This window comes from Lytechinus variegatus, chromosome 17, assembly GCF_018143015.1.
Source record: "Lytechinus variegatus isolate NC3 chromosome 17, Lvar_3.0, whole genome shotgun sequence".
NCBI lineage: Eukaryota > Metazoa > Echinodermata > Echinoidea > Temnopleuroida > Toxopneustidae > Lytechinus > Lytechinus variegatus.
The window spans coordinates 27,361,171-27,595,935 of NC_054756.1; the positions used below are offsets into that span (position 1 = coordinate 27,361,171).

Here is a 234,765-nt window from a genome sequence, read left to right on the forward strand (position 1 = left end):
TGTGACTGTCTGTTGTATGACCGACATTATCATTGTTGAGTATAATTCACGAATGTTATTTTGTGTGATGTCAAAACGGGATTATGCAATAAACTTAATTACTGTAATGATTTTTTTTTTTACCGAGTTTGAATTATGCAGTGTACTGTTATGCGACTCAGCTTTTATGTTAAGAATTATGATTTCAGTCAATGGCGAATCCAGGTGTGGGCACATCGGGCCCATGCCCCCCCCCCCCCCCTCGCTGAGAGGTATACAAACATTTTTGGGGGAAATAATATGTAAATATGTTGTGATTACGCAAGTGAGGACCTTTTTTTAAATTTTATTTATTGTTTATTTTTGTATTTTTCCCCGGGACATACATCACCATTAATTGGAAGTGAAGACTTTTTTTTTTTTTGGGGGGGGCTTGTTAGTTTTTCTGTACACAAATGCTCCTCTTTTTAGTAAATCCTGGATCTGCCCCTGATTACAATATCTGCACTCTAAAAAATGGTTGATGTAAAAAAAAGGGAACATGCTTGGTTGGTTGGGTAAAAAGATGTTGCGTTGGAATAGCCCAACATTGGGTTAAAAAAATACCCAGCAAACATGCATATTCCCTTTCTACCCAATATTGGGTAAAATTTTACTGTTTTAGAGTGTAGAAAGGGTAACCAGGCCAGCAGAAAATAGCGAGAGAGTGGCTTAAACTGGGTAATGATCAAAGGCGATAGGGGAGATAGACTAGAGAGAGGCCATGGCAAAAACATTTTCATTGACTGGTTATTTTGATGTATGGGAGACGGTTATGCTGAATGGAAATGATTTTAGTCTTAAATAAAATACGAAAGTTACCTTCATTTAAAATGTAGATGACTTTCGTCAAAAAAAGAAAAAAAGACAAGCCCCCGTCCCCAAGGGGCATGGGCAGAAATCCCAAGACAGAGATGGAGAGAGATAGAAAGTTTTGAAAGTGAAGAGGGGGGGGGGGGGGCTGACCATGCATACAATCACAACCAGATGGTAATCATTGCGTTTTTGTACATGGTTTTGGCGAAAAAAAGTCAGTGTGTGTATGTGTGGGGGAGCCCACCCTGTCCCCCGGTTCCGGGGGCCCTGTACCCTCCCAGGCATAGGGGAAGGCGGGGTAAGTTGTGACAGTTTTTGTTTTTTGCATGTTAGAATTGATATGATTAATAATCTTGTCGAAATAAGTACCTTGCCTTGAAATTTAATTCTTCTGAAATATTTTCCACCTATAAATAACTTTCTATCCCCACACTGAAAGTCATCGTGACCTTTGAAAAAAACGATGTCAAATGGCTCAACTTGCCCCATATATGGGGTAAGTTTGAGCCACCTTCTGGGGTAAGTTGAGCCACAAAAACTATGTACAAAATGTATGAGGGGAGAACCAGCATGTCAATTTTTTGTTTAAAGTCTTTTCACTTGCTAATTCTCTATAAATACTAACATCCTTTAAAAGGAAAAGAGCAGTCATGTAAATTTGCTCCTTTCAGCCATAGCATTTCAATCGATTTTTATGGTTTGTTTGTTTTTTAAGATACATCACCATAGGAATTACCATGGCTCAACTTGCCCCATGCTGTTTGGCTCAACTTACCCCAGTCCGAACTTAGTGCGATAATTTTGTATCCACATATTTATTATGCATCCATCATATAAAGACTATGACAAGAATGAAGATCCATACCTGGACTAATAATGTTGTTATCATGTCTTTATTATATTTAAAGACGTGTGTGTTTATAAAGCACTTATCTATTTCACACTCTTTTTTTTTTTTGTTTCAAAGTTGAAAACAATGTGGTGGGGTTAGGGGTTATGCTATGGGTCATCAATACATGACACCACCACAATGTCTGACTCATTCATTATTGGCCTGGGGCTGGTGGCTCAACTTGCCCCTATGCTCAACTTACCCCGCCTTCCCCTACGTCTTGCTCGTTTTTTCTGCATGAACTCCCTCCGAATGTCTCATCTGCCGTTTTTCTAGCTACCTTTTCTCTGTTCATTCCACCCCCCCCCCCGCTGGACATTCCCATTCCATCTCTATCTCCCTTCCACCTTCTTTCTCTAAATCACGCTGTCATTTTCCGTCAGTGTCTTGGCAAAAAGTATCCCACCCCCTCTCTTTATTACCGCTTTTCTCATATTTTTTTTCTTCCTCCTCAACTTCCCCAAATTCCCTTTCTCTTTCGTCATTTCATCTTCTCACTCGACATCCTCCTCCCTTCACTTTGTCATTTTCACTATCGATATTTTGGCAAAGAGTATCCTCCCCCTATCTCTTACCCCCTTTTCTCACTTTCTGTAATTTATTCCTTCCAAACGCACTTCTTTCAATTTTCCCTTTTCTTCCTCCCCAACAAGTCAAACATTCCCATCCCTTCTCTCCCTCTCACACACACTATCATTTTTATCAATGACTGTCGTTGCTAAAAGTATCACATCCTCTCTTCCTTGGCCCTTTAACTTTTCTTTATTTCTTCCTTCCAAACTCCCCCTCTTTTGTTTTTTCTTCACCCTTTGCTTTTTTCATTTCATCCTCCTCTCTGCTAGACATTTTTACTCCCCTCCTTTAATCATCTTTCTCAATCACGTTGTCATTGTGATCAATGATTTGGCAGAGTGGTATTCCACCCCCTTCACTCTCTTACCCCCTTTCTAATTTTGCCTACATTTTCCCTCGATCCAAACGTCCCCCTAGTTCTTTTTTAAAATTCCGCCCTTTATTTTCTTCATTTCAACTTCCTCCCCGCTCAAGATTCCCATCCCTTACGTTCTCTCTCTAAATCACGCTGTCAGTTTGATCAATGTCTTGGCAAAAGGTTTCCCATCCTCTTTCTAATAATTATGCTTTTTCTGATCCCCCGTCCGATCGTCCCCTCTATAGTCTTTTTATTTCCATTTACATTTCACCCCCCCCCCCACTTGACATCTCCTTCCTCTCTCTCTCTCTAAATCACGCTGTCACTTTTTCATTTTTGTCTTGCCAAAAAGTATCCCACCTCTCTCTTTCTTTTCTCTTTTATAATTTTTCTTCTTTCTCCTCTTTCGTCCCCGGTCCTTCACTACTTCCATCATAATCACCCCCGCTAGACATTCCCTCGCTTCTCTCTCTCTCTCTAAATCACGCTGTCATTGTGATCAACGTCTTGGCAAAGTCAAGAGTAATACCTTCCACTCTCTCCTGTATTTTTCCCATCCAAAGACCTCTCTCGTTGGACCATGGCCCTGTGAAGCGGTGGAGCGGGGGGGGGGGGGGGGTGTGCTGCGTGTATATTTTCCATAGGCAGCACCCCCAAGTTTTTTTTCTAGGTGTGTAAAAAATGATCTCCTTTTTTGTTTGTGAAACCTATTTTTTGCTTTTCAAATATATCGGGAGTAATTTGACCTCCTTTTTGTAGAGAAAAACTTTTTTTTTCAAATTCACATCAGTGAAACAAATCGGTTCAAGGGCTCTGCATTGTCCTAGCTTTTTCTCCCCACTCAGCTCTTCACTAATTCTTTTTTTTCTTCTCTCTCTTTATCACACTTCTCTCTCTTGTAGGTGCTCTGATCCCTTCCGTCTCTCATAAGGCAGGTTTCTATAAAAAGTATCTTGCCATACTCATTAATTTGTTCTGAGCCAATCAGGTGCAAGAATTTCAGTAGCTTATAACATTCTACTACAATTCAGCCCCTCCAAGTGAAACTCCCCTCCTCGTGACCACACTATCATTTTCAGCTCTAGCTTGTGCTCTCCAACATTTCCCTCTGTTCTGAGCCAGTCAGAAGCAATTATATCAGTAGCTTATAACATCAGTCAGAGAAAATTTGTTTCATGAAACAATCCCCAGGGGCTGGTTTCATAAAACTTGTTATAATAACAAATTTGCAATAATGGTTTAAAGCAACTGAAATCCTACAATCTGATTGGTTGATAGTACATTTGTTAATATAACAAGTGTTTATGAAACAGTTTCTGATCACTAATCACACAACCATGAACAACCAAATAATATCAAGTACAGCATTTCCTTTGTTTCATTTGTTGTATAAGTGAACATAAATGATTTTCTTTTTATTCATCACCGTCGCTGGATCTTCCCAGTTTTTTTTTTTATTCATCAACGATCCAATTTTATGAATGTCCCATACAGATTTAAACACAAATTTCAAAAATCCTTTTTCTATTCTGTAAATTATTCTTGTTCTGCACCAAAGCCCGTCTTCTGAGCGACACCAATCAAGTATGGTATAAAGTAATAAATTCTGATTATTTTTTTTCCACGCGCGTACACCGGATCATACCATTCCCAGAACTCCACACAGTGAAAATTGGATAGATGATCGGTCTCAATGTCATAATCATTCACACATCCACGAATCGAAGGCTTCATTTTATGCCTCTCGCAATAACATTCTGCAAATTGCTCCACATTTCCAAGTACTCATAAACTTTTTATAAAGAAAACGCATTTCATCCCCCAGAAGACGTATCACTTGGTGCAGCCAGTACAAATATACATTTACATAGAATCCATGGAAAAGAAAAAAATTACAAATCATTCCTTTTTTTTCTCTCAATCATAACAGGTCAATCATACAAGTTAATTACACAATTTAATACAACTGAATCAAGAGTTTTTGAACCATTTCCAATCCTGTTGAGAGTAGAAATTCATAGACACACATCAAAGGTCTTGCAGAATTACATTTTTTTCGGTTGCATACTGATACACTATAGAATTTGTCTCGACAATTCTCAAAGTTTACATATCTCATTTTTCACTCACATACTATATGATATACAGCTCTCACTCATTTCATAATTCTCATAAAAAAATGTTAACCAAAATTCTGTTTTATAAGTACATTATAGAAGTAATTTTACCTTCAATAAAATTTGAAATGGCTCAAAGTAGGATGCAGAGTGCGCTATGTACAGGCGTGCCGATACATGGACACTAGATATATAAATCTATGTACAATTTTTTTTCTTCATTAATATGAATAATCAAACTGTTTTAGGCTTTTCCAAGCATTCATCTGACATTAAATACAAAAATAATTTAGCTGACTTGATTATTTTCCGAACTGCTTTTCTTTGAACTGTCGCAACTATTACGCCTAGCTATTTAATTTTTCATATCCAAAAAAGAACAAAAGATAGTGAACATAATTTTTTCATAAACAATAAAAAAAAATCTTTTTGGCATAATCTGCTCCCCAGACAAATCACGACCACAGTTGAACATTATTAGAACATAACCAATACATAAAATATAGAACAATATAGACATTTAGGGAAAAAGTCACTTTAACTGCATAACACTGAAACCGAAGAAAGATGAAAATAAAGTGAAAATTCAAATATATTAAACGTGTGACCTCTCCACACTTGAATGTCAAAGTTTAGGCCTGGTCTAAGCCAGTCTTTGCACACACTGGTAGTAGATTTAACGCTTTACTCTATGATCATCATATACGTGTTAACGCAACATAACACAACCTATAACATTACAGGGGGAACATTGCTACAGGCATGTTTCCACTTTCAGAGATTAACGTTTCTGTGTCACAGAAATACTTTACTAACTTCGTACACTAATTCTTGACATTTCCTTGAATAGTTTGTACAATACAAAAAGACACTCATGCTACCAAACCAATCCGAACCGGCCGATGGTATGTCATTAGAAATAACATAATAGCCTTGGCCGGTCTGGAGTCGGTTTCACTGTAGCATGAATATACATGTATGACAAATATATCCTAGACCTCTATGATTGATCCAAAACTTTGATAATCTAAACATAAAAAAGACTTGTGACCATATGGTATGGAAAATCATCAAGAAAATACATGTAGTGTATATATTGCATGAGCAATAAAAAAAATCTGCACCTTTGCTTGAAACATTTTAGAACAGAAAAACAAGACAGAAGCAAATTTACTTATAACCTAACCAGAGACCAAAATGTTGCTGGAAAGGGGAAGGGGTTGGGGAGAATCAAGTTGAATACATGGATGGGGAATCATACAGATCGTTAAGAACCTTGATGTTGCATAATTTGGGTTTTAAAACATACATGAAGTTAATAATTCAGGAAAGTTCACACAAACTTTAAAAATTGCAAAGCACAATCGGGGGAGCGGTACATTAACAATTGTTACCTCACAACTTTCTTTGATTTTGATTGGCCGAGAAGCACAGGTACCTGACTGTTACTATGGCAACTATCAGATAAAGCAGACCTCCTTGATCCAACATCTCCATTCACGAAAGAAATGCTCACCCGGTAATGCCATGTTTCCACAGGTTTGAAAATTGATATGAATTTCCTTTGAAGACGTATAGCACGCAAGGGCTGGCACTGATTTTTTAGGGTGCATCTGCCATGCAGAAATTTCTTCAGTTTGGAGTTAGGAACACATAGCCTTCAGGACAAAAGGCAATTAAAAAAAAATGTCTTAGAATCACGGTTGGGTATAGGGAAATGTCGAGAGCGCCAAGGCAATCGCCATCATCACCTTGGGCTAACACGACCCCTGGAACGTATCAATTGCTGTAATGCCCATGAAGAATAGGAAGAAAATAGCACTTGGGAAATCAGAATTTTTCAAAATAACTGAATTTGCGATGCCTTGTGATGACCGCCATCAAAAATATAAAGGTTATGGAATGATGACAACTTTTCAATATATTTGCGACTGAATACCGCTATGTACAAAATATTCGGTAAATATATATATGGCTCAATAGTCAGAATGAGGTCTCTGTGATTTGCAGATCTATCCTTACCAAGGTCATCAGAATCTTGCGCAGGTGAACACAATGACAATGTATGTACTCTAGATTTTTCAAACTTGTTTGCCAGGTATAACTACACCGACCTTAGCATCAGACCGGACACCAATATAACACCTGGGTGGAGAGTGGCAAAATATGGAATGATACCAAGCCAAAGAATGGCATCTTATGTATAGTGTACACATCCCGCTCCCTGGGGAGTATTTGAGCGAGTCACCCAACTCCAACTTGTGCATAATGCATGCAAATCTTTCGAAATTATCTTTGAAACCACTTCATGCCGTGGGATATGCCAAGTGTACATGTCCCGCACCCTGGGGAGTATTCGAGCTGGTAACCCAACTCCACCTTGAGCATAATGCAGGTAAATCTTTGAAACCACTTCATGCTGTGGGATAATAGGCCTAGTGTACACACCCCACTCCTTGGGGAGTATTCGCGCTAACTACCTAACACCACCTTGTACAGGTGCATGCAAATCTATTAAAATCATCTAGAACCCATTTCACGCTGCTAGATGGAGAAAAGCAATACAGCATGACATGGCTTGCCAGAGGGATCACACATATTCATGAAACCAAAATGATTACATATATGTCACAAGGTAAGAGAATATAGTGATCATGGATATGCGCCTAAAGCAGGAGTTTCAAAAAGGATTCCCGTTCTTTTTTCCCAGCGACACAACAGCAGCCTGCATAATGCAGAGTTGAGTCCCAAACAAGGTATTCAACCTCACCCCCTCCAGCAAATCTAAAATAAAATATAAAATCCGAATAATTCCAATAAAAATACTAATAAAATAATAATACTAATAAAAAATATCTCTACACAGTACTAACAAACATTCTGTACATCTATTTGGCAAATTCTCATTATACTAGTCATACCGAGTCCATCCGAGCGCTATCAAGAAATTTACATTCACGCCTTGAAATTACATAATATTTACAACTCGTTATTGGACATTCTTTGATTCTCGACCCACTCCTTTCTCACATTGCTTGAGGACATCTCCATGATTTTTTCGCATTTTTGCCTTCTTCTTTTGCTACTGTGAGCTGGTGTTTTAGCCCAAGTGCACGTTAATTTACTCGGATAAATTCGCAGATGAACTACTGATGCGAGACTCCATTTTGTGTATTACCTCGTGACAAGAGGCATAGGATTATTAAATATGATTGTAGAAAAATTATGATTTTGGCTTCGTTTTGCAAATCGGCAGAATAATCATGTGATCTTTTCTGGGCAGTCTATGACCAAATACATTTCAAATATCATTAAGTCATTGCTTTTATGACATTCCTCTATTAAAGGAAGCTGCGGGGTGTTTCATAAAGATGTTTGTAATTTGAGAGTGACTGTAAGAACAACTGGTGATCCTTCTATGCGATGAATAATTACCAATGAACATTAAAATGGTAAATATCATTTACCACAAGAAAGGATCACCAGTCATTCTTAAAGTCACTCTTAACTTGTGAACAGCTTTATGAAATGGCCCCCCTGGAGCAACTACATGTCAAAGAAATGCTAATAATTCTGAATATTTTTTTTCATTCTAATTGAATTACGAGCAAGCAGAATTTATCGATAAAAACCATAATTTCATGTTTCTTTGAATACAATTCTATTTGGTAAACTACAATCAGAAACCTGCCCATAACGGCCACTTTTCTTCTTTCAGTCCAGCGGTCCAATACATGTTGCACTCTGATCAGAACAAATTGTCCACCATTCAGTTTGATTAATTTGACACACCGTTTTTATCCAAATAACTCAAATATTGCAAATTCAGAGAGAACTACAAGACATATCTTCCGTCATACTTCCGACATGATGGATAACAACTTGAGAGGTATAAGGCCAAAAAATATTGTTAAAGCCGATGATGGTATTGATTTAATTTTAGTGTTGAGGAATCAACAATGGGATTGGGAAATACACATTCCCATGGCAGCTGAGTTTACACTGTGCAAACACAACATCCTACTTGAATGTTGATTTATTGACGCGATTGGTGAACAGTTTTATTAAAAAGGCAGCCTGGTTTACACTCTGGATACTAAAACCAGCACCAACACCTTCTTTGGGTTTTGAGTTTAACAATGTGCCTTGGTAAAACCTCACCCAATGGACAACCTGATGTATGCTCAGAACACCGACACCAGCACCCTACCGGAAATGACCTATTGAATAGAGTGAAAAGGATGTGCATTGAATACATGCTCTACATGAATGCAACCCAAACACCAGGAATGCAGCAACACAAACACCTCTGATACTGTCCTTTAAAGATTTCAAACAATTGCTTTGACGCGATGATACAGAGTGCGATGACCTTAAGCAGCAACATGATTAGTCAGACACGAGGGTAGAAAACAAACAAAGGGTCGGGAGGGAAAGGGGAGCGATTTAGCAAGTGTTTCTCATCTCTTGGCCGTCCGACGTACAGCCCTCTTGATCTTCCTGGTCGATGTAGAATTCCCTGGTGTTGCGGAAGCATTGAACGGGTTGTCGCTCGATCCAGTAGTTGCGCTGTCAAGAAAGGAAAAGAGAAAAGGACAAATTTAATTGAGTATGGTTGACTGGTCTTATCGACTAGGTTTATCAGAGGTAATGCGACTTTTGCTTCTGCGACAACTGCTCCACTAATTTCTCTCCCAAGATATAAGGCGACCGTGAGAGTGGTGATATGGATTTTGGTTCAGAATGTGAGGATTAAAATCAATAATAGCTAGATTTATTAAACGCTTTTTGCCCGAAGATACAAAGCGCTGCTATTATTACCCAGGCTATAGCTGTGCTGCCATATAGGTGCTGAAGCATTCAAGGAAATTTTTCCTTCCAGGCGGATGTTTCATAAAGCCGTTTTTATGTTACGAATGACTTTACGAACTGGTGATTGTTTCTAGGGCACTAAATCAATATCAATGATAATTTGGTGTACATAATTTTGATACCTCAAGAAAGAATCACAAGTTGCTTGTCACTAACGAACAGCTTTATGAAACACACATCGGGTACCCATTCACCTCACCTGGGTTGAGTGCAGCACAATGTGGGTAAAGTTCTTGCCGAAGGAAAACACGCCATGACTGGGAATCGAACCCACGTCCCTTAGATTGAAAGACGAGGGTCATAACCACTAGACGTGACGCCCCGATTAAGGTGAGAATTAAGGTTGGTAGGAGGCATGCTTCAGGAGCACATAACATGAAACCCTGCTGCCAAATGGTATATCTAATTCTCAGATCGTAAAACACCAACACGGCTAAATTCACTTCTACTACTATCAATCTCATCTAATTATCGTCTGGGCTAACAATGATTCCGTTTGAATGTCTTTCGGTCTAATACCTTGGTAGTCTAATTTCCACTAATTATTATTTTGCAAAATTTTGACAAATCAAAATTTGGTATATAACAGTTCATCGAATCATTTAGATCGAGTGGATATTAGCCAAAATAGGCATAGCCTAACTGGAGGTTGTCAAACGCAACTTGATTTTGTAGTTGCGCTAAAACGCATCTCCTTCCGCAACATCCCCAGGGGCCCGTTTCATAAAGCGGTTCGTAAGTTACAAATGACTGGTGATCATTTCTTTGGCTAAATGATATCCCTATGTAACTGATTTAGCGCCTAAGAACAGGTTCCAGTGTGGCGTAACTTTATGAACAGCTTTATGAAACACCACCCTTGAGTTGAAATGGAGCATTCCCTTAATTAAAACATGCTTGACAAGCAGCAATTACAACATGGCATAGGATTATGGGTATGAGGAAGGGTCAATACTCACTTGAACTGAAACGCAGTTGTACCAGGTTGTGGGGTGTTGCCACTGAAGTTGAAGGACGATTGCGGCCTTGCCCCGGCAAAGTTAAAGCCCCCTGCTGGCTGAGGGGTGGCTGCCGGGGCAACTTGCGGGGCCTGGTTGGACTGATTCCCGGTGAACTGGAAACCTCCGGCGGTCGGCCCTGACGGGGTAGCGTTGTTCGTGGCACCAAAATTGAAGGAGGGCGTCGTCGATTTGCCGAAAGAAAACCCACCTAGGCAAAATGCAAAAATAGTAGGTATTTGTAATATAATTACTTGATCATAGTTACAAATTCTATCAGCTGAAAGATGCTTTTCAACAAGGCCATAAACAATGCAAAAGAATACACAATGAATTTTAATTTAACATAATTTGGGAGGGAAGATAGATTGGTGAATGCTGCTATTCTGTCCAGATAAGTGTATTTTCAGTATTCCTTTAAAATGAGCAAGACACACAATATACCCTTGCTATTTCAGGGATGATTTCCATATTTATGTTTCACAGTAGCTATCATTCCTTTATTGTGAATGCTGCATTATACAGGGAATGGAATCCTTCTAGAAGCTTTAGTATATTCATTATTAAAAGGTAGCCACTTACAAATCTTAGATGAATATTCCCTTAGCAACAAAAACTGCACAAAAGCATTAAGATGTAGCAGCCCCCTACCTGATGTGGCATTTGCAGTCCCACTCCCAAATGCCGGTGCTGGCTTGGTGCCGAATGCTGGCGCTACATTGGTGGAGGCACCAAATGCCTGAGCGCCCGTAGCCGATGCCCCGAGTCCACTTCCGAAGGCATTGTTGCTGCTTGTTGCACTGGCACCGCTACCAAATATCGACCCCTGGGTGGGCGTGGCTCCGAACCCCTGCGATTGCGTGTTGGCGGATCCGAAGGTGGGGTTGGCAGCTTGACCACCGAAGGGCGTGGCATTGGCTGTGGCGCTGCTGCCACCGAAGGGGTTGCTGCTGGCGCTGGTGGCAGTGGAACCAAAGGTGAAGGTTGATGGGGGCTGGGAAGCAGTGGGCGGGGCACCAAATGCAGGAGACGGGTTGGTGCTACTCCTGTTGCTACCGAATCCACCAAATCCACTTGCTGATGATGTCCCTAAGACAGAGGAAGGTAAAAGGGCAAGGTCCATACGATTTAATCCAAGATATAGACAACTCCAACTCTCTATTTCTCTGCAAAAAAGGTCCCTCAAAATTTGAAGAATCTATTGTGCTAATCTTTCCCCGATTAGAAAGACACACTGGCTAAACTCTTACCACATTTAGAAGAAAAAGAAATAATTTCTGTAAAGGTCTGCACTATGTCAGGTTTTTTTAAGATCGTGGCCATATCCTTTATTATTGCTAGGTGCCAATTATTTGCAAGACCTTCAAGGAATAGCTGAAGAAGCCACATGAAAAGAAAACCAACATGACTCGTTACATACCTGTAGCAGTAGAATTCGAATTTGGGGCATTCCCGAAGCTGAAACCACCTGAAGGTGCTGCAGGAGCCTTGTTGCCTGAATAAAATGGAAAACCGAAAACACTTTGAAGATGATGGAAGCAAGTAATATTACCCAAACAATCTCTATTACCTCCCATACAGAAGCATGAATTTTATGTCAAAGTGATGACATTAGGGCTTATAAGTGTTTTTCAAAGGACCTCTATAACTTTTAAAGTATACCTACTTCTTGAAATAAATTTTGTAAAAGGTTTCCCTTAATTTGCTGAAAATTCACATCTTCACATTCAAGAAATGCCTACTTTTTGTCCATAATTAATATCCTTGAAAGTATTTCCATTCAGTTGGAAATTATGTATAGAAAATGAGGAATATTCCCCATTTCAAGAAATTTCAGTTCACATTAGGCTACTAACATCACTGTGTACATGTGGGACCAGTACGAGGCTGGATCATATCCTGGCAAAGCCAACTTAATTGATTCTCAGAGGCACAACAATAAATTTTACAGAGAATAAGTTTGTTTTTAACCCCCCCTCAACAATTTTCGCGATATATCTGCTGCGCGAAATTTTTTCACCTCGCAGCTCACTGACTTTTTACATTCAAGTCTCGCGCAAATTTTGAGACCAAAATTGTGACGCCCGGGTACGCGGTTACGACATTACGCAACATTATGCAAGTGCATGTCAGACCCAAAATTGCTCATAAACGTGATTTCATGTACAATTCCAATGCAAATTGTGTATTTAGCCAAAATTCATAAATGTATCATTATTTCTACTTTTACTGATAAAACTTTATTAATTTTGCCTTGTTTATGATCAGAATTATGTCTGGAACAATTTCAATTGAAATAACAATAAAAAACAAAAAGTAAAAAAACAAAGAAATACATAAGAAATTCATAAAACAATAAAATACATAAGAAATTTATTTCCAAACCAAAGTTTTTTTGAATTACGATTAAGAATGCTACAAAGAAAATTTTTACCAAAAATTAGCATTCTAGGAGCTTTATTTAGTGAATTAGAGCAAAAAGTATGATTTATGCATAAATTAGCATAATTAATTCATATAAAATAAAATCTCGTTATTTTGGAAAATTTTACCATACAGCCTTGTAGATTACATCGCACACTACCAGCGTGCAAATTTTTGCGTCGCTCGCGTGATCGGGGGCCATAATGCCCCCCCCACCCGGGAATGACAAGAATCAAAATACCCGGGAGATTTAGGGTTAAAATATTACTAATGTTTTGGGATACTTTTCTAGATTCAATAGAAAGACTATTGAATCGGACCCAAGACGATTTCTTAATGCAATGTGTGTACAGCAAGAGTTCACTGATTTTTCCCTATAACTTGCTCTCATATTGTAAGCAAAAGAAGGTGGACGTCACTAGCCGTCATTTGAAAAATGCATACAGTGTTTGCTTACCCGCTCCAAAATTAAAGGATGGTGTCGTCTGGGTTTGCGGAGCAGAGGGGGCAGCAGACGTTCCAAAGTTGAATCCAGATCCACCTGAACGGTCAATAAAGAAACATTACAAACGCTCAAATCTTTGGCTCCACAATTGTAAAGTGCCTCTTGGTCTAAGACCATATTGTCTACTTTCCATCAAAATATATCCATCTGGTCTCATCCTAGTTCATCAACTAACCTTCCGGTCTAATTGCTTTTTAGTCCATTTACCACTTTTCCTATTTCCATTTGGTCCATGTGATTAGATGGACTGCTCATAACCAAATTTTCATTTGACAAAGTCCAAAATAATAAGGAAACAAACTGGAAATCAGACAATACAGTTACTTTCTCTTCTTTACATCCGGGACCCATTTCACAGTTCAAAGATACAACAGTTGCAACTGTTGTAACTTTGCCATTATGGCAACTTCTATGGAAACCTTGATTTTGATTGGCTGCTGAGCCCTGTTGCCATAATGGCAAAGTTACAACAGTTGCAAGTCCTTTATGAAATGGGCACCAGGGGGCCGTTTCATAAAGCGTTACAACTGTTGTAATTTCGCTATTATGGCAACTACCATGGCAACTTTGATTTTGATTGGCTGCTGAGCCCTGTTTCCACGTTAGTTGCCATAATGGCAAAATTACAACTACAGTTGCAACTCTTTATGAAACAGGCTCCAGGTCTCATCCCACATGGGCCAATCCTAGTTCGTCTCCCAACCATTTGGTCTTACTGCCATTTAGCCATTTTACCACTTTGTCCTATTCAGTCTATAGGCTATACCTATATTGTCTAAATCCACCTGTTCTTTGTGATTTATGGACTGTTTATGAACAACATTTTAATTTGTCAAAGTACAAAATAATAAGATTATGTGGAAATTAGATATATAATTACAAATCAAGATATTTCTGCTTTAGAGTACCAGCCATCCTCCCCACCCAATATTCAACAAACTCCGCTTCTGCTCCGGGCCTTTCCAATCTAGATAGTTTTGTGAACAAACCTTGGTTATTGTTCTGGTTCTGACTTCCGAATGTAAATGCTGGTTTTGCTGGTTCCTCCTTGGCCTTTGCCACTGGAGCTCCAAAGTTGAAGGATGGCGCCGAAGCTGTTTTCTCTGGTGCTGCAGCAGAGGTTTGTCCGAAGGTGAAGGTACTAGCAGAAGTTGCGGCAGGCTCTTGGGTCTTGGCTCCAAACGCAAGACCAGCTGTTTGGGAAGGGGTGGCACTACCAAACATGAATGCTGATTTACTGTCCGTTTTCAATGCGTTAGAGGCATCCGGCTTGCTCGCACTGCTGCCACCAAAGTTGAAACTTGGTGTTGTGGAAGCGCTTGTTGGTGCCGAGGAACTTGCATCCGGAGCTGCAGTGCTGCCAAAGGTAAATGTGGGTTTACTCTCAGCTGGTTTATCAGAAGAGTCTGTTGGTTTGGCGCCACCGAAGGTCACTGAACCAGCACCAAATGCAGGGGCCTCAGGTTTCAAGGTTGTAAGTTTGGTTGAGGAACTGCTACCAAAGGTGAAAGCGGGTGCAACTGTGGACGCACCTTCTGTCTTTTTCTCAGTGGTTCCCGCACTGGTGGAGGTCGCAGCACCGAAACTAAATCCCTTCTGTGCCGTCGGGCCATCCACCTTTGTTTCGTTCGTTTGGAAAATGTTCACATTTGGGGGAGGGCCATCTTTTTCTAGTAGCGTCTGCCCCGCAGTGGCAGGGCTTTGTCCAAATTTGAATCCACCTCCTATACTACTCGAACTATCAGTGCTAGCATCGTTCTGTCCGAACTTGAACCCTCCTGTGGAGGCACCAGTAGTTAATTTTAACCCACTGCTCGCAGAGCTCGACTCCGATGAACTGGCTCCGAATTTCATCCCTGTGGGCACTTTAACTTCTAGTTTTTGCTCCGTTTTTGTTTGACTTAGCAATGACGATTCAACGCTTTTGACAGCCGACGGGGGCTTCGCGTCTGTTGCTGATGAGTTGCTAAGTGTTTTGGACAGAGAAAAGTTTGTTGGTAATTTAAAGCCACCCCCTGATGAGGAAGTGGTTACTGCGCTTAAGTCCGTGCTGGCAGCGGGCTTTATACTCTGCCCTAGGCTAAGACCAGCAGGGAGTTTGAAACCCCCGCTGCTGGCATTCGTGTTTGAGTTTAACAAGTCCGAGGTTGTGGAATTACCAAACTTAAAGGCACCAGTTGCGTCTCCATTGCTTAAAGGTGTACTACCAAACTTGAATGATGAAGCTGTAAATTGGTGGGAAAGAAAAAGTAAAATTTTGTGAAAACCTGGCATGATTTAATCTATTTTGGCCTCTATACCAACTTCAATACCTTCAAAAAGAACAAAGAACTTGCAATTAAATGTTTTTTTTTAAGTACCGGTGTGGTAACACCAGTACTTTGCAATCGCCATTATAAAAAAAAAACAATGCCATCATCCATATTATCATCATTACCATCCCATCATCACCACCACCACCACTATCATGATCATCAATATTACCAGCACACCACCAGCACCATTATAAATCGCTACCACTACATTTTCACCATCCCCATCACCATCACCACCATCGTCATCATCATCATCATCATCAGCAGCAGCATCATCATCATCATCATCATCATCATCATCATCATCATCATCATCACCACCATCATCATCATCATCATCATCATCATCATCATCATCATCATCATCATCATCATCACCACCACAACCACCATCACCGCCACCATCGTCATTGTCCTCTGAATTACCTGGGGGTGCACTCAAGGTCGGCTGACTCCCTGGCTTTGGAGTCTCACACGCCACACACTTGAGTATCGTTGCTTTATTCCTGATCATGCATGTATCACACTCCCATTCCCCTGGCTTTGCTTTGAACTTCTCAGCTATTGTATTATTCACTGCATGTTCCTTTGGTAGCGTCTTTGTGGCCTCCCCGCCTTTTGACTTGCCAGGCCTGGGAGTCGTACATGCCACACACGTACCAGCATTCTCTTTATTCCGGATCATGCACGTATCGCAGTCCCATTCATCTGCTTTCTTCTTGAATTTCTCGGCCAGGCTATTGACGACTGGAGGCTTGGAGTCCGATACTATTGAAGCTGCAGGTCTTGAGGTGTTTTGTCCCGGCTTCGTTGTCGTACCCCCCAAACTTCCACAAGCATCACCATCGTTTTGTATCGAGTACGTATCACATTCCACAGAGTTTGCAGGTGGCTTGAACTTGTTTATGATTGCATTGGGCTTCGCTCCGAAAGGGGTAGACAACGTTGATGATTTCGTCGCCTTCTGTCCAGGTTTTGGCGTCGCACACGCTACACACTGGCTCGCATCCTCCTTGTTTTGTATTAAACACGTATCACATTCCCATGAAGACGCAGGGGGCTTGAACTTGTTAATGATAGAAAGTGTCTTGTCATTCTGAATATTGCTTGCACCAGAGTTTTGACCGAGGATTCCCGTTACGGGACCATTGTCCATCTTTGTTTTGGATTCCTTGGCAGAACGTTCTTGCACCTGATACAGAGAGAAGACAGTAAATACCAGTTTCGCACGTTTTCTAAGTTGTTGCAGTGAATCGCATGTATTTTCAGTATAAAAAATAATTTAAAACTTATTAGTACCACCATAACCAGTCATTCAATGGATGTTGTTTTCATATGCAACAAAATATAACAGAGTCTGACTGACTACCATGCTTTCGACTTTTGGGCTGATCAAAATTCCCTGATTTTTCCCTCATTTGAAGCATTTTCCCCTGATTTAAAGGTATCTTTTTATCAAATTCCCTGATTTTTCCCCAATTGGAAAAAGTCAAATAATTTTCCCTGATTGGCTGGGAACCATGTCTGTACAGATTTCAATGAATTCAAAATAGACATTCTGCCACTTATAACATTTTCTCCAATGAAAAAATTAGGAAAATATTTCTTACTACAGGGGTAATAGTTGCTCTTGAATTTTTAAAAAGAATAGTTGACAATTTCCTCCAAGAGCTGTCACACTTCTTCCAAGAATATAACTAATAACTATCTATTTCTGCACATAAATTCAAACAAATTTAGAGGAATATTACCCTTTTTTAAGGAAAGACCGGCCCCAACAAAAAGTAATCTGTTTTGTGAAATAAGCAGTGTTAAATAACTTTATTTCATACGATTTTGATGAATTTTTTTCGTGTCAGGCTCATTGCATTTTTCGCTTTTCTTAATACAACTTATTTTAGAATATAATTCTATTCGCACAAAAACATGGTAGATTAATTGTAGATAACCATAGTAATCTTAACTGTGCGATGGTAACGGATGAAATACTCACTTTTGAACTTGATGATGGAATGGGACCATTCTGAGTGGGTTCTGCGATTGGATAAGAAAAACAGAGTCATATCAATACAAGGCCTCTATATTCACAATTAGAATGGCAGTCGTAAATATTTTTCGCTCCCCTCCACTTCAGCAAAACCATGCGATAAATACATCTTAATGACTGGAAGCTACTACCAGTAATAACATGAAATATTCACAGATGATTGTGTTATTGTTAATTACGAAGATAATTTTGATTGAAATTGTACACACGTTCACTAAACAAAAACAGTCATAGATCTGTAATTCATTACTATTTACACAACTCAATGAAGAAAAATAATCATAAATTAATAAGTTTTGGCGGAAAACACAAGTTGTATTTAAAAAAAATACTGAACACTATACTTACTAGCCTCCATACCATACCATTACAGGAAACATTGCAATATTGGACAATGTACGCCATACACAAACATACCTTATACACCAAAGTTCACACACACAATAAAACAAAGCCTAGCTTGCTTTCTACAAACATGAATGAGGCTGGGGAATCCCAACCTACTTTAATAGACTTACGGTACAGTTGTTTTTACCAATATTGAAATGCTATGCTGTGTATTCTTGCTGATATGGATATGATTAAGAAAAAAATATCAACAACCAAAACTTCCTTGGCTACTATATTGTGAGGTGTGATAGCCTTTAATAATAATAATACATAACATTTATAAGGTGCTTACTATTGGTGTTAAGCGCACTGTGTTATGTTTATCGTTGTACTTGGGATTAAATGAAAAGAAAAAAAAATGTGGCAAGGGAAAATGACACAGCTAATGCAACTATACTAATAATAAAAAATCAAAGTTCACACACACAATAAAACAAAGCCTAGCTTACTTTCTACAAACATGGATGAGGCTGGGGAATCCCAACCCACTTGAATAGACTTACGGTACAGTTGTTTTTACCAATACTGAAATGCTATGCTGTGTATTCATGTTACTATGGATGTAATTTAGGAGTACCAAGATAACAACCAAGGCAAGTCTAACTCCATTGGCTACTATTATTGTGTGGTGTGATAGTCTTTATTCAGTTGTTTAATACACTTTCAATCAAAAGAAATTAGAAATTTGAGGACAAAAATTATAATTCTGCCACCCAATAACTTTGATGAATGGCTTAAAATTAAATGGCTGTTGGAATTATTTCACAATGAAAATTACAGCTGGAAAGTATTTTTTAATTTTATTTTTGTTTTTATCAAACAAGCCCAGGACCCAGATGTGATTGAACTAAAGAGACAAGGGGAAGATTGGACAGTACAAAGACAGCGTAATGAAACGCTCGGGAAGAGCACCCACAGCGTTGAGTAAGTAACAACCTTTTTTTACCTTTGCGTATTGCGAGATGGTTGTGTATAAAACAGATGAGAGAAATGGTAGAGGGGTGAAGGAATCGATGATTTTTACATTTTGAAATTTTTTCTTCAATCTTTATCTATGAAATTAGAGATGAATATATTTTAGAGGTTCCTGGGTTATTAAAGGTGGTCCCATTCGCCACCCTTGAGCCCTCTTCAAAATCCCCTCTCTCATTTCTCCCATGTTTTAAACAGCTGCGTGCCGATGTGCGATGGTTTACTTACTCAACGCTGTTGGGTGCCCCACCCCATGAGCATTTATCAAGCTTTTCAAAAAATCGCCGAAGTGTCCAATCTTCCCCTTGTAGAATCTTTGATTGAACTTACTAATACCAAAGACTTCCAGACAGCTTCCCGTCTTGAGTTCCTTTGCCACCTTGATCCCACCCTGTTGCTCTTCCACCTCGTCGTCTTTGATCTCCACGACGTCATCGTCGTCTTCTCCTTTCCTCCTGGTCCTTTCGGGGGTTTCGAAACTTGGTTTCTTTCCGCCAACGGGGGCGCTGGTCGAGGGCCTGGATGTCGAGTAAGGGGTCTGACGGGGCATACTAAATTTGAAGGTGGTCTGCAGGATATAATGGTGGAGGATTTCAGAGTGAGTGGCATAACTAATGATTTGGACAGCAATACATGAAATGAATTGTCAGTGATTTGCTGTCTGAGGGAGCACCTTGACATTTGTTTCAGAGGGTCACAGGTTCAAATCCGACCAAGGCCCCTCTTTTTTTTTATTTACAGCACAAAAGGGAAGAGAACAATCGGGCATCTGTGGCCATGGGTTCTGTTGGCAATGCGATACACAAACTATCGCTTCAAACTTGAACTAAGTGTTAAAAAACATTGAAACATATCCCACTAATAGAATAATGGAATATCAAATTCAAAATAGACTAAGAAATATATTTCCATGATGTATAAATTGAGAGATTGTCATGAAATATCTAAGTGATTTGATAAGTTTGCACTTGCCCACATGAAAATCAAGCCAGCGGGACTATTCTAAATTTGAGAACTTACCGCGGTGGAAGAACTATTCGTTGAGGACGAAGTGGAACTGCTGCCGGTTTGCTTAATGATGGGAGATGCGAAGGTGAACTGGGGACCCTCCGAGATCGACGTCGCTGCCGATGTCGACGTTGGAGCAGCAAATTTGAACGATGGCACTGTTGATGATTGGGCGGGGGTTGTGGAAATGCTGCTTTTACTTGAAACATTTTTACTATTACTAACAAGATTACTGTCCTTTGTAGAGGCAGCAGAGATGGATGTAGATGACGTCGTCGAGGGTTTGGAGGTCGACGATGAGGTTGAGGAGTATAAGTTTGAACCAAAGCTGAATGATGGGAGTCCCTTGGTTAGGGGTAGTGGTATCGCGGGTAAATCTGGAATCTCACACTGAAAAATAAAATGTAGGATTATTGAATTTGTAATCGATTGCCAGAGAACGCTTCTTGAATTCTTTGGTAACTACTTCAGGAATAGCCTTTCAGTTCTTTCTAAGAGAGTCCTTATAATTCTTTTGGTAAGATTTCAAGATTTATTAAAAACATGTGATCGCAGCTTAAAAGCTGAATTGACAGATGTTTTACAATTTAAAAAAACAATAAAATTAACATATATGAAATATAACAAAACAATCAAGAAATTTACAGAAATTACAATATAACTTCTAAATATTACGGTATTCTCAGGTAAAAGTGGTAATGTAAGATATTTGAAAATCTATGAGAAGACGCATTTTACTAAAGATTTGACAGACCATCTGAGAAGGTTGAGCAGAACTTCAGTAAGAAATTATGATATGCCATATGTATACAAAAAAAAATGAATAAACAAAACATTGTTTGAACCTGTCTACTAGACCATTAGACCATAACAAGTAAATTCATTTCTTTTGCAAGACGCAGCACAGCAATCAACTTTCAATTCAGTCGAATGAAAGACATGTGAAATCGAAACAATATGCGAGTATTTGCTTACCACTTCTTGCTCAGCTTTCTGTGCTGAATAATGCCCTGCACCCCTGCTCTTCGATTTCATTTTGCCCCCAGACTTCTCCCTGGCTGAAGGGAGTTCAGCTGGAGTTGAAGAAGTGATGGGTGCTCCAAATCTACAAACACAAGAAGAAAAATTGCCAGTGATATGGGTTTGCATCATCAATATCCTTAAAGGGGAATGAAACCTTTGGAACAAGTAGGCTTGTGTCGAAACAGAAAAATCAAAGAATAAGAACAAAGAAAGTTTGAGAAAAATCGGACAAATAATGAGAAAGTTATGAGCATTTGAATATTGCAATCTCTAATGCTAGGGAGATCCTCCCATTGGCAACGCGACAAGGATGTGTGATGTCACACATGAACAACTTTCCCTTTGATGGACTATGAAATACCCTGAAAATGTGTCTTTTTGCTTTTTCGTATGGTGATACAAACTCTTTATCCATGATGTATTCTTTAAAAATCTGTATTACATACCCTCCTATAGAAAGAATACATGTTCTACTGATAGATGTAATAAAAGAGGCAATTTAAGTGAAATATATACTAAAGTAATGGGGAGAGTTGTTCAAGAGTGACATCACACATCTTTGTCGCATTGCCAATGTGAGGATCTCCATAGCATTAGTGATTGCAATATTCAAAAGCTCATAACTTTCTCATTGTCCGATTTTTCTCAAACTTTCGTTGATCTGTTTCTTTGATTTTTTTTTCTGTTTTCACACAAGCTATCTTGGTCCAAAGATTTCATTCTCCTTTAATGCCTCATTCATACTGTTGTGTGATCCGCTGCGAATGCAAAGATTGACCTTTCCCAACTGATCGCGAAAAATTTGAGACCATTCAAAATTTTTATACGATCAGTACGACTGCCACGACTGATCTGATGTGACCTGATACGATCACTACGATTATGCCACGATTAAGAGCACAGTTGCAATTGTGGTGCGAATCGTGAAAGTGGGAACTAACAATAAGCTGGAAGGAGCTCGCTGTGCCCTGGGCAAAGGAAAAGCACTCCAAGTACTTAATTGACAGTAAATGGAGCCTTATCAATTCATAAAGTACTCCATGCACGATGCATTAGAAAACAGTGGTAGATTGTGCGTGCTTGATCTTTTGGAGTCCTTTTCTTTTCGACCCAAAGCAGCATGTTGAAGCTCTGGTGACACAACTTTTGCTCCGGCGACAATTGCTTTAGTCTAAGATATAGGGACAGGGTTGCAATAGGGTTTAACCCTAAATAGACTGGGCTATTTCGACGCCTATAAAGACTGGGGGGGGGGGGGCTGAATGAGCCCCCCCAGTCTTTTTAGGGTTAACCCTAAATAGACTGGGCTATTTCGACGCCTATAAAGACTGGGGGGGGGGGGCTGATTCAGCCCCCCCTTATGATCTCGGCCGTCGATCGCGCGATCGCGACGAAAATTGGCACACGCGTTACCCATGGCATTATCTACAAAACTATAACATCAAATTCTGCAAAAAATCTCATGTCTCATTAATTATGCTAATTTATGCGTAAAATCATAAGTTTGCTCTAATTAATAAAATAATGCCCCTGAAATGCTAATTTTTGTTTCACATACTCTAGATAGGCATCTGATCAAATTGATTTAAAAAAAAATCAAAATCACATTTATTTTCTTATGTATTCTATTGTTTTCTAAATTTCTTATGTATTTCTTTGTTTTTCGACTTTTTGTTTTTTATTGTTTTTTCAATGGAAATTGTCGGGGACTTTATTTTGACCATAAACAAGATAAAATTAATTGATTTTAAGCAGTAAAAGGAAAAATAATGATACATTTATGAATTTTGGCTAAGAACACTATTTGCATTGGATTTGTACACAAATTCACGGTTTTTAGTAATTTTGGGTCTGCATGCACTTACGAAATGTTGCGTAATTTTGGAACCGCGTACCCAGGGGTCACAATTTTGGTCTCAAAAGTTGCGCGAGACTTGAAAGTAAAAAGTCAGCGAGCGACGCGGTCAAAAAATTTCGCGCAGCGGATTTATCACGAAAAATGTCAAGGGGGGGGCTGAATCAGCCCCCCCCCAGTCTTTTTAGGGTTAAGGTTAGGTTTAGGATGGGAATATTGTCAAATCCAATGTCTACAGTTGGTCATTCCATTTGTCGCCGGAGCAAATGCCACAGAACCGTAGCTCTATCCGCCTATTGAATGGTTTGTCTACTAAAGCTATTAAAAAAGAAACAAAAAAAACTCACAAATAAAGCTAAAAGAGTTGGTTTTACAAGTTCCCAATCACATAATCTGCATTTTATAATTGCAAGATATGGACGTGTGATGTGGATCCATTTTATTTGACAAACCAGCCTCATCTCAAAGATCATGTCCCATCATGATTACCTTCATCATGTCAATTTGCCTTTGACTACTTGAAAATCTAGGTGCTTGGTCAAATAAATGACCCGTCTTGTGTGTACAGACGCAACCGATCATCATTAGGATCTATCTACTTTGTCACCTTATATACTGTAATAACATCGAACTAAACCAATCCAACATACCGGAATGATGGCGCTGTGCTTATCGTTGGAGCACCTGTACTCAATGGTAGGACCTAATAAGAGAGAAAACAGAAGAAAACTGTGAATTCATGACTTATACAGTACCATGATTTACAACATTATCATACTTCATGTTATATGTTATATCTGTTTTGGTGATATTCTTAGGGCTCACCTACTTCAGCTTCAATTTCATGATTTCATGTTTGTGTAACCGAACCAGGGGCCCGTTGCATAAAAGTTATTACAGTAACATTGTAATCTAAATCCATGGAATCCTTGATTTTGATTGGCTGTTAAGCAGAGTAACCATGGTTGTTACCATTGCATGGCAAAGTTACCACAATAGTAACTTTTATGGTATGGGGGCCCAGATCTAGATTGGTTTATTTTCATTTGGTCCAATGCAAATTCGTCTACTATCATTTGGTGTTAACAGAGATGCCAACTTTTGGAAATCAGAATTAGGGAGGATTTTCAACCGACGCAGAGCGCTCGACCCTTATGGCCGGGGTTTCTAGATGCTCTCTGGTGCAATCTGACCCTTATTTTGGAGCATTTCACGTTTTTAAAAAAACATTGTTCCCACTTTTTAACATAAAAATATCGAATATGCATTTTTACATGTTAAAAAAATGAGGGGACAATAGAAGAAAAGTACCTGTTCAACAATAATAATACATGCTAAAGTTAGCAGACGATACATGTACTTCCAATCCAATTTGATCAATGCAAAAAAAAAAATTGTAATTTCGGGAGGATAAGGATGGTAATCGTAAGGGCGGGAGTTGGGATGAATTTTCGGGAGCCTCCCGATAAAATCGGGAGGGTTGGCATCTCTGGGTGTACCATCAGTTCGTGCAATATCCACATGGTCTAATTGCCATTTCCTCCTCTCACCATTTCGTCTAATAACCAGTTGGTCCAAAGGCCATTTAGTCCATGTACCATTTGGTCTAATTAGACGAGGTGTTAATTGGGAAAAATGAATGAGAATAAAACCAGTATTAGACCAACTAGTGATCAGACAAAGCGATGATCGGACCAAATGGTTGTTAGATGAAATGTTGATGGACGGAATGGCATTAGACTAAATGAATGTAGGCCACGTGGTGAGTGGACGAGTTGGCAGTGGACGAATTGGCAATTTACAATTTAGATCTGCCTTATGGTGATGATTGCCCTTGACTTCGTCAAAAGACCATCGTTTGCTTTAATGCCATTTTCTTTCATTACAATGTGGTGTAAATACAAGGCAATTAAGAGTAACATCAAGGCATCTATAAATCGAAGCAGTGTAGAAAATAATTGCTATTGTTTACGGGAATTTCTTTCCCTTCAAATTTGCCTATTACTAAATTGGGGGGGGGGGGGGGGGGAGAGGACTAATGCTTTTTGCAGTGTGCAATTAGCAGTAATGCAGTAAATGCAAATAATATTATACCCTATGCAGAATATTGACTTTCTCTTGAATACTGTTGTTTGTGGCAGATATTGGGGAATTTGGGGGCCATTTTGGCTGTCATGATGGCGAAATCGACACCACCCTCACGTAGTGCCTTCACTGCATGGAAGGTAGTTCCGAGTTCTTTACCTCATCACTTGATGGAGCCGATACCCTTTCCTCTTTCTCGAGATCAATCACCGTGGTAGCCATGGAAACGGGAGGTTGCCTGTTGGCTTTGATGCTTGCCTGATGAGCAACACGAAGACCGGCTGTGGGTGGGGTGTTCACCCGCGAGGTTCCGGGCCGACCGGAGAGTCGGCTTGATGGCTGCAAAGACACACGACATCCATAATTCAAATTTGATGCTGGGGTGTCTCATTGTAACACTTGATGTGATACATGGAATTAAATTGGGGTGCTATTTCTTGGTCAATGTATACATATCACATTTTGAAAAACTAACGATTTACATGTCCAATTTCATTTTCGGTACTTCAATCTTATAATTTACCGCATACACAGGCAACAAAAAGGATATTAGTGTCCAGATGAATCATTGTTTAACCCTAATTCTCCGGGGGGGGGGGGGGGAGGGGGCATAATGGCCCCCCCTCAACAATTTTCGCGATATATCTGCTGCGCGAAATTTTTTCAACTCGCAGCTCACTACTTTTTACATTCAAGTCTTTTGAGATTTTGAGACCAAAGTTGTGACGCCCGGGTACGCGGTTACGACATTACGCAACACTATGCAAGTGCATGTCAGACCCAAAATTGCTCATAAACGTGATTTCATGTACAAATCCAATGCAAATTGCGTATTTAGCCAAAATTCATAAATGTATCATTATTTCTACTTTTACTGATTAAACTTAATTAATTTTGCCTTGTTTATGATCAGAATTATGTCTGGAACAATTTCCATTGAAAAAACAATAAAAAAAAGTAAAAAAACAAAGAAATACATAAGAAATTCATAAAACAATAAAATACATAAGAAATTTATTTCCAAACCAAAGTTTTTTTGAATTACGATTGTTAAGAATGCTACAAAGAAAATTTTTTTACCAAAAATTAGCATTCTAGGAGCTTTATTTAGTGAATTAGAGCAAAAAGTATGATTTATGCATAAATTAGCATAATTAATTCATATAACATAAAATCTCATTTTTTGGGAAAATTTTACCATACAGCCTTGTAGATTACATCGCACACTACCAGCGTGCAAATTTTTGCGTCGCTCGCGCGATCGGCGGCCGAAATCTTAAGGGGGGCCATAATGGCCCCCCCCCCCCGGGAATGACAAGAATCAAAATACCCCGGGAGATTTAGGGTTAACCCTTGCCTCAGTTTCAATGTCACAATATTTTCATATCATGCAGCTACAAGCTAATTTCAATATCTGGTGGAGAAATTTTATTTCAATTTGAAAATGGTGAAAGCAATCCTGAACCATTTATTATATGCCAAAATGATTATTTATAACAAGAATTTGTATTAAAACAATTTACTTGTATTGATATTAATTTCATTACCACATGCTTTTCCTTGTTCGTGTTTACCTAACACATGAAACAACATGTGGGACCACACTATAAATCGATGGTCATTTTTCAGTGATTTTTCTCATCTTCATTTCCTCATTATTCTGTAAGTTTCACACTTGAAAAATCTTTGGGCAATTTTCATTTATTTATATTTTTTTTATCATTTTGTGTAAGTTTTGTTCAATTCTGTGAATATTTGATTTTCTGTTCTCAGCAATACTACGAGTCATCTTTTATCAAGAAAAAAAAATGTGCATATACTAACCCTAAAGGAGTAAGGTGAAGCGGTTGGAGAGAGAGGGATCTTCTTGGCATCCAGGAGCGGTGTGGACATCCTTTCTAAGGTATCCAGGATCTTCTTAGCTGTTGAGCTGGTCGCTCCCAAGCCATCCTGCAGGCTCGACTGGGCTGGCTTGGGCCGGATATTCCTCTTGACTGGCAAGTGCACCTAATAATAAAATTTGACATTCAGAGTAGCATTTCACTAATATCAGGGGTGTGAGAGGTCACAAACAAAAAGATCTGAAAAAAGCTGAAGAGTGTTGAAAAAGTCTGAAATAGAAAGAGCTCCCATACTTTTTTGTACAGAGGAAAGCCAAAAATAGGCTGAAATTAAGCTGAAAATCCAAACAAAAAAAATCTGAACTCCCATACCCCTGTAATATCCAGGACTTGTAGACATGTTCCCAGTTTGCAGTTATTCATAAGACAGATAAAAAAAAAAAGGTTCTGGAAGAACATGGAATTCCCAGACTTTACCTGAAAAATGCCATTTTTTCTGACGGATATATTTGATCAATAAAAAATACAGTGAAAACCGTGAAAACCCAAGCAATATCCCACAGAAAAAAAATTATGCACCAGTGAAAAAATCTGCTGATCAAACCTATAGCAAGGTTTCAAATTAGACGGAGTAACAGCAAATAAAATCTCTTTGAACAAGGTTAAAAGCCGCCAGCAGAAAGTATGTCAGGCATGCACTTTGCTCAACATCTCTTGCAATTGTGTAGAAAAATGATTCCCGCATGACTCCGCAGCTATAAGTTATACATAAAGGGAAATATGCTTTTGTGATAATTACTTTTTCGCCGCATCTTGGTCTGGTTATATGTGTAGTATATAATTTGGAGGCATGCGAAATTAAACTATGAAAGATGTCCTGAAATATGACTCAAATTTGCTCGTCTGGGCATGCGCAGGCACTCATCTGGCATATACAGTAATGAACAACAATATTCCACCGACCACATTTGAAATTTTCATTCGAACAATCGGAAAAGTGTAAAATCTAGTTTCAGTAAAGGTCAAAGTCTTTTTTTCACCAAGTAAAGGTTGATTGATATAATCTAGGCAAATATCTCGTCGTAATAGCGCTTGGCTATTGATGTTTTGTCATGCATTCAAATTTCAGTTTGTTATTAATATGAAAGATGGAAAATTGATACAAATAGATATTCGTAAAATTTCACCCCTCGGATTTCTTCACTGAAACTGGCGGCTTTGAAGGCGGACATCAAAAGGTCCTTATTGCCATTCTTTCTTTTGTGCTTCTTTAGAAATGAACAGCTGCTTGAATTCATTTGTTGCTTGTTGGAACTCCAGTCATAGAATCTTCCTGCCTATAGCAATTATCCCTAATCAGAACATCAATACACTCTCTTTGAAGCTTGGATACACTGAAAGTTTTTTTTTTTTTGGGGGGGGGGGGCTTGCATAGTTGTAGCAAAATCGATATTCAACAGATGCTCATTTCCAATTTCTTGGCTTATGTTTTTATTGCATGTTTCCAGCAGTGCAATTATGAATATGATTATGAACAGACTACTGCAACCACACAGCTCTCTACTATTTCTAGTTTCACAAGAATGCATTAAAGACTTTGGTTACCCTGGGAATTGTACACAACTGGGTGTGGCATGACTAACGTTAGTGTAACAAATTCTTTTTCATTCATTCTATTAATTTCAATGCAAAGTGGCCGGGTATAGGCTTATGATCGATCAAAGACCAGATGAATACACAAATACGAAAAATTTGTCCCAGGTGGGTGTTTCACAAAGCTGTTTGTAAATTACAACCGACTTTGAGGAACAACTAAAGATCCTTTGCAGCAAATGACATATAGACTGAATTTCATGGATGTTGATTTAGTGATTAAGGAAGGATCACCAGTCGTTCGTAAAGTTGCTCGTAACTTGCAAACAGCTTTATGAAACACCTATCTGGACTGGATTCGGTGTAAAGAGGACTGAAATGTGACCAAATTCTTACCTCATATGGAGAATCTCGGTGCCTCTTGAGGGCAGTACGCTGCGCCGAAGATCCTCCAAACTGTGTCCTCCCTGGATAGAACGGAGAGGCGTGCTTCGGCCTGGGTTCCCCAAGCTGAAGTTAAAGACAAAAACACCAGTTGTGGTAACAATCTCAAAACAGAATCCAATCAAATGACCACCCAAGTATCCATTTGAGGTGGGATCAAGAGGCTACATTACCCCGGATAACACAAAACGACTTAAAATGCTTTTAAATGAATTTGGCAAACCAACCCCTGACAAAATTTTCAGAGACAACCTTTCTAAATTGGCAGTGACATCATCCTTTGTAATATACTACTAAAAAAATAATGTCCAATGGGAAAATCAGATTCGCAGAGTATATAGTGTAAAGTTGTACACTCTAAATTGCATGAATTTTTGCTGGATCTATCCTGCAATCTGGGGGGGACAGCAGTTTGTCTTTGCTGTTGTGCTGGGCGTGGTCCGATGTGACAAGATTGCGAAGCTATTCGTGGTCTCGCTGTGTCAGGCGTGTTGCTTGCGTCTGGCATTGCAGAGGGACAGTAGCTGCGGCCTCTGCCTAGATAATATGCCCTGGCGAGTCCGGATCGGCTGTGGTCGTATTCGGGCCCGGCAGATTCTCGGTATGACTTGGGTCCTGGCGACTTTTTCCGTCATCTGAGACGAAGGATTGCAATCTGTCGCTAGGATTCGAGTTGGTTCGGGAATTCGGCAGGCCCCGGTATGGCTGCACCCGGTCTGGATTAATTTGAGGTCCATTCAATTTAAAGTGTACATTCATGCTAATATGGCTCCACTCACTTCATGGTCTTAATTTTTTCGATGTTTGGTTTTTATCTTAAAGATTTTTATCTATTGGCCTATAATTACTTTAATTACAAATTAACTTGATGATTAACAGTTTATGTCATTCTTACACTGTTCCTTTATTGCTTTTTGCACAATAAAGTGATGCAAAACAACATTGTGCAAGTATGAATTAAGATATTAGTCTGAAAAGTGCAATAGCTTATCCCTGTTAGTCATGAAAGCTTGATCTGTAAACCACTTCAAATCTAAACTTTGCAAATCACAATAACAAGAACAGGAGTTTTATAAAGCCCAGTAGAAATCCTTTTGACATATTTATGGAAGTCTCTAGTTTTATTATCACTATTGTTATTTTTTAAAAACTATTACTTACCAGTTTGGGAGAGCCGAAGTATGAGCTATTGAAGGACGGTCTCTTGGCACTGCCTATGGATGGCTGAGGCCTCGACGATGACAGGCCGGCAGCACCAGCAGAAGAGGGGCCGGCACTGGACAGATCCGTCCAAAGACTGCTTTTGGCAAGAGAGTTGGAATGCCCCATTTCTGCAAGATTGGTGGGAGGGGAAAATTAAAGTCAGCAAAAACAAAAACAACAAAAATAGCATATTTTTGTTGAGCATCCGTCTCACAACCGGGAGGTCGGGGGTTCAAACCCCGGCCGCGTCAGACCAAAAGACGTAAAAAGAGGGAGTTGCTGCTACCCTGTTTGGCGTTCAACGACTAAAGGGATAGAGCCTCGTCGATCTGGCGCTGCACAGTGGCCGCCAGGCCCACGATCAATTGGGCAAAGCAAATTTTCAGAGTATTTCATTTCATGTCTATTTCGAACAATAAATTATGGATTTATCATTTATCATATTGAAGCTACCATAATCATAGCTCTGTAAAAGTATAGGTATCAAATATAGCTTGTATCAAATGTAATACTCGGCTTTTAGAAGTCCACAGAGGAAAGACATATGGATCAAGAATGTACAGTATGTCTAAGACTAAGAAAATTGGTCAGCAACCTAGCCAAAATTAATTAAATTAATTAACAATACACTACAAAATAAATTGACAAATTGATATCAACAATTGATATAAATCAAACACAAAGCAATTTTGCTAGGAATATTTCCATGCCTGCACAAATCCAATAATTGATGTGTTTGAGTCCTGTTATAATCTCTATGGCCATCACATATTTCACGCCTCACTTCAAATATTTACAAATTTTGGAATACATTATAATGAGAAAATATTACCATCTATTATCTTCTATATATGTCTCCATAAATAAATATCCCTTGATTTTTTTTTGGTCCCGATATTGACCCTGTAACTTTCAGCAATGGGGGGTGTTTCACAATTTGGTTATTTTGCCAGTGACTTCCAGTGATGGATGTGGAAATGCTTGCATCTGATTGGCCATGAGCTAACTAGGTAGTGAAAATCACTGACAAAACTCTTCATGCAAAGCCCCCCCCTCCCATCATTGGAACCTTGACGAAAAAATCCCTTTTGCATTTGCAGCTCATACTGGAAGCTAAACTGGGATGGGTTCAGCAGACCTTCATTTTTGAGGAGCGCGATCGCGCCGGCGCTCCTACCGCGCTCCTTAAAAAAATAAGGAGAGCAAAAAATCGCGCTCCTCAAAAAAAAAAAAATAGTTTTCAACTAAATCAAAGTAATTTTTTTTAGCAGGAGCGCGTACGACATCTTGTAAATGCGATCCAGGCCTAGTTTCACCACAGATTAATTAATAGCTAACACAGCTATTGCATATATACATGTACAATGTTAAGAAAAATCAACAATTTATCAGACATGTATTGTAATGAATTGATTTGAGCTCCTCACAGAGAGTGATTCTGAGGAGCTCAATTGAGCTCCTCAAAAAAATAAGGAGAACAATTTATTGAGCTCCACGAAATTATAAACGTGAAGGACTGGTGCAGGTGCAACTCAAGCTGAATGTGAAAGTGAGACAGAGGATACGGCTCCCCACCTGATAACCTATCCAGGTTCTTCTTGGATAACTTCTCCTTATGATCGACCCTGTCTACGTGGGGTACCAGGGAAGAGCAGCCACTCGTTGACACTGACGTATCAGAAGCATCGTCTGGACGACGGATCGAGGAAGAGAATGAGGGACAAGAAAGGAAAAGATAGGGAAATGAGAGAGAATGGCAGGGGGATGGAAGAACAGAGAGACACAGATAGAATGACAAAAAGAGAGAGAAAAAAGATTTTGAGACAGGTTAAAAAAATTAAAGGGATGGTCCAGGCTGGAGATATTTCTATCTCAAATCGAGTAAAATTCACATAACAAAATGCTGAAAATTTGATCAAAATCAGATAAAAAATAACAAAGTTATTGAATTTAAAGCTAAGCAATATTTGTGAAAAGAGTCGTCGTGAATATTCACCTATGACAGCCCATGTAGGTGGGCTGTCACATCCCCACTTAATCTTTTGTATTTCATTATATGAAATTAGGTTTATTCAATTTCTTTTCCTCCCAGAACAAGAAAAATTGGATTGACAACTGATTTAGTGCATTAGATATTTACTGCTGCAACTCATTTCATTAAAGTGAGACATATTATTCAGACAAGTATGAAATAATGAAAAATTCATGATTTTATGTAATAGCATAAGAAAACGGAAAGAAAGGATGTGACATCATTAGCCCACCTAATGAATATTCATGACGACTGTTTTCACAAATATTGCCAAACTTTAAACTTTAATAACTTTATTATTATATTTGTTATCTGATTTTGATGAAATTTTCGGCATTTTGCTAAGTGAATTCTACTCTATGTACATGTATTAAAGGGATCGTTTAACATTGTGAGCTGCTGATTTAAAAAATTCTCAAACTGAGAGGAAACATGTGTATGAGTGCCTGTATTTGTCCTCAAAAACCCTGAAACAGACCACAATATAGGATGAAAAACTCTAATTTAGGTACAAGTAGCAATTTCTATTGCTGATGTGGTTTACGGTACACCATGTGGAGTGTTATAGAAACAGTGGATAGAAGAGAAGAAGTGGATAGGCGAGAAAGTGGAGATTTGAGGTTGACTGTCCGTCTTCAGGAGTGTCTCCTGAAGACGGACAGTCAACCTGTCCGAAACGTCGAGTCTCTCTACTACTCATCATTTCTACTCGCCGACTCAAGCCAGCATCTCATCAGCTCTACTACTCAAGCTGTTCTCACTCAACATTCCTTCTGGTTTACAGTCCTTTTCAGGACTATTTTCAAGAAAGAATACTCTAATCTCAAATCCCCACTTTCTCACCTATCCACTTCTTCTCTTCTTCTATCCACTGTTTCTATAACACTCCACATGGTGTACCGTAAACCACATCAGCAATTGTACATGCCACCATGCAAACCTTCAAACAACATCTGAAGTAGCAATTTATTAGCTTGATTTTGAGAACCGTAGATGGGTTCCACCTTATAACCAGTTTTCTCCAATTCAGAAAGTCCATTGGCTATGTTGATTGCCTTCTGCTGTGTGTATCTCCTATACACACGCTATTATTAGCTGCACTGTACATTCAGTGTATACCTCGTACACACTGTATGTAGGTCATGCTGTGTTCATCTAGAGTTGTGTTGCACAGATTAGCTCTATACACATGGTCATTGAAACCAACTCCCAATTATTTTAAAACTTTGGTTTACATCTCCAAGGTTTTAAAATTGATCCTGTGTAATACATTGAAACTTTTGGGATGGTATTTTTACACTATAAGCCTAATGTTTAGCCCATTTTCAAGAACCAAAATGAGATTTTTTTTAAAAATCAGACCAAAGTGAAATGATCACTTTAAGACATAAATATTTTCAGCCTGGACCAACCCTTTACAATGTAGGTGTTAGAATGCTTAAACTAAAATGAGGGAACACAAATCAATCATATACCAGAAATTTGAAAGTTTCACTTGCTCCTGTACTGTCTCAAGTGCTCGCAACAAAGCCATGGGCAGGAAATGGGGATTAGTGCCTAAGTTAGAACTCCCAAGGACTTCGCTAATCCCCTTGGATTCAAGTGATCTTTGACTTCTACATATATGTGGCAGAAATCATTTGTTTGCTAATAAAATAATTGGCTTTCAAATATTGTTAGATATCGTTCTCCTGTACGGTTGAAAATCCCCACTTCAAAACTACCAAACTTCATTCAATGGGGGGAGCGAACTGACAAACACTTTGTGTGATCTCTCGTTGACTGTGTATTATAATTATTGCTAGTCTTAACATAGACCTTTAGAGATTTTTTAGTATAACAGAGTATAAATAAGGCTACGATTTTTATTTGTTTAGAGAAACTGAAATGCTTTTGAGAGCAAAAGTAATTGTTTTTGGTACCATACACTGTATACATTTCAATATGAATGTACTGAATGGTGAATCAGTGCGTTATCATCGAAGTGGGCCTATTAAAGGGGAATCCAACCCAAATAAAAACTTGTTTTTATAAGAAAAAGAAAAATCAGACAAGTTGATAGGTGAAGGTTTGAACAATATTGGACAAACAACAAGAAAGTTATGAATTTTTAAAAGTTGTAAATATTGGTGATCACTTTACCCATGGAGACTTCAAATTGGCCGCATATGTGATGTCATAGTGATGTAAGGCAAGGACTACTCTTCCAGGGACTCCAATACATATTATGGCTAAAATGTCATTTTTCCCAGAAGTTTTATTTCAAATTATATTTTTCTTTCATGAGGACATAAAACAATATACTACCTGGGTTATATTTAGATTACTGCCCCGGGGAATGGGTACTTAGGAGAAAACCACAAATCCCTGATAATAAAGTACATGGCCTATGGGAAAGTTGTCCTTGCCCCTTGTCATAATTTAATTACCCAGTTGCCAATTTGGAATCTACATATTATTAGTGATTTTAATTTTAAAGTAGCTATAACTTTCTTACTTCTTGGCCGATTTCTTTCAAACTTTCACCATTCTGTTTAATTTATTTTTCTCCTTCCCAACACAAATGTTTAAGGCCAAGGCTGGATTCCCCTTTAAGATGGAACATCAGTGAGGTTTGATACTGGACCCTGGTAAACAGCATCTCGCATGGAATGCATGCACTAGCCCAAAAGACATTGCAAATTTTATCCTGTCTGCAGCAACCAATAGGTGGTGCGTGTTCTGAATCCACCAAATTCTGGGGGAATATTCAAGTTATATAAAGGATGTTCAGTTTTGTCTGAGTAGCAGATGAAGTGTGCGACTCAAAAGAGTGTGAACACTGCTGCATGATGCCTGTGCCTTACCTACTCCCTGGGATGAGAAAGTTCCCACGAGATGCTTTTACAATGCCAAGACAGTGTATGCTCTGATGAGTGATAACAGGCCTTGATGCTCTTCTTCTCATTGGTCTAGACTTCTTATGCGCTGATTTGATGTACTTTTTTAAAACCAAATAGAAAATTCTTGTGCGTATCGCGTACCCTTAGTAATTCTCATTGCCATGTCAATCACGTTTCACACAATTTCAATTTCTGTGTACTAGGTACAAATAGTAAAAATGTTTGGAAAGTAGGAAATTATTACCCTGTTTGTGCAAGTGTACAAGAAGTATAAGAAAGGGATTTCAATGTTCCTGAGGTTTACCTTTGTCAACGGCTTGCTTCCTTCCGCCCAACAACTGCATGTCGTCGTTTGGTGTTGACGTACTTATAGGATTCGCATAGTTCCTGAACGGCAGGGGAGTATGTCTGATTCCCGTGCTGGTACTGGGTTGCTCCTCGTCAATAATAACCACATCATCGTCCTCATTCCTGACAGTTCTACCGCCATCCTTTACAACATCCTCTTCAAATTGCACTATGGGTGTGGTCTCCATGCTAGGTGGCCCGGGTTCGCTTAGAGCCTCTTTACCAGTTCGAAGGTTGAGATTGATGTCTGGGGTGCTTGTTGCCACCGCAGAAGGCATGAAGTTCGGGGTGCCCGATGCTGGTCCGTCTGGCTGGGCGGGCAGCTCTGGGGTTGAGGAACGCGAGCTGCCTTCCCCATCATCGTCATTGGGATTGTTCCAGAGATTATTCAGCCAGGATGGTGTGATGAAGTCCTTGACTGAATCCGAGACGCGAGCTAAAAGAGACTGCAGAGATGCGGGGTGGGAGAGAAAAAAAACCACTTGTATTTAAAACTGAAGATGTCATTAAAGGGATGGTCCAGGCTGTAAGTATTTATAGCTTAATAAATAGAGTAGAATTCACTGAGCAAAATGCTGAAAATTTCATCAAAATTGGAAAACCCATAACAAAGTTATTGAATTTTAAATTTAGCAGTATTTTGTGAAAACAGTCGTCATGAATATTCACTAGGTGGGCTGATGTCACATCTCCACTTGTTCTTTTGAATTTTATTATATGAAATTAGGTTTATTCAAATTTTCTCTCCAAGAACTAGAAAAATCGGCTTGAAAACTGATTTAGTGCATTATATATTTATCGCTGCAACTTATTTCATTATAAGGGAGCCATATTCAGTCCTTCACGTTTATAATTTCGTGGAGCTCAATAAATCGCTCTCCTTATTTTTTTGAGGAGCTCAATTGAGTTCCTCAGAATCGCTCTCCGTGAGGAGCTCAAATCAATTCATTACAATACATGTATGATAAATTGTAGATTTTTCTTAACATTGTATATATGCAATAGCTGTGTTAGTTATTAATTAATCTGTGGTGAAACTAGGCCTGGGTCACGTCAATACGTTTACAAGATGTCGTACGCGCTCCTGCTAAAAAAAAAAAAAAACCTAAAATTTCACATTTTACATCTTTAAATCCATGAAATGGCCTTCTTTTTTCCATAATTCCTTGAAATTACTTTGATTTAGTTGAAAACTATCAGAAAAATGAAGAATATTCACCACTTTCCCGACTCTGATTTGAACTTACCTCGGTAAATATTGTAGTCCCACATATAAACTTCCATGGTGTTGCCATGAAAATCTACATACATACATGGGACTACATGGGATTGCAATATTAACCGAGATTAAATTAAAATCAGAGTCAAGAAAGAGATGAATATTCTTCATTTTTCTGATAGATTTCAACTAAATCAAAGGAATTATGGAAAAAAGAAGGCTATTTCATGGATTTCAAGTAGGCCCGTTTTGAAAGTCCATTTTTGATGCACGTGTACACGGCGTGTTTTTCGGTCGTGTACACGTTGTAAACACTGTGAGAGCGAGTTCTGTTTTCATGTCGACACGGACCCGCATCAACATGTCATAAAAAAGGGGTCTATATAGCCTAAGTCACGGTTTTAAAGCTTACCTGATAAGTTTGAAGTTACAATCCACAAAAAATTGGTGCAAATTAAAAGTTTACTCGGCTTAGCAGCGCATTAAATTAATAAAGAATGCAAAAGAAAATCAGTGCAGGGCCCTAGCTAGCGCCGACGCTCGTTGGATGCGCATTTTGTATACTGTACCGTACATGCATGCACAGATCGCTGCAGAATAAGTGTAACTGAAGTTATCGATTGATTTTCATTATTATGTTGCCAATTTGAAGAGCGTTTGTTTGTAGGCTTGTAGCACATGTGTGCGAGCGTATAACACGTAAGTTGAAGCGATGATCGCTATCGCGATTGGTGATTCTCAAATTGACTCTGAGTGTGATTGAGCAACGCTTTTGAGCTTTCGAGACCGGAGCAGACCCATTTCGTGGTACAAAAACGTGGGTCTCCAGAAAGAATGTATATTAAATTGGCGATTTTGGAAGTGAACTCACTCTGGATTAATTGAAATATATTGACATATTAGTATTTAAAACATGTGCAGTGTCTGAGAACTAAGATTTAATGTGAGGCTGTGAGCTTGTTCACTGACTTTGTAGCCCCATGCAAGCTTTATGCAGACGCTACCGTGTACACGGTGATGGAATTTAGTACACGTGCACTGACTTGACCGTGTGTGTACACGTGTACCCGAAACGGGCCTAATTTCAAGATATGAAATGTGAAATTTTAGCAAATTTTTTTCATTTATTTTTTTGAGGAGCACGATTTTTTGCTCTCCTTATTCTTTTTTAAGGAGCGCGGTAGGAGCGCCGGCGCGATCGCGCTCCTCAAAAATGAAGGTCTGCATATTATTCACAGAAGTATAAAAAATATGAATAAGCTTAATTTCATATAATAAACTACAAAAGAACAAGTGGAGATGTGACATCATCAGCCCACCTAATGAACATTCAAAACGACTCTTTTCACAAAATATTGCTAAACTTTAAAGTTCAATAACTTTATTATTTGTTATCTGATTTTGATGAAATTTTCGGCATTTTGCTCAGTAATTCTACTCCATGTATTAGGATATAAAAATTTTCAGCCCGGACCATCCCTTTAATTTGATGTGTGGAACCATGGACCTATTAGAGATGGACATTCAACATTATTGTTTCTTTGATCGAACGAGATCCGCCGCCTAGCAATCGTGCATATCTGCATAATGAGAACATACAGGCGTTTGGACAATAGCGACTACCAAGGCGTATCTGATTTGGAAAGGCACAGCTTTCCTGGGGCCGATTGCACGAAAGGGTCTTTCCAAGGACCGTCTTTCGTGTCGCCCATCTTTTATGATACGCTATAAGCGGGTGTGTTTCTGAAATTTATGATAAAGAATAAGATTCGTTAGCTTGCTTTTTAATCAAATTTTATACAATTTCATGATATATCACATCATTTTATAAACAAATATTTCGTTTATTTTAACGGACGAATGAAATATGTTTGCAGATGATTTATTTAAAATGCGTTTCACATGGCGCATCGTAAAAGATGGGCGACACGAAAGACGGTCCTTGCAAAGACCCTTTCGTGCAATCGGCCCCTGGTTACAGTTTTGTTGGATGATGCCCTGTGTTAGAAAATGCTTTTCAACCAACATGCCATACATGTAGATTTGAAGCAGCAATAAGACAATTTTGTGACATAAAATATGTTATCATTTGATCTGCACACTTCCGAATGCACATAATGACCTCAATAATATTAAGAGTTAAACACTCTCTCAGGGCTCGAATTAAGAATTCAAAGGGGCAAGGCCATTTTTTGAAAGGGCACGTAAGGGAAAGGGCAGGCAGTTTTCACTTTATGGGACATCCAAGGCCACCAAAAAAAGGGCATCAATAATAAATGCACTTTTCAATGGGGCACATGGATTACCGCAGGGCACCAAGGCCACAGCAAAAAAGGGCAGTTATTTTGGCGTCAAGTCTACAAATATTTGAAAGGGCATCAAGGCCATTTCTGAGGGCATCTAAGGCCATGGCCTTGGATAGAGGCCTTGGATTAATTCGAGCCCTGCTCTCTACAGGATATGAGCCATGTATCTCTGGAATATTAAGAGGAAAATTTGAAAAATGGGATTATGAATACATAATAGGCAATCAATCACAATATTACCTCCATCTTAAAATATACATGTATTTTCCCTCATAAAACACATGGATCTACTGTAAGATTGCCAAAGGTAAACCAGAACTTGATTTTCCAGGATTGAGGCGATTTATCAACTTCTGTGCATACAGTTTGTGCATTATCAATGTCTAATCACAAACTGCTTTCACCTCATGGCTTAATTGACGGCGGAACACCAGAAAAATATGAAGAAAATGTTTTTCAGAGCACAATTATGGTCACATATTAGTGAATTCATGAAGTATTCAACAAGTTTCCATCTCTAATAGGTCCATGGCGGACCCAAGTACGAAAAATTAAGCATGATCATAGACCTTTATATACTCAGTCACTGCAGGCAATCAGCAAAGATGAACAGTGAAAAATTTCAAGATGTTGCTTGATCGCATGCTGAATGAACATGTGCTATCAATATCAAGGTCATATCATTACATTCAAGAATTTTAATACCCACACTTGTCTGAAGGTTGTAACAATTTGTGATAAGAAAAATTCAAATTTTCTGTATTTTATCCATATTTTCTTTATTAAAGATAGCTGGGGCATTAGATGACAAACCCCTTAATTTCATTTGAGTTTACGGTGAGAATTCAAAGGATTTTGGGTTATTTTGCTTAATCCACAATAGGGCCCATGACAAGGCTTGAAAGAGATGATGGCCCGGTTGCACAGGGCCATGAGAAATATACCTGAGGCGACCACTATTGAAAAATTCAAACTATTGGTGTGACAATCCAGGCAACCAAAGACCTTTGATTTCCCATTATTGCAGTTGTACCAACTTACCTTGACTCAAATTGCACCCCTATTTGTTTTTCCTGTATTTTACTTTGATAGCACATACAAATTCAGCAAAAGTCTACAATAATTCTGGCCACCACTATGACATCGAGAAGCTGTGAGCTTTGCTATCACTCTGCAGCAGAACCTCTTCTTGAGTTGCAACTTCTCAGCTCTCTGACATTATAACAAGCACTGTCCTAATTTTGGCATGAAATCTTGATTTTGAAAAAGATTTTATAAATTCTCTGTCTTCTTCGAGCAATAGGACTATGATAACCAAAGCTTTTCAAAAAATTTATTCATTCATAAATAAGTGTTTGGTACCGCAAAATCGTAAAAAAGCCTTAAAAGCAGACATACTCAGGCCTCCCAACAGAGAAAATCAAAAAAAGATTGCACCTGTACGAGGGAGCATAGCATCTGAGAGGGGGAGGGTGTCCCCCTCCCATGGTAGGGACTCTTCAATTTTAAGTGGTTCAATCTGGTGCATACCCTTGCAAATATACAAGACCTTTGACCTCATCATCCTCATCAACACAAATGTAGTATTACCCAAGGATCATTTGTACCAAGTGTGAACATAATTTTAGAAATAAAGAAATGGGAGCAAGTTGACCTTTTGACCCCTAGATGACCTCTGACTCTGTTGTCATCATGGACACACATGAGGTATTAGCCAAGAATCATATGTACCAAGTATTGACATCATTGATGCAAAAATAAAGAAATGAGAGCAAGTTGAATAAAAACTTAGGCTTTCTTAACAGACTAAAAGACTATAAAAATAGACCAACAGGAAAAGTGGTTTAGTTGTTCTCTAATGAACCATATTCAGGCAAGACAAAAATTGGCTGTTCAGAGTTTGTAACGTTTAGATTTGGCCAATATCTTCTTCAAGTATTTCACTGAATTATCATCGAAAGATCAGAAGGTACATATGTATATTACTAATTTTTGTATTTTGAAAAATGGTTACTTCATTCTTCAACTTTATCTCAAAGAACATAAATTATTCCTTTGAAGAATAAAGACCATGAAATGGCAGTATGGCAGATGGTGATATTTTTGACGCGAGATATGGTGATTTAGGTAAGAAAATTTCACTTTTTATTTACATGTAAGATTTTGCCCATATGATGATGTAGCAGGATGATTTTGTGGTGTAGGAGTAAGTGAATGTGTAGTGTACATGTCTCTAGAGTGTGTTCGTGATTTCAGTGGAATATTGCCGAGTCTGCTTGAACGGCCGCACACCAACCCCTGGCCGCGCACAGACGCAGTTACAAATTGTCATTTTTAGAGCACTGAAAGAAAGCCTTAAAGGTGTCTTGGCAAAAGGACACACTGCACTGCCATAGGCCTAACGTAACTTGGCTGTTGAATCTCGGCAAACGTCAACATCAAAATTCAAATGCATAACAGTACACAAATTAGACCAAAAGCTTCGGTCTCTGTTACGTTGGTTGTTCAGCTGAACTCCGTTGGCTTCACTCACCAAATACAGAGACCGAAGTGCTAGCGCGATCTGTAAAGGGGACTCAATGGCCATATGTTTATGTACTTAACTTAAGATCGGATAAAACGGGGAAGTGAATTTGCGCGACAGCCAAGGTAAGTCACTGTTTTTGTTCCTTTTAACTTGATTTTTCTCTGTTTTTTGGCACTTAATGCCAAGAGGGAATATTAATTTGCATTTTGGTCCCTTTAGTTTAATTTTCAAAATTTGTATTCATTTAAGACAAAAATTGAAGAGCCACGACGGGGGATTTTGCATTGCAAGTCCCCTAATGGTGGCTGCACGATAGCGAGCCGTCTGTGTACGAGGAGAAATTTAAAAAAAAAATGTTAAAAAACTCCTCGAAACAGACGGCTGCCAGCTGTCTAAACTTTTTTTTAGTTTTGTTTTTGACAATTTGAAAAAAATTCTCAATCATTCTCTCTCAGCATGCTCAGACAGATTCACCTTCATGACCTTAAGGCTTAGATCAAATAAAAACAGGACCAAACTAAGCTTATTTATCAACACCCCTCATTTTCTTAAACTTAAATTGAAAATCAACCTGTCCATCCATTCACATACACACACGCAGCGGCACACATCGCATGGGACACATTGCATTGGTTTCTACGTCATGCACGTCGGATCGACATGTATTTTCAATACAGGCAGGCAATGGCACGACTGCGCGTGTGTGATCATTCATACTCACCTTCGGTTTTGGACGTTCGTACGGTTTACGCGAGTAATGAGATCGTTTCGGGCGAAATTTACCACCAGACGGGGTTGCCATGGCTAGTTGAATATGAACTGACCGCCACAGCAACCTTCACAAGGGTTAGAATAAGTTGATAATCTTTGAAATTAAGAAATAGCCCGTAGTGTTTCCATTGAATTTCACAGTAGATGAGTCAAGATGGCGGCCTTTTTCAAAGAAGTTGATTGGTCAAATGTCACGTGATATTCTGCACTTTTCCCCTTTTATATTACATGTCTTTTGTCACTCGGTAAACGTCGATTTTTAGGAGTCAAATCTAATCAAAATTAATCTAAATGCATTGAAAGACTAGAAATTATTATTTAATTACTTTTTAATGAATTCTAATTTTTCGAAAATTTAATTTAAAACTCATTTATAAACAAATTATTTTAGAGGGTACTTTTTTATTTCGCCATTTTGAAATGTTAGCGCGCGCGCGTGCAGTGCAAGCAGTGCTCATACATGTTACGTAGGCGAGACGTTGGTGATCGTGAATGAATGAACGTATCGGATCTGCACGATCTGCAAACGGTACATTTACCGTACCGGAGCTCGGAGAGAGACCCCAGCGCAGCCCGTATACTGCTGCCGATAGCGCTGCAGAAGCTGACCGACCTCCTGGCCTAGTGCTGTAGCTGCCGCTGCAAGACAGATTAACGTCCGAGCTCTTGTTGAATCTAGATTAGGTCTTCCTCTTCCTGACGAGAGATCCAGTCTTGAGTGAGTTGGACTGAGGAGTCTCTAGACTAGAAGTACAGTAGGCATGGTCAGTAGAGGCGCACGGCCAATATGGGAGACTCTCTCCAATAGGGGAGACAATCTCCCACATTGGAGACTTGCTTTGCAAAAGGACAAAAGAAACAACACCAACAAAAGCATGATTTTTTCCACCCAAAATTTTGTCTCACTGAGGTCAGAAGCCCATTTGTTCTGTGTGTGATTGACAACAAAAATCCTTATCATAACAAAAGTAGACGGTGAATTTATAAAGTAGACGGTGAAAAGGGGTAATTTTTCATGAGGAATCTGCTTATCACATTTTTATTTGCCGCCAAGGTAATCCTTTTGCCGCAAATTCAAACAAAGGAAATTGGTCTCCAAAACTGGAGACTGTCTCTGAAATTGGATACCCAAATTCTTCACAAGTCTCTGAAAGTCTGATATAGGAGATAATCTCCCACATTGGAGACAGTCTCCAATATTATTATTGGCCGCGCGCCTCTACTGATGGTCAGGATGGTAGGGCGGCAGTCGGACTCGGAGTGTTTTTTTGTGAGTGACTTGAGTGTGAGACAGTGAGTGAGTGACTGAATTCTGTCTGAATCATTCAATCTGACTTAGGCTGAGTAGTGAATGAGCATTTGCTGAGTCAGTGACTAGTATAGTGAGTGTGACTGTGAGTCTCTGCTGCTATCTCTGGCTCTGTACGTATGGTAGGGGATCCTAAAGCTGCGCGGGTCCTAAAGCTACACACCACTCATCGCGCATGCAGTTTTCAATGGCAAATGCGCACTCTGGTGTGGAACTGACTGCAGAGTGATGAACAATTCCTATTTTTTTCTACAGAGGCTGCAGCTAAAAAATCTCCAAAATGCAGAGAACACCAACAACTGTTAGGAAGTTTGGAGTTATATTCGCTTTAATTTTATTTTATCCTATAATAATTTGAATATATTTTAGAAATTGAGGCACAGGAAATACTATTTTTTTACATGATAAATCGAGTGCGTAGCTTTAGGACCCCTTCTACATCGGGCGGCGAAATCAAGAGGTGTTCGAAAAACACGACGGGATTTTCGTATTAGTGAGTTTTGTGATATTTTCTACTTGGCTAATGATCTTTAGAATGTTTGCCACAAATTAGTGAAATATAATTTGTTGAAATATTAAAATTGGGACAGTTTTTATTGTTTGAAAACAAAGTGCGTAGCTTTAGGTCCCCCCATCATACTGTGCTAACAAAGTGCGTAGCTTTAGGTCCCCCCATCATACTGTGCTAACAAAGTGCGTAGCTTTAGGTCCCCCCATCATACTGTGCTAACCCACTCATTCTAAAGAACAAGGTTATGATAAAACCTTGTTCTCTGTTAGTACTACTCCCTGTGTGGTGAAATAAGGTTGGCAATGTTTGGCTTATTATTTTCTCTTTTTCTTTGGGACAAATGCCTGATTTTTTGACACTGTCACTCAGGTATTCAGGGGCCCGTTTCTCAACACATGGACAATCGACAAGTTACCGTGCGTAGGCGTAGTCATATCTTTATTTAGACCTATCACAGAGTTAGTTCCAATCTTACTAAACCTGTTTCTCGAAAGGCTTCCTAACTAGAATACCTTGATATCGATACCGTAAGGGCACAGTTGTAATAGTATTCAACCCGTTTGGAGAGTTTCCTCAAATATATATTGCATATAGATATAGAATTTACCTGAGTTTCAGACACGTGTTATTTCCAATTGAGCAAATGCTGATTATTCTTTTTCAGTTATTTTTTTCTTCAACCAGTTGACTGTGTGCACGGGGATCGAATAATATGGCGATGGTTTTTGGCACTAGCAGTAGAGGCGCACAGCCAATATGGGAGACTCTCCAATAAGGGAGACAATCTCCCATATTAGAGACTTGCTTTGCAAAAGAACAAAAGAAACAACACCAACAAAAGCATGATTTTTTCCACCCAAACTTTTGTCCCACTGAGGTCAGAAGCCCATTTGTTTTGTGTGTGGATGACAACAAAAATCCTTATAAAAACAAAAGTAGACGGTGAATTTTTAAAGTAGACGGTGAAAAGGGGTAATATTTCATGAGGAATCTGCTTATCACATTTTTATCTGCCGCCAACGTACAATAATCCTTTTAAAGCAAATGTAAACAAAGAAAATTGGTCTCCCAAACTGGAGTGGAGACTGTCTCTGAAATTGGATACCCAAATTCTTTATAAAAGTCTCTGATATTTGAGATAATCTCTCTCATGGGAGACAGTCTCCAATATTGGCCGTGCGCCTCTACTGACTAGTATTCAATCCATTGGCAATAGTATTCAACCTAGCGATGAAAGATAGCCTAGGGACAGTGATTTTCCGTTTCAAAAAATGGCCTTTTCCGTTTCAGAAAATCTCAAATTCCGTTTCAGCACGTCAGAAAACGGAAATTCCGTTTCCCCATAGACGTTGTACACACGGAAAAGTGACAATTCCGTTTACACATTGAATAGCAAAATCAAAGCGCATACACTCGCACTGGCCAAAATTTGTATCTGCTACTGTACCAACAACACAATAGAATCCGTTCTAATCGGATCTATGCTGGTGTATTTAATGATTTTTCAAACTGATTTAGCATGCATACATCCTCACCTTTCACATTATTAGCCTTATTTTACGGTGAAATTAAATTTCATCGATAATTTTGGGGTTTTTTGGACATCGTTATCATCAGTCAACGACTTTCGCCAATCCGCCATCTTGGATTTTAAGACCACGATATCGTGCTGTTACATCTTCAAACGTAGAGGGCAGCAACACACGACCGTGCAGTTGAGCGATCTGAAGCGATGTGAAGCTCAACCCGGCCGGCCGGGTACGATCGCGGGGTATTATCGAGTGTGCTGATGTCGAGTGAATTCACGATGTGTGAATTGTCATGATTGTAGCGAAGTGAGATCGTGTTTTCTGGGGTTTTGTGGCCATTTAATATTCTCATTTTGTTGTTATTTTGGAGTAATTTCTGTTGCTATTCTGTGTATTTTGAGGGAAAATACGTTTTCCGTGATTTTCCGTTTGAAATGCCACTTTCCGTTTCAAAAGGCCTTTTCCGTGAATTCCGTCCGTTTTCCGCGATCGCGGAAAATCACTGTCCCTAATAGCCCTGTCTCTCAATCTGCCCTTGTCCCATCCGATTATGGACTAGACCATTTGAGATGAGACCAAAGGGGGAATTAAAGCCAGAGACTTCTTCTGGAAACAGTACAGTCCACTGTCTGGTGTATTGTCGTACTTAGTAACTTACATAGATCTAGATCTGATTTAGCAATCTAGGCCTAAACCCTTTTGAGATTTGCTATCTACCCTCACTAGGTTGAATACTATTATTAGTGCCATTCACTGCCAAAGGCCATCTCCGCATAATTCGATCCCTTGCCTTTGCGCATACAGTCGACAGATTGATAAAGAAAATACCGACAACAAATTACCCTGGAAATAGCAAAGGTATGAAATTAAGATAAATTCCCTATTTCTAAATATTTATGGGAAATTGGGAATATGTCAAAATCTTTGAATTATGCTGGGTTGAATACTAGTGCCCATACAGTACTATTGGTAAAAAAGAGCAGACGAGACGTAGCCTTACTTTAATAGTCACAAAATAGCATAATTTTCAAAAAGAAAAATTATGACAAAATTGCACATTTTGTGATAAATTGGGAAATAAATCTTTTCAAAATAATAGCACAGGAGAATTATGCATCATACATGCTTAGACCATGAAGACTGGAGCATTCAATTGCAGAGAAAATTAAATTATGAATAAATCATTTCATGACTAAAAAATCACTTGTGGACGTTGAGATGGGTACCCCCGGGATATCCAATTTTAATAGTTTACGAAAGTAAACCATAACGGTTTTCTTTGTAAAATGATGATAATTATATGGTCTTTTACGATCCCAAACGTCATCAAAATATAGTTTAACGAAACATTTTTAATCATTGATACCGAAACATACGATATTTGACAAATTATATGCATAAATTAGAGATCTATAGAATTTATCCAACTGTTAATACGTAATAGGGATCTGAAATCAACAAATACGAGTTCAGTTTTGGTTGCCTGACGTGGTAGAATCTTTTTCGATTAAATTATTTTACTATTTCAAAATGAATGGTTTTGTGGCGTATTACCAACAGTTTTTATAGTTTCTTTGTATTACAATTATCATTGAATGCATTAACCCACTTGTTTTGTGATTTAATTTCAACCTCTATGATTCATTACGTAAGATTATAATTAAAAAATTTCTAGGCACTTTTGCATGTCATAGTCTACCCACGTGATGCCACTACGTCATTAAGAAAGAAGTTATGACAGGCTCGGAGGTGTCATAAATATTTAGTGAGGTTGTTGTACCCGGTCTTGGTAAAGAGGGCTTCGTGAAACGGTTAGCGGACAAGTAGCTCACTATCTCCGATTTAGTCAAGAAGTTAAACTTATGACGGTGTTGAGAAACGGGCCCCTGGTTCCATTACAGCTATTCATCATATTTGGCTCTTGAAAGTAAATTTGATTCTTTAAATTATTTTTTCTTAATTAAAAATAGAGATTGAAAAACTACAATTGTTGTGCCATATTTACCTTCCACCAATAAAGGGCGTACACAAAAATATGCCCTAAATTCAAGTTTTCGAGCGCTCTGGTGAATACAAAAATTACCCCCAAGTTACTAATGAAAAATAAATGAAAACTGTATGGAAATTAGTATTTTTGGTCACAAAAGTGATATTTTAATGATTTTTAAAATTGTGAGCTGTGTACAGCATTGGCATACCATACTAGTCCTACCTGTAGATTCCCCTCAGCCAGGATGATAATGAACCCTTGGGTGTGCTAACCCAGCCCCAGGGAGTTCAATTGCAAGAGAATGACAGAAGATATCTTGCTAAAACTCTTGGTATTGAAAACTCAAAGTAGAACCCCCCCAATGATTGACCTATTTTTATCTTTTGATTGTATCGATTGTTTCTTGTTTATTACTTAATCAAACATTCATCTATTGTATCATTCATATTCATCTTGTACTTTTTTAAAAATATATTTTATTGATTTTCAAAGGTTTACAATCACCGAAACAATATACATGTAACAAAAGCACAAATAAGCAGCAAAAATAAAGATAACAATAATGATAAGAATGATAATTTCATCTTGTAACGGTACTTTGCAAGTGTTACACTGTACAGTAGACTCTGGACTGTGCAGAATTAATTAATCCTCTTGATTGGTCGGTCAAATCAAGCAGCATTTGGATGAATATAATTTTAGGTAACTTGGTCTGGGTCAACAAGTTCAAGACAACATGGTTCAGTTCAAATTGAATTAATTGGTAAAGTTAACATTTCATTAAATAATTAAAGTTATTGGATTATTTGTCTGCATTGCATGTGATGATATTCAGAAGAATGGAATCAGTTTCATTTTGGTGCTTTCTTTTTCAAAGCAAACACTGGTTAAAGTCTTTCAAAATCATGTTGTTTAAATACATATAAATATTTTCTTCTAAAATTGACAAATCCCAGCCATGGTGTAATTTCATTCAGCAAGAAATTTATATTGTGCTGCACTCGACCAATGTGAAGTAAATGGGTACCTGGCAGGAATTTATTCCTTGAAATGCCACCTCGCTGTAAAAGGCTGCGGGGGTAAAGCCAGGGTAATAATATACAATTAATGCACATTTCTGAGTGTGTTATGACGATGCAGCACACTCGAGGGTATTTACAATTATGCGAAAGCAAGAGGCGCTTGCGCCGAGTGCTTTTGCATGAAATTGTGAATGCCCGAGAGTTGCTCGCATCGTCACTAACATCACGAATCTTAAAATGTGCATTAATTGTTTTATAAAACGGGTCGGCAAAATGAATTTTTCATGGAAATCTTGTCCAAATCCCTCCAACTTGTGTACGATCGCACAAAGAGATCACAAGACTGTCAATTATGACATCACAGGCGTATCTACTATGCGCGCCTAAGTAAGCGCATCAAAATCCTTGCCAGTCTTACTGAACGCGTATCAGTTTTTACGTGCTATTGGAACTAATGCTGCACAAAATATGCACAGTGCTGCACAAAAAATCCACAGTGCTGCACGAAAAATGCACGACTGGAAGGTTGCACACAATTAAAGCATGAGCACGTGACTTGAATACGCACTCACCATTGGCTACATCCTTGAACCCGTTTTATAATATCAAATTAAGTGCATAGGGACGCATTTGGCAGTGATATGCGCTATATATAAGCATGTTTGTATTATTATTACTATTAATTTTTGTTTCTTCTATCAACAGTTTCATCTAGTAGTCTTTCCTTCAGTCCAAGATGGCATCTGGTGAAGAGGCTCTGAAGAACTTAGCCAGCTGTCTCCAACAGACACTGTCTACAAACATCAAGGAGAGAAAAGAAGGTACAATGCACCCCCCACCAAAAATAACAAAAGATTGTTGAGACTTTCGGTTCGTTCACTTCAGATTTTTTTTTTTTTTTTACTGTTGCTTACCTTAGTTTGGACTCGAACTCACCTCGTTTTATCTGCAGTCAAGACCTCTTCCCGCTATGCTAGCAAGAAGCGCTGATACCGGAAGGGGTATTTTTATCAGCGGATAGTTTGACTAGTCTTGACTCACAGACCCTTAACTGACTAAATACTGCTCGAAATTTGACGGAATAAAGCCATATTTTGGTATGTATTTCCACTCCCCCATCATATATGTTCTATATTAGGGCCAGGTATATTATTCTGAACCTTCTACATGTTTTTATTTTCATTTTTTTTTTTTTGGGGGGGGTGCATATGGAACTCTTGCTAAATTTGCATTCTAGTCTGCTTGCACAGACCCTGATTAAAACTTTTGATCAACAAATGGGTCTCCACACAAGACTAGTAATATATGAAACTTGCTGTTTCAATGTTTAGGAGTGCCTTCAATACGCAAGTATTTGCAAGGTTCTTAGCCCATCGGAAAATTATTTAACTTTATTTTCAGTCGGGGGAAAATCAGGGAATTTGATGAATGATACATCAAATCAGGAAAAAATGTCTGAAATGAGAGAAAATCAGGGAATTTGATCAGCAAAAAGTCGAATGCACTGTAGTCAGTCAGACTCTGTTGTATGTGGAGCGTTGTGGCCCAGTGGATTAGTCTTCGGACTTTGAAACAGAGGGTCGTGGGTTCGAATCCCAGCCATGGCGTAATTTCCTTCAGCAAGAAACTGATCCACGATGTGCTGCACTCGACCCAGGTGAGGTAAATGGGTACCGGTAGGAAGTAATTCCTTAAGAAGCTGTGTGCGCTATGAATGCCTAGCTTAGCCGGGTAATATAGGAGCGCCTTGAGCACCTAACAAGGTGGAAATGTGCGCAATATAAATATCCTATATTATTATTATTATTAAGCTGCTTATCGAAACAATATCCATTGAATGACTGGTTATGGTGGTACTAATTAGTTTTACATGATTGTTTTTATACTGGAAATGCATGTAAATCACTGCAACAACTTAGAAAACATGCGAAACTGGGAATGGGTTTGAATAATTATCAGGGAATTTTTAAACTTCATCTGGGAAAAATCAGGGAATTTTCTTTTCTTGGAAAGCTGGGAATCCTGATTTAGCCTACATGTATATGCTCAGTGAATTGCCTTTACCGGGGATAAAAAGTTCTAAATGAAAAAATAAAGTAGCCTGTTGTACAGAAATGATCTATTGAATATATTATTTGTCAACCTGTTGTACAGAAATTATCTATTGAATGTATTATTTGTCAACCTATGTCAGTTGATGGAGTTTTTTGCAAGCTCAAAAAAATATAAGAAAATATTCTAAGAGTAATATAGTACGAAAAAAAAGAAGAAATAGGAAGGATTTCCTTGCATGCTTGAACACCTGCTCAGGGAAGCTGTGCTAAAGTTGAGTTTAGTAGTATGCAGCACATTTAGAATCATTGCATTAATAAACACCAGCCTATATGAATGTTGTAAGTTATTATGATGAAGATGACAAATATAGTCCTTTATACTAATTATAGACAGAAAATGTAAATTTTTCTATCTTGTGATCTTTGTGATCATGGAAGCGTCATGGTGTGACGGTTGCGACTCTCGCCTTGTAATCAGAGGGTTGTGTGTTCGAATCCCACCATGGCCTAGCGTTTCTTGGCAAGGTATCAATCCACTCTTTGCCGATGTCTCCCATGTGCTAATTGGGTACCGAAAGGAAACAACCGTCATTGTGGTTGGTTTAGCAATTGTGCACCTAACATGCTGCAAAAAAAAATCATAGAATCCAGTGACTGGGCAATAACAGTGAAGCGCTGTGCGTCTTCATAGACTGAAATCCTGCTACATGAAAGTCAAGTATCATCATCATCATCATCATTATCATTATTATAATTTGTGTTATTATTATTAATAGGTGATCTGTCAATCGAAAGATCAACTATTTCGTAGGATTTTTTTTCCTTCATTTATTATTTATTTTTATTTTTCCGCCCTTTTCTTGTTACCATAAAATCTCAAAATCTACATCATCAATTATCTTCAAAATGTCATCAGTTATGGGGACTTATCATGTCATCTGCATGAAACCAGTTCAAGGTCAAACGGTCATCATGACGTCATCTAGGTGCCATAGTGTACATTGTAAATTCACTTTATCAATCATATCTTCATTATCGATTATCAAAAATCAACAATATTTACATCACATTAACTTCAGGTCAAAGCTCAACTGTCCATGTCATCAAAGGTCATGTAAAGGTCACGACGAGCGCGTCAAAATTTTAAAATGCTCAAAATAACTTTTTGACCAAAGTAGAGTATGAATCAGGTCATTTTAAGTAGGCCGGTTTTGAAAGTCCATTTTTGATGCACGTGTACACGGCGTGTTTTTCGGTCGTGTACACGTGTACATGTTGTAAACACTGTGAGAGCGAGTTATGTTTTCATGTCGACACGGACCTGCATCAACATGTCATATAAAAAGGGGTCTATAAAGCCTAAGTCACGGTTTTAAAGCTTACCTGAGAAGTTTGAAGTATCAGTCCACAAAAATTGGTGCAAATTAAAAGTTAATTCAGCTTAGCAGTGCATTAAATTAATAAAGAATGCAAAAGAAAATCAGTGCAAGGCCCTAGCTATCGCCGACGCTCGTTGGATGCGCATTTTGTATACTGTAACGTACATGCATGCACAGATCGCTGCAGAATTAAGTGTAACTGAAGTTATCGATTGATTTTCATTATTTTGTTGCCAATTTGAGGAGCTTTTGTTTGTAGGCTTGTAGCACATGTGTACGAGCGTATAACACGTAAGTTGTAGCAATTATATCGCTGTCGCAATTGGTGATTCTCAAATTAGCTCTGAGCGTGATTGAGCAACGCTTTCGAGACCGGAGCAGACCCATTTTGTGGTACAAAAATGAACGTGGATTAAATTTAAATCGGCGATTGTGGAAGTGAACTCACTCTAGATTAATTGAAATATATTGACATATTACATGTAGTAATTAAAACATGTGCAGTGTCTGAGAACCAATATTTCATGTGAGGCTGTGAGCTTGTTCACTGACTTTGTAGTCCCATGCAAGCTTTATGCAGATGCTACCGTGTACACGGTGATGGAATTTAGTACACGTGCACTGACTTGACCGTGCGTGTACACGTGTACCCAAAACGGGCCTAATTTTAAGCATTTAAAAAAATAGCGCGCGCACGGTTACACGCGCGTTCTCGCACCTAACGGCACTATGCAACATAGGATCGCCATTCTTTTTATACCAATGCATTGATGATATAATTCTGAGTAATTTGATACCTTGATCAACCTTCTACGACAAGTAATAACGGAATTAGCCTCCATCAAAATTTACAGCACACATGTGCGCGCGCACTAACCATAGACAATATATGTGCAAAAACATGCCTATACAAAATTCATCGTAGCTCTTCAGGTAGCCCGTTGACCCCCCATTTTTTTCATATTCAAATAGAGTATGGATGGGAGATATGATTTCATGCCACATTTAACCCTCAGTTTCATCATGACGTCATCAAAATGGGGTCAGAACTCAAAATTTCCACTTTGCTACTTGTGACGTCATCATAGTTATGCAAATTTGACTCCGTAAATATTGGTCAATTTTTGCTCAGTTTTCAATATGTTGTAGCTGAGAACATACTCTTTTTAATTTGATGGCTATATTTACATTTAAAGGAATGGATCATTCTGAAAAATGGCAAGTTATAGAGGCATGTCATTTTCGCTCATTTTGTGTGCAATCTCTATGAGAAATGACTTTTTCTCAAAACTGGATTTTACATTCCTCTATTTCGTGAGCCATATCTCCATTTCTTTTTGTCGGTTTTCTCTGAGCTTGGAGTATGTTGTAGCTGAGACTCTAAGCTATCGCTAATGTGGTCTCCATTTTCTGATCAGATGCCGGGATTATGCCGTATTTCTCTTGCAAAATTGGATTTGACAATCCTCTCAATTTGCTTATGTGTAAAGTCTTTGGGAAATAGTGCTTACATGTATGTGTAAAGTCTATGAGAAATAATGTACCTCAGTTGATAAGGCATCAGACTTGCGTCCTTAGGGTCCAGGGTTCGAGCCCAGGGGTGGGCATGAGAATTTTTTTTCTTTTTTGTTTCTTTTCAACATTTCACAAATGGTCCTTTTTGACCATTACAAGGTATATCAGTTAAAATATTGCACAATAAAATAGCTTGAAAACCCTTTTTAATATAACATGTACATGTACCATGTGTATCACCTACACCTATTTCCCAAAGCTTCTCATTACTCTCTTTTCAAGAGTAGTCAACATGTTCTTTTCGTAATAAAAGTTTAATTTTCAATATGATCATCGTATTGATCTCAATAAACTTGGTACGTGATCATGAAAATCGGAGACAGATCACCTACTTCGTCCTCATGACGAATTAAAGTTCTAGTTATTACTATTATTATTATGACTTTTATTATTATTGTTATTACTATTTTTAATATCATTATTATTTGTTTGTTTGCCCTGTAGCTGAGCAGTTTCTGGAGTCAGTTGAAGGGAATCCAAACTATGCCATCATGCTACTGCTGCTGATAGAACTGGACACCGTGGAGGACACCATCCGCCAGTCATCAGCCATCACTTTCAAAAATTTTGTCAAACGCAACTGGAGAGTGGTGAGTCTCCTTCAAAAAATGTATCTTTTCAGGGAAAATTCACCCTGACAAAAAGTTTATTGCAAAAATAGCAGAAAAAGGAATAAAACTATTGGGTACAGTTTCAGGAAAATCCATCTTAAAATACTACGTTATAAATGTTTTTTGTGATGTCATATATACGAGCAGCTTTCCCACATATTGTACAATGTATGGTAAAAAAATTAATAAAATGTGATTTTCTCAGAAAATTGAAAATAGTTTTAAATGTACATGTACCTTCTGTATATCAATAGACAAATCATTTCACACATGCTACTGAAAGAAATAAAAAAATGAATCATCACGAATCATTAAAAATGTGAAATTCATGAATTTTATATTACATAACACATGGGTTAACTTCTTGTGTATGACGTCACACATCAAAAAATTTATAACATAAACATTGATGGATTTTCTTCAGATCTTGAAATTTTTATTATTTTTTCTGCTTTTAGTACAATAACCTTTTGTCAGGGTGAACTTCCCCTTTAATTGAGCATAGATGGAAGGGAATTTGCTGTTGTACAGGCAGTTAAAGGCCTCCGCATATCTTACCACTGGTCCATGTTGCGATGTGGAACAAAATCACATTTTGCTTACCTTCTGAAAGTGTGAATGAAAAGTTTTTGAGGTTCAAATTAACTTCTTGATTACTTACATACAAATTTTGGATGACTGCAAGCCTTTACTTTGGCGGAAGTCCGAATTGGTGTTAAATCCTAGCCAATCGTACTATTGTTACATGACGACATTACGATTACATATTCTATTCTCATTTTAATACGATAACGTTCACGAAGATGATGATGATGGAGATGATGATGATGATGATGGTAGTGATGTCATCACGACTACATATTCTTTACGCTTTTAAAAATGACAATGGAGATGATGATGATGATGATGGTGATGGTGATGATGATGGTGATGGTGACGATGATGATGATGGTGATGATGAAAATAGTGATGATGGTGATGATGATGATGATGATGGTGATGATGATGATGGTGATGATGATGATGGTGATGATGATGATGGTGATGATGGTGAAGATGGTGATGATGATGGTGGTGGTGGTAGTTGTGATGTCATGACGTTCTCAATATTCTTTTCTCCCTTTGTTACAGGTCGAAGATGAGCCTAACAAGATCTCGGAGGAGGATCGCTTGAAAATCAAGACAAAAATTGTTGGGTTGATGCTGAGTGTTCCTCTCAAGCTACAGAGACAGGTATGTATTTTCATTTTTTTCTTTCTTTTTTATTCCAGAGAATAAAAAAGAACCTTTATTTCATAATATGAACCAAAACAATAACAAATTATTATCCATAACTATTGCATACATTCTTTTTACATGTGTTTTATTGTCAACATTCTTCATCTTGGGTCACTTATTGATATAATAAAGCTGGATAGAGCACGTTGTATGCTACTGCACACTTGAACTTGAAGCTACCGGAATAGTACTCCATGACACAATAATAATAATAATAATCTGCTTTTATATAGCGCTTTATACATTGCTTTATACATCGAAACGACGTGTTTAAGTGCTTTACAGATATTTTCATTTTTTCTTTCTTTTTTATTCCAGAGAATAAAAAAGAACCTTTATTTCATAATATGAACCAAAACAATAACAAATTATTATCCATAACTATTGCATACATTCTTTTTACATGTGTTTTATTGTCAACATTCTTCATCTTGGGTCACTTATTGATATAATAAAGCTGGATAGAGCACGTTGTATGCTACTGCACACTTGAACTTGAAGCTACCGGAATAGTACTCCATGACACAATAATAATAATAATAATCTGCTTTTATATAGCGCTTTATACATCGAAACGACGTGTTTAAGTGCTTTACAGATATATTATTACCCCGGTCATCGGATTCAATCAGTCATTCCGCATACAATGTGTGCACATCCTCCACTCCCTGGGGAGTATTCCAGTCAGTCGCAGATGAGGCGCACACAGTACTGGACAAGCTACAATGACTTTCACATCCTACCGGTTACCCATTTAGCACCTGGTTCGAGAGTGGCAATGTGTGGATTAACACCTTGCCAAAGGACGCCAGACCCTCTGTTTACAAGGCGAGAGTCAGAACCACTACACCACCGCTCCTCCTCACTGAACAGTATATGGGGCCATAGAGAAGAAAATGTGGAACTTTGTGCTACCTTAACCATTTGGAGTACTTTTATTTGTAACATACACATAACTTTACCCTTTTTGGATGCCAGCTACGATTGAAATCTAGGGTGTCTTCACAAAGATTTAAGCATTGGTATATAACGCACCACTACATTGGTCAGATCTTGCGCACGAGACATGTTCAATCAAATCAATCAAATTACATCTTCAATGACGTATGTGCAATAGGGTTTGAGCATGACCCTAATTTAGACTTAACTTTGTGAAACACCCCCCCTGATCTTTTGTAGATTAGAATTAAGTTTAACATACAATAAATCCAACTTGTCATGAATTGCTATAGCCAAAAGATGTTATCGGTCAGTATGATAGGTTATGAGGATCTCTCCAACAATGGTATGAAACCACTTTCTTAAAATGCAATCCAAAATCCAACTCTCTTGACTTATTTTCCAGCTGAGCGATGCTATCAGTATGATAGGGAAGGAGGACTTCCCGGACAAATGGGACACCCTTCTCGGTGAGCTCACCTCTCAGTTTCAGAGCGGTAACTTTCACGTCATCAACGGTGTCCTCCGAACTGCACACTCGCTTTTTAAAAGGTTAGTGAAAGATGTGAGAATGTTCCATGTGGGACCAGCCAACCGAAAACCAAAGATAAGTTGCCCAAAAAGAATTTTGAGATTTTTATCGAGTTCGAGAAAGCACATCCTAAGCTGTAAAGGACAAGTCCACCCCAACAAAAGCTTGATTTGAATAAAAAAAGAAAAATTCAACAAGCATAACACTGAAAATTTCATCAAATTCGGATGTAAAATGAGAAAGTTATGACATTTTAAAGTTTCGCTTCATTTTACAAAACAGTTATATGCACATCTCGGTCGGTATGCAAATGAGGAAACTGATGACATCACTCACTATTTCTTTTGTATTTTATTATATGAAGTATGATTTATTTTGATTTTCTCGTCATTGTCATGTGAAATGAAGTTTCATTCCTCCCTGAACATGTGGTATTCCAGTATTTTAACATTTTGTGCTTCAGGCAAGGAGGTCCTAATCATCAAATTCGTAAAAATTGAAATATTGTATAATTCAAACAAAAAAGACCCAAAGAAATAGTGAGTGAGTGACATCATCGACTCTCTCATTTGGATGTAAATGGCTCGTTCATATAACTATTTTATTAAAAATAAGCGAAACTTTGAAATGTCATAACTTTCTTATTTTACATCCGATTTTGATGAAATTTTCAGCATTGTGCTTGTCTGATTTTTCTCTATTGATACAAATCAACATTTTTCTAAGGTGGACTTGACCTTTAATTTGTTGGAGTGATTCTCGATAGCCCACCAAAGTACTTGATTGAAGAAACTGAGCAAGAACTTCTAGAAATAAGGAGGTTTGAAGGTTTGAAGTTTCAAGTTCACTCAAGCATGAGGTCTGCATTCTGTGCAATCTCAATTTTTCTCTATTGATACAAATCAACATTTTTCTAAGGTGGACTTGACCTTTAATTTGTTGGAGTGATTCTCGATAGCCCACCAAAGTACTTGATTGAAGAAACTGAGCAAGAACTTCTAGAAATAAGGAGGTTTGAAGGTTTGAAGTTTCAAGTTCACTCAAGCATGAGGTCTGCATTCTGTGCAATCTCAATGAAACTTGTGTCAAAGAACCTCTTGTATCTTGTTTTCTATTCAACTTTACAGCTTAAAATCTTGACAGTGTGAAGAAGAAGAATTACTCTTTCAGAAAAAAAAAACTTTTTAAAATTGTTTGCCTTTTGAAGACCAAATTACTGTTTTTTGCTATTTACTGAGAATCTTCCCTGGTGATTTATTGTTTGTTGTAGGGTGGTTGCTCTGACTTGGTCACATGTAAACAAATTGTCTATCAAGAAAGCATTGAAAAAGGCTTTTCAATTAATTAATCTCAAAGTGTTTTTTTTAATACTGGACACAGAATCAATTTTTATTTCAGATGTAGTATGCAAACTGTTATTACATATAAAAGAATTATCTGCATTTCATATAAATATTGGTTACAATATGAGCTAATTTTTTCACATTTAACATAGCCATTTTTTTTTCAATGGAAATTTTTACTGCAAATCATGTAATTTATGTATCCCAAAGTATTGTACTTGTAAGTAGAAATCAAGTAAATGTATAATACAAAACAAAATATTGATGTTTATCTGTGGTGTTTAATGAATCAAATTGAATTATATAAGATTTTATCAGATCAGATCCATTTGTTTAAGAACTTTTTAACGATTATTTTCTAGGTACCGCTATGAATTCAAATCAAATGCTCTTTGGACGGAGATCAAACATGTCCTTGATAATTTTGCTCAGCCGCTTACACAACTTTTCTATGTAAGTATCTTTTGAATTTTAAACATCAGTTCAGACATGATTTATCTTATTTACTAATAAGAGTCAAACCTGGATTTTATTATGACGCATTTTGGAGACAAGATTTTATCTGTCTAACTGATTAACTAAATATTAATACATCAAAGTGGGTAATGCCTCAAGTCCACGATGTTCATCCACCCATCCTGACCTCTACCAAATATCAGTCCGTATTATCCATATTCCGAGTTGAATGAACTCAACAGCCCAAGCACAAGATGGTGTACATGTTATTTTACCCCAACAAATACATGTAGTTGATTTGAATAAATTTAGAAAAATCCAACAAGCATAATGCTGAAAATTTCATCAAAATCGGATGTAAAATAAGAAAGTTATGATATTTTAAAAATTTTTCAAAACAGTTACATGCACATCCTGGCTGGTATGCAATGAGGAGACGATGACGTCATCCACTCACTTTTTCTTTTGTGTTTTATTATATGAAATATTCTTATTTTCTCCTCATTGTCAAGTGATACAACGATTAATTCTTCCCTGAACATGTGGAATTAGCATTGCTTAATACTATATGGTTCAGTCAAGTTGGTCCTTATTGTCAAATCTATAAAAAATGAAATATTGTATAATTCAAACAATAAAAAACAAAAGAAATAGTGAGTGATGGACATCATCGAACGGACTCACCTAGTTGTGCATATCACTGTTCCGTGAAAAATAAGCGAAATTTTAAAATGTCATAACTTTCTTATTTTACATCCGATTTGATGAAATTTTCAGTGCTATGCTAGTTTGATTTTTCTCTATTCAAGTCGGCATTTTCCTGGGGTGGACTACTTGACCTTTAAAGGAAACCAAAACCCAAGAAGAGAAGTAATCTTATTGGAAAGAGTAAAATGGGAGGAACAATTTTAAAAAAGTTTCATCAAAATCGGTTATGAAATAAGCAAGTTATGGGAGTTTGAAAACTCTTGTTTTACTTTCTATGGGCATCCTCAAATTGGCATTCGTGCTTCAAAATGGCTGATTTTGTGGACAACTCTCCTTTTGTTTTGTACACAAATTTTCAGATTTTTCTCATCTTTCAAATTGCATCTTGCCTACTTCTGAGCACAACATATGTCATGGGAAAATATAATCCACACCATATATGTCAAGGTCAGGAGGAGATAATGTGAAATTTGTAAAATAAAGGGGAAAATGTGAAAATATGTGTACAAAACAAATGGAGAGTTGTCCACAAAATCAGCCATTTTGAAGCACGTTTGCCAATTTGAGGATCTACATAGTAAGTACAACAAGACTTTTTAATCGTCCATAACTTGCTTATTTCATAACCGATTTTGATGAAACTTTTTTTAAATTGTTCCTCTCATTTTACTCTTTCCAATAAGATTGCTCCTCTTCTTGGGTTTCGGTTTCCTTTAAAACGTATGTGCATGCCATGGTATGCCCCTTGTGTGGAACCAATTTACGTTTCATTTACTCATCCAGGGGCCCATTTTCATGAAGGACTTGCAACTGTTGTAACTTTGCCATTATGGCAACTACCATGGTAACCTTGATTATGATTGGCTGCTGAGCCCTGTTACCATGGTTGTTGACATTATGGCTAAGTTACAACAGTTGCAAGTCCTTTATAAAACGGGCCCCTGGACTCTGTCACAACTCGGGACAATACAAGACCATATTGGGAAACGTGTGGTTTCTCCCTCAAAGCCAGACAGTGTTGTATGATTATCTCCAGCTTACCCCAGAATCATTACTAAAGTTCCATCAGTTGGGCTAGCTAATGGCACAGGTTCTTTTCCCTTTCTGTTATATAGTGTGTAGAAAACGGCCATTTTAATGATTTAGTCATGTTTTTGTACCGGATAGTTCATATATAATAATTAAAAAACAGCTTTCTTGGAATCACCATGTGCGCGTGGCTGCCGTAGAGGAATTGAGACTGCAGCATACATGTACCTGGTCCCACTGAAAGACATTCTGTTGATTTAAGATTCCTTTGTATTGGAATCCTTTACTGTAGGTTACGATGTCGTTGATCGTGGAGCACAAGGACAACAAGGAATCAATGATCATCCTCTATGACTCGCTCACTCTCATCTCAAAGATCTTCTACAGTTTGAATTATCAGGTAATGTTCCAAACCATTTTAGTTGAAATCTGTTGAAGGTGTAGTGGGAACACTTGAAGCGGTCTTGGAAGCGACCTTATTGAAGAGGTCTTACCTCTCAGTGTGGTCTTTAGGACCACTTTGCCTTGTTGAACTTGTTTAAGGGTATGTGACGACAGAAACATTCTTCAGGAAGCAACCACTCTATCGGATTCCCATGAAAGGTCGTTTGTATACGACCCTGTCTACAGCAGCCACCTGCCTATAGTGACCACTAAAACATATTCCCATGAAAGCACATTTTTAAGTGTTCACAATGGTCGCATTGTGTGTTTCTTGTTGGTGGTCACGACAGTGCATGCTTTAAAAAGCTGTCATAATTTGTTTATATGGAGTTATTTTTTTAAAGAAATTGATATATGCTCAAAAGTATTCTTAATCACATTGAATGGAATTGAAACTTTATTATCCCCTTGACACCTAAAATAAAATTTTTGTTCATGCTCGACCAAACACTGACCTTTATTGACCAGGTTGTCAGGAATGCCTTTCATTTTCAATTTCATTGATTTATTTCCCAGGATTTGCCAGAATTCTTTGAAGACAACATGAAGGTTTGGATGCCTCATTTTCACACTCTCCTGACTGGAGACAACGCACTGCTTCATTCAAAGGTAACACATCCAAACTCATGATGATGATGGTGATGGTGTTGATGATGATGTTGATGATGATGTTGATGATGATGATGACGATATGGTGATGATGATGATGGTGATGATATGATGGTGATGATGATTATGATGATGATGACGCTGATGACGATATGGTGATGATGTTCACGATAATGGTGATGGTGATGATGATGATGAGGGTTTTAAGAAAACATTGTGAAAATCTTTTTTCTCAAATTTATTTGACTCTCCTAGAACGAAGATGAAGCCGGACCGCTTGAGATGCTGAAATCTCAAATCTGTGACAATGTTGCCCTCTATGCCCAGAAATACGACGAAGAGTTCCAGGAGTACCTGCCAAACTTTGTGCATGCTATCTGGAATCTCCTTGTGACAACGGGGTCACAGGTCAAATATGATCTGGTGAGTGTCAAAGGTCATGTGGATTTCTTTGTTTCTCAAAGCGCTGATCAATGTCTGTATTATGAATTTAAGTTTAGCCTTGACCCATGATTTGGATCTAACTTAGAAGAGTGATGCGTCAATGACTGTGGTCGGCATAGTCAAAACATACATTTTTGTCTCACCTGCATAGCAGAGTGAGACTATAGGCGCCACTTTTCCGACGGCGGCGGCTTCAACATCAAATCTTAACCTGAGGTTAAGTTTTTGAAATGACATCATAACTTAGAAAGTATATGGACCTAGTTCATGAAACTTGGCCATAAGGTTAATCAAGTATTACTGAACATCCTTTTAGAGTTTCATGTCACATGACCAAGGTCAAAGGTCATTTAGGGTCAATGAACTTTGGCCGAATTGGGGGTATCTGTTGAATTCCCATCATAACTTTGAAAGTTTATTGGTCTAGTTCGTTAAACTTGGACATTAGAGTAATTAAGTATCACTGAACATCCTGTGCACATTTCAGGTTACATGACCAAGGTCAAAGGTCAATGAACTTTGGCCGAATTGGGTGTATCTGTTGAATTACCATCATAACTTTGAAAGTTTATGGATCTGATTTATGAATCTTGGACATAAGAGTAATGAAGTATCACTGAACATCCTGTGCGAGTTTCAAGTCACATGATCAAGGTCAAAGGTCATGTAAGGTCAATGAACTTTGGCCATGTTGGGTTTTTTTTGTTGGATACCATATCTCTAAGTTTGTTTTGTCTAGTTCATAAAAAGTGGACATAAGTGTAACCATGTATCACTGAACATCTTGTGCGAGTTAGAGTAGTTTTCAAAGTCAGCACTGCTGCTATTGAACCGCGTGATGCAGGTGAGACGGCCAGAGGCATTCCACTTGTTTTCCAGAGGTGATGTATTCAACTTCATCGGCTGCACAGAACATTGTTAAAACTAACAGCATTATAAACAAAGAGCCAAGTCACTTCTTTTCGATTGTGATATGAAAAATGTGATCCAAGATGTAAACAACACTTTGTTGTGACATCAGGCATTGCTGTGACTATACCGGTTGGAATAGGGCCTCTGTTACCATTTAACAATGTTTCTGTGTGGTCAGTACAGATTGATATTAAAAGATTTTTCTATCATTTAAAGGTGATGTCTATTAATTTGAAGGTAATACTTAATTTGTTTTATCATTACCAGTGCTTTATTTTTTGCTAGCTTCTAGATTTGACTTGTTTCATAGTACTACACAGATTTCCTTTTGATCTTGTAAAACTATGAATATACAATGTAAAATAAGAAAAATAAAGGAGTGATTCTTTATCATAAAATAATATTCACGGTGACTGAGCCCTGTTCTGCCACTAACTTTTTTCTCAGCCTTTTTCAATCTTTTCTTTCTCCTTCAGGAGAAGTCTGGATGAATAAATTAATTACTGGAGGTACTAGCTGTTTTGGAGCTTTTTTTATTGACATTTTTGTAGCCATTTTGGAAAATAGAGCTCTAGAAAAGAGTGAATTTTGAAGATTAAAATTTTACCCATAGGAATCGTAAACAAAACTGCCAGAAAACAAAAAAATTTGTTGTTTCTGCTCACTTTGATTTTAGTCCTAACTTTGTTATTAAAGTGGAGCGTTGAGGCCCAGTGGATTAGTCCTTGGATTCTGAAACAGAGAGTCGTGGGGTCAAATCCCCAAAATAGTTTCCTTCAGCAAGAAATTTACCCACATTGTGCTGCCCTCGACCCAGGTGACGTGAGTGGGTATCTGGTAGGAATTAATTCCTTGAAATGGCCGACAAGCTAAAGTCGGGGTAATAGTATCCAAATCCTTTTGAAGTATATAGAGACTTTATAATCATAATGTGATATGTGTTGTACAAAATTATGTTGTTATTATTATTTATTTGATTCAGCTCATCAGCAACGCCATCCAGTTCTTAGCATCAGTAGCAGACAGAGACCATTATAAACATCTCTTTGAGGCACCAGAAACACTGAAAGAAATCTGTGAGAAAGTCATCGTACCCAACATGGAATTTAGAGGTAAATACAGCGCTCCCACTTAGTCAGATTTTATCCTATTTATCCTATTTAATAGGATTTTGTAGGGGAAACTGACACTTATATGATTATCCCTCTCGAAATAGGGGTTTCAAAACTTGTAAAACTTATGAATTTGGGCATATTTTTCAAAATTCTGGAGAAAAATAGGATGTTATGCTTGAAAGCAGAACAGAAAGAAATAATGACTAGGATTTTTTACAATCAAAGTTGGCCACTCTATAAAAATTCTTGTTGGCTATCAATGGCTCACCACATAATTTACAAATATTTGCTGGGTACAAATTGTATCAGCTTTTCACTTTTCTATTGGCAACAGACTGGTTAGAAATGAATGTTAAATCAAAGAATTTAAAGAATTTGAAAAAAAATATACTCTTCAAAATGATTTAGTGTTTATTATTATTTTTTTTCTTTGAGGATGCTTAGTTACATGTTAAACAGTGATTACGTATTTTCATGTGCAGCCCACAGCATTGCCTTAGTTCAGGGGTAAATATGAGAAAAATAAATTGAGCAAACATGCATTGTATATGTTGACTTTGCTGGCTTTCCATAGTTGCGATTTATTTGATCAATCACACCTCTTTGTGAAACGGGCGCCAGAAGTGTGTTGCATGATTAAATTCACAATTATTTGAAATCTGTTAGTCACCTATTTGCTTTCTATTTTCTTGTTTATATTAGAAACTGATGAGGATCTGTTCGAGGTCAACCCAGAGGAATATATCAGACGAGATATCGAAGGTTCAGGTATGATAGCCTCAAATCACATTTTGATAATAGTATTTTGCAATTTTATGAGTGCCTCTGATTATCAGGGGTGTGAGAGTTCGGATTTTCAGCTTATTTTTGGCTTTCCTCTGTACCAAAAGTATGGGAGCTCTTTCTATTTCAGACTTTCTCAACAGCTTTTTTGTCTCACCCACCATAGGTGAAGCCGAGACTTAAGGATCCAAATGTCGTCCGTCCGTCACATACCTGTAATGATACATAACTCCACAACCGTAAGTCGCTTTTCAACCAAACTTGGATGGTAGATGGACTTGGGGGACCTGCATGTTATGCTGCAGTCGGAGGTCACATGGTATGGTCAAAGGTCATTTTCAGGTCAACATTAAAGTTTACGTGCAAGGCTCTTAGGACAAGTGTTATTCCATCCCAGTCATTTCACAATGAAGTTTTGATATAATTCTCTTGCGTGCCCTTGCATATCACGATATTTCTGGTTATTTTCATAAGTGGGCGAGACACAAAATTGCTTTTGCCTTGTTTTTTCAGATCTTTTTATTTGTGACCACTCAAACCCCTGAGTTATAGAATATATGATTAATTGTGAATAAGCCATTTTATTTGAATTCATATTAAGAAACATTTGTAAATTTGTTCTTGTTAATGGATCATGTTTTATTATTGAATCATCAAATGTGTGCCTGGAACTTGTTTTATTAGTTATAACAGGCCTGTGAAATCTCCGCTATTTAGCGGAAATCCGCTATTTTCATTTTTAAGACTGATTTCAATTTCCGCTTTTTTCCTGTGTTTCATTTCTGTTTTTTACTTAGTCAAAATTCCGCTATTTTATCCAAAACGGCTGGAAAACAGGTCTAGGTAAATGGATGCGAGCAGAATGTATGTGTTGTGAATATACACGTTACGGGGCCTTGTATTTTGCCTTCGCGAAGGTTCGAATGAAACTGCTGCGGATCCATAGAGATATATCATTAGTATACATCTCTATGTACAGATCATACCGTGCACCGTTGCCGTTGTTGGCGTACAAGCGCAAAGCAGCGGCTCAAATCGCGATATTTTGCGACTGGTAAATACGTCTGTAAGGATAATGACGTCATCCAAGATGGAAACTTACGTTGACCAACGAAAGGATCGAAGATGACGATGTTTCGATCATTATTTCAAAGATATTAGCGGTAACTGCGGTCTAAGGTACGATATTTCTGAATTTTAAACATTTTTTCGTAAATATGGATGTGATTTCTTTTTCATAATGTGACATTTTATGTACAAAAAAACAATCAGAAAATCGGGTTTCCACTGTTAGATCTAACGTTACTGCTAAAATACGTTGTCTGTACTTACGGGCCTCCAAGCTCTTCAGTCTATGTATTGGTGAGTGGGCCAACGCAGTTTAGCGGAATTTTTCCGCTATTTTTTTTAAACCCCACTCACAGGCCTGTTATAATATCCTGTTATTAAACAATAGCCTCACTTGTGCTAAAATGAAGTGGGTTATATCTTTTGACTTGGATCTGATTTATACATGTATATATGATCTCAATTTGTAAACTTAATTTACTTTGAAATATTTGTATTTGTTTATATGCACATGAGGAGGTAGGTGTTTTCCTGTATGGGGATGATAAAGTTTTGAATTTCAGCATGGTTCTCATTGAAATGAAAAAGAAAAGAATTAGTTTTGGAACTTTTTTTTTCATTTCTTGCAGACATGGATACAAGACGGAGGTCTGCTTGTGATTTGGTCAAAGCACTCACCAAATTCTTTGAGGCTCCGGTCATCGAAATATTCTCAAAATATGTACAGCTCATGCTTGAGGTATGTCTTAATAGAGATGCCAAGTATTAAGAAAAAGTCATATTTCTTTACGATTTTCATGTCAAATTATGCCATTACACTTATGACCTTAATTATTGCAATTTTTAGGGCAAGTATATTGGCTCATCCAATTAATAAGATTGATACACATCTGCTGAAATAAGTGAGTTTTGAGAGACGATTGGAAGACTTCAATGTTATCAATTACCTGGAGCAAAGAAGGGGGGGGGGGGAGATCCACAGACATGGAGCCTTTTGAACTGTAAATTTGTGCATAACTTAGAAACAGCTTTTTCATACACAATCCTGAATTGTTTTGCGTCTTTGCATCCCTTTTGCAGGGGTACAGGAGCAACCCGGAGAAGAACTGGAAGCAGAAGGACGCAGCTACGTATCTGGTCACATCTATAGCATCCAAGTCAAAAACAGAGAGGGTAAATTTTGTTTTTTTATCACTTTATACATACTAAATGTTAGTTGTGGTAACAACTTTGTTTGTTTGTTTTTAATGTGTTTTTTTCTCTTTTGCCTGTTTATGTTGATGTTATAACTATTTAATTGCTATTAATTTGTTTTATTTTAACCAACGCGCGGAACCAAGGGGGATTGGCCTCGATAGGTCTTTGGCCTTTGCCAATCCCCCACATCCACCGCATGTTGGTCTTACTTTTTCTATTTTGTAATTATATTGATTTGTTTATGTATTGTTTTTTATTGTTCATATAATATTGTATGCTGTATATTTTTCTTTTAATGGATGTGAATAAATTGAATTGAATCTAAAAATATGTTCATGCAGAATCCAGGAACCAGGAAAATGACCATCAAAGTAGTCATATTTATGAAAATATAGTGTACGTTAAAATGATTCTAATAGAAAATGCTGACCTTTGTGTTCAGTTGACCTGGATACATACATGGGGGTATCGTTGACGTGGTCTAGTGGTTAAGACTCTTGTCTCTCAATCTGAAGGACGTGGGTTCAAGTCGAAGCCATGCCGTGTTTTCCTTCAGCAAGAAATTTTCCCACATTGTGTTGCACTCAACCCGGGTGAGGTTAGTGGGGTACCCGGTAGGAAGATATTTCTCGAATGGTTGAGCGCTTACATGGCACCCTGGTAACAGCTGGGATAACAACATGATACCAAGTGAAAGGTGAGGCGTATTGGTACTAGGTAGGAATTTATTTCTTCAAACACATTGCTTGTATCAGCTGCGCTATTAAAGCCAGGGTAATTATGCTGTATTACTGTAGAACGCTTAGAGACTTCTGATAAAGGAAGTGCTAAGCTAAGCACTATATAAGTATTATTATTATTATTACTAGAATATTTTTATCATTCATTGCATTCTACATTTTAGGATTTGATTCAGAATTCTGACAAGTTTTGTTGGCTCATTAATTCACTTGAGCATGAATGATGGAAATGAAATTAGAATAAGGTAATGTAATGATGTCAGTCTTTATAAAAACAGTTGATTGTCCAATGGAAATGCATGTCTTGACCCTATTGCATAAAAGCTACCATTATGGTAACTTTGCATCCAATGGTAACTCCCAGTGAATCCTTGATTTTGATTGGCTGCTGTTCAGTGTTACCATGGTAATTACCATTGGATGGTAAAGATACCATAATTCTGACTTTTATGCAACAGGGCCATGTTGGGATGTTGTCCCAGGCCCCGTCACATCAAGCTTAGTGATTAATCTTGGGCTGTATTTACAATTGATCATACACAATAATTAATGCAATCATTCGTAGAAATCAGTCACATGATCACTTGCTAAGCTTTATGATACGTTGCCCTGATTATATTCATATTTGTGTGAGATATGTTCTTTTTTTTATTTTCCTTTTCGTTATACCAGCATGGTACGGTGCAAGTGAGCGAACTCGTCAATATCCAAAATTTCTACACGGATAATATCCTTCCTGATCTAGGTGCAGCAGAAGGTAAGATCCACAAAGTGTTTGAGATTGATTGTGTGATTGATTTTATGATTGATTTTACAATTGATTTGCACTAGTGACTATACATTGTGATGAATTCGATCAGTTGCATGAACCATATCAAAAACCAATTGTCGAGTTTGTGTAAACTCGTCAATATCCAAAATATTTCTACCCAGAGAATATCTTGCTGGCCTGCAGGCAGCTTAGGGTAGGATCCACCAAGCATTACGATTGATTGTACAGGTTTATTTTATGATCGATTTAAAAATTGATTTGACCGCACAATAAGATGAATGCATATCAACAATCATTTGTTAAGTTTTATTAATCTTTCAGTTATTTTTATTTTTATCATTGTGGCCCAGTGGATTAGTCCTTTGGCTTTGAAATAAAGGTTCTTGAGTTCAAATCCCAGTCGTGGTATAATTTCCTTCGCAAGAAATTTATCCACATTGCGCTGCACTCAACCCAGGTGAGGGGAATGGGTACCCGACAGGATGAATTCCTTGAATGCATGAGTGCTGAAAGGCAGCTCGTGCTAAAGCTGGGGGAATGATAATGATAATAAACAATGCGCATCGGAAAAGATTATTTCTAGATAGAGGGCGCTCTATAAATGCCTTTTATTATTATTTATCACAGTTGACCAGCTGCCAGTGCTCAAAGCCGATGCACTGAAGTATGTGATGACCTTCAGAAATATCCTTCCTACGGAGACATTACTAGGGTCCCTCCCGTTCCTGGTCCAGCTCCTGAAAGCGGAGAGTCAAGTAGTCCACACCTATGCTGCCAACACCTTGGACAAACTCCTCTTGGTTCGTAAGGAAGGCAACGATAGGATGTAAGTCGGTCTTTAGTGGTCCTTCAAAACACACTACAAAAACTCCAGTGTCGATTTTATCACCAGCCCGGAATCTATATATGTCCACACCAGAGAAGGGTTGAAACAACACCAGTTTGGAATCAAACCGATGCATTTTTAATACTAATTGGTGTTGTACAAACACCTATCTGGTGTTAGGCCAAAACGAAACTGGTGTTGTTTAACACTTCTCTGGTGTGGACATACATAGATTCTGGGCAGGTGTTAAATCAACACCGGAATTTTTGCAGTGCACTATCTGCCTTATCCATAGTGGTTTAACTGATAAAAAATGTTTTTATTTGTTGTGCAAATCTTTGGGCTCTATGTGGTAAAGTACAGAAAAAGTAGTGGTTTCGTGGTGATGGGAAAAACTTGTTCTCTGTCGTTCCTACACTTAAAGCTCAACTGGATCACAACAAAATCTATACTTTCGACCCGCACTACTCAACTACTTAACTCTTCATGCGTTACGTTCGCATTATTGCACATCCGTAGGCGTGTTTCGTTCGCATTTTTGCACAACCACACATTTCCCATAGACGTCCCATTGTTTTTCAAACAATTGCACGCCTTAGGAGCGAGTGCGACATTAGTTTAGCGTTCGACGGATTATCGCAGTTTACAAATCACAGAATCGTTGAGTTTTCCCCAAAAATCAATACATCCTGATCACAGCCAGGAAGTTCATTGAAAAAGGAGAGGATAAAATCAATAAAACCCTCCTCACAAACAATACCATGGCCAGATTTATTGTTAGGAGTCTGTGACTCATGGCACGAATGTGAATGAGACCCTAAAATAATGCAACACACAGGGGGTTTACAGGTGAACGCATGAAGAGTTAAAGACCTTCCCTGGCTTCCCGTAGAACAATGTATGGAATATAAGATATGGCTAATTACCTACCGTTCACTTCATAACTTTTCCCAGCCCGCTTTCTCTAATCTTTCCAACTACTCAAGCTTCTCAACTCTTTCTGGTTGTCCTTTTGAGGACGACACACATTTTCGAAAGATGCTCTTCCTTTCTAACCTCCACTTTGTTGCCTATCCATTTCACACCTGTCCACTATTCTGAGTCCTTTCTTGGACTTTAATCATGTCGTTCTGTAAACCACTTTCGCGGTGGGTGGTTCGAGGGGGAGGGGGCTGCCAAAGAAGACATGGAGAAAGCAAGTGGTGGAGGAGAGTGGGAGGGCTGGGTTGAGGATGGAGGGATGCACTGAATCAGGGGAGGTGGAGGAAGGGAATCAGGGCAATTGCTGCGAGAGTGAAGTGAATCCAAACATCCCTGTTCGTTCATAGGGACAAAATTGGATTTAAAACTTTGGATTGATGATGATCGTGGTGGTGATGATAGTGATGGTGATGATGATGATTATGATTATCATGATGGTGATTGTGGTGATGGTGATGATGGTGATAATGATGATGATGGTGATGATGATGGTTATGATGATGGTGGTGATGATGATGATGGTGATGGTGATGATGGTTATGATGGTGATGATGGTGATGATGATGATGATGATGATGGTGATGGTGGCGATGGTGATGATGGTGGTGATGGTGATGATGATGATGATGATGAAGATGATGATTGATTGATTGTTTTGTTTCTATTTCATAATTGCCTATTTTTTAGGGTCAAATCAGAGCACCTAAAACCTCTCATGGAAGTCCTGCTCACAAACCTCTTCAATGCACTCTCAATGCAAGGATCAGAAGAGAATGAATACATCATGAAAGGTAAATTATGCCTTTAGGTATGGGGAAAACCTTGTCACCTACCCCGTGCAGATCATGTCCATGTTTTTATTCTCGTCAAGCCTCGCTAGCACCTTGGAAATTCTCACATTGGTAGCAATCTCAAAATTAGTTTGAGCAGAATTAAACAAAAAGACCACCCCAGTATTTGTATTATCAAAACATACATGCAAAATTCTTTTTTTTTTTTGGCCTGGGCTTCCGGTGTTTTAATTTTTTTTCAATCAGTAATAATGATAACGATAATAATGGTCAGTTTTTGCATAACACATAACAAATAAGTCTCTATGCGCTTGAGAAAACAAAGGAGAGAAAGAGAAGTGTTGGTGAGTTCATTTTGTTGAGGCTTGGTACAATTTAAATAGGTATGTTTTAATTTGTTAACTGTATTAATTGTTTTCAGGGAATTAAGGAGTTTTTTGCATCAAACATGTGCTGCATGAGCAAGTGAACATTTGCTATATGATTTTGTTGATATTGGAGGTACAACTTAATAAATTCATGCTTTGTGAACGTATGTGATGTGTTGGCTTACGCACGGTGACTAAATCATTTAAGTATGAAGGAGCAAGTCCATAGAAACATTGATATACTAATAACAAAATCTTAAATTGGATTCGAAACTGGACTGGTAACCAATGTAAATGCTGTAAGACGCGATATGTCTTCATGTTTTTTTGTCTGAATAAGAAGTTGTGCTGCAGATGTTTGGATTCTTTGGCCCAAATTCACAAAGATAGTTTTGAAAACCCACAGTTGAATCCATGATTTATGCAGATTTCCTGTATGAATTACGTTTAATTTAGTGCGTATCAGGCAGTGCGCCAAATTGACGCCTGGTACCATGCTAATCCACGCTATTTTATTCATGAGTATTGTTTAAGAGTGGACTCATGAATAAAATAGTGTATCTAACCACGGCAACAGGTGTTAATTTGGCACACTGACAAAAGCACGTATCAGCATTGGACATTTTTATACACACCCCCATACGTGCTAAATTAAGCGTAATTCATACAGGAAATCTACATAAACCATGGATTCAGCCGTGGGTTTTCAAAACCACCTTTGTGAATTCGGGCCTTTGAGTTTGTAATTTTTTTTATCCTTTAGCTATCATGAGATGCCTGTCCGTTCTCCAGCAGGCTGCCGTCCCTTATCTTCCCATCCTACTTGAAAAACTCAGAGAAAAACTTGTTCTTGTCAGCAAGGTCAGTATTTTACCGGGGAAAATGTTGATTGCTTCTTTGGAATCGATCTCACTGCGCTGATTTTCAGAGATTATGTACTGTAGGAAACACTTAAGCAGTTTCCCTTTTATTCTTAATGCCAGCAATGCACTGATGTAATTATTTGTGATTTGATGATTATTCATATATTCCTTTAAAATTCAATTTGTCGCATCCAATTAAGAATAACAAATTGTTCATAATCATTGGAGTTCGACAGTATCTGAAATAATATTCAGTGTGCCAAAAGCGGACAATACAACAAAGTATTTCAAACTTAAGCACTGACATACGATTCTAGTCACAATGTCTATGCTGTGTCTTTCTTTTTTAGAATTTGAATATCATAGGATGCTATGTTGGAAAAGCTTATGCAAGTGTTATTGCTCCTCCCATTAAAAAATGGGAAGGGTCTTTCAAGAAAAGTTGATCATGAGGTAAACTATGTTTAAACTTTTTTTCTCTTTGTTTCAGAACCCGTCAAAGCCTCACTTCAACCATTATTTATTTGAGTCTCTGAGTTTAACCATCAAGGTTGGATGCAAGGCTAACCAAGCAAACATCGCCCTCTGTGAAACCACCCTCTTCCCTCTGTTCCAAGAGATGCTAGTAGCAGATGTGCAAGGTAATACAAGAATTTTATGTTCTCCATTCTCTCTAGCACAAAATTATGTTTTCTTTGCTGAAATATGCATAAAACAAAGGTGTTAAATTTCTTTAAAGGGGTACTCCAGGCTGCAAATATTATGATTTGAACAGATAAAGAGAATTTAGACAAACGAAACACTGAAAGTTTCATTAAAACTGGACAAGGAATAACAAAGTTATGACATTTTTAAAGATTTGCATTATTCCAGTGAAACAGTTCTTGGCATGTCTTCATGAATATTCATTGAGCAAACTGACAATGTCATATCCCCTCTTGTTCTTTTGTATTTCATATACATGTATGAAATTGGGTTTATTCAAATGTTTTTCCTCCAAGAACTAAACCAATTGGATAGACTACTGATGTAGTGTATTAAATATTCATTGCTGTAACTTATTTCATTATAAGGGTAACATATCTTAACATATGTATGAAAAAATAAAACAAATCTGATTTCATGTAATGATATAAGAAATGGAAAGTGGGATGTGACATCATCCCACCCAATGAATATTGATGACGACAGGCATATAACTGTTTTCACAATATAATGCCAAATTCAAAAGTTAAACTTCACTATTTGTCATCAGATTTTTAAGAATTTTTTCAGCATTTTGCTTTTTGAATTTTACTTCATTTAATTCAGCCCAGAGTATCCCTTTAATTAAGTGCTGGTATACACTTGTATACAAGCACTGCATGCAGTATACAATTGAATAGTAGCCGATGATAGCCGATATAGATATGTCCGTGTTTTGATCCGCAAAACTTCTAGGGCAAACACATGTGGGAGAAATACTATATGGGTAATCTTAAATATATTTCTATTTATATGCACATTGTCAATGCATTCATTTGGGTGCTCTCCAGAATTAATCCCCTATATCTTCCAATTCAAATTCATTCATGACAGAATATTTTGATCTACAAAAATTCTAAGACAAAGCCATGTGGTCGAAACCCTAATGTTTTTACATTTCTCTTCACTTCTTCACTGGATTCATTCGGATCCTCTCCAGAATTCATCCCCTACATCTTCCAACTCATGTCGATGATGCTGGAGCTCCGACAGGACTGTTCTGGTCCCTACATGGAGCTGTTCCCGTACCTCCTGGTGCCGGTCCTGTGGGAGAGGCAGGGCAACATCCCTCCCCTGGTGCGGCTCCTGCAGGCCATCATAGAGAAAGGCGCGGCCAGCATCGTGGCTAGCGACAAACTGGTAAGCTCCGCCTCTTAGGGATAATCTGAAGACATGTTTGTTCCAATGCCCTTTTGAATGACAGTTCTTTCTCTTTCTGCTGTTTTTGTCTCACCTGCGAAGCAAAGTGAGACTATAGGCGCCACTTTTCCGACGGCGGCGGCGTCAACATCAAATCTTAACCTGAGGTTAAGTTTTTGAAATGACGTCATAACTTAAAAAGTATATGGACCTAGTTAATAAAACTTGGCCATAAGCTTAATCAATTATTACTGAACATCCTGCATGAGTTTCACGTCACATGACCAAGGTCAAAGGTCATTTAGGGTCAATGAACTTTGGCCGAATTGGGGATATCTGTTGAATTCCCATCATAACTTTGAAAGTTTATGGATCTGATTCATGAAACTTGGACATAATAGTAATCAAGCATCACTGAAAATTTTGTGCAAGTTTCAGGTCTCATGATTAAGGTCAAAGGTCATTTAGGGTCAATGAACTTTGGCCGAATCGGGGGTATCTGTTGAATTAACATCATAACTCTGAAAGATTATTGGTCTAGTTCATGAAACTTGGACATTAGAGTAATCAAGTATCACTGAACATCTTGAGCGCGTTTCAGGTCACATGACCAAGGTCAAAGGTCAATGAACTTTGGCCGAATTGGGGGTATCTGTTGAATTACCATCATAACTTTGAAAGTTTATGGATCTGATTCATGAAACTTGTACATAAGAGTAATCAAGTATCACTGAACATCCTGTTCGAGTTTCAGGTCACATGATCAAGGTCAAAGGTCATGTAAGGTCAATGAACTTTGGCCATGTAAGGTCAATGAACTTTGGCCATGTTGGGGTTTTTGTTGAATAACCATCATATCTCTGTAAGTTTATTGGTCTAGTTCATAAAAAGTGGACATAAGAGTAACCATGTATCACTGAACATCTTGTGCGAGTTAGAGTAGTATTCAAATTCAGCACTACTGCTATATTGAACCGCGTGATGCAGGTGAGACGGCCAGAGGCATTCCACTTGTTCTTCCATCAATCCGAACAAAATGTGGATTTGAATGAAAAAAGGAAAATGAAGCGATAATGAAAATGCGTGTAACCTCGGGGGGAATCAAATCTACATTCCGGGGAAGACCTGAACAATGGTAGAGAACAACAGAATTCCCTTGAAAGTTTTCACGCAAGTTAATCATCATCATCATCATTATGATTTCAATAATTTTATTGCTATTATCACCATCTTCATCATCACCATCCTCGTCATTATTATCACCATCATCACAGTCACAGTCATTGTCTCCATCATCATCTTCATCTTATTTTTCATCATCATCTTCGCCTTCATTTTCATCACCATCATCATCTTCATCATCTTCATCATCATCACCATCATCTTCATCATTATCATCTTCATCATCATCATTATCAACCCTGTTACACAAAAGATACAATCAATCATATAAGTAAGCTTAAAGGTAAATGCTAGTTTTGGTAACGATATTAAAACGAGTTCGTAGAGAATCCCATGAATTGACCACCTAAGTGTCTGTTTGTATAAATAAAATGTATGTGCCAAAGGATTCCGGAAGAAATTGTGTAATTGCTGAGAAATCAGCAAATAAGCACAGGATTCGGGTAGAGTGTCGGGCCCGACATTCGACGCAATAATTATACACTGTCCCACGTGCGCTTATCTGTGTTGGGGATCTTCAGTCTGAACATTTTTCAGCGTAGATTTCACGATTTCACGATTTCACAAAGTTCAGTTTATGTATCTGTACCAGATCTAGATCATCGATGATATGCTGACAATTAAGCCTTGTTTTACAGACTTTCTCATGAAATCAGTGTTTACTGCAACTACTGGAATTTCTCTTTAACTGTATGTCTATGGCAAACTATATACAAAGAGTTACACTAAATTGTAGATATCAATCTTATCTCTTTATGTCATACCCCCAGATGGGACTTCTTGGTGTGTTCCAGAAGTTGATAGCTTCAAAGACCAATGATCACCAGGGCTTCTATCTTCTTCAGAGTCTGGTCGAACATCTAGATGAGTGAGTTTTTTTTAAAGCATGGTTTAATACTGATAATAATAATGATGGCATATTTTACCCTGGGTAGCCACTTCAGTTCTGAAAACTGTTCTCTTAGCAGGCCCTGCTTACCCTGATAATGTTATTGTTACCCTGACTTTAGCACGGCTACCTTGATCGGGCGCTCGAGCATTTAAGGAATTTCTTCCTACCGGGTACCCCATTCACCTCACTTGGGTCGAGTGTAACATTCTTTATGAAAGTATATTAAAATCCATCAAAACGTCTTCCTCTTCATAAGTACAGGCTACTGCTAGGTGTATTCTCATATTGTTGTAACTGAAAACAAGATTTATGAAATGTTTCTGATTTTCACAATGTTTCATCCTTTCCTTTTTCAGGAGTAAGATGAATGAGCATGTTGTATCTATATTCCTTCTTCTCTTCCAACGTCTGACCAGTTCCAAGACGACAAAGTTTGTAAAAAGTGAGTAAAATTCAGTTGTAACTACAAAGGATAATGCTGAATGGCTTTGAGGGAGATATCAGACCTTCACGTTTATAATTTCGTGGAGCTCAATAAATCGCTCTCCTTATTTTTATGAGGAGCTCAATTGAGCTCCTCAGAATCGCTCTGTGTGAGGAGCTCAAATCAATTCATTACAATACATGTATGATAGATTGTATATTTTTCTTAACATTGTATATATGCAATAGCTGTGTTAGCTATTAATTAATCTGTGGTGAAACTAGGTGCATAGCTGTGTTAGCTATTAATTAATCTGTGGTGAAACTAGGCCTGGGTCACGTCGATACGTTTACAAGATGTCGTACGCGCTCCTGCTAAAAAAAAAAATGAAAAATGAAAAAAAAATTGCTAAAATTTCACATTTTACATCTTTAAATCCATGAAATGGCCTTCTTTTATCCATAATTCCTTGAAATTACTTTGAATTAGTTGAGAACTATCAGAAAAATGAAGAATATTCACCACTTTCCCCACTCTGATTTGAACTTACCTTGGTAAATATTGTCACAGTAGTCCCACATGTAGACTTCCATGGTGTTACCATGAAAATCTACATATGGGACTACATGGGACTGCAATATTTACCGAGATTAAATTAAAATCAGAGTCGGGAAAGAGATTACTATTCTTCATATTTCTGATAGATTTCAACTAAATCAAAGTAATTTCAAGGAATTATGGAAAAAAGAAGGCCATTCCATCGATTTAAAGATGTGAAATGTGAAACTTTAGCAATTTTTTTTTTTTTTTTTTGAGGAGCGCGATTTTTTGCTCTCCTTTTTGTCTCACCTGCGAAGCAAAGTGAGACTATAGGCGCCGCTTTTCCGACGGCGACGGCGGCGGCGTCAACATCAAATCTTAACCTGAGGTTAAGTTTTTGAAATGACATCATAACTTAGAAAGTATATGGACCTAGTTAATAAAACTTGGCCATAAGGTTAATCAAGTATTACTGAACATCCTATTAGAGTTTCATGTCACATGACCAAGGTCAAAGGTCATTTAGGGTCAATGAACTTAGACCATGTTGGAGGAATCAACATCGAAATCTTAACCTGAGGTTAAGTTTTTGAAATGTCATCATAACTTAGAAAATATATGGACCTAGTTCATGAAACTTGGACATAAGGTTAATCAAGTATCACTGAACATCCTGCATGAGTTTCACGTCACATGACCAAGGTCAAAGGTCATTTAGGGTCAATGAACTTTGGCCGAATTGGGGATATCTGTTGAATTGCCATCATAACTTTGAAAGTTTATGGATCTGATTCATGAAACTTGGACATAATAGTAATCAAGCATCACTGAACATTTTGTGCAAGTTTCAGGTCACATGATCAAGGTCAAAGGTCATTTAGGGTCAATGAACTTTGGCCGAATTGGGGATATCTGTTGAATTCCCATCATAACTTTGAAAGTTTATGGATCTGATTCATGAAACTTGGACATAATAGTAATCAAGCATCACTGAACATTTTGTGGAAGTTTCAGGTCTCATGATTAAGGTCAAAGGTCATTTAGGGTCAATGAACTTTGGCCGAATCGGGGGTATCTGTTGAATTACCATCATAACTTTGAAAGTTTATTGGTCTAGTTCGTTAAACTTGGACATTAGAGTAACCAAGTATCACTGAACATCCTGTGCGTGTTTCAGGTCACATGTCCAAGGTCAAAGGTCAATGAACTTTAGCCGAATTGGGTGTATCTGTTGAATTACCATCATAACTTTAAAAGTTTATGGATCTGATTCATGAAACTTGTACATAAGAGTAATCAAGTATCACTGAACATCCTGTTCCAGTTTCAGGTCACATGATCAAGGTCAAAGGTCATGTAAGTCAATGAACTTTGGCCATGTTGGGGTTTTTTCGTTGAATAACCATCATATCTCTGTAAGTTTATTGGTCTAGTTCATAAAAAGAGGACATAAGACTAACCATGTATCACTGAACATCTTGTGCGAGTTAGAGTAGTATGCAACGTCAGCACTGCTGCTATATTGAACCGTGTGATGCAGGTGAGACGGCCAGAGGCATTCCACTTGTTTTTTTTAAGGAGCGCGGTAGGAGCGCCGGCGCGATCGCGATTCTCAAAAATGAAGGTCTGAGATATGTGTACTATATGTATATCCCAAAGTAGTTTAATTGTTCGAAGTTTTGTTGAGGACAATGTTAGTCTCCTGAGGGAAACAAATGCCTGTTTTCTTTTGAAAATTAGCGCCCCTCAATAATGTTACTATCATTATTAACTACTGCTATATAATGTGTAATTCAGGCTATTATTTGGAACAGTATTAAGCCTGTTTACCTGTCACTTCTATATGCACCAGAGCCCTGTCTTACAAAGAGTTATGATTGATCCAATCAATCGTAACTCTGTGGAAATCCACCGTTGCCATAATTTTTTCTGTAGGAAATTTGCGCAATATCCTTTGTAAACAAAGAGAAGCACGGTGAATTTTCAAGAAAGCAATAAATGCATAAATATACATCATAGAAAATATTTTGATCAAACATAAAAAATAGAAGTTGACATTGCTGGCCGTCCATAGTTGCATACAATGAAACAACCTGGCGAAGTAATTGTGACAAAAATTATTACCATGCATGGTTCGCACATACATTCAACGCGGACACAAGACTTGGGTTTATGTTTGATGAACTGGGAATATGGATATTATTATGGACTAATAATTTAGTACGGAGGCGCATTAGGATATTCACAAATTTCGCGGATTAGAGGTAAATGAATATTATAGTCCCTGGCCATACAGCTAAACCATAGATGGGCCATTCTAATGTACTTTGTTTTGATTTTTAATAAATTCGGCATACAAAATGATACGTTTATAGCTTGCTTTCGAAATATCTGATTTATTTTGGTGATAATTCTTGTGATTTTCTGCTTAGCCTTGTGACCAAGGTAGTTGCAACTCTTTATGAGACGGGTCCCTGGGAACCGTTTAAAAAAAGGTGTCAGCTCTTGACAGCTTATCACTATCTAGCAGTTACCATAGTAACAGTCATAGACCAGTCTTAACCAATCAAAATCAAGGAAAGTTATCTGACAGAAGAGTTTTGGTATTGTCAATAAAGGAACCCTGTGGAAGGGTAAAAAAAAGTTGTCTGACCGTTACCGTAGTAACATTCTGACACGAATGATTCTTAACCAATCAATACCAAGGAAAGAAGACACATCTGCCAATTTGTCAGACGACAGATATCGATGAGATGCCTTCCTGGAAAATCATGGCAGATAATTCAACTCAGCTACATTTCGTTGAATACAACATCTATCTGTCCCCTCATTCAAAATCTTGTACCATCATGCCTGTTTGCTATTTGTATACCATCACTGTTTATTGCTCTCTTTTTTTAACTGCTTTATACAAGCACAATATTTCATTTCTTGTTATATAATAAATCAAAAGATACCCGACTATGATATTTTTCTTGTATCCTTATATCCCCACAGGTCTTATAGTGTTCTTTTCCCTCTATGCAGTCAGATTTGGTGCCAGCAAATTAGCAGAGGTCATTGATGGCATCCAGGCTAAGTAAGTTTTTGTCTCGCCTGCATAGCAGAGCGAGACTATGTATTACTGAATATCCCGCGAGAGTTTCAGGTCACATGACCAAGGTCAAAGGTCATTGAGGGTCAATGAACTTAAACCATGTTGGGGGAATCAACATCAAAATCTTTTTGATATTTCGTCATAAATTCGAAAGTGTATGGACATAGTTCATGAAACTTGGCCATAAGGGTAGAGTGTAAAATCACATGACCAAGGACAAAGGTCATTTAGGGTCAATGAACTTTGACCAAGTTGGGGGTATTTGTTGAATTACCATCATAACTTCGAAAGTTTATGGATCTGATTCATAAAACTTACGCATAAGAGTAATCAAGTATCACTGAACATCCTGTGCGAGTTTTAGGTCTACATTTACCATATTTATCTCTTTAAACAGCATGTTCAGTATGGTTCTGGGTAGACTTTACATCCCTGACGTACAGAAGACATCTGGCTCCATGGAGAGGAAGATCGTTGCTGTCGGAATGACCAAGATCCTGACGGAATGCCCCGTCATGTTGACCAATCCCGACTACCAGAAGCTATGGTGAGTGTCAGAGTCAAATGTGACTTTCTGAAAAGCTTTAGTCAATGAATTTTCCAAACGAACTACGTGTGGATTAGTCTTCTGACTTTCGAACAGAGGGTCGTGGGTTCGAATCCCAGCCATGGCGTAATTTCCTTCAGCAAGAAACTCATCCACATTGTGCTGCACTCAATCCAGGTGAGGTGAATGAGTACCCGGTAGGTAGAAATTCCTTGAATGCTTGAGCGCCTAAGCAGCCCAGCTAAAGCCGGGGTAATAATAATAGCAGGGCCCGCTGTGAGAACAGTTTTCGAAACTGAATTGGCTACCCTGGGTAAATATACCTATATTATTGTCATTATTATATATTAAAGACAAAAATAAAGTCTAGAACATAAAAGTTTAATGAATGGAGCATGTTTCAAGGTAACCAGACCTCATATTCAGCCTAAATAAATTATAAACCAAGTCATTGGTATTAGACACTTTGGATATCGGGCAAATTACCATGGTCCTGCCTTACAAAGAGTTGTGATTATTGATCCGATCAACAATAACTATGGAAAGCCAGCAACATCAACACCTAAAATGTACGTTCGATTTCCATATGTATATTCTGACTGTGCTGTAAATTCATGCATTCGTTGATTTTTTGAAAATTAAGTGTGATTTATTATTATTATTATTTGTTTGGCGTCACCTGTGCCTGGGAGGCGAAAAGCGAACCGAATCACTATGACCCGCAGGTCTCTCCTCCCGATATAACTGATTGGGGGGAATGCAGGTAAACCACTACACCGGGGTTTCCCCCTACTCTTATACGAATAGTGCAGTGGGTTCTTAACGTGCAAAGGTGGTGACTCTCCTCTACACGGAGCCTCCATTTAACGTCCTATCCGAGGGATAGGATGCTTACAAAGGACATTGTGAAATTTTATTTGGAAAAAAAAATATGACATCAATGGATTTCCATATGGTTGAGGTTGAGTAACTCTTTGTAAGAGTTTCTTTGACAAATAATGTAACTGCTAAAATCTAGCATTCGATTGTCTTAGATTTAGTTAGTCATCTCTGTTGAGTCTCTAACAAATTTTCTAAAATGTATTTTGATTTTAAGGCTATTCGTACGCTTTGAGCGCTCTAGAGAGTGGAGTTGGCACTTGGAAAGTCACTGTCCAATAAAACTGGACTTGTTGGATAAATACAACTCCTTTCATAGAAGTCTCCCTTGATGGAGATAATCAGTGGAGGTCCCTTGTGCCTTATGCCATCTGGAAGACAGGTAATATTTTGAATGAAACCGTTTTACATGGTGCCCATTCTAACAAAAATACCTCTCCTTTTGCAGGACACCCCTACTTCAAGCCCTGATCGGGGTCTTTGAGCTGAAGGAAGATGACGAGGTCCCCGAAGATGAGCACTTCATTGAGGTGGAGGACCAACCCTCGTACTCTGCTGCCTATTCACAGCTGGCCAATGCCGGCAAGGCCGCAAGAGATCCCTTCAAGGGGACCATCCAGAATCCCAAGATCCACCTGGCGCAGAGTCTGCAGAAGTTCAGTGGTGCTCATCCTGGACTGGTAAGAGATTTTTGTTGATGATTATTTATAAAGGACCTTTCGATCTTTAAGAAAGATCCATCCAATCCTAAGATCTACCTGGTGAAATCTCCAGAAATTCTGGGCTGCCCATCCTGGGAAGGTTAGAGATCATTGTTCATTTATTCATAAAGGGCTGCAAGATCCTATCAAAACCCAGAGATCTTCCTGCCGTGGAGTCTGCAGAAGTTCAGTGGTGCCCATCCTGGACAGGTGAGAAATTCTTGTTGATGTTTATTTATAAGGGACCCTTAGATCCTTCCAAAAGAACCGTCCAATCCCAAGATCTACCTGCTGAAGTCTCCATAAATTCTGGGCTGCCTATCAAGGACTGGTGAGAGATTCTTGTTTTATTTATTCATGAGGGATCCTTTCAAGACCCTAAGATCTACCTTGCGCATAATTTTCTAAAATTCAGCGCTTCACATGCCACACAGGTAAGAGATTCTTGTTATGTATGTATAAGGGACCTTTAGATCTTTCCAAGGAACAATCTAACACCGTAAGATCTACATTTACCTGGCTCACTAATAAAATGAATGTAATTTTGAGCAAGCCCGAGTTATTTTAATTTGTTGTTCTAAAGCATTCTGGTGTATGATGAACATTTATTTACATCGAGATTCCTACATTATACCCGAGCTCAAACTTTGCTTTAAAACTCGAGAAGCCGTTTTAGCTTGGCATATTCCGGTTGCTCAGAGAGTTGTGCGTAACTTTACAGTTTTTGTGAAACAGACCTTCTGCTTTCTTGTCTCTACCTGCAGATCAGTGGAATGATCACTGGTAGTCTGGATCCTAAAGCTGCTGCGTACCTTCAGTCGTATCTTCAGGCGGCCAATGTCTCCCTGTCATAACATCGAGCTGGACCTTCCAAGTAGAAAATGAAGTTCGTGTGAGACTCTTTAACCGTGATGGCTCTTCTAACTCTTTGCACAGCGGCCACAATCTTATAGCCATCTTTGAAAACCCCTTTCTTTTTGGACAGCCCTCGTGGAATCCTTGATAAATTCTCTTATATTGATGAGCACATGTCTAGCATCTCGTTAATCTTTACACTGCAGCCATATTCTTACGAACATCTTGGAAAACTCCTCTCTATAATTATTCTGTCCTCATGCTAGCCTTGAAAGATTCTTCTGGTAGTTATGTGACTAGGACATTCTAACTCTTCGTACAGTGGTCAAGTTCTGATGGAAAACTGAGAAAATCTCTTTTTCTGGACCTTAAAGCCATCATAAGGCACCCTATGTCTCCCTCTCACAACACCAAGCTGGACTGTCCGAATGGAATTATGGAATCCTTTTGAGATTGTTTTACTTTGGTAATCACATGCCTAGGAACTTTTAACTCTCTACACTGCGGCCAAGTTCTTAGGTCCATCTTTGGCTCTCCCTTTCTTACTAGACTGTCCTCATGGAATCATTGAAAGACTCTTGTGCCTGTGATCTTCCAACTCTTTTCACAATGGCCACATTCCTATGGCCAGCTTGGGCAATCCTTCCTTCCTGGACACCAGAGATATTGTGTACCTTCAGTCGTTTCTTTCAAGCAATCAATGTCTCCCTCTCATCCTGTCATGCAGGTCAGGGCTCCATCTTACAAAGAGTTGCGATTGATCAGGTCAATCGCAACCACGGACGGCGAGCAACGTCAAGTATTATAATGCATGTTTGTTCAAAATATTTTCTGGCCGAGATGTATATTCATGCATTCATATTGTGCGTATATTTCGTAGAAGAAATTATGACGTTGATGGATTTCCATATACTTGTGATTGATTGGATCAATCGTAACTCTTGTAAGACGGGACCCTTGGTTGAGAGCATCACAAAATGGGAAGATTTTCTCAACCCACTCATTGAAAGGCGAGAATCAGATCTCTTTGATGATGTCTCATTGGTAATTATTTTGATCTAAGCCATTTTAAACAGAAATTCTATTGTATCATCTTGGCAGTAAACAATAGAACGAAGAAAGAAAAGAGAAGGAATGGTCAAAGTGATTACATCAAACTGAGAGAAATTGAATAAATGGAATCAAAATGGATGCAGTAAGCTAGGTGAATATTTAAGACTGGTTTTACTGATGTAGCTACAGTTTCTAAGAAATATGACAATGTATTGCACTTTTTTTGCCTTCAAAGAACATTTAATGTTATCAAAATTCCATTTTACATTTAGAAATATTAAAAAAAATAGCCACAGGCTATGGGTGAAGTAGTTGCTATTTCAAAAATGTATGCGTTCTGTGTATTTTGTATCTGAATGTTATATACTGTATATGTATTTTGTGACCTAAACCTTAGTAGTCGATAAAGAAAATGGCAACGGAAAAAAAAGCACCGTTTGGAAGCTTTCATGCAAGTTTAAAGACTTGGTATCATGCGTGGAAGGGTAAATTTCATAGAAAAAATGTGACAATATTTTTTATTTGTATTGTGTATAAAATGAAATAAAGCTTTCCAAGCAATAATGTGTGTTGGCCTTTGAATTAGTTATTTCAGTGAATTGTTGGTTATCATTTAATGGCAAATCCATCCAACAAAAAATTTATTTCAATATTAAACAAGAGGAATGCCTCTGGCGGTCTCACCTGCATCACGCGATTCAATATAGCAGCAGTGCTGACTTTGAAAATTACTTTAACTCGCACAAGATGTTCAGTGATACTTGGTTACTCTTATGTTCACGTTCTATGAACTAGACCAATACACTTATAGAAATATGATCGTAATTCAACGAATTCCCCCAATATGGCCAAAGTTCATTGACCTTTCACCTTGATCATGTGACCTGAAACTCGCTCAAGTTGTTCAGTGATACTTGATTACTCCTAAGTCTAAGTTTCATAAATCAGATTCAAACTTTCAAAGTTATGATGGTAATTCAACAGATACCCCCAATCTGGCCAAAGTTCATTGACCTTTGACCTTGGTCATGTGACCTGAAATGTGCACAGAATGTTCAGTGATACTTGATTACTCTCATGTCCAAGTTTAATGAACTAGACCAATATACTTTCACAGTTACGATGGTAATTCAACAAATATTTCCAATTTGGCCAAAGTTCATTAACCCTAAATGACCTTTTACCTTAATCATGTGACCTGACACTTGCACAGGATGTTCAGTGATACTTGATTACTATTATGTCCAAGTTTCATGAATCAGATCCATAAACTTTTAAAGTTATGATGGTAGTTAAACAGATACCCCCATTCGGCCAAAGTTCATTGACCCGCAATGACTTTTGACCTTGGTCATGTGATGTGAAACTCATGCAGGATGTTCAGTGATACTTGATTAGCCTTACATGTATGTCCAAGTTTCATGGACTAGGCCCATATATTTCATAAGTTATGATGATATTTCAAAAACTTAAAGGGGAATCCAGCCTTGGCCATAAAATGTTGTGTTGGGAAGGCGAAAAATGAATTAAACAGAATGGGGAAAGTTTCAAAGAAATTTATAGCTGCTTTAAAATTCAGATCACTAATACCATGTAGATGTCAAATTGGCAACTGGGTAAGTAAATTATGACAAGGGACAAGGACAACTTTCCCATAGGCCACGTACTTTATTATCAGGGATTTGTGGTTTTCTCCTAAGTAGTAATCAGTAATCTAAATATAGCCCAGGTAGTATATAGTTTTATGTCCTCATGAAAGAAAAGTATAATTTGAAATGAAACTTTTGGGAAAGTTTTTTTAGCCACAATATGTATTGGAGTACATGGAAGAGTAGTCCTTGCCTTACATCACTATGACATCCCATATGCGGCCAATTTGAAGTCTCCATGGGTATAGTGAACACCAATACTTACAACTTTTAAAAATTCATAACTTTCTTGTTGTTTGTCTAATATTGTTCAACCTTTCACCTATCCACTTGTCTGATTTTTCTTTTCCTTATTAAAACAAGTTTTTATTTGGGTTGGATTCCCCTTTAACTTTAGGTTAAGACTTTGATGTTGATTCCCCCAACATGGTCTAAGTTCATTGACCCTAAATGACCTTGGTCATGTGACATGAAACTCGGGCAGGATGTTCAGTACTTCATTAACCTTATGGCCAAGTTTCATGAACTAGGTCCATATACTTTCTACATGTAAGTTAGGCTGGCATTTCAAAAACTTAACCTTCGGTTATGATTTGGTGTTGACGCCGCCACCTTCGGAAAAGCGGTGCCTATAGTCTCACACTGCTATGTAGGTGAGACAATAATGGGATAAATCAATGAAATCGGACGTAAGTTAAAGCAATTTGCAAAATAGCAATTTGCACAATTAGTGGTATGTAAATAAGAGTGTTGATGGTTTCACTCACCATTTCTTTTGTACTATGAAACATGGAATATTTAATATAACATGGAATATTTAATTTTGTTCAGATTTGACAATCGGGAACCATCTTCATTTATGAATATCATGTTGCAATAATTGTCATCCTATGTTCTTGAGAGGAGTCTAAACCCTGTTTTATACTTCATGTACATTGAGGAAAAACTAAAGATACTGTATTTCATATAAAATACAACAAAAAATAGCAAGTGGGTGATATGGTTTCCTTTATATGCATAATGACCAGGGGGCCGTTTCATAAAGCTATTCGTAAGATAAGAGCAACTTTAAGAACGACTGGTGAACCTTTCTTACATGCTTAACCATCGCCTATGGTGTATACCATTAACCACAAGAAAGGATCACCAGTCGTTCTTAAAGTTGCTATTAACTTACGAACAGCTTTATGAAACACCCACCAGGATCTACATTTTGAGGTTGTTTTTGTGAAACAACTCAGAACTTAAAGGTCAAGTCCACCTCAGAAAAATGTTGATTTGAATCAATAGAGAAAAATCAGACAAGCACAATGCTGAAAATTTCACCAAAATCGGATGTAAAATAAGAAAGTTATGACATTTCAAAGTTTCGCTTATTTTTAACAAAATAGTTGTATGAACGAGCCAGTTACATCCAAATGAGAGAGTCGATGATGTCACTATTTCTTTTGTTTTTTATTGTTTGAATTATACAATATTTCAATTTTTATGAATTTGATGATTAGGACCTCCTTGCCTGAAGCACAAAATGTTAAAATAATGGAATTTCATGTGTTCAGGGAGGAATGAAACTTCATTTCACACGACAATGACGAGAAAATCAAAATATTTCATATAATAAAATACAAAAGAAATAGTGAGTGAGTGATGTCATCAGTTCCTCATTTGCATTCCGGCCGAGATGTGCATATAACTGTTTTGTGAAATGAAGCGAAACTTTAAAATGCCATAACTTATTTTTCATCCGATTTTGATGAAATTTTCAATGGTATGCTTGTTGAATTTTTTGCTTTTTATTCAAATCAAGTTTTTGTTGGGGTGGACTTGTCCTTTAATCTACATTCAATCTTGTTGGAAGTTTTTAGCATTATGCTACATGTCGTTTGAGTCTTCTGTTTCTATTCAAATCAACTTTTGCTAAAGTAGGACTTATCCTCTAATTTTTATGACATGCCTTAGATCTTAGAAATATACGTTCCAGGGGCTCGTCTGACGAAGAGTTGCGATTGATCGGATCAATTGCAACTATGGAAAGCAAGCAAAGTCAACAAGTAAAATGCATGTTTGCTCAAAAAGACTTCTAGATATGAATGTATATCCATAAATTAATTGATTTCTTGGCAATTTGGTGTGTTCTCCTTTGTTAACGAAGGACACTTTGCAAATTTCCTGTAGAAAAAATTATGACACAGATGGATTTCCATAGAGTTACGATTGATTGGATCAATCGTAACTGTTTGTGAGACGGGGCCCTGGATCTCTCAGAGAACCCTGCCTGACGACTTATTACACGGTGGATTTGAGAGCAATCACATGTTAAGAAAGAACATACATGCACATAACACATCTTGACACAAAAATATGAAAGACAAGTGCAAAGCCTCCCGGCAGTCTCGCCTGCATTATGCAATTCAATATAGCAGCAGTGCTTTCTTTGAAAAACTACTATTAATAGTTATTAAAAAAACGACACATTTGTATGATGAACAAGTACAATGCCTCTGGCAGTCTCGTCTGCATTATGCAATCGATATAGCAGCAGTGCTGTCTTTGAAAACAGCTATTAAATAAATATTCACAAAAAACAAATGTGATTGTAAAATAATGTAATGTCCCAAAATGACCTTTGACCTTGATCATGTGACCTAAGATGTGTGCAAAACAATCACTCATGCTTGATTTCCCATTGTCTTTTTCATGAACTAGATCCGTAAACTTTCTTAGTTATGATGCCAATTCAAACAAATACCTCAAACATGGCCAGAGTTCATTGACCTTACATGACCTTTGATCTTGGTAATGTGACCAGAAATGTGCACAACATATTCAGTGAGACACAGTCACTCCTATGTCCAAGTTTTATGAACTAGATCCGTAAACTTTTTAAGTTATATTCTACAAATACCCCCAACATTACCAAAGTTCATTGCCCTGAATGGCTATGTTTTATATTCTGACCTTGAAAGAGGGCAATCACTTTAAAGTTGTATAGTACAGGGTTAAGGAAATTTTTACCAGTGTAAATAGCACATAATACTCTTTACACTTGATATCATTAACCACGTTCTTTTCACACCAGCCAAATTTACTGCCTAACCCCGGCTAATGAAAGGCACGCTTAAGCCTTAAACATGAATAATAATGACACTCAATAGCCCGAATTCACATAGGTGGACTAAAGTTTTACTGGGGTATAACTTTACTCTCCACCTTTGTGAATCGCAAAAGTTAGCCCCTAGGGGTTAACTTTAGTCCATGGATTCAAATGATTGGCAAATGACACATTTTATACCCAGGTATAACTTAATAAATTCGGGCCAATATCTATGTGAGCACTTTTCCCACATACATGTACCATGATTATAGCCCTAGGTGCTCACAATATCAGATTACCTAATTACGGTATTCCTTGACAGCGCTGGCTCGGTTGCCCCTCGGGCATTCATCAAGAGTGACACAATATTTGCTGCTGCGCCAAATTACTCCGAGTTTAACTTCATCTAAGATGTAGGGTTAGCGTTGCAATAGAGTTGTATTTTAGGTTTGGGGTTATAATATGTAGGTTTAGGATAGGGTACAGTTTTAAACCCGGGTTGATAATTCCATTAGTGTGTGGAATTTAGAGCGGAGCAATTGTCGCCAGAGCAAATGTCGTGGAACCTACATGTAATTAACTACTGTCCTTGGATGTTATTTGTTCTGAAGTGCCTTGAGCATCTTATTAAAGTATGCTTGTAGGGCTTCTTGTCTATTTCTGCTATAAATTCTAACTTGAAGTTAAGCTCATCTGCTCAGGCTTTGATGCTTGGTTCGTCAGTATTCTTCTCTTTCATTAATCCATATCAAATTTTCTCGGCGAGTTTTGTTCGAACTGATCATGTTGTTATAACAACTTTTATATCTTTGATTCAAAGGCATTGATGTATGGGTATTGCTTCCCTTCTTTTCAAATTTAATGTACTTACGTACATTATCTGTTACTCTCTGTAACGCATGAAGTGCAAATGGGAGTGTACATGTAAGTGATTGTGTTTATGGCTGCCGATTTTTCAAGCACTGGACAAGATTTTAACATTCTGTATTCCAAAGGGAAGTCATATTAAAGGAAATTGTGTGCGAAACAAAATCCCACACAGGAGAATTAGCCATCGTCTGCATTTTGAACATCGATCTGCCATGATCACATTTGAATACTAATTACTTATCGAAACGATGAAGATGTTTAAATTCCTTTGTCTTCTGTTCTTGTTACAAACAAGTCAATCAAGATGCCCAGATCTCTGCGATTGCCAGCAGAAGGCTGTCGTCAATGTAGAATGCAGAGAGCGTGATCTAGACGACATTCCACAGGACCTCCCGTGCGAAATTGGTTTGCTTGACTTGCGTAGAAACTTCATTACTGCCCTGAGGAAAGAATCATTTTCATGCCAAAATGAGTTGGTTGTGCTTCTCCTGACCCACAACCAGCTTTGCTTCATAGAGGAGGAAGTCTTTGATGATGCAGAAGATCTGGTGTACATTGACCTCGGCTCAAACCTCCTGAAGCGTTTACCATACCTTGGTACTTTACCTTTCATTCAAGAGATATCCATCATCCGGAATTCTTTGACGGATTGGAATCATCAAACACTCGGCAACATATCCGGACCACACCTTTCATCCCTTCACCTTGCATTCAACAAACTCAAGAATCTACCGGAATTACCATTTAAAATATCTGCTCTAGATCTAAAGGGAAATGCAATCACTGACCTGTCTAAACCAGTGTTTTTACATCCGAAAACTGTATTAAGTCTGGACATTTCCTTCAACAATGTTGAGTACCTGCACAGACTGCAAACAATGGAGAACCTTAAGACACTCTCTCTTGCATTCAACCAAATAAGAGAAATTACAACCACTGTCTTCATTCACCTACCTTCGATTGAAACAATCAACCTTCAAGGAAACAACATTGTAGATGTGTCTGCCATCCATGATATTCCACACGTCAAATTAATCTTATTAGACAACAATCAAATTAGGTTTATAAATAGTCCAGCATTCACTAATATTCCAGATATAGAAACAATTAATTTGCAACATAATAAAATTATTGAAATCAAAGGTAATCATCATTTCAATGTACCAACTAGTCTTCTCCTTTCCTACAACAACATGATTGCAATGAACATATTCCAAGGTAGAAATCACTCTGACTTCAAAGTTCTCAACGTTGATGATAATAATCTGCAAGTTCTTTCCCTCATTCATTTTCCAGGTTTATATTCCATATATGCCTCTCACAATGAAATCACAGTGTTAGAATTTGGTATTAATGATTATCAACACTTAGAATACATCAACCTGTCGTGGAACCAAATTTCAAACATTACAAATTTTCAGAACTTGCCAAACATGCACAACTTGGATTTATCGTACAATTGCTTAGCAGAGTGGAGTGATCAAAATTTGTTAGGATTATCCCAGCTCACTATTCTCAGAGTTAACAACAATAGATTGTCATTGCTTTCAAATTTCACAGCTTTGCCAAGACTTCAAGATCTAGATCTGTCTGGCAACATACTTCACACGATAGAAAATTCATCCTTCAATTCCCTACCAAGACTTGCCAATTTAAATCTTGCTAAAAATAATATTTCTCACCTTGGTTTTCTAAGGTCTGTTACCTCACTGAAAATGTTGAATTTTAATCACAATAGACTTGTAGCAATCGACCCTAAGGACTTCTCAAATCTTATCAATCTAAGAATTTTACGCATCGCTTTTAATTCGTTAGTAGAGGTTCCTACATGGATACTTACCAAAAGTTTGAGCTCTCTTCAAAACCTTGACATCAGTCATAACCTATTAGCCAATTTAAATCTCAACCATCACTCTGATCAAAACACACCCATTTTTATAAATGCAGCGGACAACAGAATCACCCAAATTATTTCTACTTCAACCTTGGAATTAAACATTACTAACAATGCCATCGGAGCTTCAAATTCAAGTTTACTTTCAGCAAGAAATATCTTTGCATGCAACAATAACTTAACAGATTTCAAACAAATCAGGTTTTCAAGGACTTTGAGGGGACTTTTTCTGAACAAAAATCAAATTGCAACCATACCAAATTTTACATTTGCACTTGCATCTTCACTTCTTTTTTTGGAACTGGATGATAACCAGATAGCTGATATATCTAATTCAGCATTCATTGGTCTTCAGTTCGTTGTCAGATTAAAATTAGAAAGGAATCGTCTGTCACACCTACATCCTAGGGTGTTTTCAAATATTCAGGAGCTGCAATACCTTTTTTTAAGAGGAAATCCTCTCATATCCATTCCAAGCCAACTATTTTCAGGAATACCTGGTATATTGAGTATATATTTTTCAAACATCCCATTCTCCAACATGTCCATACGAACGTTGCAAGATATTCAAACTCTCAGATATTTGGATCTCCGTGAAAATGCTGCGTTTCAAGCATTGCTTTTTAACAACTCGAGTATCAGAGATGTTGCTTTGAAATTTTCAAACCTGTTGGTATTAGATCTATCTTCAAACAATCTTGGGAATTCTTGTCCGGTGTTAGTCATAAGCTCTCTGATGGTGATTGATTATTCCAACAACAATATTAATTCAATCCCAAGACACTGTCTACCAATAATGAGTAAGCCATACGATCTCTTCTTATCACACAATCAAATACGAAACGTCTCCAAAGATTCATTCGATAAACATCAGCAATTCTATTTGTTGGATCTAAGCCACAACAATATTGTGTTCTTTGAATTTGGATGCTTACGACACCAGACACACTTGATGGATTTATATCTTCAAGGCAACCAACTAGGGAAAATTCCCCTTGTTAGCTTAACCTTCTCTTTGAAACCAATAGTTATCCACATACAAAATAACCCCTTGTCGTGTGATTGCCAACTCTTTGAAACCATGCGAGCACTCCGACAAATACACAAGCCAATATTTTGTCAAAACCCTTCTCTGTACGTCAACTCCACTGTGGCTGAGCTGATCCGTAAGGACACTTTAAAATGTCGGCCACAACTGTGCTCTCCACCACATCAAACTATGCTTTCGTTTGTCGGTGAACAAATGATTGAGATACCTTGTCCTATTAAGACATCAAATAACATTTACTGGTCAGTCTCGTTAAAAGGCCAGCAACTATCAACCTCTTTCTTACCGCATGGAGTGGACATTCTTCCTCATCATGCTCTTATCATCACTCGTGTCAGGAAAAACTTGACCGGAGTTTATAGCTGTTGGACCGAGAATGAAGGTGGTCAAACAAAGTTTACTGTAGAATTACTGGTAAATGATGAGATGGCAAACAAGAGGAAACTAGAGAATTCTAACCATTCGGTAGTATTGGCCAGAAAGTGGAAGGACACCCTTGCATGTGGTTACAAATCCTTTGCTACAAGTCCATCTGATATCGTCAGTAAATCATATAATTTATTGTTTTTATTAGTCCTTGTTATCCTGTCACTTATCACAAAGTAGTAAACAAGCAAATAATAATATTCACTCTGATTCAAACACATGCATAATTTTTTTTATTAACTTTGTTGTATAAATAAAAAATGTTATTTTACTGGGTCCTAAGCAATACAAGCTTTGCTTTTAATTTAGGTTCCCCCACTTTTGTTATCTTTTTTTGACAAATTATTGTTAATTTTTCGATTTTGTGTAACTATTTCTTGATTGATATGTATTATTGTCATATATGATTTGTTATTGTAAACGAAAGTGGAAAAATAAATTCAAATCAAATCAAAGAAGCTAATAATTTTCATCACAATTTTAAGAGATTTGTAAAATTTTCATGTAGGCCTATGAAAACATGTGTTGAAGTGCCAGTTTGTTTTTATTATCATCATACAAATCATCATGTTCATTTACATCATTACCCTGGCCTATATATTAAAATGTGCATCTTTCTGGACTTCCTATAATTAAAAAACCCCAAATAATTTGCCAGTTTCATTACAATTTTTTCCCCTTCATGACAATTAATGCCATTTTCACCCCTTTTACTTGATGATTACCACTCGTCTTTGTTTTTCTTTGTTTTATAATACATGTCAAGTTTAAATTGTCTTTATTTGCCACATCACATCTGGATGTAACTGTTTGAATAATTTATCATGCATTGATGACATTGAAAAAAACACAAAGGCGCCCCCCCCATCATATCTACATGTATTTTGTGCTATATAGAAGAAATTATAATTATGTACTGTAGACTATAGAGTTACATGCATTTTTGCTCAATTTGAAGTGTTCATACTTCATTGTTGATATTCTGAATGAGATGTCAGAGGTTTTAGATAATTTATGTAGGTGTAATAGGGAGACCGCTAATTACGCATTGCTATAGGTATGAACGTATAGTTAAAGGTCAAGTCCACCTCAGAAAAATATTGATTTGAATCAATAGAGAAAAATCAGACAAGCACAATGCTGAAAATTTCATCAAAATCGGATGTAAAATAAGAAAGTAATGACATTCCAAAGTTTCGCTTATTTTCACCAAAATAGTTATATGAACGAGCCAGTTACATCCAAATGAGAGAGTCGATGATGTCACTCACTCACTATTTCTTTTGTTTTTTATTGCTTGAATTATACAATATTTCAATTTTTACGAATTTGACGATTATGACCTCCTTGCCTGAAGCACAAAATGTTAAAATAATGGAATTCCAGGGAGGAATGAAACTTCATTTCACATGACAATGACGAGAAAATAACAATATTTCATATTTCATATAATAAAATACAAAAGAAATAGTGAGTGATGTCATCAACTCTCTCATTTGGATGTCACTGGCTCGTTCATATAACTTTTTTGTTGAAAATAAGCGAAACTTTAAAATGCCATAACTTTATTATTTTACATCCGAATTTGATGAAATTTTCAGTGTTATGCTTGTTGAATTTTTCTCTTTTTATTCAAATCAAGTTTTTGTTGGGGTGGACTTGTCCTTTAACAATGTTGTACATTTGAGCTTTGTCACACTCTGTATAATACCTACAATGCCACTTCTTATTGTTTAATTATAGCTCTTTGTATTCTAGAAAAGTTACCATTTATTCTAAGATATACATTTTGAATTTGACTTCAGATTACATGCAAATGTACTCGTACCAAAGGTGCCTGGTCCTGTCCACGGATAGGGTCCATTTTTGTCAACCAAGGGGTCAAATTTTAAAATCCATTTAAATATTAACTCGCCAATCGGGGTCTATAATATCCAATACACTGTACATGTATAATTAAAGACATACATGGATAGGTGACAAATAAAGAGTAGATAAGACTGTCTACATTAATAAATGCAGTAACAAAATTTTGTTTGCTCGTTCTATTTTTATTTCTGTGTTCGCAATATACAGTATCAAAAGTATTTTCATTTTTTGCAATAAATACAAAATAATCAATAATGTATGAAATATAATCATAATACATAAAAAATGGTGTGAGTATACATGTATACCTCAATTTAATAATGAAGACAAGAAGCAACATTAGCTAATGAACGAAGGAGATCGCCATTGGGAGCGGTTAAGCTTGAAATTGAAGGTGGCCTCATACAATGCTTACATGTACCTCTTGATATGACAGGCAATCTTGTCGATTCGAAAAATACACAACCATGAGGCTACACACAGAGGTACCAATCACTCCTCCAAAATCTTTAGCTTCCAACAAAAGGTTTTGATTTTGACTTGTGAATTGGAATACATCACATCATAAAAAATGCAAATAATAACAATATGACTTTGACCCTATGTACATGCAGGCCAGGGAATTTTGGGAGGGGGAAAGGAGGCCCCCCCCCCCCGCCTGAGATATCCCTGTTGTCAATCGCACCGAACATTGGAACGCAGGTTGCCCAGGACATAAACTACAAAATTGTATAGTAAAATTTTTCAGGCAAATTGCTATTATGTGATTATGCTAATTTATGCACAATTGGTAGGCAAAATCATACTTTTTCCTGTAACTCCTAAAATCATAGTGCTCGACAAAATTATTGCGCAAATCGTTGGGGGGGTGGCCTCCGAGACCCCCCCCCCCCCGGCCTAGATAGGGTCAAAGAAAAATGTAAGTACTTGTAACAAGAATATACATGATTGAATTCTATGAAGTCAAAGTGCAATTGAGGCAGTTTTCCATGCTAAAAATTTACATCTAAAGGTGATACATAAAAAAAGGCAAGGTGCTTTTTCAAAAGAAAGGCAAATTGGTTGATTTATACGTACAATAGGCATTAAAATTCAAAATGTAATGTTTGCAAATGTGCACACAATCGGGATATAAATATGTTTTTCCATTGCAATTTAAATATTAGTTCTAGTTTAAAATACAAAAAATTGTTAAGAAAGTCCTTTCTACCCATACTAAAAAATATGGAAGAAAGAATCTTTACCATTTCACCAATGTTTTGATGTGATTTTACAATTTCAGCATTAAAAGAAATACCTATATTAGACACTCTAAAGGAAAGTTCAGATTTTCATCTCTTTCTATTCCTTTATTAATTTATTCCTTTATTTATTTATTTATTTATATACCTGTATATATATATATATATATATATATATATATATATTTATTTTATTTATTTATTTATTTATTTATTTATCTATTTATTTATTAATCTATTAATTCATTCATTCATCATTCATTCATTCATTCATCATCCATCCATCCATTCATTCATTCATTCATTCATCATTCATTCATTCATTCATTCATTCATTCATTCATCTATTTACATGTATCTATTTCTTAATTCTATAGTTATTTTAATTCATTTTCATTTATTATTTACTTATTCATTTTTTCTTCTGTATTTAATAATTACTTTTGTGGTGAATCATCCACAATTTTACAATTACATATAACCCGTTGAATACCGAGTGAAGTGATTCTCATAGACTTTGTACAGGGATCATCTGGTTCCAGTTGGCAACGCGTTAATAAGGTTGAAATGTCTTTTAATACAACTTACTATTAATAGTCATAATACAAATATGAATGCATGTAGTACTGTCCGGCAAGTTTACAGCAAACTATTCTTAGCACACACTCAATAGGCAGGTCCTCAGAAAGTAGCTTCTTTCCATTAACATGGCCCCACCTACATGTAAGACCTGCACAGTAGGTCCAATCGCCATAAATTTGGTATCAAATTGAGCAAAAGAATCAGAGAGAAAGGTCATTAAACTTTGTTTCGAAATATTGAGGCGTTACTGGAAGTACGAACGAATACCCAGACTTCAGTGACCACCTTCAAAGGCAACCTGAAAACATACATATATACATATAGCTTTTGTTATTCTGCTCTAAAGTGCCTGGAGCATCTAATCAAGATGGAAAGTGTGCTATACAAATCTCATGTATTATCATTTTCATTATTAAAAATTCGACCGGGGGCTAATACCTCCCCTCCCCCCCCCCCCCCCCCCCCCCGGAGTATTTAATATGAGTTAGCATTCAGCTTTTCATTCATGTAGGCCAAGTACATTAAGCAGCTTGAAAAAAAGAAAGAATGCCGCACTCTGATTGGTCAAATAGACCACAAATTCCAATTCTGGGTCTCCAATATCACACTCAACATATGGTTCTCTTTAAATTACCCATGGCTCTTGTTTTGAAACCCTATCCAGCCAATCAGAACTCTGGATTTCTTGCTACTCAAAATTTTCAAAAATCTCATATCTTGATGGGAAAAGCTCGCTGCTCACCCATCTAAAAGGTGCCATATATCAAGAGTGACAATGTTTGAGCCATGATTGTTTACTTGACAACCAATTTACGGCTCGCCATTTAGTGTCCATTGTCTCCTTTCAATTCTATTACATACTATTACACAAATAGACAAATCAAACCCGGACAATTATTTCAAGAGAGTAGAATGTGCCAGAACAAGAGGACACACTCTTAAATTTGCTAAGCAACGATCTAGACTGGATATAAGGAAACACTTCTTTAGCCAAAGGGTTGTCAATCAATGGAATAAACTCCCACAGTCCACAATTGAGGCACCAACACTCCTGCAATTTAAGACACAATTATCAAAATTGGGTTTTTAAATGGGCTCTAAGAGCCTCCTTAACCCTGCCACACTCATCTGTACACCCTCGTCGTGAAGACAGTGAGATGTGGCCATCAAGGTAACTCAAGGTAACATATATATATTGTTTTGCTCTAGCGTTCTAGTCATTCATGCAATTTTACTCCGATGAGAGCATGTCAAAAAGCTTCAGTATGTCTGTTTTAAAGGCTATTTTATAAATGAAACTACTGTATTTATCACAAGGTACTATTGCCGTTACTTTATCAAAACTGCTGTCATTGAATAAGCAATATGCAGGTGGTGGAATGGATCGAATCCATCAATGCACAATGCAAGATTTCTCCTATCGCCATCCAGGGCCCATCCCTTGCAAAGAGGGTATCTCAAATGGAGCCATGCAGATCATGCTGCCGGAGGAAATGAAGAGGGGCTGCGGGGGCTTTTTTTTCAAACATCGTGTACAAAAATGAAAAATTTGTATATTTCATGGTCAGCCACCCCTCCCACTTTCGGCTCAGCCCCCGCACTTTCAAAACCTCGCCGCCCCTGTTTAGGACTACCCCTTCACAGAAACAAACAAAAATATACTTTGAGCGGTAATCGGAAAAAATATAGGTGAGAAAAATTCCCCCCCCCCCCCGCGAAAGCTGCAACCGCCCGTTTAATCTGTATAATAATCAGTGGAAAGGGTCGAATGTCGTAGGAACGAAACATAATTATGTGCATGTATATTTTAATTCGATAAACGAATGATGTAAAATAAATAAATAAGTGTAATAGGTCCATTAACTGAGCTAATAGCAGAAATGCTTACTATCAAACCGGCTCAAAACGTCCATCGATAATGAAAAAGAATGACTTAACCATAATCGTTTGACGGACGGAACGCTGAAAATTAACAACTAAAGAATGAACATACTCACTACCATTTCACGCCACTTAAGGTTGGTACCATGATACTGACTATGCAGTCTGGCTGCACAATTTCATATTACATCACATCCCATTTTCCAATAATCAGCATGAATTTGATCAAAATACGCAACACAAAGCAAAACATGTCTGTGGCTTGGCATGAGTTTTCACGTATACTGAGGGGGAATTGCAAGAAATTTACAATCAATTTACAAAACGTTTTCAAACGGAATAAGGATTGCAATTAGAGGCACTTGATGGCTGGTCTGTTTGCTACAACAAAAAATATGAATCAAAGAGCCATAGTTTAAACAGATCTATCAACTGCTAGTTTCAAACAGCTATGGTACTTGCTAATATATTTTTCGCAAAACCCCCTTCAGATCGACAAAAATTGTTCTAAGAAAGGCAATTCAGTTGATAGTTTATCCATAATCGCATTCCATTCAGTAATAATATATAAAGTTTTAGAACGCAAAAATTATTCACGAAGGTATATACTCCTCTGCGCTTTTTAGGACTCTTGAATGCTTGTTATCTCAAATAGATGTGTTTTTAGTTTTTATTTTGAATATTGTTTACGGATGGTGCTTTGCTAACATCCAGGGGTAAGCTTTTCCAGAGTTTGGGGGCTACTACAGGCAATGCTTGATATATGAGAGCAATATGATGGTGGTGAATTTTTAGCTGATTGCTATTAAAGAAAGCATGAAGCATGAATGCTTGCATGCAAGCAACCAGAGGACCACGGCTTGAGGTCCTCTCCGAGGGACCTGGAAATGAGGATTACTGTCTTACCAAAGGGTACTACCACACCAAGTAGGAATCGAACCAAGGTCACCGGAATCTGAAACCTAGGTTCTACCGACTGAGCTATCGCGCATCCTCAAAATCACCTAGTATTCGAAGGGAGACAATCATCTTTCTTCATACGGAATTCAACACCTTTTGGATTTGAATCCTTCAGGAAGAAAAATATTCATGACAAACAGACATAATGTAATGCCACTGGAAATTGCCTTATGGTAGAGTCATTATCTCACTTTTAACTGGCCAGATAGTTGCCCGCAGCTAAGCAGGCTAGGTCGAAGAATTTCTCGTTGGTACATGTACACCCAGTTTGCCGTCCCCCCTAGACGTCTCTATTACTGGTATCACATAAATTTGTAATTCCGAAGCTTCGTTATTCCGAAGGTTCGTAATTCCAAAGGTTCGTAAGTCCGAAAACGAAATGAGGTTCGTAATTCCGAAGGTTTGTTAGTCCGAAAGCAAAGTGAGGTTCGCAATTCCGAAGGTTCGTTCATCCGAAAATGAAATGAGGTTCGTTAGTTAGTCCAAAAACGTAATGATTAACAAACCTTATTTCGTTTTCGGACTAACCGGACTAACGAACCTTCGGAACATCAAACCTTATTTCGTTTTCGGATTATCGAACTTTCAGAACAACGCCACAAATGTTCAGATTAACGAACCCTTTTACGTTTTCGGATGAACGAATATCGAGCTTACAGGCAATTTACGTGTTTCGCAATTACGAACCTTCGGAATGAAGAATCTTCGGAATTACTGACCTTCAGAATTACGAAGTGTAACCACTGGTATATCCAATGCAATTGACAAAGTCTGGGGTCAGCAAATAATGATCTACTCCCTGTACATAGCTAATGCCCATCTGAGTCTAGTTCAGACAAGAATGGCAGGAACTTTATGCCAAGTGTCCAGTGTTCCCTCAAAGACTTGCACCCTTCTCGGAACCGCTATTCTCAGTGAGTCGCGTACCCCCTGGTTCACCTACATGGTCAATTCTTCCTTGACATGAAAGAGAGGGTGGGCTTGAATCATCATCGCAAAGTGAGCCACCAGAATCAATTCTGTGGAGGACAAAACACATAACAGGCAAAAATTTAATATTTTATTTTCGGGGGCTACTTTCACAACTCGATGCTTAAATTTGTTCAGCTTTTAAACTCTAGTGAATTTTTTTCCCCCAGGACTCTTGGGATTTTCAATGGCTCCTCTGAGCAATTTGGGGGCAAAATCGCCCTAAGACCTCATACATGTACATGTGCCATTAAAAAATTGCAATACAAAATGGTAATAAAGTAACAAGAGAGTACATGTAGATGCAAAATCTAGAAAGAGAGAATAAATTTCAATTGATTTGAAAAGAAATTGGTGTTTGTCTTTATAACCCGAAAAAGTTGAATTATGAACATGGTTACAACTTATGGCTTCAACATGACCACAAACTTCATGTAGAATAATTCATCATAGTCACCTTTGATGTGTTTCTCATTCTGATCAGCTCCGCCAAATTCCTGAGACGGCCTTGCTCGTCGAGGTAGTCATTGTCCCTTGGTGACCTTTCACCCTGACCGTTAGTATCACCGTTCCAAAGCTTCAGTTGAAGGTACTCCTCCCGTTGCTTGCGTAGTTTGCGTTCCTTCTTGTTTTCAGCCTCATACGTTTGCATCCTGGGAGAAAGGAAAATGGGTTCCATGACGTTTGCTCTGTCAACAACTGCTCTGCTATAAATTCCACACACTAATCAAATGACGAACTTCAACCCCAGGTTTATAAGACGGGGGGGGGGGGGGCTGATTGATCAGCCCCTCCCCTCGACATTTTTCATGATAAATCCACTGCACAAAATTTTTTGACCGCATCACTCACTGGCTTTTTACTTTCAAGTCTCGCGCAACTGCTGAGACCAAAATTGCAACCCCGGGGTACGCGTTTCCAAAATTATGCAACATTTTGTAAATGTACATGTATGCAGACCAAAAATTGCTCAAAAACTTGAATTTGTTTACAAATCCAATACGAATAGTGTTTTTAGCCATAACTCATAAATGTATCATTATTTTTCCTGTCACTAATCAAAATCAATTAATTTCATCTTGTTTAAGGTAAAAAATTATCCCCGACAATTTCCGTTGAAAAAAAACAATACTAATCAAAAGTCAAAACACAAATACATAAGAAATTAAGAAAACAATACAATACATATGAAAATAAATGTGATAAAGAATTTTTTTAAAGTACATGTATATTTGATCAGATTCTTAATAAGAGTCTGTGAACCAAAAATTAGCATTTCAAATTATTATTAATCAGAGCAAACTTTTGATTTTACACATAAACTAGCATAATTTATTAGCATGAGATTTTTTTTGCAGAATTTGATCTTTTATTTTTGTAGATTATGCCATGGGTAACGTGTGTGCCAATTTTCGTCGCAATCGACAGCTGATATCTTAGGGGCCCCCCCCCAGTCTTCTTAGGCATCGAAATAGCCTAGTCTTTTTAGGGTTTACACTATACCCTACCCTAAACCTAACATAAACTTTTAATGCAACCCTAACCCTCCATAAAATTGTGGTAGGAGCAGATGTTGTGCCACCAGAAATCAAAGCAAGATTATCGTCCGTTTCCATGAACATCTATGAAACACAAATCCCTTAAAAAAACGCTCTCTAAATGCCATGAAAATTGTGAATGCCAATGGACACTGAGTAAAATAGGTTCTGACAAATAGCACTTCTCTGATTGATGTTATTCTAAAGATCAACAACAGTTGTAAGTGTATCAACCTCCTCATGTCTCTAAAATATAAAATGGCACTGCTGATTGAGCATGCACACTTACCTTTTATCTCCTCCAGAGGGCGGCAGATAGAAGAGGGATTCAGACATCAGGGTCGGCCGACGGGAGAGTCGCCTTGCAGAGGGCGGCGGACTCTCACCGTCCTCTGCTGGCCTCCAAGATGGGCTTAAAGACCGGTCCCGATGTTCTGTGTTGCAAAAAAAAAAGCTAAAAATTATTCTTGATAACAATTTTGTCTTTATAAATCACAACTACATGTACATGTATGGCTTCATGTAGGTCATACACGTACATGTACTAGAACATGTGTAAATGCGATTATCAATGTACAGTATTACCCTCGCTGCCCCTGAGCAGCCCAGCAAGTGAAAGCTTACCAAAAACGGGTAAATTTTCATGATTGTGTAATAAAGAATCAATGTTTTCTCATGTCAACAGCACGAATCAGAGTACACAAATATGTTTCAAAGACTGAAAAAAATCACACACAGATACAAAAAACACAATTTGAACTGAACAATGAATGAAGAGAATATTAACATTAAAAACATTGAAGACTCTTTCAGGATCTTGTTTCATAAAGACTTGATACAACTTACAAATTAACAATTTCTATAACAAATTCTTTACCAGCCATTCATATCGAACTATTGTAGTGGCATACAACTGTTGCTGTAAATTTGTTATCATAACAAGTTTTTTTGAAACCGACGCCAGGGCTCCGTAATACAAAGGTCTGCAATCAATCGCTAAATACCAATGACCAAGCAAGATCATTGTTGCATGCGTACTTTGTTTAAAATACTGACTGGGAACCAATCAGTGCGGCTCTTTCATATTCGCGATTCATCGCAAACCTTTTGTGTTACGGGACCCAGGTCTCCTAATCTGTTTTTGTTTTTATCTAAAATCACACTGCTTCAAATGTAATGTTACCCTTCCTGTACAAGGTACAAGGTATGAGTAAATTCAGTTTAACTACATAAAAAAATAACCTTTTGGAGTTTCTGTTAACAGAGCAAATGAAATAATCAATTTGTCAAAGAACACACTGACAATTTGGCTATTAGTATCTAGTGAAAATGAATGCTATTTTGCATTTCCTTTTTAGAATAATGGGATTCAGTGATAAATGGTCACAGACACATAATTTAGGTATCTTTGAATGTTGATAAGTCACATTTTCCAAGTGACTTAGAAAGATAATTAATATATATCAATCACAAAATTTGGTTTCTTTTTCATTGATACATCCTGTTTAGCTCTTACCCTTCTGTGCTCTGGGGCTTTGATCACTGCGGCTTTTTCTTCCAGCTTCCTTTTCTCTTATACCGCCATTGCCAGAAGCTGTTCTATTGTAGTCATATCTGTCTTCCCTCCTCTCACGACGAGATCTACTTCGGGAACGGTCTCCACTTCTTCCTAGATTGTCATCATCGTAGTCATCTCTTCTGCTTTTTTGGCTCCTTGATCTTCCACCGGATTGATCGTAACTCCTACTTCTATTGTTATAATCACGATTGTTGTCAATGTGGCTACCACTACCCCCATCATCCTCCCCTTCTCTACCTCGACTGCTTCCACGACCAGACCGGCTTCGCCTGCCCCTTTCATCATCATCGTGGTCGGCATCATCATCATATCTCCTGTCATGACGTGACGATCTGCTTCTCCCTAAGCTGCTCCTAGGATCTTGCTCATCAACATCATGGTCATCATCTCTTCTGCTCCGATTACCAGAACGTCCTCTCTGATGATCATCATCATCGCGGTCATTGTCTCTTCTACTCCTACGACTAGAATGTCCTCTTTGCTGGTCATCATCATCATCGTTGTCGTCACTCCCTCCTCTCCTCCTACCACCACCTCCACCATCATCCCATTTTCCTCCATCTTTGTCCATCTTCTCCAGTACAGCCATGAGCATGGCTTTGACGGCTTTCATGTCGGAGGTCATCTTCTCCGAGACCCTCCGTTGGTCGACCTCGAGAGTCTCCATCCGCCTTTCCAGCTTGGTCAGGTTGTCCTGTTGCGCCCGTGAATGCTGGTCGCGAATGAACTCGTCAAGCTCCAACAGTGAATCCTGAAAATGAATGCCATCATTCAAAAGAAATAATCAATTCTCATACCAATAAAAAAACAAAAAAAGTGCATTTGACTTAAGACAACGTGGTTAAACCCAGGGACTCATACCCAGATGTTTGCAATTGATCAAAATGGCCAAGTAAGAAAATTTTCCAATATGCATATTGATCAGGACTGTTATCTATAATTTTGCAATTGATTGCAAATCTTTTATACGACCCAGGAGAGCGTTTCATCAACATTTTTTGTCCGACAAGTTGTCAGATCTGACAACTTTCCCTGATTTTCATTGGCTATGAAGCAGTTCCTATGGTAACTGTTGGATAAAACATCCTACATTCCTTTCATGGAACACTCCCCAGATGTGTAAAATTTGGACAAGATTTAAAAAATAAATAAACACTTGTTACATAAGAGCTTTGTAGTAATGGGAATTGTCACTTAGATCATCCTCCTTCACACACGTACAGTACATGCCAAATTGTTATCATCAGTCATCATCCATGTAGCCCCAACCTTCCATGTTGGATTCGCAGCAGCAAAGTTTGTGCGAACCTGATTGATGGACTTCCCTGTTTTGCTATCTAGATTGCAACCTGTGGGTGGCTGCTCTTTAGAAGGGAGAAGCAGTTTATTATGATGCTGGCTTACAGCAAGCTTCCCTTCCTGAGCTTACACCTAGACTAGTCACATATGGTAATTTTGCCAGAGCTTGGACAAGCCAAAGGAAGCTTCACCTGGAGTGTTGTCTTTCTTCATAGGTTGAAGTGGTCCTCTCTTTCACCGTAAATCGGGACTGTCCCTATTTAACAGGGACAGCTAGGGAACTGTCCCTATTAACACATTGAGTGCTTCGTGCACGCTACGTATCCTACTATAACATGCCACACTCGTGCTCGCACGCCTACTATTGACTGCTTTGTGCTTGCATTGTTTCCTACCCTCGCCTGCTTCGTGCATGACTGCGCACATTCGGAATTACAATCATTGTTACGCCGTTTTGCATTGTATTGCGCATCACACACACGCCGTAATTAGCACTATTGTGTGCAGTGCGAACTCTGCTTTCTGACAGATAAACTTACTTACGCGGTTTACATTCGACTTTTTCGAGCATTTCTACATTTTTTACAAGATATGGCTCCGCCTCTGAGTGGGAAGAGATCTAGATTTTTTATCCATACAAAACACTCCACGAAATGGTACTACTTGATACAACTCATATTTTAGCGGTAAAGATAATAACCAATCCATATAATGAGGACACCATTATAAGGGGTATGAAATTTCCTACAACTTTACTACACAATATTTTGTGGATAAACTAATCGTTAGAGTTACAAGCAATTGTAATCATGACTATTGAAAGGAGTGAATACGACTCGCGATCCCAAAATCAATGTGGCACAGGGGGGTTTTGTGGCTGGCACAGGGGATTAGCATCGGATTAGCACTGTGGCGTTGGGTTAGTAGTGTGCGTGGCATGTTAAGAGTTAATTGGGATTGTCTCTTTTTGGCTGTCCCTATTTAATCGGGGCAGCTCGGGAACTGTCCCTATTAATCTGGAATTTCCCTATTTTACTGTTGCTATTAGACAGGAACAGCTTGGGAACTGTCCCCATTAATTGGGAATGTTTCTTTTTGGCTGTCCCTATTTAGTCGGGGCAGTTGGGGAACTGTCTCTATTAATCAGGTTTGTCCCTATTAAACAGGGAAAGCCTAATGGGGACAATCTCAATTAATAGTAACAGTTCTCCAGCAGTCCCTGTTAAATAGGAGCAGTCAAATAGGGACAGTCTTTTGGACTGTCCCTATTCAATAGGGGCAGTTGGTTGGTATGCTTTTTAGGGCAAAACAATTTGTTTTTTACCTGGATGTGAAAGGTCATCTTTCTCAGATCGTCGCCACTTTCCTGGACGACATCGTCATCATAGAACAGGCTGAGGGGGCTGCAGTTCTCCCTGATGTGTTTCCAGTATTTCTTCCTCTTCCCTTTGAATAGATTATCCTCAATGCCCAATGTGATCTTTGTCTGTTGCATGAGGGCTATGGCCGTGGCATTGTCATATACCCTGGAAGAATCACAAACAATGAGAAAGAGCATTTATTTCATTTAATTTCTCTTCTCTTCATATGACTCTCCTTGTCTCAAATGTAACGTTTTCTCTCTCCTTCGGATTCACCTCCCCGTTATTTCTCGTTTCTAATACTTCACCTTTTCTCCCCTTCCTCCACTCCTTTTTCTCTTTCATTATCTTCCTCATCAATTCAACTTCTATCCATCTTTCTTTCAAAATTGTCCTCATCAATTAAATTTCTCTCCACTTTCTTTCATTTTGAAAGTGAGGGGGGGCAGGGAGCGGTTGTCCATGAACAAAATCACAATCAGATGGTAATTTCTATGTTTTTTTTTACATGATTTGGAAAAAAGAGGAGCCCCCTCCCCACTTCCTTGACCCCTGCATGGGTCATGTAGGGCGCTGACTACAGGGTATGCTAGCGATTTGAATGTACACGTCTTGTCAGCTACTCCGACCTTACTGTTTATGCTCATAACTTCAAGAAGTTATCCCCAAAATATCTGGGGGTGTTTCACAAAGGTTTAAGTATGACTTGGAGTCGCACTTAAACGCCGACGCGTACATGATATGCAACACGCAATCTTATTGATCAATACGCAGTGGTGCACGTCTGGCCAATGCGATAATGCCTTTTATACCGCACACAACGAGGCATTAAGTGTGACTCGAAGTCATACTTAAATCTTTATGAAACACCTCCCTGGTTTGGATAGGTAAGAATGCGAAAATTAACCACTGGGAAATTTGTGGCATGAACAGTTTATTGTTGTTTTGAAGGTATTTTGGTGATCGTATCTGCCTGATAGCACCCAATTCCACCAACAAACCTAATACATCTTGCTTCCTGGGCCCTGTGACTTCAAGCTTAACGATTGATCATGGAGTAGATTTCTCTGATTGATCGCATTGCTTATTGTGTACGATCAGTCGCAATTATCAGTCCTACGATCAATTACAGAGCTTTATGTAATAGGGCCCTGGCCACAACTCACCTTTGGAATGTATTGGATAGCTGTGCAATCAGGACATTGATGCAGAGGATACTAGAAATGAGAAAAAAGGACACCAGCAAGATGTACGTCATGACGATGTTCAGGTCCCGCATGTTCTGGATTGAGAAAGAAATGAGAACATGTAACAGGGTTATACAGCACACCAACGTCACAATCATCAAATGATGTAGGAAAAGTAGCAGAAGTCGTAGTAATAGTACTAGTAGCAGCAGGAGCACAGTAGTTGTAGTAGAATAAGCAGTAGAAGTAGTATTGTTATCATATAAGTGAAAGCAGTATCAACAATAAGAGGAGCAGCAGTATGGGTAGAAGCAGCAGCAACATTATTACTATTATCAGTAGTAGAAGTACAGTAGCAGTAATATTAGTAGAAACCAGCAGCAGCTGCAGTAGACTGGAAAAGTAATAAATTGCAGTAGATAGCAATAACAAGTGGAATGCCTCTGGCGGTCTCACCTGCATCACGCGATTCAATATAGCAGCATTGCTGACTTTGAAAACTACTATAACTCGCACAAGATGTTCAGTGATACTTGGTTACTCTTATTTCCACGTTTTATGAACTAGACCAATACACTTACAGAGATATGATGGCAATTCAACAAATACCTCCAACGTGACCAAAGTTCATTGACCTTACATGACCTGAAACTCGCACAGGATGTTCAGTGATACTGGATTACTCTTATGTCCAAGTTTCATGAGTCAGATCCATAAACTTTCAAAGTTATGATGGTAATTCAACAGATAACCCCATTATGGCCAAAGTTCATTGACCTTTGACCTTGGTGATGAATGCGCACAGGATGTTCAGTGATACTTGATTACTCTTATGTCCAAGTTTTATGAACTAGACCAACATACTTTCAAAGTTATGATGGTAATTCAACAAATACCCCCAATTTGGCCAAAGTTCATTGACCCCAAATGACCTTTGACCTTGATCATGTGACCCGAAACTTGCACAGGATGGTCAGTGATACTTGATTAACCTTATGTCCAAGTTTCATGAATTAGGTCCATATATTTTCTAAGTTATGATGACATCTCAAAAACTTAACCTCAGGTTAAGATTTTGATGTTGATTCCCCCAACATGGTCTAAGTTCATTGACCCTAAATGACCTTTGACCTTGGTCATGTGACATGAAACTTAGGCAGGATGTTCAGTAATACTTGATTAACCTTATGGCCAAGTTTCATGTACTAGGTCTATATACTTTCTAAGTTATGCTGTCATTTCAAAAACTTAACCTTCTGTTAAGATTTGGTGTTGACGCCGCTGCTGCCCCCGCCGCCGTCGGAAAAGCGGCGCCTATAGTCTCACTCTGCTATGCAGGTGAGACAATAAAACAGCAGTAGCAGCAGAACGAGCATTAGCAGTTAGAGTTAAGGTTTTTTTGTTCTGTTAAAGAAATCTAATTTTGATAGGAAGTGGTTGGAAGCAATCCTAAAGTGTTTATCATATGATAGAATAATCATTTAGAACAAAGTTTAATTACAATAATTCATGCTTGCTTAAAGTTATATTTATTTCACTACATGTGGTTTGTGGAGTAGCTAACACAGCCCCACACCATAAACAGTCATTTTTCAGTTATCTTTCTGATCTCCATTTGCTCATTTTACAGAAATCATACAATTTCCTGAAAAAAATAAATAACAAAGTTATTGACTTTTCAAGATTTGCATTATTCTAGTGAAACAGTTCGACTGTATGCATGTCTTTATGAATATTCATTAGTCATGAATATTCATTAGGCAGGCTGATGATGTCACATCCCCACTTTCTTTTTTCTTATGTTATTACATGAAATCATAATTGTTTCATTTTTTTCATACATGTGTAAATGATGTGTCTCCATTATGATGAAATAAATAACTAATCCACTTAATCAGTTGTCAATCCAATTGTTTAGTTCTTGGTAGAAAATTTTTGAATAAACATTATTTCATATAATAAAATACAAAAGAACAAGTGGGGATATGATATCATCAGCCTACCTAATGAATATTCATGACGATGTGCATATAACTGTTATCACAAAATATTGATAAACTTTAAAATTCAATAACTTTGGTATTTCTTATCTGATTTTGATTAAATTTTCATCATTTTGCTCTGTGAATTCTACTTTATTGAGATATGAATATCTCCAGCCTGGACCATCCCTTTGATATTGTAGTGGAAATAAACTTACTTCATACTCATATTCATCAACGAGTGTGATTCTGAATAGACTGTACATCATAGAATCGGGTGTTGACATGCTTGGGATGGTGCCATTATTGTTACTGTAGATCATCCAGAAAGCACAGGCTAGATATTAAAGAGACACAAGACAAATCCACAAGAGATTAATCCATTGGGCTAAGTTTACCAGATTGAATGGGAAAATTATCATCACAAAAATTCTCGTTTAAACTAGTGTATATGACCCCCATTTCGAGTTCCTAACCATTCTCGCCAACCCCTCCCCCATCCCGATATCAGCAATCCTTACCAGGAATGGTAAACCTTAAGCAAAAAACTCACACACTTGCCCACCCCCCCCCCCCAGGAGAAGTGACCCTCATGGCCTGGCAGTGCTGGTAGGGAGAGAGGAAGAGAGAGAGGTATTATAAACATGCAAAAGTCCTGAACTATTTTTCTTCTACTTATTGTTATTTCGCCCATTGCGGGCCATTTTGCAACGTTCAAACTTCCATTTCGAGCTTCATCTAAATTTCACATCGTTTTTGGATATGCCAATGTCCTGAAACAAATAGAACACAAATTCATCATTCCTAGATTTTTGTCAGTCAGGAAGCTCTCAAAAGTTTGTTTATACCATAGAGCTATTAACAGAAGGAGATCTGACTCTCTCAAACGCTTTGCCCCATGCGCGGCACCGCTAATCCCCTCTCAGCAGGGTCCCTCACGGCGCATTACAGAGGCCGCTCGTAAATCAGATAAGGAAAGTTGATCGACGCGATCAACAGCTCGGGTTTGCGCTTGCGCAGTAGTGTTTTCACCCATAATGCATTTCACATCGGCTTCACGAATTTTATGCAAACATGGCGGCTCACGATTTCGAACGTCGTGATTTCGAAGACGAAAATCTGGTTTTGGAACCAGCTGAATGCAGGCCTGACCAGATTTCACAAAAAGAAATACGGGACAATCGACAAAGTACGCTGCATGAGCGGATCGACCGAGCCAGGTCTTAAAAAAAGATCAACAAAGGAGGCTACACGGTGTTCGACTTGGGGAAAAATGTACAGAATTGGAAGGGGGGGGGTGAACGAAAGAATGAAGGAGGGAATGAAAAGGTGAAAGAAAAGAGTTGAATTGAGAACGGATAGAAAGAAAAAAATGAAGGGGAAAATGAAGGAAAAAATAAAGAAAAAAAAGGAATGTTAGAATAAAATGATGAAAGATAGAATAAAAGAAAAAACGTTTCCGTCATTATTTGAAATGAATTTAGAAGGAAAGAAAAAGAAAAGAAGGAAGGGAAGATGTGTGAAAGAAAACATAAGGGAGAGAAATAAAAGAAACAAGAAAAAGGATGAGGAAAGAAAGAACGAATAAAAGAAAAATGCTTCCTTTATTCTTTGAAAGAAAGAAAGACGGGACAATCAACAAAAAAGATCAAAAAAGATACACAATGTTAGACATGTGAAAAAAATATAAAGAATTGAAAGGGAGGGTAAATGAAGGAGAGAAAGAAAAGAAAAGGAAAAAGGAAAGGAAAAATGAACTGAAGGGGAAAATGAAAAGAAAAACATTAAAGAAAATTAGAATAAAAGAAGGATGAAAGAAAGAATAAAAGAGAGAAAAAAGGTTTCCGTCATTCTTTGAAATGAATATAGAAAGACGAAAAAAGAAAGGAAGGGAAGATGAATAGATGTGTGGAAGACAAAATAAAGAAGAGAAAGGAAAAAAGAAAGTGAGAAAGAAAAAGGGAAGGAAAGAAATATTTTCCTTCATTCTTTGGAAGAAAGAAACAAAGAAAGAAGAAAATAGGAAGGGAGGAAGGAAGGGAAAGAAAATTATAAGGGAAAAGAATTGGAGGGAAAAATAAAATAAAGAATGAAAGAAAGGAGGAAAGAGAGGGAGGAAAGAATGAAGAGATGAGAGAATGACAAAAAGAGAAAATAATGGAAGGAGAGAACGAAAAAGGGGAGAGGAAGTGAGAAGGAAGCAAAGAAAAGTTTAAGGAAAGAAAGAATGAATGAATTCAGGAAATAAGGAATGGAAATTTGATAAAGAAAAGTAACAGAAAGAAGGAAAGAAAGACAAATGAACAGAGAGAGAAAGGTTCAGGAAAAAAAGATCGGAAATAAAGATAGATGGAACAAAAAAGGGCAAGCAGGAAGGATATAAGGATGAACAAAGAATGATACAAAAGAAAAAGGAAAAAAGTTCAAACTTCAAGCAAACAAAAAAATCAAGTCATCTAACAAAAATCATAATGAAGTTTGGTGTTTTTTAATATATTTTCAGAATTTTGAAAAACTAACATTATTTAGAAATGAGTAAAATTTTAAAGTGAAACATTGTCAAACTTAAAAATTAGATGAAACAGCGGCATCATACACAACAAGACTCAAAACGAAAGCTGAAACAACAAGATCTAGTTATGAAAACTAAATAATTTGTTCCACCGATTACATCTCCAAATTAGTTTCATTGTTATCTCTGCTCGTCATCTGTTGGTTATTTGATGAAAAAAATCACCACTTTTAAATGCATTAACTACATTTTGTTCAATATTCTTAAATACGGGACAAAAAGGCGTCCCGGGAAGGGTTTGTCGGGACGCCGGGACAAAGGAGAAAAATACGGGACAATCCCGGGAAATACGGAACGTCTGGTCACCCTGGGAGATGGAGGGAAATAAAGAAAAAAGGACACAAATTAGAAGGAGAAAAAATATAATAAAGAATGAAAAAAAGGATGAAAGAGAGGGAGGAAAAAATTAAGGAGAGAATTTAAAAAAAGAAAATAATGGAAGGATCGAGAAAGAATGAAAAGAAAAGGGAGAAGGAAGCAAAGAAAAGTGGAAAGAAAAAATGAAGGAAAAAAGGAAATTTAAAATAGGACGGAGAGTAAGACAAACAAGGAAAGAAAAATGAACAGAGAGAGAAGATCAGGAAAGAAAGATAGGATGGAATAAAAAAAGGGCAAAGAGGAAGGATAAAAAGATGCCAGAAAAAGGATATGAAAGAAAGAAAGAAAAAAGTACAATCTTAAACATACAAAAAATCTCCTAATCTAACAAAAATCATAATGATATTCGGTGTTTCTTAATATATCTAGAACAGAAATAGAATGTTTTAGAAATGAGGGGGGGGGGGGTCAGGTGTCCGGACACTTTATATTTTGGAAGCCTTTTTTTCTTTAGATTAAACTAAAGATATGAATTCAATAATTGTAATCATCTTTTATTTTGTTCTCTAAAATAATTTTAAATCATGATTATTTTTGGTCCTAAAAATTGTAAAACTTCGCTTGTAATTTTTTCCAAATGACTTTGTAACTTAAAATGAATCGTCCTGACATAGAACTGGGTATACTTCTTTGTGGTCCCAAACATGTTGTTTTTAATTTCTTTATTATGTAGAATAACAATTTTTATACTTTGTTCTCCTTTTTACTGGTTTGTAAATTAAATCTGTTCGCTCCGCGGCCCCTGCTATTTTCCAAAAACGATACAGAGACAAGAGCTGAGCGAGCACGGCTCCCGTCATTCATTACACTCACTTTCAACTTACACAAATAGGAATGCGTGGGGAACCGGAGGGTACTCCACGATGCGACAATCGCCAGAGAAATGCCCCGCAGATTCGTCGTTATATTATCGATTCTATTGTACTCTCGCAAATGATCTTGGCATGAAAATTAAGCTCAAAGTATGCTTTTTCTCCGTATTATAATTTCTAAACCAGGTACGGTTAGGAAAAGATTTAAGTACGGAAGAAAGACAGACATACTTAAAATGACCAATCTCCAACTTCCTCCGTTTGTAATTTTGTTGAGTCAATTCAGATTGCAACGTATTTGGTATGTATGCAAAGGGGATCATCTCAGAAGTTCAACCATACATAAAAGACGTACATCAGGAATCCGTACAAAGAGATATGGATGTTAGAAGAACAGCAAGTCGTGTTTCAATTTTGAAAAAAAAATGAGCTCGGGGGAAGTTATGTGGGAGAACGTTGTTTACGGCGGTGCCTCGCAGGGTCCTTCAAAAAATCTCTGACCTCAGATTTTACGAGGGGGCTTATCGCGTTATGTAAGCGTGCTCTAACTTTGGCCTGGCGGCTCGCCGATTGATGTTAGATATCGTTCCTTCGCCCGAAGGAAGCAATAACAAAGGATTAACAGAGGAATTGGAAGATGGTTCTCCTTCTCTGTTAGCTCCATGGTTTATACTATTGCATAAAATGTACAGATGCAATCCATATCCACGCTGTGGTCCTCCATCAGCCTGTTGCCGTGGTTGCTGTGTGTTATCAGCTCTTGTCAGTCCACCCCTCCTCAGTTTAAACGAGAGAAATGAAAACTATCCCCAAAACCGAAAGTGGGGTGGTAATTCCCGACTTGAGCTCCCATTGACAAAACACGCAAGTCAATGGGGTTCCTGCGTTATAAGCTGGTGGTGTATTTTCTTAAACGGAAGAAACACTTAATGATGTATGAGCAAGGCGTAAGAAATAAATATCTTTGCAAAGAGCTTACCGTACGGGATGTAGAAATTGCCATAGAGAAAGATGAACGTTCCAAAGTCTTTCAAAACCATTCCCAACATCACAATGAATGGACCTAATGAACATGTATAGAGAAAAACAACCATGTTACAGAAGTAATACACATATGAATACATGTCACACAACGCGGCATGTGTACATGTATATTCCTAGTCCAGATTGGACCTTGTTGTTTGGAAATGCCCTTTCCCAAAAGCTAACATAGAGGGCACATGTCTCCCAATCTCTAATCAGCGCCAATCCACTCATCTTGGTGGGGAGCGAAGATGAGTGGATTGGCGCTGATTAGAGATTGGGAGACATGTGCCCTCTATGTTAGCTTTTGGGAAAGGGCATTTCCAAACAACAAGGTCCAATCTGGACTAGTATATTCCCAGAAAATGTAATATATTGAATATTGGAGGAGTGAAGGGGGGAGGGGTCTTCAGAAGATATGTCTGCTTTGCAAATAAAATCTCAAAACTGGACAGTTCCATATAAGGCTAGTGTGATCTTGATACAAACTTGAAAATGTGGCCAATATGAAGTCTCTATGGGTATAATGATAATCTTCTTTTTTTTTACAACATTTAGAATATTCATAATTTTCTTATTGTTTGTCCAATATTGTTCCAAATCTTAGCTATCTCGTTGTCTCATATTTTCTTTTCCTCTAAAAACAACCTTAAAGCTTGTGTATAGTTTTGGTAAATCCACCAAAATGCACCTATCACTATTCCAATTCATTGCTAGCTAATATGAATGGATATGCCCTATATAACAGTTATGATGTGGAGGATATGAAATGAAAATGTTTTTTACAGGATAAATTTTGCGATTTTACATGGAAATGGTCTCTACGCTTCAGTAGGACTGTCATATTAGATGATATTCGATTATCAATCACATTATTGACCCTTTACCAAAGCTATACACAGGCTTTAATATTTGGGTTGGAATCTCCTTTAATATGCTTCCAATTTGAAGAGGGATTGATTTGTATCTCTACCTAGTTGCTGAATAGCCCTCTCAATGTTGATACAATATTTTTTATTTCTTTTAAAGGGGGAATCCAACCCAAATAAAAACTTGCTTTTATAAGAAAAATAAAAATAAGACAAGTCGATAGGTGAAAGTTTGATCAATATTGGACAAACGACAAAAAAGTTATGAATTTTTTAATGTTGTAAATATTGGTAATCACTATACCCATGGAGACTTCAAATTGGCCGTATATGGGATGTCATAGTGATGTAAGGCAAGGACTACTCTTCCATATACTCCAATACATATTATGGCTAAAATGTCATTTTTCCAAAAAGTTTTATTTTAGATTGTATTTTTCGTTCATGAGGACATAAAACAATATACTGCCTGGATTATATTTAGATTACTGCCCCAGGGGAATGGGTACTTAGGAGAAAACCACAAATCCCTGATAATAAAGTACATGGCCTATGGGAAAGTTGTCCTTGCCCCTTTTCATAATTTACTTACCCAGTTGCCAATTTGAAATCTACATTCTATTAGTGATCTCAATTTTAAAGCAGCTATAACTTTCTTATTGCTTGTCCGATTTCTTTCAAACTTTCACCATTCTATTTAATTTATTTTTCGCCTTCCCAACACAACATTTTATGGCCACGGCTGGATTCCCCTTTAATTAAATGATGGAATATAAAACATGAAAGATCAGCCCATAGCAAAGCGGACCGTTTCAGAGCAAAGGAGAGGTCTGGAGGACATGTCAGAGGACCTGTTGAAGATGTGGGTGAATAAGACTTTAACCTTTCAATCATCATTTCAGAGGCTTTCCTTGACTCCTAATTACGTTGAAAACTTCAAAAACATTTTTTTCTATGAAGTGCACATTTTACCCACTTTACCAAAACTTGGAAAAAGTGGCATCTGCACTTGTTGTCTTCAATATCAATTAATTTGCTCATGCATGACACAAATTATTATGTGTAATCTATTTTGTGTTATTGCTCAATTGTTATTTATCGAAATTATATACAAAGCATATTCAAAGGAAAAAGTTATGATGCGAATTCTTTATGGATTGAATTCAAGCTTACTATGATTATTTATTTAGAAAGTTTATGTGAACAAAAAACCAAGTTCGGAATTTTGAAAAAAATTATTGCATTATTGAATTGAATTGATTTTTTAAAATTGTTTGTATATAAATGTACATGTTATTGTGAATAAATACCTTGATTAAGAGGATACCTCGATTAAGATAAAAGAAAAAAAAATTGCTCATGCGTGACATGAATGGTATAAACAGGGAATCAATGGAAAGCAGAGGAGTCCTCTTTCATATCCATGCAGTATGATTTCACAAAATAAAATACATGTATGATTTGAATAGCAGCCCTCTAGATTTGGATTACCTTTTTTTTCTGAAATGCACTGTATAATGTATGATGTGCATAATCTTATTTAAAAATCGCTTTGACTTGGCCCAATATTTAACTTACGAAAAATCAACCAATGCAAATTTACCCGTTAATGCACTTGTTTGTATGTTTATTTCTACGGCATGCAGGAGTGAGTTAAAAAAAATTGCCAATTTGAAAATGAGGGTATTATGAACCTACCTAGTTGTTGGAAAGCTCTGACGCTCTTCATCAATCGGATCCAGATGAAGATGACAACTATGGCAAAGAGGTTCACTGTAGCCTGGCTAAGGATGTCATTATCTATGAAGATATCCGAGACGTGTAATGCTGTGATGCACACGAGAGAGATGTACACAAACCAGTCAAACCAATTCCTGGCGGTATCAAATAAAGGAAAGAAGAATGGTGTGAAAATTATATGACGTTACACATCCAAATCATGAAATTCTACTCACTTTCTTAATCTTTAATGGATTTTTCTCAAACCTTCACCGATATTTTTTCATAATTTTTCTGCTATTTTTACAACAAACTTTTCTTCAGATTGTACACCACTTTAAGGCTGCTAGTTCCTTGCTGCTTAAAATCATGCTTCAACTACTTACCACGGTTCTGAGAAGTATGAACGAGCATTGTGTTTTATTTCATCGATCTGCTGCTCCAGATAGTGCCTCTCCTGCGGCCATCTTGGATGACAATACTTGAAGTCTTTCTCAATGTCATTTATCTTCCACTTCTTCCATTTCTGAAAAAAAAAGGATTGAAAAGAACAGGAGATTTAGATAAAGTTTTGACCTGACACCAAATTACATTTTATGCTTATTTTCTTCAGTCCAACAATCTCGAGATGTATTAAGTTCTGAACAGACCATTTTCATTTACAAATTCCTAAAATGAACTCCAAGAAAGATCAGCAATATACATGTATTACGTTCTAGAACAGACCCTTTTCGTCTACAAATTCCTAAAATGAACTCCAAGAAAGGTCAGCAGAGTACATGTGTTCCGTTCTAGAACAGACCCTTTTCGTTTACAAATTCATAAAATGAACTCCAAGAAAGGTCAGAAATGTATTAGCTTCACTGGTCCTAGTTATCTGGAATAGTCTCCCCAACAACATCTATTTATGTTCTTCATTACAAGTATGGAAGAGCCGTGGTGTAGTGGTTCTGACTCTCGCCTTGAAAACAGAGGGTCTTGTGTTCGAATCCCACCACGGTCTAGCATCCTTCAGCAAGGCGTTAATCCACAATTGCGACTCTCAACCCGGGTGCAAAATGGGTACCCAGTAGGATGTGAAAGCCTATGTAGTATGCCTAATTGAGTCTTGGAACTCTTGTTGGAATACTCCCCAGGGAGTGGAGGTGCATACATTGTATGCGGGTATGCAAGGATCCGATAACCAGGGTAATAATATGCCGTAATTATTATGGGAAAAGAACTATATAAAAATAGCTATTAATAATTTATTACTATTATTAAAAAAACAATCAATATCCATATACAGCCATACAGGTACATGTACATTGAATTAATTATACTTGCTTATATAGCGCTTAATACTGACTTTGTCAGAAGTCTCTAAGCGCTCTATACAGTATATGCAGCATAACTGGCCTGGCTTCAGCAGTGCAGCTGTTATGCGCGCTGCGTTTCAAGGAATAAATTCCTGCCAGGTACCCATTAACCTCACCTAGGTTGAGTGCAGCACATTGTGGATCAATTTCTTGCTGAAGGAAATTAAGCCATGGCTGGGATTCGAACCCACGACCCTCTGTATCAGAGTCCGGAGACTGATCCACTGGGCCACAACGCTCCACGTGGCACTAGGAGAGTGGACTTTACTGTTAGGTTATGATGTAAAGTGGTTCCAGCATGTTCAATGGAAAATACTGTAGAGTACCAAGGTCATGACATCACAATTTTTTTTTTTTTTTTGGAGGGGGCATTTCAGCATTTTTGACACCATATTTTGGTTGTGCATGATGAAAAACCCAACCACAAAAATTTTGTGAGAATCTGTCCATAGGGCGTGAGCTATGACGTCATGAATACGTAATTAGCCCCATTGAAGTCAGTGTATTATTGGCCTGGTTTCTATCTTAACCAGGCCAATAATACACTGACTTCAATGGGGCTAATTTAAAATTGATTAAGCATGATGTTACATACCAAATAAGCTGATTTCGAGTCAAAATAGTCTTTGAGTTCCACAATTATTTGGAATATGGTTAGGAGACAGCCACATGCCTGTAGATCAACAAATACAAAATGGATTAATAACCATTACAGTAATCTAAACGAGACAGAACTAGAGAACAAATTAATCTGTTACAGACTGTTGATTGAGTGATATATCTTCTTATTGGGAGATATTTCTTAAATGAAAAGTTACCATAGCAAATATTTGAGAAAAACAATCCATCATCGAAATATCTATATCAAAAATTATACCATGATTTTTGACAGTGACTGAAGGGCTTATGAATATATTGCCAACCTTCAGATTTGGCAGTTTACATAGAGGCCGTTCTCATTACGCTTTCTAAAACTAGTTTACTGGAAACAGATTCAGGAAACCACTTTGGAAGATCGCTTTGCTAGCGTTCTCACTTGATCACACGAAAGTGGTTTTCAAAATCACTTCACGTAAAGCGCTCTTGTTGCTATGGAAACGCTCTCAGTGGGGTGAGACGTTTCGCGCGAAATTCGAAACCGCAGCATAGGCATTCTACACCTGTTGTGTGGAGTAGCGCGCTCAAAATGTGCGAAGATCGCTTCCCGAAGATCGGTTGTGTCCTCACTTACGCTAAAACCAGTTTAACGAGGCAAAGCGATCTTGAAAACTACATCGCGAGGTGGTTTTCCAAACTGGTTTGGAAGATCGCTTCCAAGACCGCTTTGACCGTTCTCACTACGCGTTAAACTAGTTTCCACTAAACTAGTTTCCAGTATACTAGTTTTAGGAACGTAGTGAGAACAGCCTCATAAAGAATGTGTGAAAAGGCTGCTCTGAAGAATTCATTTTTTTAGTCATTCAACTTCAATCCATTGATTATCATCCAATTTCTAATACATGTATCTGAAATGCAGTTCTGGGTCGCATAACACAAGGGTTAGCGAATGATCGTACACTTGATTTGCCCCCCCCGGTCTTATTAGGGTAAAGGGACTCTTTCTTGACTTACCTCTAATACTAATCTCCAGATGTCAGAAGGGATCTCTACATGAAATGGACTCTCCAGACTCAGGGCTAGAACAGTCCACATGAGAATGAAGAGAAGGTTGAAGAGAAGCTGCTTATAAGCTCCCGTCCTGCAAGTCAAACAGTAGATACGTCATTATACATTGCTCTACATTGCTATTACAACTTCAATAGGTCCGGTGTTCGCCTCTGTGTCTCCCGTACCAACAAAGTACGTTTTAGGCAGTCTTTTGTCCCAAATTCTCAACATGTGTTTAATAGTACAGTTGTCAGATAGAAGGGGGAATTGCACTTAGCTTACTATGAACCCAGCCCCCTTTCAATACTCACTTTTAATTTACCGTCTCGCAATATTCGTTCCACACCCCCCCCCCCCCCGTATTCGGGCTGGATATGGAATCACAAACCAATTAGTATTTGAATAATTAATCAATTTATATATCTGCAATTGTACTCTTTCTATTATATTTGAAATAACGTATACGGCATTTTGTTTTGTGTATGTAATGCCACGGTATTGTAAGTCTATTTTCATTCTGTATATGTGCATATCTATTTGTAATTTTTGTAAACCCGATGTGAAATGAATTTCCTACACAGGACAATAAATACATTCAATTCAATCAATTCAATTATAGAAAATAATTATTTTGGTGTAGGGTTTTAGAGGTGCAGATATTTTTTGACATCTTGCAAGGTTGCTTCAAAGAGACAAAATATTAAAACTGATTTTTTTAACGTGCATGCCTATGAAACCATCCAATATTAAAAATATTGGACGAAATTATTATTTTGCCCCTCCCACAAGTTTACATAATAATATAGGATATTTATATTGCGCACATATCCACCTTGTTAGGTGCTCAAGGCGCTCCTATATTACCCGGCTAAGCTAGGCGTTCATAGCGCACACAGCTTCTTAAGGAATCACTTCCTACCGGTACCCATTTACCTCACCTGGGTTGAGTGCAGCACATTGTGGATCAGTTTCTTGCTGAAGGAAATTACGCCATGGCTGGGAGTCGAACCCACGACCCTCTGTTTCAAAGTCCGAAGACTAATCCACTGGGCCATTGGTTAATAAATGATTGTGAGCATGAAGCTATAGTTATGTCACAATGAAATTGCAATGCGTATTAGTTGCTAGGAGGTGTGGTAAAGGAGCGTCAATTTATTGAATTCAAATGCGCTTGCACTATACGCTTGCGCATCTTTACTTTATACAGAGATTTTTTGGGGTGACTATACTCAGGCGCCATGCTCATGATTTACAGGATTGCCATAAATGATGGTTACTAAAAACATTTTTTTTCGCTTCATTACTTTATGTTTATCTTTGTGGGGGTATCTAAATAGTAATAATAATAATAATATTTGATGACCAATATTCGTGGGATGCGTAGAATGATTGTTACTCGCTGAAGAACAATATTTCTTCACATCCCACTCAAAGTCATCCAATATTCCATAAATGTTACGTGTGTGTGATACACATTCACCATTGCTGTGAAAAGCCATCTCATTCCCAGAGCCCTGGGAATGATTTTTTTTACCTCTAGATATTTGTAGTTATTATCATTGTTATTATTATTACATTATTATCATTTTATTATCATTAATATTATTATCATTTTATTATCATCACATTTTATTATCATCATCACTATTATCATTATCAGTACTATAATTTTTGTTATCATTATTAATGGAAGAATTACCTTCCAAATTGATTCCACTTGACTTCCACCATTCTTCTGATTACTGGGTGCATGATGACATCCAATTGGTTATAGTCCACAATCGTCTGGAGCTACATGTACATTAAGAGACAAGAAAAAAAAAGATGCAAAAGTTACCTTGCAAAACTCAAACTTCCAAATATTTGGCTCAGTGGAAGTTATTTACCTCTTCTTTATTATTTCATATCTTTATTTACTTGTACTTTTTATTTTTTTGTGTTTATTCATTCATTCATTCATTCAATCAATCAATCAAACATTAATTTATTCATTCATTCATGTTATTTTCATTTTTTTTAAATCATAATTGATATTATTTGCATTGAAAAGGGGGTCTTTACCCTCAAAGCTCTGCTTTTAAGTCATCTCCTTTCCTTTCAATTTCATTTTAAGTTATTTTTTTTATTGAGGCAGACCACCCCTTTTAATGTCTACCATGTTAGTGATGGAGGCAAAATATTAATGAGATTTCAATCTAAAATCAAAATTCCTACATAAACTCACTCTGATTGCATAAATTTTCCAATATTATTTTTTATGAAATATCTTCCCCAAATCACGAAGAAAACTTAGACAGGCTAATTATCACATTAATCAGGGCACAGCGCAACCATTTTATCACGTTCTCTTTTTTTTATTTTGGGGAAGAAACATCAACAAATGTCTCGCGCGCTCAGGCCTCGTCTTGAATTACAGACAGCACCATCTATCATGTTTGAGCCTACAGTCAGGATAACAATGGCCGAATTTGCAAAGCTGCGATGATCCAATTTCAAACTTAGTTTCATCGAGTCATTCTCTTTCTTTCGAGGTATGCGCGATGTATTCCTCAATCATTTCAGCAGGTAAATTATCCAAAAGTTTTGGCAACCAATTTCATTTCTGTAAAAAAACGCCTACGGTTTGCAATGAGAGCAGTGAAATACATGTACTGTCTGCGTACGCCCACTACACTAGATTACATGTAGCTACCGTTGGAGAAGCAGCTGTGTGTATTTAATATTGGGTCTCCTAGATCCGGAAAAAAATCCTTTATCCGGATTGGCACTAATCCCAACGTGTCCGAATAAGAGAGGTCGGACTGTACTTGAATCTGCAACATCAGATAAGGAAGCTTTAAACATTGCAATAAAAGGGGATTTTCAAGGCCTCTTTTTTCTAGTTTCCAGGGCTCTTTTGAACATTTTTGGTTGATATTGCCCTGATCACCCGTGTATGTTTTCCCCATTTTTTGATGGTCTTACCACTGTCCTTTTCTCGATGTCTGTGCTACTCTCTTCATCTGGAGGAGGCTCAAGGTGGTGAAGGTCATAGTGCTGCTTCCTGTTCTGACGATCACTCCTGTACAGCTGATTCAGACCGACCATTGCCTACAGACGGAGTACAAGTAGAAGGATCAACAGCTGATCGTACAAAATAATGCACGCCATCAAGGGCATTAGTAAAAAATATTACATGCACAAGATGGTAAAGACTGGAGATCGGTGCTGCTTCCTGTTCTGACGATCACTCCTGTACAGCTGATTCAGACCGACCATTGCATAGAGAGTGACAAGAAGGAGCAACATTTGATAATATGAAAATAATGCACACTATCAAGGGCATTAGTAAAAAAATACATTCACAAGATGGTAAAGACTGGAGATCAGTGCTGCTTCCGATTCTGGCGATCACTTCTGTATAGCTGATTCAGACCGACCATTGCCTTGAGAATGACAAGAAGGATTACAAGTATAAGAATCAACAGCTGATAGTATCAAAATAATGTTCGCCATCAAGGGCATTAGTAAAAAATATTACATGCACAAGATGGTAAAGACTGAAGATCAGTGCTACTTCCGATTCTGGCGATCACTCCTGTATAGCTGATTCAGACCGACCATTGCCTAGAGAGTGACAAGAAGGATTACAAGTATAAGAATCAACAGCTGATAGTATAAAAATAATGCTCGCCATCAAGGGCATTAGTAAAAAATATTACATGCACAAGATGGTAAAGACTGAAGATCAGTGCTGCTTCCTATTCTGACGATCACTCCTGTATAGCTGATTCAGACCGACCAGTGCCTAGAGAGTGACAAGAAGGAGCAACATTTGATAATATGAAAATAATGCACACTATCAAGGATATTAGTAAAAAATATTACATGCACAAGATGGTAAAGACTGAAGATCAGTGCTGCTTCCTATTCTGACGATCACTCCTGTATAGCTGATTCAGACCGACCAGTGCCTAGAGAATGACAAGTCGGATTACAAACTGTATAAGGATCAACAGCTGATAGTATAAAAATAATGCTTGCCATCAAGGGCATTATTAAAAAAAAATATGACATGCACAAGATCAGTGCTGCTTCCGATTCTGACGATCACTCCTGTATAGCCGATTCAGACTGACCAGTGCCTTGAGAATGACAAGGAGTACGAGTATATGGATCAACAGTTGATGGTATAAGAATAATGCACACCATCTAGGGCAATAGTAGAAATTACACGCACAAGGTACCTTAGAAACATTTCTCACAAGCCTGAGATGTAGCCAAGGGCGTTTGGACTGTTTCAAAGGTACATACATACACAAGGTGGTGGAGATCATAGTGCCGTTTCTGGTTATGACAATCACTCCTGTATAGCTGATTCAGACCAACTATTGCCTATAGAACGACAAGAAGAAGAGTGGGAGACCGCCATCTTGAGCTTGGAGCTTGAAATTGATGGAGGCTTCGAAAAGGAATAGGGAGAGATGGTGACTTACCACTGCTGGCATCTTGGTGACCATGAGCAGCAGAACGGTGTGTCCTGAATAATCCTTATCAGATGCCTTGCCTCCCAGTTCGAGAAGCAGACCGGCTGTCTCACTACGATCTGTGCAAACGGAGCAAATAATAACAACCCAATGCATTATGGTTAGAGTTTTTAGTCTGGATACACATGTACTTCTACAAATAATAATATATAGCATTTATTAGGCGCCGATTTATCTAGTTACCTGTTCAATGGTGCACTTTATATTACCCCGGCTGTAGCTCCAGCTGCTAAAGGCACTTGTTGAATTCAAGGAATTAATCCTGCCGGGTACCCATTCACCTCACCTGGGTTGAGTGCCTATCAATATGGCGGCTCAGCTACAGCCGGGGTAATACATGTAATACCAAGTATCAAAGCGCAGTTGAGTGGATGCACGTAGTAACTGCACTACATAAATTGGCATATTATTATTATCATTATTATTGAGTGCAGCACAATGTGAGTCAATTTCTTACTGAAGGAAAACACGCCATGGCTGGGATTCGAACCCACGTCCTTCTGATTGAAAGACGAGAGTTGTAACCACTAGACCATGACGTACTATGTGATCCTTCACCTCAAAACCCATGAAAACTTGGGCAACATTGTTACTGTTTTATTCTTAGATATCCCTATGTTCTAAAAAAGAATACCTGGGAGTGTTTCACAAGAGATTTTTACATCATGTAGGAATTTCAACTTCTCATTAAGTAACTTGTTCTGAGCAAACAGATGTAAGAATTTCAGCTCATAATAAATAATCAGTGAAAATGCATAAATTGCTCCCAATGCAGCAATGCAAATAATTGGTGTCCCTTGTACTACTGTATTGGTAGAGTTCATAGTCTAGGACAACAGTAAACAATACTATTTATGGACATGTTTATTATGTGACCAGTCAACTCAACTCACACAAAAATGTTGGGATAGTGATAGTCGAGATTTTCACATACATGAAAAAGCAGACCTGAAGCACTGAAGTGGCGTACCTGTATATCTTCTTGAAGTTGATTAAATTGATTAGGATATATCAACCAAGAAAACTTGGGTTAGACTTTATATGAAAAGGTTGATCATTACATGGGAAGATGTAGCTGATAGTCACCATCTATGAAGAGCTACTGTTAGTGTAACCGGAATGCTCAATTGGCAGACCATAGAGCCAGGAGGAAGGCGAGGGCAGCATCTTTATCCTCACCTTTCTCTGCGCAATCCTCCATCTGTACAAATTGCTCTAGAGACTACCATTCTACAGTGGGGCTTTACAGTCACTGCAGAAAATGTACATGTAAAGGCTTGGTCCCACTGCACTTACAGATGCAGAAAGGATGTGAAACGCAAACAAAAATCTTCATTGTGTACTCTTTGCATAGGCTACATGTACATGTTTCATACACTCTATATCCTTCAAGCATCCGTCCACTTGATTTCATTCTTCGCCCATTTTTTCCATTGTCTGGAGCGGTTTAAAATGGATGGGGCCACCGGGAAATATTGCTTGTCCGCTGTATCCGTTATGAATACGTTTTGTGTCAGTTGGCGAGAAGGACCAGGCCTTTACACCTAGTGCTGCATATATGTCTTTCGAGACAAACAGATGCCTTACACGGAATGATCCGTCTCTGTGGACTTACCTAGCTCTGCGGCTGCCTGGAGAGGTGTCCTACCCTTGTAATCCCTAGCGTGGATGGAAGCGCCCTTCTTAATCAGAAGCCTAAGACTATGGCATGCATCATTGCAAGCCGCATAGTGTAGAGGTGTCTTGTTCTCACCGACGGTCAGGGCCTCGATGTCAGCTAGATGAAGACCAAAAAGTATTGTAAAAAAAAAAGAAAATCACCTCAAGCCCGGCGAAATGCTAAATGAACCAACTGCGACGAGATTTTCGAATAGACCACACTTTTAATTAAATTTTAAGGTTTAAAGAAGTAAAAACATTTTATTAAGGTTTGGCATAACGCAATTGATACAACAAGTGGAATGCCTCTGGCCGTCTCACCTGCATCACGCGGTTCAATATAGCAGCAGTGCTGACTTTGAATACTACTCTAACTCGCACAAGATGTTCAGTGATACATGGTTACTCTTATGTCCACTTTTTATGAACTAGACCAATAAACTTACAGAGATATGATGGTTATTCAACAGATACACCCAATTCGGCCAAAGTTCATTGACCTTTGACCTTGGTCATGTGACCTGAAATACGCACAGGATGTTCAGTGATACTTGATTACTCTAATGTCCAAGTTTAACGAACTAGACCAATAAACTTTCAAAGTTATGATGGTAATTCAACAGATACCCCCCATTCGGCCAAAGTTCATTGACCCTAAATGACCTTTGACCTTGATCATGTGACCTGAAACTCGAACAGGATGTTCAGTGATACTTGATTACTCTTATGTACAAGTTTCATGAATCAGATCCATAAACTTTCAAAGTTATGATGGGAATTCAACAGATATCCCCAATTCGGCCAAAGTTCATTGACCCTAAATGACCTTTGACCTTGGTCATGTGACGTGAAACTCATGCAGGATGTTCAGTGATACTTGATTAACCTTATGTCCAAGTTTCATGAACTAGGTCCATATATTTTCTAAGTTATGATGACATTTCAAAAACTTAACCTCAGGTTAAGATTTCGATGTTGATTCCTCCAACATGGTCTAAGTTCATTGACCCTAAATGACCTTTGACCTTGGTCATGTGACATGAAACTCTAATAGGATGTTCAGTAATACTTGATTAACCTTATGGCCAAGTTTCATTAACTAGGTCCATATACTTTCTAAGTTATGACGTCATTTCAAAAACTTAACCTCAGGTTAAGATTTGATGTTGACGGAGGGCGCCCTTGACCATCTGTCATGAAAGTTGTGAGTGGAATTTAATCCCACATTTTCACTAAAAACCGGCGGAGGACACACGATTGGTGACAAGAAAAGTTATTGGTCTTTTTGAGCAGTGTTTCGTGAATTTTTAGGGACGAGATGAGTCTTAAGAGGCAGCTGAATACTCCAGAAAAGCCGAATCCGAATACGAAAATGGGGAAATCGAATAAGTTTGAAGTGCTACGGGATGAGCTGATGGACTCCCCCGCATCTTCGGCAAAGAAACCTGATGAATCTCCGATGAAGCAGAAAGTCGATAAAGATTTAGCTGATGCCAAGAACAGCGCAGCCAACGTCAGGCGAGGGCTCACTCTTACGTTTGATGAACAAGAAGGAGATACCGATTCACCTCCATGATGGTTCAGTAAGTTCACCAGCATGTTAGATCAAAGATTTACTAATCTAGAACATTATATGGAGATGCTTGTGGTGGAAAAAGTTGAGAAAATCAATGAGAAAGTAAAAGCCAACGAGGAAACAATATCAGCTTGTACTATCCAGTTGGATGAAGTTGTCATGGAAGTGAACAAATTGAAAGCTGAGAACGAGGTTTTGGTATCAAAGCTAGACGACCTTGAGAATCGCAGCAGGAGAAATAACCTGGTATTCCATGGGGTCCCAGAAAGCCGTGGAGAAAACACCCAAAAGCTCGTGGAGAATCTCATTCATGATTTTGTCGGAGTTCAGCCATCCAGTGATGTTCCCAAGATATCTATTGAGCGTTGTCATCGCACACCCACTGTCGTACGAGCAGATTCACAAGCAGCCAAATCCCCAAGGGTCATCCATGTTGCTTTCTCAACATACGCTGGGAAAGAATTTGTGCGCAAAGCATGCATTGCTAAATTTAAGCAGAGCACCTACCAGGGGCAAAAAATCTATGTTTCTGAAGATTTTTCAAAATGCATGGCTGAGCTGAGAAGGGGAAAACTAGACCAACTCAAGAACTTGAAAAGAGAGGGCAAGAAAGCATTTTTTATGTACCCGGCAAGGTTGGCTTTTAGAGACGCTGCAGGGAAACTTCATGTTGTTGGTTAAATATTTATTAGCTTATGTACAAGGAAACCTCATTTTATAGGAAAGCTGTTTACACAGTATACAGCAAGTTGGTTTAGCTGGATCATGATATTTACAGTTGACCTTTTGCTGGGTCTTTTTATTTTTATGTTATATTTTATCTTTAAGTAGACCAAACAGATTAATTATTTTCTTTTGCCAGAAGTCGGTTTTTAGTGCATTTGTGTGTGTGGTTTTTTTTTGCCTATCTTTTCATCAGTGCACATATGATCAGGACTGTGTTTTGATTTGAAGTCCTGTCCTTTTATCATGTGCCCGCCTTCCTTTTTCTTGTTTTTAATAATAGTTTTCAATTTCTTTTCTTTTTTTATTTATATTTATTAATTGTGAGAAGAAAATATACCCATACGCCATGAAGATCAACTATAATTTGTTGCTGGTGTTTTTCAATTATTATTATCCTTTTTTTTACAAAGTATGGTTAATATTTTCCTATATGATGATTTTTACAATGAACTGCAGCTAACATTCATATTGTGTAAGTTTTGTATGCTTTGCTTGCTGGCAGTACCTTATTTCTGTTTGAAGAATTCAGCAGGCCTGCCTGTATGCATCAAGGTGGTTATTCAATTGGAATTATGGACATGAAATTCCTTACTTTTAACTGTAGGGGCTTACAAGATTTTGTGAAAAGACGAAAATTATTTCATTATTTAAGATCACTTGAGTCAGACATAATTTTTCTTCAAGAGACTCACTCTTCAAAATCAGACGAAGTTACCTGGAAACAGCAATGGGGTGAAAGAATTTGGTTTTCGAGTCATAATTCTAATAGTAGAGGAGTCGCTATTTTAATTCGTAATTCTGTGTCTTTTACTTTTAAATCACTGTATAATGACCCGAATGGTAGATATTTATTGTTATCTGCTAGTATCAATGATGTACCATTGATTTTATTGAACGTATATGGTCCCAATAACGATGACCCAGACTTTTTTCTGGAAGTGTTTAGCAAATTGGACAATTTTGAGTATTCATCCATAATGTGTGCAGGGGATTTTAATGTTGTTTTAGGGCCTTTGGATTATCAAGGAACCAAAGAGAGACACTCAAACATGAATGCAAGTAATATGTTACTTGCGCTCATTGAGGAATTTAATTTATGTGACATCTGGCGGAATTTTCACCAGAATGTTAAACAATATTCCAGGCATCAAAAAAACCCAAAAGTCTTATCTCGTCTTGATTTTATTCTGGTTTCAGATAACTTTATTACTAATTGTTTGCAATCTAAAATTATTCCTGGTATTCAATCTAACCATTCTGCAGTTATACTAAAATTTAAAGGAATCCATCCAGTTAGAGGTAAATCTTTTTGGAAGTTAAATTGCCAATACCTGCACAATGATTCAAACTTTATTGAAACCATAAAACACAAAATTGAAGAATTTAAGATGATTCATATAGACTCAAAATGTAATGCTAACGTATTATGGGATGCCTTGAAATGTACTTTGACAGGAACATGTCTGGAGTATTGTGCGAGAAAAAAGAAGGAAAAAAACTTTGCTAAAAATAATTTGTTGAAGGAAATAGAAGAAATTGATGGAAAATTGAAGGTTGATTCTGATAATGAAGCTTTGCTTGTTGAAAAGGAATTTCTGACCAAGGCTTTAGATGATATGTTAGAAGTGGAAACAAGGGGTCTCATTGTTCGTTCTAGAATCAAATGGGCTGAAGAAGGAGAAAGAAGTTCAAAATATTTCTGCAATCTAGAAAAGCGAATGGTGGAAAAAAAGACTATTTTTAAACTTAAAGATGGAGATGGAAATATATATGGCAGTCAAAAGAAAATACTTGAGGAAATTCACTCTTTTTACCAAAATTTTTATACAGAGAATCATTGTACTGACCAAAATAAAAACATAGAGGACTTTTTGAACTCTATTGAAACACCATCTGTAAATGAAGATGACAGGCATTTTCTTGAAAAACCCTTTTCAAAACAGGAACTTTATACTACTATTTGCTCTATGAAACAGAATAAATCACCTGGATTTGATGGTTTACCAGTAGAATTTTATATTGTTTTTTGGAAGGATTTATCAGATATGCTTCTTGACTCATTTAATTTTTCCTTACAAAATGGTTCGATGTCCTCTTCTCAAAGGAATGGAGTAATCACATTGATTCCTAAAAAAAGATAAAGATATTTTATATTTAAAAAATTATAGACCCATATCTCTTCTAACAGTTGATTATAAAATTTTAGCAAAAACAATTGCAAATCGTTTGAAAAGGTGTTTGGATTCACTTATTCATTCTGATCAGTCTGGGTTTTTGAAAGGAAGAAGTATTGGAAATAATGTTCGCTTAATTATAGACATAATTGAATACACCAAATCAAAAGACATCCCTGGTGCAATCCTCCTCCTTGATATCCAAAAAGCTTTTGATAGTGTCTCACATTCATTCCTTTTCAAGGTTTTATCTAAATTCAATTTTAGTGAAAATTTTATCAGTTGGATCAAGGTTTTGTATGCTGAAAGAAAAAGTTATCTAATTAATTATGGAAATCTGACAAACCAAATAGATATGCAAAGAGGAATTTTCCAGGGGTGCCCAATTTCCCCATATTTATTTTTGTTAGTAATAGAATGTATGGCACTTGCAATTAGACAAAACCCTAATATCAGAGGAATACCTGTAGAAAACACAGACCTAAAAATTTCCTTATTGGCAGATGACTCCACTTGCTTTATTGATGGTTCAGAAAACTCATTCCAATCTTTATTTGATACCATTGAATTCTTTTCCGAGAGTTCAGGATGTAGATTAAATATCAATAAATCAGAGGCAATATGGATTGGCTCAAAAGAGGGCTTAACCTCCTACCCCTTTGCAAGTAAGGAATTAAAATGGAACCAACGTACGTTTAAAACATTGGGCATCCATTTTTCAATAAACACAGCTGATCTATATAATCTTAATCATAAACTAAAACTTAAATCTATTGAAACTACCTTAAATTGTTGGAGAGCCAGAAATTTGTCCCTTGTTGGGAAGATCTGTGTGATAAAGACCCTATTGCTACCACAGCTGCTTTATTTCTTTTCTGTGCTGTGTATTAAAATTCCTAAAAGATTTTTTAAACAATTGAATTCACTGTTTTACAAGTTTATTTGGAACAATGGTAGTGATAGGGTCAGAAGGCAATTCTTGTGTAATGATTTTTCACAGGGGGGTTTACGCATGATTGACCCCTATACCTTTTCTCTGGCGCAGAAAATGTTTTGGGTAAAATTATTATTGGATGACAAGTATCAAAGTTTGTGGAAAGAGATAGAAATTTCTGTTCAAAAGAGATTTAGTTCTAAAGAAAATTTATTATGGTATGCTAATGCTCCCTCATGTGTTCTTGATAAATTAATTTCCTCGCAATTAGCTGAATCACTTCAAACATGGTACTTGTTTAGGGAATATTTTACTATACTGGAATGGGATACACCATTTTCATTGATTGGTAAATGCCAGTGTATTTGGTACAATAAAAATGTCAGATCTAAGTCAAAGCAGTATTTCTTGTATCAGAATTGGCTAAATAATGGAATTGTATTTATTTCTGATTTACTGAACCCCCCTCTCCCTGGCAGTATGTTATTTGAAGAGTTGATACTAGAGTATGATATAGCCCCTCATGAGAGGAGAAAATATAATTTCCTGATGAAGAATATTCCTGAAGACTGGCTGTCCTACTCTGAGTTCACACCTGACACAATATTTGAGGAAATTAAAAGAAAACTTCTTGCAAGTCACAAAATCCCAAAATATGCTTATGGTGTCATGTTGAAAACTTTTTTACCCGAAAAACAATTTGAATATTGGGGGAATTTCAGTGAATCAGGTATAAATGATTGGGAGAAAATTCATGTAAGTAATTTGAAATCTACAAATATTACACGTATTCGTTCATTTTACTTCAAACTGTTTCATAGGGCTATAGCCCTGAACAATTTTTTATATAAAATAAAAAGGAAAGATTCCCCAGATTGTGTTTTTTGTTCCTCATCACCAGAGACCTATATTCACTTGTTTGTGGAATGCCCTGTAATTAAACCCATTTGGAGCGAGATTATTCATGTTATGAGTAAGAAAATGAATAGAGTGGTGAACCCCTCGATCTTTGAGAAGATGTTTGGTTGTGAGAAGGACAAATTTGTTACATTTCTGTTTCTTTTACTTAAATATTACATATATATATGTAAATTTCAAGGGAAAATTCCATCATTTGAAGGTTACAAAACATATATTGTTACTCACAAAAATTTAGAATATGCTATTGCAAAAAAGAATAACAAATTGCCTCTTCATTTCAAGAAATGGAGGTTTATATTTTGAATCCTCTATTGTATTTTTTATAAGGTGCCACAAATTTTAATGGCTGTACAGTATTCCCCCTATACCCAAAACAATATTCAACTGACCTACCCTACTAGACGGAAACACTCATAAGAAAGTTGTACAGGATAATCAATACTGAGAAGGATGCTATCTGACAAAAAGGTGTAATATTTTGGTTTCTTTATAATGTTTACATTTTGCCATTTTATAGGGTAGAAAGCTATTTTTTCACATAATGATGCTGAGCTTCAGCTTGTTTTGGCTTGCAGAGGTCATTGGTTCGCAGAGGTCATTCGCATCCTGTTAATGTGTTTTCTTCCCCCCTAAATTCCACCAATAGGGCAGACATCATCCATTCAATCCTGATCTTTATTCTGATTAATGATTGTGAAGCTTAGCGAGTAGTTTTACCAAGCAGACACCATGCTTTGTATTATGTGTTTTTTTCTAACTTTTTCTTTTTTTGTTTTTTTGTTTTGTTATATTGTAACTATTGTTTTACATCTATTTTAAATCATTGTAACAATCACTTGTAAATTTGTAATTTTGTTGATTCAATAAAACATATAAAAAAATAAAAAAACTTAACCTCAGGTTAAGATTTGATGTTGACGCCGCCGCCGCCGTCGGAAAAGCGGCGCCTATAGTCTCACTTTGCTTTGCAATTGATACAAAAATCAGAATTCTACTTCGCTGCAAGCCTTGTGGTCGGCCGTGTATAGTCCAAATTGGCTTCAAGTCACTGCCTATGATGACATCAGTACAATTTTTGAATGGATTTGCTCTTATTCCTACAGGGACGCTCGAAATAGACTGGAAGTTTGAATTTTTGATGTTCATCCCACTATTCGGAACTATGAGGTTGAAATGTTTCTATCAGATGCAATTATAATTTCTTTGATAACCAGGTTGCAACAGATCATGTAGTGTGAGCTAGGCTTAAGGAATCTACAAACCATGTCACAACTCACACGGCCTACACCTCAATGACCAATGTAACCAAAACGACCTAATGAATGTAATAAAGAGGCTGTGCGATGTGCAAAATTCTGGCCCAATATTAGACATTTGTTAATGTAGATGATGGACACAAAAGAATATTGTCTCGATGTCATCTACAATGTAGATGAGTACAAGAGAAAGCTAGTAAATGTGACGATCACCTAAGGATTTGAGGGACTGTTGGCACTGATGGTAAATTGGCTAACAATCCCTACTTCCATGGAAACCTTGCATTTGATTGGTGGGATAGAATTGAACAACTTTTGTTGGAAACTCATTATTGAATCTCATTAATGGTTAATTTGTTATTATAAATGCGATACAACTTAATTATCAACATTTTTACAATATTGATAATCATTTTTAAACAAGAATTCATTTTAAAAAATGAAAAAAAAATACTATGAAAAGACAGAAAAACTGAAGCAATATTTACTTCGCCATCATTTTTCTCTGTTTTTTGCCAAAGTGACAGGATGCATATCCTCAATATCCACATCAGAAGTGATCAAAACAATCAAATACTCATAACTTTCTTTCTTGTCTGTCCCATTGTCCTCAACCTGTCATTGATTAGCTTCTCTGAGTTTTCACCAAAGTTATCCTGTACCCAAGGTTTCATTCACTCTCCTTCAATGCTCACCTCCATGTTCCAGTAAGGTGCTGACCATCTCCGGGAAGTCAACAGCAGCGGCGACATGGATGGGTGTCCGGCCAAAGTCATCAGACTGGTTCACGTTGCTCCCTCGCTCGATGAGAAACACAGCGACATCAGGGTCCCAGGTCCTGGCAACCTTTCCAAAATCAATCAGATGAACAGTTACGATTGGTCAAGTTCTGGGGTGTTCCAAAAAGATGGAAGCATGACTAACTACCTCATTTTATACAGCTATTAAGTTTGAGACTCGAGTTCTGGTACACAGAAATTTAATTTCTACAGAAATGGTTGGAAGCAATCGTAAAGTATTCATCATACACCATGATGCTTATTTACAACAGAGTTTAATGAAAATAATTCAGGTTGCTTGGAATTATTTCTGATCAGTAATGTTTCTGTTCTTCATTTGCTAAATACTCTGTAATCATGTGTATGTAATAGCTCGGTCCCACTGCACTTACGGATGCAGAGAGGATGTACAATGGAAAGGAATCTTGCAATCTGATGGAAAAAGTTATCTGTTGCGTATTCTTTGAACATACATGTATATGTATTTCATACTCTCCATATCCATCGAGCATCCGTCTATTGTGATTTCATTGTTCGCCCATTTTGTTCATTGTCTGGAGCGGATGAAAACAGACGGAGCCACCCCAAAATTTGCTTGTCTGCTGTATCCGTTATGAATACGTTTTGTGTCCATTGGCCAGTGGGACTACATGTAGGCCTTTAGGCAACTTGTCAGAATTCCGTGCTGCATCTTCTCACTGTACCATAGGGATCCTGCTATACAGTGCGTCCCAGAATAAACGAAACCGAGATTTAGCGATCATTTATCATAACTTAATCATAAATAGAATAGGTAAATGACCTACCAATTTAAAGCTTAGAATCTCCTCTTTCATCTGATATTACTTAGCTTATTTCTTATTCACGCATGAGTGAGCAAAAACAATTAGAAGAAAGGATACCAAAAACTCATTTGGCGAGGGGTATCTGGGTTTCAAAAAGAAAACCACATTTTTGAAAAGTTCAATATCTGCTCTTTAATTTGGTACCACAATTACAGAAAATGGTAAAGAAATAAAAAAGTTCTGGTCATTTGAAATAAGGCTTGTATTTCCATAATTTCATGAGATAAACGTGTTTTCACCGGTTTCCCACAGAAGCTTTCGCATGGTGAACAAAAGATTTAATGCATGGCCGATCGTCAACAAAACAGAGTGTTGAGTGAGTTTGAAAGCCAGCCTGGAGAACCTCTTCATTTTATGAAATTATTGAAATTCAAGCCTTATTTCAAATGACCAGAACTTTGTTATTTCTTGACCATTTTCTGTAATTTAGGTATCAAATTAAAGAGGAGATATTGAACAAAAATGTGGTTTTCTGTTTGAAACCCAGATACCCCCCGCCAAATGAGTTTTTGAGATCCTTTCTTCAAATTGTATTTGCTCACTCATGCGTGAATGAGAAATAATCTAAGTAATATCAGATGAAAGAAGAGATTCTAAGCTTTAAATTGGTAGGTCATTTATCTATTTTATTTATGATTAAGTAATGATAAATGATCGCTAAATCTCGGTTTCGTTTTTTCTGGGACGCACTGTACATAAGGGAACCATGAGTCTTTTCACAGGCCCATATTCTGAAGTCTGGTTTAATTTAAACTCTGGTATGAAGTTGTGGTTTATCTATGGATAGTCATTAGTGGCAAAAATCTCTGACAGTATGATGGTGGGCCCCAAGTCTGCGCACCTAACAATTTGAGTTAAGATTTAACATGAATTTCTTCTTATTTCACAAAATATTTTGGTTAATAGTGTTCCTTACATTATTAAGAGTAAGTGTACCAAATTTCTCATTAAAAAATGAAAGAAAATTATAAGATTTTCTTGAAAAAACCTCGGGCAGTCATTTTCAGATTGAAAAAAAATGGTACCCCATGTCTGCGCACTCATTCACTTTGCACACGATTTGAGGATTTTGATGACAAAGGCTGCATTTTGAGGCCGTCACATGAAATGCCCTGAATTCATTATTTTTCCACCATTTTGAGTTGGATTTTTTAATGAATACCTGCCTATGTATTGCATGTGTAAAGTTTGTGCCCGTTGCGTATCTTCTTTTACTAGAATCGCGCAGATACGCGGGTGCGCAGACTTGGGAGACCGCGCAGACATGGGGGAACTGACCATATAATTCCAATGTATCGGCTCATTTTTCTCTCAAATCATTCCTAACTGTTTCAGAAGGATAAATAAGGTAGTATTCTTCAACATTCTTGAGTTAGAAAAGAGCGCAGTAAACACAAGAAACATGCAATGTAAACAAAATTTGGACATGTTTGGCTTTCCATACATGTATTTAGCACAGAGTTAGACCATGGTCGAAGTTAAACCAGACTTCAGAATTACGGGCCATAGTGGTTTTCTCGCATTCCCATTATTTCCTCTAGGAGTAGATGTGAGGATGGCTAATACAAAGCCACTAGTTGGATTCCTGCAGGAAGGCCTAGGCTCTTACTAAATTGAGAAGGTGCCCAACTCATCACCGCATTGGTTTTAAGATCAAACCCATGGGACACTGTGTATTCATCAATGAAATACATGTCAGATTTCCTGCGTGAAATGGAAGGTCAGAATCACTTTCAGTCTGTAAAATACCCCTAGAAGAGATCATTTTGAAGTTAAGTCATAGTTGTATAATACCTCAATATACCATTAGTCTAGTTTAGAGGAGCTGAAACTTTTCAATTATAACATGTACATGTACAGAAAAGGCACAAGTTATATGTACGTGGTACTGTTATTCAATTATACAACTTATACTTTTGATAAGGGTGTGCCCGATGAAACCCTGTAATGGAGGTCTAAGTAACCGACAATGGGTCTGAAAAGGAGGTTACCAAAGCAGCACATCTGAATATACATGTACCCCTGAGTGCCCCCCCCCCCCCCCGGGTTCTATGTAATACTGTAAACCTGCTACAGAAGACATTATCTCAAGGAGTTGTTCAAAACGCCTAGAAAACCATCCCCACTAATCAAAGCTAGATAGTCTTTCAAACTTACCTCATGCAGCACCGTCTGTCCATACTGATCAGCCGTGTTGATATCCGCACCCCTCTTTAGGATCAGCTCCAGGTAATCAACATCGACCTTGATGTTGGGGTCAGGTGATCTCGACAGGTGACCAAAGTAGCCAATCAGCTCGGCATTAGCCACGTTGGGGTTGTTGGGACCTGATATGATGTCTGGGTCTATTCCATCGGCTGAGGTTTATGAAGATTAGTTCCTGAAAATAAGGGGAGGCACAGGTTATTTTCTATTCTCAAATTCTGTTCATTACATGAATTTTCATAATTAGGCCTAAAAAATATTGTTTGCCATAACAGTAGGAAGAAACTATGCTTGGTCGGTCAGTATTTTTTTCAAGGTATGATATGAAAGAGTCTAGACCTACATGTATTTTTATAGGAGATTTGAGAGTTGTTTTGATCTTTTGGTCACAAGTTTCTTCTGCTAAACAATATGGACAGACTTTTTTACTATGAGTGCCATTTGCCAAATTTTTATGACCTTTATTTATTAAAAAAAAGAAGGAAAAATGTAGAAAACTGTGTGAAAAATAGGGTTGGTTGGCACATTTTTAATTTTGCGGGTCAAATTTGAATTAAAACAAATGAAAGTCATCAGATTTTACAACAGTCAGTCAACTGAGTTACAGCAAATAATGTTGTTTTTAGGCCCTCCTGGAAAGACTCTGACATGTGCTCCTGAATTGTGAAGTTATCATGAAGAAATTAGGAATATCTGGATCCTGTAACACAAAGGGTGGCGATTAAACGTACGCTTGATTTTTACGATTGTTTGTACATTGTAGTCAATGGAATCAGTCGTGGAAAATTGTTCTAAGATCACTGCAATTAAAGCTGTGTGTTACGGTCCCCTGATATACTCTTTCGTAAATATGCAAAGATTTCAGTCAAGTTTCAATTCAGGTTGATCTAAAATGTAATCATTCAAAAATCTCTTTATAAAACGGGTCTCTACTCTAGTGACATGTACATCGACAAGTATCAATCTTTTCTTTCCACTATTGTATTAATAGCCAATTGGAATTAAACTTAAAATAATTCAAACCAGTGAGGTCTCTATAAGAGGGGCCTTGCACGAAATCATATTTGCAATTAATTGCAAATATAAACAAGTTTGATATGAATTCAAAGTAACTCTACCAAACCAACTGATAATTTCTAAGGTACATGTGCATGTAGGAAGCACACTTGAAATTGATTGGATAACTTTATAAGATCAAGGAATTAAAATGATTTATTGAAATTGCAAAGTGAATCAGAGTGATTACATGTCTGGAATGATACAAGATAAAAATAGAATTGTTTTTTATAATTTGCCGTTTAATAGTGTGTGAGATCTGAGAAAATGTCACTTTAGAAGAAATATATACACATGTAGATACAGCAATCCAATTAATGATTAAACACCCTAATTTCATTAAGTGCAAACCAACCCAAAAAAATAATAAAATGAAATAAAGTTATACGTTTTGTGTTAAAAGTGAAAGAAAGGAAGAAAAAAGTCATTATTAGATGGTGATAAATGCAAAGAAATAGAAAATACTCAATCTTGTATACACTGCCCGTTAAATGGGCACAATATAAAATACATGTACATATCTATTACAAATGCCCAATAGATTTTGTTGGTTTTATGCTATTAATTTAACAAACAATTCATTTGAACATTGAAGTGGAATTTCAATTGATCGATTTAGATGCTATTCAATGGACAAATGAAGTGTGCATCAATTTAAGAATTAACATTACAATTAATTAGAATTCACATTACAATTCATGATGGATCATACATGTAGCTACATCATGTAGCAATATAGTATGTGCTAGAGAAATAAAGAAAGGTAAAGAGCTCATGATGGGAGAGGGAGAGAAAGGGCAAAAGAAAGAAGAGAGGGAGAGAAAGGGCAAAAGAAAGAAGAGAGGGGGAGAGAGGTAGAAAGAGGGAGAGAGGGGGGGGGGCGGAGGATGGGACAAGGAGGGAAGGTGGGGCATCAGAAGGGGGTGGTAGTACAGACTGAATATGAGTTCAATAAATCAATTCAATCAACTTTTTTTTTTTTTAAATTCATAATGATTTTAATGGTAACATTAAAAAATATGGACGAGAGTTAACAATCAATGGAAAACTTTTTTGAATGATCAAAATGGAGAAAAGGGAGTTCTAAACCTATCAGGCTGCATGAACCCACTCATATACTGGGGTCTACATGTATGAAAAGTGTTTATTACAGCTAAATCATCAAGTCTCAATCTTACTCTACATGTACATGTTTTAATATACATGTATTTACCATGCCTACATGGAAAATCATCCTTTCTTTCGTTTTTGTTGTGTTGCCTCAATGACCGTATGATTTGGTGTTTTGAGGCTGTAGTTTTCTACCCACTTGACATCTCAAACCAAACAAACTGGACAATGTAAACAAACAATAATGGAAACTATAGTATAGCAAATAATCAATAACAGACATGGTTTGTGTCAGCCAGATAATTCAATGTGGGATGTGGAAAACAAATTACTCCTTCAAATTGGTACTTGTCTTTTGTGTTTACACCTAATACCCGTCTTATAAGTTACCTTTCCTTTCAAATTAATAGAAAATCACATCTGATTGTGATTTTACTAATTGTAACTTTGGTTTAAATGTACTGGGGCCCGTTGCAGAAAGAGTTGCAATCAAACGCAACTCTAAAAAATCAATCGCAAGTCCCAAATGCGAGCTGTTGATTGGTTGAAAATCAAGTTGCGTATGATTTTTAGAGTTGCGATTGATTGCAAGTCTTTCTGCAACAGGCCCCAGGGGTTTAGACATACCATCTTTCTAAAGGATTTGACACATGGGCTGGGTTTCCCTGAAATCATTTATACAACAATCAGATAGTAAAAGACATGAGTTTTAGTTCACAGTTTACATTTTGTTACATTTGCATTTTTTAATAATAAACAGTTGTTGAAATATGCATATCACATGCTTTTTTTTATTACCCTGGCATTATCTTGCAGCCTTTCCCCTACAGAAATTTTCAAGCTTGCGGAAAGCGTGCGACTAGCTTGCGCAAGCTTGCGGCATGCTAGTAACTAGCATGCTGCTAGCTTAATAAGCGTGTAATATGCGTGCAGAGTAATAGTTAAGCGATCTTTTAGCGAGCAGGGACTGTTCGCTAGCATGCACTCGCTTATTAAGCAAGTGCCCTGCTAGTCGCATGCTAGTTACTAGCAAGCGGCACGCTTAAATTTCTGTAGGGGTTTACTGCACAGAGCACAAGCATTTCTCAGAATTCCTGTCAGGTACCCATTTACCTAAAACCAGGGTTGAGTGCAGCACAATTTGGATAATTTTTTTGTGTGAAGAAAATTACAGAATGGTTCAGATTGGAACCCATAACCCTCTACATCAGACAATATGGGTCACTATGATACACATCTTAAATGTGATGCAAAAGCCTTCATTGAAATAAGCATGGGGCTCCATTGTGACCTAACAACAAAGACAGGATAAGTGATCCCAGGACAACACTCTTCGCTTCAACAGTTTCAAGCCAATCAATGTTTCATTTGTTCAAAACTTCTTTCATGATATCCCCCACTGCAAGCTCATGCTCTGAGCTGTAGCTCTATTCCCTTTTGTAGCAAGGGTGGAAGGATTGAAGTCTACAAGCACAGACTAAAATTTGACACTAATCAATTTATACCATGTCTAGAAGACTCCAAATTCTCTGTAGGCAGTGCTGCACCATCCCAAGTTTGCTCAATCTCGAGATTTTAACCCGATCGGCCCTCTTCGCGATTAATCTCGAGATTCAAGAAACCCCGTCTCCACCATCGCAAGAAGAGCAATTCCTGCTCGAGCGAGGCATCGATGCATTATGGTCTGACGCCGTCAATAAATAATCCCGAGTGTGTCTGCACCTACAAATTAGCGCAATAATTCGTAAAATAGCGTGCTATTTTGCAAATAATCCCAAGTTGAGTTTGGGATTCCAATCTCGAGATTAATCCTACGAACTAGCGCGATAATTGCGTCTCCATTGCAAATAATCTCGAGATTGTTCAGATCAGGATAATTTGCCGAATCAGAAATAGCGCGCTAATTTGAAAACTCGGGATGGTGCAGACGGCCCTTAAGTCTAATAGGAGGCAGCCACAGAGTACAGAGTGAATCTAGTCTCATTACTTCAGACTCTGCACTATGCGAATTATGAAAACCGAACTGTGCCTGCTGACCACAATGCGGGGTGGGCTTCACTGCTTTTGAACAATTACTGGACGGAAGCCTTGATAGACTACATTCAACCTTGAAGACTAGAGGACGCTGCATATGAATGAACCAGTTGGCCTTGGTGTTTTGTGTTCTACATTGTACATTGGGAGGCAACATTACAGTAGTCTCTAAAGAGGACTGACTGTGGTGTAGATAATACCAACAAATATCTCTTTCGGAAATGCATATACGAGTTTATGCAACTAAAGGCCTGGTCACACCACCCGAGCATTGTTGGAGCGGTCGTGAAGCAGTAGGGAGAGAGGTTTCGAATTTCGCTCACAAAATTGGGGGAAAAATCGAAAAAAAACAAAAAAACAATCGAAATTGAAAATGGTGAACAGTAGCAAGTGGTGATGATTTTTTCTCTCCGCTCCCACAACTGCTCCAACAACGCTCGGGCGGTGTGACCAGGCCTTAAGCTGGATGGGTTTAAAGGGGAAGTTCACCGTGAAGAAATGTTTGTTGTCAAAATAGCAGAAAAAATAATATAAAAAATATTGTTGATGGTTTGAGGAAAATGCTTTAGGCCCTAAAGATTATTTATTAAAGAAAGTTAGAATTTAAAGGCTTGGATATGTGATATCATTAACAAGCAGCTGGCCCATATGTTATGTAATATAAATGAACAAATTTTTAATTTGTAAATGGTTAGTGATGACTTATTTTTGTTTTCGTTTTAGAAAAGGTAGTTTCGGGAACGTTAGGGGCGATTTGGGCAAAACTGCCAGCTGTCCACATTTATTTTCTAGTTTTATACAATTCATCAATTGGAGAAATAGCAAACAACCAAGTTAAGTCTCCCCAACAGGCCAACACACTCTCACAAAATTACATATTTTTATTAAAGTGCAAGAAAAGAGAATGAAAATGTATTTACATGTTGTACTTACATGCATAGAATATGGACACCGGTTTGCAGAATTTTACATCATACATTTATGATGTAATGAATGATTCATTCATGGTATAAAATGAATGGCATGAAGTATGAAGAAAAATTATGACAACATTGAGATTTATTCATGACAAATTAACAAATTACAAAGTAATTAATTTCTCTTTTCATCTTTACAGGCAAATATCTAAATTAAAATTGAATAATGAAATCAAATTAAATAAATTACACCAAACGATCAATGAAAGAATGAGAATTGACTCTAAATAATATTTTATAATCAAATGAACAAGAATCCAATTATATGTAAGTTTGTAAATCAAACCAATATAGAATATCGAAAAGAGAAATCTAACTAAAAGAAAGTGGGTAATATTACATTTTTTTCGAATTATATTTCAAGATCAAAATGATCAATCTGTCATACTTTTGCGCAAACAACACAAAAAGCTGAAAATAAAATGAAAAAAAAATAGCTGAAATTAGTTAATAAAGAAAAATGAACTTTTGCGCACCTGAGTGATACTAGTAATATTTCTTACCTGAAGTTCCATGATTTTGTCTTTTGGTACAATTGAGATTTTTGTGCTTTTCTGAGCTGCAAGTAGAATCACTGACGAAGCTAAATGGGAACTCATAAGTGTTTTCTTTCGCCACTAGTTTCTCTCCGTCCTCTTCCTTGTTCAAAAAGAATTCTTTGAGGCCGGTTGTTGTCTTCTCCAGTGTACCAAGGGGAAATACTTTGCCAGTTTTCTTCTTTTTCTTCTTGGTCAATCCATCGTGGCTGTCGCCTGCTGAGCTCATGATTCCTGAGACACAAGTTGACATTAAATCATACCGGTACATTATGAATATCCCTTACATGTACATGTACATTTAGTTTGTTGCATTGGACTCTTAGTTACAGCACAACTTAAAAGTCTTTTGAGGATCTAGCTAAACCTAGATCTAGGGGTACTACATAAAGTAGTCACTTTTTTCTCCGAGGGCAACTTTCTATTAATTTAAAATACCCGAGGCTTGACGAGGGTATAGTACTGTCAGTTTGATAGAAAGTGTCCCTCGAAAGACGTGATATTTGTATACTGGAACGTTAGAAACCTAGGCCTGTAATCTAACGTCGTTTTAAATTAAACCCTGGTTTAAAGTTGTGGTCTATGGAGAGCCAATTGGGGCACAAATCTCTATTTTTAGTACGTTTCAATTCATTATTATCAACTCTGAAGTCTAATCTATGCTACTCAAATCATTATGTCTCAGAATGATAACTGAAGTATTTTCGTTATTATGAAAGCATCATAGGGAAACAAAAAAGTAAATATTACTAAGAAATATAAATAATATTAGCACAGAGTGAGACCATGGTCTAGGTCAGGGGTTCTCAAACTTTTTCTTTGAAGGGCCAGATGAGTCTTGAAATAAACCTGAAAGGGCCATCAGGGTCAAGTGGATACTTAGAAGGAAAAAAATGTGCGCGAAGCGCGAAGACCCTTGCGGCCGGGGTCGTAGACGCTTTCTGGTGCAATCTGGCCCTTATTGTGGGAGAATTTACTTTAAAAAAAATATATTACAGTTTCTATGGAACACAGGCAAAATTAGAAAAGATTCAGAAATGCAGCGAGAATCAATATAGCATAGACAACAAAATTGCTGTACTTTGTTAAAAAAGGAATTTAGATTGCACCTCTTTCAATTTTAACACATTTTTGTAGTAGGCCTATCAATATTTTTTTATAGTCAAAGTTGATTGGCCAACACATTGGCCTTGTGCTCGATTGCGGGAATGCATACTTGTCTGTCTATTCTTCATGGAAAACACGATTTTCAGCATACACCTTTTCTTTCTTTGCAGAATTTGATGCCATCTTGACCTGGCTAACAATTAAGTGGTTTTATTCAAATAAATCGCGTGTTGGAATGTAGGCGCACATGTTTTCAAATGCAACGTGTTATCCAAAATTTGACATGAAACTACTTTTTTCAGTGTAGCGCGAGCCGGCGCTGATCATCTAATAAGATTGAAAAACAGACAGGAAATACTCCACTAAACTTTGTTTAAAAGTCAAATTAATTTGACTGCCATTACCTTCACAACGGTTTTATGGATACACATTGTAATCATATTGAGCTGTGTTTCATATTGACAATTGTGACTTAAAAGTCCAGAATACGGGCCTTAGGCTTAGTCAGTTATTAGTGTATAACTTTTTACGCTCCAAGGACCCAATCTCAGGCATCACACAACCACCGCCGACGGTATCGGCCCGGCCCAACGCCAGGCATTGGGCACGCACGGTCTTCGCAATCACACTCACGGGGCCAAAGCAAAGACAAACACATACGGTACCGGTTGCCTCTCCCTCGTACGGAGTATTAAAAGTCATGATAAACTTACCTTTATAACATAAGGTTTAAATCATGTATTTAATTTTCTAAATCCATTTGCTATTTTACAGTTGTCCAGAAACTACGTTTCTCTTCCAGACGTATCAAATAATGTAATTTTAATGTGCAACTTTAACGTGTTTACATGGTGACTCCCGAACAAGCTGTGTTGTTATGCAATCGGCCTCGCCTAGCGCCTGTACGTATAACGTATATGTACCAGTACATGTACGCGCTGCATGCTGCGATCGGTTCAATTTTGCTCCAGCGATTGCTCTTGCCGTTATAGTCCGGTTAATTGATTGACTGATTGATTGATTTTATTTGGCAAGTCACCATAACATATATACAGTAGCATTAAAACAACAGGCTTGCACAGGATGACCCACGAAAGCTCGAAAGCTTATTTCTAGTGGGGTACTCAATATATTTAAGATAATAAAATGGTTAAATTATACTATCTAATATCAAAAATGGAGGAAAAAAAATTATATTTTGTATCGAGTTCGCTTATGCCACCAAACCAGGCAGGGTTAGCATGTCAAATAAACTCTGAATAAGAGCAAAACAGAGAATAAGCCTTGCTTTTTGATCCATACAACTTTGATACCTGTACAGAAATTAACGGGCATTCGCCTTTTTTACGATTGATTCTACTAAGATGAAAATGAAAGGGCCGGAGCTAGTCAACTCAAATACTTCACAGATTCTTTCCTCTGCCTTATCTTATTATTGTATTATACTTCAAATGAAGTTCTATGATTACTTTTCGAATAAAACACAATGCTTTCGGTTTTGCCTAAGTGTAACGATAATTATCAGTCATCCAATCGACGCAGCTGTTCGCTAAGTTTTTCCTCAACAAATTTTGGGTTGGAATTTAAACAAAGTAGTGCGCTATCATCTGCATACAATAATAATTTATAGTCAGCTTTTATACAAATAGACATGTCATCATAAGTTGAATATGATTGGGCCAATAGGCGGCGGAAGCGGGGGGGGGGGGGGGACGGGGGGACGTGTCCCCCCCTAAATTTGAGGAGGGGGACGGTCCCCCCCCCCCTAAATTTGTTGTTGATGACCTTTTTTTTTTTTTTGCTTGTCAATTTATTTTCCTACGTCCCCCCTAAAATTTTTGGTTGTCCCCTCCTAAAATTTTTGGCTTCCGCCGCCAATGATTGGGCCTAAAATACTTCCCTGTGGAACTCAACCGTTATAGGCATAATTTTGGAACGAATATCGCGAATAGCCACTACTTGATGTCGATCCGACAAGTAGGATTTGAACCATGCTACAGTAGCCTGGTTAAAACCCATTATTTGTAATTTTTTCAATAAGATGTCATGATTAACTGCAAATGCTTTTTAGATCTAGGAGTACCATCGCAACGAATTTTCCCTTTCTAGTGAATAAGGCATGTCTCAGTCGAATAGTTATGTCGAAAACCAGTGAGTGATATTCGTAAATCATATCATTTTCTTTAAAATATTTTTCAATCTGAACACATACCGCCTTTTCTAGAATTCTGGATACTATGCTTAAAAAACTGACAGGTCTATAGTTTTCAACAGCAGTTTTATCTTTCTTCTTATGAATAGGAGTTACTTTTGCAATTTTCATATCCTCTGGGAAAGTGCTAGTAAAGATAGATTTATCAAGAAATTAAATGGTTTGTACAAACTCTTTGCCCCTTCTTTTAGGAATTTAGCAGGTAGGGCCTATATCGAATCTAACTGCAGTGCTTTTTGATACATTTAATTTACGCAACTCATTAAAAATGAATTGATCACTAACAGGTAATAATTCAAATTTATCTTGGCTTGTACCTCTTTTTTCATGAAATTCACAAATGTTTTCACTGTCTGCACTGAAACTGTCTTTGCAAGATAGAAGTTTATCTACCAACGTAGCCGCGACATTTCGTAAAATAGGAATTGAATTCATTGGAAATAGTTATCATGACATAATTCTCCGTCAATTGAAACGACCAATTCTTGGTCCTTTTCATTTTTCTGTTTTAATCTCAAACTTTTTAGATTCTGCCAAAGTCTTTTAGAATCATTTTTATTTTCTTCTATTTTATTTTGTAGGTATTCTAATTTGGCCTTTTTCACCTTTCTTTGAACCATATTTCTTAATTTCTTGTATCTTTTTGAAAGCGTGTCATAATCCTGATCGCTTATATTTTTCTTCATTTCTTTATACGCCACATTTCTTTCTCGAATGTTCAACGCTGAAATAAAAGTATTTTGAAAAACTGACCAACCCTTATTTACGTCAGTGCATTGGGTTAAATCTGACTAATCAACGGCAGACAGTTTAAGATTGAAAGATTCTTCGCTATACCAACGATCTAATATCAGTGGTTCTTGTGTTGAACACCTAACAGCCAGCCTAATTTTCTTTCATGTAATAATAATAATAGTGTATATTTGTAGAGCGCACACACCGTCAGTATACACTGTTAGAAAAAATAAAAGAAGTTCCTGCAGCAGAGTCTCGAGAACACCTGTAATCTTACCGAATTGCGTAATCTTACAGGAAATTGGTATTTGATGTATGGAATCTTACAAATTTCCTTGAATAAAACACCCTTTTCCCCTTTTTAAACAGACCTGTTCTGTTAAATTGCAGAAAAATTCTTGTTTTATGAATTTACAGAATGATTATTACGCAATTCGGTAAGATTACAGGTGTTCTCGAGACTCTGCTGCAGGAACTTCTTTTATTTTTTCTAACAGTGTAGACGCTCATGGCGCTACAGAAAGTAAAAGAATGGTCACTTATACCAAGATCAATAACACCAATTTGACTTATTTTTTTGTTCGTTATAAATACAAATCACATGGTCCTATAATAAAGAAGAACATGTGTGTGTGACACAGGTTGCATCTTTGATGAGTTGGCTAAATCCATGTAGACTCAATAAGTCAGTATTTTTAGCCAGTGGACATTTCTGAAAAAGACATACATTCATATCGCCTAAAAGTATAATTTCATCATCTTTCTTTCATGTATCGAGAATATTTGACATCTTCTCAATAAATTGATTGCTTTTCGGAGGCCTATAAAAGACGCCAGCAGTAATTGGTTTTGATCTTGGTATGAAGCAAGTTAATCCACAGTGATTCGGAATCACCTGTTCTTAAAACATCTATGATATTGAATGCAATATCATTTCTGATATAAAAACATACATCACCCCAGAGCCTGATAATCTATCATTGCGTATTACTTTGTATCCATCTATATTTTCATCTTTCACCGAGTCATTTAGGGATGTTTCTGTGAAAGCAATGACTGCAAGATTCTTTCTCTTAAAAAAGGATTCGAAGTTCTGAAATTTTTGGTAGAATAGATCTAACATTTAGATGTACAAAGTGAAGACCTTTTACAGCAAATATGTTTTCAAAATCTTGATAAAGTAAACTTGAATCCTTCGAGTTCTTGTTGTTGTAAATTTGGCTCTGGAATGTTTTCGGGAACCCGAATTTCTTTCTCAGTTTACAATAGCGTAGTCGTCAAATAAAGATTCACAGAACGATATGGTAAAAACAGGTTGAACAAAACCATTCTTCATCGGGGCTCAAATATAAATTTGAATACATTTCTAGGCTTATTTCTGGTTAGCTCCATGGAATGGATTTATTTTCCTCCACCGTAAACCTTACCCGTCCCTAGCTTGCAACCCTTAGGCGTACTCTATATCTTAGACGAAATGAATCCCGGTGAAATTATCAATCAATGGATCAATCGATCGATCAATCAATCAACCAATCAATCAATCAATCAATCTGAATCAATCAATTAATCGATCGATCAATCAGTCAATCAATTAATCAATCAATCAATATCAACCAACCACCAACCAACCAACCAATCACCCAACCAACCAATCGATCGATCAATCAATCAATCGATCAATTAATCAACCAACCAATCAATCAATCATTCCGAATCAATCAATCGATCGATCAATCAGTTAATCAATTAATCAATCAATCAATCTCAATCAATCAAATCAACCAACCACCAACCAACCACCCAACCAATCACCCAACCAACCAATCGATCGATCAATCAATCAATCAATCGATCAATTAATCAACCAACCAATCAATCAATCATTCCGAATCAATCAATTAGTCGATCGATCAATCAGTCAATCAATTAATCAATCTCAATCTCTCAAATCAACCAACCACCAACCAACCAATCACCCAACCAACCAATCGATCGATCAATCAATCAATCGATCAATTAATCAACCAACCAATCTATCAATCATTCCGAATCAGTCAATCAATTAATCAAACAATCAATCTCAATCAATCAAATCAACCAACCACCAACCAACCAACCAACCAACCAATCACCCAACCAACCAATCGATCGATCAATCAATCAATCAATCGATCAATTAATCAACCAACCAATCAATCCATCAATCATTCCGAATCAATCAATCAATCAATCAAATCAACCAACCAACCAATCACCCAACCAACCAATCGATCGATCAATCAATCAATCGATCAATTAATCAACCAACCAATCAATTATTCCGAATCAATCAATCAATCAGTCAGTCAATCAATTAATCAATCAATCAATCTCAATCAATCAAATCAACCAACCAACCAACCACCAACCAACCAACCAATCGATCGATCAATCAATCGATCAGTTAATCATGTTTGATCAATCAATCACTGTAAAAACACAAATTGGTGTTATATAGAGGACCACACCCTGAGGTGTTAAAATTACACCCTAGAGATTTAAACATAACACCAAAGAGTGTAAATGTAACAACAAAAGATGTAATAACTCCTATAGGTGTAAAACTAAACACCGGTGTAAAATGGTGTGGTCCTCTATGTACACCGGTTAACACCACAGTTTTTGCTGCTGTGATCAATCGTTTTCAATCAATCATGATCATGTTCAATCAATCAATTCAACTCCACTTTTTGGTGTGTAATTGATGATCTATTGATTGATTGTTCAAAATGAGCTCTGTTGAGGTGAATTGTCTGCATCACATAAACAAGGAGTAATCACTTTAATTGAAAATAGGTAAAAACCCTCTATACTTAAGAAACTGTAGACCATATTTACAACCGAAATAATCATGGGCGAAACAGTTCGTCTTACTGACGATTTTATTTCAGGATTTGAATAACAATATAAATGGCTACTTATTGGCTGTGGATTTTGAAAAAAAGCATTTGACTTTGTATCGCATGAGTTCACACAAAATTATTATAAATTTTTGGATTTGATGTACCTGTGAGACAGTGGATCAAAATTTCCTATAGTGGAGCATGTAGTTGTCTTCTGAATGGTGGCTTCACAAGTAATAATAATAATAATTTATATAGCGCAGAAACTATGTGCATATATTCTACTGCGCTGCAATTTAGAGCTGGTGAAATGCTTGAAAAACAAAATTAGAAAAAGGGGGTAAAAGAAATCTATGGGAGTTATTTGAACAGATAGGTTTTCAATTTAACTTTGAACGTTTCTATTGATGGTCAGGATCTCACAACATACGGCAAACCATTCCATAACTTTGGGGCTGCACAGGAAAAGCGCGATCTCCCAAAGTTATCTTTGTACTACGAGCGGGGATGTGAAGGAGCAAATTATCATTAGAACTACGCAGGTTGTGAGAGTGTCTGTGAACTTTTCTTTGTAGAAGCTCAGAAATGTAACTGGGGGCTTGACCACTTAGTGCCTTGTATACAATTAGCAAAATCTTGAAAGTTATTCGTTGGCGAACTGGAAGCCAGTGCAGATCTTTTAAGACAGGGTTATTTAACTGGTTATTTTGATATACAGAGAAGAGTACTAAGGGACATCCCCTCTCTATATGGAAGCTTAAAAGTGCCACCGAGATGTTGAGATAATTATCTTGGCAATTCGACATCTTGATAGAAAAGATCAGATGACGAGATCTTGGATCTCATCATGTCGACATCTTTTAGAAGAGATGATCAGATGACAAGATCCAGGATCTCATCATATCGACATCTTTTAGAAGAGATGATCAGATGACAAGATCCTGGATCTCGTCATGTTGACATCTTTTAGAAGAGATGATCAGATGACAAGATCCTGGATCTCATCATGTCGACATCTTTTAGAAGAGATGATCAGATGACAAGATCCCGGATCTCATCATGTTGACATCTTTTAATGAAGAGATGATCAGATGACAAGATCTTCGATCCATGATCATGTCATCTGATCATCTCTTCTAAAAGATGTAGACATGACGAGTTACGAGATCCTGACATCTGATCATCTCTTCCACTGGATGTAGACATGATCAGATCCGAGATCTTGTCATCTGATCATCTATTAGCTGTCGTGATACGACTGTTTCAAGAAACTTTGAAACTTTCTTATTTTTTGTTATCTTAGTGTAATCCTGCCGTTCTGTCCCCTTTGTTACACTTTATTTACTTTGTTGTTGTTACGATTTTATTAGTATGGTTTTGTTCTATTTTTTTTTCAATGCATTATACTTATAGGCCTGATGAAGGCCCTACTGGCCGAAAGCTAGCAATAAAAGAGATACTTGGAATTACGTCTAGCGTCAATGCTTGAATTATTTACGCCTATATATATACATATATATATATATATATATATATATATATATATATATATATATATATATATATATTGGGATAAAGATTAATTCATTAGGTACCAATATTAAGCATAAATGCATTTTGAACAATATTCCATACTCAGACAATTTTTTAGGCCTACAATGATATTACAAACCTGCCTGAACATAGAATATGACCAAATGGGCCATACTTGACTATTTTCAAAATTGAAATTACCAAAAACACACTGAGAAAATTGCCACAAGCATGACAAGTGTAATAATACAAAAGGGCAATACATTGTATATCTATATAACACTTAGAATGTTTTGTAATGTAAGTGACTAAACTGTCCAGACTTTGAATATTCTGGCAATGCATGCATGGTGGCCAAAATGTCTATACTTATTATATATTTCTGCAATGTCAAATGACCAACGTGTTTACAGATTCAGAACATTTTAATCATGTCAAATAACCATTCTTTCTAGATATTAAAATGACTTACGTGTCTACTCAGTTTTTAATTTAAAGTGCATTTGAATCAATTACTGGAAATTCTTATTGATAGTAAATGTGTGCATTTAAGTCCTTGAAGTCCTTGATTACAGTGGATTAAGTTGCACCGTCAGCAAATGCAGATCCCAGGAAAGTCGAATTCCCAGTCATTTGTCTCAAAAGTGGTCACATCATCAGCATCGCAGGCAAGCTCACCATCAAGGTACCCAGTATCATCATCAACAACAGAATCAGCAGCAATTTCACTGTTACCATAACCACCATCATTGTTAGAAACATCAGGGTTAGTGACATCATCATTATTTCTATCATCACCACCAACACCACCATGCCCACTGTAATCAGCGTCAACATCACCATGGTCGACATTGTCGCCTTCACCAGCATACCCGTAACCTTCCTCCCCGTCATCATCATAACCATCGACATCATCACCGCCACTTCGATCATTATCACCGTTACCACTGGCAGCACCACCATCGTCGTCATTGGCGCCTTCTTTGTCGCCAGCAGCACCGTCATGATCTTTCTTCCCGTCATCATCACCATATCCGCCGCCATCATCACCACCACCTTGACCATTATCACGATTATCATCATTATCGGCGGCAGCACCACCATCGTCCACATCATCACCTTCCCTTTCGCCACCAACACTCCCATGCTCTTCCTCTCCGTCATCATCATCATCATCAGCAGCAGCAGCAGCAGCAAAAGCTGCACTGACAGCATCAGTTTCCTCTTTTGCCTCTTCCCCTAGCTCCTCATCAGTAGTAGGTGCACTGTCGCCAAGCGGCCTTTCGGATACCCCGATATATCTCAAGTGGGTTCTCGGCCCAGCCCAAACACGAAAAACTGAAATGACCTCCATGCCTCGTGTCAAGGAAATATCTTCATGACTGTTATTAAGCTTCCTCCAAGATACCGAGATTCTTTGCGGCTCGTCTTCATTTTCGACATCTGTTTCCCAACGAAGAGTCTCGGAAGATACTGGTTTATCTCGCTTCGTATTGTTGAAGAACCTCAAAGAGACTTCGTTCCTACGGCAACCCCGATAGAATGCTATAAGAACGTAGGGATGATAAAAAACAATAATGATATTAATGAGACTTGTAGAGCGCCAAATCCACTCTGTAGAGTGCTCAAGGCGCATAAAAAGCTAAGAGTTAAATAACAAACTTTTTAGAAGATTTTTGAAAGTTTCGACAGAGAAACATTTTTGTATGTCTTCAGGAAGGCTATTCCACAAAGTGGGGCATGCAAAAACAAATGATCCCCCCAAGTTTGTGAAACTCTTGGAATGACAAGGAAGCCAGAGGAGCGCAAAGCCCGGGGGGGGGGGCACTCGACCAAAAAAGTGGTAGGGGTGCCCGGGGGGGGGCACTCGACCAAAAAGTGGTAGGGGTGCCCGGGGGGGGGGCGCTCGACCAAAAAAGTGGTAAGGGTGTGCCGCGGGAGAGACAAAAAAAACGGGGGCCTTGGAGCGGGCTCATTGTAAAAAGGATGGTCCTTGGAACGGGCTTCGGAACTACAAATGTTTGTGAAAACGGGGGTCCTTGGAACAGGTCGCCTGCGTGCGATGGAACGTACATGCAGCTAGCCCGGCGGCACGACTGACGGGCTCGCTAGCGCCGAGGCGATGGTCGGACAGCACAAGCTGCGGCCGCTTTTCACCAAAATTGCGACCGGAATTGCTTAACGGAAAATATGCAAAGCCCCGGAGCGGATTTTTTCTTCTTTATCTCGAGAATTAGAAGAAAATGCTATGCTCTGGAGCGGCTTCCTTTGTTCTTTTTCTCAATAAGACAAAAATGCCATGCCTCGAAACGTTAATTTGAGTGTAAAAATGGGGGTCCCCTCTGCGGCACACATCCACTATGCATTATATACTGAGTGCCCCCCCCCCCCGGGTAGGGGTGTGCCGCGGGCGAGACAAAAAACGGGGGCCTTGGAGTGGGCTTATTGTAAAAGGAGGGTCTTCGGAACTACAATTTTGTGAAAAACGGGGGTCCTTGGAACGGATCGCCAGCGTGTGAGTATACGTGCGTATGCACCCCTATGAAACGGGCATGCGTGCATGATGCAGCGAGCGCGGCCTCCGCCCGGGGGGGGGGGCACTTACATTGGCGAGTGGATACCATGCGCGACCAAAAAAGAACGTTAAAAATGTCTTTTTCACGATAGGGCACGTTACGTACGTAACGTGATAAGGGTGTCAAAAACACAAAAATAATGAAAAAAGGGTATCTATTTCGCTAGGAAAATTACGTGTTTAGGGTCGAATATGCGGGGATGATAAAACAAAATATTAAAATGTTTTATAAAGGATGTCCTCTTTGCCCCAAAACTTCGTGTTTAGAGTCCGATTTGCGCGAGGTGTAGAAAAAAGGTGGGGTCGTACTAAACCAAATAAGGTAAAGCCGACGACCGAAGGACCCGTAACAATAAAACATTCAAGTACTTGTTTAGGGGTTCATTTTAGGGAATATTTGCCAAGAGTTTCCAATACTTGTTAAGGGTAGAGTTTCACACACCAATACTTGTTAAGGGGTGCATTTTCAGAAAATGGAAATTACGTGTTTAGGGTGCTTTTCGAGACCCCATGGTCGCGCATGGTATCCACTCGTGAATGGAAGTGCCCCCCCCCCGGGGGCCTCCGCCGGTGCGCTCGCGCAGAGACGATGGTCGGACAGTGCTCGGCGGCCGCTTTTCACCAAAATTGCAGCGGAACGGCGTAACGAAAAACATGCGAAGCTTTGGAGCGGATTCTTTTTTCTCGATAAGAACAAAATGCTATGGCTTGGAAAGGAAATTTGGGTGTAAAAATGGGGGTACCCTTCGCGGCACATACCCACTATGCATTATATACTGAGTGCCCCCCCCCCCCCCGGGCGCAAAGATCTGCCTGGTCAGTAGTGATTGGTAAATGAAAGACTGTATTGGGTGCAGATCCAAGAATACTACAACAAAATCTTAAAGATAAATCCGATTTTTGACAGGGAGCCAGTGCAGGGAATACAAGTTGGGAGTGATATGTGAGCGTTTACTTGACATAGTGACAATGCGAGCGGCAGCAGCAGCTGCATTCTGAAGCTTCTGAAGTTTATGTAACTGAACCTGCGGTAAATTAATGAGAAATCAAGGCATATCTTTTGTATGTATGTATGTATGTATATAATGGTGTGTCTGTATACATACCTGAACAATATAACAAATACAATAGGAGGGTTAACCCTAAAAAGACTGGGGGCTGAATCACGAGATTTTTCGAGGTAATTCCGCCGCGCAAAGTTTTCTGACCGCGTCGCTAGCTGACTTTTTACTGTCAAGTCTCGCGCAATTTTTGAGATCAAAATTGTGACCCCCGGGTACGCGGTTCTGAAATTACGCAACATTTCATAAGTGCATGCAGACCCAAAATTACTCAAAAACTTGAATTTGTGTACAAATCCAATACAAATATTGTTTTTATCCAATATTCATAAATGTATTATTTTTCTTTTACTGCTTAAAATCAATAAATTTTATCTTTTTATGGTCAAAATATAGTCCCCGACAATTTCCATTGAAAAAACAATAAAAAACAAAAAGTCGAAAAACAAAGAAAATACATAAGAAATTTGGGAAACAATAGAATACATAAGAAAATAAATGTGATGTTGATTTCTTTAAAATAAATTTGATCAGATGCCTATGTAGAGTATGTGAAACAAAAATTAGCATTTCAGGGGCATTATTTTATTAATTAGAGCAAACTTATGATTTTAGGCATAAATTAGCATAATTAATGAGATACTTTTTGCAGAATTTGATGTTACAGTTTTGTAAGTAATGCCATGGGTAATGCATGTGCCAATTTTCGTCGCGATCGCGAGATCGATGGCCGAGATCATAAGGGGGGGGGGGCTGAATCAGCCCCCCCCCCCCGTCTTCTTAGGCGTCGAAATAGCCCAGTCTATTTAGGGTTAAGAAACTCATCAATAACTTTTACAAATCCATGCAAAAAATATACAAATGAGTAAGCGAAAATAGCACTCACATATTTCAGAACAGCGACTGGAGTGGTTCGTCTTTTGGAGGCCGAATGGATGGTGACAAGAGATAAGGATCGCTTCACGCGAGGCTCGAACCGTGAAGATGACAAGGGAGTTATCTGAGAATATCGGTGGATGGAATAAGACCATCCTCTTATCGGGATAACCGGGAGATGTGCTCACTTTCAAAGATGGTCCTCCTGTTATTAAAAGTTAAAGTTAGTTACATGTTTAACGCTGGATCCAGGGGGGGGGCACTTCCATTGACGAGTGGATACCATGCGCAACCTAAATACATTTTTTCCATATTCTGAAAATGCACCCCTTAACAAGTATTGGCGTGTGAAACCCTACCCTTAACAAGTATGGGAAACAAAACGATACTCTTGGCAAATATTCCCTGAAATGAACCCCTAAACAAGCACATGAATGTTTTATTGTTACGAGTCCTTCGGTCGTCGCGGCTTTACCTTATTTGGTTTAATACGGCCACACCTTCTACACCTCGCGCAAATCAGACTCTAAACACGTAGTGTTGGGGCAAAAAGGACATCTTTTATACGACATTTTAACTTTGTTTTATCATCTCCGCAAATCTGACCCTGAACACGTATCTTTCCTAGCGAAATAGATACATTTTTTCATATTTTTTGTGTTTTTGACACCCTTATCACGTTGCGTACGTAATGTGCCCTATCTTGAAAAAAGAGATCCTTTTTACGTGTTTTGTTTGTTTTTTTTTTTGTTTTTTTTTTGGGGGGGGGGGTCGCGCATGGTATCCACTCATCAATGTAAGTGGCCCCCGGGTGCTGGATGGAATAAGACCAGGCTCTTATCAGGGTCATAAAGAGAGGTGGTCAAAGATGGTCCACATATTAACTTAAAGCCCCCAGTCACATATAGACGCCGGATCAGATCCAAGTTGATCCGGTAGAGAGATCCGAGTTAGACATGTTGGAAGACCTTCGAGACAGACCCGTCATTAGCATTTAAATGTCGAAATCACAAATGCTGTGGATTTTCGCCGATTGGCAATGGGCGACCAAGAATTTCTGATGTCATACAAGTGCAACTCTAATATGTACATTGAAAATACCCAAATCGTCTAATTTTGCTCATTCTCTAATTTTTCTCCCATTCTTATTTTGTAACTTGTTGGGAAGGACTTAGTCTAGGAGGTGATATACAAAAGTCAATTAAAAAATAATCTAGCGTGAATAGTGAGTGTTTTAGAATATCATTTCTAATGGGTTATGGTTAGGGTTAGATCAGGGCTAGGTTTGGGATAAGGATGGGGTAAGGGCTTGGGTAAAGGCTGGTTTCGGTTAGGGTACTGGAGAGTGACTTGGGAAACGCACACACACGCTCGATCTCGCACGCCCTTACACTTACACCCTCACACATACCCACACAAGAATGAATATAATTAAATACAAAAGGCAGAAATCTATATTCTTATGGTTATATTGTTTAGTAATTCAACTCTTACCTCCGAATATACCGTAGAGTTCGAATTGCATTGTTTCATGCGATGTTCCAGGCACATACAAGATGCGCAGATGTCTGGCCAATACGTTCTTGGTAATTGCGTTGTACATATTGCCTTGAAAGATCTAAATAAGAGAATAAAGGAAGCTATATAAACACACAAATTCGTAGGGTTTACTTAGCAACATCACACACACATATCTACGCACACCCTAAAACACACTCCTACACATGCGCACGCACGCACATTCGCGCGCACCCATTTTCGCAAGGACACAGATTCTATATTTATAGACACCCATGGTGGGGGTGTGCTGCAGGCGAGACAAAAAACGGGGGCCTCGGAGCGGGCTTATTGTAAAAAGGAGCTCCTCGGAACAACAAATGTTTGTGAAAACGGGGGTCCTTGGAACAGATCGCCAGCGTGTGAGCGCGTATAATTATACATCCCTATGGAACGGTCATGCAGCTAGCGCGACCTCCGCCGGGTGAGCTGTGCGGCCGCTTTTCACCAAAATTGCAGCTCATTGTAGCAGATCGATGCGATCGGAGCGGCGTAACGAAAAATATGCGAAGCCGCTAGAGCGGATTTCTTTCTTCTTTTTTCTCGATAAGAAGAAAATGCTATGCCTTGGAACGGAAATTTGAGTGTAAAAATGGGGGTCCCCTCCGCGGCACATACCCAATATGCATTATATACTGAGTGCCCCCCCCCCGGGGCCTGTGGATATGGGTGTGACCCATACGACTCTATCTTAGGTTCTAGCGACTTATCAACTTCTTATTGCATTATTTTACAAACTTTTCACACCTTGTCGATTTTGAAAGGCACTCATGCCCCGCGGGGCATTATGAAAGATTTCGGCCTAAACGGTTACACTTCGTAATTCCGAAGGTTCGTAATTCCGAAACACGTAAATTGCCTATACCTCGATGTTCGTTAATCCGAAAACGAAAAAGGGTTCGTTAATCCGAACATTTGTGGCGTAATTCCGACGATTTGTTATTCCGAAGGTTCGATAATCCGAAAACGAAATAAGGTTCGTTGTTCCGAAGGTTCGTTAATCCAAAAACGAAATAAGGTTCGTTGTTCCGAAGGTTCGTTAATCCGAAAACGAAATAAGGTTCGTTATTCCGAAGGTTCGTTGATCCGAAAACGAAATAAGGTTCGTTTTTCCGAAGGTTCGTTAATCCGAAAACGAAATAAGGTTCGTTAATCCGAAAACGAAATAAGGTTCGTTAATCCGAAAACGAAATAAGGTTCGTTAATCCGAAAACAAAATAAGGTTCGTTAATCCGAAAAATGAAAACCGGGAAAGCAGAGGCAGAGGCAAGGGGAGGGGGACACTTTTGCCGTTCAATTATTATGAGGATGGGAAGGCAAGGGCGGCCGAACGAATTTTCGTTGGGGGTAAAGCCAAAAAATGAAACTCATACGTCAAAATGGGCACTTTGGTGATATTTTCACCTTAAAGGGGAATGAAACCTTTGGAATAAATAGGCTTGTGTAGAAACAGAAAAATCAAAGAATAAGAATAAAAAAAGTTTGAGAAAAATTGGACAAATAATGAGAAAGTTATGAGCATTTGAATATTGCAATCACTAGTGCTATGGAGATCCTCCCATTGGCAATGCGACAAGGATGTGTGATGTCACTGATGAACAACTTTCCCTTTGGTGGACTATAAAATACCCTTAAAATGTCTCTTTTTGCTTTTTCTTATGATGATGCAAACTCTTTATCCATGATGTATTCTTAAAAAATATGTACTACATGCCCTCATGTAGAAAGAACACATGATCTATGGATAGATGTGATAAAAGAGGCAATTCAAGTGAAATATATACTAAAGTAATGGGGAGAGTTGTTCATCAGTGACTTCACACATCTCTGTCGCGTTGCCAATTTGCTATCTCCATAGCATTAGGGATCGCAATATTCAAATGCTCATAACTTTCTCATTATTTGTCCGATTTTTCTCAAACCTTTGTTGATCTGTTTCTTTGATTTTTCTGTTTTCACACAAGCTATCTTGTTCCAATGGTTTCATTCTCCTTTAAGATTATCATCTGCTTGAAGTCATTGCGTGTTTGATAGTGATTAAGTAGAGATAAACCTTCTTTGAAGTGACTTCTTATTATGGCAAAATGTATATTTAGGCTTTATTTTTCGGGAGAGAGTATAATGAGCGAGCGGCTTGGTAAAACAAATTCAAAGGTGAAGTTGTATACGTTTTTTGTGGTCAATTATTCTTAAAATGGCATTATTGCGAGGTGTTGCGAGCGTGAATCACAAGCTAAAACTTTAGGTTATTTCAATAAAAAATGAAAATTAGTTTTTAAAAATCCGAGCAGATTTCTGCTGTCATTAAAAAGATGTGCATCTAACTAAAGAATTAACACGAGCGCAAAACGCGAGCTTAAACATACTGACCAGAAAAGGAACCTGTTAAAGAAAGCATTTAGTGACCTTTTTAGGATGCATATTTCACCAATCGAATGAGAGTGCGAAGCGCAAGCTGAAAAATTTCAGTATTCCAGCCTGAAAACTTAACTTAACTTGTATACTTTAAAAAGAGTATTCTATTTCGAAAAGACATGAAAAGGGCATATTTATTTTTGAAAAAGGAACTTTCCCATTTTGGAAAATATTAATTCCCATGTTTTTAATTTCATTTTTGATGCCCCCTGCCCCCCTCCCGACCTGATCTAAAGGGGACATTTTAAGAACTTTTTCAGTTAGCCATGAAGACGATGCGTGTTTTAACCAATGGCGGCGGAACGTTTTTTTTTTTGGGGGGGGGGCAAAGCAAAAAAAGGGGCCAATAGGGGCAATTTGGTGCAAACGGATATTTTCACCATTAGATTATCATCTGTGTAAAGAGGTTGTGTGTTTTGTAGTAACTAAATTGAGCACAATTTTTTAAGTGATCTCTAAAGTTATATATTTACGTTTCATTTCTGCGAGCGTAGAGGGCAAGCGGTTTGGGGGGAAAAGTCAAATCTGAAGATGTAAAATTCACCTTTTTGGTCAATTACTGTTAAAAGGGCATCCTTGTGAGATGTTGCGAGCGAATCACGTGCTCAAACTTTTGGAAATTTCATGTGGGCCTAGAATGATAATATTGATATAGATATTATTTACCCAGGGAAGCCACTTCAGTTCTGAAAACTATTCTCCCAGCTTTTATTATTTTTTTTACAAGAATGCTTAGAATGTCCAGTTTTCAGGTTGGAAAATCGGAAAAATTTGGCTCACGTTTCTCGCTCGCATCAAGTATTGTTTATTGAGGAACTCATTCTATTCCTGGTTACAAAAAAGAAGTATGAAATGTCCAGTTTTCAGGTTGGAATATCACAAATTTTAAGCTTGCGGTTCGCGCTCTCATTATTTAGTTCGTAAGATATATGTTCTATTCATGAGTTACTTAATGCAGTCCTTAAAAGATTACTTTCTGAAGCCTGTTGCATAAAACTTTTTACCTGAGAAAACTCTGGTAAAAAATGAAAACTAAGGTTAGTCTGATTTCCGCCACTGACTTTAGCACAGGGCAAAAACTCCTGTAAAAACAACCTGAGTTTTCTCAGGTAAAAAGTTTCATGCAACGGGCCCCAGGTCAGTATATAAACAAATTACAGCTCGCCCTCGCATTAAATCTTTAGAAAGATACACATCTTTCTCACGATTACAAAAATTGCTCCGAATGCTCACTTCACGTCTTGTTACATGAAATGTCTACTAGTTTGAGCTTGCGATTCGATTTCAACATCTCACAAGGATCATTATTAGTATTATTTTTATTTTTATTACCAGCAGAAGCTGTCATTAAAAATGACATCCCCTCCAATACAAATCCTATTATCTAGAGGTTGCTCGCACGCTTCCAACACACTTGATCCCCTGCATCTTTAATTAAACCATTTGCTTATAGGCAGCAATTGCTCAGATAAAATCGAAATTAGCCTATGCTTGATCAGGGCGCCTATATTAATGAAATACATGCTTTGGCCCCAACACACGCATGTATCATCGATCGTTATTACTATCATTGCATAATATCGTGTAATCTTGTAAGACAACATCGTTTTTGTTACCAAAATGAATTATTTTCATTTTCGGAAATACGAACCTTATTTAATTTTCGGATTAACGAACCTTATTTCGTTTTCGGATTAACGAACCTTATTTCGTTTTCGGATTAACGAACCTTCGGAATTACGAACCTTATTTCGTTTTCGGATTAACGAACCTTCGGAATTACGAACCTTATTTTGTTTTCGGATTAACGAACCTTCGGAATTACGAACCTTATTTCGGATTAACGAACCTTCGGAATTACGAACCTTATTTCGTTTTCGGATTGACGAACCTTCGGAATTTACGAACCTTCGGAATTACGAACCTTCGGAAATACGAACCTTCGGAATAACCGAACCTTCGGAATTACGAAGCTTCGGAATTACGAATGTATGCGGGCCTAAACACATGCTAAATGAGACAGAAAATCGTGTACAACTCTTGAACGCACACACAGATCACGGAGTGACCCTGAGTGCAAACAGCTGTGTTACAACTTAGGGGTGATACATTTTCACAATAGGGGTGATCAAACTCACTGGAGGGACTTTAATTCACTTATAACAAAGAAATGTGTACTACAGTACTCCTGTTGAATGCTCTGATGAAAATTATATGAGTTTCACATTCATTTGAACGGGAGGACAAGATTATTGTATATATCGAGTGCATTATGCATAAATCATACTACCATTGCGACCCCTGCCTGGCCGATGGTTCAGGCATGACGATCCTGAGTGACGTCACCGATAGAGACCTCAAATGCCAGGAGAGCCTATTCGACGACTAACTTCATCTAAAAAACACGTATTGAAGATAACATCACAGGGGAAATGGCTTTCATTTTCATGAAATATACATTCCATCCTTCAATAAATCTTTCACCCCGTCGTTAACTGCCCATTCATTCTCGAGCAATGGGGGAATGAATACAGAGTGTCTCAAAGTTTGTGTGAAAAAAAGTGCATTTTCCATAGAACTTCTGCCAAAAAGCAATGCGTAAGGGAAAGATTAGCCCCAAAACACGAATAGATGAGTTAATCAAATGGGATGAATTATAAAAAATCAGTGAAATATAGTTTCTCCTGTACTCATTACTGAATACCCCGACTTGATACGATTAATTTTCCCCCCTCTCCATCAACTTTTAAGAAAAAGGGTGCATATTTTCATAAAAATATCATGTGTTATATCGACGGACGCCCGTGCGTACGAGCAGGAGGAAGTCAAATGTCTCGTATTTTTCATAATGGGGGGAGGGGGGGGGGGCACTTACTTTGACGAGTGGATACCATGCGCGACCAAAAAACACTTAAAAAGGATGTCTTTTTCAAGGTAGCTAGGGCACGTCCCGGGGGGGGGGGGGCACTCGACCAAAAAAGTGGTGGGGTGTGCCGCGCGGGCGAGACAAAAAACGGGGGCCTTGGAGCGGGCTTATTGTAAAACGGAGGGTCCTTGGAACGGGCTTCGGAACGACAAATGTTTGTGTAAAACGGGGGTCCTTGGAACGGATCGCCAGCGTGTGAGTGCGTATACATCTCTGTTGAACGGTCATGCGTGCATGATGCAGCTAGCGCGGCCTCCGCCGGGTGGGCTCTGCGGCCGCTTTTTCACCAAAATTGCAGCTCATTGTAGCAGATCGATGCGATCGGAGCGGCGTAACGAAAAATATGCGAAGCTTTGGAGCGGATTTCTCTCTTCTTTTTTGTCGATAAGAAGAAAATGCTATGCCTTGCCTTGGGGCGGGTTTTTTGTTCCTTTTCTCAACAAGACAAAAATGCTATGCCTGGGAACGGAAATTTGAGTGTAAAAATGGGGGTCCCATCCGCGGCACATACCCCACTATGCATTACATACTGAGTGCCCCCCGGGGGGGGGGGGGCACGTTGCGTACGTAAAGTAATAAGGGTGTCAAAAACACTAAAATAATGACAAAAGAGTATCTATTTTCGCTAGGAAAGCTACGTGTTTAGGGTCAAATTTGCGAGGGTGTAAAAAAAATTACGACTAAAATGTTTTACAAAGGATGTACTTTTTGCACAAGTGCCAACACCATACGTGTTTAGAGTACGATTTGCGTAATATGTGAGAGGTGGTAAAGCCAATGATGTTGGTACCGACGACCGAGACATAACAATAAAACTATCGCTGTACAGTGTACTAGTACTTGTTTAGGGGTAACTTCAGGGAATATTGTTAAGAGTATCGTACTTTGTTTCCACTAGGGTTTCACACGCCAATACTTGTTAAGGGGTGCATTTTCAGAATATTGAAAATAAGTGTCTAGGGTGCTTTTCGAGACCCCATGGTCGCACATGGTATCCACTCGTCATTTGAAGTGTCCTCCCGGGACTCGTGCCAATAAAAAACCATTGAAAATACCATGCCCTTTAAGAGCAACCAAGAACTCTCTGTCGGAAATTGGTGAATCAATACACAAGTTTTGCCCTGGATTCTCGACAAAAATATTGGAAAAAGTGCTCCATGCGGGAAATTATGTGTCCAACCAACATCGGGCATTTCTTTTGGGCATTTTTATTTATCCAGTGTGAATATTTTGCCCATTCTAAAGTAATTGCTGCTTATTTTAAACCTTACGGGACAATATGCTTCCCGCATTGGGTAAAATACTGCACCAAATTGGTTAGACATATAATTACCCCTGTGGTGGTAAAAATTTTACCCAACATTTTTTTACAGTGAACGACATCATTATTTGTCATTTCTGGTCTGCTCCGAAGCTTAGGACGAAGCTGCTCTTTCGGTTCCCTAACCTTCGACAAAAATGTCCAAGCTACGTGTTTTGTCATTTGACGGGCGTATATATACGTTTACTGTGTTATTGAATCGGGTCGTGTGGTCCAGTGGTTAGAGCATTGGACTCATAATCGCAAGGTTGTGAGTTCGAATCCCAGCTCTGCCATTGTCTCCACTTTGATAAAAAGGCCCGAGAGTGATATCTGTCGTCTATAACGTCAGCCATTATGACTGATTAACCTAGACGTAAAATGTTTCGTAGGTAATTGGTTTTATGCCAGCTTGGCGTTTACCAGCAAAATGCTCTCCTGCAGAGTTCCTACGGGAGTTACCACAAACAGAAACAGAATCCGGTGTGCATATAGCAGAGCAAAACCTCCCGATTGTTGATGAATCAGCTCTGTCTTTGAAATTACCCTCTTTATTCATTATTATATTTATTGAATGAAACTCATCTAATATATTTTTTTATAAAAATAATGGACGTTTATACTTAGCATGTTGTTATGCTTATTTCGTGTTGATAAGTTTCTATCAATCAAGTAATAAAATAAATCTATACTGAATTGATACCAATAAATTACTCTCAAAATACAAACTCGGAGTAATAGGGACCAATTTCCTTTGGGTCGAACTGTACCTCCTTTAGTGCATCGAAGCTCCACTTATGGGGCGTTGCAAGAAACTTGCAATCAATCGCAAGTCTATTTTCTTTTCCTAAATCAATAACAAGTCTTGAAACTTTATGAATTTAATATTGATTCTAAATCTGCTTCTTGAAACAAGGAGTGTAATCTGATTTGATATAGTTTAAATTGATCTATCAACTTGTAAAATTGTGACAGAATGTTTGCAATTGATCACAAATATTTTCTTGCAACACACCCTTATAGTCATTATTGCTCCAAGAGGTAAAAATCCACTATCAAAGTATATGCAATCACACTCTAATACTAAAAGGAGTGAGATAGTCTCACTCCGAGAGGTGTGTGATTGGGGACCAGGGGGCCGTTTCATAAAGCTCTTTGTAAGTTAAGAGCGACTTTAAGAACGACTGGTGATCCTTGCATGCGCACATAACCATCGCCAATGAATATATCATTTACCACAAAAAGGAGTGTTTCACAAAGATTTACTTAGAGAAGAACTTAAAGGGGAATCTAACCTCGGTCATAAAAAGCTAAAACAAAATGATGAAAGCTTGAAAGAATTGGGACCAGCCATACGAAAGTTATGGTTGTTTGAAAAATAAGATTCATAAAACTTTGTGAAAAAAAAAATCAAATTGGCAACTTGGTAAGTAAAGTTTGATAAGTGGTAGGGAAAACATTAATTTTCCATAGGCCATATTCTGATTATGAGGGTGTTACATATTCCCCTGGGCATTAATAAAGATGCATCAAAAGAGAGCATATTGATTTTTTTCATAAAAGACGAATATAAATTGAAGTAAAACTTTGATAAAAATAAACACATTTTTAGCCATTTTGTTATAGGAGTAAATGGAGGATTTCCCATTGCCGTATATCTCCACGACATCACCAATGTGACCAATTTGAATTCTAACCAATTAAAAAATATCTTTATTGCTTGTCCGATAATTGTTGAAAATTTTAGCTATCTCCTTGTCCTATCTCCTCTCTAATTGTTCTTTTTGCTCTAAACACAACTATCTATTTGGGTGGGATTAACAGTTTGGAGCAAAATGAAAGGCATGACCGCTTTGGTCAAACCACGAGGTACACAGCTCGCAGCCGTCTTATTTTTTTTTTATTTTTTTTGTATAAATTTATATATCTCCTCATACAGCCAACGGAGTTCAGCGGAACAACCAATATTACAGAGATCGAAGCATTTAGTCCAATCAAGAGGACGCGCTCTGGTGCCTATTGATCAATAAGATTGTGTGTTAAAAAAGGCGACCGCACACCTTACAATTGGTCTGCGACCCGATTTCAGAATAAAAGTTGTAGAATGTGATGAGCACTATTAAACATTGAGACTTGGAATATCTTACTGTGTAATGTTCGAAATTATGTTCAGTTCTGTGACTATGCTATCACCCTTCTAAGAATAAGAGCGAATTTAATATCTAGTCGTAATAACGTCATACCAGTCATACTGGCTACGATTTGAAACTAATTTGGTCTTTACTCCAAAATAAAGGTTTGCAATCTTTTAAAATGGTTATATTAGTATTCTTTCAATTAATTTCAACCTCAAATAAAGTGATGTGTTCCATTCACTTAGCAAAGTGCGATTTGTTCCAAAATAGGATCGCGAACAGTTGTAAAGCATGACTCCAATTACTCACATTAACCCCCCCCCCCGCCCGATTAGCTCTTTGCATTTTACAGAGTATTATGCACCTTGGTTTGGTTTGAGCACTTATCCTTGATCTGCTCATAGTGTTGGCCATCAAGACTGGTAGTCATCATGAAATTCTCAATTTGTTGGGGCAAATTTAAAAGCCGTTTCGTGCGGATACCGGTTAGTTGATACCGACAGATGAGATCGACCTCGACGAAAGTATCGTCTCCTCTTGCTGCACTGGCATAATACATATGTCCATTGAAACCGTAACGCACCTCTTCGCCACAGACAAAACGAGGCGAAATCTCCTTGCACAAAATTGGACCGAGCAGCTTTATCTGGTTTATAGAGATACGACGATCGCCCATACCAATGGGTTGGCCCTCTTTTGGTAGCTTGACAACTGAAAAAAAAACACCAAAAACGAACGAACAAAGCAAAAGGTATATTAACCATAAAAGGACTGGGTATGATGCCTGGCCCTCAGACGCTTCTCGCGATATTCCTGAACGTAATTGACAGCGCAGCAAAATGTTATGTCTTGATTTTTCTCTGAAGTCTATTGAGACCAAATTCGCAATGTACGGATATAGCATCTCGAAACCACGTGACTTTAAAGAGTCAATGTCATGCCGAATCTTGATCGGTTTTATATTTTGTGTTCAAAGTCCATGGGATATGAAATTTATTAAAAGTGTAATTATTTTTCATTCTCATTGCTTCGCTAATTTTAATGTGGGGTTTATTTGTTCAACATTTTTTAAGGATCCGTACTGTACGTTTTCGTCTAAAATAAACGTTTTTGACGTTTGGACTTGGGATTTTACACAAAGCACGTTTTTGAAACGTCAGTAAACGTTTTTGAAACGTCAGTAAACGTTGTAAAATGAAACGTCATTTTAATGAACGTTTTTATCGCAAGTTACCAAATTAAATGTCTAGTTCTAAACGATGCAGAACGGTTTTCTCGATCGGACCTATATTTTCAAGAGTCTGTTGAACATTCATTGAACGAACTACTTCTTCGAGTACTATTGAGAGAGTCAATTGTATTTAATTTCTTGGTGTGATTATTGACCAAAACTTAAATTGGAAAAGTCACATAGACAGCCTTATTCAAATCTTGTCAAGAAATTTTGGTATAATCTATAAATTGTCGCATGTATTACCTTTAAAAACACTTCATGTACTGTATAATACTTTGTTTTTGCCATACTTAAATTATGGTAACATATTATGGGGCAGAGCATCTCCCACAGCTTTGAACCGTACACTGATCCTCCAAAAGAAGGTCATTCGCATCACGCATGCAGATTTCCGTGCTCACACACCCCCTCTATATAAGCAGTTGAATATCCTACGACTTCCAGACATTGTTAAATACCAAACGGCTTTATTCATGTATAAATACCACAAGCAAATTCTCCCCCATATTTTTGACAACATGTTCTCTACTGCAGACTCCCTTCATTCTTACTACACAAGATAGTAGACTTGTTAACTGCAAAAAAGGGGCTTACCGCTGCATTTTTGAGTACAAATGTCCCACTTGGCACAAATGTTCCTTGAGTCAAAAGAAAAAGATTCATCCAAAGAGACCGTCGCTGTATCTATGCAAATAAGCAAGTAATTTGCATAAATTTGCATATTATGTCGATATAGTAAAAACAAGTAATTCAGAATACATATTTCAACAGAACTGCCCTAAAATTGGAAATAAAGACTTAGGGTAAGACAGGGAAGAAAACTGTCATAAAATAATTGGAATATCCTTGTTTATTATTACCTAATTTACATAAATTATGCAAATTATAATTTTAAAAAGAGTATTTTTTCAAGAATCCTGAACTGTTTTATAAATAACGGCAATTAATACAAAATGTCAACATTCTACATGAAAGAGAATATATTAGCGAAAACATCGATATGCTTCATGCTTCATGACAGTATTAGAAAGAGGGCAAATATGTCAAAATGTATGACGTGATATTGCGCTAAAACGAGACCAAAACAACCTCTATGTCACAGTCACACTCACGAATCGGACAATAAAGCGATCAATGGTATGTCATTCGAGATAACACAATCTCAACACAATAGCTTCCATCGGCTTCTCGTATCGCTTTTGTTGGTGTGTCTGCCACACCGTAATCTGTGATACATACGGGCAAAATGCATTTCGGTATCGGTAAAACACTATTAATTTTGTTTTATTTGTTTCTAATTGGTTTCTCTTGGAAAATTTACAGGAGACATTGCTTTGCAGGTTACTGCTTAAATGAAGCTCTGGCACATGAATCATGACGAATGTACCCCCACATCAATCCATATTTTAACTTTGTTAAAATATATGTCTTTTGGAGACCCCGAAGTGGCAAAACTGCATTCCACCGCGGCATTCTCGCTACTTTACAAAACCAGTTTGACTTGTATTATCGACTTGGAAAAGACAGATGTATGAGACATCAGTGAACATGTTTCCTGAAGTTAGTTTTTTTATTATTATTTAAGCCTATACGTCCACGGGAGCCCTCCGAATTTACTCCATCCTCTCTCTGTATTTCGACACTAAATAAAAAAAATATCTTGTTTAAAAACCACCGGCAAGGCAAGTTGCGTTTTTGGTATAATAAAGCAACTTTTATATCTATATTTCATATTTATCTATATAAATAATATTATTAATGTTATTATTATTATTGTTCTGCAGTTTGTAATATTGTTCTAGCACAGTAAAGGCTATAAGCCAACAGGAGCATGCCGAGGATACCCTTTCCCTTTTGGTTTTATGTATTCAAAAATAGTTTATTGTCTTTAGAACTCTTAAAAGATTACTTTTGTTTGTATCAGGGGCGGAAATTTCTCCCAAAAGGTAAGGGGGACAAGGGTCTGGAAAATTTGACAAGCAAAAAAGTAAAACGCTATTACCTAAAATTAAAGGTCATTTTGACGAAAATATATTTGACAAGCAAAAAAAAAATAATAAAAAAAGGTCATCTCGTCCCAAAACGTACGTTTTATTCCCATTTTGAGTGATATATTTCTTAGCATCACCAAAGACCCAAAAAAGTAGGGGGGACATTTGATATTGTGTCCCCCTACTATTTTGAGTAGGGGGGACACGTCCCCCCTGTCCCCCCTGGGATTTCCGCCCATGGTTTGTATTGATATCTTGGAATATAGCTTGAGGAGAAAATACTCTACAATTGACATGTAGAAGAGCTGTAGTACATTAAAAAACACACGTAAGCTCTAAAATACTCAAACCCCTTTATTGCTTCCACTCTATGTTAAATTTAAATATTTTCAGAGCCCATTCGGGAGAAAGATACATTTCTACTACACACAGTAAAGCCTCTTTACTTTCTCCTCTTGAAAAAAACAAACATAGAAGGCATTGTTTTATATCTCATAAAATAAGTTCGTGTACATGACGGTGGCCTGTCAAAGTTGCCCAACCCTTTATTTTGTTTTGACAATATATATTTAGAATATCGTCTAAATGAAGCCCTCATCTGGAAAAGGGCACTTATTAAAGGCGGCATCTACATTACATAGAGGAGGCCCTGGTACTTGGAAGCGGGGGCTGAAGCACAACGCAAGATTTTCCGGACGAGGGGGGGGGGGGCGGGGGGTGCTGCGTGTGTTATTCTCGATAGATAGCACCCCCTGGAATTCCGGCAGATGTGACAAAACGAAAAAAAAGAAACGTTACCCCCAAAAAATCATTTTGTAGTGCAATCCTTTTTGTTTATTTCCTGTAAAATTTATTGATGTAAATTTGAAAAACGAAAAAGGTTCAATGTAAAATTTTGGTCCCAAGAAATCAAACAAGCTTCCGCCCCCTCTTATAAGTGCCAAGGCCTCCTCTATATAATGTAGATGCTGCCTTTAACTTTAATAAGTGCCCTTTTCCAGATGAGGGCTTCATTTAGACGATATTCTAAATATATATTGTCAAAACAAAATAAACGGTTTTTGGCAACTTCGACAGGCCACCGTCACGTACACGAACTTGTATTATGAGAAATAAAACAATGCCTTCTATGTTTGTTTTTTTTCAAGAGGAGAACGCAAAGAGGCTTTACTGTGTGTATATATAGTAGAAACAGTGGCGTAACTACGGGGGGGCATGGGGGGCACGTGCCCCCCCCCCATCGGCTGGCCAAAAAAAGGGGGGGAAGGGAGAAAAAGCGGGAGAAAGGAAGAGAAACGTAGTGGGGAAAGAAGAAATTATGTTCATTATAAATGTTATATTATATTATAATTATGTTATATTACATGAAAAAGCATTTTTTTCAAACTTTATGAAACATTATTTGCTCACAGGGCCTATGACTTTATTGTTCCTGGTGCTCGCATAGACCGTTTAAAGAGATAAATAATCCTGATGTACTAAAACCTCCTGTTTTCAAATCAATACTGTACACCAAATACATTACCTCGCAATTCGAGTCATAATTTTTTCATGTAGTGACATTTGCTCTTTTTTATGACTACTTAAATTGATTGCCCTATTTAAGGTCTAATATAAAACATTTCCTGTCCGTGCTAACGTTCGCATTAGTTGTTTGGTGAGATGTCTACTCTTCAATGAATTTCTAAAATCAGTCCTTAAAATGTCTAGTTTTCTGATCTCAATATCAAAAATTTTCAGCTCGCGCTTCGCGCTCGCATCATTTGGTTAATGAAATACGTACAGTCTTAGTGAATTCCTGCAAACAAACAAGACTTAGAATGCCTCTCTTTAGGTCTGAATTTCCGAAATTTTCAGCTCGCGCTTCGCGCTCGCAGTATTTGATTAGTGAGATGCGTATGATAATCATGATTACCATGTCTCCAAAAAATGCTTAATGTGTTTATATGTAATTCTAACAAAATCAGCAAAGGTTTGTACTAGCATTAGATGACTTTGCTGAGATATGTATAATCTTAATAGATTCCTAAAATATATTCCCCATTTTGGGTCAATATATACAAAAATTTCAGCTCGCGCTTCGCATTGTATAGCGAGGCAGGTACATATCATGATTACAAAAAAAATTGCTTATAATGTCCCTTTTTAGGTCTGAATATCAAAAATTTTCAGCTCACGCTTCGCGCTCGCATTATTCAATCAGTGAGATACATATCCGTTTAATAGCACTGCATGTCCTTAAAATGTTTCTATTAGGTCAGTATACCTAAAAACTTAGCGCGCTTCGCGCGCTCCCTAAGTGACTCGATTTTTTTTGCTGGTGCCCCCCCCCAATGCCGTGGCCCACGGTACGCCACTGAGTAGAAATGTATCTTTCTTCCGATTGGGCTCTCAAAATATTTAAATTCAACATAGAGTGGAATCAATAAAGGGCCGTGTGGCTGTTCTTCAATTTACCACAGCTCCTCTACATGTCAGTTGAAGAGTATTTTCTCCTCAATCTATTCCAAGGTATCAATACAAACAAAAGTAATCTTTTAAGAGTTCTAAAGACAATAAACTATTTTTTAAAAAGGGAAAGGGTATCCTAGGCATGCTCCTGTTGGGTTATAGCCTTTACTGTGCTAGAGCACTATTACAAACGGCCGAACAATAATAGTAATAATAATGATAACAATAATAATATTAATAATAATTATAATAACAATAATATTAATAATGATTATAATAATATCAATAATGATGAATGTAAATATAAAGATATAGATATAAAAGTTGCTTTATTATAACAAAAAAACGCAATTTGCCTTGCCGATGGCTTTAAAACAAGATATTTTTTGTATTTAAAGTCGAAATACGGAGAGGGGATGGGGTAAATTCGAAAGGCTCCCGTTGGCTTAAATAAACAAAAATTTTTTTTTTCAGGAATCATGTTGTCTGATGTCTCATACATCTGTGTTTTCCAAGTAGATAATACAAGTCAAACTGGTTTTGTAAAGTAGCAGGAATGCAAAAATGCAGTTTTGCCACTTTGGGGTCCCCAAAAGATATATATTTTAACAAAGTTAAAATATGGATTGAGGTAGGGTACATTCGTCATGATTCATGTGCCAGAGCTTCATTTAAGCAGTAACCTGCAAAGCAATGTCTCCTGTAAATTTTCCAAGAGAAACAAATAAAACAAAATTAATAGTGTTTTACCGATACCGAAATGCATTTTGCCCGTATGTATCACAGATTACGATGTGGCAGACACACCAACAAAAGCGATACGAGAAGCCGATGGAAGCTATTGTGTTGAGATTGTGTTATCTCGAATGACATACCATTGATCGCTTTATTGTCCGATTCGTGAGTGTGACTGTGACATAGAGGTTGTTTTGGTCTCGTTTTAGCGCAATATCACGTCATACATTTTGACATATTTGCCCTCTTTCTAATACTGTCATGAAGCATGAAGCATATCGATGTTTTCGCTAATATATTCTCTTTCATGTAGAATGTTGACATTTCGTATTAATTGCCGTTATTTATAAAATAGTTCAGGATTCTTGAAAAAATACACTTTTTTAAATTATAATTTGCATAATTTATGTAAATTAGGTAATAATAAACAAGGATATCCCAATTATTTTATGACAGTTTTCTTCCCTGTCTTACCCTAAGTCTTTATTTCCAATTTTAGGGCAGTTCTGGTGAAATATTTATTCTGAATTACTTGTTTTTCCTATATCGACATAATATGCAAATTTATGCAAATTACTTGCTTATTTGCATAGATACAGCGTGTCTCTTTGGTTGAATATTTTTCTTTTGACTCAAGGAACATTTGTGCCAAGTGGGACATTTGTACTCAAAAATGCAGCGTTCAACCTCTTAACAAGTCTACTAAGACATAACAAACATCTCCGCACCCCATTCATGAAATCAAACGTACTTTCTTCAAATTCGATCACAGTGAATGGTTCAAAGCTGTGGAATAATACGCCGTCCTACTTAAAGAACTCACCTTCATTAAGTACTTTAAAAAATATTACAAGTCTTTTCTACAAGCTCACATCGAAAAATAGCATATGTCCATTACATCAAGGTATATGTAGTTGTTTTTGTGCCGGGTTTGTCTGGTCTAAAGGAATGTCTACTCTTCATTATATACTTCCATATCTTTATCCAATCTCTCAATTGCTCATCTTCTCTACTCTGGAGCTCATTTTTTTCACTTCTCCTCTATCTTTTACTTTCCCTTTTATTTCCTTCCACATCTACCCCCTTCTCTTGACTCTTCTCTTTTCTTGTACCCCCTAATTTTCTTTTCTTTTTTTATTCTAAGCTTCCTGCTCCAACTCTGTCTTTTTTTCCTTTATTTAAAGCTATGTTTTCCTATTCAGGCTACCTTGCCTGCAGGCCTCTATAGGCCTTTTTAGGTGTGCCTCGCAAGCCTTTATTTCCAGAACACTTCCTTTTATTTCTTTCTTTTCACCGTAATGATTAGTTAACATGTATTGTATTTTACCACAATGCCTTATGGAACATTTATATATTCTGCGATGAGCTACTTTTCATGTTACATTTTTATCTTTGAACTGTTTACACTCTAAAAAATGAAGTGCTAATTTTGCTCTTAAAGAGCGTGTATAGTGACTGCACTTCGGAGTGCTGATTTGTCTAGTTCAACTAGACAAATCAGCACTCCGAAGTGCAGTCACTATACACGCTTTTTAAGAGCAAAATTAGCACTTCATTTTTTAGAGTGTATACTGTATGTATGTATGATGCTTGTGAAATAAAGATGAATTGAAATTGAATTGAAAAAACTTCTAGGAACGTCCAATTCCAATAAACGAGAAAGAGCAAATGGGTATTCAAATGAAGAGTTGCAACCATTTTTATTCCTAATGCCTAAATGCCTTTAATTACCTCTTTCGTTAGTGGCGTAATGAACGAAGTTCTGGAGGGAGCCAGATACTTTTCAACCGAGTTTGATAAGTATCATTTTTTTATCAAAAGGGGGCAATCTGGGCTGAAAACATTCATATCTACATATCTAGAATAAAATTCACCTAGCAAAATGCTGTAAATCTTATCAAAATCCGATGACAAATAAGAAAGTCATTGAATGTTAAATGTTAGATTTTTTGTGAGAACAATTATACACAGACCGTCATAAATATTCATTAGGTTGGCTGATGATATTACTGACCACCACATTCCTTTTTCTTATGTTATTACATTTTTAATCATGATTATTTTGACTTTTCATACAATTGTGGACCACATGTCCACATTATAATAAAATAAGTTGCAGCAATTAATATCTAATGCATTAAATCAGTTGTCAAAGTTCTTTTAGTTCTTAGGGGTAAAATTGAATAAACATAATTTAATATAATAAAAAACAGACATCAGTCTGTTCATTGAATATTCATAAAGACATGAATTATCATAGTTCCAGAGAGATGCGAGTGAAGGGAATAGAAAAAAAGATGTGGCAGCGTATCCAGCAGATCATTCCTCAATCTAATCAGATACTACCGAACTACAGCAAGTTACAAATGAAATTGTCCTGAAATAAATTGAAAACACGACTGATGATAAAGCAACCCGAGATGATTAAGTTGTCATTTTTAGAATGTCAAAATGTGTAATTATTGACTCTTTAACTCGTCTTGCAAAAGGCATTTCCGCTTCACAAGGCTGGTGATATGTCGATTCCATGTAACAATATGCCAATTTTAGTGTTACATTCTGTGTTTTCATTCTCTTTGCTCTATTGCAACAGCTCTGATGAAGCTACTTAAACAGTGGTCATTAAATATTTATAAATGGAAATTAACAGGTGATGCTTTTGTTGATTTGAGGAAAGCATTTGACACTGTTGATCATGGTATTCTGTCAAAAAATTAGAAGCCGTTGGCTGTTCTGAAAGTAGAGTCCAATGGTTTGTATCATATTTATGTCTAACCGAGGACAGACGGCTTGGCAAAGTTATATAGATAGAAAAAAAGTGGCCCAAGGATGAAGCCTTGTGGGATTCCCATTTTCCTTTTTGACGAATTGTCAATGTCTACTGTCAAAATCACATAGTGTAAAGCGTATTCATTTAAGATTTCCCATTGTGTGGGTAAAAAATTATTAATTTTCAAGAAAATTCCCAGATTGCGGCCAAAAATACCATCTTTGAAATGGAAAATGGGACATCAAAGATTATTAACTAGACACTTCAGGCAAAACGAAATAGTTGGTCTAAAGAAGTTCTCCAATCGTGCACACGAACCAACATTTCCGACTCAACTACTGATCGGATATTATGAGCAGACACATTTTAGGACAAAAGCAGAAATAAATGTTGCAATAAATGTTGATTTGAAATTTCTTGATTGGCTGAATGTGGCCATCATTGTGACACATAACATCATAAATAAATATATTCCCTCAACCTAATCTTAATTTTTGTAATGTGGAATTTTAGAAATTTGTAAAATGTTGGTTTAAAATTTTGAAATTTTGAGGGTTTCGAACTAGATTTCGTCATGTCTTTAATATCCACATTTTGTGATCAACTTTGGCAAAATTCGCAAATCTATTTTCAACACAAATCACTTTCCACGAAAATGGCGTTATCACAGGTCGCAACCAAGTGCAACAACGCACTTGTTTATTCTTCTGTACTTATTTAGAAATCGGTAGCTACATTTGATTTATTTGCATTTCGTCCTTGGTTTGCCGACGGCGTTGGCAGAATATATTCCGTTAAGTTGATTCTATTTATGGCCTACAATTACCACTTGAATGATAACAGTGAAGTCTTCATCTCTGGCGTTCCCTTTTACCATGGATTTACTCGCCTGCTTTTACTAACCCCCTACTTTCTCTTATCTGTCTCTCTCTTCTGTCATTTCTACTCCCCCAGCTTTCTTTCTCTCTCTCTCCATCTAGCAGACACACACACTCTCTCTCTCTCTCTCTAACACACACCCTCTCTCTCTCTTTCTCTCTCACTCACTCACACGCACGCACACACACACACACACACACACACACACACTTTCTCTCTCTTCTCTTCTCTCCCTCTCTAATATAAGACATTTTCTCTTTCTTTTTTATTGTTTTCCCCATATACATGCATATATAATGAATCCAAGCGGAAAATATTTCCAAATGTCACACTTCTCAATTTAATCACCCTTTTAAGTACAGAAGTTATTATACAATTTTCATAACTTCGTTTTAGTAATATAATAATGTCAAAGGATGTTGAAATTACACAATGCAGACAGGGCCTTGGGAACGATTTCTTTTTTCACAGGGGGTGCTTGTTAAAATTTGACAAGCAAGAAAAAAAGTTTTAACTAGAAAATCAAGTGCCGATTGAAAATGCATTAGGAGGCTTGTGCGTTAATTTGACTCCCCTCCCTCAACCCACCCCCGCTCCGCGAACGCAGACGATCGCAACTGAACAAGCCTTAAAACTAAAGGATATTGAAAACATGAACTCTTGGCCCTCTCTTGAAATCGGGTCTTATACATGTTATAAGCTTTTAAATATTTGTAATAGCTGCATTTCTTGAAGGTTAAATGATAATTTAAACGAAAACACCTCAAATAAAGAAGAATCGTATACCTACTTGTTGAACAATTGGCTCCTTCATGATCGCATTCACACTGACATTGGTAACCGTTTTGGGCCGTGTTCATACAAACACCGTGGTATCCACAACGTCTAATGTTCCCAGCACAGTAATCAACTCCTTCTTCTGGTCATCATGACAAAGAGAAAATGGAATAGAAATTAAAATATTGTTTGATGTACATGTATTTCATGTTCAGTTTTGTAAAAAAAAAAAAAGGTTTTAGTCCCTCGTCAGCCGCCACGGATGCCACAGCATTTGAAGAAAGAGGGAGATAACAAAAATGTACACAAGACGTAAGAATTTAGTTTCCTTTTTACATTTTTTTTTTTGGGGGGGAACAACTAATTGTGTTTCATGTTTTATTCGTTGTTGGAAAGTATAACAGTTTTGTTGCTTATAGTCAACTTGAAACTAAGTGTGACCAAATGAAGGAATCAGTTTATAAAAAATTTGCTTAGTGACATTATTAAAAATGGAGCAGTTCAAGTGAATTTGGCACAAGGGCAGAGACGTTTGTATTCTGTCAAGATTCCTGCTTTTTTCTAGAAGTAATCCGACTGTAGCTAATAGGGAATTTTAGCTCCGCGACACATGGCGAATTAAAGAACACAGTAAATCTATTGAAAATGCCGATCAAATGACAATGAACAACTGAGAGGTCTTTGTCGAAAACTGGGGAACCGGAACAGCTCTTTCGTCCTAGATTTCGGAGCTGACGACCCCCCCCCCCGCAAATACGCAAATATTTTTCCATTAGAGTCCTGCCGCCCTTTCACACGGTAAAAAATATCGTAATTTGAATGATTCCAGTTGAAAATACAGCTAATGAATATTTAGCACGTGTGAAACCAAATGAGAACATGATTAGAATGACGAACGCTAATCACAATCACGATGACAATAGCGATCATCATTACAATGATGATTCAAGATTCACGTGTGAAAAAGCCCATAGATGAAACAACTGTTTTGATTCACCAATTGTCGACAAAGTCTTATAGGTCGTTCTTTGTCATGGAAGGCATTTAGTACACTCGAAAAAATTAAGTGCTAATTCAGCTCTTAAAGAGCGTGTATAGTGACTGCACTTCGGAGTGCTGATTTGTCTAGTTCAAATTTGAACGAGAAAAATCAGCACTCCGAAGTGCAGTCACTATACACGCTCTTTAAGAGCTGAATTAGCACTTCATTTTTTAGAGTGTAATACATTTTCTATGCTCTTTGATCTCTCACGCGGTACGCGCCCATTCAAGAAAAAAAGGAGAAACATTTTGCAAGGCTTGATGTACGGATCGAGATTCATCTTGTCCAGTGTGTGTAACAGAAAAGGTTGATTTCAGCACCTTCTACAAACTAAATATGAATCGCCTTGAAAATCACGGGAAGTGTTCAGCTTTGATATACATGATGATATAGGCTTTTGAGTAATGGTAGTCAAATTTTTGATGGAATATTATAAAGAACGTATTGTGTGCATTACATTAGAATACATTGCTACATCACTGATTCAAAGTAATCGTTGAAGTTCAGGACAATTAAGGAGTTTATTGAAGATTAATCTTAGCATGATTTCATGTTTCATTCATTGTGGTTATGTCAGTCGAATAAAGATGATGTCACTGTGTTCTGATCGTCCAAACGAATATTTTCTTGGATTGCCTTCACAATCTAGGTCTAGAAAATAAATAATAAATAAAATAAATAATAAAAAAAATAATTCACAAAGGTGGTTTTGAAAACCCACGGTTGAGTCCATGGTTTATGCAGATTTCCTGTATAAATTACGCTTAATTTACGGCGTATCGGTCTCGTATATAAAACATGTCCAATGCTGATGCGCGCTGTTGTCACAGCGCGCCATATTGACATTGTCACACCTGTTACCATGGTTATTAACGCTGTCTTATTCATCAGTCCATTGTTTGAAAAGTGGACTCGTGAATAAAATAGCGTTGATAACCACAGCAACAGGCGTCAATTTGGCGCACTGTGACAAAAGCGCGCATCAGGATTTGACATTTTTTCATACACGCGTCCGATACGCGCTAGATTAAGCGTAATTTATATCTAAATCTGCGTAAACCGTGGGTTTTCGAAATCACCTTTGTGAATTTGGGCAAATGCGTTTGATTACAATAAAGCCAATATTGTTCGGCTTTGTATTTTTTGTATCGATTGTATCAATTCTGAGAGTACAAACACGTGATTTTCATCAGTCAGGTATATCATTCAATGAAGGAACCTACCAATGGCGCACGATTTCCGCCAGACATGATGAGATGAAGCAAGTCCAGGCTTTCCGAAAGATCTCTTGTCGTCGACATGGTGATTTGGCTTTCTTTGAAACTCCTTTCCGTAGCGAACGACTGGTTTGCAACTAACATTTTTCGCTTCAGCAACCCTCGGCAGATTCAAAGCTTGAAATAAATATATTAAAGGGTGATGATGAAGAAACTACCAGTCTAGTTGCCTATACTTCTACTAAAACTACTTCCTACTACTTAAGCTGCTGCTACTGTAGCCTACTACTATTACTACTACTCCTACCACTGCTGCTGCTGCGGCTGCTAGTCACTGCTACTACTGCTACTACAGCTACTACTACTGATGCTACGAGCACTACTAGTACTATTACTTCTACTAACTACTGCTGCTACTATTACTACTATACTACTACTACTCCTACTCCTCCTACTACTACTACTACTACTACTACTACTACTACTACTCCTACTACTACTACTACTTCTACTACTACTACTACTACTACTACTACTACTACTACTACTCTACTTCTACTACTACTACTACTACTACTACTACTACTACTACTACTACTACTACTACTACTACTCTACTTCTACTACTACTACTACTACTACTACTACTACTACTACTACTACTACTACTACTCTACTTCTACTACTACTACTACTACTACTACTACTACTACTACTACTACTCTACTTCTACTACTACTACTACTATTTCTACTTCTACTACTACTACCACTACTACTCTACTTCTACTACTACTACTACTACTACTCTACTTCTACTACTACTACTACTACTACAACTACTACAACTTGCAACTATTACTATTGCTTTCGACGTTGTATGATTGCGGTTATCAATATCATATCCCCTTTTTATTCTTGAGACCTATTTGGTTTTTATATTGTGATCATGTTATAACTATTTAAAATTGTGATTCTTGATAATACACTATCAAGAAATTAAAAACCTACAAGTGGAATGCCTCTGGCAGCCTAGCTTGCACTTCGCAATTCAACATAGCAGCAGTGCATACTTTGAAAACGACTGTAGAATAATTATTCACAAAAACAACATTCATATATAACAAAATACTATGTTCATTAACCATAAACGACATTTGACCTTGATTATGAGACGTAAGACGATCAGGGATACCTGATTACCCCTATGTTCACATTCCATGAACTTGATCCATAAAATTTCAAAGTTATGATGTCAATTCAACAAATGCCCCCAACATGGCAAAAGTTTAATGATCTCTGACATTAAGTCATGTGACCTGAAACTTACGCCGGGTGTGCACTGATACTTGATTACTCTTATGTCAAAGTTTCATGAACTAGATCCATATACTTTCAAATTTATAACATATCAAAACTTTACCTTGGTTAAGATTTTGTTTTGATTCCCCCAACATAATCTAAGTTCATGACCATAAATGACATTTGACCTGGGTCATGTGACCCGAAACTCGTATAGGATGTTCAGTGTTACGTCCAAGTTTAATGAACTAGATCCACAAACTTTCAAACTGATAATTGCAATTCAACAAATACGCCCAACATGGCCAAAGTTCATTGACCCTAAATATCCTTTGACTAAGATGTGATGACCAATAACTTAAGATTTCATTGTTGACGGCGCCGCCGCCGCCGTCGTTGGAAAAGCGGCACCTATATATATAGTCTCACTCTGCTATACAGGCGAGACAGAAATTGATGATTATAGCGGTTGCTCCATTGTTTGCACGAACGGCAGCAGACTACTTTTTTCATCGAGAGCGGATTTCTGTTCAAAAAATTTACCTAGTCCAACTTTGGACCCTTGGACAGATTTCAAGCATTGAGTTTGCACACTGCGCGGCTGCGACTATGAATGTTTTTTAAAATAAATATGGCGCAATATAATGCTTTCGATCATCACCTTTTTTTCTACAGCATGCGCTTGTAATTCAACTTTTAAAAATGCACAATTTCCCGTACAATTGCACAAGGGAAAATTATCCGTCCAAGAAAGTAAAAGAAGTAAGATTAAGTAATATCGCAAACATACAAAAGAAACACGTCAAAATGGGGATTGAATTGAAACACAATTCGTCATATGCCATTAAGTGTATGAAAAAACTTGCCAAAACTAAATGTAAAAATAGTATTTTTTTTTAATTAAAGCAAATCAATAGGAGCACTACGCTCGATCATGGCGATTATGACATCAACAAAACTTGTAACAACAACACTTACTGAAAAATATAATCAACGCAATGAGAATGGAGCAGAAGATAGTGAGACCATGATACGAATAGGATGTTTCCATGGTCATGATGGTGGGAACAAATACAATAATGGCAGCAGTCGAGCTCGCGTCGATCTGGCAACCAAGCTCTGCCAAGACACAGTGGCGACCTGTTAAATATAGATAACAACTTTCTACAGTGCGTATAAAAAAAAGTTTACACTTAGAAAAAATCCTGTAAAATTATACATTTGTAATGTCCTGAAGATTTTTCCAAATTTTAATATTGGTACAGCTCCATTTCAGCAAATGATGATATAACTGTCGAAAAATATTTCCGCTTGAGTGAGCACCACATCCTTAAAAAAAAGTTAGTGAAAAATGATTTGCGCAGAACTTTAAAATAGTTATGCGAATAAAAGTAGACCTTAATAATGAAGAAAATATATGTGGAATTTAGCTAGTAAAATTGATTTGAAGATATCTTTTACCTTTTTAAACTTGTTTCCTTGCCCAAAACACTTTGAAGAGTGCATTGCGCCCCACCCTACTCCCACACACACCGAGGCCATCGTGACGATATTTGCTTTACACTGAGCTGTGATTTACATGAAATGGCTTGTGGGCTTGATATAAATTTTGTTAATCATTGTCAAGTTAGGGAAAAGTGTGGAGATACAAGTATTAAATGAAAAATGAAATGTAAACCTACTGTAAACTTAGTGAAAAATATCTGGAGATGTCTGATATAAACTTTTGTTTAGATTCAGTTATGTCCTCAGATCCAGCTGGCACAAAAAGGGTAAAGGATGTGTTTACTAAATGTTGAAATTTCAATTTGGGTTGCAAACTTGTTACAGAATGCTTGAATGTATCCGTTTTATTTCAACTGACTAAAATTGCAAGGGAAATGTATGAGAAATTTTTCGAAGAGTAAGTTTGATTTCGCCCTTTCCCCCGTGACACAGTGTGAAGACGAGCATTTCTGCGCAAACAGATTTCTGCGAGCTTTACAAAAATTGACAGTGCTCATTCAAGTGTAACATTCTGTCAAAACTTTTACTTCCACTGGATAGATGAGACCCAAACCCAATATTATATGTGAAGAGAAATTACCCACATGTTGTATGTATTTTTATTCCCAGGGCTTTTTCAAAGTGAAGACTTTTTTTGATACGCACTGTATAATGTTCAAGATTGTAGGCTGGTGGATGCATTGGGTGTAAACGTGCCCCGACCCTCCCGCTGTGAGGCAAGAGGAGTTCCGACACTGGCAAGCGCAACAAAATCTGTATCCCCTTTTCTGCTTTCAACATGCCAGCTGATTTTCCAAACTTTCGTTCCACCTCCCCATGCAAGATGTGTACCCCACTTTAGTTCCACCTCCCCGTACTCGAACCAGCCTACGCCCTTGATATTAGGACTATCATACTGTGTCGTGCTTTTGTGGAGTTGTCTTGACGACCGTGGTGAAACCCTTGTTTAATGCATGCATGGATCATGATGGAGGGGCGAGACTGGTGCCCCACTTTATTTTTCTTTGCTCGCATTCTCCACTCGGTGGCAGCTTTCTTATTTTTTTTAGCCATTTTGTCCCATACTTCATGTCTGGCTCCATTAACATTCTTGGCTCATGGTGCTACTAGTGAGAGGTGTCGTCTCTTTTAAAGTGGCAACAGTTATGCTTTGGTTGATGTATTGGTTCTGACAATTGTTTTGGCTGTTGGTCGGGGGTAGGGGGCACTTCCATTCACGAGTGGATACCATGCGCGACCATGGCGTCTCGAAAAGCACCCTAAACACGTACTTTCCATATTCTGAAAATGCACCCCTTAACAAGTATTGGCGTGTGAAACCCTACCCTTAACAAGTATTGGAAACAAAACGATACTCTTGGCAAATATTCCCTGAAATGAACTCCTAAACAAGTACAGGAATGTTTTATTGTTACGGGCCCTTCGGTCGTCGGCTTTACCTTATTTGGTTTAGTACGACCCCATGCACCTTCTACACCTCGCGCAAATCGGACTCTAAACACGTAGTGTTGGGGCAAAAAGGACATCCTTTATAAAACATATAATTTTGTTTTATCATCCCCGCAAATTCGACCCTAAACACGTAATTTTCCTAGCGAAATAGATACCCTTTTTTCATGATTTTTGTGTTTTTGACACCCTTATCACGTTACGTACGTAACGTGCCCTATCGTAAAAAAGACATCATTTTTACGTGTTTTTTTGGTCGCGCATGGTATCCACTCGTCAATGTAAGTGGCCCCCCCCCCCGGGCTGTTGGTATAGATTTTTGTTTAAAAGAATATCATCGCAATGAGGGGGATCTACTAGCTTATCGGTGGCCTTCTCACAAGTACTATGATATACGGCGCTGTTGAATGCTGCATGTGGTATACGGAATGCCAATTGAGATAATCTATTCGGTTGTTTCCTTCGTATTTATTTTATTGTATTCTTTTTTCTGACTTTGTTTTCTTTCTTGGTCGTGGATTTTTTTTTTTTGGGGGGGGGGACAAAGCAGGCAAGTCCCTCCCCCAACTGAACACCAGTAGTCTAATCTATCGTTTGATAATGATTTGAAGATTTCGATATCTACATGAAAATTAAATGAAAATAATATGGTAACAACTAACAAGTCATATTTTCAGTCCTCCATTTTATTGAACCCCTTTAAGACGCGAAGCATATATCTCAACTATGAACGTCACATTGAAGCATTGAAATATTGTTGATAGATCATGATTATCGCACTTCGTGATCATCGGCTTATTCGTAGCTGCAAATCATTTTATTGCTTATATATAGTATGAATTCAGTTTTATGATTTTTTTGTTTTAATGATGAGGGGCGTATAGGTATGCTTTTCTAAGTGAGGCTGATGTGGATTGGCAACGAATTTACCGGCAAATATTATTGCCAACCAATATTTATGTAGATCCACGCATTTTATTATCTTTTCTCCCTCATTTTATTTTAGGATCTCTTTCTTCTTGTTTTTCTCTTCTCTTTTTTTCCTTTCCTTTACGTTTTTTTTTCTTTCCGAATTCTTCTTTCCTTCAGCTTTCTTTCCTCTTTGTCCTCATTTTCTCCCTCTCGCCCCTTTTCTTCATTTTCCTTCGACGTTAAAGCATATTGACGGTATCCAGAGTACGGGGGATGGTGGTGGGGGGGGGGGGTGCAACGTTAGCTATACAGTATACGGCTCTGGTTGAGAAGTCACTAGTACCGTGTTTACATCGGCTGGAGACCCAGGAGCTGGTGCAGACTTAGCCTCTTGTTGAGGCGCTGGCGGCTGCTTCCCGAGCGCGAAGCGAGGGATTTCCTAATTCGCGAAGCAGCCGACAGGGCCTCGACAAGAGGCTAGCGCAGACTCGATCGCCCTTTTTATGTGTGTGAACGCGATCAACTTGCACCGGCTCGCGGTGCAGACATGGCAAGTTTGATCCGCCAAAATAGTTGCATCAGGGGAGCGTTTCATGAAGAGACTCAGTGTCGGACGTTTCATCCGACAAGTCCCATTTTATCCGACAGTTACCATAGTAACAGTGTCTCTCACCTAATCAGAATCAAGGAAAGATGTCAGATCTGACAACTTATCGGACACAAATGTTGATGAAACGCCCCCCCCCCCAAGAACTGCGAGCCAGTGCAGACACGGCAATATTTCTCCGTGTCAACACGAAGCCTAGTCTGCACCGGCAATTAGCGCGCTTTTTATATAGATGTACTGTAAGTTTATCCAACGATCTGTGTTTTGCCCGTTTTGCCCCGCGGGCTGAGGCAGCGTGTAAACACGGTAACAAACACTCGAGTGGTAATAATAATTATGGATGTTTGGGTCGATAATTGCAGGTATTAATCATCTTTGCACTACATTCGAACAGCTAGGGGTGGATCATGCAGCTGGGGCCCCGCCGGGGCTCCGATGGGGTCTTGAAAAGGAGGAGGAAGAAGAAAAAACATCTTAAAAAAGAAAAAAAAGAAATTAAGTGGCTATACACTGCAAAATCTGCGGTATTGATTTACCACCATGCAGCCGGAGCTATATAGTCCAAACCAGAGAAGCGTTAAAGGTCAAGTCCACCACAGAAAAATTTTGAATTGAATAAATAGAGAAAAATCATGCAAACTAGCAAAATGCTGAAAATTTCATCTAAAATTGGATGTAAAATAATGAAAGTTATGACATTTTAAACTTTTGCTAATTTTTCACAAAACAGTGATATGAACAACTCAAATGAGACAGTCTATGATGTACCTCACTCACTTTTGTCTTTTTATTGTTTGAATTTTGCAATATTTCATTTTTTAATAGATTTGACAATAAGGACCAACTTGACTGAATCATTATAGTATTAAACAATGCTCAATCCACTTGTTCGGGACGAAATTAATAAATTCACTTGACAATGAAGAGAAAAATAGAATATTCCCTATTTCATATAATAAACTACAAAAGAATAAATGTGTTGATGACGTCATCAGTCTCCTCATTTGCATACCCACCAGGATGTGCCTATTACTGTTTTGTGAAATTAAGCAAACTTTAAAATGTTATAACTTTCTTATATTACATCCGATTCTGATGACATTTTCAGCGTTAGGCCTATGCCCGGGGGGGGGGGCACTTACATTGACGAGTGGATACCATGCGCGACCAAAAAAACACGTAAAAAGGATGTCCTTTTCACGATAGGGCACGTTACGTACGTAACGTGATAAGGGTGTCAAAAACACAAAAATAATGAAAAAGGGTATCTATTTCGCTAGGAAAATTACGTGTTTAGGGTCGAATTTGCAGGGATGATAAAACAAAATTAAAATGTTTTATAAAGGATGTCCTTTTTGCCCCAAAACTACGTGTTTAGAGTCCTATTTGCGCGAGGTGTAGAAGATGGGGTCGTACTAAACCAAATAAGGTAAAGCCGACGACCGAAGGACCCGTAACAATAAAACATTCCTGTACTTGTTTAGGGGTTCATTTCAGGGAATATTTGCCAAGAGTATCGTTTTGTTTCCAATACTTGTTAAGGGTAGTGTTTCACACGCCAATACTTGTTAAGGGGTGCATTTTCAGAATATGGAAATTACGTGTTTAGGGTGCTTTTCGAGACCCCATGGTCGCGCATGGTATCCACTCGTGAATGGAAGTGGCCCCCCGGGGGCCTATGCTTGTTGGATTTCTATCCAAATATTAGACTTTGTGCAGTGTCACTTACCTGTACATGTATAGGTACTGACATTGATATTTATACGCGATCGTTTCATTCTTAGAAATAAAACAGTGAGAATCAATATAAGCATTTTCTGAAAACCTAAAAATAAATCTGAATTTGTTTGCTAAATGACTATTTAATGTTGCTCTTTCTTTGATTCAAATAAAGAACAAAATAGTTAGCACACCATTATCCAAAACAATTTTAAACACAAATAGATATGACAGTTATTTAAAAAAACAATATTTACTTGCTGTAATGAATATTCATGCATTAAAATATGACGTTAATTGAAAAGTGTAAATACATTCAACATGATTTTATAAGTAATAATCATCTTTGCCTAATCGAGTTAGATTTACTCAATCAAACAATCAAAGCAAGCTATCAATACGTGAATTTTCTTAAATGTAAATTGAACCCAAATAAATCAAGTAAATAAAGGGAATTAAAAGACAAGTTAAAACTACTTAAAAACGAAAAATAATTACAAATTGTAAATTTTAAGTGTGAACTACTGATTCAGATTTTTTTTTAAAAGTGTATATGCAAAATCGTTCCCATATGAAAAAGAAGAAATATCAGTTCCATTGTTGTAATCTTAATATCTTCTTCTTCTTCTTCTGGAAACAGTACAGTCCACCGTCTGGTGTATAGTCGTACAGGACGTTATCGAGTGAGAACATTCAAATTTAGAATTTCCTCTTTATTACCTTCTTGTAAGGACAAGAGTGAAATTACGGTACGTATGAAACAATCAAACAAAAAACACATCAGGTAGCAAAGTGGGCGTGGCCATTTCAGGAAGTAACACTCACGTCACATGTTTGTAAACACAATTCCCGATCGCGATGCGCACGTGTATCGCGCCGGATCGATCGGACTGCTTTCGAATGTACTATACTCAACTGACTTATGACGTACTGTGCCGAGCCCGAGAGCCGAGTTGGGTTTCCTGCAAATTCTTTTCTTATATTGATCAAGTGTTCACAGGTATTATTTATTATTACTTTGAAGTCAATGGATGTTGTGTCATTCGCTGTTTACAAAGTAAAGACAGCCCTGATCCGCTCTGCTAAACTGTTTGTGCTCAGAAGGTGGGCAGGTTGGTTTTGTAATCTCATCATGTGCCCCATACGTTCACATTGATGTATAGTCATCTTAATCTATAGTATACAATGTAAAGTTAGATTCGGTTCTGATGCTTTATTCACTATAAATGAATTATTGATTTACATTCTACTCTTGTTACAAATGTTATTCACACCTGTGATTGTAGTAAAAGAACCCCAATTATGATATATTCAGAAGAAAAAAGAAACTTACTTGAAAGAAGTTGAACTTCAAGTTCAAGTTCAACTGACATGACTGAGAGTTTCATTGGAAGAACAAACAAAGTCAAACTTGAATTTGACTTTGTTTGTTCTTCCAATGAGTTAAACTCTCAGTCTCAATGATAATCTCAGTTAACTTTAGGCTAAGTTAAGTAGATCTATAGAGGTCTAGTAACATGAATAAAGACAAGTTAGGCTAGCCACTTGCTCACTGCAACCATCCTGCTAGTGATCACTGTGGGGAATCTACAGCCCAGGCCAGGGGCCCGTTTCTCACACCGTCGTAAGTCTAACTTCTTGCCTAAATCGGAGTAAGTGAGCTACTTATCTGCTAACCGTTTCACAAAGCCCTCTTTGCCAAGATCCGGTACAACAACCTCACTAAATATTTATGACACCTCCGAACGTGTCCTAATTTCTTTCTTAATAATAATACTCGATATTTGTAACGCGCTTTTCCCAAATGGCCCAAAGCGCTCACAATTTCAATTCACATATAAAAGATACAAACAAAAATCAGAATGACATATTAAATGAAGGCTATTGCCTAGAACAAGAGATTTTTAAGTGACTTCTTAAAAGACTTGATTGTTGGCGATCGTCTAATTGCAAGAGGGAGCTTGTTCCATTCCATAGAATGACGGAGTGGCATCACGTGGGTAGATTATGACAATTGACATGCAAAAATGCCTAGAAATTTGAAAATTATAATCTTACATGATCATAGAGGTTGAAATTTCATCACAAAACAAGTGGGATAATGCATTCAATGACAATTGTAATACAAAGGAACTAAAGAAAATATTGGTAAAATGCCACAAAACCATTTATTTTGAAATAGTGAAATATCAAAGATTCTACCAGTATGTCGGGCCCTCGTATTTATCGTTTTCAGACCCCTTTTAACATTTGGATGAATTCTATCTCTAATTTATGCATAGAATTTGTCAGATCATGTGTTTGGGTATCAAATATTTAAAAACTTTATGTTAAAATATATTATGATATTTGGAATCATACTAACCCAGGGAACTCCTACCCCGTCTGATCGGCCATTTTTGTTATGAATTGTCTGTCATCCCGAAATCTAAGATTTCGGGATGACAGACAGTTGAAGTTAGCTTATATGTTCTTCGTGATCTGAGCATCTTTCAAAATATGGGCATTGACGTCACAATGGATAAATAGTGGCAATTCCATACAATGATCAACCTTTTTGTACAACCTTTTTGTTTTGACCCCCATTTTTCTCAAGTCTTGCTTCACTGTCTAAACTCACCAGATCATGGTCCTTTGAGAACATTACAAACTGTCAAAAGAACCAGAAATCAGAGACAGAAAACTTCATGAAGGTCCCACATATGGAGGGTCGGACGTACATATTTTGTGGAATTGCCCATAGGTGATAAATAAGTAGGCCTATAGCGAGGTATCAGCTGAATTTTAACATCTACATTCTTCCTGCTTCTGCAGGATGTAAGCTACGTAGATCTAGCTGAAAATAATTCGGACCAAATATTTTTTTGAAACTTTCAGGTGCTGAAGTAACTCTGCAAAATTTGCTGAAAATGACATGGATTTCCATTTTATCTGTGGAATGTCCTTAAAAATTAAAATGTGAACTAGAAAATATAGATGTGGTGCTCCTAAATGATATGAACTTTATGAAATTTAGTTTCAGATATTTGAAGACAATGGAAATTGTTAACTTGAATGCAATTGAGGATGCAGCTGAGCGGATCAAAGGTCATGTACATCTGACCCCGGTAATGACCTGTGGAATGATGGACAAGATGGCTCCAGGAAGGAACCTCTATTTCAAATGTGAACTTCTCCAAAAGACTGGCTCATTTAAGGCAAGTTTATGGTAAATGTAGACAGCTGGCAGCCGTTTGTTTCGAGGAGTTTTTAAACATTTCAAATTAAAAAAAAATTTCCTCGTACACAGACGGCTCGTGAAGGTGCTGCCACCATAAGGAGGTTTGTGCGATACACCCACCCAGCCAGCCACCTCCCACCCCCCCCCATGTGTCATCTTGATGTCAAAGTTTGATCCACTTTTCTTTTTTTTCACACTACAGAAATTTCCCTTCACCCCGGTAGATTGGTGGGATGAAGACCCCCCTCCCCCCTTTAGCCCCACTTATTTCCCAGGGATAAAGCTTAGCCCACTTTGGTTTTGTACTATGTTTTTCCAAAGTGGGCTTGCATGGTATAAAATAGTACGGTACTATCTGGCTTATTACAGTGATGCTAAGAACTTCGGTCTGAAATTGAACTGGGCTGAGGAAAAGTAGGGCTAAACATTAGCCAATCATAAAAGCAGGTGCATTCCAGGTGAACATCTTGAAGAGATTTTCATTTTTTGGAGATGAGCAAATTAAAGCTCCCATATGTTGGATTATCATGCCTAATGTACCAGAATGTGCACTTTTTAAAAAAAAGTGACAATTTTTTCCCCTCCCCCCACAGATTCGGGGTGCCTTGAACGCAGTGTCGAGGCTTGTTGAGGGCGTGGCCGAGGATCAGGAGAAGCCGAAAGTAGTGACTCATAGCTCAGGGAACTTTGGTCAGAGTTTAGCCTTTGCTGCCAAGCTGAAGGGTCTCGATGCGTACATAGTGATGCCAGAGACTGCTCCACAGTGCAAGGTCAAAGCAGTGAAGGGATACGGAGCAGAAGTCATCAGATGCAAACCTACAGAGGAGGTAAGTATTAGGCTTGAGCAAAGATACTACAAGGGGAAGATCGGACACTTTGGCGATTTTTGGAAACGCTCCCAAACGCCCGAAAAATGCTCCTGGGGAAGGGCGCCCAATAGTGTTGAGTAAGTAAACCATGGCACATCGGCACGCAGCTGTGTATAATACATATGGGGGAAATGAGAGAGGGGATTTTGGAGAGGACTCAAGGGTGGTGCATGGGAATTATTCCACCTTTTATTACCCAGAAACCTCTGAAATATATCCATCTTTAATTCAAGAAAAAATTGAAGAAAAAAATGTAAAATGTAAAAATCGTCTATTCCTTCCACACTTCTTCATTTCTCTCATATGTTTTGTACACAACCATCTCGCAATACACTAAGGTAAAAAAACGTTGTTACCGTTACTTAATGCTGTGGGGTGCTCTTTGTTTCATGACACGGTCTACATACTGTCCGATCTTCCCCTTGTAGTATCTTTGGCTTGAGTCACTACATTAATTTTTAAAAAGTTTAAAGATAAATACCAGTTTTGGTAACCATCTCAAAATGAGTTTGAACAGAATCCAATCAAATTACCAGTGTTTGTATGTATGAATGAAAAAAATATATGCCAAGTGTCTCTGGAATGAAATGCGTAATTGCTGAGAAATGAGCACAAAATAAGCATGGAATTCCATCAAATGTCAGGTATTTTTCTGAGCAATATTAATACACTGTCCCACGTATGCTCTCCTATGTTAGTGATTATCAGAATTATGGATTTTCAGCTAAAGTTTTGTGATTTCACAAAGATGAGTGTCTTTCAATGTACCAGGCCAAGATTTATGATAATATTTTGACAATTAACCTTGATTTTAAAGACTTTCTCATGAAATGATTGTTTGCCGCAACTACTATCTTTTACCTTTAAAGCATGTCATTAGCTTTGGTGAAGGGGCATTTATGCAAACTATACACCGTGTATTTGACTACTACAAAAGTGTCATAGTCATTGAATGCATTTTTAACAATTTGAATTTAAAAATGATTATTTTTTCTTTCGGCAGTTAGGATTTAAATTTGAACCTAGCACTCCCTCTCGGTAATGTTATATTGTCATTAAAAAATAGCACTTGCTTTAAATATTTTAGGAATTGGATATTAAAAAGCTACTGACAATGATCCTGAAATTTTCAGTCCATTTTACGCTTGAGAAGGTGATTATTATAAACAAGACACAGATATTCTATATCGAGCGGGCACCAGATTGAATTAAAGTCCGATGTAAAACCACCAATTTTCAACAAAAAGACAGTACCCACTTCTCACAACAGGCCCTGCTATTATTATTCCCTACTCGCGCAAAGCTGCTTAGGCGCTCAAACATTCAAGGAATTACATGTGTTTCCTACCAACTACCCATTTACCTCACCTGGTGGGTGTTCCATAAAGGCGTTCGTAAGTTAAGAAGAACTTTAAGAACAACTGGTGATCCTATCTTGTGGTTAATGGTACATTGAATTGGCAATGGTTTAGCATGTAAGAAGGGTTCACCAGTCGTTCTTAAAGTCTCTCTTAACAACTTTAAGAACGACTGGTGATCCTATCTTGTGGTTAATGGTACATTGAATTGGCAATGGTTTAGCATGTAAGAAGGGTTCACCAGTCGTTCTTAAAGTCTCTCTTAACTTACGAACAGCTTTATGAAAAGGCCCCCTGGGTTGAGCGCAGCACAATGTGAGTAAGTTTCTCGCTCAAGGAAAACATGACATGGCTTAGAATCAAACCCACGTCCTTCAGATTAAAATACAAAAGTTGTAAACACCAGACACCTACATGTTTCATGAAATGAAGCCCCGATTTCTTTTTGCGTGAATTAACTCAATTAAGATTTTCAGACATTATAGTGGCTGTTACATTCTTTTTGTTGTTACCATGGTTACAGTCAAGAAGGACAACGGGAGAGGAAGTGCAGAGAAGGACCGGAGCTCATTTCTTCTCTCCATCTCAGACGTATGATGTCATAGCAGGTCAAGGTACCATCGGTCTCGAGCTGTTAGAACAGGTGTGTTTGAAGGGGTTAAACTTCGTAATTCCAAAGGTTCTTAATTCCGAAGATTTGTAATTCAGAAACACGTAAATTGCCTATACTTCGATGTTAGTTAATCCGAACATTTGTGGCATTATTCCGAAGGTTCGATAATCTGAAAACGAAATGAGGTTCGATGTTCCGAAGGTTCATTAGTCTGAAAACGAAATAAGGTTCGTTGTTCCGAAGGTTCGTTAATCCGAAAACGAAATAAGGTTCGTTAATCATTACGTTTTTGGACCAACGAACCTTCGGAATTATGAACCTCATTTCGTTTTCGGACTAACAAACCTTAAGAATTACGAACCTTTGGAAATACGAACCTTTGGAATATCTGAACCTTCGGAATAACGAAGCTTCGGAATTACGAATGTATGCGGTTTGAAGGGATCCTCCAGAGTCCAGGATGAAAGAGATACGATTTGAACAGTTTATTTTCAGTTGGTCTAATGCCAGTTTGTCCAATTACCGACTTGTCTACTCTACTATCATTTGGTCTACCATCAGTTCGTCCACTATCCACATGGTCTAGTTGCCATTTTGTCCACTCACCATTTCATCTCATAACCAGTTGGTCCAATAGACATTTAGTCCATGTACCATTTGGTCTAATTGGCGAAATGAATGAAAATGAAATGGAAATTAGACCAACTGGCTATGAGACAAAATGGTTATAGATGAGCTGGTGATTAGACAAAGTGATTATTGGACCCAATGGTAATTAGACCAAGATGAAATTAGATGAAATGTTGATGGACAGAATGGCATTAGACTAAATGGAGGTGAACCATGTGATGAGTGGACGAATTGGCAATTTACCGATTTGATCACATGACCAGCCACCCCAAAACCGACACCAAGTTGCCAGGGAAGGTTCTGTGAAAATAAATATCAATAATTTAGTAAGAAATAACAAATGAGCTCAAAGAATAACTCCTCCTCTTCATCAAAATTTGACATTAGAATGTTAAATTTGAAACAAAAGAGATACAGGAGGTTTTTAAAACCATACCCCCCCCCCCCCGAAAAGCTTGCAAGTTTAATAGAGATTGAAGTGGCATCTCACGCTTGAGTGAACCCCATACTTTGAACCTTGTTTTTCCTAATTCCTTGAACCTTTCACCAAATTTCTTCTACAACAATCAAAGTATTTGTGTTGAATACTGCTTATCAATGATGACAGTTATACATTATTTTTCACTTAGGATTCGCTTTCTGAAGCTTAATTAAAATCTCAAAATTCATTTTCGGCAACTTAATGTTGGATTTAGGGTGGCAGGTCACACACGAGAAAGTAAAATCAGAAAAAATACCCAAACTTCCATCAAATCGGACAAGGAATAACAGTTATGACCTTTCAGCAAAACAGATTTATGCATGTGTTTATCGTCACCAGATCCCTGTCAGTAATAGAAATATGACTCTCCAGCTTAATAATGAACAATTAGTCAAAATAAACTCTGAGCTTAGAATACATTAAGAGATGATGTTTAATCTACTAGATTCTTGTTGATCTTTACAGGTATCTGGTCTTGATGCTGTGATAGTACCGGTAGGAGGAGGGGGCATGATATCCGGTATCGCAGCTGCCGTGAAGGTAAATTAACATTTGAGAATGTATATCATCTAGCTAAGGTCTGGTATAGATACCTTGGGTGGTATTCTGAGATCCATCTTATCTCAGATAATATTTTATCTCTGTTAAAATCAGTGAGATAAAATACCCTTAAAATCTTTCCGAATTGGTATTCTGAGAACAATTCTATCTTCATTTTTATCTCTGTAAGGCACACCTATTTTTTAATCAATATCCAATGAGAAACACGCTTTTATAGCTCTCTCTTATCTAACTCAACCAATGGCAATCCATTCCGCCAGGAGGTGTGGCAAAGGAGTGAGATTGCATCAATGTATTGACTTCAAATACGCTTGCGCGTCTTTAAAGAGATTTCTTTTTAACTAAAATGACAATACTCTCATCTTTTTTTCGAAGTCTATATCGCATCTTTTCGAGCATCATTTCAAAGACAATATTAGTCAAGAAAAGTCTTCTGAAATGATTCCTGATTGTACAGCAATAACGTTAAGATGTTCTTTTCAGTAAATATATCATTTTCTTCATTTTCATTTCAACATTTAGAGTTAATTCACCTAGAAATATTGAAGAAATCAACGTCGCAGAGATAAAATAGCCGCTACCCTCTTTCAAGTTTATTTTATTTTTTCTTCAAAGTAACAGTGGCGCAAGCACATCATCCGCGTTGCAATTGTGAAATACGCGATTGGCAAGTCTACGCAGGCACTGCTCTGTCGCGTATCATATAGATACACAAGATAAAATTTTGAATTTTATCTGAGAGATAAAGTGTAATTTCAGATTACCAATTTCATTTTAAGAGATAAAATGAAATATTGTAAAGATAAAATGACCTCAGAATACCGCCCCTAGCTTTTATAGGAAGTGGTTGGGAACAATCCGAAAGGGTTTATCACACCGCCAGCATGCTTATTCAGAACATCAAAGTTTACTTACAATAATTCAGGGTCGCATGAAGTTCTATTCATTTTAATACCACATGCTTTTCCTTGTCTAGCTAATACAGGAAACAGCATGCTGGACTGCATTATAACCAAAGATCATGGGTTCAAGTCCATCCCGGGCGGATGACTGAAGTCAGTGCGTTGTGTTTAAACGTCTCTCCCATGTTTCATAGATTGCAGGCTATGTTACAATGGAAAACACTCCGTCCCTCGGATAGGGTGTTCAATGGAGGTCCCGTGTAGAGGAGAGTCACCACCTTTGCACGTTAAGAACCCACTGCACTATTCGTATAAGAGTAGGGGGAAACCCCGTTGTAGCGGTCCACCTGCATTCCCCCCAATCAGTTATATCGGGAGGAGAGACCTGCTGGTCATAGTGATTCAGTTCGCTTTTCGCATTTTATCAGTAACATATTTTTTTTCCAGTTTCTTAATTGCATTAATTATATACTGTAAAGTGCATCTAGGTGGTGTGAATTTATGATAACATAAATTTTTAGAGAATTCCTAAAATTTGTTCTGGATCTTTTTTACTTTGATTTCAAGTGGTACTTTATTTTCCAGAAATTACTTCCTGAAAAAATAAAACGAAAATTGACCTTGAGCTCTCCTTCATCTTGGAAGATTGTTATTACTGTATCTTCAATTGTATCAAAATTTTAAACAGAGCAAAAACCCAGCAATCAAAGTCTTCGCAGCTGAACCCCAAAATGCAGATGACTGCTTCCGATCGTTCCAAGCCAAAAAGCTAATTCCATTACCACCGGGCCCGGTGGACACCGTAGCTGATGGTTTGAGGGTTTCTATTGGCGAATCTACTTGGCCAATCATTGAGAAGTACGTTGATGATGTTATCACCGTCACAGAAAACGAGATAAAGGTGGGTTTGGCATCCATGTCGATTCCTATTGATGTACACAGTGCTACATGTATATACAACTCTTATGTTACAATTTAAGAATCCAAATATGTTTCAAAGATGTGTAAACAATTTTGAGTAGAATAGTTTCCAACTTCCTAAGTTCCACCCCTAAAAACGAAATCACAGATCTCGTTCCCTCCATGACATTTTCTGTCAATCTGAGTCAGCATCACTCATGAAGAAAAACTACCATTAGAGGATACAACCCCAGTTTCGAACCTTGAAAAACCTTGAATCTCCCCGGGCCATGCTATTTAAGTATCTAAACAGGTGTTTCTTTACCTCGATGGGTCCAAAAAGAACTAAACCGCAATTGCGTACGCAGTGTGGTACGCAGTGTGACTATTTCAGCACACTCGCGGGCCACCACATGCAATCATTTGTATTTCCTTTCTCTTTGTAGTTTCCTTATTTCTGGGATGATTTTCTTCGTTTGAAATTGAAAACGAATAAACATTGGATTTCAAAATGCAAAATGCCTTGAAAACTTAATTATACATCAAATACAATAATATCAGTCCTAGTGGCCTACTACAGGCAGAGCTGCTCTTATGTAATCACAGCTGCTGTTTTCAGTCTAACCCTGGCTCAACACCTAGGCTTGCCTGCGGATGTGAAATGTTACATAATCAAATTGGTCATGCAGGCAAGGTTTTTGTTAGTGGGGTATAAAACTGCAGTTCCATACCTGAGCTGCGGTTTTCTTCCCAACGAGGGTTTGACATAATGTAACATTTCACAGTAGAGAATGTAACTTCCCACAGCTCAGCACATGCTCACAATAGAATCATGTGCATTTACACCGATATTTCGTTCCAAGTTTTGGAGCTGATGAAAAATTGTAAATGTGTTGCTTGTGCAGAGTCAAGGAAAAAACTGCTATTTTGATTCACCAATTTTCAGACATGAAAAACCTTGATAATATTATACAATTAATGCACATTTATGAGTGTGTTATGATGATGCAGCACACTCGAGGGTATTTACAATTATGCGAAAGCAAGAGGCGCTTGCGCCGAGTGCTTTTACATAATATTTTGAATGCCCGAGAGTTGCTCGCATCGTCACTAACATCACAAATCTTAAAATGTGCATTGTTTTATAAAATGGGTCGGCAAAATGAATTTTTCATGGAAATCTTGTTCAAATCCCTCCAACTTGTGTACTGTCAATTATGACGTCACAGGTGTATCTACTATGCGCGCCTAAGTTCAAAATCCTAGCCAGCCTCTTTTACTGAAGGCGTATCAGTTTTTACGTGCTATTGGAACTAATGCTGCACAAAAATTGCACAGTGCTGCACGAAAAAAGCACGACTGGAAGGTTGCGCGTAATTAAAGCATGAACACGTGACTTGAATACGCACTCACCATTGGCTACATCCTTGAACCCGTTTCATAATAATACATGTACTCTGTTCTTTAACCATTAATACGTTGCAGAGAGGAAAGTTTCTCAAAGGGGAACCCAACCTTGGTCATAAAATGTACTATTGGAAACAGGAAATAAGAAAAACAGAATGGTGAAAGTTTGAAAGAAATCGGACAAGCAATATATAAGAAAGTTATTGCTGCTTTAAAATTGAGATCCCTAAGACTAGGTACATGTAAATTTCAAATTGGCAACTCAGAACTGGGTAAGTAAATTATCACAAGCTTTGTGTTATGGGCTTCAAACACAGAGCATTACTATTGATTTTTTACAATTGATTGTACATTGTTGTCAATGCAATAAATCGTGAAAATCGATTACTTCTAAGCTTTGTGTTCTGGTCATCCTTTTTTTTCACCTGCAGGATGCAACCCGTTACATCTGGCAGTTCATGAAGCTCTTCATCGAGCCGTCTGCTGGGGTGGGTGTGGCTGCAGCTCTCAGTCAGGAGTTCTCCCAAAAGTCCCAGGATTTGAAGAATGTAGCCGTCATACTTTGCGGAGGAAACGTGGACGTGGACTCGGTTAAACATTGGTTATGATCGCGAGACGCACATGTATCTCCAATGTTGAAGACACTTGGTTATCAAGAAACTTGAGATGATTTTTACAAATGATCTTGGAAATACTTCGAATTAGGTCTTGAGTCTTCACTCCATGAAATTGACAACATTGGACTCTTCAAATCGTCCGTCAAAAATACTCACTTATTTCAGCAGATGTGCAGTAATTAGCGTAATTGGATGAGCCTGTGCCGATGGATGTTTTTAACAGAAATATGGTGCAATGTAAATGATGTGGATCGTCATGTAAATACACGCTGTATGTACACCATATATCACAGAAACTCCTCTGAACTGGAATATTAGACAAATAAATTGGCTCTTTTCTAGACTTCATCACTTTCAGCATGTTCAGCATGTGGCAGAGTCTAGGATTTGGAAGTATTCTCCTGACTTATGAAGAGACTGTTATCAGGATGAATGATGGACTTATCTTGTTCTTTGAAATGGAGGATAATACCACTGAATTTTCCTTCCTTGGAGGGTTGTGGCCCAGTGGAATAGTCTTCTGACTTTCGAACAGAGGGTCGTGGGTTCAAAATCCAGGCCATGGCGTAATTTCCTTCAGCAAGAAATTTGTCCACATTGTGCTGCACTCAACCCAGGTGAGGTGAATGAGTACCCGGCAGGATTAATTTCTTGAATGCATAAGCGCTGAAAGGCAGCTCGAGCTAAAGCCGGGGTAATAATATTAACAACATGCCTCCGAATAGAATATTTCTAGATAGATGGTGCTATACAAATGCCTATTATTATTATCATCATCATATAAGCCGCTGAATCTGGGGTAGGGGATGCCCATACTCTTTTCAATAATTGTTAAAAAAAGTACAGTCTGCTCTATTTGTTATTGCTCATCAGATGCTGAGCGAACAATGTTCAGTCTTTTGTTGAAAGGGCAGAATAGGTGAATGAAATGTCTAAATCATATTCAAATATGTGCAATATCCATATAATTGTTTTTTATTGCATGGGAAGCCCCCCCCCCCCTCTACTTTCAAAATTATTTTGTAGCCCCTGCCTAAAGTCCACCACACACCTTACGACTATTGGAACAAATCATATTTTGCTCATTTTCTGAAAATGTGAATGGAACATCATTTTATTTGAGGTTAAAATTCATTGAAAGAATACTAATATAACCATTTTGAAAGATTGCAAGCCTTTATTTTGGAGTAAAGGCCAAATTAGTTTCAAATCGTAGCAAATCGTACAACTGCTATGCCGTCTTTACGACTAGATATTCAATTCGCTTTTATTCTAAGAAGGATTATAGCATAGTCACAGATTTTACACTTGGGTATTGGTACGATGATTTAGAACATTACACAGTAAGATATTCCAAGTCTCGTTAGCATCAAATTCTACTACATTTTATTCTGTAATCAGGTCGCAGACCAATCGTAAGGTGTTCGGGCGCCCAAATGCATAATATAATGAGACGGTAACTAGCGGTGTTTCGTTCCGAGTCACCCCTATCGGGATGTGGCCATACTGGTGGAAACCGTATTGTTTGCGCAAAATTTCTTCCTCTATTTCATCCAAGACTCGGCATCATAGAAAAACATTGCCAAGGTAAACACAAAATTCAACCTCTTAAAGTAAATGATTGTGGAGAAAATAATGAAAATAGGCTTAAATTAGATGTGTTAAAGAGTGAAAAGTGGATAGTCTTAAAATATACCTCTTGAGATAAATATGATTAATACAGAGGATGAATTAGCCTATAATGAAGAGAAACTAACATATTTGAGAGGAAGGGTAGGGGAAGGCGGGGTAAGTTGAGCATAGGGGCAAGTTGAGCCACCAGCCCCAGGCCAATAATGAATGAGTCAGACATTGTGGTGGTGTCGTATATTGATGACCATAGCATAACCCCGTACCCCACCACATTGTTTTCAACTTTGAAACAAAAAGTAGTTTTTTAGAGGGAAAAACATGAATTTCAGCCAAAAAAGTAAAAAAGAGTGTGAAATAGATAAGTGCTTTATAAACACACACGTCTTTAAATATAATAAAGACATGATAACAACATTATTAGTCCAGGTATGGATCTTCATTCATGTCATAGTCTTATATGATGGATGCATAATAAATGTGTGGATACAAAATTATCGCACTAAGTTTGGACTGGGGTAAGTTGAGCCAAACAGCATGGGGCAAGTTGAGCCATGGTAATTCCTATGGTAATGTATCTTAAAAAACAAACCATAAAAATCAATTGAAATGTTGGCTGAAAGGAGCAAATTTACATGACTGCTCTTTTCCTTTTAAAGGATGTTAGTATTTATAGAGAATTAGCAAGTGAAAAGACTTCAAACAAAAAATTGACATGCTGGTTCTCCCCTCTTACATTTTGTACATAGTTTTTGTGGCTCAACTTACCCCAGAAGGTGGCTCAAACTTACCCCATATATGGGGCAAGTTGAGCCATTTGACATCGTTTTTTTCAAAGGTCACGATGACTTTCAGTGTGGGGATAGAAAGTTATATATAGGTGGAAAATATTTCAGAAGAATTAAATTTCAAGGCAAGGTACTTATTTCGACAAGATTATTAATCATATCAATTCTAACATGCAAAAAGCAAAACCTGTCACAACTTACCCCGCCTTCCCCTACCTATTTTGCTACTTTAATGACATGATTATTGTGATATGAATGTATTGAGTAGAGGATTGGTGTTATCATTCAAGTGGCCTATATGACCAGACTACACTGCTAAGAATGTTGCATGATGGGTAATGAACCTGGTCAGATATGGGCAGTTGAGGACATGAGGTGGTGCCATTACAGCTGCTGGTTCATTTGCCCTTCAATGTGTTATGTTTTGTAGTCAGAACTATTTGAATTTACAATACATCACAGTCAAGAAATTGCTTTATTCCGATAATTCCTCATTCGGAATCTTATTTTTTATTTTAAAAATGCTTTATGATTATACTTTTTTTGGTACTACTGCAGGGATAACTTGTATATATGAACAATCTGATGTTGGATTGTCGCTTGAATTATTTTTACATTCAGGAAATCAGTTTTGCATGAATTATATTAATTCATCTGATCTCTAATTGAGGAATAAAGAATTATTTTCAGCTAATTCTTTATTGGTTTTGATGTCTTGATGTCTTTTTATTTTTGATCAAAACAAAATGCAAAAGTTTTTATTAAACTTTGTATTAATTACGCGATACGTCATATTGAGCCCCCTCAAATTTTTTGGCCTAATTGCGCCACTGCACTAGATCATTTTGAGCATGTCCAAAATATACGAATAAGGAACCACAAACAGCTGTATCAATCATGGATTGACCTATATCACAGGACAGCTGACACAACGGCGTAATGAGTTACATAGGTTGAGATGGCCAGATATGGCGTATCGGCAAAGTTCAAGAAAGTTGGAAGCGAGCGAGGAAAAAATGTGACATTTTTGTCTCACCTGCGAAGCAAAGTGAGACTATAGGCGCCGCTTTTCCGACGGCGACGGCGGCGGCGGCGTCAACATCAAATCTTAACCTGAGGTTAAGTTTTTGTAATGACGTCATAACTTAGAAAGTATATGGACCTAGTCCATAAAACTTGGTCATAAGGTTAATCAAGTATTACTGAACATCCTATTAGAGTTTCATGTCACATGACCAAGGTCAAAGGTCATTTAGGGTCAATGAACTTAGACCATGTTGGAGGAATCAACATCGAAATCTTAACCTGAGGTTAAGTTTTTGAAATGTCATCATAACTTAGAAAATATATGGACCTAGTTCATGAAACTTGGACATAAGGTTAATCAAGTATCACTGAACATCCTGCAGGAGTTTCACGTCACATGACCAACTTCAAAGGTTATTTAGGGTCAATGAACTTTGGCCGAATTGGGTGTATCTGTTGAATTACCATCATAACTTTGAAAGTTTATGGATCTGATTCATGAAACTTGGACATAATAGCAATCAAGCATCACTGAACATTTTGTGCAAGTTTCAGGTCTCATGATTAAGGTCAAAGGTCATTTAGGGTCAATGAACTTTGGCCGAATTGGGGGTATCTGTTGAATTACCATCATAACTTTGAAAGTTTACTGGTCTAGTTCATTAAACTTGGACATTGGAGTAATCAAATATCACTGAACATCCTGTGCACGTTTCAGGTCACATGACCAAGGTCAAAGGTCAATGAACTTTGGCCGAATGGGGTGTATCTGTTGAATTACCATCATAACTTTGAAAGTTTATGGATCTGATTCATGAAACTTGTACATAAGAGTAATCAAGTATCACTGAACATCCTGTGCAAGTTTCAGGTCACATGATCAAGGTCAAAGGTCATGTGAGGTCAATGAACTTTGGCCACATTGGGGGTATTTGTTAAATAACCATCATATCTCTGTATGTTTATTGGTCTAGTTCATAAAAAGTGGACATAAGAGTAACCAAGTATCACTGAACATCTTGTGCGAGTTAGAGTAGTATTCAAAGTCAGCACTGCTGCTATATTGAACCGTGTGATAGGTGAGACGGCCAGAGGCATTCCACTTGTTAATACTATCTGTACAATATCAATATGTGAACCGTTTATTAATACAAAGTGCAGAATTAAAAAATGTGTATTTTTCTTAATTTTTCTAACTGTATATTTCATTGTTAGTATAAGGAATATGAACTGGCGGACAGATGACCCATGGCCCCTAAATATTTCACCGTTAACAGAATAAGAAGAGCAACAAAAAATTCAAGGAAAGGGAAAGAGTGAAATGTATTAATTCTTGATGAAAAATTATGAAAATTTCTCCAAGCATATATCTTTATTTTGGCTAAATACGCTACTGTCCTTTAGCATAAAGATGCTATTCACTAGTAATTCATCGTCCATCGTTTCACTAAGCCTTTTATTTAGTTTAACCTATTGCGGATTCAGGGATAATAGGCACCTTTCACAAATCTCTACAACGCGAGATTAGAGTCGGGTAACTCAAAAATTAACGATTAATCATAGTTTCGAATTTCTAGATTGATTATACATTACAGTCAATACAATCAAACGTAGAAAACTGTTTTGCAATCATTGCCAAGCTTTGTGTTACAGGCCCTATAGATCTTGCTTTTCGTGTGCAAAGCTCTTTCATACGATACCAGCATGCCATGCCATTTGCCTGCCTAAGCTCGCGGCGGGACTGTACCTGTATCATGGCTATGACTCCAGCTGGCTGGAGACATGCGAAATGTCGATTATGACATGGATAAGAAAGTGGTTTTTCAAACAAATCGAGTACATATTGAGTAAGGAAAAACTTACCGAATTAAGGCTTAGATATAGATCATTACAGTCCATCGAATCGATATTGCATTTAATGTGCATTATTTGTGGATCACTGGCAATTGATTCCATGAGTCAGATCACCTCTCAAGCCGAATCATTTCCCATGCGTTGACATTACACAGCATGCAACAGGCCATAAACCGTCTACATTTGCGGAGTTTTTTTCTTTTGCCTGCACCTTCTACATAAACGATATGCCTCTAGCACACAATGTAATGGGCAGTATGTTTTACTTTTCCGCAGAAATGGGGGGTTTGCCGGGGGGTACACTTCCATTGATGAGTGGGTACCAGGCGCGACCATGGGGTTTCGAAAAGCACCCTAAACAATGGAAGGTCTTTTCCAGATTATGAAAATGCATCTCTCAACAAGTATTTGGGTTGTGACACCCTACAAGTAGTGGAAATATATCCCTTTTCAGTATTTTAATCATTGTTTCTCACACCCTTATAACGCTACATAGGCCTATACGTAACGTACTTACCCACTCTTTCCCTTTTTACGTGGGGTCGCGCCTGGTATCCACCATTCAATGGAAGTGGGTCCCCCGGGCGGCCTCTCGAGCTCTGGGAGGAACCAAATTTGGATTTATAAAGTCGTCCTAAATCAGATATATCGCTGTTACCATAGTAGCAACCAAAATTTTGCACACGAAACGCAGATTGAATGTTTCCGTTCCAGATGCGAAACGAAAAAAAATCTCATGTCACACAATTTGCATTACAGGACGGAGTTTTACGACCATGACGACGGGCCCAAAAGTCTCTTCCAAAATGAACTACCGTTCTAAATAAGCGTACGCGTCCTCAAACGAAAGGTCGGGAATATGGCGATCACAGCTAAGTCAGTCATGTACAACGACAAAAGTTTTTCCTACCAATATACAACACAAAGCTGCACCGTAACCTTGAGTTTTCTACAACAATCATCTTCCACGCCCACTGATCATTGGAAGAATGTTGAACAGACACAAGTTGCCATAATCGTATGTGGATTTCGAGTCCTTAAGTCGGTCTATACCAAATAATTCTGGAACGGATATATTCGTGCCAGTTATTTATTACATATCTTTCATTCTTATGAAGTATTGTGATTATATACACGGATACAAATATTTACATTGATATCTGCAAACTACAGTAAGCTTTCATTAAGTTTGCATCATCCTGAGCCAACACCCCTGTTCATCCAAATAAACTACATCCTTGTCGAGCGTCTCTCAAGGATGTCTTCTTTCCCCGCTTTTTCGATCTGTTACATCCTCTGCTGCCTGTTCTTCTCCCATGTGGATTGCTACCCCCGCGGTTCCCCGTGGACAGGCTGCTTTGACGGGAATCCCATCCACAAGACGAAGGAAAGCAACCGAACAGTGCCCTACGATCCCCAGCCGGCCGCGACCAACCCGTTCACATTCACTACTGATTCCACCACCTACAAACCGGGCCAAAGTTTGAGAGGTAAAAGCTAAAAGCGATAATTGTCGTCTTTGTTTAATTATTTTTTTTAAAGCGTAGCGCGAAAGATGGCGGGGGGGGGGGGGTTTCCCAATCTTCATACCCTCTAGATCTGCTATTTAATTGAGAGAAAGAGAGAAAGACAGAAGGGTGGGGGAGAAGAAAGTTATTAAGCATTATTATTATTATCGCTATTCTTATAATTAAAATTCTACGTAATTTTATGTTATCTCACCCCTTTTATCAAAATACCCTTGCGTCGCCTCTGGTCGGTGACCATTAGAGATGGTTGGAAAACCTCCGAAACAACATGATGTGGTAGACCCTAGACTCTGTATTTGAAGGTCAATCCAAATTTGAAAATTTTCACTGATAAAGTGATATAAAAAAATTATCATTTCTTTGTCCGATAGTGCTGAAAGCGGGATGCAGACAATCCCCGTTCCATATTTTTTGAAAATTTGTTTATTTACTTATTTATTATATTTTTATTTATTTATTTTTCATTTCTTTAGTTTTTATTCATTTGTTTATCATTATTATTATCACTTTTTTTTTTGGGGGGGTATACTATAACCCTGTCAAAGTTTTTTCTAAATGGCCATGGTCGTATGCCTTATTCATTCCTATATTGGCCTTCATATTCGTCTATCTCTCTTAAATTCAATGCCAACTTGCTTTTATTTTGAAGATCTCAGATGTTTGTGCCATTATCAGGATTTCAATAGAAATAGTTTCCTTTCATAATTTTGAATACCAGTTCTCAGTGGATTCACCCAATAACTTTATTTAAACGTCACGGTGACGATTTTCAGGGTGTCCCTTTAAACAAAGGCTCTCGTGACCTTTTGTTCCAGTTATACATATTCAGTGAACCCCAACTCGACTTATTAAAGGGATGCTCCGGGCTGAAAATATTGTATTTCTTAATAAATAGAGTAAAATTCACAGAGCAAAATGCAAAAAAATTGTCAAAATCCGATGACATAATTTGGTAGTGAAGTTATTAAATTTTAAGCTTAGTAATATATTATGAAAACAGTTATATGCACGTTGTCATGAATATTCATTAGATGGGCTGATGATGTCACATCCCCACTATCCTTTTTCTTATGTTATTACATGAAATCATAATTGATTCGTTTTCATACACGATGAATGATATGTCTCCCTTGTAATAAAAGAAAGTTGCAGCAATAAATACCTAATGCACTTAATCACTTGTAATTCCAACATTTGTAGTTCTTGAAGGAAAAAAATCAACTTAATTTCAAATAATAAAATACAAACTAACAAGTGGGGATGTGACATCATCATTTTGCTCATTGAATATTCATAAAGGCATGCCCAGAACTGTTTCACCGGAATAATGCATATCTTTAAAATATCATAACTTTGCTATTTGTCACCAGATTTTGATGAAACTTTCAGCATTTTGCTCTGTGAATGTTACTCTATTTGTTTAGTAAAATTTTAGCCATTATGATACCGCAAAGTTTGATCATTGGTTTCAATACAAAGCATATTGACAGAACGAGGGTCGTCACTGTGTCGGCAGCCACACAATGTACAATCACTCGAATATTTCTATATCAAGGCTGCTTACGATATAAAAGGTGCCATTGAAAAGTTTTCAGCCTCACATAGAGAGGATTGAGATACAAAGAGCATATTTGGGCCATCATCTTTCATATTCCTTTATTCTACTCACCATTTTTGTTTACATTGCAATCTAGTCTGTGACAGGTTCCTAAATTTCTCTATCAGGTGTGTCATGAAAAAAATGGACAAACCGAGTATCGATCTGTCACTTACGTACCTGCTACTGGAAGGCATGTCCCCAGCTGCAGGGGCAGATCCAGAATTTTCCAAAGGGGGGGGGCAAATTTTTCGGAGGAAAATGTTGACAAGCAAGCAAAAAAAAAGGGTATTCGATAGACAATAAAAAAGGTCTTCAACCATAAATTAAGGATATTTTAATTTGTACCCGAAAAAAAAATGACAAGCATAAACAAGGTCTGTTTTACATTAAAAATTTGTAAATTTCCCTGGGAAATTTGCTTCTCAAAGGGGGGGGGGGCACTTGCCGCCTAGATCCGCGCCTGCCCAACTGAGACTTTATTGGCACTCTTTGAGGGTAACCCATGCAATGAATGAGTTAAACGTGACTATGGATGAGGTTCATGCATGATTATCACCCCGAGGCCAAGGAGCAGTCAAAATGGAAGCATTCCTTGCCATTGAACCCCAGGCCAAAGAAAGTCAATTACTGGTGGTGGTGGGTGGGGGTGTGTTCCAGTTCCCCACTTTTTGAGTAACCCATTATTAGTCCAGGATAGAAGAGGCGTAACCTTGTATTTTTATATATACAATATTTTTTAATGGTTTCTTGTTAATTCGAGGGTGCTGATTACGAATCTGAATGATGCCACTCGTGTAACCTTGAGCATTTTCCGCAAATTGGCAAAAACAAATATGGCCGCCAAAATATGCAAATTACCCATAAAAATCCTAAAATTGTCCGCACATTTGCTACGAAATGCATGAAATTGTGTGGCAGGAGTGAGATACTCTCTGAAAAATTAATTTTTGACAAAATATTTATTTTCCTCATATTCAAAATGGCCGCCAAAGTCCATTGTATACTCTATTATGTACAATATATATAAATAGGGAAAACCAATTTTCACAAAAGTGAGCACTAAACCGCAAAAAAATTGCGATGTATGAACGAAGTAATATATGCAAATCATCATTACTAACGAGATATATCATTTATTATGTCATAAATGGGAAGATTTCTGTATTTTGATATCTAAAATGGCAGCCACTGGCCCAAACAGTATTGCGTACAATGGCAATGGGGGCCAAAAAAATTCACAAGAGTGATCACTAAAATGCATATTATTAAGATTACACGAGTGGAATACTGACTAAAAACATAACTGTTAACGAAATATATCATTAATATGCCATGTATTGTGATGAATGTTGTATTTTGATTTTCAAAATGGCTGCCAAAGGCCCTAAAAGTATTATGCACACAATGAGAAAGAGGGGCAAAGAAATCACAAGAGTGATCACTAAAATGCATATATATATGTGATAAATTAATGGGATACTGTTTAAAGAATATTTTCTAACGAAATATATCATTCAGGTTTAAAGTTTGTGTTAAATACTGTAGTTTTACTTTCAAAATGGCCGCCATAGACATTAACAGTATTATGCACAATGCAAAGTGGGAAACCAATATGAGCACCATAAATGCAAGTATTAGTGATCTATGAGTAGAATATTGTCCGAAAGCATAATTTATATTAAGAGATATCATTTATTCTGCCAGTTAGGTGATGAATACTGTTATTGGAAAGTCAAAATGGCCGATACAGGCCCTTATGATATTATGCACAATGTGAATGGGAACAAATTATTTCAACAGAATTTGGCTTTGCTTGGCCAAATGGTGATGTATGAGTGAAATATCGTCTGAAAACACGATTTATAACAAAATATATATAATTTAGGTGATAAATACTGTATTTCAACATTCAAAATGGCTGCCATATGCCATTTTTGTGAACATTATTTGTCTACACTCAAATTGTATATTATACGATAAGGGCCTATGGTGGCCATTTTCATTTTAAAATGCAGTGTTTATCACCTTAAATACACGACATTGTGATATATCTTGCTAGAAACCATGGTTTAGACAACATTTCACCCTTGCATCAGAATTTACAATTATAGGCAATATTTAGAGTCAAACAAAGCCAAATTATGTTAAAATTATATGTCCAATGTTACAATGTACATAATACTTTTAGGACCTATGGCAGCCATTTTGGATTTCAAAGTACAGCATTTATTACCTCCACAACCAATATGTGATGTATTTAGTTAGAACTCATGTTTAAGACAATATTTCTACTCGTATATCACAGTCATATGCATTTTGTGATTCTCACTCTTGTGAAAATTAGTTTCTCCATTCGCATTGTACATAATAAATATAGGGATTATGGCGGCCATTTTGAATGTCAAAATACAGCATTTATCACATAAATGGCATATTAACAATGATGTTTTAGTCAGTATTCCACTAGTTTATCTTAATTATATGCATTTTAGTGCTCACTCTTGTCACTTTTTTTGCCCCGGCTATTGCCCTTGTACATAATACTCTTTATGCCACTGGTCGCCATTTTGAATGTTGAAATACAGTATTTATCACCTAAATTACATAAGATATGATATATTTTGTTATAAATCATGTTTTCAGACGATATTTTACTCATACATCGCCATCTGGCCGGCTCGGTGTAAAAATGGCAGAGGTAATAATGGCAGAGGTAAAAATGGCAGAGGTAATAATGGCAGAGGTAAAAGTGGCAGAGGTAAAAATGGCAGAGGTAATAATGGCAGAGGTAAAATGGCAGAGGTCATAATGGGAGAGGTAAAAATGACAGCTCTAGGTAAAATATTGCCAGCCTCAAACCCCTATGCAATGAATTGTCAAAAAGCCCCCGCATGTACATAGATTAAATTAGAAGTGCATGTCACGGTTAGGCATTTCATCATATCATTATGTTTTTATCGGCCTAACAATGCTATTTACGAATTCGTTGGAGGTGTACCGTGAAGGCTTTTTAAAAAGAAATCAAACGACAAATATTTTTTCATTCAATTCATCACGAGCAAAATGAAACTGCACTATTCTCATTCATCATTTTATAACATTACTTTTTGTCTAGCTGTTTTTTTTATATCTAAAGTTTTGCCAGGTTTACCGTTACAAAAAGGAGGAAGAGTAGACATAAGAGAGGTGGAGAGACAGAGAGGGTTAGGGGTGGGAAAAGAACATAGCGGGAAAAGCTTAGACCTTGAAATTGTCACGAATGATTGTGGTTGAATATTATGTCCTTATTTGTAATGTCGTCTGTACTATTCTTTTTAAATATTTGAATGACAATAAGCATGCGTTCCCAGGCTTGGCACTGAATATGTAACTGATTATGAAAATCAATAATAATCTTGACTGGTAAACCAATTTGGGGTCGATCGAGGGGGACCGTCTGGTTCAGATTCTTTGCATAAAAGAAGACCCTGAACCTTCATTACCATTGCATCCAATATGATATAGACGGCTTGATGGTCATAACCTTTGGAAGCGAAAGTGCTGTTGGGTATTTTGTACACCATAAGCAGCACCCTCTTGGTAATTAGCTTGGTATGCTAAAAAACATTGTTTATTATCTGATTGTTATTATTTTTGTTGTAATTCTTTTTCTGAGTCAAAAGAACTTCACTTAGTTGAAATAATTTTTTAAGTCATTTTCCCCCTTAACCAAATCCCCTTTGATTTTAGAGTGAAAACTTTTTTCTTCTCTGCTTTTTAAAAAACCTGCACCCCATATCTCTTTCATTTTTGCTTATGCCATCTTTACCTTTGCCATTTTCAACTCCGCCATTTTTTACACTGTTAGAAAATTTATACTTAAAAATCAAAAAAATCCTGCAACAGAGTCTGGAGAACACCTGTAATCTTACTGCACTGTGTAATCCTACATGCATGCATTTGTATAAACTTACAGAAAATTGGTATTTTAAGCATGTACCATTACAAATTTATTGTAATAAAACTGTTTTCCCCTTTTTAAAAACATATCTGTTCTGTAAAATTGAAGAAAAATTGTGGAAAAACCCTTCTGTTATTATAATCTTCAAACATTTTATTTTCTTTAAAGCCTGTTTTTTAGTTTTCTTTTGTAATATCTACTGTTTTTTCTATTGTCACGTCTTCCATTTTTACCTCTTGTCATTTATGCCTCTGCTCTTTTTATATCTGCTGTTCTTACCTCTGCCATTTTACCTCTGCCATTATTACTTCTGCCATTTTTACCTCTGCCATTTTTACCTCTGCCTTTTTTTTACCTCTGCCATTATTACCTCTGCCATTTTTACTTCTGCCATTTTTACCTCAGTATCTGCCATTTTTACCTCTGCCATTTTTACCTCTGCCAATATTACCTCTGCCATTTTTACCTGGCACCATCTGGCCAAGCAAAGCCAAATTCTGCTGAAATAATTTGTTCCCATTCACATTGTAGGGCCTGTAGCGGCCATTTTGACTTTCCAATAACAGTATTTATTACCTAACTGGCAGAATAAATGATATCTCTTAACTGCTTAATAGAAATTATGCTTTCAGACAATATTTTACTCATAGATCACTAATACCTGCATTTATGGTGCTCACTCCTGTGAATATTGGTTTCCCACTTTGCATTGTGCATAATACTGTTAATGTCTCTGGCGGCCATTTTGAAAGTAAAAATACAATATTTAACACATACTTTAAACCTGAATGATATATTTCGTTAGAAAATATGTTTTAAACAGTATCTCATTAATTTATCACATATATATGCATTTTAGTCATTACCCTTGTGATATCTTAGTTTGTCCCACTTTCTCATTGTGTGCATAGTACTTTTAGGGCCTTTGGTAGCCATTTTTAATATCAAAATACAACATTCATCACATACATGGCATATTAATAATACATTTCGTTAACAATTATGTTTTTAGTCAATATTCCACTCGTTTAATCTTAATAATATGCATTTCTGTGATCACTCTTGTGATTTTTTGGCCCCCATTGCGGTACGCAATACTGTTTGGGCCAGTGGCTGCCATTTTAGATATCAAAATACAGAAATCTTCCCATTTATGACATAATAAATGATATATCTCGTTAGTTATGATGATTTGCATATATTACTTCGTTCATACATCGCAATTTTTTGCGGTTTAGTGCTCACTTTTGTGAAAATTGGTTTTCCCTATTTATATATATTGTACATAATAGAGTATACAATGGACTATGGCGGCCATTTTGAATATCAGGAAAATAAATATTTTGTCAACAATTATTTTTCAGTGTATTTCACTCCTGACACACGCTTTTATGCATTCCATAGCCAATGTGCGGACAATTTTACGATTTTCATGGGTAATTTGCATATTTTGGCGGCCGTATTGGATTTTGCCAATTTGCGGAAAATGCTCAAGGTTACACGAGTGGCATCATCCAGATTCGTAATCAGCACCCTCGAATTGACAAGAAACCATCAAAAAATATTGTATATATAAAAAAACAAGGTTTGGTCAAGTTTCTATGGGGCCTATCCTGGACTATATTAAGAACGTGAAGTGACCATTAAATTGAGATTTCACCCCTCCCCCTAAACGCACTTTTGGTTCATCTCCCTACTTACAAGGTCGTTCCTCGGCCTCTGCTGTCACCTACATGACCTATGAGTAAGATATGTCCCCATGGTTGAACCATGGAGCTAAACACACATGTGTGTATTTATTAACAACGGAATCTTTATTTTATTCTTAGTGAGCATTTCTTCTGACAATGGAACATACTTCGAGGGCTACTTTCTTCAGGCTCGGTCCGTCAGCACCGCAACACCCGTTGGTGCGTTTACCGGACTACCGGCTCTCTCCCAATTCTTGCTATGTGTGACTCCAAGCGATTCAACAGGGAAATACTCCTTTGATTCCGTAACACACACGGGTGAAGAACGCAAGGAGGCCACAACCTTTGTCTGGAAAGCCCCCGAAGAATGCGTAGGGGACATTTCATTCATGTAAGTTCATGTGGGGGGGTGTAGCAGTGTATATGGGTTTGTGATGACCTACTTCTGGGGACATTTTCTTACCTTTTTACCTATCAACCGGGGACGTCAAACACCCGAGGACGTCCCCGATCTAGAATAACCTTGTCAAACTTTTTCCTTTTCTTCCCGTTATTCTTCTTTTTATCCTTCTCCTTCCATTTTTTTCTTCTTCTTCTCCTTATCCTTCTTCTCCCTCCTTTTCTTCTTTTTTCTTCTTCTTCTCCTCCTCCTTTTCTTCTTTTTCTTCTTTTATTTTCTTCCCCTTCTTCTGTTTCAGTAAGAGAACACCCCATTGTCTATTTGGTCATAAAAAGATGAAAGTAATGCGGCTTTGTGTATTAAAAAACAACAAAAGTGAGGATTCCGCTGGATTGCCAATGTATAAGGACTCTAGGGATCTTTTTATTTTCGGAAGATGTGCACCGCCTGTCAAGATACTTTATTAGGAACATCAATATCATTACTTTGAAAGGGAGGACTCCGATAGTGAAAAAAAGGCGCTGAACTTTTCAAATAGCACTTCGCTGAATCTCAAATTATACATGAATAAATTTTGATTTGTTTCCATTTGAGATCCACTTATCGGAAATCGAAATGGATAATTACAAAAAAATAACTGAAAAGGGAACGCTGTTACAGTAAAAACAAAAAAGAATGCGTACATTCCTGCATATAAACGATTGAATATGACGATTATTGTATAAACAAGGAGAATTAAACGCTAAAGATTTTATGAGTAATTTTTTATAGAGAAATTGAGGAATGCAAAGTGATGTTTAAAAGACACGTGACCTTCTTCTCTAGGACTTACAATTTTGCCCGCTCAATCGCTCTTTTATGATTGTGCTGAAAGGCCATTCTCTTTAAAACAATTAAATTTATTGATGTTCACAAATCAAAATAACAGACTATACTCTGTAGGCCATAGTTGTCTCACAGGTATGCACTTGCCATTTATAAGACACAAATAATGAGAAAGAACAGTGTTTTGTCAGGTAGCCCCCCCCCCCCCTTTAAAGGGGAAGTTCACCCTGATAAAAACTTTGTTGTAAAAATACCAGAAAAAATAGTAAAAATTATTGGTGAAGGTTTGAGGAAAATCCGTTAAAGAATAAGAAAGTTATTAGAGTTCAAAGTTTTGGATTTGTGACGTCATAAACGAGCAGCTGCCCCATGTGCTATGTGATATAAAATGCATGAATTTCAATTTTTTTATGGTTCCTGGTGACTTAATTATGTTTTCTATTCATGGTCGGGTGTGAAATGATTTGTCTATTGATATACAAAAGGTACTGTGAAAACCATTTTGAATTTTCTAGAAAATTACATTTCATTGATTTTTTACCATTCGCTATGTAGGAATGCTGCTCGCATATGACGTCACAAATCAAATAATTGAAATTCTAATAACTTTTTAATTGTTGGATGAATTTTTCTCAAACCTTCGTCAATACTTTTTTTAATTATTTTTTCTGCTATTTTTACAATAAACTTTTTGTCAGGGTGAACTTCCCCTTTAAATATATCACAAAACAATCATGTCCTTATAAGTTTCAAGTTTTTATTTTATTTTATTGGTTTCAAATCCAAACATCCAAATATAGTATGAATAGGTAAAACAAATTAAAATTATATCGCAACGGCAACGATTTCATGATACTTCAAATATCGCAGACGTAAATTTAAATGAGATTTGAGATTTATTGGGTTCACAAAATGCAACAAAATACAAAGCAACTGAGCAGTGTTATTAGAATTTAGCTTTTAATTTTCTATTTTCAAGTAATTTTTTTTTACATCGATAAGGCAAGGCGCCGATGTGCTGTGTAGATGATCGAGTAGCGTTTTACGTGAATCATTTATGATTTTTAGCGGATAAATACTACCCTATAGGCACGTTTATGCCCGTGTTTCCATATACCCCCCCCCCCCCACCCATCTGAAGGGTGATCTTTTTTTTATTTTGTTGAAATTACGAGAATTAGATTGTTCTACTACCACTTCTACTACTAATGCCACTGCTACTACTATTCCTACTCCTACTACTATTATTTTGCAAATAGGCTTTATAACTAAAATAGCCTACCCTTTGTGTATTTCTGGAAGGTTCACAGGTAAGTGGACGTCCCATGAAAAGATTTATCAGACGTGATTTTCCGACATGTCATGTTTTATCCCAAAGACATCGTAGGAGCTGCGCTTCTCTGCCAGTTAAAACCAAGGAAAGTTGCCAGATCTGACAATTTTTAAAAACGCCAAATATTCAAGATGAATTGAAATGAAAATACACCATAATTGAAACTTGAGTGGCTGGTCAGTGGAATCTCTTTAGAGTTAGTTAGCTATATTCATATCAATTGTGATGTGGTATTGATCGTATTTTTGTCCTATCTAACAAATTTTTGTAGAGGGTCAGTAGCCATAACGCATTCAACGTTCTACTCCGACATGACGTCATCCATAATCACGTGCAAAGGTGAGTGAAACCATGTACCCCATGGTAAAACCTTTTCAACCGCTGATTATAAGCCGATTCATATTGTGATGCGTTCAAAGATATCCAGGGGTAAATTTGGTTTGGTGCCCTCTAACGCATATCTAGAGATAGGGACATTGACTGTCTTTTGGTGATAGCGGATATTTAGAGTTTAGCCTCAATTTACAAAGTAGAATGGGCGGTATTTGAAAAAAGGAGAGCATTTTACAGCAATTTTTGTGCTTTATGTGTACAGATTAAAGGTCAAGTCCACCCCAGGAAAATACTGACTTGAATAAATAGAGAAAACCAAACTAGCATAGTGCTGAAAATGTCATCAAAATCGGATGTAAAATAAGAAAGTTATGACATTTTAAAGTTTCGCTTATTTTTCACAAAACAGTGATATGCACAACTAGGTGAGTCAGCCGATTATGTCCATCACTCACTATTTCTTTTGTTTTTTATTGTTTGAATTATACAATAAAATTGTTTGAATTATACAATATTTCACTTTTTATATGACAATAAGTACCAACTTGACTGAACCATATTATATAGGTTTTCCCATCCAATTTCGTCAAAATTTCAACCGATTTAATGATGTAATAATTCGATTTGCAACTAATTTGAATGACCTATGAGATGAGCATTTAAATAGCCAAATACTTATTTTAATTTAATTCTACTGGCATGCGATTTCATAGTTATTTCATTTAAACCTTTACAAAGAACGATCAAATTAAAATAGCTGAGTCGTGTTTTCAAATTCGCACCGGTACCTTCCTTGCGAACGTTTAGGAATTCAAAATAATTAATATGCAATCACTAATACAAGATATGGACAAAATTTTTCGTTGTTGTTTTTTTTGTTTACTTCTTTTGAATGATTATGGAAATGGGTTTTACTCCTAAATTGGATGTTAAAATTTTATTGAATTTTACATCTGACAGACCTTCATTGGGACAACAACTCGTTTTTGTTCCACTTTCATAACTATAGACTGTGGTCAATACCATGATACTCATCCCTTCCCCAAAACGATTTAAATTATATACAATTATGTAAAATAAAAAGAACAAGATGATGAAGAAAAATTACCTACCATTAGCATACTAGGTCATCCACCCACTCAATGGCGGATCCAGGGGAGGGCACAGCCGACTCGTGCCCCCTCCCCCTTTTAGAGGCACAATTAATTTTTTTTCGTGGACGGAATACCCTTATTCTTTGGTTAAAAATCTTTTTTTTTTACTCGTCAAATTCCTCCGGAAAATGTGCCCCCTTTTGGGAAATCCTGGATCCGCCCCTGCACCCACTCATCAATCACTAAAAGAATAAGCGTTTACAACCATATCCTGTAAGAGTTGCGTGAATTACGTCTTTATCAAACATAATGGAATAAAATGCTTCTAACTGAAAAGATCCGCAAATAGAAATATAGGGTAATGTTTGAAAAAAAAATGAATACAGAAACATGATATCTGAATTTGGAAGTTTAAAGTGCAAATATGTGTGCCGATAAATGAAATTTAAAATGGTGTTTTAGGCGAAATTAAACGATCAGTTCGTCGTCGCGAAATTAAATGACACCTTAGGGCCATTAATTTGAACAAACTTCTCTCTAAATTTAATTTCTACAAAACTGAACTGTGAACTATGTGTGCAGAGGGTGGACGAAATATTTCGAATTTGAACGTCCTTTCATTAATTAAATTGCAACTCTGATGAAATTGGACGGGAAAACCTATATTAAACAATGCTAATTCCACATGTTCAGGGAGGAATGAATCGTTGTATCACTTGACAATGAGGAGAAAATTAGAATATTTCATATTTCATATAATAAAATACAAAAGAAATAGTGAGTGGATGACATCATAGTCTCCTCATTTGCATACCAGCCAGGATATGCATAACTGTTTTGTGAAATTAAGCGAAACTTTAAAATGTCAGAACTTTCTTACTTTACATCCGATTTTGATGAAATTTTCAGTGTTATGCTTGTTGGATTTTTCTCTTTTTATTCAAACCAACTTTTTGTTGGGGTGGACTTGTCCTTTAAGTACTTCGTGTTTGACATTTGAAGAGCTAGAATATTAAAGGGTCGCAAGATATTTGTGCATAATGGCTGGTAAAAAGACAACTTCAATTACTTGACATGTCTTAGAATTACGTATGAAGTGATAAAGTTGATTGGGTTGCAGAAAAGCTTAATCGAATTAAAGGAGTATATACCAAGCAGTACTTTTTGAAATATATGTTGGGAAATGGTAACGGGAAAGCCCGAAAGCTTTGATTTCAAGTGGGCTACTCTAATTGTGTCAGTGCATTCCAATCACATCTGTTTTACCTCATAATTTAACTGATAGAGTGTCATGATTGAGTAGTTATTGGTCTTATTGTATAAACTGTATATCATTCCATTTCTAACATTTCTAACATTAACGTTGTGTTTCGTTCCATACATCTTGATACATAATTCATGAAGAAAAGGAAAATTCTATGTACAATAATGAAGATAACAATACAAAAAGACTGGGAATTGATCGAGGGGGCTGCTAAAAAGCCGATCTATGAAAATATTCGTATAAACAGTAAAACACAAGCACAATATCGTGAAAATTTGACCATAAATCCAGTTAGATATAGTTTTTAAAAGGGGGAAAGAGAGAGAGAGGAAAACAAAACGGATTAAAAGTCTCCAAATTCCTGCCCCGGCACTCGCAAGGAATCTTACGGATCAACAGGAAAACAAAGAGCGTTCACAAGTGTTCGTAATGCTGTATACAACAAATTGAAAAAAAGGAATGTTTGAGTGGTGAAGAGTTGAAACAACTGACGAGTAATATGAAAAGACCTTTTAACCTTAAATACAAAATAATTCAGGCTTGGGAATCTGTAATAGTATCAAGAGTGCCCTAAAGTCTAGGGCCTTCGAAAGTGAAGGCAGTCGGCCATCTTTGAATGAATTACCCTATAGTATACGATATGGACAAACTCCAGGCCTTTGATTGGCCAAATTATCATCCATATTTTTTTCTAATTCCTTTTTTTTTAAAAGTCGAATTCTTTCTTACTAAAAAAAATTCTACTGGACTTTTCATTCCATCAACCAACTCTATTTAATTTTAAAAATGCTGACTGATGTGAGATGTACTGTTCATATTCATGCCAACGGTTCCGTGATATTTCCTCTGGCGACAATTACTCCGCTGTAATTTCCACGCACTAATTATTGAATGACCATCTTCAATCCGGGATTTGACCCTTTCCTAAACATAACCCTAAGTTAACCCATAGGGTCCATGGTTAACCTAAAGCCCTGTTGCAAAACCCTAACCATATACAGGGTGTTTCTTAAAAAAAAAAGGGTAACCGAAGTTCATAGGTCAGCTACTAGTACCAGTATATAAAAAATACACAATTTTTTCTTGTGATTTCTATTCTATACCTGAGTAAATCTTTGTAACTTCTGAAGGTTTCCATGGCGAAGAAATATAGTGTAATAGGTTTCACGGTGCACCATGTATCTTTCTTGGGCAAGTGTTGTCATCTTCTCTTGAAGACGACAAGAACACACTTGTCAAAACATCGAGATTGGGTGGTCCTTTTCAGGACAAATTCTTGCCCAAGAAAGATGGTGTACTGAGTAAATCTTCAACTTTTTTGTCCTGGTTCACAGAGTTATGGTCCACCGAAGGCGAATGGTACAAAACCCACTTTTTTTCTTCCAAGTTTTGGGTTTTTAATTTAATGTACGAGCACGAAACCTTTTTTTGTTGTAAAGGCTTTTGTTTCATCATAGTTTTCCTTTCAAAATATCAGTGAAAACCTATCCCCTCTTTTAACGTTTCGTGAGTTACTGTCATACATTTTAACTGCCTAGCTTCAATCTCTGTTGAACACGTCATTCGCCCCTAACTTTTGCACCCACACCTTTCACAGTACTTCACAGTCACAGTTAACGTTGCATGTCTTGCATTGCTCTTCTAACCATTGCGGGATTGTGACGAAGAATATTTTTCTTAAGCTAAACATGTGTCTGCGAGTCACCGAGGATGTGCTGAGTCATAATTGCAGCTAAACACCAGTTATGTAACATTAACTAAAAAAAAGTTATAAAAAGGGTAATATTTCAGATAATTTCTCTGAAATTTGCAGGGAAAATCTCTGATGAAGCCAAAACCGTACAAACTTGGTATCGTGCTTGTACATTAAAACCCCAAAACATGGAAAAAGTGGGCTTTGTACCCTTCACTTTCGATGGACCATAACTCTGTATCCCGTGACAGGTGTGACGCAAGGAAGGTGTCAAATTTAAGTTGATGAGTAACTCAATTACAGGTATGTATAAAAGAAATCACAAGAATAAATCATGCATTCTCCACACAACTGACCTTTGAACGTCGGTTACTTTTTTTAGAAACACCCTGTATGTCTTGGAGTAAATGTCGTGTCACCGTATACATATCCACATTGTTTCATTCATGCATAAAATTAATGATGCATCGGACTTGTATAGTGCCAAATAAATCATGCACTCTTTATGGTGTTTAAGGCGCTATTCAAGATTATAAAGAAAACGAAAGAGAAATGTTTATCTGTTTCTAAGTGTTTTTTTTTAATATTCTTTGTCATCATTTTGCAGCCGGGTGCCTTCAAGCCAACATCGGTCTACTGGCCCTGTCTTCGGTGGTTGCTCTGCTTTATAAGACAACAGAATAAGGATGGCATCATCAGGACCCAAGCATGATGGACCCAAGTACTTTGGCAAGGCCATAATATTCTCCATTCAGGTGCCCTAAATATATACCCAATAAGAAGGGGTTCCTTGAATGCTCCAGTGCCCGATAAGGGTACCTCTGCTAGTCTGCTATGAAAAGCTGGGATAGTAGTATACAGTCATGTAAATGTTGCATAATGCACTCCAGTCAGGTCCCTAGCTACGTTCATCAAACTCTGGTTCCCTAGTTATTCCTAAATCCGTTAAGACATGGGGGGCTCAGGCTTTTGCGCATGCTGGCCCTGTTCTATGGAATGGTCTTCCACTGACCATGCTGACAGTCCGTGAATGCACGTCCATTATTACTTTTAAACGTTACCTTAAAGCTTGTGTATAGTTTTGGTAAATCCACCAAAATGCACCTATCACTATTCCAATTCATTGCTAGCTAATATGAATGGATATGCCCTATAACAGTTATGATGTGGAGGATATGAAATGAAAATGTGTTTTACAGGATAAATTTTGCGATTTTACATGGAAATTTAACTTGATCGGGTCACCCGATCAAATTAAAATATCTGTGTGTTTTTGTCTTTCAATTAAATCCTATTCCAAATCATGGAATGGGCTGAAACTTTCAAGATATGTTCTTTGTCTGTAACTTTTGGATATCTAATCACTAAATTTATAAGATAAGTGCTTGAATGCCCATTTTTTTTAATTTAAAACAAGCATCGCCGAGAGAGGGCGCTATATATCCAAGATTTGAATATTTGAAATTTTCTCAGAGAAGTGCAGTTGGAAAAATATCTAACGGTCTCTACGCTTCAGTAAGACTGTCATATTAGATGATATTCGATTATCAATCACATTATTGACCCTTTACCAAAGCTATACACAGGCTTTAAGACTTGTCTATTCAATGCCTCTTACTCTTAATTGTTCCTGGATCTATTACTATTATATTTGTACCTGTTCTCTTTCGTTCTTTCTTTCTTCTTTCACTGCGCCTTGAGCGTTCTGCCGAGTGGATTTGGCGCATTACAAATCACATATATTATTATTATTATAATCATGACCATACTGGATAATCATACTGTATAATACAAACGTAATAGGTTATACTCTCGAAAGAAAAAAATATATATATACAGGCCTATACCATTTTCCATCTCATGTATTTTTTTACGTATTCGATATCACTCTTCATTTCAGTTTTTGGTATAATAGTTTGATTGATTATTTGTGATTAAAGTTTGGAATTAATGATAGACGATAAATGCCTGGAATACACCAATGAAATAGAGAATAGATTTTCAGTTCGACCTTTCATGAATATATCTTTCAACATTATGATTACTGCAGCGCCAAGCCTTGAAATTAAATTTCGAATGATTTAAAGGACGATAGAAAAGTGTAAAGGTTACTGTCAGTAGTAATAGACCAGTTCGTAGTTACTTCATGGACAAATTTTGGTCAAATGACCTTTCATTTCTTTCATTATGATAGGCAGATTTCAAAGCAAGATATTACGTAAGTTTGCCTTACATAGCAAGATGAAGAAATTGAATAGACCAGGTGACTAGAATAGCACACCACCGAACACTTTATGAAGTTATTTGTTGCATTCCTACTTTGAATGCATATCATAGCATGTTGCACAATGTACTTGGCAAACCACTGGCGTAAATCCGTGTTGATGGGTGGGGGTGACTGAAATATTTTGGCATTTTTTGCAATCATGTATTTAGATATGCAAGGAATTGTCATTGATATGTCCACAGTGGTGTACCGTGGGTCACGGAATTGTGGGGGCACCAGTAAAATTTTTGAATCACTGGATGAGCGCGCGAAGGGCGCTCAAACGGATATGTATCTCACTGATCAAATAATGCGAGCGCGAAGCGCGAGCTGATTTTTTTATATATTCACACCTAAAAAGGGACATTATAATCAAATGTGTGTAATCACGATAGGTATCTGTCTTGCTAAATAAAGCGAGCGCGAATTACGCGCGAGCTGAAATTTTTGCATATTTTGACCCCAAACAGCGAGATTTTAAGGAATATATTTTAGGAATCCATTAAGAGTATGCATATCTCACCATAGTCATCTAATGCGAGTGCCAAGCGCTTGCTGATTTTATTAGAATTACATCTGAACACATGAAACACTTTTTGTAGTCATTGCAATCATGATTATCATACGCATCTCACTAATCAAATATTGCGAGCGCGAAGCGCGAGCTGAAAATTTAGACAATTTAGACCTGAAGTGGGGCATTCTAAGGTTTCTTTGTAGGAAGTAACTGGGACCATACGTATTTCATTAGTCAAATGATGCGAGCGCGAAGCGCGAGCTGAAAATTTTTGATATTCAGATCAGAAGGGACATTTTAAGGACTGATTTTAGGAATTCATGAAGAGCAGACATATCTCACCAATCCACTAATGCGAACGTAATCACGGACAGGAAATGTTTCATATATACAAAGACCTTAACATGGGGCAATCACTTTTTGAGTCATGTAAAAGAAGCATAAGTCACTACATAAAACAATGATAACTCAAGTGCTAGGAAATATATTTGGTTTATATTGACTAGAAAATGGTGAACTGGCTCTTTATTTGCATTTTATGATTCAATAATATTGTTTTATTTGTTAAGCGGTATTTTAGGAAGAATGTTTACCAATAAAGCAACTATCTCTTGTGATTTTTTTTCATTTCTTTCGTAAAAAGTGGGGGGATGTTTGTACAGGCCATCCCCCCCCCCCTCCTCGAAAAGTGGGGGGATATATCCCCCATCCCCCCGGGATTTACGCCAGTGTGGCAAACTGTGAAATACCAGTTGTTCGTGGACGCATTGTTTTTTTGTGTGTGTGGATATAATGAAAACCGCAATTCAAAAGAATATATGAATAATCAAGACATCAAAGATGGTGCTAATCTCATTAGATTTTAAACCACCAGGTCACTTTAGTACAAATGACCTTCCTCTGATCTGCGTAGAATCTTTTGATCATGGGCAGAAAGGAACTATGAACTGTAGTTACTGTAGTTACGTGTAGGCCTATCAGGGAGTTTTCGTAACCTATGGAGACCCGGGACGGAGGCACTCTCTACAACACATCGATTCCTTTGAAAATACAATTGAAATTACAATCGAGAGCTGACAGGCATTTGTCGAAAGTTGGTGGACTGGGACAGCAGATCCGAAGATTTGCACTGAGGAACAATTGCAAACATGTCGGTGTCCAGAGTCAACCGATTCCGATGCTGTCCCGGTCAACCAACTTTCGACAAAAGTTCCTCAGCTCTCCATTGTGAATTGACTTGCATTTTCAAAGGAATTGGTGCGTTGTAGAGAGTATCTCGGTCGGTATAGTAGATGCAAAGAGTCCGGAATACATTCTGCGGCGCAGAATGCCCTTCTTACCCGGGGGAGGGGGTGGGGGTGGGGGTGGATTACATATCGGTCAACCGTGCACCATGTTCATGATGATTACATGCATACGTTACCATGGATGTCCGTGACGTTACGCATGTTGTAGAATAATCATTCTGGAACTGAACTCCCCAACACTGTAAGATCACTGTACCTGAATTTAGACTTCAGTTCAGTTTCAGTTTATTTTCCATTATTCATATACAGACATTTACATGCTTGACATGAGTATAACATAATTATCTTCAGTTGAAATAAATGGTTCTTAACACAAAATTTATACGCAATAAGAATTTAAATCAGTGAAAAAATGGAGGGACCTAGGTTGAAAGCAAAGCTTGTGAGTTATAGGCCCCAATGGAAGAAGGAGATATTAGATAAAAGGCTATATAGTTATTAAAATTAAAAGGTAAAAGAAAAGCAAAAGTTTATGAACCAATTGGTTTAATCACATCTGTAGCACGCCCTGGAAGGAAAGTAATGTTTTAAAGGGAGGTGCTGAAAGGTTTAGATATCATTCATTCTACTGCTGCCTGAACTGCATAATCATTCAGAAAAGTATGTTTAAGTTTGCGTTTGAATATAAACAATGAATTGGAGTCTGAAATGTCTTTGGGTAGCCCGTTCCAGTACTTCGGTCCTGAGAAAGTAATCGTTTTCTGAGCAAAGGTTGCCTCTTGCGACTTGCCTCTATTGCGAACAGGAGTACTTCGTTTCAACATTACAATCCCTCGCTAAAGCCCCAGTCAAATAGACATGGATCCTCAAAGATCAACACGGTAATTCCAGCATGATCCGGATGATTGTACATAGGGCATGTACATATCATCTTCACATGGATCTACACGGACCAAGCCGGCAGAACACGCCGTCTACATGGATCATCAAGGCGTCAACAAAGACCAACACGGCAGCTACACGGACCATCTCGGATTCCTTTGCCAACACGGCAGTCAGCCAAAAACTGCCGCGTCGGCCTCCCCGCATGCTCGGACGTTCAAAGACCAACACGGACCCCCAAGGGCGCCCAAGGCGCCTACGCGGATCTCTCCCCGGAACACCCGGATCAGATCTGGGGTTGTCCGGGGTCTATATTTTATGGGACTGGGGCTCAAACAGCTAAACAAGGATGACACGAATTAATGATTGCTTGATTGCTTGATTGATTGATTGCTTGCTTGATTGATTGGTTGATTGATTGTTTGATTGATTGATTGATTGTTTGATTGATTGTTTGCTTGCTTGCTTGATTGATTGATTGGTTGGTTGGTTGATTGATTGATTGATTGATCGATTGATTGGTTGGTTGATTGATTGATTGATTGATTGATTGATTGATTGCTTGATTGCTTGATTGATTGATTGCTTGCTTGCTTGATTGATTGATTGATTGGTTGATTGATTGATTGTTTGATTGGTTGATTGATTCATTGATCGCTTGATTGATTGATTGATTGATAGGATTTATGTTAGTTAACTTCAACAATACAATTACAATAATGCGAATTATAGATATAACATGATGAAATGATATTGGAACTTAACTGTGGCTGTTAAGATGCAAACAGGCATTGTTCAAACAGGAATACAAAGATGCATTTTGCCCCTAGTTCAAGGATTGGCTACGTGTTGTGTAGCACCGTTCCGGTCCAATTCATTCTTTAAACGCTACTCAAAATACTTGGATATTTTATCTCAAAATGGCGTTTTTGTTATATTTTGTTCTCGCATTTGCAACTATGCACAGACAGTTTAGGCTATGTCATTTCAATATTGTTTGTTTGCATTTATTTCTGCGTTCAAAAACACAATACAAAATTATTTATAATTACAATATACAAAATAATTCACAATATAAACAATGTGGTCATATTACATAATAAATACGAATAAGGATGTGAGTATAAATTAATCTTTTATAAATGTAAACATATATATATAACGTAATAAATGAACGCATGAGACCGCCATCGTTGAGCGGTTAGGCCTGAATTGATGGCGGCCTCATAAACGATTCGTGACTAAGATTTATATTTACTGACCAAGTGGGTGCATTGCAAGTGCAGGTGCTGGTGCTGTGTATAGCAGTTGAGTAAAATCAGAATATTAAATAGCGAATGTGAATATTTGAGTGAATGTTTTAATTTGGAGGGTGGGGTTGATAAGATTGAATGATGGTTGAACACGTTTTAATATTGTTTGGAAGACCATTCCAAATGTCAGGACCATGGTGTCGAATTGATTTAGAGGCAATTAACAGTCTGGGGTTAGAGAGATGAAAGTTTCCGGATATGCGCGTTGGGTAAGTATAGAACTATTAAATTTGAACATGTTATCAAAAGACGAAGGGAGCAGATTGTTAATATATTTAAACATAATTATAGTTATTTGAATAGTATATAAGTCGGCAATTTTTAATGTCTTCAGTTTAAAAAATAAAGGATCGGTGTGAGCCAAATAATGTGATCCTGTACAAATGCGAATTGCTCTTTTTTGTAATTTAGAAATAGAAGTAAGTTTTGTGGAACCACAATTAGCCCAAACAACGTTACAATATGTTATATACGGGAGTATTAACGAATTATAAAATAGAAATAAAGTTTTATGTGGTAAAATAAATTTCAACTTGGAAATTATTCCAATATTTCTCGAGATACATATAATGATATGGTGCAGATGTTCATTCCAAGACAAAGCTTAATCTATGATGACGCCTATACGAATCTAGATTGAGTCTTCCGCTCTAATGGTGTGCCGTCAATCTGTAAGTGAATTGGAGAATCTGTAATATGAGAATGTTTAAAATGGATGAAGTGGGTCTTTTTTTAGTTCAAGGATAGTTCATTAGCTTTAAACCACTGTGAAACTTTAATTAATTCAATATTTAAGATGTTGTTTAAGGAAGTTATATTTTTATGAGAAAAAAAAATATATTTGTGTCATCAGCAAATAATACAAATGATAAAATGGAAGATGCATTAATAATATCATTGACATATAATAACAATAAAAGCGGGCCTAGAATGGTACCTTGAGGGACATCACATTGAACTGGAAGTAAACTAGAATCGTTGCCATTAAATATGACATATTATTTTCGGTTTTTAAAATAATTTTTAAACCAAAGGAGTGATTGACCTCGAATACCATAATAATTAAGTTCTGAAAGTAAAATATTATGATTCAGTGTATCGAACGCCTTACTGAGGTCACAAAATATACCAATGACATGCTCTTTGTTGGCTATGGCGTTTGTTATTTTATCGTAAATTTGGATTAAAGCCAAGTTTGTTGAATAATTTTTTCTAAAGCCATATTGATTAGAAATTAATAAGTTGTGTTTGTTGATAAATTCATAAAGTCTATTGTAAACTATTTTCTCGAGGATTTTGGATATACTAGGGAGAAGAGATATAGGGCGATAATTGGATTGGATTGACTTTGGCGATTTTGAATATGTCAGGAATATACCTTGTGATAGAGATTTATTAAAAACATGACTAAGAGGATTTGCAAGCGGATGAATTATTTCTTTTAAAAGAGACATACTAATTTTATCATGCCCATAAGATTTGGAGCTATTAAGAGACCGTGTAATGTTGAGAATTTCTGTATGAAGGGAAGAGTCAACGTTGGAATCATTTAAAGTCATGTCATCAGTAGGTGGGGGATCTGCACTTGTTCCCATTAGTTCCTTGATGTACAATGATATGCGGTTTACAACAATTGTAACAATAAGAATTATCGGAATATAATTTACAAGGAGGGCGAAGTGGAAACATTTGGGCCTTCATTATACACTAAAGTGATAATTACATTTCCATGATTTCAGAGGCATTTCCCTTCGAAAATGTTTCTTCTCTCATAAATGACTGGATGTGAATGACTTGTATGACATGCTATCCATTTTGGTATGTTGGATGAATTGGAGGAGCCGTGGTGTAGTGGTTCTGACTCTCGCCTTGTAAACAGAGGGTCGTGTGTTCGAATCCCACCACGGTCTGGCGTCCTTTGGCAAGGCGTTAATCCACAATTTGCCACTCTCGACCCAGGTGCTAAATGTGTACCCGGTAGGATGTGAAAGTCATTGTAGCTTGTCCAGTATTGTGTGCGCCTCACCAGCGACTGACTGGAATACTCCCCAGGGAGTGGAGGATGTGCACACGTTGTGTGAGGGAATGACTGATTGAATCCGATGGCCGGGGTAATAATATATCTGTAAAGCGCTTAGACACGTCGTTCCGATGTATTAAGCGCTATATAAAAAAGCGGATTATTATTATTATTATGAATGACTATCAATTAATTAGAAAGATGGTAGTTCTTTCAAAAAAAAACCCCGCTAAATTAGTATTGTAGGTAGTCAAAATGTATTAAAAAAGTAGCAGTGATTAAAGGTGGGAGAAATTATACCGTAATCTAATCTAATATCATTCAATTGAGAACATTTCTTGTATTTCCATTTAGTGCCCACAATCCTTATAGTGATTATTATTGCATTTCAACGTCAAGATTGACTTGACCTAAAAATTTTAGCCGGGACTGCATGACAGGTGAATCCACCGGGTGAACACCCGACTCTTTGACGAATAGGTTTTGACTCTCCAATACACGCGGAACCTACATTTGCGTCCTTTCCGATGGACGGAGTGTTTACCAACTGTATTCACACCTGCACTGAATACAGTGGTGAGGTACACTTACACACGCAACGCTAGCATGAGCGTCGCGGGACGCGAATATTCGTTTCATCAACATTTTCATCCGACAAGTTGTCAGATCTGCGTTTCATGAAAAGACTCGTCTGACGTTTTTCCCATTTTATCCGACAGTTACTATAGTAACAGTGCCTCTCAGCCAATCAGAATCAAGGAAAGATGTCAGATCTGACAACTTGTCAGACAAAAATGTTGATGAAACGGTCCCCTGGGAGGCGTTTCATGAAAGGACTTGTCGGACGTTTTATCCGACAAGTCCCATTTCATCCGACAGTTACCATAGTGACAGTACCTCTCAGCCAATCAACATCAGAGAAAGATGTCAGGGGGTGTTTCACAAAGATTTAAGCATGACTTAAGTCGCACTTAAATACCGACGCGTACATGATATGCAACGCGCGATCTTATTGATAGATGCGGTCAAGCCTTTCATACCGTACGCAACTAGACATTTAAGTGCGACTCTAATACCGTGTTTACACAGGGACACGGCTCGGGGGTTCGACACGCGAGCCGTGTCGAACACGGCAATTTTATGCTGTGTAAACGCGATCACTGTGATCCGCGAGCCGTGTCGAACACGGCTTTTTTGATCCGCCAAAATCGTAGGTTTCAACCCGCGAGCCGAGTCAGACTCGGCAATTTTTTCGTGTGTAAACAGAAAGCCGTGTCGAACCCTCTTGACATAGGTCACTGCGCGCGCTTTCACTTTTGGTATTGTTGTTGTTCGCACGGACAAGATTCGATTCCGGCGGTGAATTTCCCGCCTTTAATTTGCGACGTCATAATTCTTCCGTTCGAGATCCGCGAGCCGTGTTGAACTCGCCTTTTTATATGTACGTATAAACGCGATCACAGCATGCCCTCTTCGCAGCGTTCGACCCTGCTTGAGGATTCAACACTCGAGCCGAGTCATGTGTAAACACGGTATAAGTCATACTTAATTCTTTGTGAAACACCCCCCTGGGAGGCGTTTCATGAAAGGACTTGGACGTTTTATCCGACAAGTCCCATTTCATCCGACAGTTACCATAGTGACAGTACCTCTCAGCCAATCAACATCAGAGAAAGATGTCAGGGGGTGTTTCACAAAGATTTAAGCATGACTTAAGTCGCACTTAAATACCGACGCGTACATGATATGCAACGCGCGATCTTATTGATAGATACGCATTAGTCATGTTAGTGCGCGTCCTCATGACACGATCTGACCAATGCGGTCAAGCCTTTCATACCGTACGCAACTCGGTATTTAAGTGCGACTCTAAGTCATACTTAAATATTTGTGAAACACCCCCCTGATCTGACAACTTGTCGGATGAAAATGTTGATGAAACACTCCCCTGACTGTCACATGGATATAATCAAATAAAACTCACGTTAAACTTGTGCCATTCAGTATGACATTATTTACAATTTATTTCAGTATAATTTTGTTGGTTTACAATTAGAAATGAAAAACTTGTTTTTTCTGATAATATTCAGGACCAAAAAAATTACAGTGTAGATTTTCAAAAAGATTATTTCCACTTCAAATTTACCTTGTCTCGAGACACCCAAAACTGATGTATATCTTTAAAATCGAATATGCCTTTGATCGACCTGTTTCAAAGTTTCATTTTGTCTATCTTCAAAATATCAAAATAATTGGTTTGTTTTTCAATATCACAACTCACTCTATGAAGGATCCTGTACTGATCCACTCATAATAGCCTGAATCACATTCAAATATAATATAATCAATATAACACTTAACTAAAACTTCTCGGCCCTTTGTTCTAATCACATATCAATATTAAACATTTCATTTTCAAACAACACTGCGAACTCCATGCAGTTTACCATTTCGCCAAGAACATCATAAATTCAAATATAATCTCAACTTTGCTGTTATCATCAGAGTGTTTTTTCTAAAACTGTCGTCCTTTCCTCTCAAACATCGTTTGCCTCATCTCAACACTAACATCAACTGTGAGGATCCTGTACTGTTCCAACACAAGTATTTATATTCAACATCAGTCAAGGACTGCTGATTTGTCAAGTTCAAATAATTTGAACTTGACAAGTCAGCACTCCGAAGTGCAGTCACTATACATGCTCTTTTAGAGCTAAATTAGCACTTCATTTTTTAGAGTGTGGTTTTCCATTATTTATAAATAATGAAAACCAATAATCATTATTTATAAATAATGGAAAACAAATAATCATTATTAATAAATAATGGAAAACCAATAATCATTATTTATAAATAATGGAAAACAAATAATCATTATTTATAAATAATGGAAAACAAATAATCATTATTTATAAATAATGGGCCTACTAATTATCATCTATACACACGTCACCAGTTGCATCTTCATTGGTCTAAACTAGAATTTTAAACAACACATCTACGTAATGCTGGCTTCATAACATATTTCTTCCAGAGTCGTGGTATTTAAAGCGTACCAAATTGAAAATTCAAAATATTTTTCTATTTTTTTTATTCCCATTTTAACGTTAGTCGGTCCTCACTGTTTTTTATGTTATTTGACCGCATGTATTTTTAATTTTGGTTTAACATGATGAGGATGCATACATGTCATAATTTAATACATGCATCCCCAACATCATAAACAGTCGACCGATGTGTTTTAATGTTTCTTATGATGTAGTATTCGTTGAAATTTAACTTTTTGATTTGATGTTGAATGTATTTTAATGTGAATTTAGGTAAAGGGTTATGCGATTCGGCTTTTCAGCCGTTATACCCTTGTTGAAAAAAGTTTTATATAAATAGATATAAAATCATTTCCCTGTTTTAATGCGGTTGTTTTTTTTACAAAGTTTTGATAACTCTCTCACCCGTGAATGTAACAATTCCAATTTATTACTAGATTAAACAAAAATGAAGTTTTAAGCCATAGAACATCCATTATAATTATGAAGGATGTGAAATAGGTATTTTTTTATTAAATGAAAATCTTGTTTTATCTGTAATTTTGCGTTGTTTCTTCTACTATAACGTGCTAGCTGTTTGCATGCGTTGGGAGGAGCTGACCCGTAATACTCTACTGCGTGCATGTTAAAAAACATGAGTTTCAAAATTGAAAACAATAATTAAGGATGACTTAGGGCCCTTTCACACGTGATTCTTGAATCATCATTGTAATGATGAATGCTATTGTAATCGTGACTGTGATTAGCGTTCGTGATTCTAATCATGTTCTAGTTTGGTTTCACATGTACTAAATATTCGTCATTAGCCGTATTTTTTTCTCTGGAATCATTCAAATTACGATTTTTACCGTGTGAAAGGGCGGTTAGTCATTATCCTGAAATATATATATATATTTTCAGAACTACCTTCATATTCAGATATTGAGAGTCACCCCGTCGATGACTTCAATCTGGTTGTTTTTATCGAAACGTAGAATTACCATTTATAAACTCCTGCCTCGGCATGATTCCCGACAGTGGATAAATCTATTTCAACCTCTGTTTTACAACTGCATCCTACATTTACAGAATAAGGCCAGTATTCTGAAGTCAGGTTTAACTTAGACCACGGTCTAACTCTGTGCTAAAAATATGGAAAGCCAAAAGTTTCAAAAATGTCATTAAGTTGTATGTTTACTGAGTGTGATCTTTCTTGATTCATTGATGGTCAAGACAATCATCTATTTACTGCCTAGACAATTATGAATGATGTGAGAACCAATGAGCTGAAATATGATGTATCTACTGTTAGTGATTTAAGTTAAACCCGTCTTCAGAATACGGGCCATTGGAGTTTATTCTGTTAATATATTTGTTGATTTATTCCAAAGATCCCACCCCAAGCTTCAATAGTGGTTGCTACAAAGTCTGTAATATCAAATAGTTACCAGCTGGTGATTCCTCGGTCATAAAACTTTAGAGTGAAGTTTTAATCAAACCCGAGTACAGAATAAGGGCCATCAACTTTAACTTCGTTGTTTTATGATTTATTTCATATTCACATAAAAAAGGTCATTACAAATTGATATAAATAAAATACATCCAAAGAAATTACAGTGTCATTAAGCTATCTATTAATTAAAAGAAAGAAAGGGTAACACATATCAAATTTAGCAGCTGAAAATGAAAAACATTAAAAGAAGGGAATTAGCTCTAAAAAATGTCAGTTGGCCTTGTAAAATAAGTTCCCTTATACCCAATACAAAGTACTATATTATAGATAATAAGTTATCGTTAATGAAAAACGTAGTAAACATTGAAAAAAAAAGAACCGGAAAACACAACAAGCTAAAAAGAAATAAAAGTCAGAGAAACAATGAAAATGAAAGGGGGAGATCTGGGCCCCGTCTTACAAAGAGTTGCGATTGATTCGATCAATCGCAAGTACGGACGGCCAGCAGCATCAACATAAATTCTTTGATTTCTTGACAATTTAGTGCGTTTTCTTTTGTTTACAAAGGACATTTAACAAATTTCCTGTGGAAGAAATTATGACACTGATGGATTTCCATAGAGCTACGATTGATTAGATCAATCGTAACTCTTCGTAAGAAGGGGCCCTGGTAATTCTACTATAAAAGTGCAGTTCATGTGAGTCAGTATTGGGAGAAAGGTAATGTTTTCCGATGTCTTTTAAATGGGTTTTTGTCATTAAAAAGAAATAAAGAAAAAAAAAATAATTTGTTAATGAATTTCAAATTATTTGTAGATTGATTGTACATCGAGGAGATTTTTCGTCATACGTAAATAATTTACTTGATAGTCCGCAGATATACCTGCCACGAAGTACAATATTATTTCTTTTATATTTTGCCGTTCTCGAATATTTAGGAACACAGGCAGATGACGTTTCGAAACCCACCTATTAGTTCTGCGTCTACTTTTAGCTCTAAACATATCTCAGTCTAGACGAAATTCTATTATTTTGAGTAAGAATTCACGAAAACAGGTAGCTCTGTGGTGAGCAAAATTGGCATGAGGCCTCGCTCGAAAAGACAACAGGCCTGGAAACTCCTGTGAACATTGGTGAAAAAAATATTTGGAAAAACCTATTTTTTAAGACCAGCGCCAGTCAGATACGGTGTCAGTAGTCTTTGTCGCGACCACCGGCACTGCAACATCAATGGCAGCTACACGATGGTCATGGCTTTTACTGCTTGTCGTAGGTTTGTGGGGGGAATGTAGAGATCTAATGTGAACGGGTCGACATTTTAACGTCCTAATGGCAAACGTGTAGTGCCCAAAATTAATGTTTATCGACATTTTCAAATATCAATATATAAAAATGTAATCGAAAATGGAACTGAAAATATGCAACAGTGACGTCTGACGGAAAAGAATTCATCTCAGACAGGATGTTATTTGGATGGTGAATGTAGTATAGCCTACAGCCAGACATCATTCCGGAATAATGGTGAAAATCTCAACAATATGAATATTATTGAATTGTAGTATTTTTCAAACATTTGAATTTTGATTAAATAACTTCATTAGGATTAAAACATTGTGCCCCCAGTGTCACACTGTGTGTTCACCAGTGTATCACAGTTTGTCCACCAGAGTAACACAGTGTGTGAACCAGTGTATCACTGTGTGTTCACCAGAGTAACATAGTGTGTCAACCTGTGTATCACTGTATGTTCACCAGAGTAACATAGTGTGTCAACCTGTGTATCACTGTGTGTT

The 234,765-nt window shown here is 37.5% G+C and overlaps 8 protein-coding genes across 11 annotated transcripts; 5 read left to right on the forward strand and 3 right to left on the reverse strand.

The window, feature by feature from the left end:
- Window positions 1–4,069: 4,069 nt before the first annotated feature.
- LOC121430680 (nuclear pore complex protein Nup153-like) lies at window positions 4,070–42,621 on the reverse strand. The gene is made up of 19 exons (XM_041628025.1): window positions 42,385–42,621; window positions 35,568–36,057; window positions 31,925–32,038; window positions 30,308–30,477; window positions 29,099–29,212; window positions 27,093–27,275; window positions 25,428–25,607; window positions 23,834–23,886; window positions 21,281–21,410; window positions 20,318–20,695; window positions 19,628–19,865; window positions 17,882–17,922; window positions 16,315–17,080; window positions 14,563–15,798; window positions 13,526–13,609; window positions 12,065–12,139; window positions 11,296–11,733; window positions 10,606–10,855; window positions 4,070–9,343 (listed from the first exon to the last, which is right to left on the reverse strand). The coding sequence occupies exons 1-19, from the start codon at window positions 42,463–42,465 to the stop codon at window positions 9,235–9,237; spliced, it is 5,130 nt and encodes a 1,709-aa protein (XP_041483959.1). The 5' UTR covers window positions 42,466–42,621; the 3' UTR covers window positions 4,070–9,234.
- A 226-nt stretch (window positions 42,622–42,847) lies between these two features.
- Window positions 42,848–85,156, forward strand: LOC121430671 (exportin-2-like). Its single transcript, XM_041628010.1, has 25 exons — window positions 42,848–43,152; window positions 49,501–49,616; window positions 54,248–54,393; window positions 55,546–55,647; window positions 57,038–57,183; window positions 58,869–58,959; window positions 60,992–61,099; window positions 61,660–61,752; window positions 62,008–62,175; window positions 64,091–64,220; window positions 64,926–64,991; window positions 66,704–66,813; window positions 67,155–67,247; window positions 68,684–68,768; window positions 69,411–69,609; window positions 71,278–71,381; window positions 72,513–72,610; window positions 73,103–73,253; window positions 74,297–74,496; window positions 76,449–76,546; window positions 76,927–77,012; window positions 80,532–80,613; window positions 81,029–81,178; window positions 82,506–82,737; window positions 83,523–85,156. Exons 2-25 carry the CDS (start codon window positions 49,532–49,534, stop codon window positions 83,610–83,612), a joined length of 2,913 nt encoding a protein of 970 aa, XP_041483944.1. The 5' UTR covers window positions 42,848–43,152; window positions 49,501–49,531; the 3' UTR covers window positions 83,613–85,156.
- Window positions 85,157–90,527: 5,371 nt separating this feature from the next.
- On the forward strand, window positions 90,528–91,863 carry LOC121430605 (leucine-rich repeat transmembrane neuronal protein 1-like). The gene is made up of 2 exons (XM_041627923.1): window positions 90,528–91,304; window positions 91,840–91,863. The coding sequence occupies exons 1-2, from the start codon at window positions 90,528–90,530 to the stop codon at window positions 91,861–91,863; spliced, it is 801 nt and encodes a 266-aa protein (XP_041483857.1).
- A 9,280-nt stretch (window positions 91,864–101,143) lies between these two features.
- On the reverse strand, window positions 101,144–145,752 carry LOC121430543. Of its 2 annotated transcripts, none has more exons than XM_041627847.1 (20): window positions 145,608–145,752; window positions 143,755–144,021; window positions 138,027–138,226; window positions 134,941–135,091; window positions 126,615–126,776; window positions 124,949–125,058; window positions 123,438–123,563; window positions 122,173–122,264; window positions 120,438–120,564; window positions 119,422–119,499; window positions 117,855–117,994; window positions 117,448–117,623; window positions 114,837–114,920; window positions 110,314–110,432; window positions 108,093–108,208; window positions 106,890–107,091; window positions 104,204–105,017; window positions 102,977–103,121; window positions 101,607–101,802; window positions 101,144–101,172 (listed from the first exon to the last, which is right to left on the reverse strand). In XM_041627847.1, the coding sequence occupies exons 2-20, from the start codon at window positions 144,014–144,016 to the stop codon at window positions 101,170–101,172; spliced, it is 3,303 nt and encodes a 1,100-aa protein (XP_041483781.1). In that variant the 5' UTR covers window positions 144,017–144,021; window positions 145,608–145,752; the 3' UTR covers window positions 101,144–101,169. The 2 variants fall into 2 exon arrangements, with proteins under 2 accessions (XP_041483781.1, XP_041483780.1); XM_041627846.1 differs by having other exon boundaries at window positions 101,144–101,199.
- LOC121430544 lies at window positions 130,700–133,864 on the forward strand. Its single transcript, XM_041627848.1, has one exon. The coding sequence runs from the start codon at window positions 131,490–131,492 to the stop codon at window positions 133,290–133,292; it is 1,803 nt and encodes a 600-aa protein (XP_041483782.1). The 5' UTR covers window positions 130,700–131,489; the 3' UTR covers window positions 133,293–133,864.
- Window positions 145,753–152,375: 6,623 nt separating the features above from the next.
- Window positions 152,376–180,357, reverse strand: LOC121430990 (testis-specific Y-encoded-like protein 2). Its single transcript, XM_041628440.1, has 5 exons — window positions 180,204–180,357; window positions 177,952–178,080; window positions 158,263–158,386; window positions 156,779–156,973; window positions 152,376–153,801 (listed from the first exon to the last, which is right to left on the reverse strand). Exons 2-5 carry the CDS (start codon window positions 177,973–177,975, stop codon window positions 152,849–152,851), a joined length of 1,296 nt encoding a protein of 431 aa, XP_041484374.1. The 5' UTR covers window positions 177,976–178,080; window positions 180,204–180,357; the 3' UTR covers window positions 152,376–152,848.
- Window positions 180,358–188,601: 8,244 nt separating this feature from the next.
- Window positions 188,602–199,249, forward strand: LOC121431439 (serine racemase-like). Of its 3 annotated transcripts, none has more exons than XM_041629008.1 (7): window positions 188,603–188,691; window positions 190,708–190,888; window positions 191,505–191,738; window positions 193,662–193,781; window positions 195,328–195,402; window positions 197,014–197,226; window positions 199,064–199,249. In XM_041629008.1, the coding sequence occupies exons 2-7, from the start codon at window positions 190,727–190,729 to the stop codon at window positions 199,238–199,240; spliced, it is 981 nt and encodes a 326-aa protein (XP_041484942.1). In that variant the 5' UTR covers window positions 188,603–188,691; window positions 190,708–190,726; the 3' UTR covers window positions 199,241–199,249. The 3 variants fall into 3 exon arrangements, with proteins under 3 accessions (XP_041484943.1, XP_041484942.1, XP_041484941.1); XM_041629007.1 differs by lacking the exon at window positions 188,603–188,691 and adding an exon at window positions 188,698–188,795; XM_041629009.1 differs by lacking the exon at window positions 190,708–190,888 and having other exon boundaries at window positions 188,602–188,691.
- Window positions 199,250–205,534: 6,285 nt separating this feature from the next.
- Window positions 205,535–221,281, forward strand: LOC121430915 (putative defense protein 3). The gene is made up of 4 exons (XM_041628347.1): window positions 205,535–206,036; window positions 213,445–213,697; window positions 216,136–216,203; window positions 220,856–221,281. Exons 1-4 carry the CDS (start codon window positions 205,805–205,807, stop codon window positions 220,930–220,932), a joined length of 630 nt encoding a protein of 209 aa, XP_041484281.1. The 5' UTR covers window positions 205,535–205,804; the 3' UTR covers window positions 220,933–221,281.
- The last annotated feature ends 13,484 nt before the right edge of the window (window positions 221,282–234,765 follow it).

What these genes read in the sequence shown, in the direction of transcription:
- LOC121430680 (XM_041628025.1), bottom strand. Translation starts at nt 42,465, where the DNA reads ATGGCAACCCCGTCTGGTGGTAAATTTCGCCCGAAACGATCTCATTAC. An exon ending in CGGCTCCATCAAGTGATGAG is followed by an intron (nt 23,887 to 25,427) that starts GTAAAGAACTCG and finishes CTCTCTTATTAG; the next exon opens with GTCCTACCATTGAGTACAGG. An exon ending in GACCTTGAGTGCACCCCCAG is followed by an intron (nt 15,799 to 16,314) that starts GTAATTCAGAGG and finishes ACCAATTTACAG; the next exon opens with CTTCATCATTCAAGTTTGGT.
- LOC121430671 (XM_041628010.1), top strand. Translation starts at nt 49,532, where the DNA reads ATGGCATCTGGTGAAGAGGCTCTGAAGAACTTAGCCAGCTGTCTCCAA. An exon ending in ACGCACTGCTTCATTCAAAG is followed by an intron (nt 61,753 to 62,007) that starts GTAACACATCCA and finishes TGACTCTCCTAG; the next exon opens with AACGAAGATGAAGCCGGACC. An exon ending in CACAGGTCAAATATGATCTG is followed by an intron (nt 62,176 to 64,090) that starts GTGAGTGTCAAA and finishes TATTTGATTCAG; the next exon opens with CTCATCAGCAACGCCATCCA.
- LOC121430605 (XM_041627923.1), top strand. Translation starts at nt 90,528, where the DNA reads ATGAAGATGTTTAAATTCCTTTGTCTTCTGTTCTTGTTACAAACAAGT. An exon ending in CCATCCATGATATTCCACAC is followed by an intron (nt 91,305 to 91,839) that starts GTCAAATTAATC and finishes CAAATTTCACAG; the next exon opens with CTTTGCCAAGACTTCAAGAT.
- LOC121430544 (XM_041627848.1), top strand. Translation starts at nt 131,490, where the DNA reads ATGCAAAGAGGAATTTTCCAGGGGTGCCCAATTTCCCCATATTTATTT.
- LOC121430543 (XM_041627846.1), bottom strand. Translation starts at nt 144,016, where the DNA reads ATGAGCTCAGCAGGCGACAGCCACGATGGATTGACCAAGAAGAAAAAG. An exon ending in CAGAGCTTTCCAACAACTAG is followed by an intron (nt 114,921 to 117,447) that starts GTAGGTTCATAA and finishes CATGTTCATTAG; the next exon opens with GTCCATTCATTGTGATGTTG. An exon ending in TTGATGAATATGAGTATGAA is followed by an intron (nt 108,209 to 110,313) that starts GTAAGTTTATTT and finishes TTCTCAATCCAG; the next exon opens with AACATGCGGGACCTGAACAT.
- LOC121430990 (XM_041628440.1), bottom strand. Translation starts at nt 177,975, where the DNA reads ATGAAGGAGCCAATTGTTCAACAA. An exon ending in AGGAGCCAATTGTTCAACAA is followed by an intron (nt 158,387 to 177,951) that starts GTAGGTATACGA and finishes TCTCTTATTTAG; the next exon opens with ATCTTTCAAGGCAATATGTA. An exon ending in ACTCTACGGTATATTCGGAG is followed by an intron (nt 156,974 to 158,262) that starts GTAAGAGTTGAA and finishes TTTTAATAACAG; the next exon opens with GAGGACCATCTTTGAAAGTG.
- LOC121431439 (XM_041629007.1), top strand. Translation starts at nt 188,719, where the DNA reads ATGGATGTTGTGTCATTCGCTGTTTACAAAGTAAAGACAGCCCTGATC. An exon ending in AAAAGACTGGCTCATTTAAG is followed by an intron (nt 190,889 to 191,504) that starts GCAAGTTTATGG and finishes CTCCCCCCACAG; the next exon opens with ATTCGGGGTGCCTTGAACGC. An exon ending in GTATCGCAGCTGCCGTGAAG is followed by an intron (nt 195,403 to 197,013) that starts GTAAATTAACAT and finishes AATTTTAAACAG; the next exon opens with AGCAAAAACCCAGCAATCAA.
- LOC121430915 (XM_041628347.1), top strand. Translation starts at nt 205,805, where the DNA reads ATGTCTTCTTTCCCCGCTTTTTCGATCTGTTACATCCTCTGCTGCCTG. An exon ending in GTAGGGGACATTTCATTCAT is followed by an intron (nt 213,698 to 216,135) that starts GTAAGTTCATGT and finishes AAATTTTTGTAG; the next exon opens with AGGGTCAGTAGCCATAACGC. An exon ending in ATCCATAATCACGTGCAAAG is followed by an intron (nt 216,204 to 220,855) that starts GTGAGTGAAACC and finishes ATCATTTTGCAG; the next exon opens with CCGGGTGCCTTCAAGCCAAC.